Below are 288358 nucleotides of genomic sequence, written 5' to 3'. Positions count from 1 at the left end.
GTCTAACTGCATTTGAAGTTATGATAAAGAAACACCAACAATTGAAATCTCCTCCACTACGTGTAAATGTAGGCCTTGTCAAAACTGAACTGGCACAGTGGATTGCATGATGGCACAGTGATTAGGTGCTGCTGTTTCCGAAATTCAGCAGCCTAGTTTGGAGTGCCACATCTGATCACTTTCTGTGTGATGTTTGCATGTTTTCCTTTTGTCAATATTGTTTTATCCAGGGTCTCAGGATTTCCTCTCATGTTTGTTAGGTTAATTGCCAGTTCTGAACTTCCACCAAGTGAGTGTGTGCATCTTAGGCTGGTTCCTGCCTTGTGTCCTGCTTTTGAAATAGGCAGCTGCTTACCCTGTAACCATGAGTTGGATTAAGTAGGTCTGAGAATGTTATATTTCAAAATATTTTTGACTGTATCAATAGACTGTAGCTGCAAGGATTTTATGTAAGCACAGTAAAGTATATTGTTGAATTAAATGATGCACCACAGCAAATTTGCAGATGACAGTAAAATTGGATGGATGGCATATACTGATGATAGTAGGCTAGAAAAAAAATGCAAAACAGCCAGGACAATCTTCACAACTAGGTGGAAAATGCAGTTTATTATACAAAAATGCAAAGTGCTGTATATTTGCAAAAAGAATGTGAAATTTAAACAGATGATGGGAGACACATCATCCAAGCTATATGCAGAAGGTTTTATGGTGAAAATCAACCTTAATAAAAGTATAGATGTCTGTGAGTCTGTCTGTTTATCCATCTGGCTGCTATGTCTCTGTTATTCCAACAGATAGCACATAGCAAACATTAACACTGTTCTTACAAATGCCATACCAAATGGCATAAAAACAGAGATATATATAGATTTTATTACTACACGTTTGTGATGTGCCATCTGTTGGAATGACAAATGCAATGTATTTTACTACTACATGCTTAACAAAATACATAAACATATAAATAGATGGCTCACTGCAAACGTTAACACTGAGGTCTGTGTTGATTACAACTCATCTTAAATGGGTAGCACAGCTAACTGTTCAATATAAATCAGAGGATGTAATGATCCAAAATTGTAATATGGTGATGAGACCAAGCCTAGAGTATTGTGTGCAGTTTTGGTTATCATGCAACAAAGAAGAACTGACAGAAACAGAACATATGCAGAGCAAATCAGCAAGTGCATCTCTGGGCTAAAGTGCATGTCCTACTCTGACAGGTTTAAGGAATTAAACCTCTTTAGTCAAACTTATACAAGCAGTATTCTTTTGACTAAATAATGAATCCCCTACTTTTGAGGACACGATCGGAATTGCATTTAAAAACTGAACTGAACTTCACTTATGGGTTGTTGGAATTTAATTTAGTTCATTTTTTTTTTTTTTTTTTAGTTTTTTAGTATTAGTATTTAATTCTAATCTGGGAATTAAAGATGCTTACAAACTACTAAAGTAAATAATTCTCCAATATTATTTACATTTTCTCTTCTGGATGAACTAAATGCCTTTTACTGTATTTCCCCTTTGAATGCAATAACAAGCAGCCTGTCATTTGACTGCCTGCATCACCACATGATTCATCCATCTTTTTTTCTGCACATGACAAAAGAAGGACTTTTAAGTGAGTTAAAATCCATAAGGCATCTGGTCACAATGGAATTTTAATGTGTATTTTAAAACCCTGTAGGAACCATTTAGCAGGCATCTTCAATGAAATCTTTAATATTTTCCTGAGAGAATCTGTGGTCCCCACCTGCTACAAAAGGACAACATTTAACCCTGTGCCTAAGAAAACAAAATTGGCCTGTAGGAATGACTACAGACACTCACTTCAGTTGGGATGAAGTGCTTTGATAGGCTAGACTCAGAAACAGAATATTCCATCATGTTCACCTCCAATTTGCATAACATCACAACCAGTCCACAGAGGATGCCGTATCTCTTGCACTTCATACCATTCTGTAACATCTGGATACTAAAAAACTGCTATGCCAGAGTCCTATTTTTAGACTACAGCTTAGCAGTTAACAATGTTGTACCAGCAACTTTACACTTCTCAGGTGTAATATGATTGATGGGCTAGAAAAGATTAGTGCCACTTTGTAATAGTTAGAATGGGAGTCTATGTTTAAATATTTTAAGATACCATTATCAGGCACATATATCAGTACTGAAGACAATTAAAGGTCTTGAAAGCATATTGATCAAGGTGCAGCATTTTCATATGAGCCATGCAAACCAGAATGAGTCATAAGTGATGAAAAATAGTTCTCAAATAGCCTCGGTTCATTGCAGCAAATCTATATGGATTCATTGCAAAAAGACTGAGGTACTTGAAAAATATCTGCTTTCTTTTTAGTTAGCCTGACTCAAAAAGCCTGAGTTAACTGCAACAAGAGAAAATGACCAAATTGACTACAACGTATAAGCAAAATTTGTCTCTAATTGAATCTCTTTTAATTATGGAGTCTATAACTTGTGAAATATGGTCAGATGGATAACCTGAAACTATGAAAGGTAAAAATTTTAAGTCTACTCAGAGAAAAAAAACAAGAACCTGAAGTAGAATATGTATTTTTGGTATTTGGTATTTGGTATTCCTGATTGCTCATACTATAAGAAAACAAAGATTTTTGTTTCTATTAGAGAGCCCTTTGAGGTACATTGCATGTATTTTGACTTGAAAGGCTTGGCCCACTAATAAAAGTGAAGTTCATCATTTCACATTTCATGGAGAAGCACTATATTTTAGCTCCTAAACAGCAAACTAGAGTGTCTGGTCTCTGTGGATTTCAGAACATTGCCACCTAGTATATGAAGCCTACTTTTCCATCAGCCCCTTTTAATGAGTTTAAAATCCCTTCATAGTTCACACTTCAAAATGTAGTTGAGACTACAGAAACCCACCAATTAACAGCCCTGGCTCAGAGGAGATAGCACAGAGAACTCTCCTGCTTACTAAAATCTTGCTGAGCAGTTGTAGTCTGCAAGCACGATTATCAAAAGAAAATCATCTGATTTTAAAAGATTAGTCGCCAGGTCAGTGACACTAAAAAAGCAATGGCAAATAAAAATATAAATATAAATCATAACAATTTCAGAGAGTTACATATTTAGCAGTATATAAGAGTAACAAGGGTAGGTACATTGTATTATCAACGTTTATGTATAAACTGAGGATTAATAATAATAATAATAATTATTATTATTATTATTATTATTACTGTTCTTTTTTCACTGACTAAATTGTAAAAAATACAGATACTAAAACGTTCATTAAACAGCATTAGATCATCCATTCATCCATCCATTATCCAACCCGCTATATCCTAACTACAGGGTCACAGGGGTCTGCTGGAGCCAATCCCAGCCAACACAGGGCACAAGGCAGGAAACAAACCCCGGGCAGGGTGCCAGCCTACCACAGGCATTAGATCACAAAGTATTATATCTTTTCAGAAAGCAACTGAATGAAAGAATTAAGAAAGAGTTGAGTAATAATATAATTAATAATCCATCTATTTTATGGACAAGCTTATTCTGGCTTGTTTTGCTGGGGGCTTTGATTGCCCACCTATTCATTTGACTATCATTGCAACATTGTGTGCAAATCAAGAATTAACCATGTATGCAGTCCACCGTCCATTGTAAGACATGCTTACATACACACAAACACACTTATACATACATCCACACTCACTAACTTAGGGCCAACTAGAGACAATAGTTAACCTAAAACATGCATCTTTCAGATGTAGGAGGAAACACTAGCCTCTAAATCAGCCCTGGAAGATCATTCTTTTTATTAACACTATAATCCCTGAAGCTTACAAAAAAAGTTGTAATGCTGGGCCACCTTAAATTCCGTCGCACCTCCTCATCAGCATCTACGTTTTGCAAATGTGTCGATCAGCACAAGCAGCAAGCAGCCTGCTATCCCATCCCCCACTGACGCAACTGAAATTCTCCCAGGTCAAGTTTGTTTATCTGGGTGTGAGATGCCTTGAGTTGTATAGGGTAAATAATATATCGTTACTTGGAATACATGCATTTCATGTCTGTTCCGTGTCTACAATGATCTGTGTAAGTGTAGGGTGATAGGAAATGTGAGGCAAGAAATGTTGAACATATAACTAAAACAGAAATTTTTTTAATGTTATAGTAATAATTTAAGGAATTTAAGTTGGCTCGGCATTACAACTTTTTCGTAGGCTTCAGGGGTTCTAGTGTTAAAGAGCATGAAATTCAAAAAAGAATAAATTCAAATATTCAGTTTTTGTATCTGCTTTTTCTATTGCAGAGTAGAGTTTGCCTGCAGTCTATCTTGGAGCCAGAGGCATAAGGAGGAAACCTTCTATAAGGATAGATGATCCTTGGAATCTTTTGCTCTAAAAATTTAAGATTTTTGTGTATTCTTGCAGTGTATAGCTTTTTTGTTATTTATTTATTTGTTTGTATATATATTATTTTAATAGGCTTTTCAAGTGTCTTCAGAAACCATGTGGAGACATTGGGATAACTTTGTAACTCTGCATAAACTGTTACTGAAACAGATAGCAGGTCCCTGGAACTTTGAGGCAGAAGTACCAAACTCTCTGCCACTATGATGCCCACTGTACTACATGTTTCATAAAAATTATTGGATAAAAACAATACTCAGTAATAGGCCTTCCATTCTCTGCATTTACTGATGTTGGTCAGTCATGGCAGAAATGGCATTTAATCCAGCAGCAATCCACAGTATAAAGAAAGAACCTTACAACAGTCCTTTAGAGAGTATACACCTATTATTATTTTGTGTTGTATTTCTGAGTCTCCATTTAAAGAATAAATCATTCAAAATGAGAATTCTCAAATGCATGCAATTGTGTTAGCAGAAAACCTCAGAATGACTTGAGTTTGCCTTGAAAAAGATGTGCATTTTGTCATTAAAGTCTTTAACTTTGAAGAATACTATAAAAGCAGACACACATGTCTGCACCTAGAATCTTTATATTTCTAATCTAATTAAACTGTAGTTTTTGGAAATGTCTATAGATATAATTCCAGGTCTTGACTCTGATTTTAGTAGTCCAACCCCCTGTAAAATAAGCCTGGGGTAATTCCCGTGCTAGAGACTCACAGAATATGTCAAATTACTCTTACCAGCTAAAGAACACACACCTAGAACTGAACAGTTGAACTAAAAAAGTAGAGTCAGAGCTAGACTAATCATGACAATAACAAAAAAAGTAGTGTAACAAATTACTTAATTGCGTTAGTTTCTTGTTTATGAACTAATGAGGCAGTCACTTAAGTCTTTCCTTTGTGAAGAGCTTTGGCAACATCAGCATATGCATGTTCTTTATATGTAGCAGGGCTCAAATGGAACATGCCCCAGGATGGACACCAGAGTAAATGTAGCACAATGACATAGGGCTTTCATGGTTTTGTCAGTACATGGTTTCAACACGTATCAAATATGCACGACTGTCAATTCATAACAAATATGAGTAAAAATGTATATGCAACAGACGAGTACAAATAGAGGTCCTATCTCATCCAACTCAGGTTAGTACTGTTGCTCAACAAGCACAAAGCCAAGCAGAGGTTGTTTATATCAAACATACATAAATTGGCATCTGTTAATGTATGGGCACACATCTATAGGAAACCTAAAACAAAACACTGTATATTCCATTTAATGAAACTGAATATCATAAAATAAAACAAAATTAAAAACATAACAAATACAGTATATACAGGAAATACATTTGAAGATTCACTCTTCCATAGCTTAGGCTACCACTACACACAGCTTAGTCTACTAAAACAACACCATTGATGCCCTGTTGGTATAATATTTAAGCCAGTGAAGCACTTAACCATAGATAAACTGTAACTACATCATGGCTGATGTGTGATACTACTAGGTTAAAAGGCAAATACACAAAGGCAGGTGCTAAAACCATTTATTGTGATGTGAAATTTTGCATACAAGTTGATAAATATTTTATATGTCTTTATTTGTAACTTAGGCAAAGCAATGTAATAGTAGTGTTAAATTAGTGAGAAGCATTCATGTTTACCCCCTTAGGACTAAGTCAGGAAAGTTAATTTTACAACAGGGTTGGGGGAAGTGCCTCAAACAAGTTTGGCCAATATTTCTCTGCAGGACTCTCTCTCAACCCTCACAGGAAAGCCAGGCTGCCTAACTGCCAAGCTTTACTTTAACATATGGTTTGGAGGGCAGGTGTGAAGGTATTCTGTCCCCCCATTGGTCTGAAGCATGGCTGTTTGGAACTGACTTGTGTCAGAAGACTTTAAGTACCATGATGCCCTATTGGCTCTAGGGGTTGGACACAAACCTATAAATTTGCTCGCTTTACCTCACCCTCTCTCTCTCACCAAACTGATGAAAGACCAACTCACACACCATGAATTGAAAAGAACAACACAATGAACAGCACAGCTCAGCAGCCATATTGAGACAGGCATTCAGCCTGTTCTGAAGAAAGCTGACCACAAATGAGGACTTAACTAGAGACATTTTAAGTAACTAACAAGTCTGTGTGCCACCTAAAACTACACATCACCATTTTCAGGTTGTATGGTTGCCAAATATTCAAATGTACTTTACATATTGTTATTATTTATGAATATTATCAATAATACATTGTTTAAATTGTAACTTACCTCCTGCTTGTCTTTTACTACACCTAATTGCCTGAGGTTATACATGTAGAAGGGAAGGTGGGGAGAAATTATATGGTACAATATCTTATAAACAGTGGTAAGTCTTTGAGATTTGAGGCTTTCTGACAAAGGCTACATATGAATAATACAAAAGGGGAAAGTAGAGTAATATATTACTTTACCAAGACAAAACACCACTGAACTCACCATTAGGAGACTTGAATTCAGTAAGTCTAAAAATTGCAAAAAGACACTTATAGTTTGCATTTTTTGCCAAAAGTAACTTTCATTCAGTTTAATTTTATTATGTTAATTTGTAAAACACATGCATTAAAATTCATATGCATATATAAACGTATCTTTAAAAAATTGGTGTTGGTGGAATAACTTGTCTGAAAAGAGGGGTCTGACCACCAGAGTCACCAGTTAGTCACTTAAATTGACTCACTTACTTTGCACACACTGTGGTGTGGACCTGATTTCAAGTCCTGGGAGTCCAGTGGGAATATGTTGTGAAAATAGCCTGACTCCATTGGTGCCATGACCATGATTTGCCAAAAAGAGTGACAAGACAAGCACCTTGCTGTGGAGGATGAGATTCTGAGAAGTAAAGTGTAGTGGAGCCTGCTGCAAAGAAGAGATGACCTTGCATCAATAAGACATATAGTACTTGTCATGTGAACGGAGAGGGTTCTCCTTTGGCTCAAGCAGTTAAGATGAGCACTTTGCACACTCTGAGAGTTGTGCACACCTGAGTGTTCATACCGGGAGCCCAGTGATAACATACAGTACACTATGAAGTTAGGGCTACCCAAGAGAAAAGAAAATTTTTTTTTATATTTTATATATACAGTATATTGTGAGGGACGGCCGAGAATCTTACAAAGTCAGGATGCCCTCAGAGTGGAAGAACCAGAGAAGATAGCATGCACAGGGAATTGTCTCACCCAGATCCATAGATGGCAGCCCCCCAGGTTGTGGCAGTGCCACAGATTCCTATAGGGTAGGGCATCATGGGAACTGGAGATCTTTGTTGTGTTCCGCGGGCACCGCCAGGGGATGCAGAGGGGACTAGCGAGCCCTACTTTGTCGGGCTCCATCCTAACCTGGGCCACAATTATGGGACACCGTAAGTACTCCTAGACTTAGCATAAAAGAAGCTGCTTGCCCCAGTTCCAGAGGCTAGAGTCAGGAGAAGGCAGAAAAAGCTTGCTTGATAAGCAGCGGAAGAGGCAGAAAGAGAAGATGATAAAAACAAAGAGTCACAGTAGTGTGACTGTGAGTGTGTTTGGTGAAAAGAGTTCCGACGAATAAATCCTCTTATTTATTGGGAACTTGTGTCAAGACCCTTTGTGTCAGGTGTTTGGGGAGTCCACAATATATATATATAAATTAATTATTGAGTTCAGATGTTTCAGCCACACCCATTGTTAGTGGGTGCATAAAATCAAACACAGTCATATAATCTGTATTGACAAAGTTTGGCAGTTGAATGGATCATACCGAAAAGCTCAGCAGCTTTAAACATGGCACTGTCATAGGATACCAATTTTGCCACACATTAGTATGTGAAATTTCTGCCCTGGTTAACTATAAGTGCTATTATTGTGATGTGGATGCTTGCAGGAACAGCAACAACTCAGGCATGAAGTGGTAGTCTACACAAATGCATAGAGCGAGGCTGCCAATGCCAAAGGACATAGTGTGTAAAAAGCACCACTCCTTTGTTGCATCACTCACAACAGAGTTTCAAACTGTCCCTGGAAGCAACATCAGCACAGGAACTGTGTGTCAGGAGCTCCATGAAATACTTTTCCATGGCTAAGCAGCTGCACACAAGCCTAAGACTATTATGTGAAATCCAATAGTCACCTGAAATGGTATAAAGCATACTACCACTAGACTCTAGAGCAGTAAACATGTGCCAGCAGTGTGACAGATGAATCTGGGAATGGTGGATGCCAGGTGAATGCTACCTTTGAAACTACATAGTGTCTATTGTAATGTTTAGTAGAGGAGGAATAATGGTCTAGGGCTGTTTTTAAGGGTTGCTGTTAATTCTACACCAAACAAAGAGATTTTAGACAATTGCACATAGACTTTTGTGGCAACAGTTTGGGGAAAACCCTTTTCTGTTCTAGTATTATTTTGTCTCTGTGCACAAAGCCAGGTCCATAAGGAAATGGAGGAACAGGAGTTGCCTGCACAGAGCCCTGACCTCAAATCCTATTGACTACCTTTGGGATGAACTGAAATACAGCTTGCAAGTCAGGTCTTTTTATCAAAACCTCATAAATGCTATTTTGGCCAAATGGTCACAAATTCCTCCAAAAACACAGCAAAGTCTTATAAAAAGCCTTCCCAGAAGAGTGGAGGCTATTAACAGCTGCAAAGGAAGGGAGGTGGGGCAACTCCTTATTAAAGCCATTTTTTTTGGAATTGGATGGTCAAAAAGGTCATACAGGTGCAATGGTTAGGTTAGTTGTTCACAAACAGTAGGCCAAATAGTGTGTGTGTGTGTATATTTGGCCTGGGAAAGTTAATATGTTCATTTTTGCGATTAATGAGGCCTGTTAAACACGTTAAAAAATATTGCTGTATCCAAGGCTGAGAAAGGTGCTATATCAATAAAATGTATTATTATTATTATTATTATTATTATTAAGGCTGGAAACGAGGCAAAAAACCTCAGGAAGTGCTTTTGTCAGGGTGGCATTTCATGCAATTTTTGTTTTTAACATTACAAAACAATAATACAAAAAAGGTAAGTGTGTACCTAAAGAATTACAAACACATCCAGTGCCATATTTATATACTATCTTTACAGATTTTATTAAATACATTTTTTATATGTAAATGTTTAAAATTTCATATTATGCCATTCACAACGATACAGTGCATGTCAATATGTAGCACTGGTTTTCATTTTCTTCATTTATACATACTGACATAGGTGCAGGGGAGTGGGAGGAAAGGGTGGGGTGTGGCTATAGTGTAAAAATTACACTGTCTTACACTCTCATTTCATGTTTCTGTAATAAGATCAATTCAATGTCATATCATGTAAGTGCTAAATAAGTTATCTTTGAGTAGCACTAAAACCAAAATAAGTTTGTATTACCTGTACATTTAACTCACTGGTTTGCCAGATAGCTTACAGTGCTGACTGCCCTAATATAATAACAAAATTCTATGAAATAGAAGTGTAATGATTATCCCTAACCATTATTTCAGTAGGGCGGCACGGTGGCGCAGTGGGTAGCGCTGCTGCCTCGCAGTTGGGAGATCTGGGGACCTGGGGTTCGATTCCCGGGTCCTCCCTGCGTGGGAGTTTGCATGTTCTCCCCGTGTCTGCGTGGGTTTCCTCCGGGCGCTCCGGTTTCCTCCCACATTCCAAAGACATGCAGGTTAGGTGGATTGGCGATTCTAAATTGGCCCTAGTGTGTGCTTGGTGTGTGTGTTTGTGTGTGTCCTGCGGTGGGTTGGCACCCTGCCCAGGATTGTTTCCTGCCTTGTGCCCTGGTGTTGGCTGGGATTGGCTCCAGCGGGACCCCCGTGACCCTGTGTTCGGATTCAGCGGGTTGGACAATGGATGGATGGATGGATTATTTCAGTATGCAATATCTTTGCTAATATATGCAAAAAATGCAACATAACCATCCAAGTAATGAAGTGCATCATTTTTTAAGTGAGTTAGCAGCTATGAAGATATTTTTCAGCAAGCCAGTAGCAAAGATGTAGATAGAGAGGGTTTTCCAGCTGTTTTTCTGTGGTACCACATTTTTGTAACTCAAAAAATCCCAAGGCACACCATAATTCTACCAACCACAAAAGCATTAAATCTCTTAGACATGCAAAACTGTCCGTAGGTGCGGGAAAGGGGTGGCAATGAAGGCAGCTTGGAGATTGCTGTTCATAGACACAGCACTTGTGTAGAGTAAAGTTTTCAATCGCTGATGGTGATGAGCAATTGAGGATAGTATCTGTGTTGTTTTAATGCAAGTTTTAATGCATTTAAGAGATGTGTATTCTTTCAGTTAAATCAGTCTTTAGCAGTGCATTCAAAGTCAACAGTTATTTTGATCATTTTTTACTTTGACACATCTGTATCTCATATGCTGTGCCAATTTGATAATTAATACATTGACCTTGTTTTCTTATTGCCTTCTTTTCAACTTGCCTTTTAGGAAGGCATTCAGATTAAGATTGTACTTACTCAAGTAGTATTTTGTTAAAAGTTCAGGTTTAAGGTAATTGTTTAAGTTTAAACTATGCCATTAATTTTTTTAAATTCATTTTTGTTGATTCTATATTGATTTTGTGAACCAGTGTATGTTTACTTCATGATTTATGTTAGCTGCGATTAATCATGATTAATTACATACATTTATGCAATTAATTAATTTTTACACACACACACACACACTGCATATACTGTACATACTACGATACGTCATTTATACTGTAATGTATACATGTACTGTATATTGTGGCCTCTTGGGAGTGCTGTAGACCCTTAAAATTCAGTCCGTGTTCAAACAGATACTTTCATCTAAAGAAAATACCTCTCACAGGTTTATTTTACTCAAAATTCATATAATTATGATTCCTCCTTTCCTCCACCACTCCTCCCAGGCATGCATTTTCCAGCTCCTAACAATTCCTACTGGGTCAGGTGGATTGGTTTTCCTTCTGTTGGACACAGGGCACAGGAGCACTTCTGGCGATACCATATTGGACCTAGGAAGCACTTCCGGTTAGGTGGAAGTTCCATCTGACAGGGGAGTCCCTCCAGCATCATCCTCTAGCGTCTCCCAAGGACTCCAACATGGACAACCTCTAGACCTATGACTGCTATGCAACCCTGCGGGTAACTGATGCTGCCACAAAGTGGACTGAAGAAACACATGGCCCTGGGAGGCAGCCATTCCTTGTCCATCTATTGTGAATACCTCACAAATGGGAAAAGGAAAAGGAAACATCAGGCCAGGATGAACATCCATCAGTGCTTTACATCCATAAGTGCTTCCCGGTCAGGTAAAGATAGAAATTGATTATAAGCAACTATATACAGATTATAAATACTTTATTAATTATACAATTAATAATAAACTGTTGAACTGGTATAATAGATGAAAATTGTTATTAATATTTACAATGATTTTACAAAAGTTAAACAGTTTGTTTAATGACTTGCCTTATATCTAACTCTATTCAATATTTTTTTACAGATCTGCATAGATTTTAGAAGGAATCATAAAGTATGTAATAGAATATATTATTTATATGCATTGTAAATAACAATACATAAAGTATTTTCATTATTACCATGTTCGGAACAGTTATATTCCAAAGTAGCATGTGTCTCCAATAGTTAAACGTACAACAAACAATAAAAATGCTAAGTTATAACTAAGTAATAGTATGTTATTTTGGGGTAGATGAAAAAATGTTCTCAATTCCTTTCTGCCTTGTGTAAATCTCTACTACATAGTGATGGTACCAGTCAGGATACTTTCTATGGTGCACCAGTAAAAGTTCAATTACAACATCTTTAACATGACAAGTGCAATAAATGTCCAGACAATTAGTCTATCCTCTATGCATGAGTGATTCTTGCTTGGTTTCACTTCTTGCTTTCATATTCCAAAGTCTAAAAAGCAACGTAAATATTTGCCCCAGTGTATATTGATTTTGTGTTTCCACATTCTAAGAATGACACCACCTGGCCTGAATACTATGGCAGGCTCCATTGTCATCTTTGTTTCTATGCCTCTCTTTCTCTCTCTCTCTCTAGGATAAACTCAATTTAATATAATCATTATTGAATTTCTGCCAGATAATTGATAACTAGTTCTGTTCACACAAATACTAAACTTACAATAATGAAACTCTTTAATAAAATGTAAAATACTTGAATATAAGACTTTATTAAGTAGGTAACCAGTATATTTTCTTAGCTTCTTTATAATACTGCTTTACATTTAACCTATTTTAGATTAAATTGGTGCAGATAAATTAAAAATATCTAATTGCTCATCTTCTTCTTCTTCTATCGGCTGCTCTAGTTAGGGGATGCCACAGCGGATCATTGTCTTCCATATCTTTCTGTGCTCTGTATCTTGTTCTGTTACACCCATCACTTGCATGTCCTCTCTCTCCACATCCATAAACCTTCTCTTAGGCCTTCCTCTTTTTCTCTTGCCTGGCAGCTCTATCCTTAGCATCCTTCTCCCAATATAGTCAGCATCTCTCCTCTGCACATGTCCAAACCAACGCAATCTCGCCTCTCTGACTTTGTCTCCCAACCGTCCAACTTGATCTGACCCTCTAACGTACTAATTGCTCATAAAATATTTTATAAAACATATTGTAAGTCTATTATATGAAGTGAAAAATTACAATAAAATATTTCAAAAGTCTTCCTATTTTAAATACTGCTAAAGTAAAAATGTTTAATACCTGCTTAAAAGGGATACCTAATTATAGTTTTCTTCAATAATTTATACATTTAGAGCATTCAGAGAATACAGAGCTGTAATGCAAATCTGTCTAAAAGCTGCTCCGGTGGTAGAATTCCTGATACTTGTAATTTTTTTTCAATAACACACAATATAGATCACTTATTAATGTGTCTAAAAATGTATTGACAGTTGTGCACTTTAAGCAATGCACATCTGGCCTGATTGAATGATAACAAAATGATTGTTTAGGTGGGCATGTCTGACCCTATGAGTTAATTACCACAAGGCAGATGCAGTAATGTGACGATGATGAAGTTAAGGTTCAAGCCAAAAATGCAGAAAAGAAAGAGAATACCATATCAGAATGCATGCATTTATAGAATACACATGGACTAGTGCTTAGGAAGCTTAAAGATGTCAAAATAAAGACTAAAATAACCCACAAACAAAGCAGCAATACAACAAACTCATACATCTGGTCCCAAATGGGACCAAACTAAATACATCTCCTGGGAAATGCTGTTTCAGCAAACTGTAAATCCACCCCACAAGTAGGAGGACACAAAATCTTTTTCATATTCTTACAGATTATGCAGTACTTCACCACCAGCTGAACCTCTCCCCAGGTTTACATTCAAATGGATGGAGTGAATGTACACTTTTTATAACCCAAAGAAGTAATGAATGATTGCCCCAAACATTAGCTAATGCTTTCAAGCTCACAATCCAAAAACTCAATGTCAATAACTAAAATGCAAAAATAGGCACAAGCATGATACAAAATTCAGTATAAAGAGGCCACGTATAGCATTAAGAAGTTGTTCTGTGATATTTGCCAAATATAATATTATATACTGTGTCAGGCAGTGTCTCTCCTGCCAACTGTCCACACCCAGACAAACATCAAGGAGCCAAAGAGCTAACATAATAGGTGACTTTATTAAACCAAAAACACTACTGTAAGGGAAAAGCATTGGGAAAAGCACAAGTTAAACATTAAAACAAAAATGCTTTCTACCTTATTAAGTCTTCAGGTGAGTGTCAGCCCACCTGACCACCTAAATTCATTTTTCACTACCTGTGTCTCCTATATTTCATCTCTCTGAAATATCCACATCTTTAATGCAGTTCTTCAGCTGTGTTCTCTCTTATAGTCAAATATGTTATCTTCTAGAATCATTTGTCCTCTAGTGGCCTCTGAAATTTTCTCTGTGGCTTCACTGGATATCTCTTTAGACAGACGGTTCATCATCCATTCCCAATACCTGGTCACCTGCTCCTCCAAAGCATCTTTGGAGAGCATTGTAAACCAGCTGCCAGGCCATCTGCCTCACAGTTGTGTTAGTGCCCCTGCCTAATAGTCTTTCCGGGTGTTGTGATTCTGGGATTTGAATATGAGCTAGTATCATATCATTTGTGGGATATGGCCGGCCGTTCACCCCGGCCAATACCCCCAGGCTGCCAGATGGAGCCCTCCCTGCAACATGGAGGTGCCCTGAATTCCAGCAGGGCCTCATGGACATTGGAGTTTTAAGGCACAGCCCTGCTGGATACCATGGGGGTCACCAGGAGTCGCTGCAGGGAGGCCCAAGGATTTATATTTTCCATATAGCCTGGAAGTAGTTCCAAGTCACGGGAACGGAAGAAATTATATACTTCCGGGCTGAAAAAAAAGAGAAGTTTTTACCTGACCCGGAAGTGCTGGATAATCACATGGACTGAGGGCTCAGAAGCACTTCCGGGTCGAGGACTATAAAGGACTGTGGGAAATCCCAGACAGACGAGCTGAGCTGGGTGGAGGGGTGGCAACACGTCTGGGAGAGTGGAGGATTGTGTTTGGAATTATTATTGTTATTAATTTATTATTGAGAATAGTGGAGGTGCTTGGTGCATACTGTTGTAATAATAAATTCATTTTTGGAATTTTACCTGGTGTCTGACGTGGTGTCTGAGGGTTCAAGGGGATGACAGCGCCCCTATATTCCACACATTCTAAAAAGTTTGTGTGTGGAGGTTAGTGTTAAAATCATTTGAGGGATCCAGGAGCTTTCATGTATATTTTGGCTTTGAGTTTTTGATGGTTTTGACCCCGGATTTCTCTCAACCTACAATATTTTCCTAGTCTCTGGGTCTTTCTCTGGTACCTTTATGGCCTATCATTTTCTTCCATCTTAGCAGAAAACTGGACATGCAACACTAATATGGTCTAATTCTTCCAATGCTTGCGTTTAATTGATCTCACTTACTAATAGAGTGTTTTTATTTCTGGGTCATAACACTGCCCTGTGTTATCATAGTGGTGTCCTTGCCTCTGGTAACCTCTTGCTAACCATATATTTCCTGATAGTATTTATATTTTGTCATAGAACTGGCTAGCATCCCAGCTGAGATGAATGGTTCTTTAACTGCCCAGGAAGCCTTGATAACAGAAGGGTGGAACGAGATTGTTTCCTGAGGTCATGTGTTCCTTCAGCGGAACAGGTGGTGGGACTTCTGTGTACACACCAGTAGAACTGCATGGGAGCTGTAGTTCTGATGGGTAGCGTTGTGTGGCGGCCTAAAGTTGGAACTAGTAAGAAATTAAAAATATAATAAAGAGTTAAAAAAAAAGAAGCTGCAAAGGAAAAAACAGCTGTATAAGTCATATAAGACTAATATGTACAATGTGAATTCGTAAGGCGTATGAGAACATGAGGCCAACCATTAAAAAAGATATTAAGGAGGCTAAAAGATGGTTAAAGAGAAATATAGCAGACTAGCCAACCCGCGGCGTAGCATACACCGCATAATTATGTATTGATGGGTGAACACTTCCTGAACGACACAGTTGTCCAAATGGGGTGGGTTTGTGGATACCACTGTGAGTGAATGAAAAGATAGACCTCTGGAGAGAGCAACATATAATTGTCCGTGACTGAAAGCGGGATCGTCTGTGACGATAGAGGCCACGCTGGTGAAAGTTACTTCGTCGGTAGGGATAATTGTCAGTACTTGTAGATTAAGTTGTAGTGAGTCTTCGTTGTTGACGCTTAATATAGCTTGCGTACTGAGATGTTCCGGAGTCACAGTTGAGAAACACTTTTTTAAATGTCTTTTTAAGCACAGGGGAAAAAATGAACATGTGAAACATCCATAATGTAATAAGCCACCAAGAAAAGTAACATTGCAACAATGCTATCTACGACCCGATCTCTGTAAACAGAAGTGAAAACAAAATCGAGCCCGGTGTATTCTTTAACTGCATTGTGGCGCTGTAGTAGTGCTGCTGCTTTGCAGTAAGGAGACTGTGGAAGATTGTGGTTTCGCTTCCCGGTTCCTCCCTATGTGGATAGCGCTTTGAATACTGAGAACACCGCTATATCAATGTAACGAAGTATTAACAGGAAATTGTCTTTGTGTAATAGTAAAAGGCAAATTATCCGCGACAAACAAACTGTTTTACACGCTGCATACCAACCCGTGGCGTAGTATACGCCGCATAATCACGCCCACTTTTTAAATGTTTTTTAAGCAGAGGGAAAAAAATGAACATTTGCAAAATCCGTAACGCTGCTTTCAGTAAGTACAATGCACACGCGTTTAATTTGTCGGCCACTTTTTGCCAGCCGTCTTTTCTGGTTTGGGCTGCTTTTGCAGTGTTACAGCTTGTGCATATTAAATCTTGAAATCCTTTGAGTAACTAATTAACTAACTAACACCAACCCACCCACACACACAGCTTGTGTGAAACAAATGCGCCCATACTTTCATAATTTTGTTGCAGCCTATAGTGGAGTCAGGCACAGAGAAGGCCAGCTGCTGAGAGAGCGTCTCGACTGTTGCAGGGCCTGCATCGGTGAAGCAGGTGAGACGCTAATGAAACAGAGGCACAGGGCTTATTGATTTTTAAAGACTGCTTCCTTCATTGTGTTTTAACCTCAGTTTTAAAAGATTGTTTTAAGGATCCCATGGGATACCCCTCGCAAACTGTTTTAGACGCGGGCCGGGGAATAAGATGTGTTGGTGGGCGGGGAAACATTTTCCGTGTTCCTGCAGGACCATCTAAGAAGACGCATGTTTGTCGCGGATGCGGTGGACGCGGGCCGGAGAATAAAGAGTGTTGGTGGGCGGGGAAACATTTTTCCGTGTTCCTGCAGGACCATCTAAAAAGATGCATGTTTGTCGCTGATGCGAATTGCTTTATGTAGCATGTAAAACAGTTTGCGATGTTGCACGCGGTCGTGCGTCGTAACCAAAAAGTCAACGTGGCTCAGAGCTGCATGTGGACTGTAGCACAAACAGAAATGACGGCGTGTTTTCCGAGGCGTCACGTCCGAGTTGGTGGGCGTGGCTCTGCGAGTTTTCGTCGTATCCAATGGTCTTAGAGTTGGTGGGCGTGGCTCCCTTCCTGCGTGCATTCATGGGTGTGGGCGTGGCTCCTTCCTGCGTGCTTTTATGGGTGTCTTGCCCGCTCTGGCGGCAGCTTAGAAAATTATATATATAGATAAGGCTAAAGATGATCCAAGGAGATTCTTTTAGTACTTCAGTTGTAAATGAACAATCAAGGAGGAGATTAAGTTCATCAGGAATACTAAACAGGAATTAAATAATAACAACAGTGAAATAGTGGATGCTCTAAACTAGCATTTTTCTGAGGTCATCACATGTGAGGACATAGATAACCTCCTAGCGATAAAAGGGACTACTAAGGGGGGTACTGAATTTGATTTGATTTAGAAATTTCAGAGGGTGAAGTACTGCTCAGATTAAATAGGCTGAAATCAAGCAAATCATCAGGACCAGATAATATTTGCCATTGAGTTCTTAATGATGTTAGCGAGTGCATTTTTAAACCCTTGATGCATATTTTTATGAAGTCACTGAGCATTGGGGAACTTCAGAAGGACTGGAAAATGGCAAAATATTATATAATAAGAGTGACTGGGCAGATCGAAGCAAATATAGGCAGGTAAATTTAACATGCATCACTGGAAAATTAATGGAAGGAAATGTTAAGGATAAGACTGTCCAACACATGGCAAGAACAAGAGTTTTACTGAAGTGTCAGCATGAGTTCAGAAGAGGAAGATCATGTTTTAATAACATGCTGTAATCCTATGAAGAAGCAACAAAAGGGAATGATCAAAGTGGAGCATATGATATTATTTATCTTTACTTTTAGAAAGCTTTTGATAAGGTGACACATGAGAGATTGGGCATCAAACTAAAAGAACTGGAAGTTGAGGGTGATGTTTGTAAATGGGTGCAAAATTAGCTTAGACACAGGAAGCAGAAGGTTATGCTGCAAGGAACCTTTTCAGAATTAACTAAAGTTAAGAGTGGTGTTCCCCAGGGGTCAGTGCTAGGCCTACTACTATTCATTTATATAAATGATTTAGATAGGAATATAAGTAACAAGCTGGTTAATTTAGCAGATGATACCAAGATAGGTGGATTGGCAGATCATTTGGAATCCTTTCAATCATTACAGAGCGACTTGGGCAAATTTGTGGCAGATGAAATTTAATGTCAGTAAATGCAAAGTATTACATGTAGGAGGTAATAATATTAGGTTTGAATACACAATGGGTGGTCTGAAAATTGAACGTACAACTTATGAGAAGGATTTAGGAGTCGTAGTGGACTCTACACTATCAACTTCCCGACAGTGTTCAGAAGCCATTACGAAGGCTAACAGAATGTTAGGTTATATAACACAATGTGTAGAGTACAAATCTAAGGAGGTTATACTCTTTATAACATACTGGAGAGGCTCATCTGAAGTAATGTGTACAGTTTTGGTCTCCAGTCTAAAAAAAGGACATAGCAGCTCTAGAAAAGGGTCCAGAGAAGAGCGGCTAGGTCGATTCCATGTCTACAGGAGATTAATTATGAGGAAAGATTAACAGAGCTGAGTCTTTTCAGTTTAAGCAAAAGAAGATTAACAGGAGACATTATTGAGGTGTTTAAAATTATGGAGGGATTTAGCACAATTGATCAAGACTTATTTTAAAATGAGTTCATCAAGAATACAAGGACACAGATAGAAACTTGTGAATTGTAAAGTTCACACAAACATTAGGTTTTACTCTACACAGACAACCATAGGCACATGGAACAGCCTACCAAGTAGTATGGTAGACAGTAGGAATTTAGGGACTTTTTATTGCATAAAACATTATTCAAAATAGCAAAAATAGATGAAGAAACTCTGGCTTTAACACAACACCACATAACACAACAATAACAAGATAAACAAGGAAAAATGTTCAAATAAGATTATAGCCCAGAGGCTCCCGGAAATAAAAAGGCCTCTGTCTGTTATGGATAGTACCTCCAGCATCTTGTTTCTGCCATTTTCACCAATGTTGCAGTCTTTTCAGTCACTATATAAACTTTATAACCAATGATGAGATGAATGTAAATCTTTTATTTATGACAGGTGTTAATGCTTATACTTATAAACAAGTAGCATAAGCACTATACCTTGCAATAGAAATAATGGAATAGGTTTAGTATATAGTGTCATGCATGTTTGAGTAGTGAACATCTTCTTGGCTTCTGTAATACTTATTTTGCTTATAATTCCACCCCATTTTTTGCCATTAGATCTGAGGATTGCTGCAGGAGGCTCAGATGTAATTTCCACATCTCACCCGAAATCCCAACTCTTCTGCTCTGGAAGCCTCAAAAGAACCATCACCAACAAAATGGAGTCAGTCCACCTTAGAATCTAATCTGAACAAGGTGTAACAAATTACTGCAATTCAAATCTATGTGGTAAATTGTGATATGGAGATGGTGATACTTGAGCTAATGTAACTATTTATAGATTTTTCAATTGTTTAAATAGTTATGAAGGGAGCTTAACTTGAGGAGTTTGCAGGTGGTGCCATTGGGGGCTCCAGTGAAAGAAATGGCAAGGGAGCTGCATGGGTGCATGCGTCTATGGCACTTAGGGGCAAACTTGTGGAGTGTTACACAAGTCGTCCAAGGCTGGACAAGAGTTTACATACTGGCATTAGGTACTGAGCTGTGAAGAATAAAATGTTAAAGTAATTGAAACCATTTCAGTATGAGGTAATAGGCCTGAGAAGGGTAAGAGATACAAACTGAGATTACTTACTGGGGAGTAGTCAAAGTTAGAGTGTCCACGGAGCAACCTATGTGAAGGTGTGTGAGTTAACTGGATGGAGCTTAGTGAGGTATCCGCAGGGATTGGTGGAATGGGATCACCGAGTGTTAAAATTGGGGAGGAGAAATTCAGAATTCACTTTTGCTTTGTCAGCACTGAGTCTGTTGTTAGTGGAGTGTGCTCCACAGTATTCCTGAGCTGTCTGAATATGGATAGAAGGAGGTACATGTTACTTTCTGATTATCCCATAGAGCACTGAGAAGTGGGGATAATGTGATGAGCTGAACATAAGTTTCATTTGAGTTCTTTTTTCTTTTAAGAAGTCCTTCATTCCATTGAACAGCCTAGAAAGGGGGAAAGGGAAAAGGACCAAAATTAGTGTGATTGTTTATTCAATTGATTGATTGATTGATACAGAAAGTACTTGATTCCCTTCGTGCAGTCTGAGAAAAGAGAAAAGGACTGGGGATTGTTGTATTTTTGTCTGAATTTGATTTTTTTTCTTATTATATATTTATTCTTGCACATAGGAACTGTGAACTAATGGATCTGTTTGTGTGTTTGTTTCACTTCAACATTTGATATTTTGATGTCACTTGTTTTTAATAAAGACCTTTCTATTTTTTTGTCTGCCTCTCTGACTCACCCTGGTTTCTCCATGGTACGACTGTTAGATGCCCCATTGTTAGACAGCTTTGTGCTATGTGAGGACATATGGCATCACATTCTGTCCTTGACTTACAATAGGCTGATTAAACTGGGATCACCTTTGGCGTCCCACCCCTTTAAGCTTTTTTTGTTATCTTCTTACAATATAGTAAAATATATTATCAAAATAAAAACAAAAATTAAGTTGTTTGTACTTGATTTGATAATATCCTGTGTAATTATGGTATTGTTTAAAAAGACAAAACCATAGCAAATGTTATGTAAAGTATGATGTTTGTAGGGACACCTACAATGAAATGGGAGCGATAAATCAGTTAGCTGCACTGTGTCTAATTGTGGCCTATTGTCTTAACCTTGCAAAAAAAAAAGGCTGAAAACACATTGTAGCAGTTAAGGCTTTTGTCCACCTCTCGAACCTTCAGGTACCACTCCAGACACGAGGTAAAAGTATAACTAATATTATTTATTTTATTATACTGTGCACAAAGCACTACACACACCACACTACTCATATAGTCAATAAACTATCTCTATAAACTAATCCTCCTCACCCAGACACGTCGCCACCCTACCTCCCAGCTCAGTCTCAGTGTTCTGGGCTTCCCACAGTCCTTTTATACACCCTGACCCGGAAATGGTTCCTGGCCAAACCCACAAGTCCGTTTTCCTTCCGGGTCAGGGCAAACAGTCCTTTTCTTCACCCCGGGAGCACATCGCTTCCTCCAGTCACGTGACTGTGAGGCACTCCCGGGTTATAGGGCACGCAAGAGCCCACTAGCCCCCCTACAGTGACTCCCGGTGGCCCCCAAGGTATCCAGCAGGGCTCTGTGTATAAACTACAGAGTCCATGAGGCCCTGCTGGAAGTCGTGGCGACCATCATGCTGTCCGGAGGGCTCCTCCTAGCGGCCTGGGGGTGGCGACCGGAGTCCATAGCCGGTCGTCCATCACAACATCTATAATCCTTAAACACACTCACTTTTAGACAACAGGGTACTATTTAATTGTACCTCCAGTATAGAACATTGGTTACAAGGCAGAATTTGAGCAGGTAGCTAAGAAGCAAATGTAATACCAGTAGGTTTCAATTTTCAGTTTTAACACATTTCTTTGGTCCTGATAATGTTCTTTAAAATGATTTCTAGATACTCCCATATAAGCAGATTTAAAACCATATCACTGCTCCCAAAAGGTGATTACAGGGACTCTTGAATAAATGTCACATTTCAGCTGCTAAACTGTAACATCTTCAGCTACAGATGACAAACCTGGCATCAATGATGGCATCAGGATCAGCTCCAGTCTCGGACTACCAGACTGCAGGGCAAAGCTCACACCAGTCATTTTTCTAATATAGTGTGATACCCAGGGCACATGAACAATTAGTTTAGGCTTCTGAAATGGAGATTTTTGTTTTCCCCCTGCTGTCTATTGTGATAGTAGTGATGCAGTGAAGCAAAAGTAGAATTAGTTTTCAGACTTCCATAGGAGATTTCTATTTTTCTCACCAGTGAGTCGTTCAATGATAGTGCTTAAAATATTACACAATTTTGACTTCTAATGTTTTAACCAGTTTTATGCTGTGCATCATAATTTGTGCTATGATTCAATAGTCTGCATTTTTAAATGATTTGAGAATGCTTTAGGTATCACTGTGTCTTTGAATTTTAAAATTGATGGAAGAATTAAATTAAATTAATGATCAATTCATTCATTCATTATTAAACATATGTACACCAATGCAAGGGTCATGGGGACTAAAGCCTATCCAGACAGCAACATGCACAAGCAGGGCCCCTAAGGCGTCATTCCAACCACAGGGCCCCCAAAAAAACTAAATTTAGGCAGAAATAATTTATCCATAAAAAAATAAATGAAAATCTATTGATTTCATATTCACTATGGAAGAATTATTAGGTCTGGCAAAATTATGGTTTATGCTATCATTTAAGTCTGGAAAATTATTGTGTATAGCTCTACATATATTAATTTTGTTTATTCCAAATTAACTACTAAAGAGAAAACAGTGATAATAATGAGAATTCTTCCATGCAACACGATACAGTTTCCTAGTTTAAATGAATGCTTTTCTTTGTTTTGTGACACAGTCTTTCTATAGACATCATGTCAGTGCATATTGACTAGGCTGACAGTACAACTCCCTAGGATGCAAATGCCAGTGGTCCCTTTGTGCTCTCAGCCTACCACATTCCACCACCAAGAGTCAAATTCACAGTGAAGATCTCTTGTGACTTTTGACATAATGTTTTACAGAGAAAACTGAACTATGCCTCAGAGCTCAGAGAATTACACAGGCAAAATTCAGCAGCAGCAATGAATATGAAAGAAGACTTAAATTATGCAGTGAGATTTTGCAAAACCTGTCAGCAATAAAAAAAGAAAAAAGCGATTTGTTAGACTCATCTAATGTGCCCGTACAGAGAACAATAAATTAATCTGAAATTTAAAAGTTACATTTTTCTGTCAAAAGGCATTTTATGGAAAAGTGTCATATGCGATCTTTGATAAATAAATAAAGATAATAAATACAGAAACAAAGTGAAACATATAAATGTTTTTATTTATTTATTTGTGCTGCTGCCATTATTATCGTATTAATATATGTGTGGCACAAACCTATCAGTTTCATTAAGGAATATATATGTTATGATGGCAGATTGTACTTTTCCCCCAATATTACTAGTTGTTACCCTGGTTTGCAGATGCATGTCAAGATGTCAGAAAACAAAAGTATTTCATGACAGACAAATAACACAGCTTGTGGCAAGAACTGATAAGCACAAAGCCTACCAATGTAAAAAAAAAAAATGACAGTATTACACTATGAGGAATAAAAGAATGTACAGTAAACTACACAAGATGTGCAAAGCAACCAACATATTTAAGGACAGCAATAGAATGAATTATCTTTATTGTTGGCACTGCCCAATGCCATACCTGCTCTTGGGCTCGTATAAATAGTCTGCTTTGGCTTACCCCTACCTGATATAGATTTATTTCTATTAAAACTACTTGGAGCAGAATTTTGCATATACAGATTCTGTATTGTTTGTATGGTAATTTTAATAAATGTATTAGATATATATTTTTAATTTATGATTGAATGAGGCTAGAGACAAGATTCTAAAAAGTATTGTCATTTATTTAATCTCTTTTGACAAACGTTAAACTATTCTTGGAGTTGTGCCCATATGTACCACTCTCTACTGAATGCCAAAGACCACCCAGGAACTCGATGACTGTTATTTGTGAAGCATGCCAGAATTATAACAAGAGGGACTACTTTCAAAGTACTTAAATAATAATAATAACCTCTTAGTCCAATCCAGGATCATGGGGTGCCAGAACCGCTCCTGGGCATCACTGGGGGCAAGGCAGGAAACAGCAAAGGACAGAGCACTAAGCCATCTTGGGGCCAACCATTCAATCAGACACGCAAAAATGAACACATACTGGGGCCAATTTAGGGTCACTAGTTAACCTAACTTGCACATCTTTAGCTAAATCTGCACTAATGTACCACCATATAATAATAATAATAATAATAATAATAATAATAATGATAATAATAATTTTATATATTAATTTTTGCTATTTAATCTAATATTCAATGGATATAGAAGTTGAGAAGAGAAGGACAGAACTCCTAAGTACCATCTATCTATCTATCTATCTATCTATCTATCTATCTATCTATCTATCTATCTATCTATCTATCTATCTATCTATCTATCTATCTATCTATCTATCTTTACAGACACAGACATTTTAGCATTAAAAATTATTTACTTTCAACTGGAAAAAATGTAAAAAAATGTTCAAGCAGTAACTTTAAGTTGATGAATTTTTCAGATATACTGTCTGATTACTGTTCCCCACTTTTAGATACTGTATATAAAAAGTCAAATAAAAGATACAAATACTACAGAAGAAACACCTTTAGTTAATAATTTTCAAATGTATCCATCTTCTAAAACAGCTTCATTTTTTTTTTTTGTTCTTCATAGGTTCAATCAGATCACTACAGAATAATATGATTACAAGAGGAGAGGCAGTAAAAATGATTGCACTGTTTAAAAAAAAAACCAAGGCTTATAAAATAATAAAAATTCTTTGTACAAATGCTTTGTTGTGCCTGTAGCAAAATACCTTAAGCATGCCGCATAAGGCGGGCATTGTCTTTATAAGATGGCACCTCATAAAACTGCATTAAATATCACCAACGGGGCTTCATATTTCATCCAGCAGGGTTTAGGCCAGGCATGTTCTATATCACACATTATTAGAATGACATCTGCTTTGCAAGTCATGTACCCAAGAGCATACCTTGATAACTCATTTCAGCACTCATTCTCAAGGCTTCTGTTGCCTCTCTAATGCTTAATATGTTTAACTCGTTTTGAACAGAAGTCTAAAGCTTGCCATGGCCCTCTGGCCAAAACTATATCTGTCAAACAGCGGAGAGGGCCTTTTATCAATCTGTACTGGCATAAAATACACAATTCATTAAATGGAATGTCATTTGTTCTCCAGAAAGAAGTCTGATTTTCATTGCATTGCTCACCACGGTGACAAAAAACATAATTTAGCACAATGAGATAACACTTTCTGAAGCTGCACGGCTGTGTCAAAAGGCATATTTAACCATACTGCAACACACTTTTCCTATTTCTGCACATTCACATTTTCTCTTGTTCAGCAAAATGGAACAGACTGGCAAGACACAAAGGGTGCATTGTTGGTGAACAGTAGCCCCCCACATTTCACCGGCTGTTTACCTCTATAGCTGATAGCACATTATGAGCTGGGATTTCTTATTGATAATACGCCGCCTCTGGAATACAGCACTTGTTTCATTGTGGGCAGCCACTCACATAAACAAAGGTGTCAAGATCAGAGTATTAGCAGGAATGAAATTTCTCAGGATCACAAAGCAGAAAGCTATGCTTTCTATTAAAATGCATTGTATATCTGCAAATTCAAAATGTCAGGTGTTTGTATGTATAAGGAAAGGCATAAATAAAAATAAATGAAAGAAAACAGTGTAGCAGACATCAAATGCTCAGATTACATTATAAAAGGAGCCATTTAAATAGTTAAAAGTCATAATTTATAACACAAATTAAGAAAGAAATTAATTGATACTGGAAAAGCAACAATTTCTTTAAATACATTTTGCTTAATGCATTGTGATACCACCCATATATAACGCATCAAAAATACACAATTAACTTAAGAAAAAGGTAGAGATAAAAAGAAAATATTTTTCTCTTTTACAAAATAAACTGCATTATTTTAGCAGTACATTTTTCATTTGAATATACACAAACATTCAAGAAATAATTATTTTTCTACATTTCCCATTTTGATTTTTTATTTTTTTCTTCTTTGAACTATTTTTATATGCTGTTATTTTATAATCATATCAACATTAATGCTGTAGTTTTGGAATTGCAAGATTTTCATATTGATTTTACTATGCAGGCATAAAAATATAGGAGACAATTAACAACTTTTAATGAATATCAATCTGGTGAAAACACTTTGCTTATGGTGACCATAAGAAGTTGCACATATGAGGAAAAATTTAAACAGTCAAATAAAATAAATAATTAAAAAGAAAATATAGTTCAGCAATTTAATGTGCAACCACACTAATAAATAAGAAAAGCAATGAACACTGGTAATATGATCTTAGTTTAAATGCCTTGCATTTGCCTTCAAAGATTCAAATGAATATTCTAGAAACAGTTGGGTAACAAATGCAGCAGTGTCCATCTATTTTATTTTGAACATATCTATACTTTCTAAAAGCTATCTATTTCCTGAAGCAGACTCCTGAGTATTTTTATTTTGTTTTATAAAAGTGTAAAAAATTATTTAGCTATATATCATTAAGTATAAATATAACTTGGACATTACACATATGATGAGATATAAAAATAGCTTTAATCTTCCACAATCATCAGTCAGGTTCAGAAAACCTATACAGCAAACTACATTTACATTATAATCCTTCATGTGAAGAACTAAATACTGGGATATTGCATGATGTAAACATTTTCATCACAAGTTGTAGTGAAACAAAGCTGGAAATTATGGTAGGTATATTAAGTCTGAATGTTTTAATTAAGTATGCGCCTGGCATCAGCTCTGATCATACTAATAAAACAGCACTCTTTCTAGTTATTGTGTCGTTTACCATCGTCCAGCATAAAGGTCAGTAGCATGCAAGGTGATATTTTACACACTATAAGTGACTTTCAACCTGCAGAAAAAGAAGAAATAACTCTTTGAATGTAGTTTTTATAGCATTGCTTAAGATCACCAAAGTGAAGGATTTTTTTTTTTTTATTACTGCTGCATCTTTTGGAACTCCCTTCTCTATCCCTCTTGTATTCCATAACTTGAACTGTCAGTTACCTCTTTTTTATTAGTAGTACTTAATTGTTATGGCTCAGTCTTATCATTACCAAATTCTCTTCTAAATTGGCCTGATGTGAATAGATCCATTAGTATGCCCTATGAAAGTCGCTACCCAGTGAACACTGGACTGTTGCTGACAAGATGGGGTGGAGATTTTTTATATTCCTAATAAAGAAGAAGCAGATGTAGATGGATGAATAGAAGGAGAGATTGAGGTTTACATTTGCTTATTTTTTGCTCATATATTATATATTCATATTTTGTTCAAGGAGGGCTGAGACAGAGAGACTCATGATGAAATACCATTATTAGTACTTATTACAGTATTTTGTGAATGACGAGTTTACTTCTAATTACATCGACTTGCACTTTGTTATATGCAGTACAATTTCTGACAGTGCAAAATGATGTTTAAATAAGTAATATATTTGTGTATACTGCAATAAAATAACCTTATTTAATGAATGGCATGATTAAAATGAACAAAACAGCACTAACATGACAAAAGGCAGACTGAAATTAAAGGATTGTAAATAAAAACATCCCTGCATGAAATGTTTTAATACTTTATAGGGAGAAAAAGATAATTACAAACAAATATTGAATTGTTTTAAAAATTCCAATCCAGTGGTTATAAAGAAATTTTTATGCAGCAATTTCTCATATAGTAGCAAATGTATGAAGGGACACAAACCCAAGGGATGTACAATTGCATAGGGGGTGGGGAGGAAAAAAATATGAATTTCCAAAAATGATTTATAACAATTGTTTTACATTTTTAGAATTTGTTTTTGCTTACAGTCTACCATTGCACATTTATTTTGTACTAGTTAATGCATAATAGCTTTTAATACTATTTATTCTGCAATATTTGATCTAGTGTAATTCTCAGTGCAGTCCATTGTTCACAATACTCTGTGTCAAAAAAGGTTATTTATTGTTTGCATATCTGAACATTAACTGCTTTTATTCTTCAATTTCAAAATATACGACATTTATATTACTTTCAAAAATTTATTTTTGTTTCATGATTAAGTACTTTTAAAATGGTAAGGTCATTCATAATGTTAAAATAATTTATGATGAATATGAATTCAAGTGATCCTTTTGTGAGTAGCAAATTGTTGAGTTTTAATCACATTATTTTAAATTGTAGTACAATCTTAAAATGACTGTGCGTGTTTTCAGGAATCATCTCAACATTTTTTTAATGTGAAGTTATTCTTTATAAGGACATCTCTTACTACTTTACCATTATCACTCTATTCACAATCATCAGCATTAGATAAATGACCATAGTAATTTAAAAAGTGAATCATATTGGGCAAGCTTCATTATGTACTTAAGCTATAAATCCTAACTCAGAAGGGGGGCTGAGACAGAGGGATCCATGATGAAATACCATTATTAGTATTTACTACAATATTTTGTGAATAAGAAGTTTACTTCTGCTTACATTGACTTGACTATTTCAATATTTTATAAATAACTACAACAACAGATGTAATCACTTTAGGAGTCAGGTGGCAGAGTGATATGGACACTATTATGAGATATTACCTGGAATCTCTTTATGAAGTATTCAAGTGACTTTGTACAAAATTATGAATTCACACTTTTTTCTTCTGCAACAAAGCATTTATTTATATAGCAAAATGAAACAAAAGGAAGTTAAGATAAAACATAAACAAACAAGATTTGGCAATAATATTATACAGTATGTAACAAAGAAAAAGTTAAGGTCGAATGGCCAGGAGGACAGAAAAAACAAACAAACAAAAAAGAAAAAACTCCAGTTAGGCTAGAGACAGTTTCATGTCATAATCTTTGGGTACAACATTCTTAGCAAATAGGATGTCAAGATGCATGCATATATACAGTATGCAAAATTGTCACAACGTACTAATAACTATTTCACACCTCAGTACATATGTTTTAGAAAACATTTTAGAAAATTAAATGGGATACTTTAATTCAACAATGACTAACCAATACAGCAAGTAGACAATGTATAAATTAATTTGATTTTTGATAAAAAAAATTTCAAACAAGAATTAATAATATCAACAGTGCTCATACAGTACATAAGATTTTGAAGGCAGATCCACATGTCCATATGTCTATTTGCTTTATAGCAGTAGCTCAGTTCTCTTCAACAGTACATCAGGCATGAAATGCTTATCTGTTTTTCTGTTTTCTGGCACATTAGCTTTAAAGGTGTAACATACTGTATGAACAGGAAACTGTGAGCTACATTTCTGTCTGCCCGTTGTGGACTATGGCCGGCAGCTTATCCCGGTCAATACCCCCAAGCCGCCAGGTGGAGCCTTCCCTGCAACGTGGAGATGCCCCGGGTTCTAGCAGGGCAGCTTGGACCTTGGAGTTTCCCTTCACAGCACTGCTGGATACCATGGGGACAACCAGGGGACGCTGCAGGGAGACCAAGGGACTTCTATTTGCCTTATAACCCGGGAGTACTTCCCAGTCAAGGGGACAGAAGCAATGTCATACTTCTGGGTTGAAGAAAAGGAGTTTTCACCTGACCCGGAAGTGTTAAGAGTCACATGGGCTGAGGGACAGAAACACTTCCGGGTCAAGAAGTATAAAGGGACTAGGTGTAATCCCAGCAGCCGAGCCGGAGTTGGGAGGGAGTGTGACAGAGCTGCTGGGAGGAGTGGAGGATTGATTGTTTGTTATTGTAGTGTTTATTGGAGTAGTGTGAAATAGTGGTGCTTATGCACAGTATTATTATAATAAAAAGTCAAGCTATTGGACTTATACCAGGTGTCTGACGTGTCATCTGAGGGTTCGAGGGGCGCTATTGAGCGCTTATTTTACAGCGTCTAGTGGGAATATCATCTTTGTGTACAGTACTTTGTTAGTGATAACTTTAAACCATTTCAAAAACAGTCAAAAAAAATACCTGCTTCTTCAGGAGCATGGGGCATGGATTGATAAAAGACGGACAGAAATCACTAGCCGTAGTCTGCTTAATGTTAAGTTATTTTTTTATTAATTAAAATTTTGTGTTTATAAATGTATTTGTTTGCTTATGAAGCTGATGACTTTCTACATACACAGTGAAGACCTTTAGATCCCACAGGACCTTTTCTCCCAACTGGAATGATTTAAAGAAACACCCTAAAGGAGTATCCAGATAACCCAAAGGGTTGATAAGAATTGAGGGTACCAAGTTCACCTGGGAAACTGTAAAAGTCATTCCGGAATCATTGCAGGGTCATTTTGCTTTCTTAAGGGCTGCCAAGCCTTAGGGACTTCATTTGCTATTTGTAAAGTACACCCAGGATGCTTGTATTAAAAATGAATTATTTGGTTTACTGGATCCTTGTTGGCTGAGGATTCTTTTCTACTTACCATATATACACAGTATAAAGAAAGTCATTGTGAGATTGAACTGCTCATTTAAAAAAAGTGTTGTCTATACTTTTGTTTAGTAGATTCATAGCAAAAGTAACAAGCACATTAATTTTAAGATGGTATTAAGATACAAATAGGTTATTACTACCTTTCATTACATTTATGTAGCTTAGATTACTTCTTTATAAATTTCTCATTACAATCAATTAATTATTTCTACCATTATTGAAGTCTAAAGATCGATCCCATCCACCCTGTATATAAACAGCTGGGGCCTCATGTATAAATGGTGCATACGCACAAAAATGTTGTGTGAGAACGTTTTCATGCGATGTATAAAACCTAAACTTGGCATAAAGCCACACACATTTCCACAGTAGCTCATACCCTGTCGTACGCAAGTTCTCCACTCGGTTTTGCAGACTGGCGGCACCCAGCGTCAAAGCAGTGCTACTGTTCCTGTGTCGTTACCCATTCTTTCTTAGATCCACATCCCTGACACGGCTTTATAAATACACTGAAATTAACCGCTGTCACACACGTGCGCATGGGAAACAGCTGAAGGGCCTAGACACTTGTAATTCTACGCCAGGCCAGGGGGCGGCGGAGTGTACTGACTATCTCTCTCAGTCCCTTGCAGACCTGTCCCGGGAAATCCCGCCTCTGGACGGCCCCAAGGATGACGTCACTTCCGAAAACCAGGATACCACTCCCACTTCCTGCGATGAAGACGTCATTTCCCTTCTGGGCCTTTAAAACTGCCATCTTGACTCAGTACAGGCAGTTCTGTTTTGGACTCCGAACGATTAACTTCGTGTATTTAAAAAGAGCGATTGCAGCCAAGCATAATATACGGGTGGCTGCCCCAACCCTTTGTGATGTCTTCGACTCATTCTTATTACACCGCATATTGTTTATTAGTTTAATGCATCTGATTATAATTAACCTGTAACAATATAATGGTCCACAGAATGGTCAAACTACTCCAAATACCATAACTGCTTTAGCGTTGTTACTCTCATTGCACCTTCTTCTTCTTCTTTCAGCTGCTCCCGTTAGATGTTGCCACATCGAATCATCTTTTTCCATATTACTCTCATCGCACCACTCGGAGTATTTATATTACTGTATCTGAGTGTAAATCACAGCTGTACAGCAGCTGATCGGAAAGAGAATTATCGGTATACAGCATCAAGCACACACTGCCTCAGCCATGCTGTCTATGGCTGAACTGCTCTCATATGACAAACACTTCAGAGTCTTTCCTGTACGGACCTCGTGGTTCAGAAACAGTTTCATCCCAAGAACTATAAACGCACTCAATCAGACCATCAAGTGCTCCTTGTAGAACTGTTTGTACTTATAAGTACAATTACCTCACTGTAAACTTGTGATACAGTTATAATATTGCACAACCTGTGCCACTTTATAAAGCGTGTATTTACATATGATGACGATATCATTTTTAAGATGAAATGCAGCAAAATATGTTTATTATATTATACAGATAAAACTTTAACCATACGCTGGTGCTCCGTTCACGGATTGTTACTGCTTCGCGCTGTGTTCTTGCTGGTGCTGACGCGACACTGGAAGGACAGATGGATAGAATAATTAAACACGTACTACAAAGATATTTTGGTGTTTTGAAGAATCTGCAATTTAAGCTTACAGATGTCTTAACGTCTATTACAGAGCTGATTGTGTGGCGATTGGGTATTTGGAGAAAGAAAAGTAAGGACAGAAATTGGAGGTTAGTACATTTGAAAGAGACAGTACTGCTACAATAAATTATTTCATCGAAGGTCACGCATGGTGCAGCAAGCATCTTACGTGAGACATGAACAATCACTGCGCCACCGTGTTCCCATGTTTAATAACATGCTTTAACTCCTATCATCATGAGGATCATCATGACAATGATATCATGTATACATCTCAGTATTTTAATTATTCAGAGAGCTGTAATATCATGAATGTAATGGATTCTGTGTCCTGTCAGAGGAAGAGAAAGCCTGGAAGCACGTAGTGATTCACACACATAGAGCACATAGAAGATCAAATACAAAACAAAGCATTTAACGTGCTACTTTAGTTACGATGGGATTGAGAAACTAGTAAATTAAATGATTTAGGATGAAGTTTATGATGTTCTACTTTAATGACAAAATAAACTATGTGATTAAAGTTGAAATTCAGTGATTAAAGTTGACATTTCGTGTTTTTTTCCCACTGTGTGCCTTTTTTTTTCTCTGTACCCTAATAAGCTTTCATGTGACACTCAGACGGTTGGCTAAGACTTGCTTTTTCATGGCGACTTTGATATGTGACAACTTCTTTTTTATTTCGGGCACTGTGTGACTTTGTGAACTTGAGCTTTCGAGTTTCTCCGACACGCTATGTCACTCGATCAACTTCCTTTTGTTGTTTATACCACTGTTTAAACCAACAAATAGAAAGTTTTTCCTTGCCTCCACTTGGTATTCGCTGAAATTCTTCTATTTTCCCTCTTGCTTTTGCCATTGTCTTTTCACAGAAGGCTGAGCTTAAGGGCTATTTATATTGATTTGCATATTCAAAGAGGCGTAATTCTGGGACAAGTGGGGGCAGGACAGAAGGCGCAAGCACGTGCATTACTTTTCACGCTGACCGGGATTTATGGAGGGGAAGAACGTGGAAGTTGGCATTCGCACAGATTTATGCATCTGGATTTTTTGTGCATAAGCACATTTCCACTTTTGTGCTTACATCATGTTATAGTGTGAATTCTACGCACGGCATTATGCATGAGGCCCCCTACACAGCATGGTCCTCTATTCTAATCTGTAATTTCTTAGATTGTCATACATCAATTGTCTCTGATGAGATGTTGGTTCTTTTCAACATTGCTCTGTTAGACCACTATAGGGCTGATTGTTGATGCCTATGCTCTCATCTTTAAAATGCTGCTAGTAAGAGGGGGCACTACGGCATTAGTTCTTGTACCTAGAATTATGGCTCAGAGCCCATGATATACAAAAATAGGTCTAGTAAATATCTACATTTACTTATTTGACTGACACCTTTATCCAAGGCAGCTTAGTGACAATTGTGACAAATGTGACAATTAGTCACATTTCCTTTGGTTTTCCAATTGGATCAGAGGGAGGTCAAGTAACTTGCTTTTGGTCACTCAGCTTCATTATCAGGATTTGAATCCACAACCTCAGGGTTTGAGGTGCAAAGCTTTAATCACTACAACACAGTAGTGCCACTCACAATATGGTGGTGACGCCTGCGGCTTCCGTACTATGTCGGGTTTCACTATGCTGTGTAGGCGCCTTTGCCTTTCGTACCTTCCCGCGCCTTCCGTAATATCTTTGTGGACCTGTGGGGCCTCCGTAGCCTCTTCCGTTTGAATCTGGGCTGCAGCGCAGAATCCTCTTTTTTGTGTGGATGTGTCGTTAGTCGTTAGCTATGGGCGCGTTGTTGCTTAATTTCTCATTCACGTCAGTTGAGCTCTTTCGTTTTTGAGCCGTGACTCCTTCTTGCGCGGTGGATACGACTTCGCTTGCGGTTTATGAGATGTGCGCTGTACGTGCCTGCGTCCATGCCATCCGGTATCCTGCGTCCATGCCATCTGGTTTACCATTCTCGGTTAGTAATATGGATCTTCCTTTCTATAGTCATGTGACTGCAACCAGCACAGACATTGTGTCATTGCACATGACATATAAATAGGGCTGCAGTTCATTCTGTCTTCAACCACCAGTGGATTCTACATTCTCAATTTCACAAACTACAAAAAAGAAATATTTTTCTAGATAAGAAATTGCATTGACCATATCATAAAAAATTGGAAAAAGTTTGAATATGATGACTAACTTGAGTTTTCTATTAACAATACATTACTAAGGCTAGTTTACTACTTGTTTAATTTTTGGGCAGCAGCACCATTTCCTGGGAGATGGGGCAGTGCCCTATTTGCCCTTAATGTAGAGACACCACTGGTAGTAGTAGTAGTATTTATAGTAGTAGAAGTAGTTTGCAGTATTGTCACAAGTGCAGAATACAGATCTTTAGACTCTGGTAACCCTGCACCACAGAGACATTAGTTTCCTTGACATGGCTAACTCTCTTTCCACATGAAAGTGATACTCTGTTCCTTATCTTTTAGCCTGGGGACATGCACTTCCATCTGTCCATGGCCTTTCTCTGTTTTTTATGAGGGGAGCCAGCTGATCATTAAAACGGTAGAATCTTCCTGAGGTAGCTTCCACACAAGCCACATCACATTCTTTACTTCCTAGATGCTACTTCATTTGACACTGCTACTGTTCATACAATGCTCTCCATATTCTCTTCTGATCATTCCATTCACACAGAGGTCATACCACACCCTGGTGTATGCTTTCTCTTCTCTCCTGGAGCCTTGCTGAGCCCACCTTTCTAGCCTGTTCTCCAGGCCACCTTTCAAAGCGCATTACTGATCATCAGACTCTTCTACTTTTTATTTTAACATCTCCCCATGTAAGTTGAAATAATTTGTGAATATCAGCTAAGAGGATTTTCTGACTTAGAAGAAATTCAGTCGCTGTCTGTTGTGTAAATAACATGTCCTTGATGTCAGTTTTCCCTCACTGACCTATTAATATGTAACTGAGGAGAATAAAGTAGTTTTTCATTGAAGAATGGGACTATATAGTGGTTATGATACCATAAATGTCAACATTGGTAGACATTTCTTGATAATTTCAATATATTCATTTCTTTTGTCATGAACATCCATCCATTTTCCAACCCGCTGAATCCGAACACAGGGTCACGGGGGTCTGCTGGAGCCAATCCCAGCCAACACAGGGCACAAGGCAGGAACCAATCCCGGGCAGGGTGCCAACCCACCGCAAGACACACACAAACACACCCACACACCAAGCACACAATAGGGCCAATTTAGAATCGCCAATCCACCTAACCAGCATGTCTTTGGACTGTGGGAGGAAACCGGAGCGCCCGGAGGAAACCCACGCAGAGAACATGCAAACTCCACGCAGGGAGGGCCCGGGAAGCGAACCCGGGTCCCCAGGTCTCCCAACTGCGAGGCAGCAGCGCTACCCACTGCGCCACCGTGCCGCCCTGTCATGAACATCATATTTCCTAAACCATCTTATAAAATGTTTTATTGTTAGAGAAACCATCATATGAAATACAAAGACCAACTCTGACAAAATACCAGGCACTCTAATACTCATTTCTAAAGGGCCTACAGTCACCAATCAAAAAAAAAAAAAAAAAAAAAAAAAAAAAAAAAATATATATATATATATATATATATATATATATATATATATATATATATATACTAATAAAAGGCAAAGCCCTCACTGACTGACTCACTCACTCACTGACTCACTCATCACTAATTCTCCAACTTCCCGTGTAGGTGGAAGGCTGAAATTTGGCAGGCTCATTCCTTACACCTTACTTACAAAAGTTAGGCAGGTTTCATTTCGAAATTCAAAGCGTAATGGTCATAACTGGAACATATTTTTTGTCCATACACTGTAATGGAGGAGGCGGAGTCACGTATCGCGTCATCACGCCTCCTACGTAATCACGTGAACTAAAAACAAGGAAGACATTTACAGCACGAGTCACACGCGGGAACGAAGGTAAATGACGTTAATTTTTGACTGTCTTTTAATACTGTGTGAGCATACATATTAACACATGTGCAATTAAACATGTGCATTTACGGGGTGATTTCTGAGGCTTAAAAGCTCACCTTTTATCAAACGGGGGAAGAAAGGTAACTGACGTTGTTCACTGTCTTTTAATACTGTGTAACCATACATATTAACACATGTCCAATTAAACGTGTGCATTTACGGGGTGATTTCTCAGGCTTAAAAGCTCGCCTTTTACTAAAAAGGTAAATGCAAAACTATTTTCAATCAGTTTATTGAAACGCTCCCGTTAAGGATTGCAATAACATATTCGCGAGATAAAAGAACGAAGTAGGGGGAAATGGAGGAACAGCCGCAAACAGCGAAGAGCAAAAAATTAATTAAACAATTGAGAACGGAGCGAGTTAAGCATACAAGTATGTTCATAAGGGAAACAAAGCACGGTGTAAAACGTAACTTTAAATTAAGTTTATAGAAACGCTCCCGCTGCGGATTGCAATAACATATTCGCGAGATAAAAGTTTAATGAGAAGACACGAGGTATAAACGAAGCACACGCCGTGGCGCAACGTTAGGGGCAACAGTTTCAACCATTCTATGATCTGCTTCTCGCAACTGAAAGACGGCACATGGCGGATGTTAGCCGACTTGCTGACCGCAACGTTAGCGGCTTCAACTATGGCGCTGACGCAACATCTCAGTGCCAACACTTTGCAGACTGTACTTAAAAGACACGCCCTCCTCACTGGACAGTTAAAAACACCAATCAAACTAACGATGACATCAAGTATTACCCAATCAAAAGTAGGAAAGGAGGCATCTTCATAAAATGCGTGTGGGATGATTTGCATGAGACACTGCTTTAAAAAAAAAATGATAAAAAAAATACGGGATAAATCCCGTCCAGTATTGATTCAAAACGGGACGCGCAATTTAATTCTCAAACGCGGCACGATTCCGTATTTTAAAGGACGGGTGGCAACCCTACAGTGCCAGGTAACCACCCATACAATCAGATTGTGATTCAGACTAGGAATGCAATGAATGTAATTACCCCGATCTACATACAAGGCGAAAGTCTTGCAACATTCAAAGATGATGGTTTGGGATAATTAGTACTTATTAAGTACAACATTGAACATAAAAGAGCTTATGAAGCCTTGAACCGAAAAAAGCAATATCTCAGAGATCGTAAAAAAAAAAAAGGAGGTAATGTCGTTTTACTCGCTGTAGATTTTAGTCAAACATTACCAGTTATTCCACGAGGGAGACCAGCAGATGAACTCAACGCGTGTTTAAAATCCATGCTTCTCCCACGGTCGGTTATATGTCGCGTGTTCTCGGGTAGGTACACCAAAAAATGTATACATTTAAGCATGTAATGGGCAAAGAAAAAATGAGGTATACCCGAAGGCACTGCAGTAGTACTCAATGTAACTTTACTTCTTAAATGTTAATGTTTTACTGTTTAATAATTTATACGCTTCTTATATATTGTTCAAATTCTTTTATCAAAATACCAGTGACAGCGCAATGCACGATAACATGGAGTGAATACACCATACGCATCTGCCCACGGCCGCCCTGGTGTGCGCAGATAGGAGTTGATTCTAAAATAAAATAAACATAAAAAGAGTAATACATTCATCACCCATAAAGCGGATAGCAGACGTGACGTATTATATGTGTACCACATTTCAAGTCAATACGTGAAACGGTTTGCAAGCTACATGTGATTTAAAATCCTGGACAGACCAACGAAAAGCCACGGTAGCAAATTATAGAAGATTTTACTGTTTAATAATTTATATTTATATGAAATGTGCTTCTTATATATTACTTCATATTCTCATATGATAATGATGTTAATGTTGTTTATATTGATTTCTATGTTATTGTAAGTGCATCTATGTGTGTATATGTATGTATGTATGTGTATATATATATATATATATATATATATATATATATATATATATATATATATATATATATAAAAATATATATATAAAAAATATATGTGTATATGTATATATAATATATCTGTATATGTGTGTATATGTATGTGTATATGTATATATATATGACAGCAACACTCATTACAATGACAACACAATTACATCGACAATCATGTTACGTTATTTTTAAAATGTTTCCTTTACTTTTTCATAACCTCTTTAACACACTACTTCTCCGCTGCGAAGCGCGGGTATTTTGCTAGTCTATAATAATAAAAGGCAAAGCCCTCACTGACTGACTGACTGACTGACTGACTGACTGACTGACTGACTCACTCACTGACTCACTCACTGACTGACTGACTCACTCATCACTAATTGTCCAACTTCCCGTGTAGGTGGAAGGCTGAAATTTGGCAGGCTCATTCCTTACAGCTTACTTACAAAAGTTAGGCAGGTTTCATTTCAAAATTATACGCGTAATGGTCATAACTGGAACCTCTTTTTTGTCCATATACTGTAATGGAAGGCAGCAAGATGGCCGTAGGAGACTGAGTTGCGTGTCGCGTCATCACGCCTCCCACGTAATCACGTGAACTGACTGTGAACTCAGTACATAGAAAAGAAGGAGGAGCCCCAAAGAGCGCTGAAGAAAACACTCATTACACAATTGACAAGGCAGCGAAACAATAAGAAGCGAGTGAGTGACGCATACAAGCATCTTCATAAGACACGAGGTATAAAAAAGCACGGTGTAAACCGTAAGTCTAAATTTACTTTATAGAAACGCTCCCGCTGCCGTTTGCAATACCATATTCGCGAGATACAAGTTTAATGAGAAGACACGAGGTATAAAAAAGCATGGTATAAACCTAACCTTAAATGAACTTTATAGAAACGCTCCCGCTGCCGTTTGCAATGCCATATTCGCGAGATACAAGTTTAATGAGAAGACACGAGGTATAAAACGAGAGTTTGCATCACTTTGTAACAGAGTTAAAATTGCTGTAGCGAGAAACTTTTAACTGCCGGGTCTTAGCTAACATTAAATAAACCCGTGGACATCGCAACATCACACAAGAGAGCGGCTCACGTGAAGTGACTGAACGCAGCAGGAGTGATCACTTCCATGAATCAAACCTGTTCAAAAAACACATTACACAATTGATAAAGTAGGAAAAGAATATGAAACAAAGCACGGTATAAACCGTAACTTCAAATTAAGTTTATAGAAACGCTGCCGTTTGCAATACCATATTCGCCCCTGCGAAGCGCAGTGATTTTGCTATATATATTAAACTATTTCAACCATTGTATGATCTGCTTCTCGCAACTGAAAGAGGGCACCGTGGCAGAAGTTAGCCGACTTGCTCACCAACCACAAGCGTTACCTGGTAGGTAACCACCCATACAATCAGATTGTGAATCACACTACGAATGCCTGCAATGTAATTACCCCGATCTACATGCTGTCAAATGAACGAACCACACGCCGTAGCACAACGTTAGGGGCTTCGCCTCTACGTCCGAGGATCGATTCCAGTAAGGGAGTGCAGTGACTGTGTACTCCTAATGAGCCCACAATTACGGCGAAACACGTGTCGCATACTATGCATCTTCAAAGCACGGTGTAAACAGTAAGTTTAAATTGAGTTTATAGAAACGCTCCTGCTGCCGTTTGCAATACCATATTAGATGACTTTGTAACAGAGTTAAAATTGCTGGAGCGATAAATTTTTAACTGCCGGGTCATGTCGCGTGTTCTTGGGTAGGTACACCAAAAAATGTATACATTTATGCATGTAATGGGCAAACAAAAAATGTACTATACCCGAAAGCACTACAGTAGTACTCAATGTATCTTTACTTCTTAAATGTTAATGTTTAACTGTTTAATAATTTATACGCTTCTTATATGTTATTCAGATTCTTTTATCAAAATACCAGTAACAGTGCACTGCACGATAACGTGGAGTGAATATACTTGACATGACCATTCATAGTATTTATCCTCTTTCTCTGTACGTTTACCATTCGTTTGCTCAGAGGTTGATGCGCTTGCTGCTTAATGAGCAGCTCTTCACCCTAGCGTCCCGCTGCTTCTCTTCTTTCGTCGGCATCTTTTCCCGTTAAAACTGATTTGTTTTAAAACTTAGTATGTTTTCTTTAATTTTTCAGTTAAGCTGGCACTTAAGTCTTCAATCTGCCTCAAGAATGATTAGCGGAGGTGGTAGACAATGAAAACGTCAGCCGTACGCATCCGCCACGCGCGCAGCTGTGAGTTGACTCTACAATAAAATAAAATAAAGATAAAAAGAGCAATAACTTGCAGCACCGCTATTCAATTACACTTGCCTAACGCCTCTCCTAAGGGGAAATACTGTGGGATCTGGGCATCCATCAAAGCAGCAATCACAAGCCCGATTAGAAAGCGGGAAGCTGTGATTTGTCCTCTCCCTCCCATGTAACAATCGCAGCCCGTGTTGCAACGCACTATGTATATATGTGTATGTGTGTATATATATATATATATGTTCATATGTTCATATGTGTGGGAAAGCGAATAGTAGACGTGACGTAGTATATGTGTGCCAAATTTCAAGTCAATAGGTGAAACGGTTTGCGAGCTACAGGTGATTTAAAATCCTGGACAGACAAACGAATAGCCACGGTAGCGTATTATAGAAGAACATTTTACTGTTTAATAATTTATATTTATATGCAATGTGCTTCTTATATATTACTTCATATTCTCATATGATAATGATGTTAATGTTGTTTATATTGATTTCTATGTTATTGTAAGTGCCCTTTATTTGTGGAAAAATAAATTTGGCAATTAAACTTATTCTATACATACATTTTATTTTTTTCTCTTGCACTCAGTGAGCGAATCCACTGGGTAATCAGCTATATATATATATATATATATATATATATATATATATATATATATATATATATATATGTGTGTATGTATGTATGTATGTGTATATATAGATAGATATGTATGTGTATATATAGATAGATATGTATGTATGTATGTATGTATGTGTATATATAGATAGATATGTATGTGTATATATAGATAGATATGTATGTATGTATGTATGTGTATATATAGATAGATATGTATGTGTATATATAGATAGATATGTATGTGTATATATAGATAGATATGTATGTATGTATGTATGTATGTGTATATATAGATAGATATGTATGTGTATATATAGATAGATATGTATGTATGTATGTATGTGTATATATAGATAGATATGTATGTGTATATATAGATAGATATGTATGTATGTATGTATGTATGTGTATATATAGATAGATATGTATGTGTATATATAGATAGATATGTATGTATGTATGTATGTATGTGTATATATAGATAGATATGTATGTGTATATATAGATAGATATGTATGTATGTATGTATGTATGTGTATATATAGATAGATATGTATGTGTATATATAGCTAGATATGTATGTATGTATGTATGTATGTGTATATATAGATAGATATGTATGTATGTATGTGTATATATAGATAGATATGTATGTATGTATGTGTATATATAGATAGATATGTATGTATGTATGTATGTGTATATATAGATAGATATGTATGTATGTATGTATGTATGTGTATATATAGATAGATATGTATGTATGTATGTGTATATATAGATAGATATGTATGTATGTATGTGTATATATAGATAGATATGTATGTATGTATGTATGTGTATATATAGATAGATATGTATGTATGTGTATATATATATATAGATAGATAGATATGTATATATAGATAGATATGTATGTGTATATATATATATATATATATATATATATATATATATATATATATATATATATATATATATAGATAGATAGATATATGTGTATGTATGTAGATAGATATGTGTTTATATGTATATATGTGTATATATATGTAGATATACAAATATGTATATATGTGTATATATATGTACAGTGGTGTGAAAAACTATTTGCCCCCTTCCTGATTTCTTATTCTTTTGCATGTTTGTCACACAAAATGTTTCTGATCATCAAACACATGTAACCATTAGTCAAATATAACACCAGTAAACACAAAATGCAGTTTTTAAATGATGGTTTTTATTATTTAGGGAGAAAGAAAATCCAAACCTACATGGCCCTGTGTGAAAAAGTAATTGCCCCCTTGTTAAAAAAATAACCTAACTGTGGTGTATCACACCTGAGTTCAATTTCCGTAGCCACCCCCAGGCCTGATTACTGCCACATATGTTTCAATCAAGAAATCACTTAAATAGGAGCTGCCTGACACAGAGAAGTAGACCAAAAGCACCTCAAAAGCTAGACATCATGCCAAGATCCAAAGAAATTCAGGAACAAATGAGAACAGAAGTAATTGAGATCTATCAGTCTGGTAAAGGTTATAAAGCCATTTCTAAAGCTTTGGGACTCCAGCGAACCACAGTGAGAGCCATTATCCACAAATGGCAAAAACATGGAACAGTGGTGAACCTTCCCAGGAGTGGCCGGCCGACCAAAATTACCCCAAGAGCGCAGAGACGACTCATCCGAGAGGTCACAAAAGACCCCAGGACAACGTCTAAAGAACTGCAGGCCTCACTTGCCTCAATTAAGGTCAGTGTTCACGACTCCACCATAAGAAAGAGACTGAGCAAAAACGGCCTGCATGGCAGATTTCCAAGATGCAAACCACTGTTAAGCAAAAAGAACATTAGGGCTCGTCTCAATTTTGCTAAGAAACATCTCAATGATTGCCAAGACTTTTGGGAAAATACCTTGTGGACTGATGAGACAAAAGTTGAACTTTTTGGAAGGCAAATGTCCCGTTACATCTGGCGTAAAAGGAACACAGCATTTCAGAAAAAGAACATCATACCAACAGTAAAATATGGTGGTGGTAGTGTGATGGTCTGGGGTTGTTTTGCTGCTTCAGGACCTGGAAGGCTTGCTGTGATAGATGGAACCATGAATTCTACTGTCTACCAAAAAATCCTGAAGGAGAATGTCCGGCCATCTGTTCGTCAACTCAAGCTGAAGCGATCTTGGGTGCTGCAACAGGACAATGACCCAAAACACACCAGCAAATCCACCTCTGAATGGCTGAAGAAAAACAAAATGAAGACTTTGGAGTGGCCTAGTCAAAGTCCTGACCTGAATCCAATTGAGATGCTATGGCATGACCTTAAAAAGGCGGTTCATGCTAGAAAACCCTCAAATAAAGCTGAATTACAACAATTTTGCAAAGATGAGTGGGCCAAAATTCCTCCAGAGCGCTGTAATAGACTCATTGCAAGTTATCGCAAACGCTTGATTGCAGTTATTGCAGCTAAGGGTGGCCCAACCAGTTATTAGGTTCAGGGGGCAATTACTTTTTCACACAGGGCCATGTAGGTTTGGATTTTTTTTTCTCCCTAAATAATAAAAACCACCATTTACAAACTGCATTTTGTGTTTACTTGTGTTATATTTGACCAATGGTTAACTGTGTTTGATGATCAGAAACATTTTGTGTGACAAACATGCAAAAGAATAAGAAATCAGGAAGGGGGCAAATAGTTTTTCACACCACTGTAGATATACAAATAAGTATATGTATATATGTGTCTGTATGTGTATATATATGTTGATATATGTATATATATATGTGGATGTGTATATGTATATATATATATGTATATATGTTCATGTATATATATGTTTACATAACCTCTTTAACACACTACTTCTCCGCTGCGAAGCGCGGGTATTTTGCTAGTATACTAATAAAAGGCAAAGCCCTCACTCACTCACTCACTCACTCATCACTAATTCTCCAACTTCCCGTGTAGGTGGAAGGCTGAAATTTGGCAGGCTCATTCCTTACAGCTTACTTACAAAAGTTAGGCAGGTTTCATTTCGAAATTCTACACGTAATGGTCATAACTGGAACCTCTTTTTTGTCCATAGACTATAATGGAGGAGGCGGAGTCGCGTATTGCGTCATCACGCCTCCTACGTAATCACGTGAACTGAAAACAAGGAGGAGCCCCAAACAGCGCTGAAGATTCTCCGTCAACCCCCACACTCCCCCCACCCTTCCGCACATCGCGGCATTTTCATTAATGAAGTGAGGTAATACTCTTTGCATTCCTCTTTGCAGCACCTCTCAAGCTCCATCAGGTTGGATGGGAAGCATCTGCACAGCCATTTTAAGATCTCTCCAGATATGTTCAATTGGATTCAAGTCTGGGGTCTGGCTGGGCCACTCAAGGACATTCACAGAGTTGTCCTGAAGCCATTCCTTTGATATCTTGGCTGTGTGCTTAGGGTCATTGTCCTGCTGAAAGATGAACCGTCGCCCCAGTCTGAGGACAAGAGCGCTCTGGAGCAGGTTTTCATCCAGGATGTCTCTGTACATTGCTGCAGTCATCTTTCCCTTTATCCTGACTAGTATCCCAGTCCCTGCCACTGAAAAACATCCCCACAGCATGATGCTGCCACCACCATGCTTCACTGTAGGGATGGTATTGACCTGGTGATGAGTGGTACCTGGTTTCCTCCAAACGTGACTTCAATCTTTGTCTCATCAGACCAGAGAATTTTCTTTCTCATAGTCTTAGAGTCCTTCAGGTGCCTTTTGGCAAACTCCAGGCGGGCTGCCATGTGTCTTTTACTAAGGAGTGGCTTCTGTCTGGCCTCTCTACCATACAGGCCTGATTGGTGGATTGCTGCAGAGATGGTTGTCCTACTGGAAGGTTGTCCTCTCTCCACAGAGGACCTCTGGAGCTCTGACAGAGTGACCATCGGGTTCTTGGTCACCTCCCTGACTAAGACCCTTTTCCCCTGATCGCTCAGTTTAGATGGCCGGCCAGCTCTAGGAAGAGTCCTGGTGGTTTCGAACTTCTTCCACTTACGGATGATGGAGGCCACTGTGCTTCATTGGGACCTTCAAAGCAGCAGAAATTTTTCTGTAACCTTCCCCAGATTTGTGCCTTGAGACAATCCTGTCTCGGAGGTCTACAGACAATTCCTTTGACTTCATGCTTGGTTTGTGCTCTGACATGAACTGTCAACTGTAGGACCTTATATAGACAGGTGTGTGCCTTTCCAAATCATGTCCAATCAACTGAATTTACCACAGGTGGAATCCAGTTAAGCTGCAGAAACATCTCAAGAATGATCAGGGGAAACAGGATGCACCTGAGCTCAGTTTTGAGCTTCATGGCAAAGGCTGTGAATATTTATGTACATGTGCTTTCTCAGTTTTTTTATTTTTAATAAATTTGCAAAAACCTCAAGTAAACTTTTATCACGTTGTCATTATGGGGTGTTGTGTGTAGAATTCTGAAGAAAAAAATGAATTTAATCCATTTTGGAATAAGGCTGTAACATAACAAAATGTGGAAAAAGTGATGCGCTGTGAATACTTTCCAGTTGCACTGTATCTTGCATATGGAAAATATGAATCCTTGAAGAAAATTTAAATGAATCATTCCCTGTTGGAAGTAAAATTCAACGAATGACTGCATGAACTGTAATAATAGTTCAAAAGACACACAGATTATGCAGACATTTAGGATACACTATTAGAATGGCATGTGCAGACTTTTTAAAGTACTAATTATGAATAAAGAAACAGCAAAGTTGAAAACCCCTAGCAATGTCTTGCTTGTGTTTTAAAATTCACATGTTATTGAAAAGCTTAAGGTACTATAAGTCAGTCTTAACAAGACATTTAGTGCCCACCCTAAGGCTTTACTAACTCATATCTAAATCCTCAGTTGCCATCATATGGCATCAGTGCCATAGTTTATGAGATATAGTTAGCATTTTATGTAACTACACTTTAATGAAATGTTAAAGGTTAAATTCAGTTAAAATGAGAAAGCAAATATGACTAGTGTTAATATTTTTTTAAAAATAGGGTGGCAAAGTGGATGCATCCCAACAATAGTTTTTCAAAATGACAGAATTCAGGAAGTATCAAGCTTTTATATTCACTTAACACATCTTCCTCGGAGAGTTGCAGTCAGGGCAGTGACGGAACAATCCTTATGGATAACATTGCAGTTGTGACCTGCTGGGATGGCTGCTTTGACCAGCTGTTTAAAGCTGATCCTCTGGCTAGGATGTTGGACATCTCAGGGTCCATGGGTCTTGAGGCTGATCCTCAAGATAGCTGTGAACCACCCAATCTCACTGAGATTGCATGGGTGATGAACCAGCTGAGGGTAGGGAAGGTTGCAGGAATCAGTGGTATCCAGGATGAACTTCTCCAGTTGGTGATAAGGCTGTCCTCTTGTCATTGCAAGCAATCTTTGCTTCCATTTGGGAGACTGGGTTATCCCAACTGACTTGAAAATGGGACTTGTTGTACCTATCTGGAAAGGGAAGGGTGATTGCCTGGCAACTACAGGGTCATCCTCAATAGGATCCGTGATCACTTGCTCACCTACCAGCAACCTGAGCAGTCTGGTCATTTTCCGTTGCATCTGACACTGAGGGTTGTCATTGAGCATAAACACAAATATCAGCAGAATTTCTTTGCAGCCTTTGCCGATTTTCATAAAGCATCCAACTTAATTGATCAAACTGCTCTGTGGGACTTCCTGAGACTTTGGAGGATACCCCCCAAAGTTTCTGGATGTCACTGCCAGCTTGTACACTGGTACTATGAGTGGTGTGCAGAGCTGAGGCAGAACCCCTGCATTTTTCCCAGTTGATTCTGGGGTTCATCAGGGGTGTGTTCTTGCCTCTACCCTGTTCAATGTTTGCATTGACTGGGTGTTAGGTAGGGTTGTGATCCAGGCCTTTAATGACCTCTTGGGCACAGCCACCACCAGTGTGTCTGTCTGTAGTGGGAGGGATGAGGTTTGCTTACCTCAGTAGCGACATTCATGTCTCTGGTGACTCTTCCTATGAAGTCAGTACACAGATTGGGTAAGCATGGGGGGGTCATGAGGTTGCTGGAAAAGAGTGTGTGGTGCTCCCGATATCTTTGCGAAAGGACAAAGGTCCAAGTCTTTAGAGTCCAGGTGCCTCCTGTTTTGCTTTGTGTCAAATGAGCAGTTGCTCATGGAGTCTCAAATGAGGCACATTACCTGCATTGTGAGGGAGAGTCAGTTACAGCACTACAGCCATGTAGCGAGATTCCCTGAGGGTGCTGAGGACTCAAGCGGCTGGACAAGGCTAAGGGGACACCCATGTAACACCTGGCTGCATCAGATAGATGGTCATTTCCAAAGGGTGGGACTGGACCATTCGTCTGCCTGGAGGGTTGCCAACTGGGATCCCAAGGTGTTCTGTTTTGTGGTGGGTGTGGCAATGGGCTGTAGAAATGCATGCTCCCCAACCTGACCTGAATCCATTTTTGTGACAGATAGGATACAAAGAGCAAGTGTCTTTAAACTTTGAAAACATAAAGAAAAGTTGCAATGATTAGTATAGAGGCCTCACACCTGCATAAGTCTGGGTTCACATCCCAGCCTATTCTCTCTCTGTTAGATAGATAGATAGATAGATAGATAGATAGATAGATAGATAGATAGATAGATAGATAGATAGATAGATAGATAGATAGATAGATAGATAGATAGATAGATAGATAGATAGATAGATAGATAGATAGATAGATAGATAGATAGATAGATAGATAGATAGATAGTAAAGGCAATTTGAAAATTACATGGTAAGAGGTAGTTTCAACACTCACAGTGCAGCGCTGTGTCATTAGTCTAGTTGAAGCCAAGGTCAGATTTACATGAACACTCCTTTGAGGGATCTCACCATTGTTGAACAATGGATCATAGTGAGATTTCTTTGGGCAGAGGGAGTGAAACCTGTTGTAATTCACCAAAAATGTTGGCTAAGTATGGAAGAGAAATCAGCATGAATTAACAAAAAAGTTATGAATGAGTAGAATGGTTTAAAATGGGAAAAACAAGTGTAACTACAGCCCAAACAAATCTCTCTGCAGCACATGGTGTCATGCTAGTGTGTATCCAGGAGTGTTTTTTGCACAGAACTGAAACATGATGTCATGCCAGAAAATCATATAACCTAGTAGAAACATGCAGATGCTTAAAATACATCGACAAAGTACAGAACCAAGAGGGCAACAGAAGAGACAGGCTAGATTTACCAAATGACTACATTAATGAATAGGTATTAAAAGACATCCAGCAGTTCTTGTGAATCCAACATAGTTTTTACATGGTTTGGGAGGCTGTTGTGGCCATAAGCTGAAATAGGGTCAAGGAGTATCACGGTAGTGGGATATCCATCATCAGCACTGAGGTGTTATTTACAGCTCTGACAAAATGTCAATGAAATCAATAGCTCAGTGCATTGTTCTTAGTAATTAAATTACTATGTGCATCAAAATGCATATACTGTATACCATACTACCATTAAAGACAAGACAGCATGCCAAGAATTTCTATAACCTCTATAAAAGTATATAGTCCAGCTTAGAGAGGATGTTATCCACTCATCAAGGGTCTTGTTTGTGAGTCAAGTTTTCTTGTCTGTCTTTACTTCTTTTTGTTCTTATGGATGTTCCCCTTGAAATTACCAATCTGGGTTAAAAAAAATCAATAAAGGTAAAGTTGTACAGTTCATACATAACCTAACTATTCACCTTTTACATTATGAAAGCCCAAAATGTTGTACTGTTTAAAACAAAAAACTGTAGTGATCAATGTAATATACTCCTGACCTCTAGGTATGTATACAGTATACATTTATAAGTTAAAATTCAAAAAAGTAAAGGAAAAGATATTGTATGATGCTGGAATTCAAAATATGCCACCATTGATTGCTTCATCTCACTAATATGATTTGGCCACAGCTTCATACAGTCCTGAATCAGGTATTTGTGTGCACTAAATGTTGCATTACAAATAAAGATCAGTGCAAGGTGACTTGGCAAAGTATCAATAATTTGATCCTGCAGCTTATCCTTAAACTCCACACATTAGATAACCACCAAGAACTCAAACCTAGCGAGGAAACAACTCAACCCACTACATTACACAGTTCTTTTCTATTCAGAATTTTCTAAAAATGCATGTCAAAAATCTTTTACTGGCCAGCTTGATTGGATTTCAAATTAAAAGACATTTTCACAACAAATAATTTAGCACAGTGCATTACTTGTTTGTCAATGTACTATGTAAACAATAAAGAAATAAACACTATTGGGTTGTGCTCATTTTTACTGAAAGGTATGCTATACTTGTTAATAATCCTTTGCTGTTTATTTATTCATTTATTGCCTTTTTAATCTTTGTGTTTTTTTTTTTTGCTTCCTTTGGTCTTCGTTTCATACAACTTTTCTTTAAGCAACCTAATTATATGGAATACAAACTAACTCTCCCAGAACTAACTTGTATTCATTTTTTTAAAATGAACTAGGAAGCTTTGCCCCCTGCTTGCTTCGCTCACCAAAAGCCCCCCCGCCCCCCCCCCCCAGCCTGCGGTATGCACCAACCACTTCACATCTCTGCTGCGTGCGTATGTGGTTTTCACTTTCACCAAACAATAAATGTTTTAAATTCTCACGGATAAAGCCTCTTCATTGGGAAGAAACACTACTTTTCCCTGATGGCAACATGAATTAGACGATCTACAAGTCTCAGACTTAAAGTTTAAATCCAAACAATATATTCGATCTCTTTTCACTGTTTTGTTATTTTACCAAGTAATAATTTCCTTTTGTTTTTGCTAATGTGATCTTTACTATCATTTTTTTGAGATTTTCGAATTTTAGTACTTTCATTATCTTTAACCTACTCTGCATGTGAATCGCGCCAAACGTTTTTGAATTCTTTATGACTTTCTACTTTGTCATCTACTCTTTGTCTTTTATTTCCAGCAAATCTCTTGACACAAAGTCTCGTTTCGCAGGACGTGAAAGTATCTCTCTGAAAAAGTCACGTCTCGTCCCAGGCTAAAAAGTCTCATCTCGTCCTAGAATTTTTTTATTATAATAGAGAGATAAACAAGTGAACGTGGAGGCACATCACCTGATAACTTCTCAAGGTGGCTACTTACTTAGTAAGCTGGCTTCTGTTCATGCCATCTTTACAGTAGGTGGAAGAAAGTGGTGTCACCTCTCAGTAGGTAGTAACTCTCAGTACTTCATGCACTCTTGTTAAAATTTTCCAATTTTATATAAGTGGGCTGTCTCTGTTTATTTCATCTCCTAGGATGTATATAGTAATAATTTAATGTGAGATTCAATGCTGCTGTTATAGCAAAATTAACATCAGTATTTACCAAAATCTGAATAAAAACACAGGTCAACAAATATGATTGGTGTGATTTCACTGCTATAAACATCAGTAGGTATTACACAATTAACAATGAGATTTTATTTGGTTATTTTTTATTCTCATCATAATCCAAACTAGCATCCTAGTTCACCAAAAGCAATGTTTTTGGCTTGGTTTTCAAGAAACAGCAATTGCTAAACCAAAAATCTAAATTAAATTAGGTAATGGTTAATCAATTGGACACACATTCTTAAATGGTAAAATAAGAATCATACTCAGGAAGGCAAGAGTTGAGAATCTTTTATTTCTTTAGACAGAGTAATTACTTCCTATATTTTAAAGTTCATACAAAAATAACCATTTGCTCTGAAATGTGTTAGGATCTGCTATATCACCACTTGACACAATTACGGCTGCAATAGAAAGGTGCCATTAGAAACTGGTACAACAAAAAAGACAAAAATGATGTCATCATGGATGTAAATTAAAAAAAAAAATGATTTAATAAAACAAAATCCCAACTATTCCAAAGTGATCTCAAATAGAACATTAATGATTATTTATGAATGCTCCAAAATGACCCTAACACACACAAAATCTTGACAATTGTGCTTGTTAATGAGTTTATTTAGTTACTGTAAGTGCTAGACCAGGGGTAAGCATTGTCAGTTTTCAAGGGCCACAATGGATGTAGGTTTCTGTTGCAACCCAGTTTCTTAATTCGAAGTCAGTTATTGCTGATGAAGCATTTATTGCTCAAGCAACATTTATACGCTTCTTTTCAGTTGTCTTTCTTGTTAGGATTTCCCGCCTTTAATTGCTTACTTTACTCTTAAACAGCTGCTTTCACTGTTTTTAATTGCTCGTTATCAGCAACAAGTAACAAATGAACCAACAGTTTTCCATCCAGCTTGTTTCCGTTTACACTTGTGGGCATTCATCATGAACTATCTGCTTTAAAAAAATATTTGGAAGGAAACTGAAGAGAAACAAGTGAAGGGGTGAAAATTAATAAGTCATTTTAGGCTTTAAATCATTTGGATGACATCCTTGGAAAAGAAAATTCATTTGTACAATAAGAATAACCTGACATGGCAGAATGAAATAACTAACATGCCAAGTTAAATAACATATGTCAATGGCAAGGACTGGTTTCTAATTCAGCAACAGGGTTGGAACAAAAACATCTACCTACTGCAGCCCTCCTGGACAGACATTGCTCACCCCCTGTGCTAGACCATAATCAGTGAGACGATGACTGTTTCTTCCACTCCACCAACACTACCACAAAGTCCTATACATACAAAGTACAGTAGTGTACAACTCATTGAAAGCTGGGTAATGACAGCATCCCACCATTTATAGACTGCTAGAATAAAAATCTCACACTTGTATCTTCTTTTGAGCTCTGCAAGGATTTCCTCCATTGTCTAGTTTGTTAAGGGAGACGTGAAGATTCCAATTGCACTTTGGTGTAGACCACAAGAACAGGACCAACACCCTTTAGAAATGGGTGATCTCAGCATTGTATGTAGCAAACCCTGGAGACTTTCATGTGAGGTATGAAAATGTTCCAATATTGGACCACTCTCATTTTAACTACAGAAAATACTGTGCTTCAGAGGTAGAATCTGTCCATATTATGATAGTCAAACTATAAAATTGCTGGCAGTAATTAGGCAGTCTCAGCATAAAAATAAATATGCACATATTGTACATACAAATGCAACACAAATCACATAGAACAGTTCTAACAAGCAATTGGGTAGCAGCTGGCCATGTTACAAAATGGTCTAAATTCAATTTTGAATGGGTCAATCAAGCCGTATACAGAGGTGGCAATGAATAAACAGCAGTACCCTGTGCAATTGGCAATCAAATCCTCTAATCTTATACCACAAGAGTGATGCGTGAAGGTGAGGCATCCTCTCAGTGTGATCGCTCCTTGGGTTAGATGCAACACTGGAAGTACATTGACTTTGATACTATGTAGTAAATCTTACTAAAACATTCCAAAATGAATATTATTAACATATATTTATTTATAAGACAATAGACATAATTTGAGATAAACTAAACAGAGGTTATGTTCTTATAGCAGACTACTAGAGAGTAAATACACAATATCATACAGTGAAATGAAACTCACCTGATACTCAGCTATCTAAATGAAATTGAAGCATATCACTGCCTGTCCACAGCGGAGCTTGCCATCATCTGTAGAGTCACCTAGATGAAATGTGTTCCTTTTGTAACATACAGAACACAACATCTTTTTCATGTCCTCTTCTAGTTATCAGATTACTCATTCTGCTCACAATCCTGTGCTGGTAAAGAAAACCACAAAATTAGTAATTGTTGTATAGTACAGTGCAATAACACAGCTATAGTTGTCACTCCATGATGATTTTTCCCAGGAAAAAAAAATGTTTCTGCTCAATGAAAGAAATCCTTGCCGTGTTTTTTGATACACTCTGACTTGCTTATAAGTTTGCAGTGTGAAACGCAACCAAACTAACTGGAGAGTGAAACAAAGTAACTACTCATCTCCAAATTCAGCACAAAGCAAATCGACTAGGAGTGAGAAAATGCCTCCAATTTTTTTTGTTAATTTTTCTTCCTGACAATTTTACCCCGACTACTAAATATCATTTTGTAAAAGTTTTTTACTTCAAAAAGTCTCACAGTAATCTGTCTTATGAATTTAAATTATCCGCAGCACCATTTTCTGTTTTGTCACTGCTGCCATTTTGAGACATCATTGCTACAAATCCATATCCAATTGTAAGGGTTTTATGTTTTCCTGGAAGTTAAACAGTGTGATGTCATAAACAGATGGCGCTTAAGTTGGCTTCATATTGGAATCACCATCCTTTCATATGTACTTACTATAGATTTTTGAGTTTCTGTTTAGATTCTTAAACTCAAATTTCCTGATTATATACTCAGCTTGTTGCACACTGTGTCAGTCTTAAAGACCGCTGTTAATCTTTAGGTTTTGATTTAATCTCCTGGTCCTTCTCCCATTGCCTTTTGTGGTCTGTCAACTTTTCACCTTGTTGCAGAACACTTTATGTCCAAGGCTAAATTCTTGTCCCAACAAGCTGCAGTCTTATTTGGTTTAGGGGCAAATTACATTCATTTCGGGATAAGTGTCAGTTTGCCTGGATTAATACAGCAGTGCCCCCAGCCTCTTCTTTGCTACCTGGCAGCTTTTTCTTTGTCTGGCATTTTTTAAGTATATTATTTGCAGTTATTTTATTTCATTAATCTTATTTTATTTCATACTTTCCTTTTCACCACTAGTTTCATCATATGGCCCCAAGAAAGCATGCCACAACATTTACTTCCATAAACTGATCAAAATATGTATTGAATTATCCATTCAATGATTTTCTAAACCCACCAATGTTGCAGACATTCAAGAAAAAAAAATATTTATGCTTAAACTAATTGCATCCAAAAAATAATTTCTCTATAATTTTGATTTCACTTTTGTGTAATTCTGGATATTTTAGATGGGAGAGTGAAAAGACAGTAGCTCTTGCTTTTATCTCTACAAAAGATAAATTAAATTAAAAACAACCCAATTTTGTTTCATTCACTCAGAATAAGGAACCATGTAGGAAGAACTTCAAGACAGAGAAGCTTTTATCTGTGGCACCTCTGCACGATAACCAATTTTTTCCACTCTCTCAAACATACACAGTTTTTAATATTTAGAAAACATACAGGATTAAATTACTTAGAGATTTGTACATAGATAATGTCTTTGCAGCCTACAAACCATTACTTAACAAATTTCTTTCACTACCTCCAAATTAGAAACTTTGCTAAACAAAATCTGCCCAATTTTCCACACCTCCTAACTACTTCTATTCCGGAAGAAAAACTGATTAGTCTTGAGGACTCAGACAGCATTTCTGTAATATATAAAAACATTTTAAAGTCCCTCCCTTTCAAAGATCCCAGAGTGCAGTGGAAAAAGGATCTCTCACTCAACATTTCAGAAAAGGAGTGGAAGATAGCAATGCACAGAATCCACTCGAGCTCCATATGCACAAAGCATACAATTATTCAACTTAAAATCTTTTATCAAGCACATTTGTCTTGTTTAAAATTGCCCAAAATGTTTCCAGGGCAAGATCCAACCTGCGAACGTTGCAATCACGCTCCAGCTTCATTGGGCCTCATGTTCTGGGCCTGCACCAAATTAACATCATTTTGGACCAAAATCTTTAAATACCTATCAGACAGCCTTGGTGTCACAATTCCTCCTAACCCACTAACAGCTGTGTTTGGTGTACTCCCAGATGGGCTTAAAGTGGAGAAGGACAAACAAACTGCAATTGCCTTTACTACACTATTGGCACGTAGACTTATCTTGCTCAACTGGAAGAATCCTAACTTTTCTATTCTAAGTTAGTGGGTAACTGATGTTATATATTATTTGAAATTGGAAAAAAATCTAATTTTCACTTACAGGATCTGTGCAATTTTTTAAAAAACCTGGCTGGATCTAATAACATTTTAGAATAAGCATTTAAATCAGGAAAAATGATTTTATCCCCCTTTTTTTCCTACTTTTAAAGTTTTACTGGCTGTTGGCCAAGCTCTCTTTCTCATGTGTAGGGGTTGATTTGAACTTAGATTTGTCAAGTTTGACTTGCTTGTATGGAATGTTACTTGCTTTTAATAAATTCAATAAAATGTTAAAAAAAAGTTGCACAGCTGCTGCATTTTTATCTTAGATACATTACATTTAAGGTCTAATAATATGTATATTTTAAGTTATTTTAAGTTAAGTTATTTTAGGCGTAGATGCTACAGGGGCTGGATGGGCATCCTGGCCAGAAGAGGGGATGGTTCCTTACCCAGATATGAGGCTCCTAACAGGCAGATGGGCATCCCGGTCAGGAAGGAGAAAGGGATCAGACCCAGAAGGAAGGACTGGAAGAGAATGACGGACAGCCCACCAGATGGCAGCAGCCCCGGATATCCGTGCCCAATGGGAAGCCAGCAGGGCAGCCTTACTAGAGTCACTGGGTGCTGCGAGAGGGCGCTGCAGGGAGACAAGCTCCCTGTTATAATGGACTTCCGTGTGACCTGGAAGTGCTTCCTTCAGGCATTCGCCCTGGCACTGGAAGTACTCCCGGGTCTGTAATAAAAGGGACCGTACTCCCTTATCCAAGTAAGTCAGAGCTGGGAGGTAGTGGAGCAACGCTTGAGTGGAGGAGGGTAGAGTGGTAGGGAAAAGGAAAGTATTGTGGAGAGGAAGACCTGTGTTTGTATGTGTGCTTTTGTTACTTTTGGAGGTAGTTATAATAAACCCTTCCATTATTTGAACCCAGGATTCTTTGTGTGTTTGTGTTTGGGGGTTTGAGTCTCGCTGATGCCCCGGTATCCTTCACATAGGAAATATAGAATTTAGATCTGGCTAGCTTCTTGGTCATCATTATCAGCATTTTTACGACAGCTTACATGATTTCCTATTCTCTTTCATTTTAAAAATCCATTCACTCATTTTTTAATATAGATCACAATTTTGGAAGTTGTAATCTCATTCCAGGAGCAAGGTAGGAACCTACCCTGGATGGTGTACCAGTCTATTTATCCACCCATTTTTTAAATTTACCTAATTAATACAGCATTGCACGGGGTTGAAGCCCATCCTCGCATTGTTAACTCCAGTGTAGGAGCCAACTCTATAATGGGTGCCTGTCTATGACAGAGTCTAATTTTTTACATAATATAACAACATCCTCAAACACACTAGTCGGATTCAGGGTTGTCGGGGGACTGGGTCCTGTTTCCATAACACTGGGCACTCCACTAAACAAGAAACAGCCTTGGACATGGAATCAGGCCATCACAGATACAGTATTTATTATATTACAGTCTCATTAATCTGTTAGTTGGAATTGTATGATTGTTAAAATTAGATTTTTTTTTTTAATGTGGCCTTTTTTAGCTACATTATAGTTGTACTTTTAATAGATTACATAGCTATAGAACTATATTCTTCAGTAATTTGCAATATTTACTAATGTTTACTTTTCTCTCCTTTCTTTTCTGGTTCTTCTGTGCCACCACCACCCAAGTGAGGCACTGTGCAGCCACCTGTAATGCTGGAATAAAAGCGGGTTCCCCAGCTGTCCACAATACTGACTGCATTGAATCCTCTCAGAATAAACCTGGAAACAATGAAGCATGATTTAAGTACATTTATGTTAGGTAGAATGCCCAGTAGGGTTGGACAGTTTTTTGGCCTTTGAACCCCTGCAGATTTTTTTTTCTCCTGCTTAACTGGAGCTTTTTTGTTTTTTTTTCTGTCATTCTGGCCATTCGAAAATATCACCAGACTCATCTTTAGAGACTTATAATATGATACCGTATATAAGGCCACTACTCTTCTACTAATTATATATCTATGTTTTATAAGATTGTATGGATTTATTTATTTTTATTTTTTCTTAGTTTTTATTTTGTTATTCTTATTTTTTTCTTTTCTTGTAACTTTCTCATTGACATCTTGCAAAGCACATTGAGCTGCATTCTTTGTATCTAGGGGTGGGAAAAAAAATCAATTTGTTTACAAATCGCAATTCTAAAGTATAGTGATTATCGAATCGCCAGCCTGATTAAAAGATCAACGTTTAAATGAAAAAAATTGCTGACATTCCCATCAAGAAAATGTAACCATGCGCAACCACGCGTAATATATACCATGTGATTAATTACTATAGGCAGTTAAATATCAGTTGCATGCAAGCAGGTATTTGCCATTGTCATGATGATAGTTCACTGATGTAGTTATCGATATCAGAAAGACATAGTGTCTGTTGTTATTGTCTGTTAACTTTGCCTTTTGCAACAATAGGAGGATTACTTACGCACAAGATCAGCTCCTACATATCAGACACTTACCACTTACAGTTAGGTCCATAAATATTTGGAAAGAGACACCTTTTTTCTAATTTTGGTTCTGTACATTACCACAATGAATTTTAAATGAAACAACTCAGATGCAGTTGAAGTGCAGACTTTCAGCTTTAATTCAGTGGGGTGAACAAAACGATTGCATAAAAATGTGAGGCAACTAAAGCATTTTTTTAACACGATCCCTTCATTTCAGGGGCTCAAAAGTAATTGGAAAATTGACTCAAAAGCTATTTCATTGGCATGTGTGGGCAAGTCCGTCGTTATGTCATTATCAATTAAGCAGATAAAAGGCCTGGAGTTGCTTTGAGGTTGTGGTGCTTGCATGTGGAAGATTTTGCTGTGAACAGACAACATGCGATCAAAGGAACTCCCCATGCAGGTGAAAGAAGCCATCCTTAAGCTGCGAAAACAGAAAAACCCCCTCCAAGAAATTGCTGCAATATTACGAGTGGCAAAATCTACAGTTTGGTACATCCTGAGAAAGAAAGCAAGCACTGGTGAACTCAGCAACGCAAAAAGACCTGGACATCCACGGAAGACAACAGTGGTGGATGATTGCAGAATCATTTCCGTGGTGAAGAGAAACCCCTTCACAACAGACAACCAAGTGAACAACACTCTCCAGGGGATAGGCGTATTGATATCCAAGTCTACCATAAAGAGAAGACTGCAAGAAAGTAAATACAGAGGGTGCACTGCAAGGTGCAAGCCACTCATAAGCCTCAAGAATAGAAAGGCTAGATTGGACTTTGCTAAAGAACATCTAAAAAAGCCAGCACAGTTCCGGAAAAACATTCTTTGGACAGATGAAACCAAGATCAACCTCTACCAGAATGATGGCAAGAAAAAAGTATGGAGAAGGCGTGGAACAGCTCATTATCCAAAGCATACCACATCATCTGTAAAACACGGTGGAGGCAGTGTGATGGCTTGGGCGTGCATGGCTGCCAGTGGCACTGGGACACTAGTGTTTATTGATGATGTGACACAGGACAGAAGCAGCCGAATGAATTCTGAGGTGTTCAGAGTCATACTGTCTGCTCAAATCCAGCTAAATGCAGTCAAATTGATTGGGCGGCGTTTCATGATACAGATGAACAATGACCCAAAACATACAGCCAAAGCAACCCAGGAGTTTATTAAAGCAAAGAAGTGGAAAATTCTTGAATGGCCAAGTCAGTCACCTGATCTTAATCCAAATGAGCATGCATTTCACTTGTTGAAGACTAAACGTCGGACAGAAAGGCCCACAAACAAACAGCAACTGAAAGCCGCTGTAGTAAAGGCCTGGCAGTGCATTAAAAAGGAGGAAACCCAGCATCTGGTGATGTCCATGAGCTCCAGAATTCAGGCTGTCATTGCCAGCAAAGGGTTTTCAACCAAGTATTAGAAATGAACATTTTATTTCCAGTTATTTAATTTGTCCAATTACTTTTGAGCCCCTGAAATGAAGGGATTTTGTTAAAAAATGCTTTAGTTGCCTCACATTTTTATGCAATCGTTTTGTTCACCCCACTGAATTAAAGCTGGAAGTCTGCACTTCAACTGCATCTGAGTTGTTTCATTTAAAATTCATTGTGGTAATGTACAGAACCAAAATTAGAAAAAAGTTGTCTCTGTCCAAATATTTATGGACCTAACTGTATGAACCCTCCCAATGCAGATTAAGACTCCCAGCCAGGTAACTCACAACTGAATTGGAGTAGGGGGAAGCACACAAGGTCTCTTGAGCAGTTCAGCATACACCTTTTCAAGGTCTAGTTTTATCCAACGTCAGATCACAGAGGAACACAATAGACAAACAATCTTCTTCTCAAAAACAAGTAAGGATAATTTTCTCGATTCAGCATCATGCTTTGTGGAAACATGTCTTAATACCTCAGGTCCTGACTCCACATTAGGACTGCCGGGGTGTCTGCTTTACAGAACAGAAAGAGATGCAGATCATTGCAACAAGTCAAAAGGTGGTGGAGTCTTGTTCTACATTAATAATAAATTGTGTATTGACGTTTCCATATTACCAAAGCACTGCTGCAGCAATCTGGAACTATTTGCTATTAACTGTAAGTAATTTTATTCACCTCAAGAATTTTCTTCAATAATTCTCATTGGAGTTTACATCCCACCTGAGGCGAACGTGAATGAAGCACTGCAGCAGTTGACAGACTACATCACTAGTTTAGAGAACAGTCATGCAAACTCCCGATTATAGTGATGGGTCACTTAATAATACAAACCTAAACATCAAGCTTCCCCAGATAAATGCCCTACCAGGGACAGGAAGACTTTGGATGACTGCTACTGTGCCATTAAAGGCATACTGGGCTTTTACCTCACGCACCATTGGGCAATTCCGACCATGTTATGCTACAGTTCCTAACTACTTATATATTTAGGCTAAAAGTAGTCAAGCCAGAAATCTATTTGTTCATGGAATGAAGAGTCTGTTGAATCACTACAAGATTATCTGCACTGTACAGATTGGGATTTTTTAAAAATGCTTGTGAAAATATTAATGAGCTAAGTGACACTGTTATATCTTATATCAGCTTCTCTGAAGAGATTTGCATTCCCAGCAAATCTATTGTGTTTTAAAACAATGGAAAGCCATGGTTCACCAAAGAACTAAGGTGAAACAAACACCCATACAACTGCTGATAAGGACACCTACAGACTGGCCAGGAATAGGCCAAACAAAGCAATCAGATATGCTAAATTAAAACACAAAAAATAAACTGGAACTTCAGTTTTCCGTAAACAATAGCTCCACTATATGAATAAGCCGTCTGTCAGTAATTACAAAAAGACATCTCCCAATGCTTACTCAGATTCATCTCTCCCTGACAAACTTAACAAGTTTTATGGCAGATTTGAACAAGGTGCCAAGTACTTACATCCCCTCTGCTCTTCCAGCTCTGAAGTGGTTTTAACATCACCCACTTCTTCACAAAAGCCTAACCCCTCTTCTTCTTTTTCTGTCAAGGAATATGATGTCTGGAAGCTGTTTGCAACACAGAACTACAAAAAGTCAGCCAGTCCAGATTCTATCTCGCCTACAACAATCAAGCACTGTGCTAGACAGTTGGCTCCTCTCTTCACAGACATCTTTAACCAGTCTCTTGCACAGTGTACTGTACCAGGTTGCTTTAAATCTTCTGTTATTGTTCCTGTTCCCAAAAGTGATAAAATAAGCTGCCTCAGTGATTACTGGCCTATTGCTCTTACATCAGTTTTAGTGAAAATATTTGAACAGCTCGTTCTAACCTACCTGAAGTCTGTTATTGCTACTGATCTTGACCCTCTTCAGTTTGCATATTGAGCAAATAGATCTGTGGACGATGCCATCAACATGGGCTTTCACTTTGTGCTGGAGCATCTGGACTGTAAAGGAACTTATGCCAGAATACTGTTTGTAGACTCCAGTTTAACTTTTAACACCATTGTCCCTGAACTGTTATTAACTAAAGTTCTACAGACTGAAATGAATCCTTCCATCTGCAAATGGATGTACAGTTCTCTGATAAAACAGAAATAATACATTTGTGTAGGCTTTTAGACTGTCTTCATAATAGCACAGGTGCCTCTCAAGGCTGTGTACTGTACTTCCCTCCTATTTTATTCCTTGTACATTAATGACCGCATGTCCAAGATCCTTCAGTTAAAATGTTTAAGTTTTAACCATTATTGGTCTAATAACTAATGGCAAAGAAACAACTTATAGAAAAAATGTTGTTTTGTCTTGTGTCTTGGTGTGCTTCCAATAACCTTGTGCTCATTATCACCAAGACAGTGGAAATGGTCATTGACTTTTGCAAAGAGCAGTTACAACCTCTCCCACTAGAAATGAACAATATGGTGGAATCCTTCAAATTTTTGAGCACAACTATCACAAACACTCTCACCTGGGACAGTAACATCACTTCCATCACTAAAAAGGCACAGCAGTGATTGTACTTCTTACACCAACTAAAGAAATTAAATGTTTCCTAGCCAATCCTAGTTTAATTTTACAAAGCCATAATTGAATGTGTAATCACATTCTCCATTGTTGACTGGTTTGGTTTAGCAATGGCATACTCCAGAAATAAGTTACAGTGTTTTGTGAGGTCTGCTGAGAATATAATTGGCTCTACTCTTCCATCTGTGGCAGACCTGTATACATCTTGTGTCACTAACCATGTCATAAGGAAAGTAAACACTTCAGGTCAATTAAAACTAAAACTAACCGACACCTCAATAGTTTCTTTCCTAGAGCCATAGTCCTCTCAAACCAGAAACTAAACCTGTCTTCTTTGTATTTTCATGCATTCTGTCATAAACTATATGATGGTGTGTGTGTGTGCGCACACAGTGTATGTACATGTACGTGTGTGCACGTGCATACACACTACACAAACACATTTTCACTTGCACTTTGTCATTTGCACATCTCATTTATAATTGTACTATTTTGCAACTTTGTTTTCTTTTTAACTTATGCTATTCACCCTGTTTGTATGTGATGTTGTGTTCTGCTATAAGCAGCTCCAAATCTACCAAGTCAAATTCCTGTACATTAAGTACTGGTGAGTAAAAATGATTCTGACTCTGAGATACATTTACTTATACTGCTGCAATAATGATCATACATGGCTGCTGCACTCTGCCACATTTTGCTGATGAAACATGCGCCCTGAACACAGTTTGAAAAGAGAACATGACTAATTAAGTTTGTCATCAGATTTTTGCAGCACCATCACAATTTAAATCTAAAGTCTAGACACAATTTGGATTACACAAAGTAAATGGAGAACTTGAGATGACTATGGCCATACGCAAAAGTTGCCACTGCAAGGTCACGTACTGTGGTAATACTACTAATATACATGCACATCTCATTTGACATCACCTGGAGATAAACTCTGATGGTGCCAAGCCAGCACCTATGCCAAATAATCAGCAAAATCTGGACATAGCTTTAAAGCAATTCCCCCATAATAAGACAAAACGGATAACACAATCTTTTGCATATTTTATTTGCAGGGACCTTTGTCCACACACTACAGTAGAAAATGCATGAGTTATACTCTCGAGCTGAGGAACATTATTCCATCGCGACAAAATGAGGTTAAATTGGAATTAAAAGTTACTCTGTAAAGTTAAAAGAATTGCCCTAACATGTGATTCATGGAGTAAGTGAGCCACACACTGTTATGTTAAAGTGACATTGCATCATATAACTGAAGAATGGTGCTTATCATCTTATGTCCTACAAACCCTAGTAGTACCTGAAAGTCATACCAGTGCTAGCATGGCCGAGCTATTTCGTAATGTCACTGAGGAATGGGGATTTGAAGAAAAGAGCTAGTGTTAGTGGTCGACAACACAGTAAATAGCTTGTTGCAGCTCTGGTAGTATGGTATGCACACACATTAAACTTGGCTGTGACGTGCACTCTCAAACTATCGGCTGTCATGCGCCTACTAGGAACAATAAGACACGTCACTAGGTTTTTACCCAAGGCCTCCAAGCTTTGCAGCAAAAGCAGAAATTGTTAGATCTTCCTCAGCACAGGCTGATTACTAATGTGCCAACCCGGTGGAACAGAGCACATAATATGGCTGAACGTTTCCTTAAACAGCAACCAGCAATCACTGCTGCACTACTATTCTGCAAGGTGATGAAGAATGAGAAGGAGTCGGATATACTGTAACAAATGTAGAAGCATTTGTACAGGCACTGAAACTAGTAAAAGTGGGCACTTGTGTTACGTCAGATCACAATAACCTCACAACTTCTGCAAGACACGCATGGGAGTCTGGGAGATATAAAAGATGCTCTTCACCAAGACCTGAAGACACAGTATGCAAATGAGCAGGTGACAGTCACACTTTATGTGGCATCAGCCATTTATGCAAGATTTAAATCACTACCATTCCTGTCAGAGAATGAGACACAAAAAACCTATACAAGAATGGTCCATGAAGTTGCAGCAGTACACCAGCAACAAGCATCTCACGTAAACTGAAATTCATATATTCATGTCAAATATTATAGGCTCACAATATGGTTTAAAATCTGTTTCTTTTCAGTAGCTGACTATGCATTCAGAGTATAGTAGTGTGTGTGTGTGCACATGTGCGCAAGTGCATGGTATTCACTTACTTTTCTAGCAACTACATTTTTTGTTCTGAGGTCATTCTGAAGGGAGAGGCATGGTCGGAATTGGAGGATCCTAGCTTTGGAAAATTTATACCAGCCAAATCAGAGGAAGAGGAGAACTCTCCACTTGCCAAGAAAAAGGTGTTTTGTGCCCTGGCTGATTTACCTGGCAGCACTTTTGAACATGTTGGTGGGACACCTACCAAGACTTCCTTAGAAAAAACAGACAAAGAAATGAAAAGGTATTAAGAAGTTACACCTCTGTCTCTTTTTGGAAACCCTTTGGAGTGGAGGAAATGACATTAATCAGAGATCCCTCTCCTGGCCAAACTAACCAAGTGGTACTTGTGTATACCAGGGGTAAGTGTGTCTGCTGCACGTGTGTTCTCCACAACAGGAGATATCATAACTGCCCAAAGAAACACCCTGATCTTAGAGCATGTCAACCAGCTCTTGTTTTGTAACTCCTTGAAACTATACTTTCTATAAATAAAAACCCTTGTGACTGGATTATGTGATGGCTGCGTTTCATTTTAAGTAAGGGGTTAACTCAAAAGCCCCACCCCAATGGTCATAACATATTGACCCAATTTTTGTCTGAACTTATGGTAGCTGATTATATCAATGGGAAGACATCTTTACAACGATGACAGATTAAAAACAGGCAAGCTAGACTTTGGTTTGTTTGACCCATTGACCCATTGGTCCCTGCCTTACATTAATTTCTACTACAATGGTCTCTGGGCCTCTGAAACCTTGGATCTAAAATATGATCAAAATAGATGGATAATTTTATGTTAAATTATGTATTTTAATTGTACATGCTCATTCATTTAATTGAAAGTTACACAGACCTAGATGACTGTTTGAACTGAAAGTACATGCTTGTTTGAAAACTAAACAGAGGTTTATTTAAGATTAAAACTAGGAATGGCTTTTTACTCAAAGAGTTGTGTGAATCTCATACTTTATATTCTCATACTTTATATGAAAAACTTCATAATGTTTAAAAAATTATGGATGAGATATAAAATAACTAAGCATATTGGTCCGATGAACTGAATGGCCTCCTTTGATATGCTTAATGCCTTTTATTCATTAGATTCTTATAGTGACAAAAACAACTAGTCAAGTAATTATCCATCCTTGAAGTTACAATGCCATGTCTATTCAAATCCAGTGGATGAACACAGATTATTGAGATCACTTGATGCCAAAAGTTATCACTGAGTCGATCATGGGTTTCCAGAACACATTTCCAAACATCTAAGTATGCTTACTGTAGTAAAATGTAGCATGTCATTTCATGAAAGGTTAAATTCAAGCACAAGCTAAAAACGTACCTCAATTCTATACTGAATCTAAAAAGATTACACTTTATAAATTATATAAATTATATGTTATATGTTATATAATAACATCAACTAAAACACTTTAAAAGACAGAAGACAAGTGTGCAGTTCATAGAAACAAAAGCATAAGACATAATACAAGAAATAATGCTCACATGGTAGGAGATTTAAAGTAACTATAGTAGCTAAGATTATATTCAGTGTCATTAATAGTGTAAATAACAATCCAAATCACTAATCACCAAAACACATATCTATGTATAGGACAGGGATGTAACATACAGAACAAACAAATAGTGGAAAAATGTGAATGTGCAAGCTTAAGAGGATGAACAATTAATATGTCAATAGCTGGGGTGGAGGACAGATGCTAGAGAACATAACAGATTGTGGGGGATGAGAACATGATTTGACTCAGGTTAGTCCCAAACTCTACATTGTAGAGTTTAAATCATAAATCATATATGTCTTTCATTTTGAACACATTTTTGGGTTTGGGGATCAATGCAAGATTATCACTGGTAACAGATTAGTAAAATGAAATTAGTAAGTGCTATGAGATAACTTTCAATGTAGCTTCTAGAATTAATTGATACTCTACTAATATATAGTAGAACCTCTCTGGAATACAGTAGGATCAGTCTTTGTTGTGATATTGACATTTTTCTTCACATTCATGGATTGTCAGTCAGTTTTCTTCTGAAGCCCACTTTGCCAACTTACCGCAGAGACAAGCTGCAATAAATCCTCCTAGTGCATAGCACAAGGTTTCATAGCTACAAGCAACAATAAAAGCAATGAGCTGGGTGTCAATAAGTAACTCATTTTACAGCATTATTTCCTTTTTTTTCTGCACTGAAAACGCATAATATGAATGTATTAATGGACATGCAGTCACCCTATTCAATTTATTTTGTATTCACACAGCATGTGGCTATATAGCATTGTTTTATCTTTTTATGGCTAGTGTAGCTTGTTAGGCTGTGGCCCTCCGATACAAAAAAAAAAAGACTCATATAGCAACACCTTGACGTAGATGTACAGCTGCTCTCACTGTGGCTGTCTCACCTTTAGCCCCGTCTGTCTACTGCCGCCTTTCATTTTCCGCATTCATACATCAATAAGCTTTGCATGCTGACACCTAATTTTGCAGGCTACTTTGGTTATGGAGGCCGCGTTTTGCATATCACTACCCACCCCCTCCTGACATCCACGCTCTTTAAAGAGAGAGACTTCTCTTTTCTTCTTTGCCTACTTGGATTCCTCTTCACACTTGTCAGAAGCAGATCCTCCAAATGCAACTTAATTGATTGATTTATTTTCCATCTCTCTCTCTCTCCCTCTCCTCACACATGACAGCCGCTGTATGATTCCCTCCCTGCCACGTTTTGTACATGCTCATTCTGTCACTTGAAGAAAATCGATTCCCATTGCTCAAAAGATGCCAGTTTTAAGTTAATTAGTGTGTCTAACTTACTCCAAGTCCAGTTTTTCCCCCAAATGAAAATGTCCCTCTCACAATACTTTTTAACAGCATAAACAAGGTGAAACAAAAAAGTTAAAACTTCCTTTTCTTTCAGATGCCATGACAACCACCTTTTGTGACATATTTCTTTCTTGCTCATAAGCCTTTAATTATATTTTACCATTCTTCATTGCAAAACAGCAATATGCAAAGGGAGAAGTGTGGAATGTTACAAAAGTGCACTTTCTCTCCTAAATGCAATTGCTGTCGCTTGTGTGTGCGGCAGTATTCTTATTCTGGATATGGTCAATGTCTTAACTTTGTAATCCACCTAGCCAGCCTCAGTCAGCTCAGCGAATGAGTGGATCTGTTTTATGGCCAAAGCAAATATAATATTCTAATGTTTTTAGCAGAGAGTTAGATCGTGTAAGGTTTCATTTATTAAATTCCGTAAATCTCAACAGGCCAAATTACATTGTTACTTTCCTGCTCAATTCTACTGAACACGCTGAAGGACAATATAGCTATGAGTCAAATGCTGTGCTTTTTCAAACTAGTCTTGCTGAACCAAGCTATCTGTAGGAGTGCAATGATGTCTGGGTGTTCTGAAGCCGTGTTATTTCCACTAAGCAAGTGCATATCACATTAAAGACCTGGCAACTGCTCACCTAAGAATGTTTAAGGCAGGAATGAAGGGGTTAAATGTTTCATTAGAGAATTACGGAATGCATTTTCTATAAATTATTCCCATCATGCATTCTACCAAGCAGATATTAAATGTTGAAGAATGCATCCACAAGCCACTTTATGGTTTGCTATGTGGTAGGAGTAACACTTATTTATTTATTTTTTTTATTGCCGTACTGTTTTTGTTTTTGATTTCTGACTATACCATATGTTTATAAAGAGTAGGTCCCTTTTGTCATGCAGCAGACTCCCAAGAGATAATTGTAAATTAAAATTCTGTTGAACAAACGAAATATTCGGTTATGATGGTGCTTGGCGGGGGTATAGATGCAGAAAAAAAGCATATGGATATCTGCCAAATCTAATGTAGTAATTGATATTTTCCCAGACCTGAAAAGAGGACCCTGCCTTTTAAGTAGCAAGGCTGTCATCTTTTGCATTTGAGAGAGGAGAAGGAGTGTGAATGTCACTTTCAAGTGTAGCTCAGTGCTCTTTTAATGAGAGATGGGGTCTCCTTCGGAGGCAGCCAAGGGGCCAAGGAGGAGCTGACACCCCCCTGTAGCCCATATCCTCGGAGGAGCTGACAGCTCCAGATAAATCAGCCTGTGTTCTTCCTTCCCTCCTCACACCACCTGCAGTGGGAGGAGAGCACTAATTTTCTTCGGAGAGAGAGAGAGAGGGAGAAAGAGAAAGAGAAAGTGCGAGAAGGCAAAAGAGAAAGAAACAGAGTCACGCAGGCAGGCAGGCAGGTCACAGAGATCCTTTATCATAAAATTAGCACACAAATGGGGAAGAGGAGGCATTTTTTGAAACAAAAACATAAATAAAAGCATTCCACCCATTGTAACAAAATATTAATTTTATATTGTGGGAGTTGAAAGATAAATACAGCCCTGGAAATGAGTTATTGCAAGGGTCATTTTCTTACATTCCCCAAGATCATAGGCACTGCTACTGTAGAATGAGAATTCCCATTTATTTAGATAGGTGTAGACCATGCACAGCAGTTCATTGCGCAACTTGGAATAATCTGAAAAGAAATTGACAGGGAGTGGGGGGTGATGTGCTGCTGGAGACTTGGAATTATAGCAAAGTGTTGTCTGCACAATCTGTAGTTTGTTACATTGCATTTCACACTCTCAGACCAGTTTTATTCAGTGGGCTTCTTACCTCATGTTAATTTTTAGTTGCATTTTAGGAGCTGTGTTCATAAAATATGTCTTGTATAACAGGGTATTTTTCACTACACTAGGTGTCGTTTTAAAAACTTTATTCAGTCTTTGTCACCTGCACATGCCACTACTTTGCTTATGAATTAACAGTAATTCCAGTTAAACTATCCATTGTATGCTCTGTTTTGATTATACAGTATGTGGTAAAACCAATCTGCATACATAAATCTTTGCTCTAGAAAGAGCTACATGGCTATAACAACCATGTACACAGGATGTATGTCTATCTACCCATCTATCTGCTGACCTTCTGAACAGTTGAGGAATGTGTGGAGCCAGAACTCATTCCAGCAGTATAAGGAATATGGGACCATCGAATCTACAGCCAATGTCAATTCCACAACTTCTAATAAGAAGGGATGTCATACTTATCAGCTGCAGTTGCTAATCTCACTGCTGGAGCATGTCAGTTTACACAACAAAACATTGCACAGCATGTCACATTTCCAAAGTATTGCAAGCTCACCCCTTTTTCTAACATCCAGTAACATTTAGCCTGACAGAGCCAGTTCCCATGCTAGGTATGACGAGTTCAGCTGAGAGTTCAGTTGAGAATTGCAGGCAATGAAATATTACACAACCTTCCAGCACAAATTCACATTTCCAAAGTATTGCAAGCTCGCCACTTTTACTGACAGCCAATAATGTGTTGCCTGACTGCGCCAGTGCTATACGAATACTTTCCAGGTATGGCAAGTTCATCTGCAGTCTCAGCTCCTGCTTTTTTTTTTTGCCTTCTATTGTGGTACACAAAACATGAAATATCAGACAGACAGGACTCTCTACTGCTTGCAATATCCAAAACACCCACATACCTTACTCCTAGTAGCAGCAATTAATATGCATTGTACTTGAGGATGAGTGATCATTGGTTGTCAGCTCACATGTACACAGAGCCTGCCCCACTAATTAAGACAAAATCAAACCTGTTTTATTTTATTGGAGAAAATCGTAGACAAGTTGGACTGAATCACTGGGTATTTCACATTACACAACTGGAAGTCACAGGATTTTACTGTAACTGCTGCTGTCTTCAAAGATTATCTAAATGAAGTCTATGACTGAAAATCAATGGGAAAATCGTGTAATGTGACATGGCCTTAAGATACACACTATCCTGTACATTCTATATATGATATGCAATATAGTCTTTTTTAGATTACAATGCCGTTAGTTGAACAGTGAAATATTGAATATTTGCATTTAGTATGGTCTACTAGGGCAGAAGGTATACCAAAGATATCTCTTCAAAGATACTATGATCAATATTTTGGTGTAACATGTTTTCAAACATGCATAGATATGCTATATTTATGTTAGACCTACTTTTAGCTCCACATCACCTTGAAAGGTCTGTTTGGTGCACCTTTTGTTCAAATTGCTATCTCATTCATTGGAGCATCCCACTCCACTGTTGTGAACACTAGGCTTCAACCTCCTGTGACTGACTGTACTGTAAGTAGATAAAGCTCATATGATTTTAACCCAATAATAACAAAAGGTAAACTCAGCAGTATTATCTGATTTTATCTATTAATGCCCACAGTGCTGACATTCTGGTGCAAAGGTGACAAAAGAGTGATAAGCATATTGATGCAGTTCTCTTTTTGCTGATAGTATGGCCAACAAATTTCTCATTTAATTCATCATACACACTGTGATAGGAGGGAACCCTCATAACAGCACTCCAAATCCAGAATTCAATGAAGGAAGTAAAAATTACAAAAATATGGTGCCTTCATTAACAAATATGACCTCAAAGAGGTGTACACATAAGAAAGAGCAAAAAGTACAAATAAACAAAATCTGCACCAGTATGGCTATCTAGAAAGTTGTAGGCACCTAGCTGTCTAAATACCACATCAAAACACTCCCTTTCTCCCCTTTTGTCTCTCTCTGCCTTACTCCCATCACAACCTGTCCTTTCCTGCCAGATGTGAATTTGCTGAGTCTTCTCCTAAGTCTGTACTCAATACACCTCTGGCCATGATATGGTTTTTATCACCATGTCCAAAAAAGCTTCTTGAAATTTTAACTACGAGTTTGGGTTTCATTTTGGGTTTTGATACTTTTAACTCCCGTTTTCTCAGTTATGAATTCGTTTTGTTTCATCTTCCTTTTATGTCCCTTTATATTTATTTCCCTTTGTGGCAAAATAGCAAAGTCTGCATGGATACGCCTTAGCTCTCTCTTCCATTAGCACTATACATTACAATCTGGGACCATTTGTCTCCTAGAGGCCAGAAGGTGTTTCTACTTCTGGCCTTTACTCCCTGGTCCTACTTAACCCTTAGTCAAAGGGCGAAATACCTCTGCCTATTTCAGGGTAACCTGCATCTAGTGAAGCATGGCATGCTTCTCCCCAGGCAGTGATGCCCCTGCCTAATGCCTTTCTTGAATGTGCAGTGAACAAATAGGGAGTGTCCACCCCTGAAGTCCCTGTGTTCTGATACTGATCCATCTTTAAACTCACTTGTCCTCAGCAGGGACATGGGAAACCTAGAGCATATCCCAGCAAGTATCAGGCAGAAGACCATACATGCTGCTAGTGTGCTGCTGTCTTATACAGGTGCTTTCAGGGACTTAGACCTGTCCATTCTAGTAATGCCTTAGCTCCTAGCAAACTTTGGTGTATTTATGATGCTTAAATCCATCTTAGGGCATGCTTATTGACACACCTACATTCACTCACACATCCATTTACTTTCTGTATGTGCTCAGTCCAATTCAGGAATGCAGTGGCCAGAGTTGAAAACAGCAGCATTAGGCACAAACTAATCATGGAAATGGCTTTTAGTCCATCACGGGGCACAACTCAACATAAAGATTAACTGGCCTGGAGACTGGACTAGAGTCTGAAGCTGTGTGGCATCACGATTAACCATTGAACTTCCCTGCATGTCTATGTATATCACTAAAATCCAAAGTATCTATACACTATTTTGGAAACTGTACATATACTGTACATACATACATATATACAGCAAGTGAATATGTATACAGACACACACATACTGTATATATACATATACTTTTAAATATACTGTACAAATACACATAGATTGATTTATTATACACTGCTGTCATGACAAGAACATTACAACATTTTCCTGATCTACACAATATCATTGACATATGCAGAGTCCCCCAATCACATTTGGAAGTGTACAGCAATTTGCAAGTGAAATTTGTGTTACTGAAATGTGGCACTCAAATTTCAACCTTGTGATGCAGAGTCAAGACTCCGACCAGCCAGATTGTTGCATCTCCGTGCCAGTGCTCCAGAGACAGTTTTATTCTCAGCATATTTTATCCTCCCCTCCAAGCAGAGTGGTAAGAAAACTGGAGAAAAGAGATAATGTAAAACATCCCCTCCACGAACCCTGCATGTAAATGGCTCCAGATTGAAATGAATCAAGTCTCCTAACACAGACATTTTCCCCTTTGTCACAATTCAATATATTCGTATAATAGAACCTCAACAATCCTCACATCTGTAAACAAGCAAAACAGCAAAGATTAAAGTGGTAACATATTAAAAATGATTGAAATCCTAGGCTTTTAGACACAAATAAAGTAGCAGAGAGCATTACCCAAAAACAAGAAATGGAGAATTTTAAGTAGCCTACAAAAAAGCTATACATTTATTTTACTGGTTGGTCCATGCAGCAAGTAGTGACATAAAAAAATGAGAAGTAACAGTAACCCTAGACCACTGGCACAGAATACAGAAGAAAATATCAAAAAAAAAAATCTTGAGACCTGATCTGCAGGAACAAAAATTGCTTGCATTGTTGTTTTCATTATCTTGCTTCTGTCATTTCATAAGCTTTGTATCTTGAAATGAAAGAAAGGAAAAGAAAAAAAAAACTGTGAAATTAATCTTTTGTGCATGGCCTGATAGAGAGGAGACATGCTCAGACAAAAGATAGACTGGAAGAAGGTACAGTGATTGATGAGTAAAGTAAAGGTGTCAGAAGTGTATTATGTAAATTAGTAGAGGCACAGACCATTTCAGAGGGAAGGAGATAGAGGACTGCAGTTGATGTCACCAAGACATTCGTCCCCAAGCGCCAATTTCTTGCCATCTTTCATCTAGTCAGACAACCTCTGCTAGCAATCTATTTGGTTTTAACAATATGAGTAAAAAAATAGCAAGATTTGAATGAATGCAGTCATGCTGAATGACCAATGTGGGGAGTTCCCCTGGTTGGCCCAGTACAAAGAATGCTGTCGCCACAGATAATACTGATGGCTATTAAATATTTAAAAAATGCAATAATTCAGAAAAGAAAACAGTCTTAGCTGTAAGTGAGGGACACATTATCTGAATACTGAATTATAGTACTATATGAACACTTAAGCTTTTGTGGGTAACAATTCAGGGGCCTCTAAGGGAATGTGTGATGATTTCTAATAGGAAATGCTTTGATCCAATCTATTTGTATTTATGTACACTGTTAATGTGCAACCTTACATTCAAAGAAGACCTCACTACAGTTAGCAACCTTCTTTTTATATATAGCACCTTTCTACAGTGAACACCACACTGAGTATAATCAAATGTTCAATTTATGAATATATATATATTGCAATTACCCCAAGCACGTTGAGTCTGTAACAAGGATTGAACTAGCAATATTGTTGCTTACAGTCCAAGTCCTTAACCAGTCAGCCATGTGGCTGAAGCACACAGCACTTTGTATTAGCTTAGTGGCTATGCTTAAAAATGTGTTTCAGTGTTGTCCTTTTAAATTGTTTAACTGTAACTCTAGTTAACTCGTCTGATTAAGACAACAATCCTTTGAGACAAATGATACACAGTTAAAGGAATTATAAGCACCGCAATGTTGATAGGTTTCACGAATTAAAATGTATCTCTATATCTCAAGAAATACAAGAATGTTCCAAAGATTTATGTTCCAGCTCTAGAGATTTATCATGTTGCTTCACTGTTTCTTTTTTCTTTTCCTTTTTTTAATGCTTTAGTACATGTGCATGAATGGTGTAAAGTGTACAATTTAATTGATATTAGCAATTTGCTTAGTGTTCCATTGCATTTGCCAAACTATTTTTAAGTATTAAAACAGATTTTAAAAGATAAAGGTAAGCACTATTTTTGCATAATATGTATTCCTGTAATATTTATTAAATGTTTACAGGTGAAAACAATGTTTGCTGTTTTATTTTGAGTATTGATATCAGACACCAGAAATTTTGGAATACTGTAAAAATAATATTATTATAAACTAACTTGGCTAATTATGTGCAATTTCTATATCTAAAAGTAAAACATCCCCAAATGCACTGTCTGCGGATATTGGCCTCACTTTTCTAGTTGTTTGATTTTTCCCCCATATGAAAGACATCTGTCAGTTTTATGCAAACAATGGTAATGTTTTGGTGTGTTGTCTTTAAATGTCAAAATCTTTTATTAGAGCTACTGGCCTGCCCTTAAGAGAAATGACTTCGGTTGCACTAAGTTATGAGTCTTGCATATGAAAGGAGAAAAAATGCTGATGTGGTATCATTTGTCGATTATGAAGGAGGTTGGCACATTGGGTGTAAAATTGACACCCTCCTGCACAACAATAAGGCAAACAGATGGCAAATCTGAAATAAGACAATGTGTCTAATTAATCCTTTAAAAATTTGAAAACATAAATATTAATGCATGCCTTAACATTATGAGAAAGCATCTACAGTACCTGTGCCCAGTGAGATAGCTGAAGTTCACTTATAGATTTTATCTTATATAACTGAGGTAAATATATACAATTTGAGTATTCCTAATAGGAAGTATCATATTTTTAATATTTTTTTATTTCAGAATATTTGCATGCACTTAATAAGATATCTTGGGGACACACCTGATCAGGTAGAGAAATGCAGGCAAACCAGTTAAACAATGACAAGTTGGTATAATAATTTATATATCTGAGCTGTTATTATAATGTGCATTGACATGACAAACACATTACACCTTAAATATGATGTGCAGACTGTATATTTGTACCCCTTTAATAGGGAAATTCCAGTCATTTGCACTGAAGAACTTTTTTTTTGTTTTTCATCAGTATCTCTTGGTAACCCATTGCAACTTCCTGACAGGGCAAGAATATCTCAGCCAACTGTAACTTGATCATGCCTTCTGTGCTGGAAATCATAAACCCACCAATGAGTCACTACATTCAGTTTTTGTATGGTACATGTTTTCATACATGAAGCAGAATATGTTTTTGCAAAAATAAAAAATTGACAACATAGAAAGGCCATTTGCAGCAGTGTCTTGTTTTCCAAATGTAATCAGAGCAATTTACTGAACTCATATTGCAATAAGGGCACCTAGAAAGAATGAAGCTGCTTTTGTGAATCATAAGCGGTGACGTACTATTGACACACAAGTCAACTGCAACTTTAACAGTATCTAACAGCATTTTTGAACAAAGGTGTAATTGTGTTGCTTCACTTGGGACAAAGCTTGCCTTTGTTGTGCTCAAAAATTCTACCGGGAGTCCTTCCACCACCTTAACACTCTGAAAGAATAAATTCATTGTAAATCTGCATAAGTTATTCACATCTATTTTTTGGAGTAAAAATATTTTCATCCTCAAAGCCAAGTAAAGTTTTATAAAACAGACTCCCATATCGGGATGGTGTCTGAGGCGGAACTCTGTTAGCAGTGTTGTTATTTTACCTTTTTTTTACTATCATTCCGAGGTATCCTGTATTTATGCAACCTGAGGGGCTTTAATTACGGTATATGCAAACATAAGCAGCAGGAAAAAGACACTAACCTGGAACAGATAGGCGAAAGAAAAGATCTCCGAGGACCTGACGCTGCAGCATTGGCTCCAGCCAAGAATGAAAGTGGGAGTGAAACTGCACATGAGTCAGGCCAGAAGAATTTGTCGATTCCAGAAGGTTCATTGGAACTAAGCATGGCCTTACTATCCCCACTGTCAACTACCCACAGCGAGTGAATGGCACCAACTTCAACTGGGCTTGCTACTTCACCCGCAGAACACAGAGAAGACCAAAACGAACAGTTCAAGCTAAAGGTAATGACCACCACAATAACAAACGATATAAAGATATAAAGGACATAAACATGACAAATGAGAAGCTGCTTAGGATATTAAAGACCATGAGAAACATTTAAGTAATTGCTTTGAGGCAACCTTTAAAGGTATACTAAAAAAAATGAGGAAAAAATACAGGATAATGCAAACAAGTTTAAGAATAAAATTAGAGCGCTTGGTGCTCATTTCGAACATGTTAAGCAAACGGTCATGACTTGTATTGATATAGCTGAACAATTGGTATCCGCTGCTGACGAAAAAAGCAACAGCTACAAAATCCAAACGCAAGGTGCTTGGAGATAGACAAATTGTGCTGGAATATAGATATAGAAGAAATAATGTCAGAATTGAAGGTCTCTCTGAAAACCATGAAAGTCCAAACCCAGTGAAATTCATAGCTGAAGTATTCTCTAAAATAATTGGAGAGGACTTTAAATCAGACACCGAGATATCAGCAGCTTACCGCATACATGGATTGAATGCCTCAAAACCTAGAATCCTTACTGTTCATTATGACAATTTACAATCTAAAGTAAATCTGAAAAAATAGATTATATTTGAAAATACAGTAAAAACTCAATTATCCATCAGGGGTCAGAACCGGGTCTGTGACAGATAAGAGAAAAGACGGGTAAAAAAACAGCTAGCTTAAAAATGATATACTGTAGATTAGCGAATAGTTACTGTATATTTATTTACAAAACAAAATATAATACAGTATTAACAAAATTAATTCATATAATATGGTAACAACAAACGTAATAAGGAGCACCAGAGTTTTGTATGTTTTACATGGAGTCTTCGTTTTGTAACAAACGGTGCCGTCTTATACTCTATTACCTGGGTTACGGAGCACACCTCCAAAACAACAAAAGAAAGCTTTCCCTACCAATCATTTTATCTCCTGCCACTCACATTCCTTTTTTCTCTATATCGCAAACATTCCTGTTTACTGTCTCTTGACTCAAAACTTTCTTCCGCTGCACCTTCCTTTTTCTCCTAACTTCTCCTGTCACTCATCTCCTAACAGACATGTCTGCCCCTTACAGAAAAGAATCCCTTCAACCAGTCCCATTACTTACAGCATTCATTACAAACTTGCTGCTCTCCAACACCACATCACAAGTGTCACAATATATTAACTAAACGTAATATAACAGAATTTAAAAAGGAAATTACAATACAGGAGAAAATTAACATTAATACATTAACATTGCCATTTCCATTTTCAACACGTTTTTCAATTTTGTTGGAATCACGCTTTATATCATTCACTGTTGTTCTTCCAACTCCATAAATTGAAGCAATACTTGAAGTACTTTTGCTGTTTTGTAAATGTTTAACGTTTAATAATTTCAGTTTTTTGTGACAATTCCAATACCACATGCTTATATTTATCAGCCATAAAAATGTATAGTAGATTAATTATAATAAAAGAGAAAAGCTATGAAATGCTATTAAACCTGAAGGTACGTAACCGACACTATGATTTCAAAATGTGGTCTGCCACGTGGTGCTGAGGAAGAACACTACATGCTAGCAGAAGGAAGAGTTCTTCCAATGTGCACAGCTCACAGCGTAACACACAATAGCAGTAGTACAGTAGGTGATGGTGTGCACATTTTTGTTTTTGGCCCTGACGGTTAACAGAGACTGACAGTTATTCGAGTAACAGATAATCAAGGTTTTTCCTTGATTTCTCACCTTGAACAGCTGCTACTTGCACTGCATTTTACAGATTAAACAATGCTTACAAAAAAGCCGAAATCAGATACAGCCTCTTGTATCCTGCTAAATTGAGAGTGGATATTCAAAGCAAGGTCTACATTTGTAGTTCTTCGGATGAAGCAGAAAAATAACTAAGAAAACTGATCCCGACACTTTTTGAAATATGATTGAGTCACATTGTGTCCTGGTAAGGCAAAGAAGATTTTACCTGCAATTTGGTCTATTCACAATGAGTCTTTTGCCATAATTATACACTCTTTTTCCTTCTCTGTTACTTTTACATTTTTTTTCCAAAGGGAATTATTTAATATCATACTGAATGGATAATAATATCTCTACTTTAATCTTTCTACACTGCTGCTGGGGGACTTGTTTTGTTTTGGACATGCTCTGTCTCAAGAAGTGTGGTCTTGCCTTACCTGGGGAGGCAAAATGGTGGGTGGCTTGTGGAAAGAAGGAGAGCAAGCTATTTCTAATCTATCCTTGTTACTCCCTCAATTGTAAGTGCCATCCCAACAATAGGCTTCATAGCCATAACTCCTGGCAAAATTGGAAATAAAGGTTAAAGCTATCTTACGTAATAATGTAGTACCTTAATTTAAGACTATAAAATGTCAACAAAAGTTCAGAAGCAATGTCTGTATGACCAAACAGTGAACTTTGTGAGCTGGAATGTCAAAGGTCTCAATCTTGAATTAAAGAGGAAGAAAGTATTCTCTCACCTAACAGATCTAAACGACAAGATAGTATTTTTACAGGAGACTCACTTATTAAGCAAGGATTAGTTTCGGTTGCAGAGAGATTGGACTGGGCAAATGTTCCACTCCAGCTATACAGAGAAAACTACAGGTGTGAGAATCTTAATACATAGAATAACTTCATTTGTAGTATCAAATGTAGTATCTGACACTGAAGGGCGATAAATGATTGAGATGGTATTAAATTGTAAAGTAATTTTTATAAAAATCTACGCACCCAATGTGGATGATCGAGATTTTATCCAAAACGTATTTTCATCCATTCCTAATGTGAACACACATAAAATTATAATGGCCAGAGACTTTAATTGTGTTTTAAATCCAGACCTGGATAGGTCTTCAGCTATAGAGGCGATAACATCTAACACTGCAAAAACAATTACACAGTTTGCAATTGATCATAGCTTATTGATCATAACTTTTCTAAATCCAAAGGTAAGAGCATACACTATTCCTTCTTCTCACCACTATACCATTGTTTCTCAAGAATTATTTCTTTATAGATAACAGATCTTTCAAGTATGACACTATTGTTATCTCTGACTATGCCCCTCTGATTTTGGAGCTCAAATCACTACGCCCTACATACTCATCTCACAGCTGGCATTCGTTAGCTGGTGAGAACTATACAGAATTTATATTAAAGTAAAATGATTTTTTAGACACAAATGCATCCTTAGAGGTCTCTGCAAGCATACTCTGGGAAACACTGAAGTCATTTTCAAGAGGACAGATTACTTCACATCTTTTCCACAAAATAAATCGGAAACCTAGATGGCAAATCTGTGAAATTATCAGAATAGATCAAGAACGTGTCAGCTCACTACTGAAAACTCACTCACATGCCAGCCTCTGTCTGAGTCGGTCTACCTCTCACCACGTGTTGGAGCGTACCTTGCCTCTGCTTAGCTAGCAATAACTGTTTGTTCCATAGACATTACCACCTACAGATTATTAAGGAGTAAGATGTTTTAGAGAGAGAAATCAGAGCCACGTGTGTTTTAGAGGGTAGCTGCTGATTGGCAGAGATATTACAGCCACTGCTTTTCTCTCCACGCGGGAGACTCTCTTCCTTCAGAACTGAACATGATCAGATACAGTGCCAATGTTTGATGTTGAAGCGTACTTACCTTCCGCTTGGCTAGAATTACAGTTTTTAAATTTTTTTTATTGCTCTTTATCATTGTTTTTAAAGTTTGTCCTGTTTCACTAATAAGTGGATGTAGCGACCGGGGACAGCTAGTTCTTCAATAAAGGTGCACTTGTTTCATTATACCTTTTGTGTACGTGTTTATTTTATATTTTCACACATTATACACTTCACATCAGCATTTTTTCAATTTTTACTATTTCTGTTTTAGTTATGTGTTCAACATTTCTTGCCTTGCATTTCCTGTCATCCTACATTTACCCAGACTGTTGTAGACAAGGAACACACATGAAATGTATGTATTCCAAATAATATTTACCCCATATAATTCCAGGCACTTCACACCCAGATAAACACATCTGAGCTTTGAGAATTTAGCATCTCACTTCAGCTGTGTCAGTGGGGGATGGGATAGCAGTCTGCTTGCTGCTTGTGCTGATTGACACATTTGCAAAACAAAGACGCTGATGAAGAGGTGCAAAGGAATTTAAGGTGGCCCGGCATTACAACTTTTTCGTAGGCTTCAAAGATTCTAGTGTTATATCTGCATCATACAGACCAATCCCACTTCAGAACAGAGATGTTAAGATACTCCAATGTTCTAGCTAAAAGGATTGAGAAAGTGCTTTCTTCAGTAATATCACAAAGCCAAACCGGATTTATTAAAGGCAAGCACTTAGCTTCTAATCTTTGACACATGTTTAATACAGTGGAACCTCGGTTTGCAAGTAACTTGGTTTATGAGTGTTTTGCAAGATGAGCAAAAATTTTTAATAAATTTTGATTTGATAAGCGAGCGAGGTCTTGCAGTACGAGTAGTATATATACGCTTTGTCTGCTGATCGTCATGTGATCACAACTGAGCTGATGGTTCTTCTCTCTCTCTCTCGCTGCGAGATTGCGGGCAATCATCTCCTATTCTCCGTCTGAGTCGGTGTGCCTCACTCATATAGTCAACATCCGTACGAGCGTATACTGTTTACTGCAGCATTAGCATTGTGACTGTGTGTGCTCGCTCGCTCGTGCGTGTGTGTATGTGTGTGTGCACGCACGCGCTCGTGTGTGTTTGTGCATGTGCGCACTCGTGTGTGTGTTCGCTCGCGTGTGTGTGTGTGTGTTGTGATGTGCGAGTCCCTGTCTTGCACCCTAAAACACGAAGCTGAGTCTCAGTACTTTAGCAACACCAGCTTTTTTCAGCTTGAAACAGAAACAGGGCGGTTATTTATACACAGACACAGCAGTCAGGCAGGGCCCTGCACATTTATAATGTTCCTTGTTCCTTGTATCACCCATCGACGGCCGGCGCTTATTGTATGTCTGTGATCTTTTTGGATTTGCTTTTACGGTGAACTGCTACAGCTCTGGGAGACTGCGATTGCTTTGGGACGCTCTTCCACGTGTCGTTCCGTTGGGTAGAATCCCACAAGAGTTTAGAAACTCACTCACACCAGCCATGATTCTTTTCAAAGGTAAAGTGCAAGTTAATTTGTTTTATGTATTTTTACTTTATATTTTGTATTAATCATTTTTATATGAATAGTTTTGGGTTGTGGAACGAATCACCTGAGTTTCCATTATTTCTTATGGGGAAATTCACTTTGATATACGAGTGCTTTGGACTACGAGCACGTTTCCGGAACGAATTATGCTCGCAAACCGAGGTGCCACTGTATAATATATTCACCCATAAAGGCTAACACCCTGGAGATCTTATTATCTTTGGATGGAGAAAAAGCATTCAATATGGTTAAATGGGACTACCTGTTCACTACATTGGGTTTGGCCCCAACATATGTGCAAGGATCAAACTACTACTGTATATACCAGTCCAGAAGCTTCAGTTCGTATTAACAACATTATATCAGACTACTTCAAACTAGAATGTGGTACTACACAAGGATGCCCCCTGTCACCACTGCTATTTGCAATTGCCATTGAACCATTGGCTGTTCACTTTCAAAATGCATCTGAGATAAAGGGTATTATCAGAGAAAGACTTGAACAGACAAAATCACTATATGTGGGTGATATGGTACTATATATATCAGACCTACAAAATTCTGCACTTGCAGTCCTAACAGCACTACCAGAATTTCAAAAGATATTTGGTCTCAAAATTAATTTGAATAAAAATATGCATTTTTGAGGGAACTCTGTACCACACAATATTAGATTGGACACCTTGCCTTTTATTATTGTAGATCAATTTAAATACCTAAGGGTAAACATCACAAGAAAATATAAAGCTCTTTTTCAGAAAAATTTTACTGCCTGCCTGGAAAATCTTAAACAAGACGTGGACAGATGGTCTTCTCTCCATCTCACTTTAACAGGGAGAATTAACACTGTCAAAATGAATATCTTTCTTAAGCTTCTTTTTCTATTTCAAAGCATCCCCATATACATTTACAAATCATTTTTTAAGAAATCATATTCAATCATAACCTCATTTATTTAGGATTCAAAACATCCATGCATTCAAAGGGTGAGCCAAACTTTGCTAATTTAGTGATCTCCTCCCACAATGAAGCACAAAAGGGAAGCAGACACAGAAAAACTGAAAAGGCCAGACCTACCCTTATTAGTGGCCTGAGCCTTCTGGAAAGGTCTAATCCCTAGGTTACCCTTCACAAAACCAAAAAGGCAGGCTTTAAGGCATACACAGACCCAAATGAGGCTAAAATTTTTAAAGTTTATGAAATGTTCACCAATATCCAAAAGGAGAGAGAAGAAAACCATAAAATACTGACAAATGAAACAAGCAAAGTTGCCTGAATATTTTAAAATAGTCAGAAAAAATTTCAAAAATTTAATACGAAAAGGCAATTCAAGAAAAATAATAGGTTTTGTCTTAAAGGTAAGAACATAAAGCAGTCAGGTTCAACAAAAATATACCAATATGAGTACCTGATACTGTAATTAAAGCAGGGGTCAAAGCTGGGAAATCCAAATGTGAATCTTAAGTCGAGATCAGGAGTCAAAAAATAGCAATGTAAAAGCTATAGTCACAACTGCTGCAAACCCTAGCTGCATTATTAGACGGCCCTGCCCCTTGAAACTCACTGTTAACAAGATAACGCAGGTGATAAATAACAATAATGCATAAAACACAATAAAATAAAGTTATATTACATAAATACTATGACAAATACAAAACAAAAACAAAATCAGAATTAATAATGTAATATTAAAACATATTTTAAATGTAAAAAGACAGCAAACTAGAAGTAAACTTGAGGTAATAAACCTTGGCTATACCATAATAGCTAAGAGGCCATTCGTCTGTGATGAGGGGGCACAAAGACAGTTATTATAGAATACACACCAGAGATAATAACAAAAATAGCTAAGATAGCAAAAATGTTGTCAAACGTTATGTAAAATAATTAGCTGTTCTACCCTTTGTTATGTTGTTACATGTTTTTATGTATTTTATTGTTGTTTCTGAATTGTTATATGTTTTATTTTATATGTATTTTCTGTTTTATTTATAATTATCTCTTTAAAGGTGAGTATACTCTTGGTTCTTTATGGGTGGAGCCCCAAGGGGCCCGGCCACATGTCAAACTCTATTGACGCACTGCCCCCATTCCTATACAGGCTATGGAGACAAGTAGTTTAAATGGAATTGTTTTTGTTACTGTATTACTGGTATCTTGGTTTAGATTTTCTAGTTTTCTGATAAATGTTTGTTCTGTCCAAGGATTTTGATTTCTGGATTGTCTTGTTTGATTGGGGCATTTGTTCATTGTTTGCTCTGTGAAGCTTTTTCTGCATTTTAGGTATTTTTGCAAATAAATCTTATTTTTATAAAGATTTGTTTCATTGTCTTTAAAAGCCAAAGTCTTACAGTTTCTCCTTTTCTTGGAAGACACTTGAATACAATATCAGTCAGAGTTTCTCCTAGAGTGATACACTTACTGTGGCTTGTGTGGGCCAGGGATCATTAGAGCATTAGAGCTCCTAGTTTAAGGGTATTATTCACAAAAAAAACCAATCAAAAACTGGATGGTCATGATGAGTCAACTGTCTGTCCATATGTTACAGTGATTCCCACTCCAGGGCTATCCTGCCTAATGCTGCTTGGATAGAATCTAACAGCCACAATCCTGGATTGTATTTAGTGGGATTGAGAAAGATATTTTATATTATGATTAAGAATTAAACCAGAAATATGTCAGTTCAGAAATATGTGGTGGTACAGGAGACACCCTATAAGCTCACCACTCACAAGGTGAAGGTTGGGAATTATGTGGATGACAGGAGTGTGTAAGACAAAGCAAAATGGGTTATTGTGGCAATGTGTGTTTGGGGACTGTGGCAGTGCATATGTTTTTAGGTATAATATAGTGATATTCAATCTCTATGTGAGCGGGCTCTGCTGAGGAACCTTGCGGCCACAGAGTGTTTGATATGGAGGCAAGCTGATTGCCTGATTAGCTCAGCTGTTCCACATTGGTACTATGCAAATTATAATAAGGATGTCACACTTGCAGTGGTAAAAGGAAGCCTGAGTAGAGAGTAGAGAAGAGAGTAGACAGACAGAATGAGAGAAGAGAATCAGGTCAGCAAGTGGTGCAGAGGACAGGAGGCTTGCCAGTTGGAAGTGGGCTTCACGGGGTGCATGTAGATGGCACCCATGGGATAGTGTCACTCTTGCTGGGCACTCAGGGAGCAGAAGCAACCAAAAATCTTAGGGGTTCATCCTGAAGACACTGCAAGTGACCGCCTGAGTTGGCTAAGGCACAAGCGGTTTTAAGGGTAGACGGCACATGCAGATGTCACAGCTCCAAAAACATTGTTTCATATGGACACACAGATGGACAGACAGACATGGAAACAACAGTAGATCCATCCATCCATCCATTATCCAACCCACTATATCCTAACTACAGGGTTACAGGGGTCTGCTGGAGCCAAACCCAGCCAACACAGGGCGCAAGGCAGGAAAAACCCTGGGCAGGGCGCCATCCCACCGCAGGGTCCACACACACCCACACACCAAGCACACACTAGGGACAATTTAGAATCGCCAATGCACCTAAATTGCTTGTGTTTGGACTGTGGGAGGAAACTGGAGCACCCGGAGGAAACCCACGCAGACACTGGGAGAACCCAGGTCTCCTTACTGCGAGGCTACCACTGCGCCACCATGCCGCCCACAACAGTAGATGCTTTTTGTATTAAATGTGAATGCATATAAAAACAAAGATTAATACAAAACTCACAGGCAAGGATTTAAAGGTCATCAAACTAAAAACCAGCAAAAAACCCTAAAATCACTCGTAAATATTACCAAAACACCATTAAGTGACTTAATTGTTAAAACATGTATGATTAATTATCAACATACCTTCTGAAACTGCTAATTACAATTTCAGCTGGCATGGGACAATAGCTCATCTGTACTGCACTATAAACAAGGCAGGGATTAAAACCTATACATGGCACTGCTCAATTGCAGGGCCAACTACTGCACATACCAATGATTACTCACACTGAGCCTACTTAGAGACAACAATAACCTTAATTTGTACTTATTTAAATGTGAAAAGAAATGAAAGATTCCAGATGAAATCCATATGGGTATGTGAAGGATGAATCCCCCCAAAAAATGAGCAGAATGGGAGCTGAATCCAGGTCTCAAACTGTGGTGAACAGCAGGGCAAACCACTGTGCATCCATCCTGGCAAGTAGACTACTGTATAGAGAAGGTTTTGAAAACCTACTTTAACATCACATGAAGAGATGCAGAACATTTCTGAGAATTGTCCATACATGCAGACTTCACTGCCATTAAATAATTTCCTTAGTATATGAAACCTCACGATGTACTGTACATACTTCAAGGTGCCTCACATTGTAATAAAAAATCTTGTGAATTACTGAACATGGAAAAATTTAAATCAACCACAACTCATCGACATGTTTCCCACAAGCAAATTGATTCAACAACTAGAGTGTTTGTGGATTAATATCCAATATATCTTAAATATATCTTTAATAATAAAGAATTAAGAGAGAATAATAAAACTAGTATTGATTAAATCACAAGATTTGGAGCAATGTGTCGATTTAATTTCTTTTGTTATTTTTTAGCCTATGAAATGTTATATGTGCTGCAGACACTAACAAATGATTTTCTTTTTGGGTGTGCAATATCTGCAACACTTACAGCACTACTCTCTTTTAAAGCAATATCCATGCAAAGACAAACTTTATCTTGTGGTTATGTGGCCATTTGATGTGGCATCACATTGTCTGAACCCAGGATATGAGTGTCATGAAACACCACATGCAAGGCTTTTGTGCAAATGATAAAGTCAGGAGACTACTGCAAGTGAACAGCTGTTAATCACTTTATTTTAAAAAATTTTAATTACACGGCAATGCTATATTTCAATGCTGTGCCTATTTCTGTGGACCAAAAATGTATGACTCTGCTCTTCATAATGCCTATTTCAGGTTTCTGCCAGGATAAGCATTAGTTCCTCCATGATCACATCGAAGGGAAAGAAATAAATGAAAACATATTAAAATCTGGGCGGCACGGTGGCGCAGTGGGTAGCGCTGCTGCCTCGCAGTTGGGAGATCTGGGGACCTGGGTTCGATTCCCGGGTCCTCCCTGCGTGGAGTTTGCATGTTCTCCCCGTGTCTGCGTGGGTTTCCTCCGGGCGCTCCGGTTTCCTCCCACATTCCAAAGACATGCAGGTTAGGTGGATTGGCGATTCTAAATTGGCCCTAGTGTGTGCTTGGTGTGTGGGTGTGTTTGTGTGTGTCCTGTGGTGGGTTGGCACCCTGCCCAGGATTGTTTCCTGCCTTGTGCCCTGTGTTGGCTGGGATTGGCTCCAGCAGACCCCCGTGACCCTGTGTTCGGATTCAGCGGGTTGGAAAATGGATGGATGGATGGATATTAAAATCTATGGAGCTACATGGACTTGATATAACACACACTAAACACACAAAAATTTAAAATATTGTTGCAGGGCTCACATGGGACAAGTTTAAAGAGAAGAATAGAAATCTTCCTAGTTAGAAGCCTGATTAGTCACATTTGCTATTGGAGTTCTTCTTTGACTCAACTAATATGGTTGCTTTATACACTCTTTGTTGGGTGTAGTCACAATTTTTCCTCCTGGAAACCAAGTGGGGGCAATACAGTTTATTTTTGTATAGCCCAAAATCACACAGGAAGTGCCGCAATGGGCTTTAACAGGCCCTGCCTCTTGACAGCCCCCCAGCCTTGACTCTCTAAGAAGACAAGGAAAAACTCCCAAAAAAACCTTGTAGGGAAAAAATAGAAGAAACCTTGGGAAAGGCAGTTCAAAGAGAGACCCCTTTCCAGGTAGGTTGGGCGTGCAGTGGGTGTCAAAAGAAGGGGGTCAATACAATACAATGCAGTTCACAGAACAGAACAATTCCTCAATATACTAAAAAATAAAAAATATAAATTTTAGAATTACATAGCAGAATTTAACAGTAGATGATATATCCCATAATAAGATTTGGATTTGTGTAGAGTCCTGGAGACCTCATCCTTCAAGCTGCCTCCCCCATTTGGCCATTCCACGGCTGAAACAGTGCTGGGCCAGCCAATCCGATGAAAGGACCCCTCTTTCCCACGATTCCTGCGATCCTCCATCTGGGATGACTTTTCCTTAGGCAGGCAAAACAACTTGGCAGGTGGGCCATGGCACCAAAGAACTGGAGTTATGTGTTCGTATTTTCTTGTTCTTGTAATAATTCTCACAGCTGCATTTTATCTGAGTGGGAAGTGCTACCCAAGTGAAGAGAACCTGGTTACAATCCATTTACATGTACATTTATTTATTTGCCTGTACTTACAACACTTGAAATACAATTGGTTACATTTCTTTTGTTTTTCCAATTGTAGCTCAGGAGGGTGAAGTAACTTGCTCAGGGTCACACAGGGTCAATGGTGGAATATCAACCCACCACTTCAGGGTTTGAAGTCCAAATTCTTAAGCACTACACCACAGTATACCACCACCACAATAAAGCATGTATATGATTAATACATTTTAGAAATGGCACACAACAGCTCTTAAATTTAGTAAAAGCATGAAAAATACCAGAATGGAAAGGTGCAAAGGTATATAATTCTTTATTGGTACTTACAGCTCAGTACTACCCACCTGACTTAAGGGTTGACATTCTTTATTCTTTTATTTATACTGTTACAGCCTCGCTACTTTAACAGTGAAACATTCATCTATACATTTGCTCTATTATTTTTGTTACTGTGCTTTGAGGAGAAAAACACCATCACAGTGTCTCAACACGAAAATTATAAATAATAATAAACAAAAAAAAAGCTAACAGACACTAGAGATTATAATGTAAAGCCAATAAAGGCTCACTTCTATCATTTGATTCCATGTGCTTGCCTACACAACTAGTGTTTAATGAGTACCAAAAAAAAGGTAGGAAAATGAAAGAAGTAAAGTAATAATGCCTCATGCTCAATTGTTCAAAAATGATATGCAAAAACACAAACACAAATAGTACATATCTTTTAAAAAAATAAACAAATAGTAGTGTAGTGACTGAGTGGAATTAAGAGAAAGGAGTAGGAAGAGAAATGATGTTGAGAAAGCAGGATATTGTTTGTACTAGTAAATCTATTGATCAAAACATATATACCAGAATAAAAAAATAAATTGGAGTCAGAAATCAGAAGCAAAAATTTTGATAACTAGGAACACTAAATACTAAATACACTAAAAGACAATGGTAGACTGTCACTCACAAAAAAAAATATAAAAACAAAAAAAAGTCAGGAAACACAAAAATGTTGAATGATAACATATTCAAGTTGACGATGAATCCTGACACTTGGCTGCATGTAGATCAAGGCAGGAACCAACTGTGAATGAGACTTCAGTTCACCACAGGGCATAGTCACTCATTCTGGGTCAAACTACTGTCACTAATTAATCAAACCTGAATATTTAGGCACCAGGGAGGAAAGTGGAGTAACTGGAGAAAATGTGTAAACACCATACTGACAGTGGACAAGACACTGAAATAACACTTCAAACTACTCCTCCACAGCAATAATTTATTATGTTTCCAAAGGAAATAAGATAAAAGCAATCATAATAGTTTCTGCTTCCTCAAAAAAAAAAAAAAAACTTGTCCTGCAGAGTTTAAGTCCAGTCTTTGTCTATAAGGAGTGCAGGCTAACACTTGTCTTTATTTCAAGATGGTCAGCATTTTCCAGTGGGTTTGATATTCATTGTTGTTTTCACTTCTACCAACATCTGAATATGTATTTTTTTAAATAATTTCAGTATTTTGCTTATTACTGGAGATTTGCTGAACAGAAAACAGTACAGCTCATACCTACAGTTTCATGTATACACTGCAATTATTTAAAGAAATTATAGGAGACTAACTGGCCTTTTAAGATCAGAAGCTGACAGAAAAAATCATGTAAAATATAATGAAAATGATCAAGTAATATACCTAATGTCCTTTATATGTTTATAATCTTCTGGGATGTGAGTGAGACTATGGGCTGTTTTGTGACCATCTGACTTAAAAACTGAAAACAGTAAAAAATAAAAGTAAAGTAAAAGTAAGTTTCAAAACAAACTGTTTATAAGTTCAAAAAATCTAGAATTTGATGGTTGGATAAAAAAGTAAAAATCTTGGAGAAACATTGTTTCACTCCTAAATTATTTTCTCACTTGCTCTTTTCGAAACACTTGCATGGATGGAATGTAATTGTTACGTGTAATTTATTTCCACAGGATTTGGCATTTCTATGTAAAAGATGGTTGCTGAGACAGAGGCAGTGAGGCACTTTGTTGTGGTCTTCAAAGGAGAATCTGTCAGTGTCTTCCAATGTAAATTTTTCTCAGTTACTGAAAAATAAGAAAAAAGTATAAAGCAAATTTAATTACATTTTCTGTGCTTGTGGCTTCTTACTGATCAATAATTTCATCTTGTTTTTTTTTTTTTTTTTTTTCTTGCTGAGGTTAGAAAGTGTGTTCCAGATATGATTGTCATTTTTTGGTTGCTAAGGAACAGCCTGCTTACTGAGAGTATTCCCTTCCAAATGAGAATACTCACATTTTCTTGCATCTTTTTTTGCATATAGTATAATAAACATGTTAAATACTCATGTGGTTTTCTTTAGACCAATCATCCATTCATCTGTCTATCTACCTATCTACTGTACTCTGTGTTTTCTTTGACACGTCACAATTAAGATCTATTGCATAATGTTAAACTTTTTATTCCCGTTACAGATATGTGCACTAATTACCTAATAAGTGGAAGATGCCTGACATGAAAAGAGCACCATTAGAATATCAAACATCTATAAAATAAAGGCAGAGTTCAAATTATTCAATACCTCTCGAGGAGAAAGCCGTTTTAGGCAAATGTGCACTGAGATGTCACCATTTAATAAAATGACAAAAACAATCTATCACGTATGCATGAACACAGAACAATATAAAGAGGTTAACAGAAATTGATGACATCCATGCTTTAATTTTACACCGAATCGGAGTCTTTGGTGATTGAAATAGACAAAGATGTATAGGGTTATCTTGTTGAAGAGGCTCTGCTAATTACTGGCACTTGTCGTTTCTCCATAGCTTTATCTAAGTCACGAAGGCTAACTAGCTATCTTTCCCCAGTGCGCATTGTTTGTTCAGCAGGCTAGGTGCTGAGAAAGCTCTTTTTGTTGCAGTGTCTCATTATTAATAGGTTCATAAATAAATGAATACTTATTTTTTTGTTAGTATTTATGATGCAGACATTTGGTCTACAAAGAATTATCCTTGTCCTTAATAAATAAAATAGTCACTTATAATTGAAGTTTATTAGAGTCAGTTTTTCCCAGTGGGAGGGATTACTCAGGAATGCTTATAAGATTTGTCAAGTATGTTAGAACACCTGTGACTTTATTAATGCCATGTTTGCATTTTAAAATCCCTCCTTTTTTTTCAGAATTAACTTTGTCCATTACAGGGTTGCGGAGTACTAGAAATTGTCATAGCAGCATTGGGGTAAAGGCAGTATCCAGACTTGCATGAGACACCACTCTTTCGTGGGGTATACTGTATTTATTTATACTCACTCTCTCCTTTTTATTTAATTCAGTTTTTTTTTTGTATAGTGCTCTTTGCTAACTATAAGCTAAGAGCACTTGCAAATACTTTCAACAAAAATTTGCTAAACATACTTTAATATTTCACACATTTCCAAACACAAATATACTAATTACCTTAAATACATTAAACACAAAATCTATCAGAGTTCTTAACAAATAAAAGTCATGACAATATAAAGTACTTTAACATTTATTATTGAGATATGTGGCCAGTGGTTGAAAAAAGTAAGTCTCAGTTTCTACTAAGAAGAGGAGACTTTGTCCAGTTTGCAGTTGTCCACAGCCGGTATTTCAAGGCCCTATTTTATCCTTTAAGCAATGACTTTCTTACTACCACTCTACCTGTCAACCTTGTAGCTCAAAGTCTCCTCTTCACAGTAGAAACTGAGACTTGCTTTTATCAACCACTGTTAAGTGTACTTGAGCTGGTGTGCTGTGAGGCACCTATCACTCAAGCTGGTGACCCACAGAAACTGGTCTTCTGATTGGTTTGTGACTTTGCGTCTACCAGATCTCTTCGTATCAGAGTTTCTTCCAGTTTCCAGTTGCCTTTGGATTGTGTAGGACACCATACTCACTAACACTTTGATTTATTTTGTAATGTCTCTAAACAAAAGGCCAACACTTCTAAGGGTAATAATGCTCTGTCTCGTTTCATTTGTTAGCTGCCATTTTCTTACCATTATCACTGGAATATTATCCAAGGAGTACTTCAGAGTATGTAGTAATAGAGTCTGTTCCAACTTTGCTTTAAGACAGACAAAGGTTTTTAAGTAATCAAGAGAAGCTGGGACACCTGTGCAAATTGTTTGCAAGGCTTAATTTACTTTAATTGCTTCAGAACATCTGTAGGTTGTAACTTATTAGTTGTTCCCTAAAAATTAAATGATACTGCTTTATATTTCCACGGACATTTATCCTAATTCTCACCAATGAGAGTTTTAATGAACTATACAGAAACCCTGAAGTGTTTTATTTCCTATGAATCTGCATGGAAATGGTTATCATGATAGTGATGGTATAAAGTAATTGACATATCACATCTTTTCCGATGCCATTTTTTTTCCTTGGATGCTACCATTTTCAGTTGAAGTTGCCATAGTATTTCCATGAAGAAACAACCAGAAGTGTGCGGTACATGACATAACCATTGCAACAGTGTAAAGGTCAATGCAGTGCACCTCTTGGTTATCTGAGACTGCAAATTCCCTAAGACTTTGCATGTGTGTTTCATTGTTATAGATTCATGGTTAAAGATTGTTGTGCTCTCTTCCTTTGATTTCAGTTGTGGTTTAGTGATTTGCCTTCATTATTTGGCTTATTTTGACTACCAGGCTTTTGATTGTTAAACAGTTATTTTGACTACATAACATCTTCTGGTCCCAGCAGAATTCCAAACAGCCTTCTGATTACCCTGGACAACAGAGAAGCAAAGAGGGATAAACTGAACTGAAACTGTAATGGCAAACTTTGACTTGTCACTACAGCAGCCATGCAGTGCCATCTGTAAATGCTTGTATGACTGTGTGATATTCTTTTACAGGAACTGTTGATATATTCTCATCCATTTATTTGTCCTTCTTATCTGCTTATCCAGCTGAGGGTTATGGAGTCCATCAGGGCTGTACCAAAGCCAAGGAGGAAGATAACTCTGGGTGAGTTAAGATCATCCACTCATAAATCATCAAACCCATCTAATCTAGTGCAGATTTATTTGACAGAGCTAAAGCTCATTCTGACAACACTGAGGGCAAGGCAAAAACTGTCCCTGATTGGGCACCAGTATAATTTACATCACCCACCTATTCACCTATCCACTGGAACCTAATTATAACTGGCTATATCCAGTTTATGGTCAAGAAAGCAGAGTTCATCCTTATACCACTTCATATAAGGCAGGAACCACCCTATAAATCAATATACAGTACATCAATGAACTGTATTATATTATATTATATTATATTATATTATATTATATTATATTATATTATATTATATTATATTATATGTACTGAGAAAAGCGCTATATAAATGTAATGAATTATTATTATTATTATTATATTATATTATGTAAATAGTTATGAGTGTCTGGGGAGTGTCTGGATGGCCTTAATGAGGTAAGATAACTATCTGCGGTATCAGGGGGAAAGTGATCGGTTCTGTTAGTAGGATGCTTCCATGCTGGAAGATACTTACACAGTGAAGGCAGTGGATAAACATGCCCAATCAGACCACGCTTGCGTAGAGAATACATGGCGGAGAAAACATTTTTCCCAAAATGGAAAATACACAAGACGCAAGACATTCATTCTTTTGCATTTTTTACTTCATTTTGAGTTCTTCTAATTAAATAGGGTACCTGTCTAATTCCCAACCCTTCACCATTTCTCAGTTTCTTTTATTAGCAGAGTTACAATATATAGTATATATACTGTATAATGTTTAGGTCTAGAACACCCACACTCCTAACCTTTTTGTGCAAATTAGTGTCAGAGGGTATCCATACTTTTACCTGCAGACATCAAAAGGCATAAGTCAAGGGAAATCAGACTGATGTAAGGAATATTCAAACTACCACATTCACTCTCCCATTAACTTAATGAAGGAAACGATCAAAATGTCTCTGAAAAAAAAACTGGAGGAAACTGATACTTCAGCTCATTCAGGGAGCAGATCAAACCAATATGGAAGACGGGTTCCAAAGGATCGGTGCTGTTTGAAGCAAAGGAATGACTTGACATAATTTAGGAAAGCTAGCTATGGGATATGGTTACAGTATGTGTATAAAGTTGCAAACTGACATTTACTTTTTCATGCAGGTTAGGTTAATTTGTTATTATAAATTGGCTGTGTGTGAATGTGAGTGTTGGTATGTGTGTGGGCCCTGAAATATACTGTTTCTTGCTTGTGTCCAGTATATACTCGTGCTTGCCATGACTTTGAACTGGACTATACAATTTTTAGAATTTTATGCTGTCTTCATTGTGTTTTCATATATTTCATTGTGTGTGTTTTCAATTTTTAAATAAATAAAGAAGTAGTATCTTAATTATTGTAAATACTTGTAATGATGTTTTACTACCAAATACTGTAAAATAAGATTTAAACAAGGCATTGTGAACTAGCAGTAAATGTGTTGGCCTGTTATCTACAAGGATGCTGAGTCTACCCCTGCCTCACTATATGACCCTAAGCAAGTCATTTAACCTACCTTAGCTACAATTGTAAAAGGAAATGTGTATTAGCTCTGCTATTGTAAAGAACCTTGCAACAATGTTCAATACAGAAAGGTGCTGTATGAAATAAATGTGAGTGCCTCAAAATAAACTAATTAAGGTTCAGTCTGCATCATTAAAACCAATTAAGTACTCCAGAATACTCCTTAACTTTTATTCATCAGATGAAGCAGTAGACAGCCTCACATAATGTACTGCTGATGAAGAGAGACATGTTTGTGGCAGCAAAAAAAAAAAAGATTCATGAACAGGGAGAAGTTAATAAGAGAGTCAAAAGAATAGGAAAGATAAATAAGGCTAACAGGACACTTTTTATGAGCAAACACACAGAGCCGAATGAAAAAGTGAAAATGAAATAAAAAGGAAATAGTATTGGATTTCTTCACATGAATAAGACGAATGGCCAGACATGCTGTTAGAAATGAAATCTGTAAGTTATAAAGAAAGCTACATTGTCATTTAAATGAGCAGACATGACTTATCAGTGCTGCATAAAACTGTGTTTAAAATAAAGCAGTGGCTTGTTTTCTTTCATATATAATGAGCTACTTTCACAGACCTTGAGTATATTTCATGTGTACTGACCAGAAGGTATTCAATCCATTCTGCTGCAATGCCATCAGTCAGTTTATTGCATTATTATTGAACCAAATGTCCCCTGAAAGCTGCCTATTTTAGAGTCAATACCTTATGTTTACGGGCACAGAACTCATTACAAAAATACAGGACATTTATTTTAGTTTGTGTTTTTTTTCTGATACCTAATTAAGATGTAGAGCAGACAGGGTTCAGCTGACCATTGTATAATAACTTGCAACTCAATCTAGTTATAACAGTCTAACTGGAAATAGGGAAAAATATTTTTTAAGCAGCCAGACATTTCACACTTCATTTAATAAGTATTCAGAACACTGGGAGGAAATTGCTCCCGTTCATTCTAGTAAAAAAGTGGGTGTAGCTCTTTTGTTTTTTTAAGGCAAGTCCCTATTGTTTAGAAGTATCTTGGTTTTCAATTAGCCAGATAAGGTTCACTCCCACACTGGTGTTGAACAGCATTATATGTGATTGTCTTACAGCTATGTCAGGGTTAAGCCTCTGAAACATTGTCTCTGTGTCCAAGGGATCAGCATTAGTAATCTTGTGGTATGCGGCCTCGGACAGGTAAAGCCCTGTCACTTTACATGACTTTTCCTACAATTTTCATTCTTAGCCTTTATTCACATAATTTTACTGAGTTGCAGATAACCAGTAGTTGTGTAGTGTGAGATCCCCAATGACACCATCATAGTGGTCTTAAGTCATAAGGGCAGGCTCCTGTGTGTGTGCTAAAGTTGAAAACCAATGACAGGATATCCAGAAATACAATGCATGCAATGCAACTACAAGGAATGAGGAAAACTGGATCATGAAAACAGAAGAGGGGCTGGTGTATTAAATGTCTTTTGTTTGTTGTACCCCAAGAGAATGGAAAAAGAAAAAAACATTCATGCAGCCACTGACACCATTAGGCAGCACGGCAGTTGGATCTGAAAATGCGTCACTCTTGTAACTCAACTTCCCCTATGATTTCTAGTGGTGTAATCTGACATCCTCAAGGCACCAAGATCCAACAACTTCAGTTAAGTCTGACATGCTCTCCAACTAAAAGTCATGTTGTATGCCACCAGACTATGGGAAGGTGCACTTAGTCACTTGATATAAGGGGATGCCTAACTGGCACGAGGATACCAAGAGTAAAATGCACCACTAGGATTGGTGAAGGGTATTGCTATATCCTACATCAAACCATTAGGAAAGAGTGGGAGCATCACTGGCAGCTGGAAAGGTACTGTACATGATCTCTCCTTGTGTTGTTTACAAAGATGAACTCCAATGTCAAGTGACACATCTAGAAATTAGAGATCTTCTGATGCTGCACATCCTTACTGATTCCTTGCAATTTATTTAATTCATTAATATTTTTTTGAGGGACCATGGATATTGTCTATCAATTGTGTAAGATAAGGAGAGCAAGATTTTAGGAGATGAGCATCTTTCAATAGCACTTATTATTATTATTACTATTATTGTTTCTGCTGTGTGTTTTCAAACCTGCTTAATCTAATCATTGTTGTTGTGTTGTGAGGAAAATTAAGTTTGTTATCATTATTATTTGATTGTATATACAGGGTTACTTCAGGCATTGTGCTTAATGACCCAAAATCTGGATCAAATATGTTTAGAAAAAATAATTTCACTATTATTCATAAGAGAGTCAATGTTTAGCTTGCATTGGTAGGATTATCTGTAAATTCTGACTGATTACAGTTTTAAGGAAGATAATTTATAAGTATAGATTATAAAGAATATTTACTTATTTTCTGACATTGCACTTTTGTTAAATATTTTAATATTTCTTATAAAATTAAATTTCTATTTGTAATTCAGAAGGTTGTATTTTTTAGGCTATCATGTGGAATCAAAATAGATATTCTTTTTAATACGTTTCCACCAATGGCCCACAGTAGTAATCCAGGTTGTTATCTTCTATGACATTTAATATAGCCATCCAATGAAACTGTAAAATAGAAGAAAAAAACCGCTGTTAATCTTTAGCTGTAGTCTATGTGATGTTGTCTTAATCCTACATGTTACCAGTGAGAAAGTGGTTAAAGTAGTGCCCCTTTTCATTTTGCATCCTCACACAGAGAAGCTGGTCTTGTCATTCTCAAGTGAATAAGCAGGCTTCTGACTTTCATACTGCAAATATGACGGTGTCATATTACGTAGAGACAGACTCTCTCTCTCTCTTCAGCTTCACTTCCACTTGCTAAACTAAGAAAATGGACTTATTCTGATTTCATTAAATGCAATGTAAAAGTGTGCATCAGTGAGTTGGAGTGTTTTGGAAGCTTTCACTGCTTTTCCTCTATGTGACTTGGTAAACTGTTTAAATGTTATCATGAGGAGGACCATTCTGCTGTCTTTGTGAGGTCAAAAATAAAGGGAACACAGGCAGGGGCCGTGTCTCAAATTGGGGGAGTAATATGTCTGCCTATTTCTTTCATACCTCCTCCTACTCGGAAACTGAATGACCAATCCAATCCAACCCTGCCTTGCTGTAGTTCATTAAAATCAGTGCGTGTTTTCCTAAACAGACAGACAAGATACAGAAGGCACATACATTGCTTCCTTCAGATAATATAATACTTGGAATGTGGAGACAGAACAAGTTGTGGTGGTGGCAGGAAGTGTGATTACTTGTTTTACCTTTTTCCAAACTTTCACCGTACTTTATACGTGCTGATGTTTTAAGATAATTTTCCTATTATGTGATTTTTACAAATTGAAATTAAAATTTTGTAGTCTGTTGATTTTGATAGTGAAAATGAAAAACTAGTGTGCTAAGAGAGTTTTTTCAGTTTCTCTTCCTTGTTACATCTGAATTCTACTTTATTTTGATTCAAATGAAAAATATACTTTGTCACGTATGAAATGTTCTTAATCTGTCACCCTCATTAAAGATCTTCACATTTGAAAATGCAGACATAAATTAAGTAGGCTGCTTTAAAGAGTGTTGATGATCTTGGTTACAGTTATTAAAACTTTGTAATTGTGGTGTTCTTTCCTTCAGGGGAGAACCAGTGTACGATGGCTTAATGCAACTGACAGCTAGGGATTTTTTATTACATTTATCTTTATTTCCCAAGATTTTCTGGCACATATAAAATGATACCATGCCATTTTGGGGATATATATTAAACTGAAGTTTTTGTCCATGAAGTCTTGTGTTTGTATTTATGGACCAGTGAAGATGATTCATAGGGCCAAGCAATTCCTTGCCTAGGAATCACACCTAGAACACTTAAAACCTGTTTAGATAATTAGTTGACAGTAACTGAAAAGAAAACTGTGACCAGCTGTTTCTTCCTTTATTTATAAAAAAAAAAAAAAGTAAAAATAGCAAAACATGCATAACTTTCATTGTAAAATTTCAATATTCAGTTAAAAGTTTAACAGTTACATTAGACCATCTCACAAGTAACATACTTCAGAATGACATTCCAAGCAACTGTGATACTTTATTACACAGCATATCATGGAGAAAAAATCATATTACACTTTAAAAAAAAGAAATATCTACCATAAAAGGGGCAAATCTGTGACTTAATAAAATACAAGTCAATTTTATTATCATGTGTATACTGTACCTTGAAATTTGTACTTATATCTCTCCTTAAAATAGCTGACAAAAATCATTTACAAAGAAAGAAATAAAACTTATACATAGTCACATGCATGCACATAAGGAACAGTTTAAGGGTTCTGGCGATAGCAATTGAGGCCTGGACCCATCTCTTCCTGCCAGAAACCATCTTAACCGGAAGACCCGCCACCTTGATCAGTCAGAACCAGACACACAACTGAAAAGATGTTCTCTTTAATGCAATTTACTCACATTTTGTTTATTTGAAGTCTCAGTTTTATAGGGTCTACCTACAGGTATCCCAACACTCCTTATACATTATACACACAATCATATACAACTAGTAAATACACTTTAACTTATTAATTAAATAATTGGTTATTTAGATATAAATATTTAATATCATGCATAATTACATTTTTCAATTAGGCAATGATCTGATTACCTAAAGATGAGACAGGCTAAAGAGCCCATTCAGGGGGCTCACTAGCTAGGACTGAACATCTTTTTATTATTTATCTTAAAAAGCACAGAGGCAGCAGACAGCCAGCAGCTTGAACAGCTCATAAACTAGAACAGCACAGTGCAGTGGCCATTTATCAGTAAACAGCAGAATATTCACAAGGTCGCATTTAGCTTTACAGGTCTTTATGAATACAGCTTCATGGAGCTTGACTCAAAAACGAGACAAAGAAAACTACCATTGGTATTTCTGATTTTAATATTCTTATAATTGATTTTTAATAGATTTGCTTTCCAATTACTATTATGTTTAAGTCCATAGCACAGGTTTCAAATGCTGATTTTCATTTCAATAATTATATTTGACAGTAAAGTCTGCATTCAATTTTGCAGTTGTGGGATGAAAAATCTTAACACTTTTTAGGTGAAATGTTTGGTTATAGAATTTAACTTTGATCCCCAACAGAGTGAGATGTCAGTCTTCAGTCCAGCTGACACTTGGCAGCTCTGAGACGTATGTGGTCCCCACATAGCTTGAGAAGCTGATGACCCTTGAGGCACCCTGGCGTCATACAATTTACTCTGTTCACACTGCTTCAAAATAAGCCTTGAAGTTGACTTTGATATTTTTGTTCATTCATTCATGTATTCGGGCATTCATTTTACCAACTAGTAGAGGGGTACCTTTAACATTCCTATAGGAATAATCATCTATTTAATCTAACAACTTTATTGAAGCATAGGATAGAATGTGAGTTGTTAATGTGTACTTAGGAACGTGGACCTGTTTGGGTGTGATTATGTCATAATACTGTTTTTCTCTGATTATCTCTGAGGTGCTCCTGGTACATTCACCAGAGTGAAAGCCTTCTCTGAAATGTCTGTACAACACCAAAGCTCTTTTAACTTCTGCAAGCCCTTACACAGGCTCTTAGACTCCATGACCTGAAATACTGTATCTTTTCTGTACATTCCTGGCAATACTCACTATTGCATATACCCCTAAAGGAACCAGAATGGGGTCATGAATCAGATACATGGATCTCATTAACATTTAATTGCTATATTATGATGCTTACACATTTATGCTGAAAATGTTGGCTCATATGCACTTGCACACTGTATCTCAATATTACTTTTACTATAGGCATTTACCAGCAAAGTTATTTGCTTCATAATACCAAGTTTCCATTGTCTTGTGTACTAGTGTTGATTTGTGAAATTCACCAAAGCCTTTTAATAGCAAATATGCTGTGTTCGCCAGTGACATTGTTCGCTGAATATTTTCCAGGAAATTTGTCATTCAGCTGGCTTCAACTTTTTTTCCCCAACCCCCATGATATTTTACAAGGTCATCATGCCATCACAGAGTTGTAGTAGCCAGTGTTGGATGGTACAGCCCCAACAAGTATTTAGCACTGATTCTAGTAGTGGACTAAAATAAGCAGCAAACTTGCAAATACATTCACTTGCATGTAACCTCCATTACTCCCACAATATTGTGGGAATTATGTATTTCCTGTTTACTATGAATACCGTCTTTCCAGCAAGTAACTGTTAAAAAATATTTTAGCAATACAAATGGATCCCATAAATGTGGATTATACAACAAGATATATATATATATATTTTTTTCTCATGGATATACAGTAATTCACATCTTTTGCTGTTGGTTAGAATTGGTCACCGCTGGGCGCCACTGAATTTGTCTGTTCAAGATATACTTTCTCCATCATGAAAGCATTAGATTAAAAGTTTTTCTCAGCCACCACTACAAACTATATGGGGTAAATAACATTTTTTAAAAATATATCATTTTTGGTTAGAGTATTCTTTGAAAGTGCCTTGAAGAAACATGGCATGACAAGCTTTATTCCTTTCGTGATTGTACAACTGCCATTAATCCTTCCGGGGTACCCTGTACGCTCTGGTCCTACTTCACTATGCTATGACCATTAAAATCTACATAGCCTTTGTCAATGTACATATTGCCAAGACTTGTATGGCCATGCCCCATATCATCTGAGAGTATCTGCACTTCTGTCTCTGACTAGGCTTCTCTCTATGACTGTTTCACATCTTCCTCACTACCAAGCAAAGTAACCCTCATGGATTCATTGAGACTATTGATGACAGATTCAAGACATGTACTTTAAGGTTTTTGAATGTAGAACCTTGGGGGTACCACACTACACTATAGTTGTCTTTTCAAAATACCATGACTTAGAGCTTACAGTTTTGTATGTTTAGGATTCCTTCATCCTGGTCTGCTAAGTTATTCCTTTTTTACTTTCCCATATACATAGTACAGAGAAGGTATTGGAATCGTGAAAAAATGTAGTCTTGAGATTTTGTTGAATTTTGACGTTTTACACCTTCCTGAGTTTAAAAATACCCTTTTTTAAAATTATGTCTGTACGTCTGTGTGTAAACACAATAACTCGAAAACGCTTTGACCTAGGTCAAAGAGATTTTATACACCTACTTTATATCAAAAATAAGGAATTTTATCAACTTTTGGGCCAGTGGTACTTTAATAGAATAATTTCACGAATTTTCAGGTAAACTATGGTTATAATTACACATACTATAGATGATTCAAATTTTATCTAGATATTTAGAATGATAAAAAGCAAACACATATGAAATTTGAGAAAAATTACTCAACCAGAACTAGTATTTTATTTAGATAGATAGATAGATAGATAGATAGATAGATAGATAGATAGATAGATAGATAGATAGATAGATAGATAGATAGATAGATAGATAGATAGATAGATAGATACTTTATTAATCCCAAGGGGAAATTCACATACTCCAGCAGCAGCATACTGATAAAGAAACAATATTAAATTAAAGAGTGATAACAAATGCAGGTAAAACAGACAATAACTTTGTATAATGTTAACGTTTACCCCCCTGGGTGGAACTGAAGAGTCGCAGAGTGTGGGGGAGGAACGATCTCCTCAGTCTGTCAGTGGAGCAGGACATTGACAGCAGTCTGTCGCTGAAGCTGCTCCTCTGTCTGGAGATGACACTGTTTAGTGGATGCAGTGGATTCTCCATGATTGACAGGAGCCTGCCCAGTGCCCGTCGCTCTGCCACAGATGTCAAACTGTCCATCTCCATGCCTACAATAGAGACTGCCTTCCTCACCAGTTTGTCCAGGCGTGAGGCGTCCTTCTTCTTTATGCTGCCTCCCCAGCACACTACTGCATAGAAGAGGGCACTCGCCACAACCGTCTGATTGAACATCCGCAGCATCTTATTGCAGATGTTGAAGGACGCCAGCCTTCTAAGGAAGTTTAGTCGGCTCTGTCCTCTCTTGCACAGAGCATCAGTATTGGCAGTCCAGTCCAATTTATCATCCAGCTGCACTCCCAGGTATTTATAGGTCTGCATCCTCTGCACACAGTCACCTCTGATGATCACGGGGTCCAGGAGGGGCCTGGGTCTCCTAAAATCCACCACCAGCTCCTTGGTTTTGCTGGTGTTCAGGTGTAGGTGGTTTGAGTCGCACCATTTAACAAAGTCCTGGATTAGGTCCCTATACTCCTCCTCCTGCCCACTTCTGATACAGCCCATGATAGCAGTGTCGTCAGCGAACTTTTGCATGTGGCAGGACTCCGAGTTATATTGGAAGTCCGATGTATATAGGCTGAACAGGACCAGAGAAAGTACAGTCCCCTGCGGCACTCCTGTGTTGCTGACCACAATGTCAGACCTGCAGTTCCCGAGATGCACATACTGAGGTCTGTATGTAAGATAGTCCACGATCCATGCCACCAGGTATGAATCTACTCCCATCTCTGTCAGCTTGTCCCTAAGGAGCAGAGGTTGGATGGTGTTGAAGGCGCTAGAGAAGTCCAGAAACATAATTCTTACTGTACCACTGCCTCTGTCCAAGTGGGAGAGGGATCAGTGTAGCATATAGATGATGGCATCCTCCGCTCCCACCTTCTCCTGGTATGTGAACTGCAGTGGGTTGAGGGTGTGGCGGACCTGTGGCCTCAGGTGGTGAAGCAGCAGCCGCTCCATTGTCTTCATGACATGTAACATCAGAGCGACAGGCCGGAAGTCATTCAGCTCACTAGTTCGCGATACCTTTGGGACTGGGGTGATGCAAGATGTTTTCCAAAGCCTCAGGACTCTCCCCTGTTCCAGGCTCAGGTTGAAGATGCGCTGTAGCTCCAACGCACAGGCCTTCAGCAGTCGTGGCGATACCTCATCTGGACCCACTGCTTTGCTGGCACGAAGTTTCCTCAGCTCTCTGCTTACCTGGGCTGCTGTAATTATGGATGGGGGGAAACTCTCTCCTTGCTGGTGTCAGCAGAAGGATGGGTGGAAGGTGCAGTACTCCGAGGTGAGAGTGGGTTAGGGTGGTCAAACCTGTTAAAAAAGTTGTTCATCTGGTTTGCTCTCTCCATATCTCTCTCAATGGGGGCACCCTGCTTCGAGCTGCAGCCAGTGATGATCTTCATCCCATCCCACACTTCCTTCATGCTGTTATTCTGCAACTTCTGCTCCAGCTTTCTCCTGTACTGCTCCTTCGCCGCCCTGAGCTGCACTCGGAGTTCCTTCTGCACGCGCTTGACCGCAAGCTGATCACCGCCGTTAAAAGCCCTTTTCTTCTGGTTCAAAAGTCCCTTGATGTCACTTGTAATCCATGTCTTGTTGTTAGCATAGCAGCGTACTGTTCTTACTGGAACTACAATGTCCATACAGAAGTTGATGTAGTCAGTAGTGCAGTCAACAACCTCCTCAATGTTCTCACTATATAATCCCTGCAGGATATCCCAGTCTGTAGTTCCAAAGCAGTCTCTCAGAGCCTGCTCTGGCTCAGGGGACCACTTCCTGAATGAGCGTGTGGTTGTAGGTAGCTCCCTCACCCTTGGTTTGTAGTGAGGCTGAAGCAGAATCAGTTTATAATAATAATAATAATTCATTACATTTATATAGTGCTTTTCTCAGTACTCAAAGCGCTATCCACACGATCTGCTTTCCCAAGCGCAGGCAGCGGGGTGGCGCTGTATGCATCTTTAACATTTGCATACAGAAGGTCAATAGTCCTATTTCCCCAGGTGTTACAATCCACATACTGGGAGAAGGCAGGTAATGTTTTGTCCAGGGTCACATGGTTAAAGTCTCCAGCGATTAGCACAAGCGTCTCGGGGTGCTGTGTTTGCAGTTTAATAACATCAGAATGGATGATGTCACCCGCTATCTCCACGTCCACCCGAGGAAGGATGTATACAATAACAACAATGACGTGTCCAAACTCTCTGGGCAAGTAATAGGGATGCAAACTCGCGGCCAACAGTTCGATGTCCCTGCAGCAAATGGAGATTTTTACGTTTACATGTCCAGAGTTGCACCATCTTGTATTTACATATAGAGCGACTCCTCCTCCTTTCCGCTTTCCGCAGGTATTTGCATCTCTGTCCGCTCTAACTGCGCTAAACCTGTGCTGTAGGTCCACGTTAGCATCTGGGATGCTAGTTGTTAGCCACGTTTCACAAAAGCACAACAAACTGCATTCTCTGTAGGTCCTGACATTTTTCACCAGCACGGCCAGTTCATCGATCTTATTTGGTAGTGAGTTCACATTTTCCAGGATCACAGAGGGCACCGAAGGTTTGTAACACCACTATTTCACAAGCCGCCTCGCCTTTAGCTTAGCGCCGGCTCTGCTGCCACGATACCGCCTTCTTACCTCGTCAGGTAAATAGGGAACCACACCAGCACGGGCATTTGTTCTCAGCGCTTGAAGTTGACTAACTGAACAGATGAGTTTAGGCGTGTAAAAATCCATCTCTAAGTAGTAGAAAGTAATAAAAAGTGTCCAGGGAACGAGTCCACATAAAAGAAAGTGGTAGGAGTGATCAGTTAAATAGATAAAATAGATAAAAAGGTAGAAAGGTAAAGTCATACACGGAGCTGCTGGAAAGGCTGCCACTCATGGCGGCGCCTGAGTCAAAATAATTAAACAACCATTCAAATTTTTTGTATCATGGAAATATAAATGTGTACACAGTATTAAAAACTGTATTTGATATAACGCATACTATTAATTTTATTTTAATTTACACATCATCAGTATAAAAATAACGTGTACATTGAACATGCCTTGTAAATATAAAGATCTAATGGGAACAATAAGCTGCAATGTCCCTGTCATGTTCCTGGTAATACGTTTAATTTTATGATATTTTTATTTATTTCCGCCATCATTATCATAATTAAATTTAGATAAATGCAGTTTTACCTAAAGCAATTTATAGCAACAAATACTATATAAAGCTAACACTTTTTCTCTGTTTTAGGTGACTATACTTTCTTTGTATTCAATCTAGGTAATGCATATGTAATCATGAAAAAAATCCACCACTGTTTTCGATCTCTCTAAGTGCAAAAATATTTTAATATTAAGTTTAATTATAAATAGAGATAAATGATTGTGCATCGATATTATCAAATAGTTCTGATAAGAAACAAAGAGATATGATATTTGAGAAATATTATGCAACTGAAAATGGTTCTCATGACCTTTTCCTGTAACTCAGTATACGAGAAAGTCGAGGGGAGCACACTCCTCATTTCTATATAATGTACTGTGAATGTCATGGTATAAAACTACAAAGTCCATATTCATATAATGAGATCTCTATGAGTACCACCCTACACAGCACTATCCATCCATCCATCCATTTTCCAACCCGCTGAATCCAAACACAGGGTCACGGGGGTCTGCTGGAGCCAATCCCAGGCAACACAGGGCACAAGGAAGGAACCAATCCTGGGCAGGGTGCCAACCACAGCACTATCATTATTTTAATTTTACACACTGCCTGATGCTTTTTATTTGAAGCCAGATCTTAATCCTTTTATGAATCAGTAGTAAATCAAACATTTTGTATTTTTTAATTTTCTCCATGCAGTAGGTGAGGTGAGGGTCCTATGCAGGAGTTCTGGTGGATATTGTAACTTCACACGTCAGAATATTTCATGTGATTTCTTTTTTTTTAATTTATTTTGGGTGATGACTTCATAATTAAAATCCTTTTTTTTCCACCACATAGCATTTTTTCACAAAACACATTTTTATATTGTCAAGTAGAAGTTTTTGTTTTTGTAATATAAACTATATTAATGATAATTTGTTTGAATTTAATATTTTCTAATATTAAAATCCATTTTTAAAGCTTTGAAGATTTTTGAGAGAATTAAGTGTAATTAAGGTTAATTGCAATGAGCACCGTTGGTTCTTATGTAGGGTCCTGAAAATCCTGTGTATCTTACGGAGTCAGCACAATTCCCTGAGCTTCTCACAATTCCCATGAGTTTTCTCTGTTAGTGGAACATCAGAGCCAAGAATTGACACTGGATTCTGAAGGACTAGCCAGCCAAAAAAACACTACTGCTTGACAGCAAAAACATCTTCAGATCTACCATGTGTGACGATGCGGGTTCTGCTCCATGTTCATATCTTATTTCTGGAAGCTCTTGAACCCGACACCATCGGTAATGTTACGATGAGCATTAGGCAGTGAAGACATCAACCATGAAGCAAGGGGATGGTGAAAAAAGTGCAAAGTGCTTTTATTAAAAAAATAAATAGCGCAGTGCTTCAAATAAGTCATTAAATAAATAATCCAATAAAACAGATGAATCCGTGGAGGTTAAAAACACCATAGAAAAAAAATCCTTTAAAACAATGAAGTTAAAAACAATGGCTGGAGGCACTTCTTTTCTTAAAACTCCGGTGCTTTCTTCTCCCTTACTGGTGGCTCCCCTGCTTCACCCATATGGGCCCCACAACAGGGGAGGCGCCCTACCAGCAAAATGCAGTTCCCTTCAGTTCTTGTCCGGTAGCCCTCCAGTCCCCGGCTATGCTGGGCTCCAGCCTGGCCAAGAGTTGGATTCCATACCCTAGTGGCCAGGGCGCTCACGCTGGGACTCAACACGCCCACAGCCTCCTTGACTCTGCTTCCTTCAACGGCCAGTCGATCCCTCTGCTGGTCACTCCAGCTCCTCAAAACTGCTCAACTGGAGCGACCGCTTCAATCTGACCCCTTCGAGAATTGGCCAAACACTCCTCTGGGGCTCTCCTGCCAGCTGCCTTTCACCTTAATAGAGCCTGCTCTTGCTCTCACTCTCACTCTCCCGCACAGGCTTTCTCCTTCCTGCAGCCTTCTTCTCCATTAACCTCCGTTCGTTCTCACTCTTTTTTCCTCTCCATTCTATCTGCCTCGCGCTTCTATTTATTACGGGGACGTGGATCAGGTGTGGCAATTAGTAGCTCCCGGCAACAATTACGGATGCGGACGACTCCTCACCTGTGCACTTAAGCAAGAATCGTCCGCATCATGAATCACCCGGGAACCGCTCCGGCCACACTACCACGCCCCACCTCTAAGCCGCAAGTGCAGCGATTATTTATTTAAAAAGTGGCCTTTGATCTGAGCTCTGGACCCGCTGTACCACACCATGGGGGACCAGATAAAGTGTTGCTACCACCACTTCATATTCATATTCAGTTTTACTCGTGCTGATCGCCAAGGAAAGAGAGGCGGTGGCTTGACAAACATTTACTCAAGCCGGTTAAAATGTAAAGATGTCAGTTTTGGTAAATTCAAGTCCTTGAGTATCTCGCCGAGATACGAGATTCTCACGTTCTAGTATTATCCGTGTATAGACCTCCTAAATTCAACGCGTCTTTCTTTGAGGAATTCTCTGACTTAATGTCAATTTTAATTACGAACTATGACACAGTCTTAATAGTCGGCGACTTTAATTTTCATATAGATAGTCAGTGTGACCAAAAAGTAAAAGAATTCATGAACCTCCTGGACTCTTTTGATTTGAGACAGCTCGTTAATCAGCCTACACATAAAGCAGGTCATACGTTAGACTTAGCGATTACTAAAGGACTAAAAGTTGATATAAAGCAGGTCATTGATATTGGTCTATCAGACCATTTTCTTCTACTTTTTAATATAGAAATAATGATAGAAAACACTCATGAGAAGCATATTGTTAAAAAACACTTCTTTGACTCATCAGCAGCTTTAAAACTTACAAACATTCTAAGCAATCAGTCCGTTTATAGTGCCAACTATAATAGCGAGGATAATGTAAATAGTAAGGTGGAAAGATTTAATACTAAAGTGAGAGCTGCTGTTGACATAGTTGCACCTGAAAAGACAGTTAAAAATCTTCTAGCATTGTTATACCATGGAAGATCCAAAGAGTGTCTGATTTAAAGAGAACATGCCGTAGAGCTGAGCGTAAATGGAGGAAGACTAAACTAACTATCCACTATGAAATATTAAAAGTTAAAATAACAGAATACAATAACACAGTCTGTCTTGAGAGGCACTGCTATTTCTCTAAGATTATAAATAACAATGTTAGTAATCCCAGAATCTTATTCTCGACGATTGATCATCTGTTAAACCCAGGTAACTCAAAGGAATTCCTCCTAAGTACTTCCAGTAAAACCTGTGAGGCTATTGCTGTATTTTTCAATCAAAAAATTAATGATACAGTGATCCCTCGCTGTTTTGTGCTTCGCCTATCGCGGCTTCACTCCATCGCGGATTTTATATGTAAGCATATTTAAATATATATCGCGGATTTTTTGCTGCTTCGCGGATTTCTGCGGACAATGGGTCTTTTAATTTCTGGTACATGCTTCCTCAGTTGGTTTGCCCAGTTGATTTCATACAAGGGACGCTATTGGCAGATGGCTGAGAAGCTACCCAACTTACTTTCTCTCTCTCTCTCTTGCGCTGACGTAGGGGGGTGTGAGCAGGGCGGCTGTTCGCACACCTAGACGATAGGGACGCTGCTACCTTCTGTGTGCAGCTGCTTCCTGAAGGACATGCTGCACGGTGCTTCGCATACTTAAAAGCTCAAAGGGCACGTATTGATTTTTGACTTTGTTTTTCTCTGGCTCTCTCTCTCTTGCTGCTCCTGACAGAGGGGGTGTGAGCTGCCGCCTTCAACAGCTTTGTACCGGCAGTGCTTCGCATACGTAAAAGCCAAACAGCCCTATTGATTTTTTTTTTGACAGCTTGCTTTGTTCTCTCTCTCCTGACGCGCACTCCTTTGAAAAGGAAGATATGTTTGCATTCTATTAATTGTGAGACAGAACTGTCATCTCTGTCTTGTCATGGAGCACAGTTTAAACTTTTGAAAAAGAGACAAATGTTTGTTTGCAGTGTTTGAATAACGTTCCTGTCTCTCTACAACCTCCTGTGTTTCTGCGCAAATCTGTGACCCAAGCATGACAATATAAAAATAACCATATAAACATATGGTTTCTACTTCGCGGATTTTCTTATTTCGCGGGTGGCTCTGGAACGCAACCCCCACGATGGAGGAGGGATTACTGTATTAGAAATAACATAGTATATCTCCCCAACACTAAGGATCCTCCTAAACCCCACCATTCCGTTATAAACAAATTAAACTCTTTCACTAGGATAGATTTACCTGATTTACATAAAATAATTTCTCAACTGAAACCCTCCACCTGCATCCTTGACCCAATACCAACAAATTTTTTCAAAGAAGTATCGGGCGTGCTAATTGATAATGTTCTTGACATAGTAAATTTGTCATTAGATATGGGGGTCTTCTCAGACTGTCTTAAGACTGCTGTAGTTAAACCCCTACTTAAGAAAAATTACCTCGACCCCTCTGCTCTTGAAAATTTTAGACCCATCTCCAACCTGCCTTTCTTAAGTAAAATTCTGGAGAAGGCAGTCATTATGTAGTTAAATGACCACCTCAATAACCATGCTATTCTTGATAAATTTCAGTCAGGTTTTAGAACAAATCACAGCACAGAAACTGCACTAGTTAAAGTAGTAAACGACTTGCGGGTAAATACAGACAGAGGCCATTTATCTGTTCTCATCCTCTTAGATCTGAGTGCCGCATTTGACACCATTGATCATAATATTTTTAGAAATCGCCTTAGTCAATTGGTGGGCCTCTCTGGCCGTGTCTTAAATTGGTTTGAATCCTACCTGGCAGGGAGAAAATTCTTTGTTAGTTGTGGTAATTACAACTCAAAGACACATGATATCCTATATGGTGTTCCAAAAGGCTCTATTCTGGGTCCGCTGCTCTTCTCAATCTACATGCTTCCGTTAGGTCAGATTATCTCAGGGCACAACGTGAGCTACCACGGCTATGCTGATGACACACAGCTGTATTTATGAATAGCACCTGATGACCCCGATTCTCTTGATTCACTAACACAATGTCTGACTTGTATTTCACAGTGGCGGACCGTCAGGGCCTGCAAGACCTTCTCTGCTGGCCTAAAAAAATATCTGAATCACAAACTGATGTTAATTATATTTTGTCCATGAATACTTATTAAATAATTCCAAATAGTCTGTCCGCTTCCTTTCATAGCTTTTCCGGTGGTTGTGCTGCTTCCAGACATGTATTTTTGTATTAAAGCATTTAACCAATCACATTTCAGCCATCATTTGTTGCCAGGCAGGGTCAAAGTCAATGAAGTCTGCCCGGAGGCCTTCACAATCTGTTCTGCATGCCCTCTAACACAAAATAAATGTCGATTAAACTGTTGCTTCAACCAATCAGATTTTGAGTTGGTGTTACTAGGGCCCTCTAGCAGGTGTACGGCAACGTCACTGTATTCAGACCCGTTGATTGGATAGGATGGTGTAAGTATGCCATGGATGATTACGGCAATGTCACCGTATTCAGACCCGTTGATTGGATAGGATGGTGTAAGTATGCCATGGATGATTTTGCAGGAAAATCTCCCACTGATCTCCTTGACTTCCTTCATCAGAAAAATGGGGCATGGAGCATGGGGCAGCTGTACACATTGGTATGTTTGGCGGTGACCATTCCCGTGTCCACTGCTTCTGTCGAGCGGACATTTTCAGCCCTAAAGCGAAGTAAAACTTATGCCAGAAATACGTCAGGGCAGGTTTGACTTTCAGCATTAGCTTTGATGGCGATACAAAGGGACTTCGTGATGGAACTGAAGCGCACGGATAATCTGCTAGTAATTGAACTGTTTTTGAGGAAAGAGAGGAGGATGGATTTTGTTTACAAATAATCCGAATTTTTGGTGAGTAAAATGTTGCGATTTTCGTAAATAATATTGCAAGTTTATGAGTTATTATTGATGTTTATGTGTGTCGCGGCTGAAGCTGCAGTAGAAAGGAACTTGTTCACCCCTGGTTTGTCTATTCAATAAAGGCATTTATTGTGGCTACAGGAGTTATCTATCTGCAATGCAACGGCTCTTTATACTGTATTTCTGCATATTAAGATGGTTTTTATAACCATAAATTAGTTTTTGAGGGGTGGGTTGATTCAGACGGAGCACTACTAAAGGCCTAGGTGTGAAATGCATGGTCCGCCACTGGTATTTCAGAATGGATGAATAGTAATTTTCCCAAGCTAAATAAAGAGAAAACTGAAATCTTAGTAATTGGCAATAATGGATGTAATGAGGCTATTAGAAATAAACTGGATGCATTAGGATTAAAAGTCAAGACGGAGGTAAAAAGCTTAGGGGTAACTGTTGACTGTAATCTGAATTTTAAATCGCATATTAATCAGATCACTAGGACAGCATTTTTTCACTTAAGAAACATAGCAAAAGATAGACCTCTTATATCATTGAAAGATGGTGAGAAATTAGTTCACGCGTTTGATTTCAGTTGGCTAGATTATTGTAACGCAATCCTCTCAGGACTACCCAAAAAAGACATAAATCGTTTGCAACTAGTGCAGAATGCAGCTGCTAGAATCCTAACCAGGAAAAGAAAATCCGAGCACATTTCTCCATTGTTGATGTCACTACACTGGTTACCTGTGTCATTCAAGATTGACTTTAAAATTCTGCTTATGGTTTATAAAGCCTTAAATAATCTCGCCCCATCTTATATATCAGAATGTCTGACATCTTATATTCTAAATCATAAACTCAAATGAGTGTCTCCTTAGAATTCCAAGAGTAAAACTTAAAAGAAGTGGTGAGGTGGCCTTCTGTTGTTATGCGCCTAAAATCTGGAATAGCCTGCCAATAGGAATTCGCCAGGCTAATACAGTGGAGCACTTTAAAAAACTGCTGAAAACACATTATTTTAACATGGCCTTCTCATAACTTCACTGTAATTTAATCCTGATACTCTATATCCAATTCATTATAATAACTATACATGGTGGCTCTAAAATCTGTACTAACCCCTACTCTCTCTTCTGTTTCCTTTTTCGGTGTCCTTTTGGTGGTGGCTTGCGCCACCACCATCTACTTAAAGCACCGTGATGTTCCAACAGTGATGGATTAAAAGCCAGAAGTCTGCATGACCATCATCATCAAGTCCTTCATTGAGAACCCTAATCACAAAGAGGACTGTTTCATTTATGTTAGCTAGAATGCCCAGAGGGGACTTGGCGGTCTCGTGGCCTGGAACCCCTGCAGATTTTATTTTTTTCTCCAGCCGTTTGGAGTTTTTTTTTTGTTTTTTCTGCCCCCCCTGGCCATCGGACCTTACTCTTTTTCTATGTTAACTAATGTTGTCTTATTTTAATTTCTTATTTTGTCTTTTATTTTTCTTTTCTTCATTATGTAAAGCACTTTGAGCTAGTTTTTGTATGAAAATGTGCTATATAAATAAATGTTGTTGTTGTTCATATTAAGCTCTTTTCAAAGAAGCACTTTACAAAAGCCTTATCAAAAGATAGAAGTTCTTTTATGTATTTTTTCCGAAAGTTTCCAGATTTCTCTGAGGCTAAAGTAAAAGCGGCAAATTTGCTGGAGCTGATATTAGAAAACTGGCTTCTGATGTAGAATTTGATGGTGCAATGAGCGACCTGGAACGAATGACTTTGGTGTCATTCGAAGAGGTAATTTCAAAATTTAAAGTTAATCCATATTATAAAGAAACTTGAAAATTGAGTTAGTTTTGTTTAAGGAATCGGGTTGCAGCATAAGTCTCAAAGTTCACATTTTGTGATTGCATTCAATTTTATCCTGAAAATCTTAGATTGGTGAGTGAAGAGCAGGGTGAAAGATTCCATCAGAAATGGAAAGAACATACCAGCAATGTTGAGATACCAGATGATTCATAGGAACATCCATCCATCCATCCATTTTCCAGCCCGCTGAATCCGAACACAGGGTCACGGGGGTCTGCTGGAGCCAATCCCAGCCAACACAGGGCACAAGGCAGGATCATAGGAACACACCATAAAAAATACATAAACAACGAACCACCAAGTAAAGTTTTAGATACTAAGAAGTGACAAAAACTAAAGAAGTTATATGAAAGTCAATGAATATGTATTGCTATTTTCTTTCCTTATATATTAAAAAATGTTAAATTGACTAAATATTTTCATGTTAAATTGATTTAGTATATTATTGTATACATGAATAAACTGTGCAATTTGTTAAATTTTAATTACTTTTCTTTTCAAGTTTGTACTTAAATGTGACATAATGGAAACATTCCAAGTATATTTTTATTGTGTTCATGAATGCAATTAAAAATAATTAAAACAATTTTATTAGTTTAATTTTCAGACCTGTGCAATTAAAGCTGCACAGTTTTCACAATAATTTGCCTTGCAAAGCAACATAGTGATAGAAATACTTTCCTTGCATTAAATTGGAGCTTCTGGCAGTCTACAACAACCCACTTATATTCCAACAGGGAATAGCTATGACTACCATTGATCCACTTGCTTCATCACCTTAAACTATCATCTTTTCACCATTCAAAACCAACATTAAGAAACATACTATAACATTCCCAAGTCTACTTAATCTAATTCAGAGTCTCAGGGATATTCAGAAACAAGACAACCAAATTCATGAGTCCATTATTATGCATATGAAGGGTGCAGCTCTGCGTGTTAAAACTGAAAGCAGACAATATGTAGCTTTTTATGGTATTTGCACCATTGAAACATTTACAGACAGCTTGAGCTCTGTTATCACCTTTCATACATTACCATGCTCTCAATATTTTACAGAGGCCTTAGCCTTCTATTGTTGGAGTAACCAATTTAGTTTCATAAACCTGTCTATGAGAACTGTAAGTTTTAATGTAAATGACACTTATTTTTCAAATACAGCAACAGATTGCCATGCATACACTTAGAATAACATAAGGGAATAAATACTCTTTTTTAACATGTATTGTTCCATTTTTTATTTCCTTTGTTGCTTTGCTATGCTGACTAGATGTCTTAAGTGAGACATTTATTATTACTTCTAGGTTCTTTTCTAAATACCCTTTCCCTAGCTAAAGCTCATTCATTTTAAATAAATATGCTAAGTATTTTCAGCAGTACATTATTTTGCACTTTTTCGACATTTACATTTACTTGCCATGTTTCTGCCAGGCTCTGCATCAGGTTCATATCGATTCAGCTGCTCAAATGCATTTTCTACGTTAACTACTGTGCCTATTTAGAGAAAATGGAAAAAAGCAGGAGTCCTATAGCAGTTCATGAGGTGTCTTGCCTAGCAAGCCATCCCTTTAATTTGCTGCATCTGCACCAACTGAATCCTGTTTTTTGTTTTCTAATCAATATTCCACAGATTTTTTTTGTATCTGCTGCAATACTTGTGTCAGTCAATCCATGAAATTAAGTACAGAAAACAATCTTTTTTTGCATTGTTTTCAATAAGTCATATGGTGACCTCAAAAATAACAACAGATTGCATATGACAGAGAATGCCTTTACTAGAAATCACTTTTAACAATTTCTGTAGATAATAATAAAGCAGCATGGATGTACTACTTTATTCTTTAGGTTATTCTTTAAGTTATAGGCTGTATTATGCAGGGTAATAGTTTATGATTGTAAGGATTATTCTTATTTATTCATCATTATCATCTTTATCTTCATTCTAATTTTTTTTTTTTTGAGATGGCATACTGAGATAGGCTGACCAGCTGACCTTTCTTCAGCAATGTCTACCTTCTTCTGCTGGCTAATTCCCATATGCTCTCAATAAAGACAAAAATATAAAATCCTTGCAGTATTTCTTTAGTCTGCACCTTGGTCTTTCACCATTTACTTGTGCCTGGTACACCTCTATTGGGAAGTTTCTGGTGGCAGCCTAACTAGATGCCTAAGCCATCTCATCAGGGTCCATTTAACCTGAAGAAGGAGTGGTTCTATTCTTTGGTACTTCCTTATTTTTGAAGTCCTCATCCTATAACAGAGACTCATTCCTGCAACCCTGAGTATGAGGGTCAAGTCAACCAATTCTAATACAATCTTATTCCAACTGTCAAACCCCTAAGCATATGATCATAGGTGAGGATGGTGATATGAATTAAATAGTAATTTTGACATTAATGTGTTGGCTCTGGACTGTTGTTTTTCCCCATCTTACTTTTTCCTTCAAGTTTCAAATGCTATGACATTTTGAGCTATTGACTTTTAGTCACCAGCTGATTAAAGCCAGGGAAAGATTATTAAAATGACACCATTCGCTTTGATCAATGTTTAATTTTGCTTCCAGCATCACCTATTTCCTTATTTATCATATGGTACCAAACCTTCCAAACCCAGCAGTAAACATCTGGAATGCCATGGCATTTCTGTAGATGCTAATTTACCCATCCCTTCACTGAAGTATTCATAGATATGTTTTTGCTCCATTTCAAGTGTTCTTGACTACACTAGCAAAAGTAATAGGCCACACAGAAGAAAACTGTGTGTCATGATCCGGAGAGATTTCTCCAGTCATGATATGGTGAGGCTTCCAAAAAGAAATAGGCCAGAAACCTACCTGATTTGCCAAGCAGGGACAGCCTTAACTTTATCCAGGCCCTAAGGCAACCTGCTAGCTTCATCTGTTGTTCCAAAGCATAGTTTGAGAGAATGGTCAAAACAGAGCAAAGAAGGTTGCAATCCAGTAAATCAAACCAAGTAACAGCAAAACACAGAGCGAACTCACCAACACCAAGCTTTAAAATGTATTTCATTGAACTGCCTGTTTCCACAACTTTCATAGGGCTGGGAGCAGTTACTAGATGGAGATGGACAGGTGGCCCTGCCTGCCAGGGAGCCACCCACAAAACACAAGGAACATAATAGAACACATTCCACACAGAAACATAAATACGCAAAGCTGAAATACTGTGAACATAAAATAAATAACTATTATAAGCATATAAAAAGCACTTTAAATTATCCATTTGAGTGGTGAATATTTTTTCGGTGGCCAGCAGGAATGCATAGCAGAGCAGCTGCTGGCCGTTGGAGCTAAATGTGGATTTGGCAAGATAGGGAAGCGAATGTACAAAGTGAAATACTCAGCAGACAATGTTTTCCGTATTATCGACGACTTATCACACTCTGGTTTTGATGCAAGTGATCTGGAGATCGAAAACAAAAGTTATGTACCAGCATCAGCTGATTGGTCCACAGCTGATCGTAGTGCTGAATGCGTTTGTGTAGTGGCCAGCAGCTGCGTGAAGACACTGCTATATGTTGTTGTAAGTCAATGACCGCCTCGAAAGGATTAAACAGAAAAGAAATAAAAAAGAAGAATAAACAGAAATTACTGAACTTGAACAGGTAGACGCATAAGCCTTTGGTGCCATGTGCAGAGGGGACTTCTGACAACAAGAGTTAAATCTGTGATAAAAGGTTAAGTGGCCTTTATTTTTTGTTAATGTATCTTTCTGAAAAAGAAGCCATCCATACCTGGATCTGTCATGAATCCACATTTTGGCACCCATAATATCAGTTTTTGCTTTTTTTTTTTTATCACACATGCATTTCTTGTTTATTTTTTCTTTAGTCTGATGACACCTTTTTGTTTCTTTGCATGGCCATAGCATATTGCTGGTCATATAACACAGCAGCCATGTGTTATTATTTTAGATGGCCACACAAATGCCCAAAGCCAATGTCACAATATGTGACTTCTAAATATACAATAGATTAGGTCAGACATATTGACTGCATTTGCTCATCGCTTGCAGTTGACCATGTCAGTATACATTGATGTAAATTGCTTGGCATGTCAAATTTGGCAACTGCAGCATTCCAGCACAGTCGTTGTACAAAATATCCCTGCTTCATGATTAAGCTGGGCAAGACACGCCCCACAAGACAATTGCGCATGCACGGTGCTTTGTTCTTGAATTGTAACATGGTCACAGACTCTACTACTCTGCTACAGCTACTCTTTATAACTGTGTGTTATGTGTTACTGACAAAGTAAGTTCAATGTAGCTTAATATCTTAGCTAATATTGCAACTTTTATTAATGTTCAGTGCAAATATACAAATGGGTTATTATGGCTATGTTTGCTATTTATGAATGAACATATTGTTACATTTGTGTACTGTTGACCTTTAAGGAGAGATATATAAAATATGTCGATTTTTGTAGTATTAAATGTAAAGTTTTTTTTTGTAAATGAATAGCGTATTGGACATTACTCTGTACCTTTATTCTGGGTAATAGTGCCACCTATTGGTTTGCTTCAACAATACGTAAAGTTGACGAACTGATGTTTTTACATTGCTCTTCCTGAATACTATGTAATAATTTTCCAGTATGACATTTAAATAGTTATGTTCATACATGTATTCCATTTGTATTTGTGTACTTGTTGTATTGATTTATCTCTGTTTAGATATCACACATACACTTACGTATACACATCTATTAAAGTACTTGAAGCAAGCTTAAGAAAGGGTGTTATCTACTCTACGTAAAACATGCAACATTAGACAGATGAACTTCTCTTCAGTTTGTGATGTCCATAACATGCATGTTCATCATTCCTTGTCACTGCTCAGAGCCCACCCCACAACTAAAGACAAAATCAAACCTGTTTGATTTTATCTGAGCCAGTCATGAGCTAGTTGGAGCGAGTCACTGGGTTTGTCAGACCACTCGACTGGATTTAATGGCAATGTACAACCGATTGCCTCTGACTCGCTAAGATTATGCAAATGAATGCTACAACTAAAAATCTCTGAAAACGTCATGTAGCGTGACATGGCCTTCACTTATCAGAGTGTGGCTCAAATGTCAAAACAAAGACAATCCATGATACCTTCTAGAACTAATTAGGGACAAATAAAAGCAAGTTAGAATAGGAATTATGCAATGTTTTGTTTAACTTCAAATTCTGGATAGCATTTTGTTTTAGGTGCATGCTTTAAACAATCATCCTGCTTCTGAGCTTTACTTGTTTACTGACTATGATTTAGACTCTCCCTTGGACTACTACATCTCCTTCCATCATAATCAGACTTTTAACATATTTAGTGAACTCCAGAAACTACCCAAAATATTCATAAAAGTATCTGTGGCTAACTGTTCAGCAAAAATTTAAATTAAATATGAATAACAAGTGAAAATGTCTTCTTTATGACTTACATGCAGTACTATGAACATTTAAATACGGAAAGGGCTCACTGAAATGCAATTACTGTGCATATTATTTTTATCTTGAAGTTAACATAACATACAATGGAACATTCTAGTAAAAGTAATAAAAACAAATGCAAGAATGTCCTTTCACAATTGGTAATGTAAAATTCCAAAATTGGAGAAGAAATGGGTACAGCTATATGGGTTTAGTCAGTCTATGTAACGTTCCTTTAGCCAATAAACTGCAAAAAACACTTGATGACAATGAAAAAATAATAATTCAACATGCACAATATATTGGTAGTGGCAAACCCAATAACAGACTGTAAATATGTTGCATATTATTTCCTAACATATTTATCAACATACAGTAACTGTTTCATTTGCAGGAAAAGGTTGGTCACCAGCCCACCGCAGGGCACACACACACACACACACCAAGCACACACCAGGGACAATTTCAGATTGCCAATGCACCTATCCTGCATGTCTTTGGACTGTGGGAGGAAACTGGAGCACCTGGAGGAAACCCACGCAGACACGGGGAGAACATGCAAATTCCACGCAGGGAGGACCTGGGAAGCAAACTCAGGTCTCCTAACTGCGAGACAGCAGCGCTACCACTGCGCCACCCTAATGATATGCAGCAACTGTAAATTTAAAACACTTAATGGAAATTATCATTTTAAATTTTTTACGCTTGAAACAACATATTCAGTATCTATGTCTGATACAAGCTTTGCAATATCAAAAGCTTTACAACCTTTTGTGCCAATTGTGTGAGTTTTAACTCGTAAAGCTGCTATGGAGAAATGTTTATTTATTGTTAATTTAAGATAAATGTGGTAATCATATTGGTGATGAAGCATCTGCGAGCAGTTAACTATTATTACTTGCACATTTTCTACTTTGCATCTAGGTTCTGTTCTGGTTTACATATATCTAGTCATGATTCATAACTTTACTATGTTTTAGGCAGTCTACAATATAAAACAGTTTACAAATAAGGGAAAAGAAATATCACTGATAAAATAACGTTACTAGTGATGAGAAAAATGATTCACACAAAATTGTATTCACAGTGAAACTCATAGTTTTACTTTGCAAAAAAAATATGCAAAACAAATCATATTTTACAAACAGTGAATTTCCAACCATTACCACATATATTTTTTACTTTTTCTCTCCATGTGGAGAAGCATGAACAATTTTTCTATGCAGAGTATGAAAAATACTGCTAAAATATATTGAGCTGTGTGCATAGCTGCCAGCATAAGTCTGGAAGGCGTCTGGCTTGGATCAGCTTATGGAGCAGGGGATAGTGAGCGCAGATGTTGCTTCCTGTCACTCAAGCAGGTGATGCACGAGGCAAGTGAGAGTGTAGAATATCAGGGTGGTAGCAGCAGTATTTTGGGGCAGCTTAGGAAGGAAACAACAATTTTGCTGTGGAATATTCTTTGGTTTTCAACCCCAACAACTTTAAAAATCCCAAAAAACTAATTTTAGCAAGTTTTGCATTTCACAATTGTTAAATCACTTGCAAAATGAATTTTAGGGGCAATTTTTCAATATTTTACATGAAATGAAACTCCAGTGAATCTCCCATCACTAAATGTTACTACCAATAGTGGGTGGTGAAAAAAAAACTACATATTATCTACATTTTTCATTTATTTCTTTTGCTTTGTACTTGATAATCACAAAATATGTAACTAGATAAACTAAAACATGAATGTTATTTTTGAAACTTTCAAGTTATTCATTTTCCAGTGCTGTGGCATTTGTGTTAGATTGCTTTATTTAACTTCTTGTTTTGCTTTGTCAGATTTGTTTTCTGGTATATTTTAACCCATACATAAACCACTTTACTACTTCATTATAAATTATTTATAACTACAGCAGCCATTATTTCTGTATTTTTTCTTTGTGTTTTTTTTTTTTAATTTCACTGTGTAAATATGATGTGTACAATACCACCTAGTTATATAGATGATATGTGTTAAATATGAAAGCTTCAATTTTTTTTACAAAGTCACACAAACACTGATCCTTGGAGAGCTGACCATATTTGCTGAATGACTGCAGTGGCAATTCTTTTTTTTCATTGTTATTTCATTCGTGGGCAACTACTAACCTATACAGCTATGTACATTGCACTATATCAATAATTAATTACTGAGCAATCATAATATGTGTACATAGTAGTGGCAGGGAATTTTTTAAATATTGTAGACTGTGTCAATGCTAGGTTATTTTTCACCGTAGGCCAAGCTTATTGGTGTGCCAACCAACTGTTTGGGTTTCCCTCTCTTATGATCTGTGCCCTAGGCAAATGCCTACTTTGCCTTAATGGTGGCACCAGCCCTGACTGTAGACAATGTAAGAAATGCCCCTTTGGTCTCAGCTTTGAAATGCAAACTGAAGACTCACTACTTTAGTCTGGTATACCCTGATTAGAACTACATATTAGCTGTGCATGCTGCATCTCTGCTGGTTAGTTATTTGTACAATAATGTAAGTAATACAATATTTTAAACCATTACTGTCATTCCTATATTTTGTTTCTTTTCTCTGTATTCTGTTGTGACACTTAGTGCCACTGCACTACTACCAAGTTATTCTTCTGCCCATGGAAAAGTCATCTGAGATACAATGAGTCTTGGAATCATCGGATGGAAAGATTCTGCCATCTGAATAAGTGGTCCAGCAGAGACTTTATTGTAGAGTGCCCAGCAGTGGGTGGGCAGCTAGTTAGGTGAGGTCTTCAGAACTGTGATTGTGTCTTACTTAGTCTTTGGGTTTCTCTCTTACAATTGACTATGGACTCTCCAGAAATATATTTTCTCCAGGAATGCTGCAGACATGAGCTTTTGTTTTCATCTCCTCCATTGTCAACTGGCCATAGTCCATGGTTCAACATTTAATTAATGGACCAATATGGCTGGGCTCTATTTACTGTATGTTAATCAGTTACAAACTGCTTGGTTTTCCTGTGTGTTTAAACAAATCTGTGCTTTTATGTGTACTCATTACATAGTTAGTAATCTGTAGTATTAATACTTGGATTTCACTTGAAAATTTATTACAGCATTCTGTGCTTGATCTCATTTAAGAGAAGAACTCTATACAAAATTAAACTGAATTGAATGTAATTGAATTAATAGAAGGCAATTTAAAATGTTGCTAACATTATTTGTCTATTAGAATAAATATGGCCTTTGTACTGTAGAATGCTGTAATGTAAAAAGAACACTGTTATATCTTTCTTTTCATATTCAGTGCTGGGACAATAATTAGTTAATTCATTTTAATACAGGATAAAAATAGTACTTAACATTTCCGTGCATTGAGAGGTCTTTGTATATTATATTTGGAGCCCATCTTTCAAAACAGTAAAGACTGCATGGAAAGGGAAATATTTCAGTTTGCTACTTCTTCCCTGAAAGTGTGTCAAGTGTTCTACTTTGCCATTCTACTAGAAGAAACAGTATCACATCTTCTAGGTTAAAGAACCGCTCCTCTTATCTTATAAATGTTTATGGCCTTTTTGTAATGGACATGATGACAAATGTGCAATAGCTCAGAGCCTACTGAAATTATTTCTATAAAATTAAATGTTCTGCTTCAAGCAGAATACAGACATCGGTCAATATTTGCCTTAAAAATATCAACATCCATATGTTAGATAATTATATAAATTATATTACAAAGAAAAGAAACATATATAATTCATAAATATCACTCCTAATTAGTACTTGCATTTTAAAATGAAGACCAAAAGCTTAAAATATATATTTATATTTATCTTGTCTGTTTGTGCTTCTTTCATCTTCTGACAAGTGTTGCATGAAGATAAAATAAAATAACTCACAAGTTATTGCCAGTATATCTGTAATTATTTTCATTTTATTTATAATGGCATTTCATCTATAGTTACACATAATTTCCTATCAGATTTATTATTACATAAAAATTAGAATGAACAACATGATAAATGATGCACTAAACATGTTCACATTATTATTGATAATGACATGGTATCTGCTCAGTTTAAACAATGTTAGCTTCATAGACTGTAAAAATAAAATTATAATTGTTATTTAATTAGTAGTACCTTATTGCAGTAGGTATTAAAATATATTTAGCATGTGCTATTTGATTATAATTTAAGGACAGAATAAAAATGATCCACTGCCCATTACCCTGTAATGGTATTAATAAAATATATTTTGAACATGGGTTAAAATTAATGTAATCCCATTACCTAAAAATCCTTTTGAAAGTCCAACCTCTGCTTAAAATAAAATACATAAAATAATCATAACAAGTCCAGACCAAAACATGTACAGTTAATGGGCCTACTCAATGGTACAATATAATAAAAACTGAAACAAATTAAAGAACTGAATGCATTTAAAGTGGAGTTTGCTAACACTAGTACTTCACTATAATGTTGGCCATTCTGTTATCAATTTAATTCAGTTTTAAGGCTACCAGCAGGGAAAGCCAATAAACGAGATTTTGAGAAAAAAACACTGGACTGGGTGGCACTTCATTATGTGACAATCTATAATGCCAATTTGGCAAAATTGTCTGGCTTAGAAATAATGCTATACTGTACACATATGTATATATGATCATTTAATACCATTATGTTGAAAGAAGTTGGAAACCAGTGCATCTATCTGAATTCTGAAATTTAGAACACAGTATGCTGTTGTTATTGTATATGTCAGGTTTATTAAATATATACCTAAATAAATGACTGCAAAATAAAACATGTCATTCAGTTAAACCAAGCTCATTATGCATCATACCATTGTTCTAACAATGTGTCTTTATAGCTCAATTGCATATTGTAGACAAGAACTAACCTCAATCATGTTTCATATGTTGTCTGTGAAAGATTGCAGGGATTAAATGGCATGACAGAGGTTGTCATCTGTTCTTGGTATCTTTTAGTGACACTTGGTGCCACTGCTCTACTGTCAAGCTGTTCCCCTTCCAATGGAAAAGTGAACTAATATACTGGAAGCCTTGGAATTTCCAGATGGAAAGATTCTGTCATGAGAGTGGACAGCCACGCACAGAATGCCCAAGAGAGGGTGAACAGCTAGTTGGCTGTGGTCCTCAAAATCGTGACTGGCTTAGGTTTTAGGTTTTATTTATTTATTTATATAGCACATTTAAAAGAACTAGAAGTTGACCAAAATGCTTTACATAGAATAAAAGGTAACAGTATGAAACAAAAACCAGATAAAGAATTATTCAAAAGAAAAACAAAACGAAAACATTATACATATGAACAAAAACATAAATAGCTTATATAAAACTATGTAAAATAAAAAATACATTCATAAGATGAACACTGTATAAACAATATAAATAGAAAGATTTAAGAATTCAAACTCATAAGCTAAAAAGCAAGTGAATAAAAGCAGAAACATTAAACTATGAAATGTGGGAGCTGACCTTATCACAAGGGGCAAATTGTTCCACAATTTAGGACAAGCCACCACAAAGGTATGATCGCCCTTCAGCTTCAACTGTGTGCGTGGGACAGTAAGCAACAGCTGATCTGAAGACCTCAGCTGCCTGGCTGACGAATATAGAACAATAAGATCAGCTAAGTATGGTGGAGCTGATCCATGCATGGCTTTAAAAACAAACACTAAAACCTTAAAATTCACCCTGTAACTAACTGGGAGCCAACAAAGAGAGGCCAACACCGGAGTGATGTGATCCCTTTTTTTTGCTGCTGGTCAAAATTCTAGCACGGGTTACCCCAACATGCAGGGCATTACAATAATCCAAACGAGGCATAAGAAAAGCATGAATGAGCTTTTGTAGGTCATTAAATGACAAAAATGGCTTGACTTTATTAATTGCCCTGCGGTAGAAAAAACTACTCTTTAACACAGCATTTATCTTTTCGTCAAATTTAAAACATGAGTCCAAGATCACCCCAAGATTTTTAGCATATAGCTTTAAGTGCCAGGCAAGGGGACACAATGTGCTGGCAATGTTTCGGGTAACAGTAGGTTGACCAAATAGAATGTCTTGGTCTTTGGCTTTCTTTCTTATAACTGACTGTGGACCCTCTAGAGGTTTATTTTTTCCTCAAATGCTACTGACATTCATTTTTGTTTTCCACTCCTCCATTGTAAACTTGCCATAGTCCAATAATTAATTAATGGACAGAATATTGTTTACATTTACGTTAATCAGTTTCAAACTACTTTGTTGTCCTCTGTGTTTAAACAAATCTGTGTTTGCACTCAGCTAAGTGTTATACAAAAATAAACTGAATTTAATTAAATAAAAAATAATCCACTCCTGTAGTTATATTGGCATTGAAAACATGGCCATTGCATTTTAACTGCACTGGAGTGGCTAATTGAAAGGATGGGCAGCTTCAGCATGCTGTATAGGCAATATCTGTATTCAGGTGAATCTTAGAGATAAACTTAACTTACACAGGACTTCTATACAATGGAGCCTGGAGAAGCCCTCTTACACCAGGAAAAGGAAGTAACATATGGATGACAGTTTTACTGTTGCCATTCACTTGTGCTTGCTAACTTGAAGCAAGTGCCATTGACGCCCCACAAATAATCAGTGAAACAGTGCAGAAAGATATGAAAATTAAAAATATATATTTATTAAATAAACAGTGGCAATACAGTATAATTGGATTAAGGGGTCTTGAGCAAATCCTGCTTCTCTATCAGGCCGGTCTAAGACAGCATCTATGACTATCAATTGAGGTGCAGGCCAATTTCCCCACAATGCAATATTCGATTATCTATCTATTGATCTCACTCTGGCAGAACCTACTTGCCAGTCAAGCCTAGCTACCTCCTGAAGTCAATCCCAATGTCCCTCCTAGTATCTCTTCCATGGTCAGGGACAATACTGGAAAGTTACATGGCCCTCAGGTTTGTTTCTCATTTAAAGCCTTTATTGTGCGCTTTAACTTTTCTATTTTAGTGCCTTCCTGTGTGACCTGACAAACCTTAACCACCCATGTAACCTCCTTGAAGACAGACAGGCAGATGCTGCTATTCTTGTATTTTTTAGCATTTTTTATAGACGTGTTGTTAGAAAAAATACAATGAAACAGCTTCATCAATTTCTCAGTTTAGAAATCAGTTTTGATCATGTTTTAAACATTTGCCAAACTATATAAAGCAACCTATGGGATAATTGATCCTCTTCATAGTTGGTTCCTGCCCTGCACCAGTGCTGCCAGAAGTGGCTCTGGGACCCTGTGATTTTAAACAGTTCTGAGAACGTTATGTTTTGTAAGTTATGTTGAGTTACCTTTTACAGCAAATTATCTGTAAATTAAACTGACACAAACAAAATTCAAATCATCATAAAATATCTTAGCAAAAGTAGTATATTCTTTTTATTTTTCTTTTCTTCATTATGTAAAGCACTTTGAGCTAGTTTTTGTATGAAAATGTGCTATATAAATAAATGTTGTTGCTGTTTTTGTATATACAATGGAGTATAGTTACAGCTATTTTCCAATAAAGAAATTGATCACAAAAATATGAAAAACTGCATGGCAAAGTAAATTTGAATAAAATTAACCTCTGAGTGTCAAAAGGCAGATGGCATTCTAACCTGTTCTGGGGCATTCAAGTACAATATTGGAAAACAGAAATGATGCAAGCATAATAGGCTTCCACAGGCAAGATTTTAGTAATTTGGTAAAAGGTATCAAAAAGGATTTGTTTAGAGATTTAAATTATAGCCATGCATTAAAATAATATGAGCCACTGTGTTTTTTTGATCCTTTCTTTTGTTGCTTGTCCTTTATTGTCTGGGAGACATACAGTCTCCCCCACACTTGGCTCTTACCGCTGCTCCCTGAAGGGACGCTTGGATATGTCGATTTAGTCGTGCAGGTGAATCGTGAATGAGCAAATGCTTACAGCACATTCTAATTTTCATTGATGCAAAACACACATGCGAAATGAAAGTTCATGGACTGTGACTTTGACAGATATGAGTGCCTTTATTTGCCTTTGTGTTAACATAAAAAAGAACAGAATTACATGAGAAAACTTCCAAACATACCTTACCAATTTTTATTTCATCAATGAAATAAATGTGCTCAAGCTAATGCCAATTCGTTGTGATTTAAAGGTTCTGCTTTCAACCAGACTATAAGGTATATCTCCTTTTCTCTGAGTGAAGAAATACCTCAAAAATATATGTTAATTGTGTTGGTTAATCAGCCTCAATCTGTGCCCTTGTGTCTTAAAAGGTCATTGTTGTCTAGCCACTGGTATTAACCTAAGATACTCCCTCATAGGTAAATGTTACTATTTCTATCATATTCATTTGCTTAGGCTGAAAAAAATCTTTTAGTCCCCCACCTCATAGCTCATACTCCATAGTTTTGACATTAGTCTGCCAGCTCTACTGTGCACATTTTTCTATTGCGGTTATATCCTTTGTGTAATATGGTCAGCAGAAGTGCATACAGTATTCCTGAGGGTGTGTCATATATGGATTAAATGACTGCACAATATATATGATATAACCCATGTTCCAATTAGTCTTTTAAGTTACTTCAGTTCCACTTTCTGATTATTGAAAAGTGTTTTCTCCGGTAATCTCCCAAATCTTTTTGATTTAATGAAACTTCTTTATCCAATAACTCCTCTGTTTAAATATACCTGACATTTAAATAACTGTAATGCAAGAATTTAAATTTATTGATATTAAAATTATGTTTTCAACTTTTTGAGAAAACTTGAATTCTCATTCAGTTTTACTCCAGTGAAACTGATCTTCCACCTAATTTAATGCTCTTCAAATAAACAAGCTTACTTTGTTAAATTGTCATGTAAATTATCATAATTACAAAATGCAGTTGGGGGGCATCAATTGCTTAGCAGTACAGCCTGACAGCTCATGAAACTGGGTTCAAATCACAGCCCCTTCACTCTGTTTGTGGATTTTGTACATTTTCTTATTGTCCAAATGGATTTTCTCCAGGGGCTCCATTATTCCTCCACACCCAGACCACAGATGCAAGTTAGGTTGATTTGCGACTCTGAATTTGCCATGTGTGGGTGTGCTTCAGTTTGTCAAGTAAGGACTGACATATATGTGGCTCATCTCGGAATGCAATGCATAAAATGCAGTGATAAGAAATAAAGAACACAAGTTTTTCGCACCTCACAAACAGAAAAGTGGTGAAAATATGTCTAGGAAAGGCACTTTAACCTCTAAAGTTCGTTTTGTATTGGTGGACAAGTTAATACTGGAAATGCCTAAACTGTTAGGCTTGATGCATCCTGCAAAAGTTACCTATTCAACAATCACTCAGCACAAATAAGCTCAAATATAAAGCATGAATATCTCAACACTAGCTGAGACTAGCTACCTCAACTTCCTGAGGATAGAAGGGGCACATGAGGCGTCCCTGATGGGATTCACTTACATTTTGATCTGTCTTCAAATTGTTTTCCCTTAATGAGCCACACTTCGAAATACCCTAGCAAAATCAACGAATGGCTACTCCTGTCGGGCTTTCGTATCTTGATGGCTACCGTTGAAAGGGCTACACAGTCGTAGCAAAAGCCTAGTGCTAATCAATACCCCTGACAGTACAGTAAATTAACACAGTTCATTTTATTAACAATCATCAGTCATTGCTAAATGTCAGTAAACAACAGGACAACTTCAGCAAAGCAATACTCAAAATAATTTCACTCATTAATTATGTTTATATGAAGTCCAGGTGTAAATGTTAGGTATGAAAACATACAACCTGAATGATTCAAATCAGGGACACACAGCAAGCTTCATCCCAGGTGGCTGTAGCTTTGGTTGTTGTATTTTTTGGTTTCTTAAACCAGGCATGATGCTTGGGAGTGGAGGACCACTCTGTAGGTAAAGTCTGACCAAGTGGCCTTCTCTATGGCAGTGGTTTCTCTCACTCAGTTATAATGTCTCTCTGTCAGTACCTTTTTAAAGTCCTTTGAATTTATAGGATCTTGCTGACTACCTCTTTTTCCCAATAAACCCCTGCTTTATGTAAGATACAACATCAGTCAAAGTTTGGGACAAAAGGTAAGTTCCCATGGTCTGGTTCATTCTTGATTAAGTTACTTTTGGCTAGACATGAAACATGCTTATCTTACATTTACATTACATTTACATTTACATCATTTAGCAGACGCTCTTATCCAGAGCGACTTACAACAGTGCTTAGTAGTCTACGACTGTTCTTCAGTCTTTAAGGCTAGGATTAAATCTACTGTCATTAAACAAGTTACCGCTGACCAAGTTGTACACAAAACCATGCTAGAAGAAAATAGTAAGTTGTTAGTACAAAATTTTTTTTTTTTTTGAGAAAAGGGTAGAAAAAAGTATGGGAACTTTAGTCTCCCAAGTGCTGTTTAAAGAAGTGTGTCTTCAGACGACGTTTGAAGACAGTGAGGGTCTCCGCTGTTCGTACAGCAAGAGGAAGTTCGTTCCACCACTGAGGAGCCAACACTGCAAAGAGTCTTGATGCATGTCGTCCTCTTCTTTTAAGTAAGGGTGGTTCGAGACGAGCAGTGCTTGATGTTCTGAGAGAGCGAGAAGTGACACGCTGCTTAACCAGTGCTGATATGTAAGGTGGTGCAGTTCCAGTTTTGGCCTTAAAGGCAAGTGTTAGGGTTTTGAACCTGATGCGGGCAGCCACAGGGAGCCAGTGCAGGTTCCGCAGCAGAGGTGTAGTGTGTGAGAATTTGGGAATATTAAAAATGAGTCTTGCAGCTGCATTCTGGATCAATTGAAGTGGTCGTGTTGCCTTTAGTGAAAGTCCAGACATCAGAGAGTTGCAGTAGTCCAGCTTAGAGATGACCAAGGTCTGGACGAGAAGCTGAGTAGCCTCTGTAGTGAGAAAGGGGCGGATTCTCCTGATGTTGTAAAGAAGATATCTGCAGGACCTGGAGAGGTTGCTGATGTGTGGAGAAAAAGACAATTCTTCATCTAGAGTGACACCAAGACTTCTTGCCATTTTTGAGGGGACGATAACCGAGTTGTCAAAAGAGATTGCAAGGTCAAGATTCGGAGATGAGTTGCCTTTGATGTACAAGAGTTCAGTCTTGCTGGGATTCAACTTGAGGTGGTGGGAAGTCATCCAAGAGGAGATATCAGCAAGGCAGTTTGAGATGCGGGTTGAGACCTGCTGGTCATCTGGTGGAAAGGAGAGAATGAGTTGAGTGTCATCCGCATAGCTTAAAGTCCCAAGCCTCCATTTTACGTATTCTTACAAGCATACTCTCACTGGCCACTTTATCTAAGCTGAAATATATACATTCTAATAAACAGTGACACTCTTTAACAATCTGTATTCATCTTTTCAAAATTCCTGTCTATGTCTATTTTGCATACACCCCAAAATTTTATCAACTTTTAAAATTTGACAGTCTTGAAGAACAACCCCATGAATATTAATGAGCTAATGAGGTCATTTGTACCTGCCTGCCCTTTCAGTTATAGAACATGAGCTAAGAGCCCTCAATTTTATCTGAACAATTCAAAAAAAAAACAGACTGAAATAAAGCAACAAATAAAATGTCATATTTTGCTTACTGTAAAAGCTCAATTTTCCAACAGCATTGCACTCTGATCTATCTGATGTCTTGTGTTTTATATGCCATGACCTAATGAAAAAAAAAGAAAAAGGGCCAAAACAGTGGCTGTCCGTGCTGCATAAATTCATGTTTTATGCAACACAGATGCCTTTGGGCAGCATATTATTGGCTGTCATAAAAAGGTGCGAGGGCAACTGCACTGGAAGGATGGCATGTGCAATAGTTAGTAAATTAGACATGCCCAGTGAATGTCAGTTATTTATATTAACATAGTCCAGCAACGAGATCAACAACTTATTAATATCTAAATAACTAAAAGTCACATAATGTGGCATTGGCTTTAGACAAAATCTCACATGTATAAACCCATGCTGACTGTCTGTTAACACATGCCTATTTGGTGATTTACTTTTTGCATTTTTAGAGAGATCATGTAATAAAAAGGTAAAGTAAATATTAAAATATCTTTGTTTTTGTCTTAAGAGTGATAGTCGTACATATTTACACTGCAGATATGGATGTCAGAAATGGTTGATTAATTTTGTTTTCCCATTTACTATTGTCTTTAATCATTATTTTAGAAACGAAGCCAGAAACATTACTATTTAATGTATGACTTTTTGCTTTGTTTTTATGAGTTATTACTTTATTTTCTATACCCTGTGGGTATACCCTGAGAATGTACCCTGAGAATATACTGTGCTTATTGATTAAAAATATTTGATTAAAATTCTATAGTGACTTATTTATTAATTCAGCACTAGAATATAGAGAAAGATGTATAACTATATTAGTGTACCAACTTTGTTGACATTCCTGTCATCTCTTCAGTCTGCTACCAAATGAAGGCCTTTGTAATCTCTGCTGCCTGAATAAAGGGTTTGTTTCAACCTGTGCCTTCAAATGTTACTGGGAACATTTTATTCAAAACATAATTATCAATGACTTAAAACTTGTTTTTTGTTTTGATGAGATTTGTAATACAGATTTGTTTGATTCTCCAACAAGGGAGGAGTTTGATTTCAGTCTTATCATTATAAAATCACTTCAAATTGACTGCATGTTAGTATTTCATGGTTTTAGGAATTTTAAAGTCAGTTTCACTCATACTTTTCTTATAGTTTTTCTTGCATTAACACTAGAATCCCTGAAGCCTACAAAAAAACTCGTAATTCCGGACCACCCTAAATTCCTTCATACCTTTCCTCATCAGCATCTTTAGTTCTGCAAATGCCTCGATCAGCACAAACAGCAAGCAGCCTGCTATCCCATCCCTCACCGACAGAGCTCAACTCAGGCAAAAAGTTCTCCCACCTCAAGTGTGTTTATCTGCATGTGAGGTGCCTGGAGTTGTATAGGGTAAATAATATATAATTATTTGGAACACATGCATTTTATGTGTGTTCCATGCCTACAACAATCTATGTAAGTGCAGGATGAAAGGAAAGAAATGCTGAACACATAGCTAAAGCAGAAACTTTTTCCATGTTATACTCATAATGATGTGAAGACTATAATGTGTGAAGACTTTAGCCCAATTATCAAATAAACACATGTGCTTTTATTCAAGAATATAACCAAAGGAAAAAAAATCATTCAATTTACATGTTGCTGTCAATGAGTTAAAAACCCAAGCTCAAATGTCAATCGACAGAAAGTTGACATGTATTCTTGGATGGTGCTTGGATGATAAGACCTGCTGCCTTATAACCAAAAGGTTCCAGGTTTGAGACCAGGTGTCCTGCGTATTGAGTAGTGAGCTGCTATTGTTGCTACTATAATATAATAAAAACAAACATTTGATTTGAGTCTGTAACACCCGGTGTAAATTTTGGCTACTTGCAAAAATTAGATTTTTTTTTTATTCAGTTTTATTTTGTCAGTGACGTTCACGTGGTACAATGAACTTGCCTCTCCCTCTCTGAGTTGATGACGTTTATCTCCATTCTTTTCACAAGAGCAGAGATGTCCCGTGACCGCTATCAGACCATCATGCGGCATTTGCACTTTGACAACAAAGATGCAGAACGTGTGAAAAACAACACGTTGTTTTGAGAGCTGTGTTTTGAGTTAAAACCCATGGGCAAAGACTTTCCGAGTCTGTGGTCATAAAGCCTATGAAGCCATTTCTGGACAAAGGCAGAACAACAGACAACTTCTTCACAGTGGTTTCGCTGGCTAATAGACTGCTGCACCGCAACGCAACTCTGTTTGGCACCATAAGTAAAATAGGACTTCCACCTGCAGCTAAAGTCATTTCAGTACGCAAGCAATTCACCACGCTTCTGTTTAGATCTGGCAGTGCCATGCTGATGGTGTATGTGCCCAAAAAATAAGTACTGCATTCTCAGTACCATTGCTCATGTACTGAAGTGTCAGTTATTGAGATATTAGCTGTTCTTTTCTGCAGATTTTGTATGAAACAGTTTTTAGTTTCTCATTCTTTCTGTGCCTCATTCTACATTGCACCCATTTCTTTAGATGACATTTATGTTTTTGTTACAGGTCAAACTTTGTAGAACTTGTTGAACACTGTCATCTTCAATTCCTATTCCACACAAAGTGAGTATCACCAAAAATAAATCTCACACAAACAGTTAAACTAACGTGATTTCAAATCATTTTTAATCTTCTGAATAATGAAACAGTGTGAATCCAATCAATGTCCTTAATGTCACCGTTCAGGTGTTCTTAGGTTCATATAGTTGGCTGGAACCAACCTAGCAGTTAATCTGTACTGAATGATTCAGGGTCTTTTAGAAAGAGGTAATGTAAATATGACCCAATATTCCTAGTTTTAGTGGCAAAGTAACATTTAATGAAAATGCCCATATTTGGGATGTGGAAAGAAACCAAAGTAGTTTGTAAAAATCTACACAAATACTGGGAGATCATAGAAACTCTCTGCAGACAGTCACAAAGCTGAGAATCAACTTCATGTCTCCAAGCCTATTAGGCAGTAGCCGATGGCCGCAGGTGCTGCCTATTGTGCTTAATGAAACACCTTCTAATTCCTGTTTATTCTGGACACAGATCTGTAGCAATAGGCCACTAATAAAATCAAAACAGTTCATAAATTGATTGAGTCAACTTGTCAGTGAAAAAGTCTAACTGGCAATTCAAGAAAGGACTAGAGTTTTTTGAAAGCGGCATGCAACCATGGATATGAATATGTTGCTTGCTTAAAAATACAACTGATTATTCAGAGCTTTCCTCAGACCTTCTGCTCTGCTTTTGTTACAGATTTAAGCCACAGAGTTACATCTTTACCTTTAATCTATAACAAGTGCACTCCTTTGGTCCCAAGTCTTGGGACAGATCTGCCAGAACTTTTTGTCTTTGTTTTCTTTTCTGCACAGAGTGTTCTGTAAGAAGGTCATGCTCTACAGATGGTGATTATACAAGCTGTGCCACGTTTAGAGACATAGAGAAATTGCATATTGTATATAAGTAGGACAAAACTACTATTTTAAGTTTTTAGTCTAATAATTTTTTTTCTGGAAGTTTGATTTAGCAAAGCAATAAGGTGCTATCAACATTTACTCTATAAATTGGATTAAAGATAAAATCCTAGCAAAGTCACCTGGAACCTCTGACCTTGTGCCTTCTGGACTTGGCTGTTAAATGGATCCTGAAAGATCAAATGGCAGAAAACAAAATTACCTGTTTTCAAAGCAAAGTAAAGATCCTTATTACTGCTTTCAAAGATAATGACAATTAGCAACAAGTTAAATGTTCTGATAAGTCAAAATATTAGTTTATGTAACTTATTAATAAGGAAAAAAGTAACCCACTACATCTAAAAGATGGCCTGCTTAGGTTCCTTATTGAGTTTAGACTGAGCCTGAACGATGCCTGGACACCCTGTAGTGGATTTTTCAAACTAAAAAAATAAATGCATATATAATAAATATATAATAAATATATTAAGTAATTAGTGATTCTGTAGGACTGAATGGCTTTCTGGGATACTGGGTTTAAATCTAAGCATAGATGCAATTCTTCTCTCTGTTAGGCTGTGTTTTTTCTTTAGTTATGCTGATTTTCCTACTGCCTTCTAAACGTGTACAGTATATGTTAGGTTGATTGGCAAATATATACTTACCACTGTATAACACATTTCCAGTGTGTGCATAAGTGTGTCCTAATATTAATGGGTGCCCAGCATATGGCCTAATGTCACTGGGATGCATTTTGGTTTTCACAAAACTGAATTGATTTAGGCAGGTTCAGTAAATGGATGGATGGAAATATTCAAATATCACAACATAATATTGCTCTGATCCCTGAATGATAAATTATTTATAAAAATATAAATAATAAAAGGGCGGCACGGTGGCGCAGTGGTAGCACTGCTGCCTCGCAGTAAGGAGACCTGGGTTCGCTTCCCGGGTCCTCCCTGTGTGGAGTTTGCATGGTCTCTCCGTGTCTGCATGGGTTTCCTCCAGGTGCTCCAGTTTCCTCCCACAGTCCAAAGTCATGCAGGTTAGGTGGAATGGTGATCCTAAATTGGCCATAGTGTGTGCTTGGTGTGTGAGTGTGTGTGTGTGTCCTGCGGTGGGTTGGCACCCAGCCTGGGATTGGTTCCTGCCTTGTGCCCTGTGTTGGCTGGGATTGGCTCCAGCAGACCCCCATGACCCTGTGTTCGGATTCAGTGGGTTGGAAAATGGGTGGATGGATGGAATAAATAATAAAGAGAAAGGGTAACCAACATTACTTCTCTACTGACCTCACAAAGTATGAGCCATACCACACACACTATAAATACAAAAAAGGTTGATTCCATATAATTTAAATGAAAATTAGATAACACATAATATAACAAATACTCCTCGAGTAATGCACTCCTCAATTCCTAACTCATATGAAAACACCACAAAACTACAATAAGCAATCAAAAACAAATAATCCTTAAGTGAAATGATGGAAATGCCCTCTGTGAAGGAGGCAGAGCCAGAAGCTGATTGGGGATCAATGCCATTTTCCCTAAGGGAGGTCACTAAGTAACTCCACAGTGGCAAGGGGTGGATGAGATCTGCCCAAAAATTCAGAAGTCTAAGGATATTGTTGGGCTGTCATGGCTAGCATGCATTTCTAATGTTGTGTGGTTATCGGGAGCTGTGCTTCTGGAGTGGAAGTGGTAGTCCCCAATTTTAAAAAGGGGGACAAGAGGGTGTGCACCAGTTATCGGGGGATCACACTTCTCAGCCTTCCTGATAAAGCTTATGTCAGGGTACTAGAAAGGAGATTCCACCCAGAAGTGGAACCTCAGATCCAGGAGGAACAATATGGATTCCATCCATGCCATGGAATGGTGGATGGGATTGTGGAGTGGGCATGAGAATATGCCCAATTGGTCTACATGTGTTTTGTGGACTTAGAGAATGTCTATGACCATGTTCTTCAAGGGATTCTGTTGGGGGGTGCTGAGAGAGTATGGTGTTCCGGGGCCCTAAAAATGGCTACTCAGTCCCTGTATAATCACAATGACAGCTGTGTCTGTATACCTGGAAAGACAACAGCACTGTTTCCAGTGGGTGTGAGACTCAGCCAGGGCTGTGCTTTATCTCCTGTCCTGTTTGTGATTTTCATGGACAGGATGTCAAGGTGCAGCCAGGGAGGGGAGGGGGTCCAGCTTGGTGATCTTAGAATCGTGTCATTGCTTTTTGCGAATGAGATAGTCCTGTTGGCTTCATCATGCTGGAAACTCCAGCATGCATTGTGATGTAGTATGAAGTGGAAGGGATTAGGATCAGCACCTCCAAATCTGAGACCATGATCCTCAGTAGGAAAAAGGTGGACTGCTCTATAGTGGCGAAGAAGAAGTCGAGTCAGGAGGCAAAGCTTTCAATTTACCAATTGATTTACGTCTCTACCCTCACCTATGGTCCTGAGCTTTGGGTAATGACTGAAAGGGGCTGAAATGAGCTTTTTCTGCAGGGTGGCTGGGCTCTCCCTTAGAGATAGGGTGAGAAACTCAGACAACCAGGAGAGGCTCAGAGTAGAATAGAATAGCAATTAACAAGGACTTTATTTAAGACAAGACAGAGAAACAGAGGACTTTCTTTAATGACAAGGTTAACAAGTAGTAAGTGGACAGACAAGCATCTAAATTTGCAAAAAGATGCAAGAAAACTAATTATTAGAAATTCACAATGAGAGACAAAAATCAAAGTAATGAGTTCTTAAGCATCATCTCGACATCATCAGAAATAACTGCAGCATGATGATATTATGTGTCAACAGTGTTTTAGAATGACACAACTGGCTACAGGCATCATCGCCAAAAACAGTATGGCTGTAACTGTGAAAAGACAATGCTAAAAATCATAACACATTATGAAATAACAAAAATACAAATTGCAATTCTGAAGTGTATAAACACAGTTAAGACAATAGTGAAAGGTACAACATGCTTGTGGGACATATGGTGAGCTTGACCCACTTGATGGTCAGAAACAAAACCACTACAGGAAACCTAAAAAGCAGTAGGTTTATTGTTTTTTGTTCTTGTGTACTTCCTGTGTTTAACACACCCTGTGCAGTTTATTATTCATTACTGAACACGAGAAAGGTTTGGGGATCTCCACCATATATTTGAATTAAGGTTGGTTATGGTTGGTCTTTACAGACATGAGCTCAAAACAGAACTGAGGAAAACACAAAAATGGCTGCCATATATATTCGGTAGACGGGAAGTGAGGTAATGGGAGAATGGTATTCTGGGAGCCAGAAATGACATCAGAAGGAGGTGGAATCTTGAGGACCAGAAGAGGAAGTGATATCGGCTGTCTTCTAAAGTGGCTTTAGGATAAGGGATCGTTGGCTGGTCTGCAGGGAAAAAGGAGGAAGAGTTAGAGGGCAGCGCCAACCCCTGGTCTGGCAGGAACATACACTTATTCAAGCCCATAAACTGTCTCCCAAGTGTGTGACAATTTATTTATTTCTTTATTTATTTTAATAAAGAAATACAATCTGGTTGGACAAGTGCTGCAAATCACAAGGGCTCAATTTCTCAGTTCCCAGGGGGTGAATTTTGCGTTCCCCTGGCCAAAATGCCACCTAAATCCAATAGTGTAACCAGCTCCCTGTATCTTTCTTGGTTTATTTCTTTTCTATAGAAAGTGAATTTATAGCCATCTAACTACAGGAGTCAGAAGCAGTGAAAAGATTACTCATAACATAAAGAAACTAAATAGCGTAAACTTGACCCAGGAGGAACAAAACTGTTACTTAACTAAAATGGCAATGGTACAAAATACTGCCAATCCACTCCAGTGGAAAAAATGTATTTTTTCCTTTTCAAACTGTAAAATTGCACTTTATTAAATATGGTGCTGTGTACTGCAGCAGACAAAGAATGACAAAATGAGAGGTTATTAAAGAGAGGTGCTATATAACAGGAGAAAGCAATAAAAAGTGACAAGCGAAGTGGAGTCGAGACAACAAAAGAGGTGCAGATAAAGATGAGAAAAGTAGAATGTGGAAAAGACAAACTGAAGAAGTTCAAAACCGATCAAAGTGTTTGTTGGAAACATGTAACTGAAGGCATGCAGTTTAAAGCAGATGTACAACACCGCCTTCCTTTTTGGTTCATTATCATAAGGCTTAGTCATTTTATCTTGGATTTACAAATTTTAATATATTTGATTGTCTTTGTGAGGTTCTGTACCATTGCTTTGTAATATATTGTCATTATAAAGTCTATATCAAAGTGTATATTCTTGATTAAATTCTGACATTTATATTCAGTCATGTAATGTAATAATAACAATAAACCATTTCTTCAGCTTCAAGATAAAATCCTCCTTTGATTAAATAAAAGATTTTGATGCCAAGAGGTCCTCACTTCAAATCCTTTGATTCACCTTAAGCAAGTCACTTTCGCCCCTTAAGTCCTCTACATGTCTTGGAGATATAAAACCCAGAGTCATCTTAAAAGACATTCTGTTGATGCAAAGCTCACAAAATATTAGTTTATTATTTCATAGGCTTTATGTTTTGAAAGTATCTCCAGCAAGCTCATATTGAACAGCAGCATAACTTTAATCTTTCTAAGCATCAGCATTTTTTATATATTACACCTCTGCAGCGCAATGTATCCAAAGTAATAAAGAGTGAACAATGTCTTAATTACTATTTCTTTTAATATTGTCATGTCATGTTCTATTGCAAATTTGTGTCCTCTGGATTTATTTGGTTAACTGTTTTCAATACAATAGAGCTACTGAGTGACGAATAATTTACCGATTTCTAATAATAATAGCTTTAAATTAATTATTCCCTAGAATGAGAGAAGAAGCGTTAAAGATTAAAAAGTGTCATTAGTCTGTGAAGCATAAATGTATGCTTTTGGCTACTATACTGGTGGAGAGAAAGACTGAATTCAGTTTACATAGCAGAAACAAGCTCAATGATATAATAAATTGTGCAAATTACATACAATTCTAGATTTAATTTTTGTTATTTTGATGTTTCCAGACATAATGTTTATTGTGCTGAATGGTGAAAATTAATGTCACAAATAGTGTGTAGTATTACAGTATGTACAGTTTGTTATGCGACATGGGGGGGTAAATGTTAACATTTAACATTATACAAAGTTATTGTCTGTTTTTCACCTGCATTATTATTATTATCAATCTTTAATTTAATATTATTTATTGTATCAGTATACTGCTGCTGGATAATGTGAATTTCCCATTGGGATTAATAAAGTATCTATCTATCTATCTATCTATCTATCTATCTATCTATCTATCTATCTATCTATCTATCTATCTATTTCCCGATTTAATTGTTTATTTTCTTATGCTTTATTTATTTTTTTAGCTCAGTTTGAGTTTTCATCTTTGAGAAATCCAAATTGAACATTAGTTTCTATTCTTCTTCTCCGATTATGACATCTAAATTTATTTATAACTAGCTGTCCCCCACGGCTCTTCCCACATAGAAGTGAAACAGGACAAACTTTGAAAATCAATAAAAACAAAATGTAATTCTGGCCAAGAGGAAGGTGGGTACGCTCCAACATCAAACGTTGGTACTGTACGGTATCCCCCCGTGGGGAGAAAAGCTCGTGGCCCTGATATGTCTGGCAATCAGCAGCTACCCTCTAAAACACACGTAGCTCTGACCTCTCTCTTAAAAACGTCAAACGTTACTCTTTAACAATCTATAGATGATAATGTCTAATTGAACAAATAGGTATCGCTAGCTAAGTGGAGGCAAGATACGCTGTAACATGTGGCGAGAGGTAGACCAACTCGAATGGAGGTAGGCACGTAAGTGAGGAGGGCCCTGCTCCCCTCCCCTCAGCCCGCAGCCTCTCTCTTAGATTTAATAAAGACAAATAAATTGGTACTGAAGAGAGAAGTCGCAAAAGCAACTGGAATATTCAAGCAAATTATAGAAAAAAAACTAATCTAAATCCATCAAGTTGTTCTTTCTCTCAGACAGGCAGACAGACGTTGGATTTTATATATATATATATATATATATATATATATATTGTGGTAGGAAGCTGGAGGTCAGACCCAGCCGGGACGCCTGGAAGGACCGGGAGGCAGACTATACATCCCCGCCCTGGTTAGTGTGGGGACCATGGGAAAGGAGCATGGAGGCTCAAATTGGGGCCCGTGGCCACCGCCAGGGTGTGCCCCGAGCTTTATAGAGCCTGGGATGTTTGCACTTCCGCCACACCTAGGAGTGCGGATGTAGGATCTTCCAGGGACGCCCGGAGTGTTTCCGGGTGCTCATGCGGCGGCACTTCCGCCACACCAGGAAGTGCCACAGGAAGGATCACCTGGAGCACATCCGGGTGAGAAAAAAAGGAGCCACCTTCCTACAGTCAAAAAGTCAGAGTTAGGTGCAGGAGGAGGACGAAGCTCAAGAGAAAGGAAGAAAGGCAGCCCAAGGACATTTAAAGTCCCGAGTAAGGGTGACTGGTGCGGGGCACTGTGTGTGTGTGGGGTTTAACTGTAAATAATCTGTGTGTTTTATAGAACTGCCGGTGTCTGTCTGATGGTGTTTGGGCTACATCTCACTATATATATATATATATATATATATATATATATAATGTGGTGGATGGCCGGGGTCCATGACATTCATTATATGCTCAGGGGGAGCAGCCATGGACAGTGCAATACCTACCCCTGAACGCTAGATGTCTGCCACCCGGGGTTGGAGTGCTGCCTCGTTTTCCCGCAGGGCTACATGGGAATTGGAGTTGGGGGCAGCCCTGTTGAATCCCACAGGTGCCGCCAGGGGGAGCTGCAGCTGGAACTCCTGAGCCCTTGTGGGCAGTGTTTTCACCACAACCGGAAGTGCAGCTGGAACTCGACAATCAAGCATCTGGAGCACTTCCAGGTGAAGTATAAAAGGGGCCAGCAGCCACCACTCGGGGAGCCAGAATCAGAAGGACGACGAAGTTGCCTGAAAGGAGTGGTGGAGGAAGAAAAGAGTGCTTTGTTGTGTGTTTTATTTGGTATATTTGTGCTTGGGACTGTGTTGTGCCTGTGGGGATTACGGGGAAGACATGCCCCACAGGTGAAGAAAAATAAATAGTTTATTTACTTTACGAATGCCTCCATGTCCAGTCTGTATCGGGTCGGGTGCCTACATAGTGCCTTTTCACAATATACTGTATATATATATATATATATATATATATATATATATATATATATATATATATATATATATATATATATGTGTGTGTGTGTGTGTGTGTGTGTGTGTGTGTGTGTGTGATTATATAAGTTTCAGGTGCCATTTTGGTGTTTTTGGGTGCTACCATTTTGCAGAGTTTTGCTTACTTGTCACCTGTGCTTATACCCAGAAATTCACTGTGATGGGATAAAAAGTCAACCCCTGATGATATATCTCCATCTGAAATTGTGGGTAACAACCAAAAAACAATTACTCTTTTTGAACTTCATGTATCTTTATTCTTTGGTTTTTATCTATTGGCACATCTCTTGACTTCATTTTATGTTGGGCTTTTGGCCTTATTACTGCTTTATTGTTGGTCTTGACCTTGGCTTTGATCTTTACATTTTTAACTATTTCTCATCTCCTGGTCCTTTATCATTTCAGTTTATATTTTTCCTGTGAGTAGTACACATTTTATTTCAATACTGACACTCCTTCCAGGGTTGGTGTCTTCCTTGAAGCTTGGATAAGGTTTCAGCCATCATGATCCTGAAATAGATTAATCAAGTATGATAATTACTAAAGGCATTAGTGGGTAATATTCAGTGACAAGAAATTTCAACTACAAATCAAACCAGTGGACACTTCTCTAGAGTACACTGTTTGAGCTGATCCACAAAACATTAACTTCATTAATTTCCCTGAACTATGTGGAGAATATAATGTTCTGGACTCACTCGGAACTGGCATTTTCCTTCTCTTCCCTCCCTGATATATACATGGATCCTATCTTTCTTTGGATTATTAGTGGACCGATTCAAAGGAGATCTCAGTCTTTTTGAGTACATAAATGATCCTTTTTCAATGGTTAGTGATGCCGTCTATACACTTTGAGTCTTGTTCAGTGTCATCTTAAAATATAGAAGAGAATGAAAATTAGTAATATTGTTCACTAATTTTGCAAACATATTAATTCCAGTACAGAGTTTAGTAGTAGGATTGCTCTATTTTGTAATGACTTAATTAACTAAAACAAAATTTAAAATGTACCCCCTGCTTAGTATTATTTTTATTTTTTATTTTTTTCAAGCAAAGTAGAACAGAGGAAGCAAATACATTAGGTGTAACATAATGAGACGCCAATTCTGTAAAAAGAAATGTACTGATGATGCAGCAAATCTCATGTACTGCTTCTTCAAAAAGAACATCTCTGTCTCTCAAAACACTAAATTCTGTATGTGTAGTTAAACTTGATCATTTGACATTCTTGCATTTTGCTTTGCAGTTGGGTTATTATTTGATAGATAGTGATGATCGAAACAGCAGTGTTTTGTTTCATACACAGTATTGTAAAAATTTCCCCTTTTCAATAGTTTTTTTAATTACAAAATTTGAACTTCAATAAAATTAGGGTTTCGAGGATTTTGTAAAGTTTTTTTGGATGGAAAGCAAGGAATGTTTCTCCATATACTTTATTCTTGTGCTGGAAAGAAAAGAATATTGCTCCCCAAGACTTATAATACAGCCAAAACTGCTGGCTCCTTTTTTGGACACTGCATGATCTATGCTAATGCTACAGATTTCATTTGTAGCAAGGTACTGTTTGTTTTGTGTCAGAGTTTTATAGGCAGAAAACATTACAGGGCTTAAACAGGTTTAGACCTGGTAGAAAATAAATGAGAAAATCAAGTAGAGGGCAACTTAGCAAAGGGGAGAACCATGGGATAGCCATTTTAGATCTGATCTCTAGCTGGATGAAAACAGAAGAAATAGATGGAAGAACAAACTTAGATTATCACCACATACACAATCCTCAACTGAGATAAGAGATCCTTAAGTGAGACAATGCCCAGAAGAGCACAGGAGAGAAAAGTGGACAATTGTGCACCAATCTGTAGATCTTCATTGTAGATAAAAGGTGTGCATGAATGCCATTTTTAACAATTACTCAGACAACCTTCAATCTGATGTTATGTTCTAAGGGCATATACAATAACAGGGTCTAGTTTAGGGACAGAGGATCTCATATTCAAAGAGGTAAAGGAGAGGATGGGTTAGAGAATAGGGAGACCAGATAGTCAGAAAGCCAAGACAGGGTGGGGATATGGGTGGGTGGTGACATTATATCCATAAGATATGTATTACCCTTAAAAGGCCAGATCTATCTTCTCTTTTACAGGGACAGCATGTTTCCGTCCATGTGGCTTTCAGCAAGGTCAATATGTTGCCATTCCTACTGTTTTATTCCCTGGCCTAACTTTTTCTTTGGACAGAAGGCCATGCCTACCATCAAGATTGCTTCGAGAACATTGAATGCCTCCACTCAGCCTGCCCCTCACTTTCTCTTTAGCTCTGTTTTACAATGATGCCCCTAACTAATCCTCTCCTGGGGAATCCATATTGCCACCTAAAATCCATTGTACTTCCATGTTGTCATATGCATGATATTTCCAGCTGCAACCATCATGGCTCACTCTTTGGCAAGGAGATCTAATGTGGAATTTAACTATGGCATGTGATATCCTGGTAGGTCCCTTGCCCATGAAACCTTTTTTTGGTGGATCACGCCTCATAATATGTGTATATTTCTGCCAGTACTAGGTGCAAAGCAGGAAACAAATCCCAGCAGTACACTTAACACACTTTTGCACACACTTTGGCAATATTTAAAGTGTCCTAAGGCTTTAATGATAGAGGGAAACCAAGAGTATTTGAAGGAAAACTGGAAAGGACAGGATGAATGGTCAAAGTCTACAATGACTAGGCTGAGAGCCGAACTCAGAACTCTTAAGCTTTGAGGTGGCAGTGCCAACTACTGTGTCACTGGTCCTCCTTTTTTATATAGAGAGTATTTAATGCATGATAAACATTTTTACTTTTGCAGATTATTTTGCACAAATTTCACACTGAATAATATGTAGATAAAATAAGTTACACCTTATTTTACAGAGAAATGAAAAATATTCAAGTCAATAGAGATGCCTGTTTGATACGCTGAGATCGCTTACTGTGCTCTCTGTATTATTTTTACACAGCTGGAATAATTTAAATGGAATCCAGAGCTATTGTGTTTAACAGAAGTTATTATTGTAAAGCTGCAAACACTCCATGGATGTTTCATTGTATTATTTTACAATAGTAAACAATGTTTGTAAAGACAAACAATTAGGATGTAATTTACATTTTATTATACTTGACTTTATCACGAAGCAAATTTAGCAAGGTCTTGATAATTACAATGCTCTTCAGAAGATGCCTGTATTTACTTTTCAAAACATTTGATAGTGTAGGATGGTGATTGTATACTGCATAGGAGACAAATAGACTGATTTACTGCAAGAATTGGAATTGGACAAATATTAAAATATTAACATTTTTTCAGCATTTAATTCCTGTATATATACACTAAATCTTAAATAGAAATATAAAAATAATTCTAGTATATAAAAGATTTAAAGCAGATCCAAGAGGAATAATGAAAGTAACTTGCTAAGCCATCCTTCTGATTTTAACTTTAATTTAAATCAGGCTCACAGAAAACAGGATAAGCAGTGGGTTCAAGACAGGAGCCAGATATCTCAGCCATGCTCTGTCACTACAGGGCAATTCTAAGATATATCTTTGAATTGTGGGAGAACTGGCAAAGTCCACAAATCTAACATCTTAATTGAAAAAACAGAGGTTGCAGTGCTTTCAAATTGGCACATAGAAGAGAAGAGTTTTGATTCATGAACTTTTGTGATCATATCCAAATAGCTACATAGCCACCTTTCATTTCTCCTTATAATGAGGGGGTGACGGCTTTGTAGATTCTTTTTTCTGAGAATAACTAACTTTAATAAAAATCTCTCTGATGGTTTAACAGCCATTTTTTGGGTTTAGCCAGGTTGACTGGCTGCCTCCAACATATCAAGATTATGGAGTTTTTCTTTGCACCATGCACCCATTTTAGGTAAAATATAGCATTAAACTGGTAGAAGCTGTTTTTAACAAAAAATCGAATGATGTAAACATTTTACAGAATTTATCTGTGTAAATTACTGTCCTGTCGCTATTTGGTTGTTTTATTTCTTTCTGTTTATTATTGGCAGCAACTGAGAAGGCAAATTTCATATTTACTTCTATAAACATGACTAAATAAAAAACCTGGAACTTGAACCTTGAATTGTTGGGAGTATTGGAGTGGATGTTTCCACCACCTCATGCCCTTGTTGATGTCAACCTCTTTTATATGCCTTTTAGGACACATAAGACAGATGGTTACTTTTTTGTAACCCCGGGTCACAGTGGTGACTTTAATAAAGAACATAAAACAATTTATCGATAATGCGAGAGATAAATGCATGTATGTACAAACCTAACAAAAATTATTTTATATCTTCAGAATTTTTTTTCTACTCCTGCTTTTAAACATTTTTGCAGGTTATTGTGGTCTTTTAGTCTGTAAGGTGAGTAATCATTTTTTTTAACTCACAAGTTTACTTTATCTATTCAGTGTGAAGAAAGAAGAGCATGAAATAATTTGCTAGTTTTTAGCCTAACTACAAGGTTCCAAGCAGCAAAGGTTCAAAATCATAATGATACCTACACACTAAGAGATACTCTTATTATGTCACAGCAAGGATTTTTGTGTATTTTCAGATTTATTGTTGTTTATGCTAGGCTATTTCTGTTAATTTTGTTTATTATTTGTTAATGACATGTTATCATTTTAAATATGCATCTGTTTAGAAAAAGATGGGAATCAAAATAAGGGGCAAGATATTAACCAGAAGTAAAGAGCAAAAGGAAGCTGAAACCAGAAGAGACAAACCTAGCACTAGGGCCTACTTGAATAAGAAACTAGCTACAGTACGGAAGAACTTTGACAATAGTTTTATCCATCAAAGGAAAGCAGATGATGTAACCATTGTGTGTATACCATATTGTGTGTATACCATACCATATACTACTTCAGTAATGTCATAATGGTGACAGTCATGGTCATGTAATACCTCTAAACAACACAGTGTAAGTGCAAAATAAACTGTGAAATAAAACTACAAAAGAAAATAAATCACAGAAATCATCTCCTAAACACATGAAAATACATACATAACAACTTATCTACACTGCTTTCCTTGTCTTCCTGTGGCCTCTAGCTAGATGAGTCTTTTCACCTGTTTACCTTTTAACTTTAGACTCAGTTAGTTAACAACAAGTAATTAAACCTTAACTCCAAGGGTGTTTACCTTTTTGGATGTCTTGGAATCACTTCTACAGTTCATATCACACTACAAACACCCAACTGGTGAATTTTGGAACCACTACAGCCCCAAGCCCTCTTAAATTTAAATCCCTGCCCTCTACAAAAGACTTGTTGGGCTAACCTGTGATACTCTGCAGCAATGATGGCCTACTGCAAGCTCCTATTAAACTAGTGTACCTAAAGAATTACTTTCCAAGGTATTACTTGAAGGTTTTCTTTTCAACAATGCATTACACAACACCTGTATTCATTCTTTAACTACTCTTCCTTAGACCATTCGTATGTTAAAAGTTGCTGTATTGCCCCTTCTGCTCCAGCCTTTAGTTATTTATACAGTACTTCACATGGCTTAGCAGACAACCACTTACTGGCACTGTTTGCCGCTCTCTTATTCTTTTTTTTTTTGATTACTTAATGGTCCATCCTAGAAGAAATCATGCAAAGCAGGAGACAATTAGCCTTTTTCTAAGGCCGTGTACATGTTGCTTCATACTGAAGATATTCTGTAAGACATAGAGGGGGTAGTAAATATGTAATGGATAATAAAAAGAGAAGGCAAAGTTTCTTCTGTAGTTAGTAAGTCCTAAATGAGGTAAAAGGCTCTAGACAATGTCTTTTTGAAGAAGCTAGGATGCCACACAGGACACATTAGTGGGTTTTGTTGCCAAATGACCCAGAATACAAAGCAGGACCAAAGCAGGAACTGTTCCTATTGCCAGTTTGGCCTGTAACCCCTATAACAAATATAACTGTCAAATCCTTCTTAATCTTTAAACATCCAGTTGTAAATTATACTAAATATGCACTGTAAAAAACAGATAATACACATACAGTATGTGAGAAAATAAACACAAAACCTGAATCTTTTCTCTTCATTATTTCAAAAAATCAAACCCAAATATGCTGTTACCTCCAGTCTTGGTCTTTGAATCCTGTACATGGTTATTTTTTGTGTGGAATTTGCATGTTCTCACGCTGTCTGCATTTTCCTCTGGTTTCTCGGTTTACTCTTGAATTCCAAAGAGGTGTATTAGGTTAATTGGTGACTGTACGTTGGTTTGGTGTAAATTAATATGACTTGACTTTGAAAGACACCCAGTCCAGTCCCCTGAGATGGAGTTACACCTAGTACATACACACTCTTCACTCATTCTCATCAGGACAGTTTGGTGTCTTCAATCTATATAACATGCATCGTAGTACGAGAAGAAAGCCATCAAAGTACAGGAAGAATGGCACACAGACAGTGACAAGGTAAGAATTCACACTAACTCAGATCCGTGGAATTACATTAACCACAGTGTCATAGAACCACAATATTATTCATATATTTAATATATATTAAAATATATATTAATTGCTAATTTGTCGGTTAACATTTGAGAATTTTGCTATTTTAATAAATAGCTTTTAGAATTTCATTGACATCGGGGTTAAGGTATAAACAAACAAACAAACAAACAAATAAATAAATAAATAAAATTAACATGGCTACCAAAAGTGACAAAACTCCCATGAAAATCAAAGTAATAGCATAATGAAGTGCTGCATATTGCTTTGAACATTATGCTTATTTTTTTCCACTTATTAAGCCATATGTAAATACTGTAGTTCAGTTATGAAGGTTGTTGCTTTCCATTTTACAAAGTAATATTTTAGAAAGGTTAAAAAAATAGCCATATGATTAGATTTTTAGTGAGCGTTTCATTAGTATTAAAATTAGGTCATTATAAGCTGATGTAAGGATGCAGATGCCTTCAGCAGCTTCTGCTGTTTTTTTCTGTTTACTTTTTAATTAATTTCGCTGGTGTATTTAAAATATGTCAGAATAAATACATTTTTTATTGAGGCAATATTACCCGCAATTTGTTATTAATGCCATGAAGAATTCAAGCAGTGTTTGCAAATAATATTCTTAAATTGAATCATTGTTGCATGAATATATGCAAAATATTCATTTCTAGTACTGTGAGGGTTGAGTGCTTTTAAATTGGAGAAATCACTCATGACTTCACCTTTTCATGCAAGATAAAGTTGTGCGCGGTAACATTACAATGTCATGAAAGAAGAGAATGGAAAATAACACTTCATTTCTGTTACTTTAATCACTCGGCTGTTTGTGTGCTTGTCATGTCCCCGAGATCTGTTTTCTGTTTGGGGTTATTATAATCCTCATTCAGACTCTTTTATCTTTATGCCATGTTTGTCTTCACCTAAAAGCATTATACCTAAGATATATAGTTTGGATTTATTAACTAATGAGGTCAGGGAATGGATAGATAGATACGTATTAAAAATAAATATGCATAAGATATATGATGTTTATATTCAGCATGTTTATAAATTGTCTTCCTTTTAGTCCAGGGTGTCATGTACCAAAGAAACTGAGCTTTATTAAGCTGGATAATGTAAAGCTTGCAGTGGTCCTTTTGCCAATTACACTAATCATTTAGACCTGCAGGAGGCTACTAATGCGCTGCACCCCTGGATCCGGGTACAACTGTTAGTAAATAGTGTGTGCCACCAAAAACACAACTCCCCATACTAGGCATTGCTTTCTTTTTAATCGATACAAACATGATCTGAAATCAGTTATTTAAATGAAAGTATAAGGCTAAAAATATTGCACGCAAGGGATAGTGCAAAAGATCAGTTCCTTCATAGTGTGTTTATAACACCTGAACACTAACACTGAGAGTCAGCTTTGCATTGGGTGAAGAGATGGATAAGAATTAGTATTTTTATTACAGTTACTGATATTAATGCATCTTGAAACAGAAAAAAACAAATATCCAAAGCAAGTATTTTTTTATTCAGGCTCTCTGATTATATGGAACTACTGCTTGGCCATTTTGCATAATAGGTGGCAGAATCAAATTCCTTAGATATGAGTTTCAGTGTAATATCCCAACTATTTTATGTTAACACAATAAAAATGGAAAGTTGAAATTATCAGCTTGTTTTTATGTTAAGGTATTCTGAGGACTACTGTACTATTGTGTCACATGGTGCATGGGTCGGGTTCAGATTGGCTGTTGCTAAGTTACTGGCAAATGGAATGGACCACTGCCAATGATGAATTAACTGATGAGTATGGCTGACAGTAATCTTTGTCACTGGATGCAGTAGCTGTCTAAGCCCTGTCATTTTATGCATCTCATGTAAAACAGATGTACCCGGATACAAAATGTAGGCTTAAAATTCCATAAAAAAACACCATTACAGAAAATGGTGAACAGTCTTGTCCAATTTAAATTCTACAGAGGCTGAAATGCTTGCAATAAATAATGAAAATGCTAAAACCAATTGAGATAGTTTGATGTTATTGTTTTCCCTTTGAAAATGCAAAATTTACTGTATAATACTGATAGGACATCAGTGTGCTAATCAGTTTAAAATATCAGCAAGCTTAAGGGTTGACTTCATAAATTCCACATAAGAACAGAAATTATGTTTACTAACTTTTAATCCCTGTAAATATATTCAGCTTTCCTTATATTGTGATGCCCACTCTGAAATAATTTAACAATTCTAATTATGTTTTTCATCTCAGTTGTTGAGTAATTCCTTTTATAAACAATAAGATTTAGTGATTTAAAACGCTCTTTGTGAAATAAGTAGGAGGAAATCAGAAGAAAGATGATTGCCTTTATTAATCTTTGTCAGTAAAGATTTTAAACACAATTCCAATAATAGCTAATGATAGCATATGTCATTTTCTAATAGAAACAGATGTGTTATACAGTATGAGGCAGAGTTACTGCACCTTGTTTGAAGTGATGCTAACCTACAGGTACATGGTATTTGCAATATTGTCCAGTGGTGTTTCTTCACAAGAGCACATTGATCATTCACAGACCTTGGAGTCTGACACTAAAGAATAATGGTTTTAAGATCCTATAGGACACACTCTTCATTGGTATCATCTGTAGCTTTTATAGCTTTATAGCAGATCCATGCACCCCAACCACACCTTCACAGACAGTCACCATCTCTTTGAAGCTTTCTGTGGGCAAGTCAGCACCCCACCAATCTCAGTAAGCTACCATGTGCCAAGGCAGAATTACAGTATAAATCCAAACAATCACAAGTAACAGAGGCGCGTAAAGCAACGTGAAATAAACCATTTTTTTAGTTTATATCAACAATCAAAAAGCAGTCATGCAGACGTTTATACACTATATAGACAAGCAGAAGGCAAGGAGATCTCAACTGTACAAAGTTTAAAAGTGACTAGGTGAGCTCCTCCTCTTTTTATTTCGCTGCCCTCACCATTATGTGGTAGCTGTATAATTAAAAAAAAAGGTGGTGGTGGGTGGCAGCTAATCTCTGGCAATGGCATCCTTGACAATATGAGTCATGCAGTCCTAGGGTGTATGGGACCACCTTATGCCTGACCTTCGGAAGTATGAAACTTCTTGACAGCTGATAACAACTATGAAATAATTCTGTTGTGAATGAAAGAGCAACAGTTACTAAAAGATCATCTACTAATTTAAGAGCTAAACAGGCTGGTGGTCCTCTGTGTGTAGAAAGGGACAGTGAGATTGCATTTGTGTGCTGAAAATGTATTCTCCTTATTTTCACTTGTTCCCTTTCTGATTTTATTATTGATTTCTAAAGATTGTTTTTGGTTAAATCTTTTTCCCCTAGGTGTCTTTGATGTAGTCTCTCTGATTGAAGGTGAAGAACCGATTCATATTACTAGAATATATTATATGCACCTTACAAAAGCCTAGATCTGTGTGTCCATTTCACTATCAATAATCCAATAGATTAACTTGTGGCTTTTTCAGTTATCACAAAGTGACATTGCTTTCTACAGGATGATATTCGCAAATTCTGCTTTTGGTGTTCCAGTGGGGGTATAGACCATCTGCTGCTGTTCAGTCAACTTATTGCTGATTATACAAGCAAAAGACATTTGGGATGAAACTAATCTGCTACTCAAGTCACCTCACTGAACATTATAGTAAAAACAAGGAAACCATAACATCTATGATCAAATACAACATGGTGGATTAAGTACTTCGTTTGGTACCCTATAATGAGTCATATATCTAATTGCATATTTTCAAATTCTCTGCTATACTGATGACATTTGAATGCATATGCACATTTTGGTCCATGTTGACATTTCTCCCACAACTGCAAGGCTACACAGACATTCAAATCATACACAGCAAAATCAGCAGTTTTAAATTCATGTGAAATTAATTTTGGTGTACATATGGACATGATCTTTTAAAAAATAAAATTTTAAGGGTTACTTTAATGATTTTACTGGATACACAGTACATATGCACTGCAGGCAACACATTATGTACATCAAGTCATCAATTATAACAGAACCAGAAGTTATAAAACCTGCAAACAAATAATCAGAAACTCTAAAATCTCACTCCAAAACCAGACAGCAAAGTCACTGATAGTGTCCCAGAATGATGTGCAATAATTTACAAGACAGAATTTTTAAAATGTTCTTTCTTGGCTTTGATGCTGTGACAGTGGGTCTCTATCTGGCCGTATTTTTCATTTGAAATAATCCGTCACAGCATACACACCTTGCTTAACCAAGCTTTCTAGATAGTGAACCACGTATGAGATTCACAGTAACAAAAAACATGATAGGTTCAATCATGTAATTGGCGGTTAAAAACAGGCAGCTGTTTGCAACAATGTGCACAGTTCAATGTCTGTGTGAGTTTCTTCAATGATAAATTAACAAAATATTCTGAAACCTGCTTATTCAGTTTAAGGTTGCAGGTGGGACTGGATAGAAGACAGTAACCAGCCCTGTATGGGACACCTGTCCATTGCAAGGCACAGACAACAAAGAGAGAGAGAGACACCAGGAATAGTGTTTGTACCCAGGATGCTGGATCCAAAAGGCAGCAACAATAACATCTCTGCCAACATCAGCTAAAACAAAGAGAAAACTACAATAAAGAGATCTTTGATTATCAAACATTTTCACCATTCATTCGTTTTCTGAATCTGGGTCATTCAGTTTAATGCAGGTTTCACCTGTTATTGTGAATGAAAAACTCAGTAGAATTGAAAACTGTACAAAGACTTGAAAATGAGTTTGTGAAAAAAGATCCTGGTCTCTGTGAAGAGCATAACAACAAAGCCCAAAATGCAAAACAAAACTTGCGAATCAGGAAAACATAGTAGAAGTACCAAAAGTCTTAGAATTCTTTTTCTAACTCACAAGAATTTTGTTTGGAGTTGAAACTTGGTTGACAAAACATACTGCTGTCCTTAAATTGTCACCAATATATAATATCATAAAGCGACTTGCATGCCAATCACGTGGCAGTAATGCTATACCATTGCTACAACAGCAATATACGATCGTGAAAGGTCACAGTAATAATGGGAAGTAATTCTATATCATAACAAAACAAGATATATGTCTTCAGTATATCAGTCTTCAAAAAGTGTTAAAAATGTAAGGATCATGACATAAGTGTGTCCATCATAAAATATCTCAATTTGAAAAGATAAAAGTTAGGATCTAAGAAATATTGATCTGTTTCTGCTCTAAAAAATAAATTTAAATGAACAGTTTTAGAAATATCTGGTGTGGCAGAATGAGAGCATTAACAAGCCAAAAAAATAAATAACATGTTTCATTAACCGCAAAAGCTGGTTTCTTATTAAAAACCTCTGAGATAGCTGGTCATATGTTGCCACACTTTATATCGCATTATTGTTCTGTAATGGTTTAGGAAAACAAGAAACAAGTTAGTGGTATGAATCTTAAAAAGCAAGTCAACTAAATGTAAGGGAATTTATAGTTATTATATTAGCAGTGATAATTAGTTACTAATTAGGAAAATGGTTGGATTAAAACCTGGAGCCACTGTAGTCTGCCAGGACCTGGTTTGACACCCCTGGTCTAGAGGTTTGACTCCTGCCTTGTATCTAGTTGGGTTGGGATATGATCTGAACCCTTGCCTGGACTAGCATGGTTTGAGAATGGATGGGCAAATGGGTAATTATATGAATCCATTTTCTCTTTCCATTTCTACCTTGTCATGTGGCAGTTTGTAACCTAATGTTTTATACAGCATGTGCATGCCCCCCCCAGTCACTTTAAACACTCTTCTGCTTCATTGTTCAACATCTGGCTGCAGAGGTACAACGCAGGACCAACAACAATGCATCCCATGAACCATCAGTACACCAAAAAACACCTGAATTACTTTTAAGAGTTTTGACACACAGGCAGTAATCAGTTTTCTTCTCATATTTCAGATATCCAATCCTTGAGTTAGTTTTCAAAAATCTGAAACAAATTTCAGTTTTTCTGAAGAGATCAACTTCTTTTGGTTTTTGAATACAACAGAATAAAGTTTGATCAACTCAATTTCTTTCTTTGTTTTAGTTTCAGACACCAAAATAGCTACATTAGCTACCAAGCACAGCATATTCCCTAATAATAGAATTTTGAAAGAGAAAATTGTCAGATTAATGAGGTTTGTATTTTAGTAAATTAAAAGTAACCACACTGGTTTTAAATTACGGTATAGCAAATTCTCTTCTTTGATTGCTAACATAAATGAGCAAGAAATAACAGTGTGGTGCAGATCTGCTGCACATGTTTACCAAGTAAAATAATGCGAAGTATTTTTTTAAAACACAAGGAAATAATTAAACTAAACAAAATGTAAAAAATGTAATTTAGCACACAAAGGTTCTGCTACTTCATACTCTTAGGTGACCAGGCTTTGGAATCTGTAGCCGGTCACTGTTTGTGTAGAGAAAAAAAAATGTCCATTACTAATTCTGTTTCTGGTTCATTAGGTTGCAGCAGTTCCACCATTAACCCATCATAGTCAAATCAGATTTTGTGTTTTGACTAAAAGATGCATTGGATGGCAAAGATGCACTTTTTAATGGCCAGATATCATACAGAAGATTGTTGAATTAGCATTTAGTATATAGATGATAAAATCGTTTTCTATTACTTCATGGGAAAAGTTGGAAAAGTTTATGTTAATCTAACCCTTAAGACACAGAAATCAATGCTGGTCAGTTATTTGTGTTCTTAGATCTTGCTGAAGAATGCTAAAAGCATGTCAGCCTCTTGATCCTGTGGTCACATTTAGTGTGGTAAGTTGTTTGCTTCTAGAGACATTTTCCAAGGAAGAAATTACTACTCATGCCATTGTTTTCTTTAGGTCTAACATGCCATTTGTCCACAGAATCTCTTGAGTGAAGCCAGTTAACTATCATATAAGTCTGCCAGACTAGTTCATTTCTTCTTATGATGGCCAAAAGATGTCTGGTACTGAGAATGATTCACGCTTTAGGCTGTTCTGGCTATTTACCCTCCAACTCTCTCCATTAGAGATCTTAATTTTGCCTTGTCTTTGCCTTTACTCATATTTGTGAGGTGTTAATGTAAACTTCTCCAGTTTTCTCATTCTGCTGAGTCTACACTTTATTTATATAGCGCATACTCATACATAACATGTATCTTAAGGTGCTTTATAAGAAGGTAAGAAAAAACATTTAAATAACAAATAAAAAATAATAATACACATAAGTACAAATACAAAAAATCATGCAAATTTACGCAGTATGATAAATAAATAATAGGAAATTGAAGATTCCTGAAATAGAGCTTAAGTTACTATTAATTTTAAGTCTCTAATAGATATAACAGTATGTTTGAAATTATGATCAAATAGCCAGGGAAGAGAAGAAAATAAAAACTCCAGATGGCAAATACTGGAGAAAATAAACCTTAAGGTGTTTGTTTAATCGTGCTATGATATTACCTAACACCACAGTTATCAGTTAACCTTTTAGGTTCTTTTCTTAATGGGGCACAGAAAGAAATGTCAAAATCAGTTCTATACAGTGGATTCAGAAAGTAGTCAGACCTCTTCACTTTTTTCACATTCTGCTACGTACGTTGTAGCCTTGTGCTAAAAGTATTTAAATTCATTTTTCCCTCATCAAACAACACACAATACCCCAGAATGGCAAACCAAAAAGAGAATTTTAGGAATATTTGCATATTTATTAAAAAAATTGTAGTATCTTTGGCAGGGATTATGGCTTGGAGTTTGTTTGGGTTATTACCTGAAAAGCTTCACAAACCTGGGTTTAGGGATTTCTGCCATTTTTCTCTGCAGATCCTCTCAAGCTTAGTCACGTTAGATGGAGGCCATCAGTAGAGCACTGTTTTCAGGTCTCTCCAGAGATGTTTGATTGGGATCTGTCTGGGAAACGCAATGAAATGTCCAGTCTTGTATTTGTTTTGTGTTTAGAGAGGTTGTTTTATTGGAAGGTAAACCTTCTGTCCACTATGAGGTTCAGAGCACTCAATATACTGTAAGTTTTTTTTCTAAGGATATTTCAGTACTTTGTTCTGTTCAGGTTTCCATGAGCAAACATTGATGATTGTCCTAGCAAGTTCTTGAAATAGCTTTCCCAGTTTTCTAGTCTAGACTTTAGTAGCAATCACAAATCTTTAAAGTATATAATTTTTAATATATTTTACTATATTTTAGAACTGTTGCAAAAAAAAGGATTATAAAAAAAACACATTAAAGAAGTGGGTTTTATGGAATTTCTGAAAATGTTCCATGGTATTAGCCTAGCATATCTTTATCAGTAAACTTATTCTGTGTTTTGGTGCACAACAGCAAAAGGCTGCCACACCAAGTTTTTAGTGCTTGGCTCTTGGAATAATTATCTAAGATTATGACTGGGAATATAAGGTGATAGACACTCCAAAATATAAGAAAGAGGATGAACGTTAAAACCTGTTTCTAAGGATGGACCCAAAAGTTTCAGGAATCAATCAAAAGCATGGGATTAGGGTGTAGTTATTGACTCTTCTGCAAGATATCGTATGCCTACAGTCTTATTACTTGTTTACTTGTTCTGCAAAGTGGGATTGAGCTGAGTTCATTGAGTGCATATTTCTGACATTTATTCTACAATCATTCGTGTGACTTCAAAGATGTTTTTTTTTTCTAACCCAAAACGAGTAGGCAATGATGATCAAGACAATGATGTTTATATTCTTGAAAGTTGACAAACATGTTAATAAACAGTTTCTTCATGAGCAAACTTGTTAATCAGCAATATTGCATTTTTCTGTTGAGGTGCCTTCAGAAAAGCGGAAGGAAAGTCTGGAGCAGTGGCACACGCTAAAATACATTTTGCACCATGACAGCGTACCTGCACACACCACTTGACCATGACAGTGCACACTATACACACCGCATTGTCAGTCAAAGAGCTTTTGACCAAAAACAATGTCATTTTGCTTTGCACATCCTTAATTCACCAGATCATGCTCCATGTGACTTCTTTCTGTTCCCAAAATTAAAATTGAGACTGAAGGGAAATTATATGCTACCGTGAAAGAAATCCAGAAAGAAATTACAGGAGGCTCGAGGAATAAAGATGAGTATAGGAAATGTCAACAGGAATGGAAGATGTGCTGGAACAAATGTATTGTATCTCAACGGGAGTATTTTGATGGTGGCTAAAATAAAATTTTTGAAAATTGTACAACAAGTCTTTTTTTAACGATTCAGGGAATTATTCAGTCCCCCTCATATATGATTTATTTTAAAATCAATCAATTGCAAAGTTTCTTAATGGTCAGAAAATCTGCAATGGCAGTAGAACAATGTCTAAAAAGCTATCTTTCTTAGTGTAGAATCTCATGTGATTTATACCATGTATTCTAATATCTCTCATCATATTTAATATTAGGCTTAGGAAGGAAAACACTGAGAATGCTGCTCTTCTTGGAGGGTAAGAATAGTGTGTCCTAGTCTGTCAGACTTCCGACTCTTTTTGGTGAGAAAAATAATTTTAAATGTGTAGGTTTATACAGTTTGCACATACAGTAGTTTTCCCTGCAACAAAAGCTGAGGAATGATTAATAGTATACCACTGTCTACTCAGTCTAATAGATGCATTGAAATGATCTCTGGGAAAGGAGCTCCATCTTGAAACTCATCTAAAAGATCTGTACATTATTTGCAACCAAATGTAAGCAAGAAAAAAGTAAATAAATAATAACCTTCCATTTCTTAGTTGGATAAAATGAAAAAGCCCCTATTAAATTAAGACTAGCCTATCATTTTCCAGGCTAAACATAATCACCAACTCCAAGCTTGTGCTTATTTACAGTTTATTTACAGTCTAAGTGCACCAATTACCAACACCACAATATACAGTCCATTCCCTTCCTTGCCGCCAGTTCATCCGCCTCCACTCTTCTTCAGGCTTTCTATCACCTTTCTTCCGACTCTGGCCAACTTATGGAGTGAGGCAGCTCCTTTTTAAAGGGCACCTGGATGGACTCCAGGTGCCCAACGAGCTTCTTCCGGCCACACTTGTGGGTGTGGCAGAAGCATGACCAAATAAGTCCCTGGAAAGGTCCATGCGTCCCCACTGGCAATCAAGGGAACTGCTCTCTATCAGCCTGGGGAAGAAACTGTCCCACAAATACTCTGTCCCCCGGTCCTTCCACACTCTGAGTGTTCTGGCCAGGTAAGGATTCCAGCCTCCCACCACACCAGTTACTACATTTACATTAATTACAAATATAGTACATTTCCTTTTTTTACTAGCCAAACCAATCATCACCACTGCAAGACTTGTATAATGGTAATGAGGTTGATGATGAATCTCATTTTGCAACACTGACTAACTGGTTTTATTTTTTTCTCTTTAGTCTGTTTTCAGTTTTATCTATTATCCAGTTTCTAGTCTCCATTGATATTTGTATTGTTTTTGTACTTTGGTGGTGATAAAGGGTATGTAGGGTAGCTTAGTTAAGACTATTTTCACTCATTCCTCATTGGCTTCTGGCTGCTTCATGGTTTTAAGTACTTCATGCTTGTATGAAATCACTGTAAGCCTTTGAAAGTTGTTGTCTGTCAAGTAATTTTTTGATTGTCATCAAATTAAACTTATGCATTACATGATTGATATCTTTAGGTTCGTGCTCATTCTACAAGATATTTAGTTCATAAATTCTGAAATCTTTCTGAACTATGAAAAAGAAGGAAAAGTGATATGCATTGTAGCATACAGACTGCACATTAGTACTAGATTCTTCAGTGGTGTTTATTTCTTTTCCCCATATTTGTGCCAAAACTCTCTCTAAACCTCCAAACTGCTAATAACAGTCACTGGTCACTTTATGTATGTTCAATGCAGACAATTTAAGAATTGCTGAAATGCAGCAATATTGGGGCACCAAGGTCAACCTTTCTGTATGACCAGAAGCTATTAGTGCCAGTTTATTTATTTGCAGATTGGTATTTCTGTAATCTAGTTTGTGCATGACCTTCAATAACTACAATTTAATAAATCTACACCAGCTCTTTCAAACCTTTAGTCAGAAGTTTCAAAACAGATGTTTTTGGAATGCAGTTACAGATTACACAATTCTCCTTTACTGACTGATGAGAGCATGTTTCTCAGTGAACAAGTAAGATAAAGAAAATGTGGACAACCATTGTTTACCTGAGACCTTGCAAAAAATGAATATACTTCCACACTGTACTAAATCAGACTACTTAAATGGCAATGTGTCCATGACCAAACCATGTCCCAGTGGTCAAAGTGCTAAAATGTTCATGATTAGTAGGACAAACATAAAATTACTCCCAACTCATGTAACTTTGTCCTTGGAATAATTACCATTTAAGATCTTTTGGTCAAAATTCCATGAAAGTTGTTATAAAATATTGTTTGATTAAGCAAAATTCATTTTTTCCTTAGGCTGTTTGATCATTTTACTAAGTTTTGCTCTATGAATTTTGAGTCAAATGGGATTTCCACATACTTCCTGAATTTATTGTTAATTAGTCCCTAACGTTCAAGAGCTATTAAACTACTATCACAAATACTATATAACTGCAACCAGGATTGTTGATAATGACAGAAAGGACTGGAGTTATTGACTGTCCGTTCAGTCCTCAGTCAAAAGATTTATACATCTATACATCTTCAATGAACCCTAGTGTTTAATTGTCATCTTCCCTGTTCCCAGCGAAGAGCCGATAAATGCCGCTTGTTTTCATTTGTGACTTTAACAACCAGGGAGGCAGATGTACAGACGATATGAACACCTACTATAAAGATGACCATCAACCAAACCATACCAACTTACATATTAGAGAATTCTTTTTATGTTTTACTTTTTTGTCTTTCCTTCCTTTCCTTTCCCTTCAACAAAATAGGCAACAGAGTTGAATTTTTTTTCCTCCACCATTCTATGGTAGATAACTTTATGGAAGTACAGTATGCTAATCTGACTCAAAATGTAAATTGTTTGGCACATAAATATGGACAGACTGTATATGTTTACTGTTTCCCTGCCAGCAACTGACTTTGATTTCAGTATTTCAGATCTTCTCAATATTCTCCTTAGTTTCCATTTGCACTTGGGTAACCAATTGAATTTTACTTTCTATGAGCCATAGTGAAAAAACTGGACACAGCATGTGAAAAAGGTTCCTCAGGAAAATCCCTGAAAAAGCTGGAAAACGCAAAACAAAAGCTGCATGGTCTGGAATAAATAACAATGCTGCTGTTGTGTTCACAGCACAGGAAGGGAAGGAGCTGGAAAGGGCTTGGGGGTGTGTTTAATAGTCCTCTTCCAGGTCATTATCTTCATGAGTGTGGGAAAAACAAGCAAACCAGTAAGTGGTAGTGCAACTCCTAAGCATTTCCTGGTGTGATTTTTAAAACAGGTCCTGTAAGGCTTGTGATACTGTCCTGCATAAACCAGCCTCCTTCTTGTGTCTTTCATCATCTCAACACATACTTACAAAGCCAGACTGTACTCCTGAGATGTTCAATTTCTGTTACTGTCTCATCCTATTTTTAATAGAGACCACCATGTAAATGGGAGAACTGTTTTTTTCTTTTGGACTTTGCTCCCTGATATTCACTGAAGTTGCACTCTATGAACTCTGCTGAGCACAAGCTTGTAAGACCCTCCATAACATCTAAATTCACTGTCCATAAAAAGCTATTTTCAAACAACTTTAAAATACTCTTTTCAAATTGTTCTAGATAAACTTTATCTAGAAAGTGATAATAAAATTTTTTACAATAGAAAAGTTTAATATTTTCTAAAATGTAGAATTTGCACCAGCAAGGTTAAGACAAGGATAAAGGAAACCTTAGGACCCCAGTAACAGATAGCAGAATCACAATAATGTGTTTGATGTGAACAGTGGCTATGCTGCTTATGGAAGCAAATCTAGATTAAAGTAGTTCTTAGAGTGTATCAAATAGTGGGATTCAGCCTGGCCAACAAGAATACACTCAATAATATTACACAAAGAAAGAATCGTTCCTGGGAAGGTTCTTTGGATATGAAGTTGGTTCTTTGAGCTTTGAAAAAGTTCCTAATATGTAGACAAAACAGAATATTCAATGTACAGTAGGCTGCCTAGCAAAATACCAGAAGATCAAGAAAACCTGAGATTAGCCCTTTGTTATTGGAAAAGTCCTTCTAAAATCAGGAACTTATTGATAATTCACAAATCTGTTTTTATCCGTTCGGGGATGTTTAGGAAACTTTTTAAAAATCTAACAAAAAGTTCTTTTTGGAATGTTAATGTGTATGGTTCCTTTGGGAACCAAAAGTGGCTCCCCTATGGCATCGCTCTGAATAAGCCCTCTGGCACCTTTATTTTTAAGATTGCCATTTTAACTTATTTAGGTATTCTTTGTCAAGTCAAGCATTTTTGGTGATAAATGAAGCATTAAACATGGACGCATGCATTCCAAGAGTGAACAGTTAGACCAATTTGTATTTAAGACAAATTTCATACCTTTGATGACATTTATGAGAAAAACCCAGCCACCGGGGATACACAAACCAGTGTGTTTTTTCGTGCTGGTCCCTATAAATGGGGAGGGTTACTTGAGGAAGACCATCCGGTGTAAAATTTTGCCAAATCAATATGTGGACAACAATACAAATTTCCATACTGGATCGGTCGAGCCCCGGGATGACAACGACCGCTACTGTTGACTGAAGAAGGAGAAGAAGAAGAGGGAGACATGTCTGGAGGCAGGAGGAGAGGAGGAAGGTTAAGAGAGTGGAACAGTATATGAAGAGTGTTTTGGAGGTGAAGAGAATGTCAGACAGAGTAATGATTATGAATCTGGAAATTGGAGATATGATGATGAGTATTGTTCGTGCATATGCCCCACAAGTTGGGTGTGTGATGGATAAGAAAGAAGATTTTTGGAGTGAGTTGGATGAAGTGATGAACAAGGGACAGAAAGTGGTGATTGGAGCGGATTTCATTGGACATGTTGGTGAAGGGAAAAGAGGAAATGAAGAGGTGATGGGTAGGTATGGTGTCAAGGAGAGGAATGAAGAAGGTCAGATGATAGTGGATTTTGTCAAAAGGATGGACATGGCTGTGGTGAATATGTATTTTAAGAAGAGGGAGGAACATAGGGTGACATATAAGAGTGGAGGAAGATGCACACAGGTAGATTACATCCTATGCAGAAGAGTCAATCTGAAGGAGATTGAAGACTGCAAAGTGGTGGCAGGGAAAAGTGTAGTTAAGCAGCATAGGATGGTGGTCTGTAAGATGACGTTGGAGATCAAGAAGAGGAAGAGAGTGAGGGCAGAGCCAAGGATCAAATGGTGGAAGTTGAAAAAGGAAGACTGCAAGGTTGAGTTTAGGGAGGAGGTGAGACAGGCACTGGGTGGCAGTGAAGAGATACCAGACAGTTGGGCAACTACTGCAGATCTAGTAAGGGTAACAGCAAAAAGAGTGCTTGGTGTAACATCTGGACAGAGGTAGGGGGGAAAAGGAAACCTGGTGAGGAATGGGGAAGTACAGGGCAGAGTGGTGGCTCTGAGGCTAAGGATCTGCGCTGGTATCCTGAAGGTTGCCGGTTCGAATCCCCGTCACTGCCAAAAGAGATCCTACTCTGCTGGGCCCTTGAGCAAGGCCCTTAACCTGTAATTGCTCCAGGGGCGCTGTACAATGGCTGACCCTGTGCTCTAACCCCAAGGGGTATGCGAAAACTAACAAATTTCTAATACGAGAAATCGTATAAGACGAAATAAAGAACAAAAAAAAAAAAGAAAAAAAAAAGTACAGGAGAGTAAACAGAGGAAGAGGATGGTGAAGAAGAAGTGGGATAGTCAGAGAGATGCATAAAGTAGACAAGAGTACAAGGAGATAAGACGCAAGATGAAGAGAGAGGCTAAAGAAAAGGTGTATGATGAGTTGTATAAGAGGTTGGACACTAAGGAGGGAGAAAAGGACCTGTACCGATTGGCTAGACAGAGTGATCAAGCTGGGAAAGATGTGCAGCAGGTTAGGGTAATAAAGGATAAAGATGGAAATGTACTCACAAGCGAGGAGAGTGTGTTGAGCAGATGGAAAGAGTACTTGGAGAAGCTGATGAATGAAGAGAATGAGAGAGAGAGAAGATTGGATGATGTGGAGATAGTGACTCAGGAAGTGCACTGGATTAGCAAGGAGGAAGTAAGGACAGCTATGAAGAGGATGAAGAATGGAAAGGCCGTTGGTCCAGATGACACACCTGTGGAAGCATGGAGGTGTTTAGGAGAGATGGCAGTGGAGTTTTTAACCAGATTGTTTAATGGAATCTTGGAAAGTGAGAGGATGCCTGAGGAGTGCAGAAGAAGTGTACTGGTGCCGATATTTAAGAATAAGGGGAATGTGCAGCACTGTAGTAACTACAGGGGGATACAATTGATGAACCACAGCATAAAGTTATTGGAAAGAGTAGTGGAAGCTAGGTTAAGAAAGGAGGTGATGATTAGTGAGCAGCAATATGGTTTCATGCCAGGAAAGAGCACCACAGATGTAATGTTTGCTCTGAGGGTGTTGAAGAAGTATAGAGAAGCCCAGAAGGAGTTGCATTGCGTCTTTTTGGACCCGGAGAAAGCATATGGCAGGGTGCCTCGAGAGAAGTTGCGGTATTGTATGAGGAAGTCGGGAATGGTAGATAAGTATATAAGAGTTGTACCGGATATGTACGAGGGGAGTGTGACAGTGGTGAGGTCTGCTGTAGGAGTGACGGATGCATTCAGCATGGAGGTGGGATTGCATCAGGGATCAGCTCTGAGCCCTTTCTTATTTGCAATGGTGATGGACAGGTTGTCAGACAAGATTAGACAGGAGTCCCTGCGGACTATGATGTTTGCTGATGACGTTGTGATCTGTAGCGAGAGTAGGGAGCAGGTTGAGGAGATCCTGGAGAGGTGGAGATATGCTCTGGAGAGTAGAGGAATGAAGGTCAGTAGGAACAAGACAGAATACATGTGTGTGAATGAGAGGGAGGTCAGTGGAATGGTGAGGATGCAAGGAGTATAGTTGACAAAGTTGGATGAATTTAAATACTTGGGATCAATAGTACAGAGTAATGGGGATTGTGGAAGAGAGGCGAAAAAGAGAGTGCAAGCAGGGTAGAATGGGTGGAGAAGAATGTCAGGAGTAATTTGTGACAGAAGGGTATCAGCAAGAGTGAAAGGGAACGTCTACAGGATGGTAGTGAGACCAGCTATGTTATACAATATGGGTTGGAGACGGTGGCACTGACCAGAAAGCAGGAGGCAGAGCTGGAGGTGGCAGAGTTAAAGATGCTAAGATTTGCACTGGGTGTGACGAGGATTGGTAGATTTAGAAATGAGTACATTAGAGGGTCAGCTCAGGTGGGACGGTTGAGAAATAAAGTCAGAGAGGCGAGATTGCGTTGGTTTGGACATGTGCAGAGGGGAGATGATAAGCATATTGGGAGAAGGATGTTAAGGATAGAGCTGCCAGGAAAAAGGAAAAGAGGAAGGCCTAAGAGGAGGTTTATGGATGTAGTGAGAGAGGACATGCAGGTGATGGGTGTAACAGAACAAGATGCAGAGGACAGAAAGATACGGAAGAAGATGATCCACTGTGACACCCCTAACGGGAGCAGCCGGAAGAAGAAGAAGAAGAAGATGACATTTAATGGGAATAGGAAGTTCTGAGACATATGACATGTTGGTAGTAAGATTGCTGTAGATTTCCTTAAATGTGGTGTGAATAAAGGCTAAAGTATATGTCTGTACAGCTCTGTTCGCACTACGTGAACTGGTCAGTTTCCTGCTACTCTTATTTATTGTATTTATTTATTTTATTTATACATCACCTTATTGTCTTAATATCCTATATACCTCCCTGACCCTTGTCCCCCACCTCTATAACTGTGGCACAAGAATTTCACTGTGCTCATTTAGTGTTTTTGACAGTAAAGAACTTGAATCTCTAATTTAATATAATCTAAGTATTCCACATTCGTTCACCCTCATAACACTTTTACTGGTCTAACAGGTGCTGCATTATTTTTGTCAAGTTTTATCTTTTTCGTGGACAACATATTATGTTTCTTAAAACTTTTAAATCACATACCAAACCACTTAAATACAATGAGCCACAAGGTTTTCTTCTTGCTTCACATCTTTTCATTCTCTACCAGAACTGTTAATTTCAAAGGCCTCAGGACCTATTTATTTTCTATTTACATCAACATTTGGATGAATAATGGCATTCTCAAATTAATTTTTGGCAAACCACTTACCCTCATCATTGCCCTACAACTGCATCAAAAACAATACAGTTTAAGTTCATAAAATCAAATCATCTGCAATAAAATCCACTTAAATGCCAGAAATCACTAGTTTGGCATGAAAGAGTGTCAGTGTGCTCGTGTATATTCACCTACATTTTCTCTGCAGTGTGAAAGCCTGATAGCTCTGCAGTCTTTTTGATTATCTCGCCAGTCTTTAGATTTGTTTCCTCAGTGTTGTTATCCATTGTTTTTTACAAGCTTCTGTACTGAAGATAGGGTAAGCAAGCTGGCATTAAATTTAATTAAATTTTCTTCTTCTTGCCCAAAATAATACGCTCAATTAATTATATATAAGCCAGCAATTTCTGATATGGTGTTTATGAAAATAAATCTTTCAAGATTGGCATGTTATTGTTTTGTGATTCTTATCATTATTTAAGAGATCCTTTAACCCATTTGTTTAAAATATTTTTCTTTTTACAGCTGGGGCTTGGTTATGTAACCACTCAGTGTGATTGAACTGGTGTCCTGTTGATTTTAAGTCCAGCTCCTTAGCCAATGCATCAAATACTGTGGAACTTTGTGGTGCAGCATTGTTCATCATTGACATAGGAAATCAGATTATATCCTAGTTTCTTTAAATAGTTAGATGTCTCTTAATGCAGATGAAATTGGAACTTCTCAGTAGGGTGTGGCTGAATATAGAACTGCTGCTCTGAAGTGGGACAGAGATATGTAATGAGAAAGAAAAAAATGACAGAGTAAAAAGTAAGAGATGGAGACTGACAAGTTATGATTTATTTATTTATTTATGAATTTACTAGCTGCGCTACCCATCTAAGACAGGTTGAAATCTAAGTAATCAATGTAGAACTCCGTGTCAGTGTTTGCAGTGCACCTTCTATCAGAATGTATTTTGTAATGCATGTAGTAATAAAATGTATTTTATTTGTCATTCCAACAGAACATCACAAGCATTTGTAGTAATAAAATGCATCACCGCAAATGTTTGTGATGTGCCATCTGAATGCCGAATACAATGGTACTCTTACATGCCATTTGGTATGGGACTTGTAAAAGCAGTGTTAATGTTTGTGATGCACCATCTGTTAGAATGACAGAGACATACAAACTGGAGACACACACAGACACTTGTCCTTATATTAATGTATGTTTAGTGAGTCTCCTGAATGAATCTAAAGAGATAAATCGGACGCACCTCAGTGATTCATAAGTGAGCCAGCAGATTAATGCCAGTCAAAAAACAGGAATCATAAACAGTGTAGAGATATTGTCATCTGAATATAATTCAGAAATGTGTGGTAAAATAACTAATGTAGATGTAAAAATTAAAAGGCTCAGCCTTTTCAAACTTTTGAAATGTGGAAAAATAGCTGAAACTTCATTCTTCATTATTGTTTAGTAATTTTACTCAAAAATGTGTTTACATGTTTACTTGTTAATATTGAATTGGAGGAATTATTCTTTAAAAATGCTTTAATTATATTGGATTATAGAATGGAGAATGTGGAGAGAGAAAGGAAACTACTGATGATGAGCACATAACCTAAATATTGACAGACTTAAAGGAATAATAGGTTACCTTGGTTCTAAAGTTCTAATGGGATTTTTAATTAACACTCAAGGCGATATGTTATCTGGACGATGGGATCAATCTGTCAGAGAAACCGGAAGAAACTAACATTAGAAACACATATAATGACCTCAACGGCTGTTTGGATGGCACACCAAAATACATTTGAGCAAGTAACCGCAGGTAGCTTTTGCCTGCAGAACCTTTTAATATTAACACAGCAGTGAATGATTCTTATCATAAAGAGCACACACTTTAGCTGATGTCCTTTATGCCCTGTACATTTTAAACTTTAAGCTTCATTAGAAGGTAGAAAAATAAATACCTGCACCATTTAAAATTTTATAATTTCTTCAAGCTATTTTTGCAGTTTATAATTTACCAGTGAATGATGGCATGGAATTTTATTTAGAAACTTGATGTTTAAAATTTAGAACTTGGTGTTGATATAATGTATATGTATACAGTGGAATGATAAAGTATTCAGACTCCTTCACTTTCTGCACACTTTATTGTGTTGTAGATGTAATTTTAAATGGATAGATTTTTCCATTTTTCCCCATCAATCTACACTTAATAATCCATAATGATAGTGAGAGAAACATGCTTTCAGAAAGGTTTGCAAATTTAATAAAAGTCAAAAAATGAAATCTCTCTTTCTGTAAGTATTCATGCCCTTAATTCAGTACTCCTTAAAAGCCACTTTGACAGAAATTGGAACTTTAAGCCTCTACAAGTTTTGCACACTATTGAATATTATTATACAGTATATATATATATATATATATATATATATTGTGGGACATGGCCGGCCTTTTATCCCGGCCAAAACCCCCAGGCCGCCAGGTGGAGCCCTGCCTGCAACATAGAGGTGCCCCGAGTTCCAGCAGGGCATCATGGACAGTGGAGTTTTTCATCACAGCCCTGCTAGATACCATGGGAACCTCCAGGGGATGCTGCAGGAAGGCCTAGAGACTATTATGTACCCTATAACCCGGAAGTACATTGTAGTCATAGCGACAGGAAGAATGACGTGCTTCCGGAGTGAAGAAGAAGAGTTTTTATCTGACCCGGAAGTGTTCCAGGTCACGTGGACAGAGAGGGCGAAACACTTCCGGGTCAAGGACAATAAAAGGACTATGGGAAATCCCAGACGTCGAGCTGAGCTGGGTGGTAGGGTGGCAACGCGTCTGGGAGTGTGGAGGATTGTATTGATTGATTATTGGTGATTTATGAGTATTGTGGAGTGGAGGGTGCTTTGTGCACGTTATTGTATAAATAAAAATAATATTTGGACTTTTACCTGGTGTCTGGAGTCAAGTCAGATGGTTCAAGAGGACGACAGCGCCCTCTATCTGTCACAGTGGTAGGCAGGCAGGCAGGATACTCTAGCGTCTTTTGCAGAGGACCTGTTTATAAATTTTCTGTGTGCAGAGAACCCCAAGACGACAGCATTAAAACACGCAGAAATTTTGCAAAAACCCACTGTTTCCAAGTCCGTGATGGGAAAGAAGAAAGTGAAACAAAGCAACGGCGCCATTGGAGGAACGACACTCATCATGGCCGACACTCGGGATGAGTTTTGGAGCAGCTACACGGGTCGGGAGAAGCCTCCGGATAAAGAAGACTTCAACGAGGTATGTGCCGGGGATATCAGTAATAACATTGTTAAAATAACTCATTTTGTACCATGCACATACCTCGGAGAAGATCATCCGAAGGTACTGCAGGATGCAGGTGAAGCTCCCGAAGACGGTGATGCACACTCGGTCGAGCCAATGAGGAAAACATTGGACTTCCGCATGTCAGGTGCCGGCGAGGAACACATGGTCCAACCCGAAGCATTGTGGGAAGGAGAAGGTCCTCGTCCTGCTATGTTCAATTTCGATCTCACGAAGACGGACTCGGCCTTCCGAAAGGGAAGGGGGAGGCGAGCGAAGCACCGCTCACCCCACAAAAAGGTAAGGAGGGCCGGGAAATGGCTGGTTGGACTGCCGACAAATTAGTAAAGGCAGATCGCAGCCCTCCAAAGATGGCGACCCGGTCCTCAGAGAAAAAGAACTCCAATTCCCAGAAGTCTCCGCGAAACCCATCAGAGCACGTGCCGATAGCGGACGTGCTTATTGGCTCCCGGCCGGCAGGTACGACAAATACAGAAGTAAGCTTGCCTCCAGTCGAAGTAAATAATATTGTGGACGTGCGGGACCTTGAAAAACTGATCGAGCCCGTACAGAGTATTTTGCAGATGCTACAGGCTATAACGAAGATAGTCGGAGACCTGGGAGCGACGGCCGAAGCGCCGATAAAGAAGGTGGACGAATACCTACGGCGGCTGGGTTGTGAGCGTCCCATCTTATAAGATTTGGTGGTACAGGTGAGTAAAGACGGTACCGTACAGAATAAAGGGACGCAGTGTGATTCGGGCCCGTGTTTAATAAGTACCGGGTGCCAAATCACTGCATGCCCTACAAAAGATTGTGGTACGATGACAGAAGGGGCGGGGGAAGCGCCGATCGAACCAGGGCAGCTGAAAAGTGCTGTCTCTTGGAACGATTCGGGGCTGAAGACGCCGCCTCGGGTTAATTTAAAATCAAAGGGTGTGCAGACAGTAAAAGGGCTCTCTTTTGTTAATAGAGAGGTCCAAACTGTGGACAAGCCCCACATTAAAAAGGAGATCCTAAAAGAGAAACGGGGGTCTCCTGATAAAGTAGAAAAGGGCGTAGAAAACACAGAGGCAGCTATGGAACCTCCCTCGGCAGAGAAAAGGGCGGAGACAGAGTTCCTGAGGTGTTTCCAGTCTCGCGGAGGAAGGCTACCAGGAGGACGGCAGATTTGCTACAACTGTCATTGGTCGGGCCATGTATGGCGAAGTTGTCCTCGGAGGACGGGGGATCAGAGGGGTTCCCGTTATAATGTCCCCCCTAGGTTCTCTGGGGATGCTAGACAACACAGCCAAGGCCCGATTTACGAATCCTCCTGGAGGAAGATGACCCTCGCGGGGCTGGACGTTCCAAAACATGTTTTTTCACTGGGAGGAGAGTACTGTGGGACATGGCCGGCCTTTTATCCCGGCCAATACCCCCAGGCCACCAGGTGGAGCCCTGCCTGCAACATAGAGGTGCCCCAAGTTCCAGCAGGGCATCATGGACAGTGGAGTTTTTCATCACAGCCCTGCTGGATACCATGGGAACCTCCAGGGGACACTGCAGGAAGGCCCAGAGACTATTATGTACCCTATAACCTGGAAGTACGTCGTAGTCATAGCGACAGGAAGAATGACGTGCTTCCGGGGTGAAGAAGAAGAGTTTTTATCTGACCCGGAAGTGTTCCAGGTCACGTGGACAGAGAAGGCGAAACACTTCCGGGTCAAGGACTATAAAAGGACTATGGGAAATCCCAGACGTCGAGCTGAGCTGGGTGGAAGGGTGGCAATGCGTCTGGGAGTATGGAGGATTGTATTGATTGATTATTGGTGATTTATGAGTATTGTGGAGTGGAGGGTGCTTTATGCACGTTATTGTTCAAATAAAAATAATATTTGGACTTTTACCTGGTGTCTGGAGTCAAGTCAGAGGGTTCAAGAGGATGACAGTGCCCTCTATCTGTCACAATATATATATATATATATATATATATATATATATATATATATATATATATATATATATATACACACATATTGTCACACACGTGCGCATGGAAGGCAGCTAAAGAGCTTGAATGAGGGTAATTCCAAGCTAGACTGGGATGTGGCAGAGTGCATTGACTCTTTTTCTCACTTTTTTTGCAGACCATTCATGGGAAATTCCGCCTGGCCCTGATGACGTTAATTCTGGTTCCAACCCCTTTGACATCACTTCCGGGTCTGAGGCTATGGATGAAGACCCTTCTGGTTCTGGCCCCTTTTAGGTCACTTCTTATACTGGCCTTTAAAAGCCGCCACCTTTCCCCTATCCCTTCAGTTCTCTTTTGGACTCTGATTTGTGCACATCAGTGCTATCACTTTATTCAATTTTGCAGCCAGGAAATAATATACGGGTGGCTGCCCCAAACTTTGCTATGGCTCTTTGTTGAGTCTGTGACTATATACATATATATATATATATATATATATATATATATATATATATATATATATAAATATATATATATATATATATATATATATATATATATATATATATATATATATATATATATATATATATACCATGCCTTCCTGCAGACCTCACTTGCGGCCAAATCCCGCCTCTTCCTTGCCCAGCACTTATAAAGCCAGAGCACTCCACTCATCAACTCAGTCACGTTTATGACTCAGTCTTTGATGATAGCTCACTTTATTTTTGTGATTGTGATACTATACGGGCTGGACTCCCCAAACTATCTTCTTTGCCTTTTTGTCTTTTTACAATAAATATACAGGGTGCCCACAAAAACACTCCTTATGTTTAAATGATTACAAAATCAAAACTTATTGGAATATGTTTATAAATAAGATGACAGCAAATACATTAACTCAAAACATTTCTTCTTTTCCCCGCAGATTCTTCTGTGCACTCCTTATACTGCTAGCAGACCATGAAATTCAAAATGGCGCTCACCCGACAGCAACACAGCTTTTGTCTTTTGGAATTTTATACACCAAAAAGTGTTGTGACTGTGCAGCGTGCTTTCAGATGCAAATTTCATGTGAATCTGCCTACTAACAAGTCCATTTTGTGCCTTTGGGGTTATGTGAAAGACGGAGTGTATGTACCTCCACTACCCGCAACTATGGATGATCCGCAGGAACGCATCACTGAAGCTATAAATGCGATCACGCCAGATACGCTTTGGAGAGTCTGATCTGAGCTTGATTATCGCATCGATGGGGCGCACATCGAGTGTATGTAATCAACAGATACCATATGAAACTTTATGAGCTGATGAAACTGCCAACCCCCAGTTGTGGCCAGTCTGCCGCTCTCGTTGTGAAGAGGGGAGATGAACACACCCCAAGGAGACGCGATCGCTCCTCCAAAAACCCACTCTTAAACGGTGATATAATGGGAAACAAATAGTTTTTTTTTTATCTCCTCTTTGCTTGATCAGCTGCTGGCTTGCTGCTGCTGCTGCTGTGCCACATGATCTGCATCTCGCATGGTGCTTTGAACATTTAAAAGCCTGTACAGCAGCTGTCATACTCTTTGTCTTTTATTTCCGTCCCTGGGTGTGGTTAAATCTCTTGGCACTCTTGGTTAAGTCTTGTCTCGCGGGATGTGAGTTCTTGATATTTCTTAGTTTATAGTTTAAAAACGGAATAAGAATCTGAAAATCTAACCATATCACATTAAAGTTCGATAAAATCTGAAAAGAATGATACCAAACATATATATGTAGGTTTTAAAATAAGCCTGTTTTAAAGCATGACAAAAAAACATGACACAAAAACATCACAAAATCGTTGCACTTTTAGGCTTAGGATTTTATATATATAGAATAGATATACTGAAATCCTGGCACCTCCAACACCCCAGTGATTAACAATCCCCTAACTGCACTGCATGCTGAAACTCTGTTAAAACAGGCAGGGGTACCTATCTGCTGCCTGTTCAACTACAAGTGCACTGACTCACTGTGTAACTTGTCTGTCGCCTGATGGTTGATGCAGGAAAAATTTAAAACCGGTGACTAACCTGGCCTTCCTTTCTTTCTGTCTTCGGTCTTGTGCAAGAAAGGAATCTGTTCTTTTAATCTGAGAAGGGACCTAATGCAGGACGGCTGTCAGCACCACTGCTTGTGTGCTGTGTGTGCTTAAGTGACAGCTCCTGTTTCAATAATTGCTTTGAGAATGTTCCTATCTTCACAACTATAAAATTGATTTTCTCAGAAACCTGGACTTGCTTTCTTCTCTCTTGTGCAAGTTTGTGACCCACACATCATATATCATATATCAAAGCAAGTCATACGTTAGACTTAGTGATTACTAAAGGACTAAAAGTTGATATAAAGCAGATCATTGATATTGGTCTATCAGACCATTTTCTTCTACTTTTTAATATAGAAATAATGATAGAAAACACTCATGAGAAGCATATTGTTAAAAAACGCTTCTTTGACTCATCAGCAGCCTTAAAACTTACAAACATTCTAAGCAATCAGTCCGTTTATAGTGCCAACTATAATAGCTAGGATAATGTAAATAATAAGGTGGAAAGATTTAATACTAAAGTGAGAGCTGCTGTTGACATAGTTGCACCTGAAAAGACAGTTAAAAAATCTTCTAGCATTGTTATACCATGGAAGACCCAAAGAGTGTTTGATTTAAAGAGAACATGCCGTAGAGCTGAGCGTAAATGGAGGAAGACTAAACTAACTATCCACTATGAAACATTAGTTAAAATAACAGAATACAATAACACAGTCCGTCTTGAGAGGAGCTGCTATTTCTCTAAGATTATAAATAACAATGCTAGTAATCCCAGAGTCTTATTCTCGACGATTGATTGTCTGCTAAACCCAGGTAACTCAAAGGAATGCCTCCTAAGTACTTCCAGTAAAACCTGTGAGGCTATTGCTGTATTTTTCAATCAAAAAAATTAATGATATTAGAAATAACATAGTATATCTTCCCAACACCAAGGATCCTCCTAAACCCCAGTATTCCGTTATACACAAATTAAACTCTTTCACTAGGATAGATTTACCTGATTTACACAAAATAATTTCTCAACTGAAACCCTCCACCTGTGTCCTTGACCCAATACCAACAAATTTTTTCAAAGAAGTATCGGGCGTGCTAATTGATAATGTTCTTGACATAGTAAATTCGTCATTAGATACGGGGGTCTTCCCAGACTGTCTTAAGACTGCTGTAGTTAAACCCCTACTTAAGAAAAATAATCTCGACCACTCTGCTCTTGAAAATTTTAGACCCATCTCCAACCTGCCTTTCTTAAGTAAAATTCTAGAGAAGGCAGTCATTATGCAGTTAAATGACTACCTCAATAGACATGCTATTCTTGATAAATTTCAGTCAGGTTTTAGAACAAATCACAGCACAGAAACTGCACTCGTTAAAGTAGTAAATGACCTCCGGGTAAATGCAGACAGAGGCCATTTATCTGTTCTCATCCTCTTAGATCTGAGTGCCACATTTGACACCATTGATTACAATATTCTTAGAAATCGCCTTAGTCAATGGGTGGGCCTCTCTGGCAGTGTCTTAAATTGGTTTGAATCCTACCTGGCAGGGAGAAAATTCTTTGCTGGTTGTGGTAATTACAACTCAAAGACACATGATATCCTATATGGTGTTCCACAAGGCTCTATCCTGAGTCCGCTGCTTTTCTCAATCTACATGCTTCCGTTAGGTCAGATTATCTCAGGGCACAATGTGAGCTACCACAGCTATGCTGATGACACACAGCTGTATTTATCAATAGCACCTGATGACCCCGATTCTCTTGATTCACTAACACAGTGTCTGACTTGTATTTCAGAATGGATGAATAGTAACTTTCTCAAGCTAAATAAAGAGAAAACTGAAATGTTAGTGATTGGCAAAAATGGATACAATGAGGCTATTAGAAATAAACTGGATACATTAGGATTAAAAGTCAAGATGGAGGTAAAAAGTTTAGGGGTATCTGTTGACTGTAATCTGAATTTTAAATTGCATATTAATCAGATCACTAGGACAGCATTTTTTCACTTAAGAAACACAGCAAAAGTTAGACCTCTTATATCATTGAAAGATGCTGAGCAATTAGTTCACGCGTTTGTTTTCAGTCGGCTAGATTACTGTAACGTAATCTTCTCAGGAATACCAAAAAAAGACATAAATCGTTTGCAACTAGTGCAGAATGCAGCTGCTAGAATCATAACCAGGAAAAGAAAATCTGAGCACATTTCTCCAGTTTTGATGTCACTACATTGGTTACCTGTGTCATTCAAGATTGACTTTAAAATTCTGCTTATGGTTTATAAAGCCTCAGATCCTCAAATGAGTGTCTCCTTAGAATTCCAAGAGCAAAACTTAAAAGAAGTGGTGAGGCGGCCTTCTGCTGTTATGCACCTAAAATCTGGAATAGCCTGCCAATAGGAATTCGCCAGGCTAATACAGTGGAGCGCTTTAAAAAACAGCTGAAAACACATTATTTTAACATGGCCTTCTCACAATTTCACTGTAATTTAATCCTGATACTCTGTATATCCAATTCATTATAATAACTATTCATGGTGGCTCTAAAATCTGTACTAACCCCTACTCTCTCTTCTGTTTCCTTTTCCAGTGTCCTTTTGGTGGTGGCGCAAGCCACCACCATCTACTCAAAGCACAGTGATGTTTCAGCAGTGATGGATTGACCATCATCATCAAGTCCTTCCATGAGAACCCTAAAAACAAAGAGGTCTATTTCATTTATGTTAGGTAGAATGCCCAGAGGGGACTGGGCGGTCTCGTGGCCTGGAACCCCTTCAGATTTTATTTTTTTCTCCAGCCGTCTGGAGTTTTTTTTTTGTTTTTTCTGTCCCTCCTGGCCATCGGACCTTACTCTTTTCTATGTTAATTAATGTTGTCTTATTTTAATTTCTTATTTTGTCTTTTATTTTTCTTTTCTTCGGTATGTAAAGCACTTTGAGCTACTTTTTGTATAAAAATGTGCTATATAAATAAATGTTGTTGTTGTTGTTGTATGTATACGATAGATAGATAGATAGATAGATAGATAGATAGATAGATAGATAGATAGATAGATAGATAGATAGATAGATAGATAGATAGATAGATAGATAGATAGATAGATAGAACTGTATTTGACCCCAGAGAGAAATTTGTCCTTTTACAGAAGATCTTTAAATAAATAAACACACACACTATGGTACGAACACACACTAGAATGAGTAAAAATAAAACTGCTGATTTGGCAGTCGCAGACAAAGTGAGGCATTATGCAGGCATATTGCTTTTGGTATAAAAGAGTAGTAGTACTGTTTACTGGCACACTTCTGCTGAATGACTCGTTGGCTGAAAACATTCTGTATTAGTGTGTCAGACAGACAATGTTTAGCAGTGTTTATAATGGCACTCAATTTTTTTAATGCTCTATTTCGCTATTACCTCCAGGGGGCCCAGAGTGTGTCCTATAACTGAACTTTCCCTTTTAAGTAGCTTGTTGATTTGCTAGGCTTCTTTTGAAGTGAAGCTACCTGTCCATGTCATAGAAAATCATACTGACCATCACAGAGTTGTAGAAGGATGTCACATACACAAATTTTCTAAGAGAAAAGAGCCTGCTCTGCCCTTTCTTATATAATTTCTATGTGTAACGTGTTGATGTGGATTCCAAAGTACTTGTAGGAAAACACCACCTCTTACATTCACTCCATGAATAGTGACCGAGGATAGAGGTTCTTTGGTGTGGTGAAAGTCAATATCTAGTTCTTTGTTTTTGCTGATGTTAAATTGCAGATAATTCTTTTTGTACTAAGGAACAAACTTCCCCACTTGCTTTCTATGCACTGTCTCACTCCTCTTATCAACATGCGCCATAAGTGCAGAATCATCTGAAAATGTTTGCAAGTAACATAGTCTGGCATTATATTTATAGTCTGAGGTGTACATTGTGAAAGAGACAGGACTGTTTCTTGTGATGCTCCAGTGTTACTCACATCCATATTAGACACACAGTCCTTGAGATTAACAAACTGTGATTTGCCCATCAGGACACCACAGATTCATCCACCCGTATATCTCTGAGCTTACCCCTTAACAGATATGGTTGGGTGATGGTGTTGAAGACGCTGGAAAATTCAAAAAACATAATCCTCACAGTGCAGTATAGATATGTATATACAAGTGAAGGTCTGTGATATGGTTTGGATATTTATCCATCCATCCATCCATTATCCAACCTGTTATATCCTAACACAGGGTCACGGGGGTCTGCTGGAGCCAATCCCAGCCAACACAGGGCACAAGGCAGGAACAAAGCCCACTGCAGAATACACGCACACACACACCCACACATCAAGCACATACTAGGAACAATTTAGGATCGCCAATGCACCTAACCTGAATGTCTTTGGACTGTGTGAGGAAACAAGAGCACCCGGAGGAAACCCACGCAGACACAGGGAGAACATGCAAACTCCACGCAGGGAGGACCCAGGAAGTGAACCCAGGTCTCCTTACTGTGAGGCAGCAGTGCTACCAGTGTGCCACCGTGCCACCCATAAATATTTATAGCTAGGCAATATATAGCAAGTGAGGAAGCAACTTCCATATACAGGAGAGTACCCTAGCATCAGGGCAGCGGCACATCCAAATAGAGGAGGGTTAGTAATGGATTAAAATATTCTGATGATTATATTTCTGTACAAATGACTGACAAACAGAAATGTAGTATGCATGGGTAATCAGCAGCTCTAGTCAGGGTATGCTAGACTATAAACTAGTGTGTCTTCAGCCTGGATTTAAATACTGAAACTGAAGGGGCATCTCATATAGTAGCAAGAAGGTCATTCTACAGCTTTGGGGCCCAGTATCTAAAAGCTCAATCTCCCATTGTTATTTTGTTAATCCTTGGAATCATAAGCTGGCCAGTATCATGAAATTTCAATATGTGCTGTGGTTTGTAAGTAACGATAAGCTCAAATAAGTAAGCAGGGCCTTGGACATTTAAGGCTTTCTAAGTTATAATGAGACTTTTAATTTCAGCCCTTAGCAAACCTAGGAGCCAAGGTAAGGACTTCAGAATTGGAATTATGTTTTCTTTTTTTCTGGTTTGTGTTGTAATTCTTGCATCAGCATTTTGAATTAATTGAAAGATGAATAAAGAACGATTTGACAGCCAGTATATAATGCATTGCAGTAGCCAATCCTACTAGAAATAAATGCATATATTTATTTATCAGTATCTTGTATATTTAGAAAAAATTTTAATTTTCTAACATTTGTAACATGGAGAAAAACATCTTTTAGATGGTTTTGTCATGTGTGTTTTAAATGACATGCTATTGTCAAAAATAATATCTAAATTGTGTGCTGATTCAGTAAAACTAATGATGATTCAAACTGTGTTAAAGAGTGACTAAACGTTGTTGCAGTCACCATTATTTCCCTCTAATTCTAACTAGCTAACTAGTTTCTGTATTCAGAGAGAAATAGTTGTAATCCATCCACAGCTTTAACTCATTGACACAATTAATTAAGGACAGCATCGGATAAATCTAATTTGGTCTAAAAGAAAGCTATAAGCAGGTGTCATTTGCATATGAGTGAAAATTAATGTTATGTTTTCTAATGATAGTTCCCTATGGAGATATGTTCATTGACAACAGAAAACATAATATAACCACGTAGCCTGCATTTTCAGTTGGTTTAGCTTTATTATTCATGCAAACAGACAAACAGACAAGATGTGATCTGAGGGTTGAAATGAGGTCTGTAGTGTGCAAAATAGGTAACATCAAATAAATATGAAAATGAAAAAGTCAGACAGAGTGTTAACAATTTTATTCATAGATGTTATGTATTTATATACTGCATATTATATCTCTCTATTATAAAAGAAAATCTTGAGACAAGACAAGACTATTGCCAAGAGATTTTTTCAAGTTGGTAGAGGGGTTTCCCGCCCTCCTCTGAACCATTTTCAGTTCACAGCCCACGGCCACGGTCCTCTCACGTCTCATTCATGTGAATGTTTTTGTCAGACACTTTTTTTTTTATCTTACTTTAAATTCCCAATAAAAGAAGACTTATTATGTCCAAATCTTATTGAAGAATTTTATCCCAAAGGGTTATCAACAAAAGAAATGAGCACACAGGCAATCCTAGCAGAAAGAAATAATGAAGTCAAATGAATTAACGTGAAAATTGTCAATCAGTTACAGGGCAAATTGGTTAAATGCGTATCAATAGACTATGCTGAAAAATTTGGTGGTGAAGGTGCGGAAGATGAAAACATCCACTTACAATATTCTGTAGAATATCTACAATCGTTAACACTGTCTGGTCTTCCACCAGCCGAATTACTGTTGAAAGAAGGATGCATCGTAATGTTACTGTGTAATTTACTGTATGTATGAGTGATAGGCTATGCAATTGGACAAGATTAGTTGTATTGAAAATTGGTCAAACAATTCTAACATGTAAAATTTTAACAGACGGCAAGAAAGGTAATGTAGTACATATTCCGCAGATAACACTAGACACCAAAGGAGATCTTGATATGCCATTCGTATTAAAACGTTTACAGTTTCCCGTTAGAATAGATTTTGCTATGACAATTAACAAATCACAGAGACAAACATTCAAAAAAGTCAGCTTATTTATTAGAGAAAAAGAAACACTATTCACTCACAGGCAATTATACATTGTTGTCATGATGTAAGTCCAAACATGGAATCAAAATTTAATGTGATATTGAAGAAAAGTTAATTCCAAATATTGTTTTTACTGAAGTTTTAAAGTAAAAGTTTAAAAAGTTTTTGTGTGTTAATTTCAATGCCAAACAGAACGAAAACGTATAATGCAACGAATACATGTAACGTAACATGAAACATCATTTTCTTTCAATTTATTGTGTTTTACTATTTTTTACTATGGCTAATTACTTGCTGTAATGTAAAATAGTTCCATTATGCATATGTAACAATTCCCATGAAAATAACAATCTGTTTAAATTGTACATCCGCTTCCCCATACGTGAGTGGCAGAGCCACGAAATGGCTAGTGCATAGCGCCCGTCTGGGGGTTGGCGAGCAAAGCGATTGTGGGCAGAGCCCCATATAGTCACATACATGTGAATAGGAGGCAGGTAAAGGGCTTGAGTAATTGTAATACCACACCAGACCAGGGGGCGGCAGGATGTGCTGACTGTCTTTCTCAGTTCCTTACAGACCATTCCCGGGAAATCCCACCAGGTTCCGGTACCTTGGATTACGTCACTTCCAGTTCTGGCCCCGATGACGTCACTTCCTCTATGGGCTTTTAAAGCCCGGCATTTTACCTCCAGTCTGGCAGCTTTGTTTTGCACTTGGTCTTTTGAACATCTCTGTTCAATTATTTAAAACTTTTGCAGCCAGGATACAATATATGGGCAGCAGCCCCAAACCTTTATGATGTCTGGAGAGAATTACTTGTTACAATATATATATATACTGTATATATATATATATATATATATATATATATATATATATATATATATGCCTCCTGCCATTGACTGACCAGTTTCAGAACTTTAAAACCCCCATAAGAGTCACCTGCTGGGAAAGGGACTTTGTGAATCTTCCCACCAGAGCTCTAGTAAGTGGTACCAGGTACTTCTGCAATTTTGAGTTAAATGTTGTACCTAATGATCCAGGGAAACTTTGTAGCATCCAACCTGTCAGAACCCATAATTTACAACAGGGTCCCCCCTGTCTAAAGTGAGAGCAAAGTGTGAAACCTACCATTATGGAGGAGATCATTTAACACCATTTTGTTGCCCTTGGAGTAAATATTTCTAAGGTCCATTTAAATTAGCTCCTGGCGATTCCTGTTTGGAAGGGAGGCATTTACAAGAGCTCTTCACTCACCACTCTATGTTCTTCTTTTAAATTATGGACCCTGTAAACTGTTTTTTTTTTGTTCTGTGCCATCCTTTTGACCCTGGCAACCCTCGATATATATACCGTATATTTATTGTAGTTTAACATTTTACTGCTTTATGCCAAAGTAAGATGAATAGGTGTTTCCATGAAATATTGAGCAGTAAAATAAGCATTGCAAGAGGTCAGAATTTGACTGAATGTGCACATTTAGCAAAATATTAAGATGAAAAGTTCACCCTAGACTTTGCTTAAGTATAACCATAATAAGCAGTGAATGCTTAATTATATTTAGGGCCAGCTTTCTAAATTTCCACCTGCTCAGAAATATATATTTGCAGAATCCTTACCTTTATAAAGGAGATAAAAATAAGGCATGCAACTTGCAAATGTATTTAAGTACTCATAGATTTATATGCATGCATGCATATATTGTTGTGAATGTGTTTAAAAAGAGAAAATGATCTAAAAGATAAATTATAGTATTGAATATATATATATATATATATATATATATATATATATCTTTTTACTGAAGAGGATAACAGTTCATCTTTATATATTAAAAAGAAAAAAAAATCAACATGATTCCTCAGAGCCTCTGAGCCTGCAGCTCTGGATTCTTGATTTACATTCATTGTAAAGATTTATGAGTTACTTCCAAAGAATAAGTTGAAGCTGCAAGATTTTGGGAGGAATTATTCAAAACAGTGCTTATTTTTGGAAGTGATTATGCATGCACACCTGATCAGGGTGTCACCTGTGCCTTCTAGTTCAGCATGATGAAACGTGGCAATTTTCTATATTCACCTTGCTTGCACAAGGGAAATTCTCATAAGCATATGTAAGAAACTACCTGTGTCAGATAGGACTGCATGAAGGAAATGGGAAATGGGAAGTGTTAAGCTCAGAAAGTACATGCTCCATTTATCTAACACCTGATGCTAATATATTATTTTAGAAACATGACCCACACTCATCTGTCCAGTTGTAGAGCTTGAGATCTGCAGACTTCCCAGGTAGCTGCATGTTGAGCTACTTTCCCATATTTTATTCTTTGTATATTGTTCAATTGAAAATCTATACTGTTTGAGGAAGCATTTGCCTATTTATTTATTTATTTATTTTTTCTTTCTACAAGATGCCTATAGACTTGAGTTTTTAAAATGTAAACAGATTATTACTTGTATGGCTGTTTCTTCTTGTGTGTTCTTCACAGCAATTAATAAGCCTTAGACATTATATGGTAAAGTGAGCAGTATTAAATCCTTTTTAATTAAAATTAAATTAAAAATTATTAATTAAAATTATTTTACCTATTTTATTATACACAATTTTAATGATTTTATTTTCTGACACCAACCATAATAAAGCAGTTTGCAAATTTCCAAAATAAATGGTTAAAGTCGGAAACACTATGTTAAAATTTGTGCAAGACTGGATCTCTGCTTGACACAGAGCAAGTCACCCAACTCTTCTGTGCTCCGATTCTAAAGAAATGAATGTAAGCAACAGAACAAAAATTATCATGTAAAGTGTCCTAAATCGATAATACTAATAATAAAAATGATACATTTTATTTATACTGTATAGCACATTTCCCATGTTAAAAGATTTTCACAGAAGTTTAGGATGAGCAACAGTTTATATATTTTGTCAATGCAATTATCTACACAAAATCCGACACTCAGGTGTTACCTGTATTGCAATTGAAAGCTGCTTGCGAATTATAGCAGGCATGCAAATATATTTTGTCCTTCTAATGTTTTTATTCTGAATGTTTGTCTGATTAGCACTTCAGCACAGAGGACACTCTCTTCTCTATGATTTTTTTTTGTGAGGTCCATTCAGAGTTCATGCTGAAGATGCATCTGAACTGCATAACTGACTGATTTCTCATCTTTCAGACTTCCCACTTCACAATTCCAACTCCCTAATATATTGAAATGTTTGTCTTTCTGTTACACATGTGCAGCCTTTTCTTATCCCAAATTTTTTTGTGTGATTGACATACACTCCATGCATAACTGGAATCTGTGCTTTATGCCTTCTTCTTACCTTCAGGAAACTTAAATCTGTACCATGCCATTCAGCTTCTGAAGGCCATTTGTGAGATACCGATTTTATTCTATTATCGAGTAATCATTTAAGTTATACTTTAAACTGTCACCTATACAGTTGGGATAAGATATTAGCCATTTATCTGATTTTTGTTTTTTTTTGATAACCGTTTTCTTGTTGCATTGCCACCTCGCTGTTACTGTGTCTCACTCATTCAATCCATCTGAGTCCAACACAGTGCAAGCAGTCGATAGATAGATAGATAGATAGATAGATAGATAGATAGATAGATAGATAGATAGATAGATAGATAGATAGATAGATAGATAGATAGATAGTACCTTATTTATTTGAAGGGGGAAAGATAGCTTTTTACAGAAAGTCAAACAATATCATAACAGACAACATTAGCAACAATAACACCTCTCAAATAAACACAAGAACTACAAAAAAAAAAAAAAAAAAACTTTTGAGTTGGGTAATGGTAAGAAAGCAGTCACAGTGAGGCATCACTAAGGCATACAACTGTAGGTATAAAGTTGCCTCAGTAGCATTTGTTTACACACATCTGTTGAATAATTTGTTAGGTAAAAGTCCTCACTGTTAGTGTATCACAGAGAAGATGCAGTATTGTTCATAATGGCCATCAGTTTTGTATTCTGAGATGGTGCAGACAGTGTAAGGAGCCATAAAGCATCTGTTCCTGGGCTCCTTCACAAAGTTTCCACTCAGCATCTTTGACCCTTCCTCTTTCATCCAGATTCACTACAAATGTGTACTTTTTTCAGTTCTTGCTCAGTTCTCAGCATGCACAACAAACTTTCTCTGTTTATCTAATCTGTTTTCAATTACCCTGGCTTCTGTAGAAGACCCATATCTTCATATAATACTTACAGACTGCTCAAGAATCTACCACTAAGTCATGTTCAACATATCTAGCAGTGTTTTTCAGTCCTGAATTAACTGGTTTTGTCAATGTGTTTGCAAGTTATTTGTGGCATTTGCTGCTGTACTAGTAGTGAATAGTATATATAATTACTACAATATCATTGAACTTTAAGCTTTAAATTGTTATACAGAAATATATGTGATTTTTTTGCTATGTATACATATAGGCTTTTTGAATTCACACAAATATTTTAAGCTTGTACTGAAAATAGTTAGACTATTAGAACATCACAATGTTCTTAATTTTAGGTTCATGAATGGCTTCAGTGTGTGCCCTGTCATCCAAAACAGTAAAATTATTCTTTTTTAAATGCACAATAGCCTCATATGTTACCTATGTTGTCTCAAAAGTATAAAAGTCACTTTATTGGAAGCATGGAGAAAATAATGCCAAAAATAATAGATTAAACTTGCAAAGTAGTTTCCTGTGCAATGGATTTTCAGTTGTGCTGTTCCGAAAAGAAGATGATGCATACCTTAAAGATGACAAAGGAAAGCAGAATAAATGAGATGCAGGTCTCTTTTGCGTGGAAGGATTTATTTTAATACACAGAAGGTGGAGACGTTGGAAGTAGAGTATGCAGAGTTTGTACGATTTCTGGCACAAAGCATGAAGCATTAACCTTTATAATGGCATGCAAGGCTAATATAATCAATTTGACTTGGTAAGTAGGGGACTTTACTGGTGGTAGGGCACATAGATACCATTATTTATTTAAAACTGATTGCTTTAATGTTGTATACCAAGAATGCACAATTGGTGCATTTTATATAGCAGCTTGTTAAAAAGTAAAAGTAGTTTTTGAATCAAAGAAAAATTAACTTTTCAGCACTCAGTGAAATTAACCAGTTTTACATCTCTGTTTAAAACATAGCAGTGAAAGTGAATGTTTAAGAAGTATGGGCCTTTTCACAAGCTTTTCTTGATGTAGGGCAATTCTCTGTGAAAGCAATAAACTTTGGAGAAAAAAAGGACTGCTCATTAAAACAATAAACTAATTGCACTGTTTAGACTTAACCTTGCAAGTGAAATCTTCTACCTTTGTTTATTATATTGACATACTTAAAGTCAGATTATTCAACAAGCAAAGCCATTTAAATTATTGCAACATAAATATGCAGACCAATATTACTTGTAATTTTTAACTGTATTTTTTGCACAGGCTGGGCTACAGACCTGGACTGTAAAACATCTTTTGAGTTATGTGCTACTGTCATTTGACTTTGGTGACTCTCTAGTGCCTACTGTTTTTCTACAATAGGGAATAAACTTTATGACAACTCCACATTTGCTTGTTTTTTCTTATCACTATAACTTTTATTTATTTGTTGCCAGTTTCCTTTATTGGCTTTTAACTAAACCTGACAGGCAGTCAAAGCATTTAGATTTATGAGCTTTTCCAATTAAAGTACATAAAGCAGTTTTCTGTTAATTAAAGAGTCAGAAACTATCAGAAAAATATGTTTAATCTGGTTAATTTTCTACGTGTCATTTTTTAGGATCACTGAAACAGATTTATTTGCAAAAACACTTTTCCATTGACAAAGGGGGTATTTTAAGGTGTACTACACTCATTGCAAATAAGCAAACAGAATGGATATATATATATATATATATATATATATATATATATATATATATATATATATATATATATATATATATATATATTGTATATTGTGAAGCCCAAGCAATGTATAGCCGCCCTACCCCTGACACAGACAGGCAGGACACAGGTTCAGCACCTAACACACACTTTATTTACAGTTGGGTCGGAAGGAGTCCAGGTGCCCAACAAGCTACTTCCGGCAGCACTTCCGGGTGTGGTGGAAGTGCTGCTAAATTTGGTCCTGCAACACAGGCCCCAACAGGGTTGAGCTTCCATGCTCATGACCCATGGCCCCTCTGGAAACCAAGGGTGTTAACCCCTATTGGTCTGGGGGAGAAAGGGTCTTTAAAATAGTTTTTCCCCCGGTCCTTCCATACACAGGGCGTTCTGGCCCAATATATACGAGGGGGGACCCAAAAATAACCGGAATTTTGTTGTTGTTAGGTTGGTACTTGTAGTACGTGGTTGGGCCGATTGCTGACAGCAGATCAAAAAGAGTGTCCGCCTGGAAACTTGTCGTGAAATGAACGATCAGTTTGATAATGACCCAGATTTTTTTTCCAAAATTATTACAGGAGATGAATCGTGGTGCTACAGTTACGATCCTGAGTCGAAACAGCAGTCCAGTCATTGGAAAACCGCGAATTCCACTTGAGCAAAAAAAGCTCGGCAGGTGAAATCAAAAGTGAAAACAAGGCTGATTTCTTTTTTTGATGTCAAAGGTCTCGTGCATTATGAATTTGTTCCAGCAGGTCAGACTGTAAACCAAGCATTCTACCTAGAAGTGTTAAGAAGGTTGCGCAACAGTGTGAGAAGGAAACGCCCTGATTTGTGGGAGTCGGGCGATTGGTTCTTTCAGCATGACAACGCTCCATCTCTCACTGCTCTCAGCATTCGCCAATTTTTGGCAAGAAACGGTATGACAACCCTGAACCACCCACCCTACTCACCGGATTTAGCTCAGTGTGATTTCTTTTTGTTCCCTCAGATGAAAAAAGACTTGAAAGGAAGGCGCTTTGCTGACGTCGAAGAGGTAAAACAAGAAGTGACCAGAGCATTAATGGGCATTACTTCAGACGAATTTAAAAAATGTTTTGAACAATGGAACAAACGGTTAGATAAGTGTATTTCCGCCAATGGAGAGTACTTTGAAGGAGACTAATTGTAGTTTGTACAGAAAATTAAATTAAACACATTTTAAAAATATTTCTGGTTATTTTTGGGTCCCTCCTCGTATATATTGTGATACGTGAGTCACTGTCTTGCCCCAAAACATGCTTTGGCATGTCGTCCCTTTGGGGGAGCCTTAAAAGAGTTCAGAAAACCCCCCCCCCCCGCTTTGTCCACACTGGTGTGGACAAGACGGGAGAGAACGTCAGTGTTGGTGTGTGCAGCTCCGGGTCAGTGGCGAACATCAAAAGCAGAATCCTGCAAGCTAATAGACCAGTGACTGAGCTGGGCGTTCGTATCCCTCTGTTTGTACAGTCACTAAAGCGGTGTGTGGTCAGTCACCAGCATAAACTGCTGTCCCCAGGGGTAGTAACGGAGGGCCTCCATCTCCCACTTAATCGCTAAACACTCCTTTTCAATGGTTGAATAATTACGCTCACAGGGTAGCAGCATTCTGCTGAGAAACGTGATGGGGCGTTTTTCCCCCACAAAACATTGTGAGAGCACCGCTCCTAAACCAAAAGTGCTTGCACCCGTTTGCAGAATAAATTCCTTCAAAAAGTCCAGATTTCACAGAACCGGGAATGAGGATAAAGAGGCTTAAAGTTCTTCCCTTTAAATTTCAGAGGAAGTAATATAGTCTTGTATGTTTTGATGTCCCCATGGATGCAGAGGAAGTTCACTATGTCTGTGGTCTTATAAGGGGTCTGCTGGAGCAAGTCACAGTGGGCTACGCAGAGGTCGCTACCAGAGTCCAATAGTGCTGAGAATTCCCATTCGGCCAATGTACTAGAGACCTTAAAATTGTCCTCCTTTAACATCCTGGGGGACACTTGTGTGCCGCATACCTGGGCCAGAATGATGCTCATGGTTTGTGCAGGTGGGAGATGGCACTCCCGAGCCAGATGTCTCGGTTGATCACAGAGAAAGCAGCTGTATTCAGTCCTCACTATGGTGTTCCCACAATGGCGTCTTCCACCAACTGTGTCGGCGACCCTGGAAGTCTGTGCTGGCTGGATCGAAATCGGGGTCAAGCCTGGGTAGCTCCATTATTTCCAGGTGGTTTGTGCACCCTCCAGTGTGAGGGTCAGATCCAGTAGCGAGTGGACGTAATTCTGTAGCATTTAATCACAAAGGCTCTTGTCAATCCCTAGACAGGAGTGTATCAATAGCGAGGTTCTTCACAATGCGCTTGAAGTGTATCCACGGATCCAGCTTTGAATCAGGTCCACTAAGCCCTCTATCTGTCCTCGTATGGATGTGTGCATGTATTGATAAGCAAAAAGAATTGTGCCTGAGTTCCCCCAGAAACTTGAGAACAGGTAAAAAAAAAAATGTAAATTAGCAGATATGTCTTTACAGATGGAGATCATGAATGAACTAATGACACTATACAAAGATGGTGGCTATATAGGTGCGAAACAGGAAGGTATGGGTTCAGGAAAGTCAGAACCAGAAGTGAGGTCATCAAGTGGAAGTTCCTTCTGTGGGTCTGCAGAAGGAGAGAAGAAGAAAGCATTAGATGACAGAGCCAACCCCAGGTCAGGCGGATAATTACACTCATGTAAGCCCGTAAGCTGCCTCCCATTCGTATGTGTGTGGTAGTGGCACAAATGAGGCCAAGTGTATGCAAGAGTGGGCGGGCAAGGAACAGAGTACTGTAAAAGAGTGCAGGTGCATGTTTAAAAAATCAGTCCCATGTTGACCTCTGCTTTGAAACTCACCCTTTGAGGTCTCCTCACCCATAGAGATGCCCTTCAGCAAGCACCGTCAACCCTTTTACTGGCCTGTGTCCTCACCAACATTCCTCTACAAGCCCTGCTGCCTTCTCCCACTGCTGTGCCTCTGCATCTGTGGAACTCTCAGAGCTCCTGGTCACCCCTTCTGTCCTTCAGTGCCCAACAAGGAGCGACCCTACCCCCAGAGTGTCACTGCTCTACGCGGGGCCTCTTTCTGACTGCTAAGTCCCCACACTGCTACACCAGCTTGTCAGAGGACCTGAGTTTACTTCATCTGTCATCTTTCCCCAAATCTTTCCTGTTTCTTTTCTCTTCTCCTATCTCTTTTCCCAGGTTCCCTTTCTACCTTTTGGGTGCCTGTGCTTTGCCTAAGGACACCCAGAATGTCAATGGGAAACAGCAGAGGCATTAACCCTTTCATGGAACAATCAATCAGCTCATTTCACTCACTGAACTCACCTATGGCTACACACCTTTTAACTGGAGTGCCATGAACTCACAAGCCCGGGCCAAGCTGCACTACTTTTGATAAAAAACTACACCGCCATGGACCAGATATTGCACTGCATCACAATGCCTTTCTAGGAATACAGAAGCTAAGGATACAATTTGCAGCCTTTATTAATTGTATGAGGATATATATGCTCTTGGAAGCTTCCTAGGAGAATTTTTAAATTAAAAACAGCTAATTTAGTATTTGAGGAGAAAGCATGTACAAGTATATGCCTAATAAAAAAGTCAGTAAAATAGCGAGCACTATTGTTGCTTGCAGATGAGCTGTCTGGATGCAAGTATCTGGACAAACACAGAGAAAAAGAAAATCACTGAAGTGCAATGTTTTACATGTACTCAGCATGATTGTCAAATATAAACATGAAGGCAGATGATGAAATACATTGAGCAAATTTTGAAAAAGATTTGCAGGTTTATGTTGACATAACTTCCTCAATATACAGAAAACCACCTTGTAAAATGTTAGGGCAAATTACCAAAACTACAAATCAAGAAGGATCATGGTCAAATATAACACTATCACTATAACACAAAATGAACATTACTGCATTACCTTTTGCCACATGTTCTCCAGAAACTTTATCGGTGGGCAAGAGATTGAAAAAGACGCACAACCAAGAGCCATCCTGAGCTAAAGTGTACGCTCTTCTCCATCATGTTATTGTAAATCTCTCTCTTGTGGTAGATAATGACTGGTAAACTTAAGATATAAAGCCAAAGGCACATCTTTACTCAGAGTGTGATGTAAACCATTAGCAGTCTTCTAAGCTTGCATTTCTTGCTAAATGAAAGCAAAGAGTGACTACTAACTATCACTAGGTCCAGTTCCAGCTCTGTACTGTTTGAAAAATGCACTGGATCTGAAAATTTTGTTTAATAAAATAACAAACATCATTATTCTTCCATCATTTCATTTATTTAACTTCTTTTCACATACTGTTTTTGACTTTGAGATAGGGAGAGAGAACAATGTGATTAGTTTAATTCATTATTGTGACATCAAAAATGGTTTTTAAATAGAAAATTACACTTACCTAATCCCATTTCTGCTTGCAAAAACTGGGTAAAGGAAGCTGTTATTTTATGACATATGTGAGAATGACTTTTGATGGACTGGCTGTTTGCCCAGGTTGATTCCTGCCATACTGTATGTTCAAGTGTAGCTGAATCATGCATTGGAGTCTGTCACTAGTGATGCTATTATTTAATTAATAACAGGTCATCATCGTTCATTAACACGCTTGGGGCCAATGAGGAAACTATTACATTGGAAGGTATAACATGATGATTCGAGAGTTTTGGGCACTTGTACCTAAAGGCTCAACTTCACACAAATTGTTTTTTAAATCTTTAAAATAGGCCTGATTCTCATGACTGTAGTATAATCTTTATTAGATTTGGTAAGGCAAATGGGAGAGAATCAACAGACAGATTTAAATAAACAAAATAAGGATATTATAATGTTCTCTAATTTAAAATTATCTGGGAGCTAATGCAGGTGTAATGCCAGACACAAGCATTCAACATAGTCCACCTTTTTTTCATTTTCAGCTCTCTTCTTTGAAGTGCCTACTGATATAACAAGAAGGAGTAACTATTAGATGTTATTAGTGGTAGAGCAGGAGGTGCATGAGGTTTTCAAAACAGAAGCAAGAAAAAAACAGGAGTAGATTGAAAACTAGGGGACTTAACCATTAGAACAGTCAAACAAGAATTGCAAGGCATCATTTACAAGAGCACAAGAATAAAACCAGAGTCACAATGTTAGGACTGAGAATTGAACTGAGACATGAAATGTTGTTACCTGAAAAACAGAACTTAAAGCACTAAACCAGCACTTGCAAACTGTATATATCTCAGACAAATAACTAATGGTGCTGTACTGGAATTTAAAACCAAAGCTAGAGTCTCTGGGGTTGTAATCACTAACAATCATTCAGTGCTTATCAGCAAGCCATTAAATCACTGAAATTCTGAAATAGTAGCAATGATACACTTAAGAATTAAAAAAATGTTTTTCTTAAACAAAGACTTTAAATAAAAACACACACAAAAGAAAATTAAGCTTGTAAAGTTGGCTTTTGAAATATTAAAATCCTATGACCAGGAAAAAAACAATCTAAAGAAAAATATTTATATTGTCACACATGTGCGCATGGGAGGCAGGTAAAGGGCTCAAAAGAAGGTAATTCCCAATCACACCAGGGAGTGGCAGTGTGCATTAATCCTTTCTCTTGTCTCCCCACAGACCAAATGGGGGAAATTCCACCTGGCTACCATGAAGATGTCACTTCCAATTCCGCCCCAGAAGACGTCACTTCTGGTTCCACCTCCCAAGATTTTGCAGCCCAATGACCTTATTTCAGGTTCCGGTCCCAAGATCCCTCCTCTTCCGACCATCCAACTATATACCCGCCATGTTTCCTGACCTGTGCAGTTCTGTTTTGAACTCTTTGACTGTAAAGACCTTTTTCTCAACCTTTTTTCGCATTTTGCAGCCAATCATAAAGTATACAGGAGGCTGCCCCAAACCTTTTTATGTATCAAAGCTTCATTATTTACCACAACTGGCATAGTCGGCAGAATTAAGGACTCCTTGAAGAAGCAGGAGCAGAATCTTGGAGATGCCTTGACACACCACCTCAAAGAATTTCAGCCCTTATGGGTCCAGGTGGGAGAGTACCGTACCCGAGTGGCTAGGTATGGGTCATCTGAGACAGGAATCTGACACCAGCTCCAATCTGTGGGCCCAGCCTAAGGTTGGGTCAGCAGGAGAGGGCAGCGGAGGCCAAAAGAATATGGGCAAGCTTGTAGGGTGACATGCATGAGGCTTATTATGACCTTCCAGGGGAAGAGGCCACCCACCCAAACCCCACAGAGGCCTCTGCAAAAGGTGGGGAAGCCCCGGGCAGTAGGCCAGGAAAATCTTAAAATGGGGCTTCAACCAAGGGAAACAACCTCCCACCAGGCATTCTGTCTGTGGGGCAAAATTGGGTGCTGGCTATGGCCAGACCTAAATAACTCCCAGAAAATAGTGGAACAGGTTTCCGATGCGTTGTGGTGGTGTTTGCCCAATGACTAGAGAGGGTGTGGGGAGTCCTAGAGAGGGAGATACTGCGCTGTGGTTAATCCCCTGGCATTTCCTCCAACCGGGGTGGCTATCGTTAATGGACATGAAGTATTAGCCCTCCATTTCCTGTGATACTAGGATGAGACTGGTCTAATAATAAAAGCAGTTTAACACTAGCCACTACAAAACAAAACTTGAGTCTCATAATGGATGGTGAAAACAAAACTCCAGCTGTCTCCACGCCATGAACACAGCTGGCTGAGCAAGGGGAAGAAATCACTCCTAGTGATGTGGTGACTCCCGGGACATCGCACTGTGAGACGTCATAACCAGGCGCAACGGCTGCCCGGGAGGAAACCACACACCTTGAGGTCATATCCGAACCTCTCTCCCAACTGCATTTTCAGTTTAAGCAGACTCCAGCTTCTTTTAAAAGGAAGCAGCGGAATAATGACTCCCTTAAATTTGCAAAAAATGTAGTGGTTCTCGTAAATGGCCATCGCACACAATATCCCATGCTGCAGGGCCCTCACTTTGAACTGAATAATGACCTGTTGTATTGGGTAACAGAGCACGAGGGGGAGGTGAGGTCCCTGCTGTTAGTCCCACGGTCCTACCTGTGGCAAGTCTGTGAGCTAGCACACACTCACTTCCTAGGCGCCCACTGGAGTGAATTAAGTTTCTGTTTTATTGGCCGGGAATCAATGAGGAGGTCCGCCAGTTTTGCACATCCTGCCCAGAATGTCAACTGTGGTACATTCCTACGAGGGGCTGTGCTCCTATAGTTCCCATAACCCTTATTGAACATATTCAATGTTCACGACCTGGTGGGACCCTTAGAGCCCTCAGCTAGACGACACAAATATTTATTGGTCCTAGTGAATTACGCCACTCGATACCTCAAGGCTGTTCCTTTGTGCTCAGCTACGTCTAAAGCTATCGCACAGGAATTAGTAGGGGTTTTTGCATGCTACGGCATCCCTAAAGAAGTCCTGATGGGCCAAGGGATGCCCTTCACCTAGGAGACGTTCAGGGAAATGGCCAGGTTACTTAAAATCAAGCATTTAAAGACCTTGGTGTATCATCCTCATATCAATGATAATAAGACCCTGAAGCAAATGCTACATAAGGTGGCCAGCAAGGATGGAAGAAACCGGGATCAGCTCCTCCCCCTCATCCTTTTTGCATATTGGGAAGTCCCACAAGCCTCTATGGGGTTCACTCTGTTTGAATTATTGTATGGACAACAACCCTGGGGAATATTGGGCATTTTAAAAGAATGTTTGGATGAGAAGGGTCCTTTCCACAAATATATTAGAGTATATCGCACAGTTACGCAATAGATTGGCAAAGTTTTGACCCATTCTAAAAACCCACATGGAGGTCTGCTGTTATGACCATGGCACATCTAAGCAAGAGTTCCGCCCAAGAGATTGGGTCACGGTACTCGTTCCCACCTCCCACTCTAAATTACTGGCCCATTGGCAAGGCCCGTACGAAGTTAAGGAGAGAAAGGGGCTCATTGATTATTTGGCTAAACAACCAAATCAGTGGCCAAGCGAACAGGTCTATCACATGAACCTGCTGAAACCATGGAAGGATAGGGAACCTGACCCCTCCTCCAGACAGCCCCATTCCCTCTTTGCTCAGAAAGTAGACCTTAACTTCAGCCCTAATATGACCGCTCTACAGTGACATGGGCAGGAATCAGTCATTATGTCTGACCTGGAAGTGGTGAGTGAGAAACCTGGATGGACCTCCCTGATTGCGCATGACATTGTGACTAAGCCTGGGGTGATCGTCTGAGAATGGTCATATCGACTTCCCAAAGCAAAAAGACCAGACGTGGAGTTGGAGCTCAAGTGCATGCTGGAATTAGGTGTGATAGAGGAGAGTCATAGGCCCTGGTCCTGTCCTATTATCTTGGTCACAAAGCCTGATGGGAGTTGGAGGTTTTGCAATCACTTCCGACGGCAAAACCAAGTCTCCCAATTCAATGCCTATCCAATGCCAGCGAACAACCTCCTCAAGCAGCTAGGACAGGCTAAATTCTTGACCACTTTTGACATGACAAAGGGGGTACTGGCATGTTCCTTTAATGGATTCCACAAAGGTTAAGACTGGGTTTAGCACCCGTAGTGTTCACTGGCACTATCATGTCCTTCCATTTACGTTACAAGGGGCACACGCAACCTTCCACTGTCTGGTGGATAAAGTGCTCCATTTTCATAGCTCTTATAGTGCTGCCTACCTGGATGACATAGTGTAGAAGAAGAATGTTCTCCTCAGCACCATGTATTTTGTGTGTTTAGTAAATTAGAATTTTAATAATAACTATTTTTCTAACTTGCCAGTGAGAGACGCTTTGGCTTATGAACTAACAAAAAATATGTTATTCCAGGGTTCAGGAGAAATAGTGTCCACATGAATAAAATCTAAGCTGTTTCTTGTTTTCCCTTTCTCAGAGTGAATGTTTCAGGGACAAGGTCACAAGGCTGCAGAAAGTACATGTAGTTTATGCAAAGGCGTCTCTCCTGTGCTTAGCTTTGAGAACACAGATAATGCTTAGCTCAACAGACATATTGTTTAACTTTACTGTTTTGATAAGGATGTTCTTTCTGTCTTATTAATCATGAAATGCTGAATTATAAAAACCCCTCCTTTGCGGCAGTAAGTTACGCTCTTTTGAATCTCTACTTACTGTGACTCCGAATGAATAATAAAGAGAACTGAAGAAATATTATCTGCCTGCTTTCAGTGTGCCTTTTTCGTCCACACATAGTCATCTATTCCAGCACATGGAAGGAACACCTACAGCAAGTCTTAGCTGTATTGCGAACACTAGCAGAAGCTGGTTTTCGGATTAACCCTAAAATATGTTTCTTTGGGTTAAAAGAAGCCAAATATTTAGGCTACCTAGTGGGCCAGGATACAGTATGACCACAGTGTTCCAAAATAGATGCCATAGTGAACTGGTCCCATCTCAAGACCAAGAGACAAGTCCAAGCCTTTCTCGGATTAGCGGGTTACTACCGGTGCCCTTGACGAATCTGACAAAGAAGAGGGCCCCTAACAACGTGGTATGGAAGGCTAATGCAGAAGCTGCATTTGGTGACTTAGTGCTCAGCACCCATCTTAAAGGCTCCTAACTTTTCTTTGCCTTTCATCCTCCAGATGGATGCTTCGGACTCAGGTCTTAGTGCCGTGCTGAGCCAAAGCATCAGTGGTGTCGAGCACCCCATCATGTTACTGAGCCGGAAACTATTGGAACGGGAAACCAGCTATGCGGCAGTGGAACAGGAGGCCTTGGCAATTAAATAGGCAATTACTCAGCTGAGGTATTACCTCTTGGGCCATGAGTTCACCCTGGTTACGGATCATGCACCTTTACAGTGGATGGCCCTATACAGGGAATCGAGCCCGCAGGTCACATGGTGGTTTTTAGACCTACAGCCGTAAAAGAACAAGTTGTTTGTTGCCAGGGCTCTCTCCAAACCAATGCCGATGCTCTCTCTCGGGTTCACAACTTCTCAGTCAGGAACGCCCGACCCGATGGGTTTGGGCTGAGGTGGGGACCATGTCATACCCGTGCGTATGGGAGGCAGCTAAAGGACTCAAAAGAAGGTAATTTCCGATCAGACCAGGGGGTGGCAGAGTGCATTAATCCTTTCTCTTGTCTCCCTGCAGACCAAATGCAGGAAATCTGCCTGGCTCGCATGAAAATGTCACTTCCGGTTCTGCCCCAGAAGACGTAATTTCCGGTTCCACCTCCCAAGAAGTTATAGCCCAATGACCTAATTTCCGGTTCCCATCCCAAAATCCCTCCTTTTCCTGCCATCCAACTATATATCTGCCATGTTTTTTGACCTGTGCAGTTCTGTTTTGGATTCTTGTCTGTAAAGACCCTTTTTCTGAATGTTTTTATGCATTTTGCAGCCAAAAAAAAAAGTCATGGCGGCGCCCTGTGTGGCAGTGGCTACTCCGGCTAACAATGTGCGTTTTTCGTTAAATGTAATGTCTTCTCCGTTATGTTCTTTCATGAAAATTACCTACAATCGATCTACTTTTCTCAAATTTCATGCATCTGATCAATCCAGTACGTTATCAAGCGATTTGCTGGCTTTAGATCTCTAAACTCTACGTGGACTGGGAATACTATGGCAGCAAGACTCAGAGGCCTGCACAGCAGAGGTACCACCTACCATCACCGGCCGCCTGGGGAATCGACGCAAGCGGGGTGGAAGACCACGCAAGCGAGGCACTTGGGCAGGTATCGCCGCTAGACTAAAGGCTAATCCACACAGACCAGGGCTTCCATCTATTCTGCTGTCAAATGTCCGCTCACTAGAGAACAAAATGGACTACCTAAGACTGGATTTAACCACAAAATGCAAGGTAAGAGACTGTTGTGCACTCATTTTTACCAAGACATGGCTGAACTCCGCTGTTTCCGATTAGTCTGGATGTGCTAACAAACTTTTGAGGCAGATAGGATTCATGCTCTCAGTGGAAAATCTCGGGGAGGTGGTGTATGTATATACACAAACAACAACTGGTGCACAAATGTTGAACTTGTCTTGAGCCACTGTTCTGAGGATATAGAGTTTTTGACACTGAAATGCCGACCATTCTATCTGCTGAGGGAATTTACAGCTGTCAGCATTACAGCTGTGTACATCGCCCCCAGTGCAAACACAAAGGCAGCGCTATCCGCACTATATAAATCTGTCAATGCAATGCAAACTGCAAACCCGGACTGTTTTTATATAATTGCTGGAGACTTTAATCAAGCCAACCTAAAGACAGTTCTGCAACATTTTTATCAACATGTTGACTTTGCAACCCGGGGAGTAAACACGTTGGATCGGGTTTACACAAACATTAAACAGGCATTCAACGCAATTCCCCACCCCCACCTTGGAAACTTGGACCATCTCTCTGTTATGCTAATTCCTGCATACAGACCACTGCTAACTAGAAGCAAACCATCTACAAAGCAGATACGAACCTGGCCAGAGGGAGTACTTTCAGCACTCCAGGACTGTTTTGAATCCACGGACTGGAATGTGTTTAGAAAGGCTGCCACGATTAACCAGCACATCAACCTGGAGGAGTATGCAGGGTCTTTGACAGGATTTATATCCAAGTGTGTGGAGGATGTGACAGTGATCAGGAGCATTACCACACGTGCCAACCAGAAACCGTGGTTTACCAGGGAGGTGCATGCCCTACTGAGAGCACGTAATATGGCCTTGGAGACAGAGACGCTCTCAGATCCGCTAGAGCTAACTTGAACTGAGGTGTGAGAGCAGCAAAATGTGCTTATGGGCATAAAATCCAGAGTCACTTAACTGACTCAAAAGATCCCAAGTGCCTGTGGCAAGGCATCCAGTCTATTACGGACTATAAATCCTCCCCGCCACCCTGTGATGGTAACACAGACTTCCTCAACACAGTTAACATATATTTTAGCTGGCTTGAGGAAAATAACAACACAACAGCAATAAAAACCCCTCTCACTATGGACGATGAAATACTCTGTCTTGACCACAGTGATGTTCGGAGAGCCCTGCTCAGGGTCAACCCACGAAAAGCTGCAAGTCCCGACAACATACCAGGGTGTGTACTCAGAGACCGTGCTGACCAACTTAACAGTTGTTCTCACAGACATCTACAACATCTCCCTATGACAAGCCATTGTTCCTCAGTGCTTCAAAGCCACTACCATATTCCACTGCCAAAGAAATCACCAACATCATCACTGAACGACTATCGCCCTATAGCACGCACACCCATCATGATGAAGTGCTTCGAAGGGTTGATCAAAAATCACATCACATCCAGACTGCCTGCTACATTTGATCAACTTCAATTTGCATACCACCCAAATCGCTCCACTGATGATGCCATAGCAACTGCACTCCATCTGATACTGGCTCATCTGGAAAGTAAGAACAGTCATGTGAGGATGCTTTTTATTGACTTCAGCTTAGCCTTCAATACTGTCATCCCACAACACCTGGTAAAGAAACTGGAGCCACTAGGCATCAGCACCCCTCTGTGTAACTGGTTATTAGACTTCCTCACAGACAGACCCCAGACAGTATGTCTTGGAAAAAACACCTCGGAGACTACCATCATGAACACTGGGGTTCCCCAGGGCTGTGTTCTAAGCCCCCTACTGTTCACCTTGTTGACTCACGACTGCTGTGCCAATTACAACTCGAATCACATCATAAAATTCGCAGACGACACAACAGTAGTGGGCCTCATCAGTAACTACAATGACTCCGCATACAGAGAGGAAGTCAATCAACTCATTGCCTGGTGTGAAAAAAAACAACTTGGCACTGAATGTCAACAAAACAAAAGAGATCATTGTTGACTTCAGGAGAAAGCACATGCCACACCGGCCACTTACAATCCATGGAAACACCAAGTTTCTGGGAGTACACATTACAGAAAACCTAATATGGACCACAAATACCACTTCTCTTGCCAAGAGGGCACAACAGCGACTTCATTTTCTCCAAAGGCTGAAAAGAGCAAACCTTCCCTCTCCTGTCCTCACAACTTTCTACAGAGGCACTATAGAAAGTATATTGACCAGCAGCATCTCAGTTTGGTATGGTAGCTGCACTGTCACTGAACAGAAGATACTTTGAAGAGTGGCGAGGACAGCAGAGAAAATCAAGAATTTGTTCAAGAATTACACTACTCACGTTGCCAGAGCAGATCCATTAAGATCATAAAGATCCCACACACCCGGCACATGGGCTGTTTTGAACTTCTGCCCTCTGGAAAATGTTACCGCAGAATAACCAGATTTAACAGGAGCTTCTTTCCCCAGGGCCATCATTAAACTCTGTTAAATAACCTTTGTCCTTTTGCTCTCTTACTTACTGTGCACTTTATTACCACAAATAGGTCTTAAGTTTACATTATATTGTATTGTAATATCGTACAATATTACATTATACATTATTATACATATGTATAAATATTGCATCCATAGTGTGCAATATCACAATCACTGTGAAACTATGTGCAATATTTTCTTTCATATTATATTTCACCTACTGACTGGCTTACATTTATATATATCTTTTGTTTTTATTGTTTGTACTGCGCTGCCTTGTGCTGTCTTACACTGTCTTACCTACTTTCTGTGTAAGAAGTGGAATGTTTGTAATGTCTGTATGTTGTCTTGCGTGCACTTGTCTTTTATGTCTGCACATTGAGCCTGGAGAAACGCAATTTCGTTCAGTTATGCATCTGTAGTTGTACTGTTGTATGGTATGAATGACAATAAAGTTCACTTACTTACTTACTTACTTACTCACTTACTTACTTACTTACTTACTTACTTACTTACAATTCTCCAGTATGTGGGAGGCTGCCCCCAACCCCTGAGTGTGTCAAAGCCTTGATTATTTACCACAATATAAATAAATATAATATAATAAATAAAAATATATTCTTAACAGGAGGGCCATAAGAACTGGTATAAATGGGTGTCAATTCCTGGCCCTTTTGACCAGGGTGAAGTTCAGCATTTTCATTAGTTTGTTATGAGGCATACATTGTAAGAATAGAGAGAAAAATTTATTTAAAATCAGTTCTTTAGTAAAAATTGGTTTAAATGTCACCAGTAAATAAAAGAGTTAAGAATATTAGAGATTTCTTAATTATATTATGTACAGGTTATGTAAGTGAGTTTTTCAACTTAGAGTCATGCATAGCAGCAATACAGCATATTTAAATTTAGCCTGAAGCTTCAGGGAGTGAGTGAAAGTAGTCTCAATTAAATTGCTTTTTACTTAGGAATCAAGGGAAAGGCACACACAGTAGCCCAATAAACTGACTGCCACTGTCAGTCATACAGCAAGAGTGGAAGTCCTCTTATTTTTCAAGAAAAGGTTGATACTTGAATAATAGATGCACTAAGTGTATTGAAATGCACTATGATGCGTGGGAAGACGCAAGAAGATTTGTGTTTGGACAATCAGAGATCCACTGAGGTGTGCTGGGTGTTTAAAAGTGAGTAACACACAGTTAACATTTTCCCCATTTTTGACATATACAGTGTGACATGTTCTTTCACACTGTGTGACAACAACAGCCACAGATAACTGAGTGAGCTGTACCTCTTGAACTTCTAGGGGTGAGCCTTATGGCCCCATTCATTCAAATATAATTGCTCCTTCAAGAAACAGCTTTTTCAATTCTTCATTGTGTTCTTATTGTGTTTAAGTGTGCTTTCTATATAATAGCACATTTTATCTACTTTATGCTACACTTAAAAAATCTATACTAGTGGAATTTAAGTTATTTAAAAAAGGTTTCGGCTGTATTATTGAAATTCCTTATTTATTTTATTTTTGGACTAAAATGTCTACAGTGATCCCTCGCTATATCGCGCTTCGCCTTTCGCGGATTTTATATGTAAGCATATTTAAATATATATCGCAGATTTTTTGCTGCTTTGCGGGTTTCTGCGGACAATGGGTCTTTTAATTTCTGGTACATGCTTCCTCAGTTGGTTTGCCCAGTTGATTTCATACAAGGGACGCTATTGGCAGATGGCTGAGAAGCTACCCAACTTACTTTTCTCTGTGTCTCTTGCGCTGACTTTCTCTGATCCTGACGTAGGGGGTGTGAGCAGGGGGGCTGTTCGCACACCCTAGACGATACGGACGCTCGTCTAAAAATGCTGAAAGATTATCTTCACGTTGCTACCTTCTGTGTGCAGCTGGCTTAGTGAAGCGACATGCTGCACGGTGCTTCACATACTTAAAAGCTCAAAGGGCACGTATTGATTTTTCACTTTGTTTTTATCTGTCTCTCTCTCTCTCTCTCCCTGCTCCTGACGGAGGGGGTGTGAGCTGCCGCCTTCAACAGCTTTGTGCCGCGGTGCTTCGCATACTTAAGCCAAACAGCCCTATTGATTTGTTTGCTTTGCTCTCTGTTTCTGACAGCCTGTGCTCCTGACATGCACTCCTTTGAAGATGAAGATATGTTTGCATTCTTTTAATTGTGAGACAGAACTGTCATCTCTGTCTTGTCATGGAGAACAGTTTAAACTTTTGAAAAAGAGACAAATGTTTGTTTGCAGTGTTTTGAATAACGTTCCTGTCTCTCTACAACCTCCTGTGTTTCTGCGCAAATCTGTGACCCAAGCATGACAATATAAAAATAACCATATAAACATATGGTTTCTACTTCGCGGATTTTCTTATTTCGCGGGTGGCTCTGGAACGCAACCCCCGCGATGGAGGAGGGATTACTGTATATGTAATGCAAAATTCTGTTGTGGTATGGCATTCTGCTTAGTTTACAGAGTAAACATATTTGGAGATGACGGCTTCAGTGCTCTGCCTCTGACTGGAATTTTGTATTCAAAAGAGCAGAAAAGACAATGGCCAGGACCATAGAACAAAGCATAATTGGGAGTTGAAGCCAAAAAGACAGAATGACTGTGTATAAAACCCAAAAATAAAAGTTTCAAAGCACTAACTTGTTAGTAACAACACAACTACATCAAAAACAATCGCTCTTATTTTTGTATCTACAAACATGAACAAAGGTTTACACACAATATATAGGACTATGTCCCCTGACAACAAGCAACATTGAAAAGCAAGAGGCCGTCATAGTAAATGCAACACATAATGATAACGTAATAAGTTACACAACAAAACAATGCTAAAAATTAAAAGTGAAACTGAGTTCTGCATAGTTTAAACCCTAAATAAAAAGTACAAAGTCCAACAGAAAGAATCATTAAGCCAAAAAGAGAGCAACAAAGTTGCTGACATTCACAACACTTGGCTGTTTTCTGTGTAAACTGGAAATCCACAAGCAGCAGACTGGAGTAATCAGACCAATCTTTATGGTCCTTACGGAGATATGTTGAGTGTAACAGGTACAGGACCCTGTTTTAAAAATTTTTTTTAAAGATTTTTATGAAAGTCTATCCATTAATTATCAAATCCTCCTAATCCAGTTTAGGGTAGTGGGGATCTGAGCCTATCAGACAGTACTAAGTATAAACACACAACCATTTACCACAAAATCATTTATAATTTAGTTGGACTTCAGCAACATCCATCCATATGTTATTGTGTTAAAAATGGTTCAAGGTCAAGATGAATACATAACTTAGAAAAAATAAAATATTTAGAAAAACCCCAATACAACAAAACAAAACAAAAAAACTAATGGTGCACAAAAAACTGGTTCTTAACAGATAATGAATGAGACAGAATACAATTTGGTTGAAATACCAGAATAAAACTTATCTAGAACTGAAATTTTAATTTGATGGAAAAACTGAATAATAGCACCAAATATTTGGAATAACTTATCAATACAGATATAGTATGTCATGCTAACATTGTGGATCTTTTTAAAAAAAACCACTTTTTAAATTTGGCTTTTTCATAGCTACAATGTAGTTCTACTCCTAATAGAATATTCATGCATAGAAATATACATTCATATTCTTCAAAGATTTGCAATCATTATTAATCTCTACTTTCTCTACTCTCTTTTCTGGCTTCTCTGTAGTGGCATTTTGTGTCACCACTATCTAATTGAGACACTGTGCAGTCACAGTGTCCACAGAGCCGGCCCTAGTCAGTTTCGGGCCCGAAGCAAACTGATACCGAGGGCCTGACCCCTGCAGTTAGGTGTTCTGGCACAGAGCTCCGGCTGCCAAGCGATTTCCTGCATTCTGAGCTGCAGAAATGCGTTTTCCCGGCATCTACAACCATCACATTTTGATGATTTCCGTTTGACATTGACAACCGTAACCATAACACACTGACAGGAGCCAAATTTGCAGGCTGTCAGCACAGACTGTCGTACAAGGCCCTGAGTGAAGGGTATGAGTGATGGAGGTCGGAGTGGGCCCAAAACTTGAAACAATGAAGAAAACTGACTTAACACTAGAATTACCAGAGTCTACGAAAAAACTTGTAGATCCAGCCCACCTTAAAACCGTTCTCACCTCTCTTTTGTCTTCTAAATGTGCCAGTTAAGACGAGCAGCAAGTAACCGGCTATTCCATCCCCCACCGTCGCAGAACATTCACTAAGTTTTCCCAGCTAATGCCTTGTTTTGATTATCTGGGAGTGACTGAACTGCTGGAGTTTTACAGTGGAAATAATAGATTGTTATTTGGAACACACGCATTTCATGTGTGTTCCGTTTCTACAGTAATCTGTGTAAACACATTGTTAAAACAGAAACTTTTTCATATTTTAGTAATAAATGTTACAAAATGTAGCATAAACTATAGAATGTGTGAAGCATGAAGTCCAAACATCAAATAAACACTTTCACAAAAGGTTCAAGAATGATACGACACCTTCCATGGCTTAACACTAAGTTTTGCTGTTTTGGAGCACAGCAGCCTTGTCATGCTACAGAGACCCAAGTTCAATTACCAGCTTTGGAGAAAGTGTTTTTTTTTTCTCAAAAGGACATAAAATGTATAAATTGGTATTCACTGTAAATCGTTAAGTTTAAAACGTCGATCGCGGTTATTTCTGTGATTAATTCATGCTTTTTACTTAGAGTCAGAACAGGAGCTTGTTCAGCTTATTCAGCTTCTGATCTGACTCAAACAGCGCCAGTATAACTTCACACCTGATCTGACGCTGTTCGTTTTCAAATAATATTGCATTACTTCGACGATGTTTTCTGATTGGTACTATTCGCGTCATAAAATGATTTCTTCAAAACATCACATATATTTGTCTCTTTCTTTTTTTACAATGTGCGTTGTAGCACGCAGCAACTGGCCACCTGCATGTTCTTGCGCACACTGAATAAGACAGCGCTATATGCAATCATCAGATTCAAATGTTAACAGTTATATAGCACAGAATGGAAATCAGCAGTTCTTAGCATTGCACCACGCAAGCTGTCATATCAACCGCCTACTGTAACTTGCTTTCTTTTTTCTTCGGTTATAGTCTTGAATAAAAGTGCACTTGTTTTGTTATACTTTTACATCAACATATTCCTGTGTTTGAGCAACATGGGCATGCTCAAAAAATACATGTGTAATGCCACGAAAAGTGCATGCAGACACTTCAGTTCGCAAGCATTGGTACGACAATGCAGTCACAAGTACACTGCAGAGCTATAGCGCGTCTTTATGTGAAAACAGCAGTGTCAGACGGGGAGTGTCTGATGATTGCATATAGCGCTGAAGTTACTGCTCTTTACTATGCTTTCCTCTGCATGTCCTGGAGTACAAAAGAAACAGCATACAGCAACATGTGGAGACTGGCAAGATTGTGGGAAAAAAACACGTGGTCGTATGTATCATGATACACTGCAGAGCTATAGCGCGTCTTTATGTGAAAACAGCAGTGTCAGATGGGGGGGTGGTAGGGAAGGATCCTGAACGTGATTGAGACAATGAAAAGTGAATTAAAAAAAAATAAACAACGCTAACCTTTACAAATATCATAAATTTCACCGGCTGTTACAGACTGAAATCAAATGTATCTTTTTATTCTAAAATAGTAAAAAAGAAGAACACTTCTCAAAATGAATCATGCAGGCTCGAATTGGTGACCTTCTGATTCCTAGTCAACAAACTGATACTATTGCGCCACGGCGGCAGCCATAGTAAATAAGTGTCAATGTCACACACTAAGGCGGCTTTTTTTGGTGGCGGCTTTTTTTTTTGTACCTTTTGTGAAAGTGTTTCTTTGATATTTGGACTTCAGGCTTCATACATTATATAGTTTATGCTAACATTTTGTCATTTGCTGCTAGAATATAATAAATGCTTCTATTTTAAAAATGTGTTTACACCGATTACTGTAGAAATGCAACACACATGAAATGCGTGTGTTCCAAATAACGATTTATTATTTCCACTCTAAAACCCCACTTCACTCCCAGATAATCAATCAAGGCATGAGATGAGAGAAGTTCGTGCACGTTCTAAGTCGGTGGGGGGGTGGAATAGCCGGCTGCTTGCAGCATGTCTTTATCAGTACATTTAGATGACAAAAGACGCTGGCGGAGAGGTGAGAACGGTTTTAAAAAGCGATTTAGTGGTGGGCCGGATCTACGAGTTTTTTCGTAGGCTCTGGTAATTCTAGTGTTAAACATTTAAAAACAATAGGTAGAATGCTCAGTGGGGGCTGAGAGATGTTTTGGCCTTAGAACCCCTGCAGATTTTGTTTTTTTTTTTCTCCTGCTTAACTAGAGTTAATTTTGTTTTTTCCGTGCTCCTGGCCATCTGACCTCATTATTGTACTCCTCTTGAGAGGCTTTTATGAGATATTATTTTGAACAACTCTACTTTTCTAATAACTATATATCTATGTTATGTAAGTTGGTATTGATTTGTTTTTATTACTTATTCATTATCATTCTTGCCTAATTTAATTTGTTTTCCTTTTCTTATAACCTTTTTTTGACCTCTGGTGGAGCACTTTGAGCTACATTCTTTATATGAAAATGTGCTCTAGAAATAAATGTTGTTGTTGTTGGCACAATCCCCAGGCAAGAACACCAGGATGATCTCACAGTATGTTTCATTGATGAAGCAGAAAGCTGCATGACCACTGTCTAAAATTGTGTTTTCAGGTGGCCATCTTACTGACTGCTGTATTTGAATCCTGGAGCGAATGGATGATTTCTGGGCCGTAGACTGCTGTCGACTGATTCCCTTGAGGTTTAAAATTGAAAACTGTTGCTTTGCAGGTTACCAAGGAAGAAAAGATAAAAATCCTTTGCTTTAGTGGTATTTTAAATTTTAATGACTTGGAACAGATATGAAAGGGAAACCAGAGGTTCCCTCACTAAAAAAGACAACTGCTGTTTGTCACCACCATCTCATTCCAAATTCTAAATTATGGGAAAACTTTACATATACATATTAATCTATATACACGTAATAACTCATAATAAATAAAATAAATAAATTTTTTTTATTTATGTAACCTAGCTACAACATGAAACCAGAACCTTGGACCATAGTGTAAAGTGCGCCAGCATCTTATATAGTGTCCAGGAAATGACATATTGCGATGCAACTCCTGGTCATCATAAAACAACAAAGGAGCAAGCAATATACAGTACATTGAAATATATATATTGAAAAACAAAAAAACATGCTATAAAGTGTTAATTAACAAAACTGAATTTTGCCATCAGAATCATGGTACAGTGATAAAGAAGAAGGCAAAAAAACAACAGACAAAAGTTTAGGCACCCAAGAGCTTTAATTTGGAGGGACTGCTAGGCTGGCGAGATTAACATAAAAAGTGTACTACACAATAAAGTAAAAGAAACTAAATCTGCTAGAGGACTGAAATAGACAGCAGTGTAAAACATGGTGGTCCAATCTGGATGTCAGTCAGCTGTTGACAGTAGAAAAAAAGCTGTCAAGATGTGTGTGCAAACTCTAAAAATAATTTGTCTTGGATTCATTTCAAAACAGAAACTGTCATATTGGAAGATTGTTTTTACCAGGAACAAAGTGAAGTTCAAGATACATATTCATGTAGTTAGTCATTGTAGCCAACACTCAGAAGTACACGAGAAGCAACACAAAGCAAAACTTGAATGGTAATCATCAAGGCCGAATTCTTCCTTTTGCTATAACATGACGGTTGTAACCCCTCTCCAGTCAAATTATATGGCAAGCATGGACCAACTAAATTGTGTAATTGTTAAAGTAAAGTAATCTTATGAAAATGTTTAAAAATTTTCCAGGTGGGTGTCGCAGTGGTTTCCAGGGCTACCTTACAACTCCTGGGACCAAGGTTATGGCCTCACTCAGGTGTGTTTCCTGATTGGAGTTTACACATTTCTCCGCATCACTGTGTGGGTTTTCTCAGTGTATTCTGGCATTCTCCCACATTCAAAAGGGTGTGCAATTTAGATTGTCAACATTAATTAGAGTTTGCCTGTCCAGGATGGCCACTCTCTTATGCACAGTGCTGCTGTGTTTGTTGTTGACTGCATGTGAGTATGCAGTAAAAGTGTGTTATGAAAATTAATAAATAGATCACTTAAGAGTAAGCCATTGCTGAAACAGATTCCTGCTACATTAATAACGATAGAACAAATTTAGCAAATGGTAGAATGGATTTGTTTACATGAAAATATACTTTATAAAGAAAATGTTTACCATGGTAGCTCACAACCTTATGCAAACATCCTCTATTCTAAGGCAGTACCTGTAGTAGGCAAAAGACACTATCATCAGATTGTGCTGGTGAAAGGGTATTCTACCTACTAAGAAGTAATTAAGCAACATTATCGTTACTTTCTTAGATTTGAATGGATTTGTGTAAGATATATTTTTAAGACTGACAAGCAACAGTTCTGGTATTCATAATGGCACATTCTGTCATTTGTGGAAAGAACAGCATAAGCTCAAAAGCAGGTTGACAAAGAGGGAAATATACTGTCTGCCCACATGCTTCTATGTATACATGCAACTTTTAAGCTTACATATTTGTTGTATATAAATATATATATATATATTTGTTAAACAACATATTTACAGAGAAAATACTTCCTTATACATAATATTTTGAAAAAGCAGTTTGTCTTCATTGAAAATTAGTTTTTCTTGCTTTTCTGTATCAAGAACTTTTACTTTAACATTGACTCTTGAGGTTGCTTAGTATTAACTAACATATGCTATGCCATGTGTAAAACCAGTGACAATAAATAAATATCAAATCTAAATAGGCATGGAGCCAGACAGTTTGACATTTGTGGTGGAGCGAAGGGAGCTGAGCAGGCTCCTGTCAGTTATGGAGAATCCACTGCATCCACTGAATAGTTTCATCTCCAAACAGAGGAGCAGCTTCAGCGACAGACTGCTGTCACTGTCCTGCTCCACTGACAGACTGAGGAGATTGTTCCTCAGAATCTTAGATTTTAAGATTTAAATTGATTATGCACTTTCACTCTGAACCTTTACAGAAAACTGTAACTTTGCACCTCGAATTTTATCTTAAAAAACATATCTTTTAATAGCAAAAGTACTGTGTCAAAATGCATGTTAGGGGTCTGTGGCTGTGTGTCAATTTCTAAATAAAGACAGAGTGTCTTAGGTTCTGTGGGTGTGGCCATATGGTGTTCGCTGTGGAAGTGAGAAGATTGTTCAAGTAGGTCAGCTGTTCCACATGGGCAGTCCGCCAATTGTAATTGGCACAATTCACCCACAGGAGTATAAAGAAGCCTGGGGGAAGATTGAAAGAAAAAGAAAAGAACAAAACGATTGAAGAAGTTGGGTGAGATAAAAAAAAAGAGCAGAATCAGTAGGAACACAGTGTGGATAGAAGGCAGCAAGGTGTTCAAAGGAAACCTGTGATGAAGCAGTGTTGTGGGCAATCAGGGCTGATAGGGATTCCATAAGTGCCAAGCAGGACGTGAGGAAGACAGAGACAGGTTCAGCACATCCCAGAGGATACAGAGGAATGGTGGCTTGTGCCAGGGTCTCAGCCTCATTGATTATATTTGGGAGATAGATGAGATGGGTGAAACGAGATTAAGAGTGAGTGAGAGAGAGAGAGAGAGAGAGAGAGAGAGAGCACTGGAAAATGAAGATGAAGGCAGTTCTAGTTCTGTTTTATCCTTCCGCCTGTAATCAGTGAAAAACACTATACCAAAATAAACTCAGTTGTATTGAATCTTGGAACAAGCCAAAAAAAAACAAAGCCAAAAAGAAATGAAAATTCTTAGTTGAGAAAAATATTGCTAAAGGTTATAACCATAAGTAATATTCCTCTCCCTAACTAACACTAAAGTTTGAATAAGTTTTTAAAACTTTGTAATAAATGAAAAAGCTTAGATGGCCAATTGTCATCCAGGACCTCATCCCTGGCTCTAGTGGGTTTCCCTTTTATTTGTTTTTTTTTTGTTTTCTAAATGTTATTTTGTAAATATTGTTAAGGATTGTTATTTTTACTGTCTTTCTTTTTTGATCTTATTTACTGAATTTTTTTGGTTGATTTTCTTCTATATCATTAATGTAATTATGTATTGTATCCCTTTATTTTGAGCCATAGGAGTGGGGCTCCCCATTGCAGCAGCTTAGGCTGAGTGGCTAAATGTTGATTGCTTTTGTCATGATTGAGCTCTTTTGTAAGTTTGTTTTATATAGTTATATACATATATTTTCCCAATGTGGGTAGTTTCCTGTCTCATTTCCTAAGTGTTTCTGGTATTGAATTAAGACATAGTTTAACAACTATCTGACTACAATTTTGATTAGATGTTTAGTTTTAACAATACACCAAACATATTTCTACGGTCTTTGACTTTAGCAAATGCTTGGCTTCCTTTCTTTTCCCCCATCAATAATTGTCTTTGTGGCTTGCATCTAATTCAAAATGGCAGTATAAACACTTGAACCTTTAAATTGTGGGTCTCAAGATAGAAACGTGTAATGAAGAAATAAACCCTTTGTGTTATAAACAATAACAGCCTGTAGATCACTTAAAGGAAATAAGATCTGGAGTTTAATTTATTATTGAAAACATAGGTTTAGCAGAGGCTATTGCAGTGTCAATATGGGAAAGAGATTTAGAACATAGGCATAATTCTGAACTAAAGAAAGTAAGCTCTGCAGAGCAGGATCAATGACTAAGAGGTAATGTTGCTTTTATTGTGGAATTCCTTGATGTATTTCTTCCACCTGTCCTAAACTGAGAACAAAACGGAGTAATAGGACTTATTTCTTGTTTTAACATGTTCTTGGTTTCATTCTTTCCTCTGATCCGTTATTAACTGCCCTTATTTGCCTTACTATGTCTTGCCAGTACAGTGTCACCAATTGATGTTCCCTGTGATTTCTGATTTATCTGTATTTTTTCTAATTTTCTGGTGTTCAATCCCTTCGTTTTTGCTTTTTGGTTTTTGAATACTGAATTTTTTTAGAAGCATTGCCATTTAGACACTCCTCTGTCCCTATTTACATTTCTTGATTTTATATTATTATTTTTTAAATAAACCTTCTAATATTTCAAAAATATTCTTTGGATACCTTGTGGATGATTGCTCCTAGACCTATTTAAGAAAATTTGTATGTATACAACATAACAAAAGTATAGATTTGTACAATAATGGAAGGGTTGAAATACAGTATCTATATGTATGATACATATATTATGAGGGGCCGTTCAGGAAAAAAAGATTGGTTCATAAATATATATACATTGGTTCAGATATATATATCTGTTTGGATACATTGGTTTGAATATATACATTGGTTTTAATACATCCGTTCAAATATATATATATCGGTTCAGATATATACATTGGTTGGGATGCATTGGTTGAGATATATACATCAGTTTGAATACATCCGTTCAGATATATACATTGGTTGAGATATATATAAATTGGTTTGCATAGATCCATTCTGATATACAGTATGTACATTGGTTGAGATGCATCCGTTCAGATATATACATCGGTTTGAATACATCCATTCAAATATATACATTGGTTGAGATATATATATTGGTTGATAAACATTGGTTTAGATATATATATTGGTTTAAATAGATTGGTTTAGATATATACATCGGTTCAGATACATCCGTTCAGATATATATTGGTTCAGATAGATCCGTTCAGATATATACATCGGTTGGGATTTACGGGCAGGCACAATGCGGCCACCCAATTTTAGCATCTCCCTTTCACTTCATGATTGCTTCAACACTGTTGTCATTATTGTGCATATTTTATACAAGTAGCATATGCCTGTCTGTCACGTTTTGTTTCGTAAGCCGTCTTGGTTGGGGGTCCTCGATTTCAAAGCACTTTTTTTCCTTTCATTATTTAAAACACTCGCACAGATACCCGCCCCACCCCGCTCTGTCCTGCCCCGGCTCAATGCACCTGCCTCACTCACTCCCTCTTGTCCCTCCCATGACAGATTCTTCTCAAAAGCCGAGTTACCGGAAAGCATTGATCGCAACCGCAGTATGTCCCATTTTTTCACCTCATGAGATGTTGGTTTATCATTGACCGAAAGCCGCCCGGTGATATCTGTTATTCCATATTGCAAGCATTTCATTAAAGGGTGATCTGCTTCAGCAAGGAACTTACTCCCATTTGCTGAAAAGATGTTATGGAGGAAAACACTGGAATAGCGGTGTTTCTTCTGAATGTTTATCAGTGATCAGGGATCAGAATGATCAGAATATCCCTGCTTCACAAGTAACGGGTGTTTAACTGTTTTTATAGTAAAACTGACAAAACCACACACAGGCACACGTACACACATACGTACACATACGCACACACACACACACTCAAACTCACAAATCGTGGGTCGCACACACTACTGATTAAGTGTGTCTGTCAGGGGCGATCATCAAGAGACGCTGGTTTATCATTGACCGAAAGCTGCCCGGTGATTTCTGTTATTCTGTATTGGCAGCATTTCATTAAAGGGCAATCTGTTTCATCAAGGACATTAGTCCTGTTTGCTGAAAGGATGTTATGGAGGAAAACATTGGAATAGCGCTGTTTCTTCTGAATGTTTATCAGTGATCAGGGAGCAGAATGATCAGAATATCCCTGCTTCACAAATAACGGGTGTTTAACTATTTTTATAGTAAAACTGACAAAACCACACACATGAACACGCACACAGACACACACACACACGCACACAGACACACACGCACACCCACGCACACACGCACACACACACACACACACTCAAATTCACAAATCAGGGGCAATCATTTTTTTCACCCCATAAAACGTTAGTTCATGAAAGATATATATTGGCAGCATTTCATTTAAAGATGATTCACGTGAAGAAGGCGAAAGGCGCTGTGAATACTTTCCGGATGCACTGTATATCTGAACGGATGTATTAATACCAATGTATATATTCAAGCCAATGTATCCGAACCGATATATATATCTGAACCAATGCATATATTTATGAACCAATCTTTTTTTCCTGAACGGCCCCTCATAATAAATAAATAAATATATATATATATATATATATATATATATATATGTATATATATATATATATATATAATGACCTTTTTTGCTCAAATATAAATTTATACAATATTTCAATAGTTAAAATATGTATGTACAGTAAACCCTCGTTTATCACGGTTAATCCGTTCCAGACTCTACCGCCATAAATGAATTTCCGCGAAGTAGGATTCTTTATTTATAAATCGAATATTTTCGCAGTTAGAGCATAGAAAATCTGTTTACTGCCTTCTAAATACGTTTTTTAACATTATTAGAGCCCTCTAGACATGAAATAACACCCTTTAGTCAAAAGTTTAAACTGTGCTCCATGACAAGACAGAGATGACAGTTCTGTCTCACAATTAAAAGAATGCAAACATATCTTCCTCTTCAAAGGAGTGCGCATCAGGAGCAGAGAATGTCAGAGAGAGAGAGAGAGAGAAGCAAACAATCAAAAATCAATAGTGCTGTTCGGGCTTTTAAGTATGTGAAGCACCGCCAGACAAAGCAGCTGCAAGGAAGGGAGCAATGTGAAGGTAGTCTTTCAGCATTTTTTAGAGGAGCGTCTGTATCCTCTAGGCCAGTGTGCGAACAGCCCCTCTGCTCACACCCCTTCTGTCATGAGCAGAGAATGTCAGAGAGAGTGAGAGAGACAGAGAAAAGCAAAGAATCAAAAATCAATACGTGCTGTTCGGCTTTCAAGTATGCGAAGCACCGCGTGGGAAGCATATCGTATATCATTGAGGAGTTTTATTTAATACGTAATACGTGCTCTGGTTGGGTAGCTTCTCAGCCATCTGCCAATAGCGTCCCTTGTATAAAATCAACTGGGCAAACCAACTGAGGAAGCATGTACCATAAATTAAAAGACCCATTGTCCGCAGAAATCCGCGAACCAGCAAAAAATCTGTGATATATATTTAGATATGCTTATATATAAAATCCGCGATGGAGTGAAGCCGCGAAAGTCGAAGCGCAATATAGCAAGAGATCACTGTATATAATGTGCACGTATAAATTTGTAACGATGTGCTTCATAGCAATAAAGAATGTGTTTTTCTTTTTAATGATCCCTTTGTGAAACAAACACATAAACAATAAGCATGGCTGAGTATCACACTTAAACAAACTGCTCATACTATTGAACTATGATTATCACAAATAATAATGCATTTCACTTATACAGCACCTTTACCAAGCTCAAATGGCTGCACAAATAGCCAGGAGGGTACAATAAGCATGAAAGCACAATAAAAGTGAATAAGTAATAGTGAAAAGGCTAGAGTTTGTATATATCTAAAAACATATGGGAAGTAATATATTCAAAATGAAGTAGAAATTCTGTGAAATTAGTTTGTCTATCACAGGGTGAACACCCACACATACACTCCCACACGTGGGTATAATAAATGTAAGCATCAAAGTAGAGTGCAGAGTGTTGCACCTTAAGTTAATATTGCACATTCTGAAAACAAATAAGGTTATTCTCATGTGAAGAGAAGACAATTTATTGCACAAGAACAGATAGTATGTTGCATATTTCAAGTACTTGAAAAATGTACCTGGATATCAAATAAAGAAAAAGGGTAATGGCTTAAAGTATGGGTGAGTGACCGGAAAAGGAGTTATAGAGTCTGATGGCTGTGGGGAGGAAGGATTTTCTGTGACGTTCAGTGGAGTACTTGATGCTAGTCAGTCTACTGCTGAAAACGCTCCTCTGTCCAACCACAACACTATGAAGTGGGTGATTAGCATTTTCAATAATAGACCAAAGCGTAGACAACATTCTCTGATCTGCCACAGTTTCCAAGCTGTCCAGTTTCTCTCCTACCACAGAGGAAGCCTTCTGAATTAGTTTATTTAGTCTCCTGATGTCTACCACTTTCATGCTGCTCCCCCAGCATGCCACAGCGAAGAAAAAGGCACTGGCAACCACAGTGTCATAGAACACCCGCAACATAATGCTGCTGACACTAAAAGATCTGAGCTTGCGTAGGAAATACAGCCTACTTTGACCCTTCTTGTATATGGCCAGCGAGTTCCTGGACCAGTCTAGCTTATTGCACATATGCACCTCTAGATACCTGTACTCCTCAACTATCTCCACCTCCATACCATTAATAGACAGGGGAGTGGCTGGAGATTGTGATCTTCTTAAATCAACTTCCAGTTCTTTAGTTTTACTGGTGTTGATCTGCAGTTGATTCAGCTCACATCAGTCAAAAAAATTGTCCAATACATTCCTGTATTCCGTCTCTTCTCCATGTCTGATACTACCAACTATTGCAGAGTCATCAGAGAATTTCTGCAGATGGCAGCCCTCTGTGTTGTAACTAAAATCTGTAGTGTACAGGGTGAAGAGGAATGGTGACAGAACCATCCCTTGTGGAGCACTAGTGCCACAGAGCACGGTATCAGACACAGAGCCCTGTAGCCGCACAAACTGTGGCCTTCCCGTCAGATAGTCCATGATCCATGAAACTAAGGGAGCCTCTACCTGCATTCCAATAGCTTAATCCCCAGTCTGGCTGGCTGGATGGTGTTAAAGGCACATGAGAAATTGAAGAACATAATCCTTAGAGTTCCTCCTGGCTTGTCTAGGTGACTGTAGGCACGGTGCAGCAGGTAGATGATTGCATCTTCGACTCCAGTCCTCGCCTGGTAGGCAAACTGGAGAGGGTCCAGTGCTGACTTAACCTGGGGGTGAAGTATTTCCAGGACTAGTCTCTCAAAGTCTTTCATGATGTGTGCGGTGAGCACCACTGGCCTATAGTCAGAAGGGGCACTAGGATGTGCCTTCTTTGGAACAGGAACCAGACAAGATGTTTTCCATAGCATTGGCACTTTTTTAACACTCAGGCTTAAGTTGAAAATCCTAAGTAGTACACCACAGAGTTGTCAGGCGCAGACTTTAAGCACTCTTGGGCTGATGCCACCAGGGCCTGTCGCCTTGTCAGAACGAAGTCTGCAGAAGGAACTCCGAGTCCAGCTCAGGGCAGCGAAGGAGCAGTACATGTGAAAGCTGGAGCAGAAGTTGCAGAATAATGGAATGGGATGAAGATTATCACTGGCTGCAGCTCGAAGCGGGGTACCACCATCGAGAGAGACGTGAAGAGAGCAAACCAAATGAACAACTTCATTAACAGGTTTAACCACCCTATCCCACTCTCACTCTCACCTCGGAGTACTGCACCCTCTACACATCCTTCTGCTGATACCAGCATAGGAGAGACATCCCCACCCATAATTACAACAGCGCAGGTGAGCAGAGACCTGAGGAGACTTCGTGCCAGCAAAGCAGTGGGTCCAGATGGAGTATCACCACAACTGTTGAAGGTCTGTGCATCGGAGCTGGGGGGTCCTCTACAGCGCATCTTCAACCTGAGCCTGGAACAGGGGAGAGTCCCGAGGCTTTGGAAAACATCTTGCATCACCCCAGTCCCAAAGGTATCACGTCCTAGTGAGCTGAATGACTTTCGGCCTGTTGCTCTGACATCACATGTGATGAAGACCATGGAGAGGCTGCTGCTTCACCACCTTAGGCCACAGGTTCAACACGCCCTCGACCCTCTGCAGTTTGCATATCAGGAGAAGGTGGGAGCGGAGGATGCCGTCATCTATATGCTACACCGATCCCTCTCCCACTTAGACAGAGGCAGTGGTGCTGTTTCTAGATTTCTCTAGCGCCTTCAACACAATCCAACCTCTGTTCCTTAGGGACAAGCTGACAGAGATGGGAGTAGATTCATACCTAGTGGCATGGATCGTGGACTATCTTAAAGACAGACCTCAGTATGTGCGTCTTGGGAACTGCACGTCTGACATTGTGGTCAGCAACACAGGAGCGCCCCAAGGGACTGTACTTTCTCCGGTCCTGTTCAGCCTATATACATCGGACTTCCAATACAACTCGGAGTCCTGCCATGTGCAAATGTTCACTGATGACACTGCTATCGTGGGCTGTATCAGGAATGGGCGGGAGGAGGAGTATAGGGACCTAATCAATGACTTTGTTAAATGGTGCGACTCAAACCACCTACACCTGAACATCAGCAAAACCAAGGAGCTGGTGGTGGATTTTAGGACGCCCAGACCCCTCATGGACCCCGTGATCATCAGAGGTGACTGTGTGAAGATGGTGCAGACCTATAAATATCTGGGAGTGCAGCTGGATGATAAATTAGACTGGACTGCCAATACTGATGCTCTGTGCAAGAAAAGACAGAGCCGACTATACTTCCTTAGAAGGCTGGCGTCCTTCAACATCTGCAATAAGATGCTGTAGATGTTCTATCAGACAGTTGTGGCGAGCGCCCTCTTCTACGCGGTGGTGTGCTGGGGAGGCAGCATTAAGAAGAAAGACGCCTCACGCCTGGACAAACTGGTGAGGAAGGCAGGCTCTATTTTTGGCATGGAGCTGGACAGTTTAACATCTGTGGCAGAGCGAAGGGCGCTCAGCAGGCTCCTATCAATTATGGAGAATCCACTGCATCCACTAAATAGTATCATCTCCAGACAGAAGAGCAGCTTCAGCGACAGACTGCTGTCACTGTCCTGCTCCACTGACAGATTGAGGAGATCGTTCCTCCCCCAAACTATGCGACTCTTCAATTCCACCCGGGGGGTAAACGTTAACATTTAACATTATACAAAGTTATTGTCTGTTTTTCACCTGCATTAATATCAATCTTTAATTTAATATTATTTATTGTATCAGTATGCTGCTGCTAGAGAATATGAATTTCCCATTGGGATTAATAAAGTATCTATCTATCTATCTATCTATCTATCTATCTATCTATCTATCTATCTATCTATCTATCTATCTATCTATCTATCTATCTAATTCTCTCACGACTTGGTCTTCTGTAAAGGTGGTGGATGGTCTGGTTGTGTCAGTGTTGTGGATAGAACAAGGGGCGGAGTAGGGTTCAGCTGGTAAGGAGTGGGTAGAAGGTAATGATTCACCGCACTCTTCCCCCTGTAATGAGTGGTGGGAGAGGGAAAAGTTAGCAGGTGAGGTATTGATGGTGGTGTCCAGGGATACATTGTCAGCCACAGAGGTGGCGCTGCAGGGCAGGTTGGACTGAGGCATGCTGTCAAACCTACTAAAAACTGGTTAAATTCATTTGCCTTTTCTCTGTCACCCTCAGTCCTCTGGCAGCTTGAATTAAAACCAGTAATTGCCCTCATTTATATATGAATATTTTTATTCCAAAGCTTTCAACAATCTACCAGGTGTCAGAGGAAAAATAATTAGATATTGTAATAAGGAGACAGAAATGTCAAGAAGGTTTGGGGTTTCCGGCCCCGTATACTGCACAGAAATACAGTAATCCCTCGCTATATCGCGCTTCACCTTTCGCGGCTTCACTCCATCGCAGATTTTATATGTAAGCATATTTAAATATATATCGCGGATTTTTTGCTGGTTCGCGGATTTCTGCGGACAATGGGTCTTTTAATTTCTGGTACATGCTTCCTCAGTTGGTTTGCCCAGTTGATTTCATACAAGGGACGCTATTGGCAGATGGCTGAGAAGCTACCCAACTTACTTTTCTCTCACTCTCTTGCGCTGACTTTCTCTGATCCTGACGTAGGGGGATTGAGCAGGGGGGCTGTTCGCACACCTAGACGATAAGGACGCTCGTCTCAAAATGCTGAAAGATTATCTTCACGTTGCTACCTTCTGTTCAGGTGCTTCCTGAAGCGACATGCTGCACGGTGCTTCGCATACTTAAAAGCTCGAAGGGCACGTATTGATTTTTGCTTGCTTGTTTTTCTCTGTCTCTCTCTCTCTTTCTGTGCTCTTGATGGAGGGGGTGTGAGCTGCCGCCTTCAACAGCTTTGTGCCGCGGTGCTTCGCATACTTAAAAGCCAAACAGCCCTATTGATCTGTTTGCTTTCCTCTGTCTTTATGACAGTCTCTGCTCCTGATGCGCACTCCTTTGAAGAGGAAGATATGTTTGCATTCTTTTAATTGTGAGATGGAACTGTCATCTCTGTCTTGTCATGGAGCACAGTTTAAACTTTTGAAAAAGAGACAAATGTTTGTTTGCAGTGTTTGAATAATGTTCCCGTCTCTCTACAACCTCCTGTGTTTCTGCGCAAATCTGTGACCCAAGCATGACAATATAAAAATAACCATATAAACATATGGTTTCTACTTCGCGGATTTTCTTATTTCGCGGGTGGCTCTGGAACGCAACTCCCACGATGGAGGAGGGATTACTGTATTTCAAACAAAAAATTACGGTCAAAGTTATGACATCCGATCATTACTACAGACATCTTCATAGTGTCTGGAGGGAACTTAAATAAGGAGGGACCGGAAACTGGCGACAGGAATGCTGGGAGGAACCGAAGTGTAGTATGGGAGCCGTGACGTCATCAAGGGGGGACCAGAGGAAGGGATGGAATGCGGAAGTGGTAGCGTGTGTTTTACTGAGTGCAGGGAGAGTCACGGTGGCGTTGTTTCTGTGGTTACCCAGACAATAAGTGATGGCAAACTTGTAGGGCTGTAGGTCCAAAAACCACCTGGTAACTCGGGGATTCGACTCCCTGTGTACAGCCATTCACTGGAGAGAGGCATGGTCCGTCACCAGAGTAAACTCCCAACCCAACAGGTAGTACCTCAGGTGCGTTACCGCCCACTTGATGGCCAAGGCTTCCTGCTGCACTGCAGCGTACCTGGTCTCCCGATCCAGCAGTTTCCGGCTCAGGTAACTCACAGGGTGTTCAACACCATCGATGCTTTGGCTCAGCACAGCGCCTAGACCTGTGTCCGAAGCATCGGTCTGGAGGATAAAAGGGAGAGAAAAATCAGGAGTTCGTAATATTGGTGCCGTGGTCAGGGCCGTCTTTAGGTCACTGAATGCCTGTTCCGTTAGGTGATCCCATACCACGTATAAAGGGGCCCTTTTCTTCGTCAAATTCGTCAAGGGTGCGGCCCTCTCGGAGAAACGGGGAACAAACCGGCGGTAGTATCCCGCTAACCCAAGAAAGCTTGCACCTGTTTCTTGGTAATCAGACGGGGCCATTCCAGGATGTCTTTTATTTTTGAACATTGTGGTTTCACCAATCCTCCGCCCACCAGGTAGCCCAAATACTTAGCCTTGTTAAACCCGAAAAAACATTTGCGCGGATTTATCCAGAGGCTGGCTCTCGCTAGTGTTAAGAGGATGGCATAAACCTGCAAAATATGTTCCACCCAGGTGCTGGAATAGATGACCACGTCATCCAAGTAGGCGGCACAATAGGACTGGTGGGCCTTCAGCACTCTGGGGTGCTGAAAGCTATTTTCTCTTTAATTGATGCCGTTAAGGGAATCTGCCAGTATTCTTTAGTCATGTCAAGAGTAGTCAGGTAATGAGCCATACCCAAACGCTCGAGGAGCTTGTCCACTTGGGGCATAGGGTAGGCATCAAATTTGGAGACCTGATTAAGATGTCTAAAGTCATTACAGAATCTCCATGAGCCGTCGGGCTTGGAAACAAGGACGATGGGACTGGACCAGGGGTTGTGACTCTCCTCTATAATATCCATATCAAGCATCCTTTGTACTTCCAGTTCCACCTCGTCCCGTTTCGCTTCCGGGAGGCGATAAGGGCATTCCCGTACCACCACCCCCGGGTCTGTCACAATGTAGTGCTCAATCTGCGAGGTGTGGCCGGGTGTCTCGCTGACTACTTCCGGAACTGACAAGATAGTACTTTCTAACTCCTGCCTCTGAAGGGTTGTCAAATTGGGGCCGAGGTTAAGGATTGTTTTTTCTGAGAAAAGGGAGAGGGTGTTCGCTGGGTGAGGGCGGTCCTCCCGATCACCTCCAAGGTTTCAGCAAGTTAACATGATACACCCTCTCGCTCGGTCTCCTATTCGGTTGTTTCACTAAATAGTCGACAAGCCCCTTTCTCTCTTTTACCTCGTACGGGCCCAGCCAATGGGCCAACAATTTGGAATGGGAAGTAGGCACAAGCACCATCACACGATCCCCCGGCTAAAACTCTCAGAGGGTGGTGTTTCGGTTATAATTTCGCACCTGCTCAGCTTGAGCTTTCAACACGTGTTCTTTGAGAAGCGGACGAATTTTCTCTAGCCTTTCGTGCATTTGCGTGATGTACTCCAAAATATTGGTGCTGGGAAGCGCCTCCCCTTCCCATCCTTCTTTAACACGGTCTAATAGGCCCCGGGGTTGGCGGCCATACAAAAGTTCAAACGGGGAAAAACCAGTGGAGGCCTGAGGCACCTCCCGGTACGCAAACAGGACAAGGGGTAAAAGTTGGTCCCAGTTCCTACTGTCCGCATTGACTACCTTGCGGAGCATCAGTTTGAGGGTTTGGTTAAATCGTTCCACTAACCCATCCATCTGAGTGTGATAAGCAGACGTTTTAAGATGCTTTATAAGGAGTAACTTGGCAACCTCCCTGAACATATCCGAAGTAAAGGGTGTACCTTGGTCCGTGAGGACTTCTTTAGGTATGCCCACTCGGGAGAATAAAAGTACCAGTTCCCGTGCGACATTCTTAGTAGTAGCGGAGCGTAATGGAACCGCCTCTGGGTACAGAGTTGCATAATCCACCATGACCAGTATGTATTTATGGCCAGGTGTCGAAGGCACCAGGGGCCCTACAAGATCAACTCCGATCCTCTCAAAAGCGACATCAATCAGGGGAATCGGAACGAGAGGAGCACGGTCCCGCCTGGGTATCTGATGTAACTGGCAGTCCAGGCACGACTGACAGAAACGACGGACCTCCTCGTTGATTCCGGGCCAATAAAAACTGAATGTTACTCTCTCAAGTGTTTTTTCGGCCCCGAGATGGGCACCAAGGAGGTGGGCGTGAGCCAGTTCACAGACCTCCCGCCGGTAGGTCCGCGGCACTAGCAGCTACTTCCGTACCTCGCCTTTGTGATCCGCGACTCAATACAACAGATCGTTATCTAACACAAAGTAGGGTCCCGGTGGTATGGGAGCGATTGGTGAATTGCCATCAACCGAAACAACAGCATTCCGGGCAAACTTTAGAGAGTCATCATTCCATTGCTCTCGTTTAAATGATGCTGGCGTGGACTTAAACTGACAGTCCACGCGGCTTAAAGGATCGGCTAGAGCTGGAGTATTGTCATTGACCTGCTCTGACAGTACTTCCGGGTCAAGGTCCGTCAGAAAGAAGTCTTCCCCATGTACACAAGTTACACTCACATGCTGGGGTACCCACTGTCGTGGTAGTATAAAACGGCGAGCAACAATGGTAATGTTACTCCCGGAATTGAACAAGGCCACCACCGAGTGCCCATTAATCAAAACCAATCCCGTGTTCGGGACAGCCAGAGGATTAGACAAAGCACAGTACCTTTCTCCTTTGGCCCAGGTGCAGTCCATCATTTCCACATTTTGCGGACAGGCAGGTAGGGTATGCCCGACTTCGCCGCACTTGAAACAGCGCGGCAAAGCCGGGGTTCTTTCTTTTGGCTTACCGGGTAGCTCCGTGGGGCGGCGGAAGTGCTCAGGAGTAGGGACACGTCCCTATCAAGTACCACGAGCCGGCTTCTCCAGCCCCCCGACTCGGTTCACCGCTAGCTGACGCTCCAATACGTCTAACAGGCTCTTCATATCCTTAAACGGATGTCGTCGGACCTGCTGGGCGAGATAATCTGGCATAGCATTAACAAAGCTTTCACAGTCCACTTGCTTGACTATCTGTCGACCCTGATTTATATCTGGTCTTAACCAGCGCCCCATTTTACCCCAGAATTCAAAACCCTGGGCTCGGCCTGGGCAATCAGGATCATACCTCCAGAGTCTCCACTCACTCGCCTGCTGGTCCGACGTGACGCCGTAGCGACTCAGGAGTTCAGCCTTAAGGAGGTCATACACAGCGGCTTCCTCGACGGGGGAGGTCGTGATAGGCCTTCAAGTATGGCACAAGTATGGATGCCCATTCCGCCCGCGGTTATTGGTTTCGGGAGGCAGTCCTCTCGAAAGTGGATAAATAGGCTTAAATATCATCCGCGTCTATGAGCGGTACTATCGGAGTAGGTAGAGGCCGCACGGGCTCCGGCCTAGCCGCTTCTGCTGCCGCGAGCCGTGTCTTGGTTTCTGCCAGCTCCTGTTTCGTGGCGGCCTGTTCCAGCTGTAGGACTTGAAGCTGGCTCGCCAAACTAGTGAGGACTGTATTTAGGTCTTGTCCTTCCGACATTCTTCGGACAATATATCCTACCGACTATGCCACTGTAATAAGGAGACAGAAACGACAAGAAGGTTTGGGGTTTCCGGCCCCGTATACTGTACAGAAATATTTCAAACAAAAAATTACGGTCAAAGTTATGACATCCGATCATTACGACAGACATCTTCATAGTGTCTGGAGGGAACTTAAATAAGGAGGGACCGGAAACCAGCGACAGGAATGCTGGGAGGAACCGAAGTGTAGTATGGGAGCCGTGACGTCATCAAGGGGGGACCAGAGGAAGGGATGGAATGCGGAAGTGGCAGCGCGTGTTTTACTGAGTCCAGGGAGAGTTACGATGGAGTTGTTTCTGTCTTTCTGTGGGAAGAAGAGAAAGAAAGTAAGTACCCCGCCTTAATTCCCTGGCACGATGTGTTACGCTGCTCATCGGGTCTTTCCGCGGCTCCACATGCGCGCATGCGTGACAACATACAGGAATTAAAGGCAATGTAGCCGCCGAAGCATTAGGCGAGATCAAGCACGGGTAAAACGCGTGTCAGAAGAAATCTTTTGTGAAAGTTAAAAGCAAATAATCCACACAAGAATAAAAGAAAAAATAGTTCCACACGTAGAATAAAAGGCAAAAAAAAAAGTTTCTTCTCTAAACTTAGCTTTTCTTGAGAACTTTAGTTATTTCTGTACTTAAAGGTTCTTCTTCTGTACACTATAAGCGTACGGCTTCATGCTTAAATAAGCACGTTATCTTTACGTGTTACTTCACACACTCAAAGAGCCCGTAGGCCATCAAGTACATTCACGTGCACGAGCACGATCACAGTTTAAAACCATATGCCTCTACACCTTACACATGGCAAGGCTGTCACTAACTGAAGAATAATGTTTATTCAAAGCTGTTAGAAATGGCAAGAATATACCAATACAATTCTACTTATGGGGGTTTTAGGAACCTCCCATAGATTATGCATTGTCATCTAGTAAAATATTTATGAATCTTATATAACTAGGAAAATGGCTCTTACACATCCATCCATTTTCTAACCCGCTGAATCCGAACACAGGGTCACGGGGGTCTGCTGGAGCCAATCCCAGCCAACACAGGGCACAAGGCAGGAACCAATCCTGGGCAGGGTGCCAACCCACCGCAGGACACACACAAACACACCCACACTAGGGCCAATTTAGTATCACCAATCCACCTAACCTGCACGTTTTTGGACTGTGGGAGGAAACCGGAGTGCCCGGAGGAAACCCATGCAGACACGGGGAGAAAATGCAAACTCCACGCAGGGAAGACCCAGGAAGCGAACCCAGGTCTCCTAACTGCGAGGCAGCAGCGCTACCACTGCGCCACCCTGCCACCTGCTCTTACACATCCGGCCCCTAATTGTTTATGCTAGGGCAGAAATCAATTACTTTAACATTACTTAATAAGAGACTTTACTACTTTACTGAACTTAAATCAAACTTAAGAAACTTAAAACTTAAATTCTACTGTAAGAACACAAACTCAATTAAAATTAGGCATGCAAAAAGAAAAATTAATCATTTCAATCATTTGCTGCTTCCTGGGGCAGGCACAGTTTGTTTATAGGTCTGTCCAGTGTGCTGGTCTTGGTTTGTGCACAAACTCTTCTGACTGCCCCCTTCTGCATCTGGCATTGTCTTGATGACTTGACCCTTTACCCAGGAGTTACAGGGTGTAGCATCTTGTAATTACGCCCACAATGTCCAATTTCTTTATGAACTTGTTGCATAATGAGTGTATCAATATGTGAATTCTTCTGAATAATTGCAGGGTGTTTTGCCTCTTCTTGTATAGCAGATTTGCTGAGTCTTCCTCCAACTCTCAATATTCCTTCTTGCAGGACTGGGTCCAGTTTGTTGATTTTACTACCTTTCTTTATTGATTTTTGTGCAAGGCTTTAACCTCCTCTGGGTAAGCTTGTAGTTGACTGAGGCGAATAAGTTTGTCTTCTGCTTCAGAAAAGTCATTTAGAGACAGTGGCTTTTGTCTCATTGTCGATTTATATTCCTTCATATGATCTGTGATTAGTGTCTTTTGTTTTTCTGGGTTGTGGCCAGATTGAGCGACTGTATATTGAATTGCCTTTCTCTCTTCTTTCAGACGTAGTAGCACTTCTTTGAACCTAAGGAACCAAGCTAATGCTTCCTTTAAATTGAACCATTTTGAATAGTACTCTACAAGTCTTTTTACTGGTTCGATTTTATTTTCTATGCTTGTAAAATTTACTACACACCTTTTGATTTCCGGATCCTCGCTAGTAGACAGGTCCACTTCATCCAGTCTCTTAGGCCATTCATGCTCTGGCTATAGCAGGAAGTTTGGGCTTTGAATCCAAATCTTACTTTTGATGAAGCTTTCTATCGTTAATCCTCTTGATGCCTGGTGTGCAGGATTTTGTGAAGATGCAACATTCTTCCATTGTGAGGGTTGTGTGTGCTCTCTTATCGCTGCGATTATGTTGGCAACAAAAGTTTTGTAGCGTGCACTTTCATTCACAATGTACCTTAGTGCTGTGGTGCTGTCAGTCCAAAAGATTGACTCTTGCAGGGGAATCTGTAGTTCTTGTTTTAACATTTTGTCCATTTTAACTGCAGCTACTGCTGCTGTAAGTTCTAACCTTGGTATAGTGACAGGTTTTAGTGATGCCACTCTTGATTTCCCCATTAAAAATAAGCAATGTCTCTTATTTTCTCTGTTAGTCAGAAGGAGGTAGGAAACAGTGTCATACCCGTTTTCTGAAGCATCTCCAAAATGATGCATTTGTGCGGTCATTATTTGACCAAATCCAGGTGGTTTAATGCACCTATCTACATTGTAATCCACAAGTAGTTGCAAATCGTCCATTTATTTTTTCCATTGCCGAACATACTTAACTTCCTCTTCTTGATTCTTGAAGTTTTGCAGGCAGTATAACTGGTGCTAAAAATCCAAGTGGGTCATATATTGAACTGACCACTGACAGAATACCATGTCTTGTAGCAGGCTTGTCTTGCAGCTTTACCTGAAACTTGAAACTGTCAGTTTGTGTGCACCATTGAACGCCCGAGGCTTTTTCAACTGGTAGCAAATCATGGCTTAAGTCCAAGTCCTTTTGATCTATTGCCCTGTCTTCTTCAGGAATGGACAACAAGAGTGCTCTGCTATTACTTATCCATTTTGTAAGATAAAATCCTCCCTTTAAGCACAGGGCTTGAAGATCTTTGGCCAATTTTATGGCTAGTTCTTCTGTAGCAACTGACTTTAAACAGTCATCAACACAGAAATTATTTAGTACAGTGTCAACTGCTTCCTCTGTAGCTGTGCCTCTTGCATCCTCTGCTATTCTTCTTAAGGCATAAGAGGCACAACTGGGTAATGAAGTAGCACCAAAAAGATGCACTGTCATTTTGTATTCCTCTAGTCCATTGTTTAGATTACCTTCAGGCCACCACAGAAAATGAAGAAGATCTGTGTCTTCATCTGGAACTTTCACTTGATAAAATATTGATTTAATGTCTGCCGTGAGAGCAATTGGCTCCTCTCTGAATCTTGTAAGAACTCCAATGAGTGTATTAGTTAAATCAGGTCCATTTAGCAACTGTTCATTTAATGAAAAGCCTTGGTAAGTGGCTGTACAGTCAAAGACCACTCTTATTTTATTTTGCTTTGGATGATATACTCCGTGGTGGGGTATATACCACACTCTCTCTTTTTCAAGGGTCCACTGTTCAGTGGGTACCTTGATGGCATATCCTTTGTCTAAAATGTCTTTCATGAAAGTTTTGTAATCCTCATGGAATGTTGGATGCTTTGTAACTTTCCTTTTAAGTCCAATAGCATGGTGTTCTGCAACACAGCTGTTGTTTGGCACTTTAAGAGTTTCATCTTTAAATGGCAGGTTAATGCAATAGTGTCCATCCACTAGTCTTGCAGTTTCTGAAGCTATGCGCCAGAATTTAATGTCCTCCTGTGACATTTCCTCCTTTTCCTCACAGCTGTGTTCTGGAAAGTCTATATTGTATTGCTGGAGTAACATCTGTTCTATCTTCGTTATTGTCACATGATTGACTGAATAACTTTGCAGTCTTTCTTTGTCTGAGTCCTTTATCAATCCATTAACAATCCACCCTCGGAATGTTTCCACAGCATAAAGTCTTTCATCTTCACTATGTGTGATTTGTCATGGCTCCATGACTTTACGGGCAATTGTACTTAACAACAACAATATTAATAATAGAATTGTAATTACAATATTATTGCTTTGGTCAGCATTTTTCTGGGGTAGATGCACGTCTTTTAGATAAGACAATTTCTCCTTGCATAGGGATGTTCTCCCTTTTCATTGGTACAGGGTTCAGTGTGTACACTTCCGGTACATTAAAAAATATATTTTCTTCTATCCCCCAGACTTGTAATTCCATTGAAACTGAACACTTTATTAATTTCTGTCTATTTTTTTTTTCTCTTTCTACAGTGCTGATGTAGATGTGAGACTTTCTTCTAGAAAGATTTAACTGCTCTTGCAAACTTTCTGTGCAAAATGCAACTGAGCTACCAGAGTCTTTTAGAGCATATGTTTCTACACATTTTTCACTTGTCTCACTTAACTTCAACTAGAGTCACAGCTAAGACACACTCTTTATCAGCCCCGGTATCAGAACAAGTCTCTAATGGTTCAACAGAAATATGGGCAGAAGAAACATTCTTCTCTTCAGACTTAGCGTTCTCCTTTTTAGGAGGTGTGGCTTTAATGTCGGTGCCTTTTTCCTTATTTATATGCAGAATTACTGTATGTAACTGAGTGCACATTTGGCATTTAATCTTTTCTTCACAGTCTTTATTAAGATGTCCTTGTTTAAGGCACTTAAAGCATAAGCCTTTAGATTTCAAAAAGTCAATTTTACTTTCATAAGTTAGTGTCTGAATTGCACTGTATTCATTAAGATCGTGATTTTCATTGCAAGAAAGACAGAGCTTACCGCTTGTACGTTCAGCCGTCTCCGCCTTTTGTCTGTATCCCTTTTTTCGTCAGCAGCAGAAAGGTTTATAGCAAAACTGCTTTCTCTCAGGACGCCTTTCAAAGGATACTCTTCGTGATCAGTCTTTTCCTTTTCCTTCTCGAAGGTATGGCTTTGTAGAGCTGAGCCGCACACTGGGTTTGAAAAATGATGTTGTCTGTTCGTCCAGAAAGTTAACTGGATTGGCGAGAGGGGCTCGCCTGCTCTCCGTACTTTCAATACTCTGAACTTTGCATTGCCACGGTGCTTGTAGGTCTTGAGGAAGTTTGGAACCTATAGTATGAAGGTTATCATTACTCTCAAATTGTTGTCTGCTTTGTAAGTCGGGCATAATGTTTGTACATCCGCCAGGAAAGTTCGCGTAATCGCTCAGACCTTCTTCTTTCTGTAGCTGGTTTCCATAAAGACTTTCAAGCTTCGTTCTGGCTTTTTGATAACCTTCTAACGGTGACAAGTATTTACAGTTATTAGCAATTTCGTGAAGTGAACCTTTAGTAAACTGTGCCAAGAAGTCCAATTTATCTCGCGGATTCTCTATCACATCATCGATATCTTGGTCAAATGCTCCAATAAAATCCACATATTTCAAGGGATCAGCATCAAATATTGGGATCTTTCTGTATGGCACATAAGGCGCTTGAGTCTTATACTGTTGTTCTTTGTGTTGATCGTGACGCTTATCATAAAGCAGTTGTTGAAGAAATGCTGGTGCTTAATTTTGTTTATCATAAAGTGGTTGCTGAGGATTGTTTGTACTTGCATTGTTACGTGGAAAGTCACGAGTACTTGCTTCTTGTGGTTTTGCGCTTCTCACATCTGGTTTCCGAAGAACATTATTGGGATTTGGTTTATCTGTCCTTCGATTGCGTCTTTTAAGAGCTCTCAATTTTTCTTCTAATTTTGTGATAGCTGTTTCCAATGCCAATTGTTCTCTTTTAGCCTTTAACTGTATTTCTTCAAGTTCTCTTTTAGCTTTGAACTGTATTTCCTTAGCTTTTCACTGTGCTTTCAGTTGCGCTTCCTCGAAATATAGAGCCCGTAGCTTTCTTTGGTTCTCAGCACAGCGTGTGCTGCCTCTTGTGATCTGATGACACTACTTGAAGTAGCCGCTGTACTTGTACGACTTTTAGTTTTTGCAGAATCTGCAGGAGAAATGTCATCTTTCGTTCTGTAATTCCTGAATTGATTACCAGAAAAGTCAGGTTGCTGGTTGAGGCTTTTATTTTGGCGTACTTCAAAGACCCAAATTATTGTACATTCCATGAATGCATTAAAAGTTTCCATTTTAGCGTTAAAATCCTTTTGTAGCATTTTCCGTGTATCTTCGTTACTGTCGAAGGATAAAAGTTTGTCGCTTAACCTTTTATATTCCATCCTCAGATTGAAGAACTGATTTTTGATAATTATGTCTACATTTTTCCAGTTAAATTCATTTTGTTGTAAATCCCTTACGATCTTCATCAGATGATATAATTGTTTGTATTTGTAATCCATTTCTGATCGAAGATTACTTGTCACTGAATTGAACAGCTTTCTGTTGTCTTGGAGATGGTCCATTGTGACGTCATATTCAAAGCGACTTTCAGTCACGTTTCTCAGATGTTCGTTTGGCGTATGATATTTATACTGGATTCCAGATTCAGACGCCATGACGATCTCACAAGGCAATGTACTTAAACTCCTTTTTAATTTATACATTCTCACAAGGAGCACTAACAATTCTCAAATATGTCCTACTCAGATCCAAGACAAAGATTAAAAGTACCTGTCAAGTCTTTTTCAAGTTATCGTTGCTTTCTTTCGTCGTAGTCCAATTTCAGGTGTAGAACACTCAGGTTACTTTCTTTTATAATTCAAGGCAATTTTCAAGCTTTCAATTTTAGGCAAGTTTAAAACTTTAGGCAGGTTTCGATCCTAGGCAAGTTTTAAACTTTAGTGTAGCCGCCGAAACATAAGGCGAGATCAAGCACGGGTAAAACGTGTCAAAAGAAATCTCTCAGTCCAAAAGTTCGTTTTAAAAATATTTAGTGAAAGTTAAAAGCAAATAATCCACACAAGAATAAAAGAAAAAATAGTTACACGTGTAGAATAAAAGGCAAAAAAAAAGGAAAAATGTACCTTCTCTAAACTTAGCTTTTCTTGAGAACTTTAGTTATTTCTGTACTTAAAGGTTCTTCTTCTGTACGCTATAAGCGTACGGCTTCGTGCTTAAATAAGTGCATTATCTTTACATGTTACTTCACAACACTCATAGAGCCCGTAGGACATCAAGCACGGTCACGTGCACGAGCACAGTCACGGTTTAAAACCGTATGCCTCTACACCTTACACATGGCAAGTCTGTCAATAACTGAAGAATAATGTTTACTCAAAGCTGTTAGAAATGGCAAGAATATACCAATACAATTCTACTTATGGGGGTTTTAGGAACCTCCCATAGATTATGCATTGTCATCTAGTAAAATATTTATGAATTTTATATAACTAGGAAAATGGCTCTTACAGGCAATATAGAGCAAATGAGGGGTAGTAGTGTAAGGGACGGTGGATTAATAAGGCGTGGTTTGGAGGATATTGGTCATAAAGTCTTTTTTATTATCTGATGTTCTTCTTTTTAAGCGTGCATTTGCTGGTTTCATGTCTGTCCAAGTGTCTGTGAATGGTCTGACACTTTAAATATTAGAGTAGTTATACAGACAGCTATTGTCACACGGATGATTGATGACTTTAAGCCCCACCCCCAAATATGATGGATGACTTTAAGCCCCGCCCCAAAATATAAAAATATGGTTTATGAAAATATGAAAATATGATTATGAAAATATGAAAATATGAAAATATAAAAATATGAAAATATAATTTATGAAAATTTATGAAAATATGAAGCTATAAAAATATGAAAAATATATTTTTCGTTAATATGATTTATAAGCTATAAGCTCATGACACATGGCTTTATTTTATAAACACTAGATTCAAAACTAATATTAAGAAATAAACACATCTTGCCTGCATAGCCATTCATAGCCGGTCCCTTTCTAAAAAATGATATAAAATATTCACTCCCTGCTCTAAGTTATAAGCTCATGACACGTAGCTTTATTTTATAATCACTAGATTCGAAACTCATATTAAGAAAATAAATAAACAATTATCTTGCCAGCATAGCCGTCCCTTTCTAAAAAATGATATAAGCTATTGACTCCCCCCGCTTCATTTTATAAACACCAGAATCAAAAGTAATAGTAAGAAAATAAATATACAATTATCTTGGCGGCATAAGCTATTGACTCCCCCGCTCTAAGTTTTAAGCTCACGGCACGTGGTTTCATTTTATAAACTAATAGTAAGAAAATATACAATTATCTTGACGGCATAAGCTATTGACTCCCCCGCTGTAAGTTATAAGCTCACGGCACGTGGTTTCATTTTATAAACTAATAGTAAGAAAATAAATATACAGTTATCTTGCCGGTAATACATAGCCACATCTATGTTCAACTTTCTAAAAATATTCACTCCTCATGCCTGCGCGCCTCTTTTTAAATTTCACCGATTCAAAACAATTGAGCTAAAAGATGTGGCTTCAATTACCTCCCCATAGGAAGACGCCAAATCTGCTTTAACAATATGATCAATCAGAACCTGTCTCATTACACTTGAATTTAATTACCATGCCGTAACAAGGCGGCGCCTAGAATTCAGCGCCTTTCTGATTTCATGATAATAATCTAAAATGCTTACCTGCTGTTTTATGTCTCAGCAATAAGACTCACAGACGTTACAACAATTATATCCCCACAGGGAGTCTGCGACTTTCTGTATTCATGTTATCAACCTAAACAATTAAGAAAAGTCTTAATCTAATTTAAACGTGTTCTATTTTTTATATCATAAAGTTTTAACGTAAAATACGTATTCTCACCCCAAATTAAAGCAATTAAGAAAATATACACTCCTTCCGATTTTTACTAAAATTCTTAACACACTTTTCAGCACTGGCTCTGCGAACCTAATCACAAGACGGTTTTTAAAAAAGTGATAAAGGTCAAAAAAAGACTTTTTACATTCCTATGGTCTAAGAACAAAGTTATTAAATTTAATATTTTCCACTAACGACTCTCTCTTATATACACAATGATCTTTAAAAGCTCGCAAGAAAAGTTATTAAAAAGGGTCTTGCTGTCTATGGTACTTGATAAAAGTTGTTTATATTCCGAGTACAAACACTGTTCTTTCCGATACTGTATTTTAGCCTCGTTAATCGGGTAAATGTCAAATTGACCTTGTTTCACATTTACAGTATATCAACTTTAAAATACATGTAGCACAACGATCTCTCGGTAAAACATAACGGGGATTCTTTTTACCTATTTGCTTAGATGTGAACCTTATAGCGGTGAGTGGTTGAATGAGGCTTATTTCCCACTAAAATGGTCCCCCTGCCCCTTAGAGGAGGAACATCAACAACTCGGCACCTATGAGCTTTCTCCCAAACGTCCCGGGTGTTTCGCGCCGCCCTTCCAAGGCAGTATGGAGCCCGAGGTGCCCCATAAAGTGTTCTGCTTAGCCCTCTACTGTCACACAATCTTTTCCAGCATTTCAAGTGCCTCGGAGAGCTTTCCATAAGGTAGGCGTTTTCGTTTTTTCTTCCGCAATGGCAGACAAGGGAAAAATACTTTTGTGATTGTTGGTAAGTGTAGAATATCGAAATATGTTCCGTTAACGATCGTCTCTCTCTTCAAACTGTTGAAATGATATTCTTTTATAAATCCGCTTTCAAATCAGATGAGGTGGGGTTTTCTGATTTTTAAATGAAAAAACTGTACCTAGTTGTAACGCTCAGAGTTTATAAATGTGGTATTTTTCTTATTTCAGAAGGCTATAGTTTCTGGCCGGTTGGCTGCTCAAAAAGTGAGTCAGTTCTTGGGCCGTACTTTTAAATCGAAATGTTGTTTATAAGACCGCATAGATTTAATACTTTTAATGTCTTTAAGTATGTACAAACTTATTACTTTTTAATGGTAATGTACGTTTCATGCTGATTACTTTTAATGGAAATGCACAAACTTATAAGAACGTTCAGGCTGATTACTTTTTAATGGAATTGTCTTTAAGTACGTACAAACCTAGTCCTTTATATTTTTAATTGTAGACCTGTATGCTCCTTTACATCTGTTGAGCACGCAATTGGTATAATTAATAGCTACCCCAGATTGTCTTTTTGAGAATAAAAATCCAGCCTCAGTCAAAGAGTCCCCAGAAACCTGTAAGTACTACTTTCAACTGAGGGTTTGGGTGTGTGGAAGAAAATAAGGCATTGGGGTTAAATATGTACTTTTTAACAGAATACTTGACGCCTCCAAAGAGTGGTTATTCTTCCTAAGGTTCCAATCAGCCTCTAGAATCGGACAGTCTATTATTGAACATCTCTTTCACGCAGCCCGGAAAGTTGAACTAATTGTGTTTGTGCACCGCAAATGTTTACTTTTCAAAGAAAAATTAGTCTTGCTTGTTTTTTTCAGAACCTACCTCTCCAGGATTACTGACCCAGATACTCGGGGGTTCACCGCCGTTTGTATCATCACCCGGACCTGAAAGATTTGATCCCACTGCTAAGGCTGCTGAGCTGAAGGCTGAAATCGAACGAGTGCTGTTGGATTTTCAAAACTCTTAATCCCTTTCTCCATATTTACGTGAAAAGGTTATTTTATTGTATGCTATTTTAGAAAACTTGTTCCCCAAATAATGTCAGGCAATGGTCAAAGCAGGAAAAGGCATGCAAGTGAGGACTTGGACGCTGGGAGCGGTTCTCAAAATGCTGGGTTATTGCATGACATGGTGAATGAACTTAGTTATTCTATTCAGCCCCCAAAAATGCCTACTCCACCACCCCGATATTTTAATGAATTGGAATATATTAATTGGTAAAATCAAAACATGTTCCAAATAAATAATATAATAGCGACCATGAGAGTTCCTTCACCTGTTACCACTCCCATTGACTTTGACCAGCTTGACAGCCTTTTAGAAACCCTGCGTCCAGTAGCCACCCCCAATGAAATGCAAACATTAAATAACTTGTTAGAAAGGTTTCAGCGGTCTTTGAATGAAAATGTGAATGCTCAAACGGGTCATGGTTTAACAAACACCGTGGGTTCTGTAAATGCTCAGCCTTTTGGGCCACCCACCCAGAACGCTGCCCCCTCTCACAGTATGGTTACATCAGTCTCGGCTACCCCTTTGGTTTCATCTGTTTCAGTTATGCCATTTGTACCTTCTGCTCCAGTCTCCTCTGTCTCTGTTACTTCAGCTATAGCTAACCCTTCTGGGCCCTCTGCTACAGTCTTGCCCCCTGTTTCTATCCCTTCTGGGCCCTCTGCTTCAGCACCAGTTGCTGACACCTCTTCTTCAGTCTTGCCCTCTGTTTCAGTCTTGCCCCCTGTTTCAGTCTCCCCCTCTGCCCCCTCTGCTCCAGTCTCCTCTGTCTCTGTTACTTCAGCTATAGCTATCCCTTCTGTTCCCTCTGCTTCAGTATGCCCCTCTACCCCCTCTGTTTCAGTCTTGCCCCCTGTTTCAGGCTTCACCTCTGGCCCCCCTGCTACAGTCTCCTCTGTCTCTGTTACTTCAGCTATAGCTACCACTTCTGGGTCCTCTGCTTCAGTATGCCCCTCTACCCTCTCTGTTTCAGTCTTGCCCCCTGTTTCAGTCTTCCCCTCTGCCCCCTCTGCTACAGTCTCCTCTGTCTCTGTTACTTCCGCTATAGCTACCACTTCTGGGTCCTCTGCTTTAGTATCCCCCTCTGCCCCCTCTGCTTCAATCTTGCCCTCTGTTTCAGTCACTGCTTCCTCAGCCCCTATTGCACAGCCATTTGTGGTTACCCCTTCAGTCGTGCCAGTTATGTCTGGTGGTTCTGAGGTATCTAAACCTTCACCCTCTTCTACTTCAGGCGTAACAGGCATGGCCGGGCCCTCTGCTGTCTCTAGTGATGACGGTCAGGGCATTTTTCAGTAGATCGACAGACCTGCTTTTAATCATACTGAAATAAGACACCCCTTAAATTTTGCCGACGCCTATGAACTAGAGTCTTATGAGGAGGTGTTTAACAGTATTCATGAGACGCTGCAAAGAATTCTGGATAGTTTTTCAGGTACTTTAAATCCGCAAGATGTTGTACAGTTAGAATTGCATGCTGATTCCTTACCTATAAGCGTTTTTATACAGATGACTGGCTCTAATATTAATGTAGACGATTTTCTTCATCAGATAAAGAATCTTCTTCAGAGTCATGTGAGTGTGCTAGCGGATGAGTCTCTCATGCTAGTCACACAGATTGTTTGGTCACCTAGCAGAGGCGCTTGTGGCGCTCGCATGGTATCATCTCTACTCAATCATGAAATAGTTAGAAAGAAAATGAGGCATTTAATTACAGTGATCCCTCGCTATATCGCCCTTCGCCTTTCGCGGCTTCACTCTATCGCGGATTTTATATGTAAGCATATTTAAATATATATCGCGGATTTTTTGCTGGTTCGCGGATTTCTGAGGACAATGGGTCTTTTAATTTCTGGTACATGCTTCCTCAGTTGGTTTGCCCAGTTGATTTCATACAAGGGACGCTATTGGCAGATGGCTGAGAAGCTACCCAACTTACTTTTCTCTCTCTCTCTTGCGCTGACTTTCTCTGATCCTGACGTAGGGGGTGTGAGCAGGGGGGTTGTTCGCACACCTAGACAATACGGACGCTCGTCTAAAAATGCTGAAAGATTATCTTCACGTTGCTACCTTCTGTGTGCAGCTGCTTCGTGAAGTGACATGCTGCACGGTGCTTCGCATACTTAAAAGCTCAAAGGGCATGTATTGATTTTTGACTGTTTGTTTTTCTCTGTCTCTTTCTCTCTCTCTCTCTCTCTCTCTCTCTCTCTCTCTCTCCCTGCTCCTGACGGAGGGGGTGTGAGCTGCCGCCTTCAACAGCTTTGTACCGGCGGTGCTTCGCATACTTAAAAGCAAAACAGCCCTATTGATTTGTTTGCTTTCCTCTCTGTTTCTGACAGTCTGTGCTCCTGATGCGCACTCCTTTGAAGAGGAAGATATGTTTGCATTCTTTTAATTGTGAGACAGAACTGTCATCTCCGTCTTGTCATGGAGCACAGTTTAAACTTTTGAAAAAGAAACAAATGTTTGTTTGCAGTGTTTGAATAACGTTCCTGTCTCTCTACAACCTCCTGTGTTTCTGCGCAAATCTGTGACCCAAGCATGACAATATAAAAATAACCATATAAACATATGGTTTCTACTTTGCGGATTTTCTTATTTCGCGGGTGGCTCTGGAACGCAACCCCCGCGATGGAGGAGGGATTACTGTATTTCTTATAATTACGGGAATCAGCTCTGTTTTGCTTTTTGTCTGCTTAGCCTAATGGAAGACCGGTACATGCAAAACCCGCAGTTATGCATGCATGAAGCGACTAACCTTCAGAGCAGGGCTGGATTATCTGAGCATGAAAAAGTGTCCTTTGTGGACGTTCATAAATTTGAAAACTTGCTGGATATTAAAATTGTTGTCTGGTACAGGCGCCTGAGAAATAAGAAATTTTTAAAATTTGACAACTCCCGAGGTAGAAACCCCAGACCCTATTTTATGTTTTTACACGATAACCATTACTACGGCATTCTGAATTTAAAGGGGTTTCTGAGGGTGAAATACTTGTGCGACTACTGTTACACAAGCTACCACTCAATCCTTAGCGATCGTTGTGGAGGCCACTACAACGTCTGTTTCTCCCCAGATTGCCGGCCGATCCCTGAAGAACTTGTCAAGTGTGGTGATTGCAACCGTTACTGCCGGTCTCAATTTTGTTTTATTCAGCATACGATTCCTAAATTTAACGACAAGGCCAACGATATGGAAGCGGCCTGCGACACTGCAAAAATGTGTCCCCTGTGTTACAAGACTTACACAGTGAATGCCGCCTCAAAACCCCATAAATGTCGGCCCAAGGAATGCCGTGTTTTTAAAGCAAAAATTGAAAATGATGCAGAAAACCATCAGTGCTTTATAGAAACCTTGAAGTCTGTGGATTGTTGTGAGAAATACGTATTTTATGATTTTGAAAATCGGCAAGAAATGGGTGTGCACATTCTTAATTATATATACTGTAAGTCCTTGCAGGGTAAATCCTGGTTCTGGGCGGGTGAAGATTGTGTACACCAGTTCTTTGCCAGATACTGCCGTCCCAAGTATCAAGGCTATACCTTCATAGCTCACAATTCAAAAGGTTACTATGGGTACTTTTTAATGAAGTATTTGCTTGAAAATGGTGTGAACCCTCATGTTACTACTCAAGGAAATAAGCTGATGTGTTTCACAGATGATGGTTATCAATTACGTTTTATAGATTCTTTGAATTTTTTAACAATGAAATTGAGAGCCATGCCTAAAGCCATGGGGTTTGAAGCCGCAAAAGGTTATTTCCCCGATTTCTTCAATACGGCTGAAAATCAGAATTATATCGGCCCCTACCCTGAACTTCAATGCTATGGTGTCCAGAGCATGATAACCAAAGAAAAAGAAGAATTTTTTACCTGGTACGATAGTGTCAAGCATGGCGTTTTTAATTTTAAAGAGGAGATGGCTTTTTATTTTAAAAATGACATTGAAATTCTTAGAACAGCATGCATTAAATTCAGAGACGAGGTCATCAAAATTGGCAATATTGACCCATTTCAATGCATGACCCTGGCATCTCTATATATGGCCATGTACAGGCAAAACTGTATGCCTCCAAAGTCTATCGGCATAATTCCTTCTGACCATTACAATAGTAGTCAGAAAAACTATTCGAACGCATCTATTCAATGGTTATTGTATCTCTGTGAAACAGAAAAATTGAACATTCGACATAATCTAAACCTTGGGGAAGTAAAGAAGGGTTCCTTTTATCTTGACGGCTATGCCATAGTTAAAGGTATTCCGACTGCCTTTGAATTTGCTGGTTGTTTTTATCACGGCTGTCCAGAATGTTATGATTTAAACAGTACCCATCCTTTAACTGGCATGACTTGTGCGGTTATGTACCAAAAGTTAATGCGAAAATTGGAAATATTTAGGACAAAATTTAATCTAGATGTGCGCGTGCTCAGGGAGCATTCTTGGGAGACGAAAAAAACAAGACCTCAGGCTACAAACTTTCTTAAAACACTGTGATTTCCCACAATGTATACAACCGAGGGACTCGTTGTTCGGCGGCCGTACCAACGCCATAAAATTGTACCACAAGGCAGTGGGCACCGAACAGATTCACTATTATAATTTCACTAGCTTGTACCCGTTTGTGAATAAAACAAAAATATACCTGGTCGGTCACCCCACTATCGTTTTTCAGCAGTTTGGCGATCTTGGGCAGCATTTTGGATTAATTAAAGCCACAGTCCAGCCTCCACGTGGTCTCAATTTTCCAGTCCTGCCTCTCAGGTTTTGCGGGAAATTAATGTTCACCCTCTGTCACACCTGCGCAGAGACAGAAGCTCAGACTGTGGACTATCGTCACACAGAGGATGAGAGAGCTTTAACTGGTACTTGGTGCAGTGTGGAAATAGCAAAGGCCATTGACAAAGGTTATAAAGTTTCAAAAGTATAAGAGATTTGGCATTACCCCGAACGTACTTCTGAGTTATTCTCAGACTTTATCAAGTTTCATCTAAAAGGCAAGCAGGAGGCATCGGGTTATCCTGCCTGGTGTATGGATGAGGCTTCCCGAGACCATTATATTTTAGATTATTATCAGAAGGAAAGTGTACAATTGGACCGCGATAACATCGCCGTAAATTCAGCTAAGAGACAAATTTCAAAATTGTTTTTAAATTCTCTTTGGGGTAAATTTGGGCAAAAACCTCTCCATCTCACTACTAGCTCAGTCAAGGACGGTGAGGAATTCTTGCAATGTATTTTCTCCAAACAGTATAATGTTTCTTATTTTGAATTTCTCGGCGATGAGATTGCTCAAATACAATGGAAGTACGCAGATGAAAAGTATACCCTACCTGGTAGTGTTAATGTTGTCATTTCTGCTTTCACCACGGCCTATGCCCGGTTAGAGTTGTACGATTTACTGGACAGTCTGGGGTAAAGGGTGTTGTACCACGACACCGACTCGGTCATTTTTACTTCTCAGCCTGGTCAGTACAATCCTCCTCTGGGTGACTATTTAGGAGAGCTCACCAGTGAGTTAAATCCTGGTGATTATATTACAGAATTTGCATCAGGCGCTCCAAAGACGTACGAGTATAAAACGGCACAAGGCAAAACATGTATGAAGGTAAAAGGTATCACCTTCAATCACAAAACCGGTAAAATTGTAAACCTCGAGTCACTAACCAATCTAGTTCAGAATTTTGTGACGTCTCATGAAGCCCCTCCTCAAGAGTTACTGGTTCACGGTAAGCAGATTCATCGAAATAAAAAAACGTTTCACTTTAGAAAACAGACCACTCAGGAATAAATTCAGAGTGGTGTATAACAAGAGGGTTCTCCTAAAAGATTACAACACAAGACCTTATGGCTACTAAAAGAGATTTTGACGCACGCCTTCAACACCCCTTCGCTAAAATTATCTCGGGACCCTCTTGTTCCGGTAAATCCTATTATGTGAAAAAATTGCTGGAACATTGGATTCACGTTGTGTCTCAACCTTTTCAAAATATAATTTGGTTTTATAGTTGCTGGCAGAAAATGTACGACGAGCTATCGGCTAAATTTCAGCAATTAAAATTTATTGAGGGGCTCCCAAAGTCTTTATGCGACGACGAACTTCTCCCTCCTGAGAAAATAAATTTGGTCATTATAGATGATCTGATGGAATCGGCTAGCGAAAGCCAGGAAATAGAAAAAGCTTTCAAAAAATATACTCATCATCGGAATCTGTCTATCCTTTACTTGGTTCAACATTTATTCTTTCGAGGAAAGAAAAGCCGAACGATTAATCTTAACGGCAGTTATATTACTCTTTTTAAAAACCCCAGGGACAAATTGCAGATTACTACCTTGGCCCACCAAATGTATCCGAGATGTGTTAAGTTCTTTTTGGAAGCTTTCAAAGATGCTACAAAATTACCGTACGGCTATCTTTTAGTGGATTTAAAGGCACAGACCCCCGACGAACTGCGATTAAGAACAGGTCTGTTTCCGCCCTATTGGCCGGTCGTGTACACCGTGAAAAGATAAAAGAAGCTGTTCTGAGTCAAAGTTACATATTCTTTCAGCATGTCGGCCAGAATAAGCAGAAACCTACAGCCTCTCAAGGCCTTACTTCGTTGCTCTTGTCGCCGCCGTAAAATTCTTATAAACCCTCTTCTGACGATTTAATAAATGCTTTGTCCGAAATAGCTTGTAATACTTTAAAAGGTAATATACCTCTTTCACCCAAACAGTTTAAGCAACTCAAGAAGCATAAAACATCTGTCAGAAAAATAAGTGACAGAAAACTAACCTTAAAAAAGAAGAGAGCTATTTTGAACCAGAAAGGAGGCTTTTTGGGAGCTCTTTTAAGTGTTGCCGTGCCATTCATATCCAGTTTATTAGCTTCTAGAGCATAAACATGGAATACGCTCAAAAAATTTATTTGATACCGCAGCAACAAATGTCTCTTTTTCAGCAAAAGAGCGCTAACCTGAATGATCTCTTGAGCGCCACGGAAACTGAACTGGACAAAGAAATGAGAAACATCCTGCAACGCTGTGATATAGGGGCTGACGAGAAGGTGAAGCTTTACACTTCTATCTTGCAGAGATATCTGATGCTAGTTAAAAAGGCCGATAAAGAAACTAGCAGTCTGACGCTCGTATTACCAAAAGAAGAAAATGTTGAGGGGGATGTTAGAACAGTCAAGATGTCTGAGGACAAGGTTTGGCAAGAGGTTTTGAGAAGCGCGCCTGTAAAAGCAAAGAAAAATGTTGAATTTGTTTTACATTTAATGTCCGTTGATCCCAATCATACGTTTTGGAATAAACGTGGAGAGCTGTTGTTAGAAGGTAAACCTATGGTCTGATCCAACATGGTGGATTTGGTATGTAATCTGACTGCTTCTCATACAATACCTGAGCATAGGAGACCGCGTGTGTGGAAGGAATTTGTAAACGACATGGCCGGTTTGAACATTCCATTTTCTGTCGTACCTAATGATGAAACGAGAGAACTCCTTGAAAGTTTTAAGCCACCCGCCGCCCCCCTCCCTTCAAACAGAAGTTAGCCTCTACCGACGGAAACCGAGAAAAAAAAGACTGAAATGGTTCGCTTATTAATTTGTAAAATTATTTGTTTATTAAATACAATTTTATCTCATTACAGAGTGTCGTCATCCTTTAACCGTCTATTGAAATATTTATAGGTCTCTGATCTTTGCACGCAAGGGTACTGATAAAAACAGAGTCCCGGTGAAGGAAGCCAGGAACGAACAAATTTAGAGACCATAGCCTCATTATTGTTCACGTCTTCAGAATACTTTTTTATTACAGAGGTATACGGGAGACTTTTTTCTCTCTGATGCAGATAGAAGAGGCAGTGTTGACTGCATTTGTCCGAGAACCAACTTTGAAGCTGCCGGTTATTGTAAATGATTTGTCTACAGTTTTTGCATAAGAAACGGTAAATGTCATTCGGGAAGTAGATAAAGTCCGGAGGATTTCCATAGGAATCAAAAAACTCCCCTTTTCCCTCTTCTGTAAGGTAAATCCCCAGCCAGTGTTCTCCGGGTTGGGTTTGACGGTGAATATTCACTACAAACATGGCCGGCATGCCGTTATTTTTTTCCGGTAGTTGGTCACACGCCAGCACACCGCGGAAATATCTTTCGGTGTAGGGATCTTGGGACAGTAGTTCTGTTAATTGTTTTGTATTCATGGTGATTATTAGTAGTCATACAGAACATTACGTCCCTGGTTGATTTCAATGATGTTTTCAAAGACCACATATACTATTAGATTGATGGTCCGAGGGAGAGGGATGCGGAAGCGTAATTCAAATCTCATGTTTCCAGTTTTAACTAATGAAAAATGATCACTGCATTCTTGATCGGGGGTTAGATCAAAAGCGAAAACAGTATATCCTTGTGAGAACTCTGAACGGCTGATAGACAGAGCTTGATCCTTCAAATGCTTACCAGTGGCCAATAGCAGGTTATAATATTCTCTGGCACTGTTGCCGCTTGCAAAGTCTGGTTGAAAAGGTTTGGCCGGAATCTGTTCACTACATCATTGTGTTTGAAATTGAACGGGTTCCGTGTATAAGACCCCGAGAAGGCCTCATTATCCACCATGCCAATCACCACATACTTTGGTAGTTGACCCAGAAACAGGTTTCCTTGATTGCATACTCGAATTCCCGCGGGCATACTGAATACTTTCATATTCACCCTTTCCACAGGGTATTTAGCATTGGCTGATGTAAGGGCATGAGCGTGCCCTAATTTCACGGCCGGTGAAACTTTTATTTTTTTTACAAACAGGGAGGCTGACGTTATGATTACTTTGTAACGTTTGGCATTAAACCAGACATTAAGCAGAATTCACCTTTGTTCCGAACCATTTTAATCTTCACGTCTATGCCGTTCAATAATAGTTTTTCCTGGAAAAAGAGATCTGTATGTGTGTGCCCCAGAAGTTCAACAGTCCTGCTACTGGCCGTATAGGTGCTTCTGTTATTAAAACCGATGTTTTCTCCATCAGGATCTGTCTCTTCCAATTTGTACGTGTATCTTTGTAAAAAAGTCCTGTATCAAACTGAGAATGAAGAGTCTCTTGGCTGTAATTTAGCAGGCCTTCTAAGACAGCTCTGTAAGGATAACAATTTGAACTCTGCGATATTAGACGGTCCCCCAGGGTGACATCAACTTGCGAAAACAAACTGGCTATAGGGTAGTTGACAAATCCGACCTTTGCACTGGCAGGTATGTTAGTCCCATCAGCGTTCACTATCTTTCCCCTTAGGTGTAGAAGAGTGTTATTCAATTCAAGGTAATCTTCCCTATTTCCGGCTATGACAAATTCTAGCGGTGCTACTTCAGAGAGGGCGGAGAGAGGTGGGACTTCAACGTATATACTTTTATCTACACTCGTTTGAGTGAAAGGCACAGTAAACAGGTCCAGTTCAGATTTGACACACTCTTCTGTGTACGAAAGCCATCTTCTCTTAAAAAATGTCTCTCTTCTTCTTTTTGCTTGCTTTAGTTTTGTTCCTCTTCTTACGACGTTTAGAAAATGCTGTAAAAATAGTGCACCTGGCCTTTTTAGCTGGTGGGGCCTCACGCGACCCGGTGGTCTCTTGCGTTTTGTCTTTCTCATTACCATCAAGTCCGCTCCCTCCTGCTTTTCTAGGACTCCACCTGCCGCACTGAATATAGCCCCTGTGATCACATCTTTTACAATATTTTTAGCCGCGGATTTGATATGTGGTTTTGCGATGTCAAAGCCTTTTTTCAGGAGAGGTAAAGCTCTTCTAAGCAATCCTAGAAATATACCTCCAATCCCCCCATCATACATTACAGGGGATCCAGAGAATCCCGGTAATCTGTTACCCGCTTGGGTCTGATAATATTGGATGTAAGGTATGCAATGCCTGATGGGTCTGAAATGCAACTTCACTATCACCTTACCAAACTGAAATGGCACGTTTTGTTCTGGTCCGTCTTTATTTCAATAGTCATTGTGTCAAAATGATTCTTGCTGGCTGGGGCATAATGCGGTTTGTCGTATGTGATGGTTGTGATTTTATTCGCCTGATCCTCTATATGAACGCACCTCAAAAGGGGTACGTAGCTGTCTCTGACTCTCTGATGAGATACATACAACGTGTAAAAGCCAGCCCTGATGTCGGCAGGGAAAGGAGCCTTGTCTGAGTCTGATCAGGATGCGCTCCTAATGTTCGACCCAGCTGTCCTTTTAAGTGTATAGTTTCATCCTTTTCACCCGGTACCACGTAGACTCTTCTTTCCACAGCATTATAACTGAATTTCGCAGGGTTCTCAGAAAGGACAAATCCAGCTGCAACATCTGTCAAAGTGGGTAGGCTTAAGATTGTTGAATTCATAAAAGACAGTAGGTCGTGAATACCTTCATAATATCCGTATGGAATGTAGTAATGTTTTTTTACCCCCGGAGCTGAAACGTAGAATTCGTTATCCGGTTTGTCTATGGTATTCCACATATGTGGGTACTGAATTTCTGCTAGACCGACTTCCCAAGAACCTTCTAATTCTATGGGTTTAGCAAGCTTCGTCGTAAAATTGGAAATTGTGTTGTTAGGGAAAATGTCTGAGGAAGCGTTGCTCGGTAGAGTCACAAAAAAACTTTTGCGCTCCATTGTATACCGCTAGAGAATGAAGAGTCGATTAGGAGCGTTCTGGATTTTATTGAACATCTTGGGCTTGGCTCTCCGGTATCCAGCTGTTAAATTTTTCTGGCCAGCCGAGCTATTTGACTAAAATGAGTCATTTTTTATTCTTAACTTTCCTAACCAGTATTTTTTCGATCCTGTAAACTTCTGTGGTTTTGACTTTAATTTTCTGTAATTCAGGGTCGTAAAAGGATCCTACGATCTCTTCACCATCGTAGTTTTTCAGTTTGTACACCGCTGGTGCCCTAGGTACAAGTTCAGATACGGTAAAGATTTCATCTGAAAATGTTTGTTCATAACCTTTCTCAAAAGGATGTCTGGTTTTAGACACCCTAACTGTATCTCCTACTTTGAACTTAAACAACTTCGGACCCGGGGTGTTGGCTACGCCATATAAGTTTTTGAAAACTTTCCAGGAATTTAACGTGTTAACATCAGAAGGAGCCATTTTTATGCTTCGATGATAATTTTGTTGTAAGAGTATACTAGATCCAGCAATTTATTGATGTACGATTCTCGTATTATACACGCTGAAATACATCCACATTTTAGATTTTAGTGTGCAGTTAAATCTCTCCACCACGGAGGCCTTTAATTTGTTTCCTGTGGTGAAATGTTTTATTCCGATCTTCTGTAACAGCTTTTGAAAATCTCGGTTGAAAAACTCTTTCCCCTTATCGGTCTGGAGCTTCTTTGGAGTACACCCGGTTCTCAGAATGTCTTGGAAGGCTCTTGTCACTTCCTTACCCATTTTGTTCTTCAGGGGCCGTACCCACGCGTACTTAGAAAGGACGTTGATACAGGTTAACAAATATTTATAACCCCGATTATGCTTGGACACATTTGTCATGTCCGCTAAATCCATCTGCCATTGCGAGTCTATATCGGATACATAAACCTTATTTCTCCTAAAATGCCTTCTAGCGGGTTTGTGAATTGTATAAGCATATTGACCAGATAACCAATCCGACACCTATTGGTCATTACTTTTCTGACCCGAAACCTCAAGAGCTCTTTTCAAAGAGCCTTTTCCCCCAAAGCTACCAGGATTTGCCAGGTTATAATAAACTTTTTTCAAGTAACCCTCCATCGCCGACGGTGAAAGAAAAATGTCAATGGTTTAAAAATCAAATGATGCTTTATTGGTAATTTTCAAAACAGCATGATTAAAAACATTATTAAAATTTCAAAACAGCATGATTAAAAACATTATTAAAACATTTTATAGCACAGGCACATTGAGTTTGGACACTTCATCTGATTTTTCTATGTCGTATTCCCCGTAAAACCCCAAAGGTGCATCGGTCATGTTCGGTACAGAAAAATGCCTTTTAGAGAAAGCATCGCTATTTCACGTATTTTTGAGTAAGAGGGATCGTCCATGTTGTGAAGGCTTGTACAATAGCCTCGTTAATAGAATGTTCATTGTCCAGATCGTCGACAGCATTTTGAACAAATGAATGAACCTTGTGAAAAGGTGGAAAGATGTTGAAGCAACCCAGAGTCTTTATGACCAGGCTCCTGAGCCACGGTTTGCGAAAAACAGTCAGAACCTCTTGAAAGTGGCCAACCCGATAAACAGAGTCAGGCTCAAACAGACACGTATGCTGCGTCTGGCTGGGGTGATCTATGAAACAACCTTGACAGGTGCTTTTTAGGTCCCGATCGACTATTATGTCCAGCAGAGCCTCAATCAAACTCTTGATCAGTTTCAGAGTCTTTTGAAGTGTTTCACCCAGGGGCCCATCAGTTTGTTCAAGGTCTATGCCCTCATAATCAGCATCCTGGGACGATGTCTTCCAAGCAGACAGAGCATTTACCAGTTCGTCCACGGCCTCTTCTTGCTGCATGGCCTGCATGGCTATCTCCTCAGCGCCCATTAGGCTCCCCAGAGCATCCTCAGCAGGGACAAAAAGGTCAGGTACTGTACGGTTCTCCAGGAGACTGTCCAGCCAATACACATCATCAGGGCGGGTAACTGAGGCTCAGGCCAATAGATCTGGTCATTTGAGGGCATCAGAAGAACCGGCCAAGACGGCAAGTCTGAAGGACAGTTGTTATGAGCAGAGTACCCGGAGTTAGGTACAATGTCGTCGGGCCAAAACAGGTAATCGACGGCAGCCGTCTGTTCCATAGACCAACAGGCCTGATCAGGAACATAGCCGACGGGATGCTGGTTGTTACCCGATCAAAACACATCGTTGGTTGTCAGCATCTCGTCTGCAGCAGAGTAGCGGGGTTGTAGGTTAGTGTCGATCATCATCATCTTGTCGGGAGTAGAGTAGGCGGTGTTGGCTTGAGGGTTAGCCGGCCAAAACAGGTAGTCAGCGTTGGACGTATGTTCCATACCACAGGAGCTCAGTTCTTTGGAGCGCATCAAAGTGTTGAGGACTTCTGCCACCTCAGAGGCCGAGAGAACAGGGAGACAACTGGCCCAACTAGCACCAGCTTTGGTAGGGTAGTTAGTTGAAGACATCTCGATAGTGTTTTAGGTTAATGTAGTCTATGAAAAAGACCTCTGTATTTATCTCCACTCACTTAGGGGGCGGTTGTCTCCCAATTTTCTTCCTCCTCCTCCGAGCATGAATTATATAACAGGCTAAACTCCTCCTCCAATTTTCTTTTAATTCTTTTCATTTGGTCGGACAGTTTTCCTTGATAAATAGCCTCATCAATATTTGGAATAAGAGCTTTAAAATAAGTCCAGTATTGTATAGAAAAATGAATTTCACTCACTCGTTCCTTTATCTCATTTTCTTGATCTTCCTCCCCCTCTTCGTGATCGGCCTCTTTATATTCGGGAAGGATAGGCTCCTTCTTGGAAACCGCTACCGTGAGCTGTCCCTCAGCATTTCTTTTTACCTCTACCCGGTTCAAAGCACAGTTAGAATCGTACCAGGCAGAGCTGAAGCGTGGTTCCCGTAACTCCTGTTTGCTTTCAGTTTCTTAGGAGCGTTCACAAGACTGTCCATTCTGTTTGCTTTTGTGTGTCGTGGCGTTTTCACTAAATGACTAGAATTTTATACAAGAACTCTTTCGTCTCCTCCCACAGTCAGGGGTGAGCGACATGCCTCACCCCTAACCCTATAGGCGGTTAGAGAGATAAAGGCGTACCTCGGGGGCGTGAGTATTGTTAATGGGGCGTGATAAGGGTTCGGTTTACGAAAGACCCACCCTAAAAGGCGGGGTTTAGAGATGATCAATTATGACGGTGATCCAACCCCCAGGGGCGGGGTATATTTAATATTTTCATATTTACATAAATCATATTTTCATAAACCATATTTTTATATTTTGGGGCGGGGCTTAAAGTCATCCATCATGTTTGGGAGCGGGGCTTAAAGTAATCAATCATCCGTGTGACAATAGCTGTCTGTATAACTACTTATTAGCCCTGAATCTTACTTGCATTGTGTCCCATTTAAAATTCTGGTTGAATTGGTATGTGCATAGATCAGAGACCAAGGGCCCTTCTTTCTGACAGAAGGCGATGATCTTTTTTTTGCGAGGGTTTTAGATGTTTGTCTCACATATACATCTGGGCTTGCACTGCATGGTACATTGTATACTGCATTCTGTGTCTCTGCTGCAGATTTCTTGCATTTGACAATAAACAGAACTGTTCAAAGAGTGTTTGCCATTTTATGTGCTATTTAATGCCTGATCTGGAGAGGATGCATGATGTAATTTCAGATATACTGCGATGATAAAGAAGGTTGTGCTACGTAGAACTGGAGATCAGGTTGGAGTCAATTGTTTGCTGAGGTCTGGGGCATTTCCTATGTATATAAACATCAAAATTCAAGATAAACTGGTTAAACTGTACCTGCATAGCATATATGTATACAAATACTAATTTAGAGATAATGGTAAGCAAATAAATATAAGCTCCAAAAAGTAACATTTTTAAAAAAGGGACAAACCTTTGAATTTAGAAAAGATGGGAATTGTAAAAACAAAAAAATCAACATAAACTGTAGCTACATAAATATTTGCAGATATTTGACATTTAATTATGTATAGAGCTAGCATATAATTGTGAATGGAGCATATACAACAAACATTTATAATTCCACAATATCTACATGTATGGTATAATAATAGTAATTCGGTGAATTAATTTGTTTAAATTAGGGACAAACCTTGTGATTTAGAACATAAGTCAGTTGTAATGACGTGACAATTCAAGGATGAACTGTATTTACCTAGCAAAAGAATTTTCTAACTTTTTTTTTTCAAATATTAATGCGAGCAACTCTAACAGTACTCGAGTATTATTTAGTGTTATTGATGCTGTGCTTAATCCATCTGGGGGTTCTGCAATTGCTGAGTCATAACTCTCTTGTGATGACTTTTTCTAGTACTTTATCAGTAAAATTACTGATATTAGAGCTAACATTTTGCCTGTTGCTCAGGATCCATGAGTGGGCATCATTCACTCCTTTGTATTTCATCAATTTCAGACAATTTCTTTTCCGGAAATCTTTTTGTCCTCTTGATTTTATGCCTGCTTGATTCTTTAAAGGTGTGATTGATGTAACTGGTCCTAATGTGCTTTCAATTATTAAAAACTTCTTGGAGATTGGACTTTTCCTATATGCTTTAAGCTTGCAGTGATTCAATCCCTGTTAAAAAGGCAAACCTTGTGTAAAATGAATAGACCTTGACACAAAAAAGAGGTTTGGGGCAGCCACCTGTATACCTGAATAAGGCTGCAATATTGGAGCTTTTGGCAACACAGAACTATACGGGTAGAGTTCAAAATAAAAACTGAATAAAAAATGGAAGGTGACTGGATTTTAAAACAGGTTGGCGGAAGTAACATTCTTGGTGCCAGAACTGGAAGTGACATCATCGAAGCAGAACCGGAAGTGCCATCATCTGAGTCAGGCAGGATTTCCCATGTCTGGTCTGCAGAAATAGAAGAGAAAGGTTTATTGCACCTCGCCACCCTATGGCCTGGTGTGGAATTACCTTCTTTTGGTCCTAGCTGCCTCCCATGTGCACGTGTGACACTTGCTTCCTAGTAGCTTTCATCCTATTCTCAAATTTCTCCCCATAGTTTTGGAGAATGTTGTGGGTACCCAGATAGGGGCTTTTTGGTGCAAAACAATAATCTTGATAAGTTTCAGTCAGGATTCAGAACATTTAACAGCACAGAAACGGCGCTGCTAAGAGTGACAAATGATGTGCTGCTGACAGCTGATTCAGAGAGGTGCGCAATGCTAATGTTATTGGATTTGAGTGCTGCGTTTGACACGATCAGTCATGATATTCTGATTAACAAGCATGAGCGTTGGGTTGGTATTCGAGGTACTGATCCTAAGTGGTTCGTGGATTACCTCAAAGGCAGGACATTTTTTGTGCATGTTTGTAGCTCAACCTCTTCTATCGCTTCCGTAACCTGTGGGGTACTCTAGGGGACTGTCTTAGGTCTGGTCCCCTTTTCTTTATATATGTTACCATTCTGCTTTATAACAAGTATAACGTCCCATATCATTGTTATCCTGATGATACCCACATTTACTTCTCATTGCAATCTGTTGCAATGAAGTCGATGACAAAGCTTTTTAACTGCTTAGACAATATAAAACACTAGATGGCACTTACAGTAACTTCCAGCAGTTAATTGATTCAAAAACTGAAGTCATTTTTTTGGTCAACCCACTGTTACCCAAAACATTGCTAGCACATTGGATCAACTTGGCCAGTGCTTAAAGCCATGTAACAAAAATCCCGGGGTAATCTTGGATTCAGCTTTTACATTTGACAAATAGATCAATGCTGTGGTACAAAGTAGTTTTTCTACCTCAGGGCGATCAATTAAGTAAAGCCATTTTTGTCATTTAATGACCTGCAAAAGCTCATTCATGCTTTTGTCACGACTTGTTTGGATTATTGTAATGCTCTGTATGTCGGGGTATCCCGTATGGCACTGTTTCACCTGCAGCTGGTGCAGAATGCAGCTGTTAGAGTTTTGACCAGCAGCAAAAAAGTGGATCTTCATTGGCTACCTATTAGTTACAGGGTGAATTTTAAGATTTTAGTGTTTGTTTTAAAAGCACTACATGGGTCGGCTCCAGCTTACTTAGCTGATCTTCTTGTTCCATATTTGTCATCCTGGCAGCTGAGGCCTTCAAATCAGCAATTGCTTACTGTCCCACGTGCACGGTTGAAGCTGAGGGGCGATTTGTGGTGGCTGGTCCTAAATTGTGGAATGGTTTGCCCCTCATATTAAGGTTGATTTCCATACTTCATAGTTTTAGGTTTCTACTAAAAAAGCACTTTTATTCACTTGCTTTTTAGCTTATGAGCTTGAGTGATTAAATCTTTCTATTTTTATTGTTTATGCTGTGTTCATTTTATGTATTTTATTTTACATAATTTTATAAAAGCATTTATGTTTGTATGTTGGTATATGTGTTTTAATGTATGTATAATTTTTTATTATTTTTTTTGTTATCTGGCATTTATTCTATGTAAAGCACTTTGGTCAACTTTTATAGTTATTTTAAATTTACTATATAAATGAAACCAAAACCTAAATAATCTACATTTAAATATTTGTATAGTTATCATATAATAGCTATAAATATACACTTTACAGTAAATATTTATAATTGTCTAACATCTGCATATATTTAAATGGCATTAGCCAATAATAATGTTCAGTGAAGTAATTTGTTTAAATTGCGAAAACAAGACAATTTAAGTTAAACTGTACTTTTGATAATAATCTAACATTTATACAGATAGATAGATAGATAGATAGATAGATAGATAGATAGATAGATAGATAGATAGATAGATAGATAGATAGATAGATAGATAGATACTTTATTAATCCCAAGGGGAAATTCACATACTCCAGCAGCAGCATACTGATACAAAAAACAATATTAAATTAAAGATTGATAATAATGCAGGTAAGAAACAGACAATAACTTTGTATAATTTTAACGTTTACTCCCCCCTGGTGGAATTGAAGAGTCGCATAGTTTGGGGGAGGGAACGATCTTCTCAGTCTGTCAGTGGAGCAGGACAGTGATAGCAGTCTGTCGCTGAAGCTGCTCTTCTGTCTGGAGATGACACTGTTTAGTGGATGCAGTGGATTCTCCATAATTGATAGGAGCCTGCATACCGCCCATCGCTCTGCCACAGATGTCAAACTGTCCAGCTCCATGCCAAACATAGAGCCTGCCTTCCTCCACCAGTTTGTCCAGGTGTGAGGCGTCTTTCTTCTTAATGCTGCCTACCCAGCACACCACTGCGTGGAAGAGGGCGCTCGCCACAACCGTCTGATAGAACATCTGCACCATCTTATTGCAGATGTTGAAGGACGCCAGCCTTCTAAGGAAGTATAACTGGCTCTGTCCTTTCTTACACAGAGCAATCAGTATTGGCAGTCCAATCCAATTTATCATTCAGCTGCACTCCCAGGTATTTATAGGTCTGCACCATCTGCACACAGTCACCTCTGATGATCACGGGGGTCCATGAGGGGTCTGGGCCTCCTAAAATACACCACCAGCTCCTTGGTTTTGCTGTGTTCAGGTGTAGGTGGTTGAGTCGCACCATTTAACAAAGTCATTGATTAGGTCCCTATACTCCTCCTCCTGCCCACTTCCTGATGCAGCCCACGATAGCGATGTCATCAATGAACTTTTGCACATGGCAGGACTCCGAGTTGTATTGGAAGTCCGATATATATAGGCTAAACAGGACCGGAGAAAGTACAGTCCCCTGTGGCGCTCCTGTGTTGCTGACAACAATGTCAGACGTGCAGTTCCCAAGACGCACATACTGAGGTCTATCCTTAAGATAGTCCACGATCCATGCCACCAGGTATGAAACTATTCCCATCTCTGTCTGCTTGTCCCTAAGGAGCAAAGGTTACATTGTGTTGAAGACGCTAGAGAAGTCTAGAAACATAATTCTTATAGCACCACTGCCTCTGTCCAAGTGGGAGAGGGATCGGTATAGCATATAGATGATGGCATCCTCCACTCCCACCTTCTCCTGATATGCAAACTGCAGAGGGTCGAGGGCGTGTTGAACCTGTGGCCTCAGGTGGTGAAGCAGCAGCCTCTCCATGGTCTTCATCACATGTGATGTCAGAGCAACAGGCCGGAAGTCATTCAGCTCACTAGGACGTGATACCTTTGGGACTGGGTGATGCAAGATGTTTTCAAAGCCTCTGGACTCTCCCCTGTTCTAGGCTCAGGTTGAAGATGCGCTGTAGAGGACCCCCAGCTCTGATGCACAGACCTTCAGCAGTCGTGGCGATACTCCATCTGGACCTGCTGCTTTGCTGGCACGAAGTCTCCTGAGCTCTCTGCTCACCAGTGCTGTTGTAATTATGGGTGGGGATGTCTCTCCTATGCTGGTATCAGCAGTAGGATGTGTGGAGGGTGCAGTACTCCGAGGGGAGAGTGAGAGTGGGTTAGGGTGGTCAAACCTGTTAAAGAAGTTGTTCATTTGGTTTGCTCTCTTCACGTCTCTCTCGATGGTGGCACCCCGCTTCGAGCTGCAGCCAGTGATGATCTTCATCCCATCCCACACTTCCTTCATGCTGTTATTCTGCAACTTCTGCTCCAGCTTTCTCCTGTACTGCTCCTTCGCCGCCCTGAGCTGGACTCGGAGTTCCTTCTGCACGCACTTGAGCTCATTCTGATCACTGCCTTTAAAAGCCCTTTTCTTCTGGTTCAAAAGGTCCTTGATGTCACTTGTAATGTGACAATGTAATTTATCATCCAGCTGCACTCCAGATATTTATAGGTCTGCATCATCTGCACACAGTCACCTTTGATGATCACTGGGTTAATGAGGGGTCTGGGCCTTCTAAAATCCACCACCAGCTCCTTGGTTTTGCTGGTGTTCAGGTGTAGGAGGTTTAAGTCGCACCATTTAACAAAGTCATTGATTTGGTCCCTATACTCCACCTCCTGATGCAGCCCACGATAGCAGTGTCATCAGCGAACTTTTGCACGTGGCAGGACTCCGAGTTGTATTGGAAGTCCGATGTATATAGGCTGAACAGGACCGGAGGAAGTACAGTCCCCTGTGGCGCTCCTGTGTTGCTGACCACAATGTCAGACGTGCAGTTCCCAAGACGCACATACTGATGTCTGTCTTTAAGATAGTCCACGATCCATGCCATTAGGAATGAATCTAATCCCATCTCTGTCAGCTGTCCCTAAGGAGCAGAGGTTGGATTGTGCTGAAGGCGCTAGAGAAGTCTAGAAACATAATTTTTACAGCACCACTGCCTCTGTCCAAGTGAGAGAGGGATCGGTGTAGCATGTAGATGATGGCATCCTCCGCTCCCACCATCTCCTGATATGCAAACTGCAGAGGGTCGAGGGCGTGTTGAACCTGTGGCCTCAGGTGGTGAAGCAGCAGCCTCTCCATGGTCTTCATCACATGTGATGTCAGAGCAACAGGCCGGAAGTCATTCAGCTCACTAGGACGTGATACCTTTGGGACTGGGGTGATGCAAGATGTTTTCCAAAGCCTCTGGACTCTCCCCTGTTCTAGGCTCAGGTTGAAGATGCGCTGTAGAGGACCCCCAGCTCTGATGCACAGACCTTCAGCAGTCGTGGCGATACTCCATCTGGACCTGCTGCTTTGCTGGCACGAAGTCTCCTGAGCTCTCTGCTCACCAGTGCTGTTGTAATTATGGGTGGGGATGTCTCTCCTATGCTGGTATCAGCAGTAGGATGTGTGGAGGGTGCAGTACTCCGAGGGGAGAGTGAGAGTGGGTTAGGGTGGTCAAACCTGTTAAAGAAGTTGTTCATTTGGTTTGCTCTCTTCACGTCTCTCTCGATGGTGGCACCCCGCTTCGAGCTGCAGCCAGTGATGATCTTCATCCCATCCCACACTTCCTTCATGCTGTTATTCTGCAACTTCTGCTCCAGCTTTCTCCTGTACTGCTCCTTCGCCGCCCTGAGCTGGACTCGGAGTTCCTTCTGCACGCACTTGAGCTCATTCTGATCACTGCCTTTAAAAGCCCTTTTCTTCTGGTTCAAAAGGTCCTTGATGTCACTTGTAATGTGACAATGTAATTTATCATCCAGCTGCACTCCCAGATATTTATAGGTCTGCATCATCTGCACACAGTCACCTTTGATGATCACTGGGTTAATGAGGGGTCTGGGCCTTCTAAAATCCACCACCAGCTCCTTGGTTTTGCTGGTGTTCAGGTGTAGGAGGTTTAAGTCGCACCATTTAACAAAGTCATTGATTTGGTCCCTATACTCCACCTCCTGATGCAGCCCACGATAGCAGTGTCATCAGCGAACTTTTGCACGTGGCAGGACTCCGAGTTGTATTGGAAGTCCGATGTATATAGGCTGAACAGGACCGGAGGAAGTACAGTCCCCTGTGGCGCTCCTGTGTTGCTGACCACAATGTCAGACGTGCAGTTCCCAAGACGCACATACTGATGTCTGTCTTTAAGATAGTCCACGATCCATGCCATTAGGAATGAATCTAATCCCATCTCTGTCAGCTTGTCCCTAAGGAGCAGAGGTTGGATTGTGCTGAAGGCGCTAGAGAAGTCTAGAAACATAATTTTTACAGCACCACTGCCTCTGTCCAAGTGAGAGAGGGATCGGTGTAGCATGTAGATGATGGCATCCTCCGCTCCCACCATCTCCTGATATGCAAACTGCAGAGGGTCAAGGGCGTGTTGAACCTGTGGCCTAAGGTGGTGAAGCAGCAGCGTCTCCATGGTCTTCATCACATGTGATGTCAGAGCAACAGGCTGAAAGTCATTCAGCTCACTAGGACGTGATAACTTTGGGACTGGGGTGATACAAGATGTTTTCCAAAGCCTCGTTGACAGATTGATTGACAGGTTGACAGATGAGATTAGACAGGAGTTCCCGTGGACTATGATGTTTGCTGATGACTTGTAATCTGTAGTGTTACTAGGGAGCAAGTTGAGGAGACCCTGGAGAGGTGGAGGTATGCTCTGGAGAGGTGAAGAATGAAGGTCAGTAGGAACAAGACAGAATACATGTGTGTAAATGAGAGGGAGGTCAGTGGAATGGTGAGGATACAAGGAATAGAGTTGGCGAAGGTGGATGAGTTTAAAACTAGAATTACCAGAGCCTATGAAAAAACTCGTAGATCCGGCCCACCTTAAATCGCTTCTTAAATCTGTTCACACCTCTCCGCCAGCATCCTTTGTCCTCTAAATGTGCTGATAAAAGACAAGCTGCCAGCAGCCGGCTATTCCATCCCCCCACCAACTTAGAACGTGCGCAAAGTTTTCCCAGCTCATGCCTTGATTGATTATCTGGGAGTGAAGTGGAGTGTTAGACTGGAAATAATAGATCGTTATTTGGAACACACGCATTTCATGCGTGTTCCGTTTCTACAGTAATCTGTGTAAACACATTGTTAAAACAGAAACTTTTTCATATTTTAGTAATAAATGTTACAAAATGTGGGCATAAACTATAGAATGTGTAAAGCCCGAGTTCCAAAAATCAAATAAACACTTCCACAAAAACTTCAAAGAGGATGCAACAGTTTCTGTGGCGTTTTGCTGTTACTTAGAGAGTCAGATGGGGGGAGGGGTAATGTTAGAGCACGTGAGCTTATTCAGTGCAGCAGGAACAACACACATGTTGATGTTTTTTTTCTTTCAGTACATGTGCCTTCCCTGTTTATTTATATATCTCTGCCTGTCTGTCTCTCTATTACGCAGTGATCTGTCTGTCTGTGTGTTATGGATCTTAAAAATAACAGTTCTAGGGGCAGTTGTTCATGTTAATTGCAGTCTCAATTGTTAAAAAAATATTTTAAAAGGAGCATCCCATATGAAAATATAACGATCTCATTAACTGACAGTGCATACCAATTTATAAATTATATGTCCGTTTGAGGTTAAAAAGAAAAAAAAAAAAGCAACACTTCATCCCTAGCGGGAAATCGAACTCAGATCTGTGAGGCATGGCAAAGCAGCTGTGCTCTAAGAGGTAAAACTTAGTGCGCTACGCCACAGAAACTGTTGTATCTTCCTTGAAGTTTTTGTAAATGTTTATTTGATCTTTGGAACTCGGGCTTTACACATCCATCCATCCATTTTCCAACCCGCTGAATCCGAACACAGGGTCACGGGGGTCTGCTGGAGCCAATCCCAGCCAACATAGGGCACAAGGCAGGAACCAATCCCGGGCAGGGTGCCAACCCACTGCAGGGCTTCACACATTCTATAGTTTTTGCCTACATTTTGTAACATTTATTACTAAAATATGAAAAAGTTTCTGTTTTAACAATGTGTTTACACAGATTACTGTAGAAACGGAACACGCATGAAATGCGTGTGTTCCAAATAACGATCTATTATTTCCAGTCTAACACTCCACTTCACTCCCAGATAATCAATCAAGGCATGAGCTGGGAAAATTTCGCGCACGTTCTAAGTCGGTGGGGGTATGGAATAGCCGGCGGCTGGCAGCTTGTCTTTTATCAGCACATTTAGAGGACAAAGGATGCTGGCGGAGAGGTGTGAACGGATTTAAGAAGCGATTTAAGGTGGGCCGGATCTACAAGTTTTTTCGTAGGCTCTGGTAATTCTAGTGTTAAATACCTAGGATCAACAATACAGAGTAATGGGGATTGTGGAAGAGAGGTGAAAAAGTGAGTGCAGGCAGGGTGGAGAAGAGTGTCAGGAGTAGTTTGTGACAGACGCTTATCAGCAAGAGTATATTGGGAGAAGGATGTTAAGGATAGAGCTGCCAGGCAAGAGGAAAAGTGGAAGGCCTAAGAGGAGGTTTATAGATGTGGTGAGAGAGGACATGCAGATGCTGGGTGTCACAGAGCAAAATGTAGAGGACAGGAAGATAAGGAAAAAGATGATTCGCTAACAGGAGAAGCAGAAAGAAGAAGAAGTTAGTTTGCAGTGTCATTTTTTTTTTGTAGTTGTAGCAGCCAAAGCAGCTATCCACAGTGATCAGTACAATGAATTATCAATGTATTTCATTTTTTTTAGACATGCTACATGAGAGGTTGAGTGAACTCTGCAAAAAGGCCACATATCTTCCATTGCTTTTTGGGAAACACTTGGAGAAAAACATGTAAAGCCAGAATTTACTCTTTGCTACACAGATAAGAATCCAAATGCTTCAGCAGCTCAAAGAACAGAAAGTGCAATACCTGAATGTTAACCTTCTGCTTACTGTAAAACAGAAGTCTAACAAATTGTATGATTATCGCTATCATTTCATTTTTGTAATATTTGCAAAAGAACAATTTCTAATGAATCATATTATATTTTTAGTGTGTTTGAAAGTCATTTTTCTAACCCACCTAAATCTAAGACAGAGTTCCAAGTTTGCTGGAGCCTTTCCCAAATAGGTAAGGGCGCAATTGACACGGGCATGCTCACAAAGTTCATGTGTACTGAAGTGACTTCAGCTGTAGGTATAAGCTCCTGTCACACCCTACAAAACTGTGTTTGATATTATTCAGGAAAAGATCCCAGTAGCCCCACGGGAGAAAGATTTTCCGAGACTAATGTCATAAAGCTTATGAAACCATATAGCAAAAGTTAGACCCCTTATAACATTGCAAGATGCTGAGAAATTAATCCACGCTTTTGTTTTCAGTCGACTACATTACTGCAATGCTCTCCTCTCAGGACTACCCAAAAAAGACATAAATCGATTGCAACTAATGCAGAATGCATCTGCTAGAATCTTAACTAGGAAAAGAAAATCTGAGCACATCTCTCCAGTTTTGATGTCACTTCATTGGTTACCTGTGACATTTAGAATTGACTTTAAAATCCTGCTTATAGTTTACAAAGCTTTAAATAATCTCACTCCATCTTATATTTCGTAATGTCTGACACCTTACACTCCAAATCGTAACCTTAGATCGTCAAATTAGTGTCTGCTTAGAATTCCAAGACCTAAACTTAAAAGAAGTGGTGAGGCGGCCTTCTGCTGTTATGCGCCTAAGATCTGGAATAGCTTGCCAATAGGAATTTGGGGCACTTTAAAACACTGCTGAAAACACATTATTTTAACATGGCTTTCTCATAGTTTAATCCTGATGCTCTGTATATTCAATTAATTATCATGATTATTCATGGTGGCTCCAAAATCTGTACTAACTCCTACTTTCTCTTCTGTTCTAGGGTGGCGACCTGCACCACCACCACATGATCAAAGCACTGTGATGTCCCTACCTTGATGGATTAAAGACCAGAAGTCCACATGACCGTCATCATCAAGTTCTTCCATGAGAACCCTGAATACAATAAGGACTGATTTAGGTCACTGCGGTGGGTTGGCACCCTGCCCGGGATTGGTTCCTGCCTTGTGCCCTGTGTTGGCTGGGATTGGCTCCAGCAGACCCCCGTGACCCTGTGTTCAGATTCAGCGGGTTGGAAAATGGATGGATGGATGGATGATTTAGGTCATTTATGTTACGTAGAATGCCTAGAGGGGGCTGGATAGTCTCATGGCCTGAAACCCCTGCAGATTTAATTTTTTCTAAAGTCGTCTGGAGTTTTTTTTTTTTGTTTGTTTTTTCTGTCCTCCCTGGCCATCGGACCTTACTTTTTTTTCTATGTTAATTAGAGTTCCCTTATTCTAATTTTTTTTTATTTTGTCTTTTTTCTCTTTCTTCATCATGTAAAGCACTTTGAGCTGCATTATTTATATGAAAATGTGCTATATAAATAAATGTTGCTGTTGTTGTTTTTGGACAAAGGCAGAAACATAAAGACAGCTGCGTGGAGCTTCCACCTACAGCTGAAGTCACTTCAGTACACATGTACTGTGTCAGCGTGCCCGTGTTGATCAAACAAAGGAAGCTCTGCAGTCTACTTGTGACTTTACGCTGTAGGAAGATAAGTAAATAAATCAAGGTAAATAACATTCAATCTGACTTTTATATAAGTAACATAGAAATGTTTCTTATGTAAAGACCATCACAAAACATAATCAGAAACAGGACTTTGCACGATACATTGGTGAGCTCTGTAAGCCGTACTGTTTCATTGGAGGATAGGTGTGGGGTAGACTGACTGGCAGGATGACGCCCGACCTCTTGCTGCATCCAAACAGTGTCTGTTCTCTATCTCCAATGTAGAACCCTCATCTTCATCCGAGTTCATCTCTGTTATAGCACATCTTTATTTGAAAACTAACAGTGTGAGATCGAGGTGAGCCTGAACGCGACTGAGAGAATAAAACTGAATTAAAAAAAAACACTAACCTTTACAAGTACCATACATTTTCACTGACTGTTACAGATTCAAATCAAATAAATGTTTTTATTGTATAAGAGTAACAAGATCAGCTCACTACTCAAAATGTTAATTTTGAGATGCAGGAAGGCTTGAACCGGCAACCTTTTGAATAGAAGTCAGCAGTTCTTACCACTGTACTACCAAACAAGTCTCAAGAACAAGCTGCACTAATCCGATTTCTTTTTTTTCAGTTATAGCCTTGACTAAAAGAGAACTTATTCTGTTATATTTGTACCTTTTGTGAAAGTGCTTATTGGATATTTGGACTTCAGTCTTCACACATTATACACTTCATGTCAAAACTTTGTTGTTAGTACTGAAACATGGAATAAGTTTGTCTTTTAGGTATGTGTTCAACATTTCTTGCATTTCCTGTCATCTTACACTTACATAGATATTTGTAGACACAGAACACACATGAAATATGCATGTGTTCCAAATAACGGTATATTTTTTAGCCTATACAGCTCTAGGTACCTAATAAACTTGAACTGGGAGAGGTTTTTGCTTTTTCTGCGGCGGTGGGGGGATGGTATAGCAGGCAGCTTGCTGCTTTGGCTTATTGACACATTTACAAGACAAAAGACGCTGGCGGAGAGGTGTGAGCGGATTTAAGGTCGGATTTATGAGTTTTTTCATAAGCTTTGGTAATTCTAGTGTTAATACATGTTTTAATGCATTTCATCATAAAAATTATATCATAATATTCTAAAATGTTCAGAGAGCTGCAATATCATGAATGTAATGTATTCTGTGTGGAGTCCACTGTTTGCGTTGTAGCGGGGCTACATAGTTTATAGTGTTGTCAAATGTTAGTACTGAGTGCGTCTTGTTTCCATTGTCCCGTTTGCCGTTTATGTGTGTATCAGTGAATGCCGTCCCCGTAAAAGGGGATGGATGATGGAAGGAGACCGCAACCCCAAACCTGGAAAACACCTGTTTACTATTAATCAATTACAGCTGTCACAGGACTATTTAAGCAATCAGGAGAGAAGAGAAGGGGAGAGAGGAGAGAAGACAGGAGACCATTTTTTCATCCATGGATTCAACTTACCTGCTGTTTTTTCACATCGCACCTTCGCACCAGTTTGTTTTTCATTTTGCCGGACTGTCTTCCATCCCTCATCTGCAGAGACCTCGGGGTCGGAACGTCATCTACCACACGCCGAGGAATCATGGTGAGGTTGCTCCAATTGCCGGGAAAATCAAACAACTAATTTATCTCTAGTTCAGTCATCCATATTCAGGACAGTTTTTATAACCGGACTCAAAATCATGATCATTCATTCCGTATATCATTCATTGTTGTTGTTCGTTGTTTGTTACATGTTACAGGGGCAAGAGAGGGTTTGTTGTATTTATATATGGTGGTGTCACGTTATTGCTGAGGTGGAGGGATATTTTTATATATTTTTTCTATTTATTTATTTTGCATATTTCATTTAATACAATCAATCAGTTTAATTTTACATATCTGCTTTTCTGTTGTGCTTATATTTACACCGTCGATTGTGGGGGAAAAGTTTAATTTGTTAGAGGTACGGCTTGATAGTTAGATTTAACCTCCGTAAATTATCCAGGCCACAGGTCTTGGATAGTGTAGCTGCCATCTGGGTAAGGGGTTGGCCGTTACATAAGTGGTGCCCTCTCTGAGGAATCTTAATAAATACTATCGCTGTCTGCCTTTAAGCATTTCCCCGATTAACAACATGTCTGTATTGCGTGCCAAGCAGGATGACACCATTGCTTCGCCGTGGTGTAAGGAAGGAGTAGCCGGGGCACGGCACGTCACAGTCAGAGCGTGTTCAGCAGTGTAGGAGGTGGTGGATTCATTGCAGTCACTGTACCTCGAAGATCACCATGGACCTGAGGAGGAATGCCTGGAGGATGTCTCACCTCCGTGGGAAGATCTGGCTCAAGAACTAACCCGGCTGGATGAGAAAGTCCGCGAGGTTGCTGAAAGTGCGCCGGAGTGTGAAGATGCCTTGCAGGCTCACATCAGCAGCTCCCAGGAGGAAATAAAAGAATATATCCACGATCAAGTTAAACTCCTGGGGCGGGAAATTGTGTTGTGCCTCCAGAGACGAGATCAGCGCTGGCAAGAAACTCTTTAGGGGGAGATCCGAAGGAGTCTCCAGAAGTTACGTCAGTCACCCTGTCATTCTATGCCGTACGGGTCTCATAGGGGGGGTGAATACATCAATGAGCACAGGTCCCTGGGCAAAGTCCCCTTGAGATACAGTGTACTCTCCACCACCTGGGAAATGGATACATATGTCCTGGATGACCGGCACCTGTCCGTCACGTTACTCCTTGGGCTGGATTCTTTAACCACCATGAGGATGACAATCCATCTTAGTCCCAGGGGGTATACGGTGCCGGGGGAAGGGGTATGCGAATTCATACATAAATCAAAAGAAGATCTGGGCTCAGAATTCATTGGTTTCTACGAGGCAGTGAGGAGCGACGCAAGAACCTTGGCGGCAGCCCCTGTGGAGGAACAGCCCGAAGAGGTGAGGCCGGTGCTGAAAAAAAATCGGACGAAATTCCAGTAAGGCACCGAGCATACCACGTTTCTCCACTAAAGAAGGGCATAATTAAAGAACACCTTGACTGAATGCTCGCCGAGGGAATAATCGAACCATCTTCCTCCTCCTGGGCGTCTCCTGTGGTCCTCATGAAGAAGACGGGTGACACCTATCGTTTCTGTGTGGACTACAGGGGGGTTAACGGAAAGACGAGCCTGGACGCATATCCCATGCCCCTGGTTCATGAGATTCTGGAGTCACTGCATGGAGCTGCAGTTTTCAGCACACTAGACCTCCGCAGTGGCTATTGGCAGGTGCTGATGGACGAGGGGAGTAAGAGGAAGACGGCAGTCATCACCCCCGAAGGCTTGTTCCAGTTCAAAGTCATGCCTTTTGGGCTTAAAAATGCTGGGGCCACCTACCAGCGGCTCATGGAACAAGTACTGAGGGGGTTGATAGGCAAGATCTGCTTTGTTTACATCGACGACGTCATTGTTTACTCCCCTTCTATTAAACAACATCTCTGGGACTTGGACACCATCTTCCAACGATTTCATCAAGCGCACCTCACGCTGAACACGAAGAAATGTACCTTCATTCAACCCCACATCTGCTTCCTCTGGCACATTCTTTCATCTGAGGGGTTGCTGTAGACCCCGAGAAGACCTTAGCTATCCGAGACTACCCCACGCCCACGGATTTGAAATCTTTACAACGTTTCCTTGGGTTAGTGGGGTGGTATCATAAGTTCATTCCCAGGATGGCTTATATAGCAGCTCCCTTGAACTATTTAAGAAAAAAGGATACCCCATGGGAGTGGACAACGGAGTGCCAGGACGCGGTCGAGCAACTAAAGAACCATCTTTAAAAGCCGCCTGTTCTGGCCCAGCCAGATCCACAGCTCACTTTCCAGGTACAAACGGATGCCAGCAACCTGGGGCTTGGCGCCGTGCTCACTCAGAAAATCCACCAGGCTGAACATGTCATCGCTTACGTCTCTCGAGCATTGCACGGCGCTGAGCTGAATTATTCGACGGCTGAAAGAGTGTTTGGCTGTCGTGTGGGCTGTGGAAAAATGGAGACACTATCTGGAGGGGGTTGAATTTGAAGTGTACACAGACCATCACGCTCTGACCTGGGTATTTAATCACCCAAAGACCTCCTCCCGTCTAACCAGGTGGGTACTCTGCCTCCAGCACTTTACTTTCAAGGTGACCTATTGGAAGGGCTGTGGCAATATCGTACCTGATGCTCTATCCAGGGTGTCAGAGCCACCAGAGATGGTGTGTTTGGCAGAGGCAAAGAAGATGGTCCTCCCTCTGCCAAGAAGCCTTCAAGACCTGGCTCAAGCACAAGCCACCAGTCCATTCTGCCAGAGCATCAGGGAGGGACTGGAGCAGCAGCGTACTGACCGGGTATACTTCGTGGACCTCCAGGGGTTCTGTACAGGACCACTCCATCCTCCCTTGGGGGTCTGCAACACCAACTAGTGGTTCCGGAAGAGCTCATCCCCAACTTTCTGAGTCATTATCATGACAGTCCTTTAGGTGGTCACCTTGGAAGGACAAAAACTTTGTTGAAGATCCTGGGGGTTGCGTGGTGGCCGTCTGTCCAGAAAGACGTTTGCCACCATGTGAAGAAGTGCTTAACCTGCCAGCAGCTCAAAAACCCACCTGGTAAACCGGAGGATTTTTACAATTGACAATCGCTGATGGACCGGGGGAGACTTTGGGAGTCGACCTGATGGGGCCATTTCCTATTACCAGCTCGAGGAAAACCATCCTGATGGTGGTGATCGATTATTTTTCAAAGTGGGTGGAGCTGTTTGCATTAACGGATGCTAAAACCAACAAAATATGCTCCACCCTGAAGAACGAAATCTTCACCCACTGGGGGGTGCCGAAGAACATCATTTCAGACTGGGGTCCACAGTTCACGAGCTCTGTATTGGATGAACTTTATACAGCCTGGGGAGTGAAGTAAAACTTGACAACAGCTTACCATCCACTTGACAGAGCAAGTGAACCAGACCCTGAAGAACATGATTGCCTCCTATGTGGGTGAACGCTATCAGGATTGGGATAAGTGGCTCCCTGAACTCCGGTTTGCCCTGAACACCGCTGTGCATGAAGCCACAGGTGAGACGCCTGCTTTGGTTGTACTGCGCAGACAGCTGAAGGGCCTGCTTGACCAACTCCTTCCCAGAGCCCCTAGTCCAGAAACCACCAGTTAGAGTAATTTATTCAAACTTGAGGAATTACGGCGGAGAATCCAACAGAGGTTGGTGAGTTCGACATCCAGACATGCCAACTTGTACAATGCCTGGCGTAAGGAAGCACACTTTCAGCTGGGTGATTTGGTCTGGATTAGAGCTCACCATCTCTCGGATGCCAGCAAAAGGTTTTCCACCAAGCTAGCGCCTAAATGGTTAGGTCCAGCCAAAATCATTTCTCAAACAGGTCCAGTCAATTTCCAGATTCAAAGGGGTATCGGCGCTAACTCCAAGCTTGACACTATTCATGTGGCCAATATCAAGCCATACTTCGGCCCTCCCTTGTCCAAGGTTGGGGTGGGGGGGGGTGGGGGTGAATGCAGCGAGGCTACATAGTTTATAGTGTTGTCAAATGTTAGTACTGACTGCGTCTTCTTTCCAATTTCAAGTTTGCTGTTTATGTGTGTATCAGTGAATGCTGTCCCCGTAAAGGGGGACGGATGATGGAAGGAGACCGCAACCCCAAACCTGGAAAACACCTGTTTACTATTAATCAATTACAGCTGTCACAGGACTATTTAAGCAATCAGGAGAGAAGAGAAGGGGAGAGAGGAGAGAAGACAGGAGGCCATTTTTTCAACCACGGATTCAACTTACCTGCTGTTTTTTCACATCGTGCCTTCGCACCAGTTTGTTTTTCATTTTGCCGGACTGTCTTCCATCCCTCATCTGCAGAGACCTCGGGGTCGGAACGTCAACCACCACACGCCGAGGAATCATGGTGAGGTTGCTCCAATTGCCGGGAAAATCAAACAACTCATTCATCTCTAGTTCAGTCATCCGTATTCAGGACAGTTTTTATAACCGAACTCAAATTCATGATCATTCATTCCGTATATCATTCATTGTTGTTGTTCGTTGTTTGTTATATGTTACAGGGGCAAGGGAGGGTTTGTTGTATTTATATATGGTGGTGTCACATTATTGCTGAGGTGGAGGGATATTTTTATATATTTTTTCTATTTATTTATATTGCATATTTCATTTAATACAATCAATCAGTTTAATTTTACATATCTGCTTTTCTGTTGTGCTTATATTTACACCATCGATTGTGGGGGAAAAGTTTAATTTGTTAGAGGTACGGCTTGATAGTTAGATTTAACCTCAGTAAATTATCCAGGCCACAGGTCTTGGATAGTGTAGCTGCCAGCTGGGTAAGGGGTCGGCCGGTACAGCGTGCTCCTGTCTACAAAAGGGAAAGCCTGCTTAAGCATATAGTGATTCACAAACATAGAACACAGAATACGAAGCATTTAACATGCAACTTTAGTTACAATGGGAATTGAGAAACTCTAGTAAATTAAACATCGATTTTAAGATAAAGTTTTCGACAAAAAAAGTGGAAATTTCGAGATTAAAATGGACATTTCAACCTTTTTTTCTTCACTGTGTCCCTATTTTTTTTCTTTTATCTGTACCCTAATAAGCTTCCATATGACAATCGGACAGTGGACTACGACTTGCCTTTTCACAGTGACTTTAATATTTGATCACTTATTTTTTATTTCACACACTGTGCATCTTTCTGAACTTGAAGACACCCTCCACTCTATATCACTTGATCACTTTCCTTTCGTTGCTTATACCATTGCTTAAGTAAACAAATAGTACACTTTCCCTTGCCTCCACTTCAGATTTGCTGAAATTCTTCTTTTTCCATTGCCATTGTCTTTTCACAAAACGAGAACTTACAGGCTATTTATATTGATTTGCATATTCAAAGGAGCGTAATTCTGGGAGGTGGGGCGGCAGGCACGTGTACGTGTGATACTTTTCACTCTGACCGGGATTTATGTAGTGGAAGGACGTGGAAGTTGGCATATGCACAGATTTATCCATCTGAATTTTATTGTGTGTACACACATTTCTGCTTTTGTCCATAAGCCATTCTTTAGTGTGAATTCTACACCTGCCATTATACAAGAGGCCCCAGATTACTCAGGGATCTGAAACTTCTTCCGGAAAGCTACTATTTTCACTCCAACAAATTTCCTAATTAGAAGTCAATTGTTGCTGCTAATAAAGCTCTCAATCTGCCACTCCATATATTTTTAAAACTTGATTTTTTTTGTCCTTTCTTCTCAAATATTTTATTAAAACAGATATTGAACAAAGGGTTACACAGATGCAAAGGTGTTAGCTGTTCATCTGCTAGCTCGCTTTGCACCTCATTATGTTATGGCTACTGAAAATAATTAAGGTTTCTGAATCTTAAAAGCTTAGAATTTAAAGGTAATGCAAAAGAAGTCAGCTCCAATAAGCAGCAGTAACTGGTTTCTAATTATAGAGTGGCTAGAATAAAAACCTGAGTCCACCTGCAGCCTAGCAAGTATTTGACTTTGACACCTGTGGTTTATGCTGACCACAAATGACCTTTCATGAATAAAAATCTCATTTTTAATATAGTTTAATATTTAACCTCTTTCTACAACTTCCTATTTGCACACCTAGGTGATTAAATTTAATAATGGAATAAAATAATGATGACTTTGGTGATTTAAACTAATTGTTTGTGGTATTCACTGGGGAACTTTGATTGGTTAAGACTGTCAGTCCAGTGCAGTCTGGGGCATTGTTTTAAAAAAAAAACTTGTATTAGTTTTGCAATAAAGTTTGTGTTGAGTTTACAGTAATGCTTTAAAAAACTGTTTTTTTCCTATCCAGCATTTAAAGAACCTGTCTATCCCTCTCCTGCAGCACAGCTAAGGACACCTCATATACTTTAAAATAAAACATTTTACTCCATTAATTACAGGCCATTACAGGGCACACTAATGTTCTTAGACAAACTCACTCATACCAGAATCATTTTGAAATGCCAGCAAATGCAACATTTATCTATCTGTGCTGTGGGATTAAATTAGAAAACCCAGAAAAAATGCAAGTTGACACAGAGAGAGGCAGAAATGTCCATGCAAACTGTGCCCAAGCTGGACAGTGAACTCTAGGCACCTCAAGAAATTTGCATCTAAATTACTTTGCAATCTTTTACATTAGATAAAGTGTGCCCCATCCATAATCACTTCCTTCTTTGCATCTAATGTCTCCCATGACCATTAATTGGATTACACAAATTTGAAAACTTATGAATGAACAGAATACCATTACCTTTAGTAACATCTGTTGTGTATAGCTGTTTTGCTTGAGCGTGATAGATGTTGCAAAAATAAACTTATTTTGTTGAGTATGTCCATTATGTACACCTGGGGCCTCATTCATAACAGCGTGCGTAGAATTCACACTAAAACATAGCGTATGGACAAAGGCGGGAATGTGCGCATGCACAAAAACATCCAGATGTATACATCTGTACATACGCCAACTTCCACATTCTTCCTCTACATAAATCTTGGTCAGAGTGAAAAGTAATGCACGTGCACGCATCTGCCGCCACTCCCCAACTCCTCCCAGAGTTATGCCTCTTTGAATATGCAAATCAATATAAATAGCCCTTAAGCTCAGCATTCTGTGAAAAGACAATGGCAAAAGCATGGGTGAAAATAGAAGAATTTCAATACCAAGTGGAGGCAATGAAAAACGTACTATTTGTTGCTTTAAATAGTGGTATAAAAAACAAAAGGAAGTTTATTGAGTGACATAGAGTGTTGGAGAAACTCGAAAGTTCAAGTTCACAAAGTCGCACAGTGCCCGAGATAAAAAAAGTTGTCAGATATCAAAGTTACCGTGAAAAGGTAAGTCTTAGCCCACCATCTGAGACTCATATGGAAGCTTATTAGGGTACAGAAAGAAGAAAAAAAAATAGGCACACAGTGGGAAAAAAAGCACAGAACTTTAATCTCTAAATTTCCACTTTTATCATGTAGTTTATTTTGTCATTAAAGTAGAACATCATAAACTTCATCTTAAAATCTTTAATTTACTAGTTTCTCAAATACCATTGTAACTAAAGTAGCGCGTTAAATGCTTTGTATTTTATGTGTTCTTCTATGTGCTCTATGTGTGTGAATAACTAAGTGCTTCTTAAAAGGGCTTTCTCTTCCTCCGACAGGACACAGAATCCATTACATTCATGATATTACAGCTCTCTGAATAATTTAAATACTGATAATAGGAATTAAAGCATGTTATTAAACATGGAAACATGGTGGCACAATGATAGTGACGAGCTGGTGCCCCATCCAGAGATTGTTCCTGCCTCCTGCAAGATGCTTGCTGCGCTGTGCATGATCTTTGATGAAATATTAAATTGCAGCAGTACTGTCCTTCCTTTCTTTCTCCAAGTACCCAATTGCCACACAATCAGTTATATAATAGATGTCAAGCCATCTGTAAGCTTAGAAAGCCGATTCTTCAAAGCCTTTAAGGAACATTGAAATATTTTCATAATACATGTTTAATTATTCTTTCCATCTATCCTTTCAGTGTTGTGCCAGCCCCAGCAAGAATACAGAGCGAGGCAGGAACAATCCCTGAATGGACTCCAGCTCGTCACTAGCGCTGCAGCACTGTGTCCTCATATGTTTAATTATTAACAATAGAGATTATTTCAATGATGTTAACATTTTATCTGTATAATATAATAAACATATTTTGCTGCATTTCATCTTAAAAATGATATCGTCATCACCTGTAAATACACGCTTTATAAAGTGGCTCAGTTTGTGCAATATTATAACTGTATCGCAAGTTTACAGTGAGGTAATTGTACTTATAAGTACAAAGAGTTCTACAAGGTGCACTTGATGGACTGATTGAGTGCGTTTATAGTTCTTGGGATGAAACTATTTTTGAACTGCGATGTCCCTACAGGAAAGGCTCTGAAGTGTTTGTCATATGAGAACAATTCAATAGACAGTACGCATGGCTGAGGCAGCGTGTGTCTGATGTTGTATACCGATAATTCTCTTTCCGATCAGCTGCTGTAGAGCTGTAATTCCACACTGAGATACAGTGGGATAAATACTCTGAGTGGTGCATTGAGAATAACAACGCTAAAGCAGCTATGGTATTTGGAATAGTTTGGCCATTCTGTGGACCATTATATTGTTACCGGTTAATTACAATCAAATGCCTTAAACTAATAAACATCCATCCATCCATCCATTATCCAACCCGCTATATCCTAATACAGAGTCACGGGGGTCTGCTAGAGCCAGTCCCAGCCAACACAGGGTGCGAGGCAGGAAACAAACCCCGGGCAGGGCGTCAGCCCACCGCAGGGCACAGACACACACACACCCACACACGCACACACACCCACACACCAAGGACAATTTAGAATCACCAATGCACCTAACCTGCATGTCTTTGGACTGTGGGAGGAAACCCACGCAGACACAGGAAGGACATGCAAAGCGAATGGAAGCATGGAAGTGAACCCAGGTCTCCTAACTGCGAGGCAGTAGCGCTACCCACTGTGCCGCCACTAATAAACAATATGCATTTAATTTCAGTGTGTTTGATAAAGGGATGTGGATCTAAAAAACAAAGGGAAACCACACTGGAACAATAGCACTGCTTTGACGCTGGGTGCCACCAGTTTGTAAAACCGAGCGGAGAACTTGTGTATGCCAGGGATTAAGCTGGCGTGAAAATGTGTGTGGCTTTATGCCAAGTTTAGTTTTTATACATCGCGATGTGAGCGTGGAAATGGGCGTACGCAACATTTTTGTGTGTATGCACCGTTTATACATGAGGCCACTGGAAACCATCTTCAGGGCTCTACTGAAGTAAATACAACAAAGTCAGCTTTGACTGATATTTAAGAAGGCAAGTGGCTGAAAGTCAGCATTCTTGACTGAAGAAGGCAGAGCTCCCACTTCAGAGACACTCTTTCAGTCTCTTTAGGAGAATGTAATCTCAGAAAATGGTATTCCTGAATGCATTTGTTTTATCTTGTGATTTTTCTGCAGTTTAGATTTCAGACATTAAAGGGGGTACCTCAATCCTTCATTTTGTCCCTACTGGTTTTCTTACAACTGATGTACAACACTGCGCAAAAGTCTTTGGCTGCCTGAGAAAATTAATATTACAGCAAGTTGTAAGGGCACAGTTCATCTCTCCTACTTAAAAAGTTCCAGGGGTCTGGTTTCAAATGTTGTCAATTTTAATGCCTTTATGGAATTCAAACATTTTCTTGTGTCCATGACTTTTTTTCTTTTTGTCTGGTTATCTCTCACATAAAGAAGATGTTCAGAGTGATTGGCACATGCATTTCTCTGGCACCTATTTAGATGTTGGCTTCCTGAAAGCCTGTAACACAATTTCGAAAAAATAATTGAACTGTTTATGTTTCTAATATATTCCAACATTGCAATCTGTGCTTTGGAAAAAATAAACATTTTTTGTTTATTGTTATATGTTTCATTACATGTAGAGTATTTTGTTTGCCTCAAGAAACATTTGACACTCTTCAAACTGGACCTTATATAGCCTTAAAATGAGCAATCCTAATAATGAATGGTTAAAGTAAAATATAATATACATTTTGTAGAAATGTTTGTATTTCCAAAATCTGTACTGATATTTAATTTAAAAGCATTAGAAAAATTATAGCAATAAGAGCTAACATTTAATCAAAAGTATACAGGTAGTCCCCAGGTTACGGACACTCAACCTACGACATACGAATGAGGCCGCAGCTGAGACGCATGCACCTCATTAACTGCCGCTCTGTCATCTTTGGCCGGAGAATGCTGCAAGTAGTGGCTGAAGGGGTACGATTTCGCTGATTGCGCAGTGTAGTGTCCCTCGGGTGGCTCCCGGCGGCAAGTGAGCGGTGATCCGTGGTCCATAATGACTGGGGCCACAGCTATCGCTCATGTGCAGGACGGAGGCTTAATGGGGCAGTTCACTGTCCGCCCACTACGCCGCTGCAGCTACTGCTCTTGACTGGACACAGGCTGGATGGAGCGGTGTAGGGCATTTCACTGCCCGCAGACTACATATGGCTCCCCCCAAATCGTTTTCGGTGGGCGGCTGGTAATGCTGCAAGAGGTGACCCGGTTGTGGCTGAACGGAGGCCATTGAGGGTGAACGGGGCGGCGGGAGGTAGCATTGTAGTGTGCTTCGGGTGGCTGCCTGTTGAATGGGGGCAGTAGTGGGCAATTCACTACACACCTTTGGCCGCACCGTGTTCGTTCTCGGTGGGTGGACGCACGCTGCAGGCAGCATACTGTAGTGGAGGTGACTGTGTGGTGGGTGGGTGGTGAACCGCCCCTCGCTACTCCTATTCATTCTCAATAGCAAGCCTGCTTGTACTGTTACGTACATAGCAGGAAGGTGTCTCTTGTCAGTACACCAGACGTGCTGACGAGGGATGCCTGCCTGCTGTGATAGCTGTACAGTGCTGTGCAAAAGAGCTCATCTTAACCTTTTGTCTTCACCCTTCAACAATGTCTCTGAAACACAAATCTGATGCAAGTGCTGGTGATACAGTAAAGAAGAGAAAAACCATCACCATTGAAAATAAAGTAGAAATAATAAAAAGGTCAGAGAGAGGTGAAACTCCATCATTCATTGGCAGAGCAGTTGGTTACAGTCGGTTAACAATAGCATTTATTAAAATAATGTACCTGTTCCGACTTACATACAAATTCAACTTAAGTACAAACCTACAGTCCCTATCTTGTACGCAACCCGGGGACTGCCTGTATAAATATAATACTAGAAAACAAACATTATTGATGTATAAGATTTAAATGTCTCCTTTTAAAAGGATATTATGCAATGCCACTTTTAGTCATGCTTACCATACTTTACCACATTGGCCTCCTGTCGAAAATCAGATGTATTATTTCTTCAATGTGATGTAGTAGTAAGGTAAAGTCCAAATTGCATTCCTGAGATGTTTTGTAAACTTTAAATGTGCATTTCAGTAAATTCCTGATCTAAAAAGAGATATCTGTTCAATAGAAAATAAATACACTGAAGAACACAATGCAGAATGTATTTGGCAGGCAATAATTCTGTTCTGTGTGGAAATAACTCATTATAAAATCTGCAGAGGTGCATCTTACTGACTATAATACAATACTGACCCCAAAAAATGTGTGTGTGTAAGAATATAATAAATGATAGCACATTTTAAAAAGTTGGCATTCCTTTGCAAAAAAATTTGTCAGATGACCAAAGCAACACAAAGACAGATAAAAATAGACCCGGGCAAAAGTCTGAACAATAATCAACAAAAGAATTCTTTCCAAGAACCCTGCAGTAATATTGATTGGATACCTTTGAATGTACAAATGATTTAGTGTGAGCTAAAATACTTTTAAAATATCCTGAAGACTTGTGCACCTGTGATCAAGACTTGGAGAAAGGCCCTGAGTTACTAAAGGAGCAGATCTCAGCCTCTTCATAAATAAAGTGCTTCAGGCTGACTAAGAGAAAAGCAAACTAAGTAGTCAACTATCAACAATCTGGAACTACAGACATATTATTATTGATGAATTTCTTGGACTTCAGCAACACCAGGAAAAATTCAGGATTTAACACCAGTGTAAATAAAAAAAATATTATTCAGACATATTCTTGGTACTGTATATATAGCACAATATGGGTAGGCTTACAGATAGACACAGAGGAAGAAAGCCACACTTAAGTGCTCCTTTAAAAGTTGCGATGAAAGACATGTTACCTCCAGGGTGTAGGACAGCCTGGCATTACCCATTTTGCCATGCTTTGGAACATGAGACTTTTGCCAAAAACAAACTGCCAGATAATTAATTCCAGCAACAATGTCCATTTTCTTTTCACAGGGCCTCTGGAGTGCAGCCTCTGTGCCTTATCTAATAAAATGACCAATCACAGACAAAGAAGCACCCAGAAAGGCCTCATTATGAACCATCTAAATAAATGATCAGCAGACAATCAGCCATGCACTTTGCACCAATTTTCAACCAAAGGATTGCATTTATGTGTCCCCAAAAAATGCCAAAATGTGTACTGCTTCTTTTAAAACTTTTACCAGCACTAGATCTGTGCTGTCTTGACACACTTACTGCTCTCAGCCTGGCCATAAATTCTATTTATATCAGGGTCCCGTTGCATAGGGTGTGGTTGCAACAAATGCTGGAATAATCTCTTTTACTTGTAGTAAAGTGAGGTCCACAGTTGATTGGCATCTTTTTAAGTAAATAATCGCCTACTCTGGTCTTGGTAGGAGGGGGCGTGGTAGTGTGGCGATTGATGCAGTAGTGGACAGCCTTACACTAAGCTGAAAAGTGTAGTATCGTCCATGACCTTAATTGGCGCCGGTAGCTGCTAATCGACACAGCTGTGCCACTCCCCATTTTAAAGGGGAAGCAAGAGTGCGATGAGGGGCAGGATCCAAAAGAAAAGGCAGAATGGAAGTTATTGAGAGAAGAAGAAGCCAGGAGGTGAAAAGAACCAGTGCGGGCATGAGCGAGCAAGCGAGAGCAGGCTTGTGGGAGAGCAGGTAGACAGCTGGGAGGAGAGCCCCTGGGAAGGGGTGTGTGGCCAACAGTTGGTGGGGAGGCAGTTGGAAGTTGTCGCTCCAACTGAGCTGTTACAAGGAGTGGGAGTGACTGGGAATTTGTGCAGTCTGCAACAGAAGACTGGAAAGGCGGCAGGCAACTGGACCTGTGGAAGGTCAGCTGTACCTGTCGGTAAGTCGACTCCTCTGATGCAAGGCCCATACAGAATAAGCAGAAGAGCCGCCAGTGTTAAAAGAAGGTGCCGGGCTTTTATAAAGGACTGTTCCTGTCAGTGTATTTTAACCTTGTTTTAAAGATGATTTGTTTATTTATTTGGCATTTAACCTCTGTTTTGCACCTGTTTTTATTGGATTATTTATTCATGAATTTTGAGCACTGCACTTTGGAGACCATTTGGATTTTGATTTGTTTTAATAAAAGCACTGAACACTTTTGCACCTTCCCCTTGCTTCATGTGGTATCCTCATTTGTACAGCTCATCTCGGTCATGACTGTCGACGGTGTCGGGTTCAAGAGGCTCCCAAATGAGAATAGGGAGCATGGAGCCGGACTCACACTGTCACATTACTCCAAAAGGTAATCTGGTGCTGGACTGGAAGAGTGGAAGACTCACCTTTATTCAAATTGAACAAGAGGTCACAAGCAAGCAAGAGAGCAACCATACATAAAAGCCACACATTTGTCTTGCTGGTGGCAGGTGTTTACTGATCACCAGCTACCCAGCAGACAATATTTTGCTAGCAACCTAGGCCACTGCATGAGAAAACTGTAAGCAGGTGTGACCAAGGTGAATAACAAGAAGAGCTTCTGAACAAAGAAAGGAAAGTGCCTTGAAAATCTTTACAAGTGTACTGGAGAAAGCTGATCGGGAAAGGAGTAAAGCATTGCCTACACCAAACCATAACTAAGTAAAGAGCTTCCATCTTGACTGCATAAATTGAATGATCAGAATTTATAAGTTATATGCCTTTTTCTGTTGGGGAGAAAACTGTTCTATCTATGTTGAGATAGAATGTATAATTTATGAGCCTTTTCTATGGAAGAGAAAGTTCACTAACTTATCGTAACAATATGTTCTGTGTTGTTTGTTATTGTTCTTTGTCAATAAATTTAATCTATACATATATGTACATACTCCAACTATATACAAACCCCAACTTGTAATCAAAAGGGAATGATGATTTCTTTATAAATGAAAAGATATTTATTTATAAAAAAATAAAATGACAAACAGAGCTCAAAAGAACAAAAAGAAGTTAGCAAAAAGCAAACCTAAGGTGAAAAAGTCCCTATTCACAAATCCAGAAACAAAATGATCAAAGAAACCAGCAAAAGCAAAGAAATGGCAATACACAAATAAAACAAAAAATGAAAATACTGCCTGAGCATCTCTTACTCTGACTGAAACAGCCAGAGTGAGAATTCAAGAATGGTGACATCAGAGTGGCCCCTCATCTTAAGAAACCATCCACAGAAAATATTGGACATATTCAAGTTTAAAGTGACAGTACACAGTTAACCAATAATAAACAATGTCTTACAGAAATAACATCAAAACAGGAAAAATTAAAAACTAACAAAACAAATAATAAAACTTAAAATACACAAGAATTCAGACTGTAACATAACCAACTAAATAATGAAATATGAATACTTAACAAATGATTGCTAAACATGTTGTAACATATTTTAGGCACAACTGCAAATCAATAAATACGTATGCAAAATTTCAAACACAGCTTTGCAAATTGCCAACGAGCTACTGTCTCTAAACAAAAATAATTAATCACGAGCAAATAATATTTTTTATTTTCAATACACTGTTTTACTGTAAAGGAATATTTAGATTATGCACAAAGATTACTTGTATAGTGAACTATAGGGTCAAACTCTTAATTATTCAGCTGTAGATGGAAATGTCAGAGCTATAATTAATGGTTTAAAAGTGGCCAAGACCCTGCTTACTTACCTGAACTTATCATTACTTACAAAACAAAGCACACATTAATATCTCAAGATGCCAGCCTACATATGATTCCAAGGATGAATAAAATAGCAGTTGGAGGTCAATTTTTAGTCACAGGGCCCCAAAGCTGTGGAATGGTCTACCTACTATTATATGAGGTACCCTTCAGTCTCAGCTTTTAAAACCAGGCTGAAAACTGCTTACATCAGTTTAGCATATCCTGAGTAGAGCTGCTGATTAGATGTGCCTACTGCATCTCCGTTGTTAGTCATTGAGACTAAATTATATGTAATATGATATTTGTAAACTGTTACTAATGCTTGCCTATTCTGCTTCTCTTCTTAGTATTCTCATGTGGCACTTGGTGCCACTGCTCTACTGTCATGCCTATGGAGAACTGGAATCATTAGGTAGAATGGTCCTTTCATCAGCTTGGCTGGCCCAGCACTGACTCATCTGTGTAATGGCCAGTAGCAGATAGGCAGCTTGTTGTCCAATGTCTCCAGGATTCTGACTGTGCCTGGCTTGTCTGACTCTTTTTCTGCAATCTGACAGTGGTTCTACAATTATCAGATATTTTTTGATGTATTTTAACAAGTCTGCATCCTTATATGTGATAGTTCTGTATTTGGTGAGTTGTATAATCTATTCTTACATTTTGCCTTGTAGTTTGTACTATTGTATTGTATTTCTGAGGTGGCAATAATATATTGGTAATCTAGTTCTGTGAAGAGGAACCGGTGTTCTGTTTTGTGTATTGTATTTACCATATTTTTGACACTAATTGCATACTCAAATTACCTGGAAGGGGGTCACACTCTAAATTGCCTTTCTTAAGAGTTCTTCTATTTTTGTTTTCCCTATAAGGGTCTTCTTCTTGGGAGTTTTTTCTTGTTTTCTTAGGGAGTCAAGATATGGGGGCTATCAAAACACAGGGTCTCTTAAAGCCCATTGTGGGCATTCCTTAAATGATTTTTGGGCTATACAAGAAATAAATTGTTGTTATTGTTGTTGTGTTGTGGTGTTATGTTTCTAGTGTGTTTCATATTTTGCTTCATATGTTTAATATTTTTAATTTTTTGTGATTGCAAAACTTGGATTAGCAATATTTCTTGTCAGAGACTTTTTGTTACATGCGTCAGAAAGTTTAGTACAACTTAAGTATAGAACTTTAAGAAGCATTTCTGAGCAGGGTTTTAGAAAAGGAAAGAAAATCACATAATGAAAATGGGAATAAGATTTTCACAACAGTTCAGAAAGGAAAACACTTCTTGGGGAAAATAAGACCTACAGTTGCACCTGGAGGCCTAGAAGGTATTTTTTTACTTGGAGCACCAGTCAAAGAGGGTACAACTGATGGATTGTAGGAGCTTGAAATAAGGCCAGTAGATCACCTGAGAGAAAAGCTGGAACCTTTTAGTCCTATCAAGGGTTAGGGTCAGTAGGAGTGCCAGGAATCCAGTCATTGCCCTTTAGCCTATTAAACAGCAGTACATGTCCTCAACTAGGACAATTTTGAAAATAATGAAAGGTATGGGATCATCGGCTATAGATTAGTAAAACATCCTCCTTATGCATGAGCAGGACACTGTCATATTTCAAAGATGTTTACGTATGTTGCAATAAACCCACAAGTCAATTAAAAACAGTAATCTTTTTTTCACATACATCTTCTTTTAAATTCATCATAAGTTTCTGTGTTGTCTGCTCTCTTACATTAGTAAAGTATGTGATTTCTATACATATATGCCAAGGCAAACAGTGAATCACAGTTGAGCACTTCAGCATTTATCCAAGATCCCACCTACATTGAGCCACATATAGTGAAAGACTCATTACCATTGAATAGCTGAGTTTCACACCTTTCCAATGATGTAAAGTTGTCTGTGATTGGTCATTTGGACTATATGTCACAGTTGTACATAAAAAGCAGGAAATATATTGTGTATGCAAACGATAATATTTGCACATTTTTACACATCTTTTATGCACAAGTTTCTGTGAGTGTGCAGATGGATTGTTTGTTTTTTTTTGATGTGAAATAAGAAATGAAGTTTGTACTAGGGAAAATAAATAAATAAATAAAAAATTCAAATACAAAAATATGGCTGAGAAAGTCCTAAAAAAGTTACAGAATGCTTGTGACACACTTTTGACTACTGATTCTATGCTTGAGGTGTGAGCATTGTTAACTATAACTTTGAAGCATTGTGGCAAGCAGTTTTGCAGTTCAAGTGTCATGTGTTCAATAACCGGATTCTGATGCTGCCTGCTATATGGTCCTCTTATGTTAATTTTTTGAACATTTTTGTTGTTGTTTGTTATAATATTTCTTGGACATGTGTAAAAATCAAAATTTCCCATTGGGATAAATAAACCACTATCTAATATTCTTTTTCAAAAGTCTTCCTAAGGTAATCTTTCTCAAAGCAATCATGTTTTACACAATTTAAACCTTAAGATAAAAGTAAGCAACAATCAGTATCACATACAGCAAGCATTATTTTCTGTATACAGTCCTTTAAGAAATCTTCTGCCTTTAACTTAGGCACTATCCAAGTAACATGAGGTTGATATTTAAACTCATAAAAACATCTCTAATTATTTTAGAATGTTCATAAACATTTTAATCTGACTTCATCTTCTATTCATTGGCTTTTACAGCTTTAAAATATTTTCTTGTATATGAGATACACCTCTTTCACACCCTTTTTTACCATAGTATTTAATATATGTTGGCATTTTAAGTCTTAATAAGGACAATCTGCCCAAAAATCTACTGCCCAGTCTTTCCTTTGCTGTGAAATTAATTCTACTTGGTCCAAGGATTTATACCCAATGCCTGGCTTGGACTCACATCCTAGCTGAGGTAACTTCTAAGTAGAGTCTGCCTATTTAGTTTATGTTATCATTGTAGGATTGTCATGATTTAAAATCAATAGGACACCCACCCAGAAGATTGCCATAATAATGTGGGATTTGAAAAAGAAATTTTAACTGGGTTAATTAATTATCAGTTTTGCCTTCAGCAATACCGCAATAGATCAGGAAGGCATGTGGAGGTTTCATGCATCTGAAGGTTTGGTAAATCAGCTGCTGTACTGGCCTGGTGTGCCACTAAAATCAAGTAGTATGGGTAATGCCCACTTTTTCTTACACCATTATTATCCTTTGGGGACTCCATATTACCCATACTGGGAGGACTTTGAAACAAATTCAAGTAGCAGAGGTAGAAAGAGACTAAAAAAAGTGTGAATATTACAATGGCATTCTACTCAATCAAACAAATAATAATAATAATATCATGTCCTAACAGATATAGCAATTTACTTCAAAATCAGTCCAGACAAAACAAAAAGAAATTCAAAAGTAGGCTGACCAGATTTTCATAGTACCAAAACAGGACACAACTTATTAATCAAGCAATCAAATATTTTAACATATAGAAAATCAAAAAATGGAGGTGGGTGGATCCATAGAGATTTATGGTGCTATGTTGGCAGCACAATATTTGTAGATGCATTTATCTAAAATTACCAAAGTTCTTTAGCTTTTAGTTTGCTTCATAGGATGATTCAAGCACCAGTGTGACACGTGTTCAAATAATTCCACATTCAAAATATCTTTTTTTTAAAGTTTCAGTAAAATTTCAAAGTAAAACAGTTCACACACAAATAGAGTAAATTTTGGTATTAAAGAAAGAAAAGATCTTCTTTAAGAAAAGTTCTGTTTAAGGTGTATATATTGTGTTTCATTTCACTAAGTTTGGTTATACAGTTGTACTTGAGGCACATTAAGCAAGTTAGACATGTCAGAAAATTGCATGCCATCTCCTATTTGCAGCATATCTAATAGTCCATACAGAGATATATGTAGTTAAATACTAATTGTTTGATAAATCTTAAATTTTACTGAAACTCCAAGTAGTGAACTATTTTTGACAATAGGATATTCAATGTAAGATAAAGTTATGGTTTACCTCTTTATTTATTCTAGTTTCAGGGATTATTGTTGTTTTTTTTTTTAAGACCAAATCAAACATGATAACACAAGACATGTACCATCACATTAAAAGGAGTGTGCGCTATGCTCAAAAACAAGTTTTTTTTCTTTTTCACAAAGTGTTTCCTTTTGGTGGAATCTACAGGATCTACCTGTAACTAAAATTAAACAGAGCTGTCTGAGTGTATGGACCCACAGGGACAGACATAAACAATACATTAGGGTTATTGGATGCTTCTTGGGCTTTGTTTTTCCAAATAATTTTTTATGTGTTTTCTTGGTCAGATTTGTAATTTGATAGAAAATAATAAAACAGTTTTTTATGAAATGTCTATTAGTTTTTCAAAAGCAATTATACACTGAACTGAGTTGATGAGTTTTCTGAAAATTTTGGACTTCAGCAAATTTAAGCCTAGATCTGGACAGTAAGTTTGATATGCTAAAAACAGAAGCAGAATGATGAAACATACAGCTTTTCTTAATTGGGTAAGCATCTCTCTTATATGTGCAATGTGCATGTACAATATGATGAATAAATTGAAATACTATCATTGCATACCAAAACATGCACACTCAAAACATAATGGAAATATAATTGATAAAGGACTGGAAAAACTGTGGGATTGGCAAGGCCAAATGGTATGACCAAATAGTCATAATAATGACCTGCAAATGTATTAAAAGTAGTCTTTCATTTGTCACCTTCCTTAATTCAGATGAGATTTTCAGTACATCTAAAATCTGGTTTTGGAAATCAGGTTGAACAATTAATTTGATTTAAGAGAACAGAGGTTCATGGTAAAGAGTAATTACTCTTTACAATGACTTTACTTAATTCCCTTCAGTATGTGCATAGATGAAGGGAACCATTTTTTCCCTCAAAGAGAAAACCAGCTCTGATGGGACCATTTGAAGGGCAAAACATCTTGTAGCTAGACTTTCCATAATATACTCGTACATTGCATTATTTTCTTGACCTAATAAAGTGTATAAAATACCTTTAGGTAATGGGCCTCCAGGCATAATCAGCATATACATCAGGAATGACATTAACAATACAGCATACTAAAGTGGGACTCACTTTTCATATTTAATAATGCAGTTAAGGTTAAGGAAGATATTTGCAATGTGATCATTACATGATAAATAAAAACCTTAGGATCCCATTAACTGTTTGAATTTTTATTTTGTATTTAATAGAGTAGGGGTTTTAGATTAGGGGTTTTTTTTGTTGATATTCCAGATTTTTCTCCCACTTCCCAAAGATGTGTGTTAGGTGAATTGAGGCCATTTATGTGCTCAGTGATGAAATGATGCTTCATTTAGGCTTGTTTTCTGCCATGTGATCATGTATCACCTGAACAGGCTATTGCCCCATGACCCGCAATTAGATTAGTGGAGTCATGAAAATAGAAAATTACTGTTTACATGATTTTTTTACAACTCTTTACGTAAAGGAAATTTCTGTAGTAGAAAAAGAATGATTTTAAAGTTTCAAGTGACTTAGAGTGCTAATCCCAAAGTCGATGCAATCTGGAACAGGTTTACTTTGTGAATTGGCACTACGTTATGTATAAACTTACTGAAGTCCATCTTTAAAGTTTATTACAAATAACCCCTGGAGAATGAAAATATTGTGAATTCCAGTGAGATAAGTGGTATTATTATGTTTCTCCCAGAAATACACAAAAATAGAACATAATATATTTCCAGAGACAGTAGCTACAGTACAAAATCTTTGAGTAATCATACAAAACCTGTAGTTGGCTAAAATCACTGCTTTAGTCCAAAGGATACAAGCTCTTTGTATTTGACACAAATTAAATGGTTCCACCTGTGACCTTAAAAGTCTCTTGCCACCACGAATCCTATATACGTTAAAACACTCAGCGTGATTAATTATTAAATGTGATTAAACAAACAAGGAGAGTCAAACACAATCAATATTTAGGCCATCATTTAAGCTGAAAGAAAAAGTATTATTTTACCACAGAGGACAACATTTATAATTAAAAAGAAAAGAATAAACAGTATAGTGAATGCTGTAAATGCTTTTTCAACTTCACAATCTGCCTTTTTTGGTTTCTAATTTGGCCATATTGAGCTAATTATTTCATAGGTCAAATGTCTGTAAAAATGGATAAATGTCAAATTCAGATTTTCAGCCTAACAAACATAAATTGTATGCATACTTCAAGAAGTTTTACTAATTTGAGAATCCTGCCCCCTGCTATCAACTTTCACCTAATAAGATCACTGCAGAGGAACAAACTGCTTTATTTTGGTTTTTCTATGTATAAAGCTCATGAAAGTTTAAAAATAGTGTACTTATTTTTTTTATTCAACCCATGGCTGCACTAGGCTTGATTAGATTTTGCGCACAATACGGGCACCCTTGAGCAACTGTATCAGTGAACACAAAATTACATCAAATAGTGAAAAGTATAAGGAAAATATGTTTAATTAACAAAAATACATAAAAAAGGAGGTACTCAAAATCAAAAATGTAAAACACTTTTGCCATGTCAGGCAGGAGCTAACTTGCTTTTCTCCTCCTTACCACACCAAGCACTCTTTTTTTCTCACCTTCTGTTCCAATTTCTTTGAACTCTTTGACTGTGTTGTCCTGACTTTCCTTCTACCTTTAGGTTCACCTGCTGTCTGATCAGAAAGAGTTTTATGATCCCAGCCTTGGCCCACTTCTGGTTTAATCTCCCTAATAATTTCTAGAATCAGGAATGCACCTCCCTTCTAGAGCTCTATTAGCTGGTGCCACCTTTTCCTGCAACTGTAAACCTAAGTTTCCTCTCTTAATATAATGTACAGCAGGGGTCTACATATAATATAGAGAACATTGTTTTTACAATCTCAGTCAGGGGAATTTAAACTAAAGTAACTTTTTCCTCACACTGACATTTTCTTGCACCAGGTCTTCGTGCTTTAAGCACTGTACTAACTTGCATGAGAAAGTACAGTATGAGCAGTAAAAATGATGGGATGGTACATGTAGTCAAAATACAAGCTAAAGTTAAGCCAATTTTATGTCAAAACTAGAATCATGAAGCATAATCGAAAACCAGGAACCAGCGGAAAGGATTTTTAAATTGGGGAGTAAAAAGCAAAACGTATTTTGAAAAAGCATGAAGGTAAGGGTTTTCTGTAAATTCGGACACCTTGGGAATGTTTAGGTTGACCTTTATATTTTCACACATATGAATGACATCACAAGTGCACAATTACTGGGGAATGCTTGGTAAGAGTATTATGGAGACAATAGACACACATGTCTTGAAGTGATAGTGCCCAAAAGAAAAAAAAAGATGGTTTCGAGACAAAATACCATATAATGTTAACTTTGTCAGTTTACTTCTGATGCAAAAATGAATGTGATATTCAAAATTCTTAAGTTCCAATTCCACTAATTAGAAATATAGATCACTGAAATTATGTGGGAATTCTTACAAAAATGAATAAATTCTACTGATCATGACAGTATAAGAGATGACACTCCTTTTCCTAATTTATCTTATGCGAAAAAAAGCACTGCTAGACGTGGCTTTTCTCATGTTTCAACCTCTTAAAAGACTGTCCCTATCCTGTAATTTCACCTTCATGCAATTACCATCCTGACCAGGCATTCAATTTCAGAAGGTCTGTACTAACTTTTCAAATTCTCATTTCCCAGAGTTTCTTTATCCTCAGCATACCCAAGTTGTCCTCCTAAATCCCAAAGACATATGTTAACTTTGAATTGGCCCATATGGGTTACTGTGTTTGCTTATCTATTTGTAACCTAGGATGAGCAGGTGTCCTTCCAACTTTGTATCCTATTCTACCAACACACCCCCTGAATCCCCCCACCCCACCCACCGGTCATTAATTTGATTGAGTGGTTCATAAAATAAATGAATGGATATTACAACAAACCTCCATAAACCCTCTTTAACAGAAAATTGAGCATGTCACATAAAAGAATGCGTAAAGCAATATGACAAAAGACAAACAATGCAGGTTCCATAAAAAGTTTAGTAGACACAGGTTAAGATTGTGTTTCCTGGTTGGTCCCATGGCTCCAAACCACTGTTTACAATGAAAGTCCAAACTGCTGAACTGCAGTAAAACCAGGTGGAAAATAAGCAGTGTCTGTGGCCTTAGGGAGCATTAAACTAAACAAGTAGAAAGAAGCACATAGAAAGCTGCTTAGTGGCACTTTTGCCAGCAGTTTCAGAGAGACCACAGGGTCTGTCTGGATGTCAGATCTCTGTAATTGGTGGGAAGTTAAAGAATAAACAGTGTCTATAATTGCCCCAGTTTGGAGGAGCTTTGTGAAAGTTCAACTGAAGAGAGCAAAGGAGGGCAGCAGTATGATGGTTTTAGACCCTACAAGTAGTGGTTAAATTGACACCTCTGGCTTGCCGATAACGATGCTGATCTGCCTTAAAAGACTGTCAGGTAAACTGCAGCAGGTCTACTGACAGCCTAACAATTTAGTCGAAGTTTTGGGCAGTGACTTATAAATGATGAATAACAAGGAAAAACTTTTCAGACATAAAGGGAACCTTTAATACAATGGAAAATACATTATCCTTCAAGTTAACAAAAGATCTCTCCTTCACCATCTCATGACAATGGCCCTGCAAATGAACATCATCTGAATAAAAGCCTAACCACATTTTCACTCTCATTAACCACAGCAGGGTATTGCACAATTTGCCTGGCTTTTGCTTAGACCACTGTGCACCATTTTACTAGCTGCTGTTTGATGCCTTTTATGGCTGGTGATATATGGAGTGGGAGTTTCAGGAGTCATAAACAGAAGCCACAGTGTATCACAATGTGGTTTAGAGATATAATGATGATGCTATAAAAATGGGGATGACAATGTATTGGCAGACAGAAAGTATTGAATGTATGCCATAAGTATTTTACAGTACACAAGCCTATGGCCTAAATATGAACCAACACTTTTTAGTTCTTATTCAAAACTATAAAATTACACAGCATCATGGTCATGTATACAGTATAGACCTGCAGTATTAGTCACCATGGGTAAAGGAAGAGAAGGAGAGGAATATAACAGATGCTTTCCTTTTAAAACAAGAAGTCTTCATGGCCATTACAAGAAATTTAACATGTACCTTACCTTTTCTTTGAAATTCACTTATGAAAGAAGAAAGCAGCCTAGGTCAGATGGTTTTCAGGGACATCAGCACCTCTTCACCACTGGAAAAGATGCAGCAACCGGAAGGCAATAGCACAAATCTCCCAATTCTTCCAAATTTCTGTATGGCTAAGTTTCCAAATTTCCTTGCACCTTGATGTGTTAGAAGGGACACGTGTTTTTGCATTTATCTCAGAGAGCATGAAAAATTAACTGTATGCTAGACTAAGTACAGTAAATATGATTTTAACCTAGACTTAAAAATGGGCACAGTGTTTGAGTCCCTAACTTTTGCTGGAATGCTATTCCAGAACTAGCGGGGCTTTGTAACTGAAGGCTCTGACCATGCTGAGTTTTTATTTATTCTTGGTACTACTAGGAGACCAGAATCTTGAGAGTTAAGCTGTTGTGGTGGACAGTATTCAAGTAGTTGGTCACATGAATATTCTGGGACAAGTCATTTTATGGCTTTATAGGTCAGAAACATGATTTTATAATCAATACAAAGTGTGTCAGTGAAGGCTGGACAATACTGGGCTAATGTGATCATGTTTTTGGTTCCTGTGAGTACTCTGGCTCCTGAAGTTTATTAATAGAAGTTCGAACTGGCAGTGCATTGCAGTAGTCTGTTCTAGAAGTTATAAATGTATGCACAGATTTTTTCTGCATCCTGCATAGTCAGCATCCCTCTCAATTTTGCAATGATGGGTAGATGGAAAAATGCTGTCTTACAGAAATTACTTATGTGAGCATTGAAAGATAGATCAGTGTTGATGATGACACCTAAATCTCTTATTGTAAGAGACCTGCTGTACTTAAGTAGGCTCCTGAGATTCAGTCTTTATGTCATTAGGCATTTTTACACAGGATGTTACTGATTTAACAAATCCCAACACTTTAGCATCATGCCCTTGATGACACATATACAAATTGCCCTTAAATGTCTACATTCACATATGGCCATTTCAATTTGGGACACAGTCAGGGCAGAGGCCATCGTGGAAGTTACATAAAACGTTTGAAAGTATCAACAGTTTTCAGGTGGTTAATATCCTATCTCTCACTATACTTACATGCCTTCAGCTTCTTTTTCACTTGTGTCTATTTTATTGTTTCATAAAGGTCACAATAACTATTACTTTTTTTCCTCAGATGTAGTGTAGTTCTCTTAATACAGTTTGACTCAAATTTCAAGATGCTTTTTTAAAAAGTTAAACTATATGGCAAAAGAAACACATTTTAAGCTCTTTGTCTGTTTGTGCTCCTGACATACTCAGACATATATATTTCTGTATCATCAGAATATGTTTGATTTAGTTCACTTGAATTAATATGAAGCAGGTTGTGGACTAGACTATGATGTCTACTTGGATACTTGGATTGTCTTTATATAGTTCCCTTGATTCTTGTACCTTGGAAATCATTGTAGGGAGTTTTCTTGGATATCAGCAGTAGGTATATAAATTTACACATGACCTCAGTCGGGAGCTTTACCAATACAGGCTTGAGATATTCTGCATGATTACTTCAGCTTCTCTTTCTGATATCTTTTGCTGACCAATAAATGTGTTTATCAATAAATAAGCAGTGGAATTATTAAACAAGGAATTATAAATGCAGCACATTTGTTCAGTCAAAACAATCAAGAAAACTTGCCTTAACTCACAATAGTAAACAACATATGCCTTAAATTCAATGATTTTCTGAGAAGTATAGTAATTAGGTAAACCTTTTTTTTACACAACTGCAGCCTTTTTGTCTTTAAAATGATGGTACCCATTTATCCATTATTGATGAACGCACTACAGCAACCAGGCACAGATGGGACATCTCCAACTATGAGCACTCACAAAGATATTTTGTTGCTTCTTTGTTGTTCTTATTTTAAAGAACATGCTTTTAATCTGATCTGACACACATTAGGTAACACAACTCTTTTATTAAAACCAAAATGTTAGTGAGAAATCATTATTGCAGTCACACCCAAAGTAAGCTTTTTATTGCTTTATAATGATGATAATAATAATAATTCTTTGCATTTATATATGCTTTTCTTGCTTTCTTTTTTCATAATATTCCTAGCCCAAACTAATGTGTTGACCTCGTTCATTGTCAAAATCCTTCTCAAATTATCACCTAACAAAAATCATCAGTTCTTCATCTTTAGCACTATGTTATCTAGGTATCGTATATTGTTTTATCCAAAAGTTTGGATGCAAAACTGCAAGCTGCCATATTTTATACCAGAGGCATGGTGATGTCATATAACGCCCAAGAATCAACAACAACAACATTTATTAATATAGTACATTTTCATACTTAGAATGTAGCTCAAAATACACAATGTCAAAGAAATAATTACAATCAAAGAAAGAACACATTAAAATTAGACAAAACTTTAATGAATAAGTAACATACATAAAGTAAATAATACACACTTGCATATGAGAGGTATATAATTAATTGAAAAGTAAAGTCCTTATATATAGGATCGGTTTTTAGGTCTCTAGAAATGAGTCAGATGATAAGGTCAGAGGAAACAGGCCAGGAAAAACAGAAAAAAAAAGAACTCCAGATAAGCTGGGAAAAAAACTGAATGTAGGGGTTCCAAGGCCAAAAGACATCCAGCCTCCACTGGGATTTCTACGTAACATAAATGTTGTTAAGTAGTTCCATATTTTTTTTATGCTTTGTCTTAGAGGATTTGACGGAGAGAGTCTTGTGGAAAGTTGGGGTATCCACTTTCATTCAAACATCTTTGGCGGTTGCACAGTGCTTTGATCAGGTGGTGGTGCCACAGAATGCCACCACAAAAGAACTGGAAAAGAAAACAGAAAAAAGTAAATATTAATAATGCTTGCAAATTCATTGCAGAGTATGATAATTATATGCATATGTAGTTTATTAGGAGTAGAACTAAAATGTAGCTACAAAAAGAAAAATTTAAAAAGTTCCTTTTTTGAAATTTTTAAAATGATCAGCAGTGTTAGCATGTTGTATCTCTATTGGTAAATTATTCCATATTTTTGATGCATAACAGCAAAAGGCTGTCTCACTACTTCTTTAGTGCTTGGGTCTTGAAATAATAAACAGACCGCTATTAAAACATCTAAGGTTACAATTTGGAATGTTAGGGGAAAGGCACTCCAAAATATGGAAATGAGCAAGATTGTTTAAGGCTTTATATGCCATTAATAATATTTTAAAATCAATTCTAAAGGACATGGATAACCAATATAGTGATGCTAAAACTAGTAGGCCTTATGGCGTACTGGTTAAGGCTTTGGACTTGACCTGCCTGTGCTCCAATTGGTAAACCAAAAGAAATGTGACTAATTGTATCATAAATGTTGTAAGCTGCCTTGGATAAAGACATTAGCCAAAAATCTATATATATAATTCTCTAAGCCACCGCCAGAGCGTTAAAACACCCATGAAAGCACGCAGGAAGGAGCCATATATAGATTCTCTAAGCCGCCGCCAGAGTGGGCAAGATACCTATGAAAGCACGCAGGAAGGAGCCACGCCCACCAACTCTGACCATTGGATATGACGAAAACTCGCACAGCCACGCCCACCAACTCGGACGTGACGCCTCGGAAAACATGCCGTCATTTCTGTTTGTCTGTGCTACAGTTCACATGCAGCTCTGAGCCACGTTGACTTTTCATTAGTCAACCTCAGTGGAACCTTGGTTCACACAGAGGCAGCGCCAGAGAGACACAGAGGCACACACACAGGCAGCGCGAGAGAGAGTGCCGCGCACACACACAGGCAGCGCGAGAGAGAGAGAGCCGCACACACACACAGGCAGTGCCAGAGAGAGACAAATGCACACACACAGGCAGCGCGAGAGCTGGACGCATAAGGTAGGAAGGCAGTTAAAGAATGCACTGGGCTTGATTTTGTTTTCACTTCTGTTTACAGCGATCAGTTCATAGTGTGCATTGTTGCAATGTTACTTTTCTTGGTGGTTTATTAAATTACGGATTTTTTCATATGTTCATTTTTTTTCCTGTGCTTAAAACTCATTAAAAAAAAAGTGTTTTTCGCCAGCGGTTGGTAGCGCTATAGCGCAAACTATTGCAGTGTTAGTTTTCTCTGTTGTTCCAAGGTTTTCTCAGTGTTACTCAATGTTTTTACATTTAATTTACTATTACGCTTTGCATTCTATGGTTTAATCTATATATATAATTCACTAAGTCGCCGACAAGTAGACACCCATAGAAAGCATGCAAGACAGCCACGCCCACCGTGTAAAACAGTTTGCGAGGGGTATCCCATGGGATCCTTAAAACAATCCTTTAAAACTGAGGTTAAAACACAATGAAGGAAGCAGTCTTTAAAAACCAATAAGCCCTGTGCCTCTTTTTCATTAGCGTCTCACCTGCTTCACCAATGCAGGCCCTGCAACAGTCAAGACGCTCTCTCAGCAGCTGACCTTCTCTGTGCCTGACTCCACGACTGTCAGTTGCCTGATTAAAAATGGCCTTTTGAAGGGGAGCTATGGACCCGCTATACCACACGAACACATTGCCTTCGAGCCTGCTCTCGCTCACTCTAACGTACCGGCTTTCTCTCTCTCCTCACTCGCTCGCACACTGCACAGGGGAGAAACACCCGCAGCACGACTCCACCCGGAAACCGTTTCAGCCACACTTCCATGCCCCTCGCTACGCTGTGAGTGTGATGATTATTTATTTAAAAATGGCCTTTTGAAGGGGAGCTGTGGACCCGCTATACCACAGGATCACCTGTGACATTGCCTTCACATTGTTTTCCTTTTATTTATGATCCCATCAAGCAGATCAGACACCCAGGCAAACAACACTGAATAATCAATAGCTGCAATTACTTTGCCCGCCCCAACTCCTCACCTGAGTCAGTTTCGTCTGTGTTCAGCAGTGTTTCCCAAACTTGGTCCTGGTGAACCCCTGTGGATGCAGGGTTTTGTTCCAACCAGATTCCTAATCATTAATGCCGGTGAAACTCATCAGGGATAAGTCGGTTTTTCAAACGCAGCCGTGTAGCAGATTAGTCTAGCAGGATGTAATAATCCGAGATGAATGCACGCCCCCGCGCTGAGTGAAAAGCCAATGTATATTAAGTCTAGAAAACACGATCAGCAAGTCTTTGATAGGCTGGAACAAAATGATGAAAGAACGGGCGCATTTTTTTCTCACAAGCTGGGTGGGTGGGTGTTAGTTAGTTAATTAGTTAATCGAAGGATTTCAAGATTTAATATGCACAAGCGGTAACACTGCAAAAGCAGCCCAAACCAGAAAAGACGGCTGGCAAAAAGTGGCCGACAAATTAAACGCGTGTGCATTGTACTTACTGAAAGCAGCGTTACGGATTTTGCAACTGTTCATTTTTTCCCTCTGCTTAAAAAACATTAAAAAAGTGGCGTGATTATGCGGCGTATACTACGCCGCGGGTTGGTATGCAGCGTGTAAAACAGTTTGTCGTGGATAATTTGTCTTTTACTTTAACACGAAGACAATTTCCTGTTAGATTTGCCTTTACGATGACAATTAATAAGGCACAGGGCCAGACTTTCAAAAAGATGTGCATGTATCTGCCAAAACCAGTTTTCAGTCACGGACAGTTGTATGTTGCTCTCTCCAGAGTTCCATCTTTTCATTCACTTACTGGTATGCCTGCAGGAACACGTGCAGCGAGCGAGCGACACACACACACACACACACATACAGACGCGCGCGAGAGAGAGCTAGCGCTTGACGCATAAGAATAATAATACTTCATTACATTGATATACCGGTGTTTTCAGTATTCAAAGCGCTATCCACACAGGGAGAAACCGGGAAGCGAACCCAAAATCTTCCACAGTCTCCTTACTGCAAAGCAGCAACACTACCAATGTGCTACAAGGCAGTTAAAGAATGCACTGGGCTCGATTTTGTTTTCACTTCTGTTTACAGCGATCGGATCGTAGCGTGCATTATTGCAATGTTACTTTTCTTGGTGGCTTATTACATTACGGATGTTTCATATGTTAATTTTTTTCCCTGTGCTTAAAAGACA

Source organism: Erpetoichthys calabaricus, chromosome 15 (assembly GCF_900747795.2).
Source record: "Erpetoichthys calabaricus chromosome 15, fErpCal1.3, whole genome shotgun sequence".
NCBI classification, from domain to species: Eukaryota; Metazoa; Chordata; class Cladistia; order Polypteriformes; family Polypteridae; genus Erpetoichthys; species Erpetoichthys calabaricus.
Note: the sequence above shows the minus strand (reverse complement) of the source record.